Source organism: Lepisma saccharinum, chromosome 25 (genome assembly GCF_977018435.1).
Source record: "Lepisma saccharinum chromosome 25, izLepSacc3.1, whole genome shotgun sequence".
Taxonomy (NCBI): Eukaryota; Metazoa; Arthropoda; class Insecta; order Zygentoma; family Lepismatidae; genus Lepisma; species Lepisma saccharinum.
Window position 1 is genome coordinate 20,953,697 of NC_139253.1, and position 288,358 is coordinate 21,242,054.

The 288,358-nt window shown below is 35.9% G+C and overlaps 5 protein-coding genes and 1 long non-coding RNA gene across 14 annotated transcripts in view; 3 read left to right on the plus strand and 3 right to left on the minus strand.

Annotated features, from left to right (window-relative positions):
- Positions 1-1,474: 1,474 nt before the first annotated feature.
- On the minus strand, positions 1,475-42,165 carry LOC145978940 (lysophosphatidylserine lipase ABHD12). Of its 2 annotated transcripts, none has more exons than XM_083111945.1 (10): positions 42,077-42,165; positions 36,138-36,258; positions 28,615-28,733; positions 24,104-24,209; positions 22,893-23,086; positions 21,843-21,975; positions 21,211-21,328; positions 10,309-10,467; positions 9,784-9,911; positions 1,475-5,981 (listed from the first exon to the last, which is right to left on the minus strand). In XM_083111945.1, exons 2-10 carry the CDS (start codon positions 36,170-36,172, stop codon positions 5,936-5,938), a joined length of 1,038 nt encoding a protein of 345 aa, XP_082968071.1. In that variant the 5' UTR covers positions 36,173-36,258; positions 42,077-42,165; the 3' UTR covers positions 1,475-5,935. The 2 variants fall into 2 exon arrangements, with proteins under 2 accessions (XP_082968071.1, XP_082968070.1); XM_083111944.1 differs by lacking the exon at positions 42,077-42,165 and adding an exon at positions 30,942-31,107.
- Positions 42,166-42,447: 282 nt separating this feature from the next.
- On the plus strand, positions 42,448-62,173 carry LOC145978944 (BRO1 domain-containing protein BROX-like). The gene is made up of 9 exons (XM_083111949.1): positions 42,448-42,667; positions 43,806-44,009; positions 50,380-50,475; positions 54,668-54,846; positions 57,726-57,901; positions 58,890-58,971; positions 59,452-59,602; positions 59,995-60,157; positions 60,811-62,173. Exons 1-9 carry the CDS (start codon positions 42,567-42,569, stop codon positions 60,913-60,915), a joined length of 1,257 nt encoding a protein of 418 aa, XP_082968075.1. The 5' UTR covers positions 42,448-42,566; the 3' UTR covers positions 60,916-62,173.
- A 17,106-nt stretch (positions 62,174-79,279) lies between these two features.
- Positions 79,280-112,041, plus strand: LOC145978669 (saccharopine dehydrogenase-like oxidoreductase). 4 transcript variants are annotated; one of them, XM_083111439.1, is made up of 11 exons: positions 79,280-79,411; positions 82,046-82,084; positions 91,681-91,877; positions 94,465-94,652; positions 96,370-96,499; positions 97,721-97,776; positions 102,966-103,096; positions 104,341-104,578; positions 105,549-105,716; positions 107,112-107,206; positions 109,833-112,041. In XM_083111439.1, the coding sequence occupies exons 3-11, from the start codon at positions 91,694-91,696 to the stop codon at positions 109,939-109,941; spliced, it is 1,299 nt and encodes a 432-aa protein (XP_082967565.1). In that variant the 5' UTR covers positions 79,280-79,411; positions 82,046-82,084; positions 91,681-91,693; the 3' UTR covers positions 109,942-112,041. The 4 variants fall into 4 exon arrangements, with proteins under 4 accessions (XP_082967565.1, XP_082967566.1, XP_082967568.1 ...); XM_083111440.1 differs by having other exon boundaries at positions 79,281-79,476; XM_083111441.1 differs by lacking the exon at positions 79,280-79,411 and adding an exon at positions 79,483-79,615.
- Efr (ER GDP-fucose transporter) lies at positions 79,622-82,084 on the plus strand. The gene has a single exon (XM_083111443.1). It carries the CDS (start codon positions 79,678-79,680, stop codon positions 80,695-80,697), a length of 1,020 nt encoding a protein of 339 aa, XP_082967569.1. The 5' UTR covers positions 79,622-79,677; the 3' UTR covers positions 80,698-82,084.
- Positions 112,042-116,506: 4,465 nt separating the features above from the next.
- Positions 116,507-195,877, minus strand: LOC145978858 (serine/threonine-protein kinase VRK1-like). Of its 5 annotated transcripts, none has more exons than XM_083111740.1 (12): positions 195,587-195,877; positions 170,110-170,368; positions 169,339-169,394; positions 168,727-168,796; positions 165,391-165,587; positions 162,386-162,614; positions 161,549-161,728; positions 160,314-160,492; positions 160,085-160,197; positions 154,832-155,119; positions 123,121-123,353; positions 116,507-122,354 (listed from the first exon to the last, which is right to left on the minus strand). In XM_083111740.1, the coding sequence occupies exons 2-12, from the start codon at positions 170,288-170,290 to the stop codon at positions 122,284-122,286; spliced, it is 1,797 nt and encodes a 598-aa protein (XP_082967866.1). In that variant the 5' UTR covers positions 170,291-170,368; positions 195,587-195,877; the 3' UTR covers positions 116,507-122,283. The 5 variants fall into 5 exon arrangements, with proteins under 5 accessions (XP_082967866.1, XP_082967867.1, XP_082967865.1 ...); XM_083111741.1 differs by having other exon boundaries at positions 154,832-155,116; positions 195,583-195,877; XM_083111739.1 differs by having other exon boundaries at positions 195,583-195,877.
- An 88,595-nt stretch (positions 195,878-284,472) lies between these two features.
- Positions 284,473-288,358, minus strand: part of LOC145978619 (uncharacterized) — a 7,772-nt gene continuing 3,886 nt past the window's right edge. The window contains exon 3 of the long non-coding RNA XR_014440726.1: positions 284,473-284,559. This is a non-coding gene — a long non-coding RNA (uncharacterized LOC145978619). The remainder of the gene's footprint in view (positions 284,560-288,358) is intronic.

Sequence of the window (288,358 nt, forward strand, 5' to 3'; positions counted from 1 at the left end):
CCTATAAAGTACAATCACCAAACCCAGCCATCACCATACATATACATATTTCAAATTGTTAGGGTTATCAAAATGTATTGATCAGCTCTCGCACTTGGGGGGAAAGAGATTAGTGTATTTAAAGATAATACTACTAAAACGACAATGAGCAGTTTTTTTTTATGTATTATACTAATTACATCTCTCACTGAAGAAAAAGAAACTGTTTCCAATAATTCAACCGCACACAAAATACTTACTTTCTCATGTCATAAATATTGAGACATGAAGCCATGTGCTATTAAACATAAATATAATGTGTAAAATTTGTGATGTAAATATTGAATTAGCAGAATTCATTTGAACATATGCACACCACTGCATTAACACAATAATTAGTTTTATAGATTACAATATGCAATGAAATATTCATTAATATTTACTAAAAGTGTGCTGCATCTTTCAAAACATTATACTTTATTTTATATAGGTATATTTCTTAAAATGCCAGGTTCCATGGTGAGGGAATGAGTAAACTGATAACTGCTCAAATTTGAGTATCTTTGCATAGAGAAGAAGGTAGCGAACATGACTGATAAAATCAAAAGTCTAACTAGAAAAAATTAAATTATAACACATTTTGTGCCACCCTCTGTGGCCTGGTTGTTAGCTTACTAGCATGGTATGATGCTAAAGATCCTGGGTACCTCCATCATGTGCTTCATCTAATCAACATTAGTCTTACTGGTGTGATTAACCTAGACATAGAAGAGTGACATAAAAAAGCAAATAACTCTGCACGTGATCTTGCTTTATGGGTTTAAAAATTTTATCCATATATCCATCACCCATCTCATAGAAGCCATGGGAGAAATAACTTTATCTGGATCTAACATTGGTTTACCTGTTGAAGAATCAGAATTTTAAATTTGTTTTCAGCCAGATAAATATGAAAATGTTTGATACCTTCCACTACTGATAAACTTCCTTTGCGGCCTGTGAATAGCTTTCCTGACTATCTGTCAAAGTAACTGGCACCCTCTTCAGCGTTTTCATGCACTCAGCAAAAATGTCACATAACACTTTCACAAGAGTTTAAATATCTTGGAAACTCTGGTAGATCAATGTGATATAATTGCAATTAAAAAATATACTTTAAAATTCATAAATATTCTAAATTACTTCAAAAATGTTTCAATATCCAAGTATTGGTGGGAATCGATAAAGGTATTTGCATTGGTTTGGAATCAGTATGAAGTTGAAATGGTAATAATTTTAAATTAACAGAGATGCAAAAATGGATTATAATTGTAATCCACAAACCCAACCATACTTTCAATTCTTCACATGCCTACTGCAGGGTTAATATATTGTAGAAATTTTGTGTAGTTTTATAAAGACAGCTTTATAATAAGGGTATTGATGGCATATCATTTATTTAATCAAAGTATCATAATACCACTCTACAAGAACATTACATATGCAAATAAATTGGTCACAGTCTTAAAATGGGAAAAATTTAAATAAATTCATTAACATTCTTACATGTTTCTTCTATTCTACTGTCTTAGCACCAGGATATATTATTATGCTAGAATATAAAGTTATCACAAAATGAATGTTCTGCATTATAAAATGCTGGTAAATCTTACCTTGTACAAAATTGTTATGCAATAAGTTATTCCAATAAACATCTTCTTTGCTCAAGCTATGCATACATGGTATTCTAAACACTACAGTACTAATAATAACTAAACTGATATATTGAAAATTATATCACATTCTGTCGTGAACACTCAATAGTTTTTGTTGTACCAGTGTGGGGAAAAAAACAGTAACTTGACCCATTTCTTTAATTGTATACTCCATTTCCATATTTCTAACAAGGGAATGCAAAATGTATAATAATAAAAAAAACAGATGATTGCTAAACAATTGCACTAGCTTACACAATTTATAAAGATTAATTACATGAGTATTATTGGAAACAATTTACGGAACATATTATGCACTTTTCTCTTCCAATTTCTGGTATTCCTGTTGCATTCTTAAAATCTCAATTGCGAGAGCAGAAACTGAACAGAAATTGCAAATAAGAACAACATAATTGACAAAATTATACTATAAAGCATGTCATATTCAAGGAAAGTTAACCAAAATCAATGAAAGTCAATTTTCATTTCACTTCTATACATGTAAATGGCTATTTGGAGAATGTAGCTTTTGCCAAGCCAACACAAAGCATACACTTAGCCCTGGATGAACACAGTATGTCCACGGATGCCAGAAATAATGCTGGTGTGAATGAGTAAGTCAACATCGGAACAATCTAAAGAAAAAAATCTGTGAACGGATGCCAAAAGCCAGAGAGGGGGAAGGGGGGGAGAGAACTGGTGCTTACATCAGAACAAATTATGGATGTTGAAGAGGAGAAAACTAGTAACATTAGAAAATCAGACACTTGGGCACATTCACTCGCAAAAGTGAATCAGGTAACTTATTGACGATTCCCAGTTAAGAGTGCAGTGTGGGGCAAAATGAAAAAGAAAGCATCAAAACATATATTATTAGGCTAAAAATAATTATATATTATTAGACATTGGAATGCCTAAAAAAACTTGTTAATATGGTTAAGAGAATGTATAATTTGTATTCATTCCATATTATTAGCAGGGCCTCGAATTTTTAGGAAAATAAATCTAGAGTATGCATAGGCAAAACCACACACTGTTCGTTGTAAATATGGGAACACTCGGAATATATTAATACTAGGGCTGAGCCGATACCTCTTTGAACCAATATCCACAGCAACGCCGATACTCCTACAACTTCCCACCGATACTGGTGCTTGAAGATTGTAATAAAAGTTGGGTGAGTATTCGACTACAACTATAAGCATCAATTTACCAGAATACCAATATTCAAGAATTACATCAGAATATTAAAATACCTGTTATGTAATCACAAAATATATTTTTTCATACAAAATGCTGGAAGTATAAAATCTAATAAATACTTTCTGATACAGATAGTACTGGTATTGGCTCAGCCCTAATTAATGGGGAATATTTTTCAATTTTAGGGCAATTTTGAATATTTTAGTGCATGCATAAATATTTTCCCTTTTAGCACCTAAAAATCTACATCTTAGTTATGAGAATAATTATATCAAGAAGACTTTAGATAAGTACAGAATTAGGTAAGTATGGGAGAGAAGAGAAGGGTGTACAGGATCCTGGTTACATATCCTGTACAAAGGACAAACTGAGATAGACCTGAGGGAAATTAGCAAGGATTGTCAACATTGAATTCCTCCTGTCCAGGATAGGGGCAGAAGAAAGGCTTGTGTTGTTGTTGCAATACATCTAGTTTTAAAAATGTCAGAGTTTCTTCTTGTTTTTTTTTTATAATCCTACCTCAAAGAGAAAAGAAGAATGAAAACTTCATTAAAATCACAAAGTATCATTTTTCCACTGCTTCCTTCTTCACATCATTTGAAACCATTTGAATATCAATACTAAAAAACACCACATAAAATTATAATACAGTAATTATGAGTGCCATTGATGGTGAATAATAACACACAATTATTACTGTTACTGATATTAACACGAACACAACAATCTGATATTGTAATTCCAACACATTTCTAAAATCACAGATATTATATAATTGTTATAATTAGAAATGTTTCATATCACATAACATACAGGTTCACTTACAAGAATCAAAATACACAAAAGACAATTAACAAATGTTCCCAACTACCCTCTAGTTAAAAAATTTAAAACTGTGTAACGCAATAAAACATTTATCTCCATTACATTTCGTAATTTAATTAGCTCTTATAGTAATTGATACATTAATATTTTCCAGTATCTCTACAAACCTGTGCATCTTACAATAAGAACAAATAAAAGAAATGCTTCCCCAACATAACTTATAGACTTCTTTGGTATTGCAAGGTCACAGGAAGCGAAGCATCATATATAGTGTGTATAAATGTATCACAATAAAGGTTCTTTTGTTCCCCACATGTTCAGTGAATAATACTGAAGCAGTTACAAATAACAATAAAAGCTAAAAAATATTTTTTTTAACAAATTTCTTTCATAATGTACGTGTTCAAACAGCAATGACTAAAATCACATTGAACCACTTCAGTTGTACAAGAGTTCAGTTTGTTGCAAAGGATGATTATTGCACATAAATATATACTAGTGTACTGAAAAAGCACAATTGGATTATAAAAAAGTTCTGCCAAAAATTGAAACATATAAAAGTTACTTCACTTTCTTCTTATATTCAAATAGCAGAGCATTATGAAAAAAATATAATTTAAAAATAAAAAGAAAAGTACCCTGTTTTAAGTATTCATATTTGAAAAATAATTGCACACTCAGGAATTTTTCATTGTAATAGGGATGTGATGAAGCCAAATTTTGATATACGAATGTCGGCCAAAAATCAAATATTGAATCACCAGAAGTTTGATATTAAACATATTCTGATATTCAAGTTCTTACTTACACTACTTTTTTGGGCAACTTGTGTGCTCTAGTGCAAGCTGGCAAGTGCTCTGTGCACTGCAAATTCAGGTCTGCACAATACACATCAAGGTTTCCTGCCTCACTTCTTTTCTGCCAGCATTTCCTGCGTTTGTGTATTATTTATTGGTTACTGTGTATAATGGAATGATGCATGGGTTTTGCATGGACTGTTAAAAAATATTATAATGTATAGAATTTTATCAGGATTATTATTTTTTTGTTAAACTAAATCTTTCACATAATTTCAATCTTCAATGAAACCTGTACAATCTTTGTTTCTTACTTCCCCCTCCCAGACTGGACCTCTTTGTCACTTCTAAATTATTGCTTCAGCATATGCAAAGAAACAGATGATGAAAAAAACTAAGTCAAGTTGAACAGAATAGAGGTTCAAAAACAGTGCGAGAGATAAACTCATTAACATTTCAGGGTATTTTAGCATCCAACACCTCAAAATGAACCATTTATCTTACAAAAAAAGCTAACCCCATCCCCTATTCACAGTGCTGTTGAATGTGCAGAATATGAGTGTTCTTTTTTTTTCAAATTGAGTTTGTAATTGTGTGTAACTTCATAGTAGCTTCCGTGTATTTCTTCCGCAAGTCTGGCAATACTGCCTCTTCTCTCCGCTTCTCCCACAACACTACTGCAATCTTGCTTGCACAGTGCATAAAAGAGCAATCTTTCACAATTGAGTCGAATTGCTCAGGCCTGTTGAAAAGCATACTTTGCTAAAACTGTTGCAAATACAATATGGTGTTGCACTGCCCTCCAGTAAGGAAATGGAAATGTTTTGTCCTAATACTTCAGTACCAGCATAAAATTTATTTAGGGTATTTATGGTGTGCAACTTTTATAACATTTTTACTTCACTGAAAATTGCAGTTTTCTATTAAATAACAACATATCACGGAAAAATAATCTGCGAGTACTTCAAAATCAGTACTGCTTCATCACATCACTAATTATAAGCATAAAAACTCCTTATGATCGTTTCTGATAACACATTGTTCACATAATTGATACCATATGTCAGTGTATTAATTAATGTACCTATACTAATGATTGGTAATACACCAATCCAATATGACTGGTAAACATTTAGCAACAAACAGAATTATATACTTATCTCCTTAATAAATGTGTAACCTGATGGAAATAATGGGTTTGGTCTCATAAACAGAAAATACATGCTTAAGAAGTTTATAATGTAAATTATGCTTTTGTATTGAAGGATAATGACAAAATGGCTTACTATCACTGTTCATATACATATAAAAACAGAACATCATATAAAGGAAACACCACACTTCAAAATGTGAAAAAAATTACTTCAAACCTCATTCTACCCAGCTGATGAGTTGTTACCTGAGTGCAATAACCCAATTCCATGCAGGACAAAACAATTAAAGGTCTTTCCATGTATGAGTTACAGAATTCCTGACGAACTTCCTGCAATAGAATAACAATCAAAATATGTGATAAAGATATTAGCTATATTGATATTAGGTGTACATCAAGCCTATACATGCATTTTAAATCTATTAGGTAAAAAACATTGTCATGGATAATCAGGACTGGACCTACAGTTTAAAGTGGGATCTCAACAACTGTGCAATATGCCTTCACTAGGTATTGAACATGGGACCTCATGACTACAAAGTGACCTTTGGAGAGGGTCAATCCATCAATTACGAATGGAACAAGGTGAATGAACCATTCAGGTTCTTCATGGAACTTTGTGGTTTTGCAGTGATACAATATCAGTTATTGGTACTGTAAATTTCATATCTGTACATTCTTACAATCTATTATTCCCATATAACTATTATTACTCTTGTAGTATACGGTTATTACAAGCATAAAAAATCAGTTTTCATTTTGATGTTAGGAAAACACAGACATTTATTTTTAGTTTGATTAAAGATACAGTTATAAACTCTGTTTTTATTAGGGATGGGACCGATTAATCGGTACTCTGCCTGTATTGGTCAATATAGGCATATCGGTGTATCGGTTTATCGGTAAAATTACCAATCCAATATATCGTTAAATATCTGATAATTTAGTGAAAAATTCTGCCATTTTGTTGTAATTTTTATGGATAATCCCCATACTTTCTGAAAAAAGTAAATGTCTAAATATGCAATTTATTTTGCACTGCAGTCACCTTAAAACAATTTATTAAGGAGGTCAATGAACCTTTCAGGTTCTTCAAGGACCATTTCTAATTTTATATCGGATCGGTAGAATATCGGTTATCGGTATCAGTAAATTTTATATCGGTACTTTATCCGTATCGGCCAAATTTCATATCGGCCCTTCCCTAGTTTTTATGCTTGTAATAACTGTAGACTACAAGAGAAATAATTCTACAATGCACGCAATGCGCACATACAAGAAAAATTATTCCCATATTACATTAAATAAAATGACTGCATTCTGAATTTGAGATTATGTTGTGGATGTATTTCATAATATCATATTTATGCATGTATAACAAGCACTTTTTTCAATTTTTTTCATACCCAAAGAATTGTGGCACGTAGTATACGCAGAACAATTCTGACAGCTAACATGAAACCACCCATGTTTTCAAAATTTCATTGTCATTACACATAACACACATACATATTAATAGGCATAAATACAAATTATGCACACAAGTGTGCCAACGTTCACAGGAAAATATAATAAAGAACTTCATTAAAAATTGCTTCCAAGCATTTTCTCATCTCCTATTGGAATGTTTTGCGGCACCGAGCAAAGCAATGCCATTCTGGCAGTGATCAAGTGCACTTCTCCCATCACTGATCCATAATCATTGGTATTTGTCACAAGAGAAATAATGGAAAATAATTCCAGAACCCTGCAATCCTATGTTGATCTCACTTTCTTCTACTACAGAATAAACAGAGTGAGGGTTGCATGGATTGATGATTCACTGATTACAATGAATGATATTCCATCTTGGTCCACATAGCAAGGGATGACTCATTGCATAAGCATGATGTGTTTCACTTTTGATCCACATAGCAACAGCTTTATGACCTACAACTACGAATGACTTTTCTTGAACTTGAATTATGGTACATGTTATGCACAAGATTTATTTTTTGTTGTTTTCCCTATCAAAACCTGGGTACGCATTATGCATGTGTAAATGCAGTATTTTAGTGCTCAAGGCTGCATTTATTGATACTGACAACCGATATTCTACTTGATCCAATATAAAATTCCAAATAGTTCACTGTCAAACTTCTGTGATGGAAAAGAAGCTGCATATTTAGACATTTATTTAGAAAAAATATATGGAATAGAGATTATGTTTATATCCATAAAAATTGTAACAAAATGGCACAATATTGCATGAAATTTTCAGATATTTATAGATATGTCAGATCGGTAAAATCATCAGTACCAATACACCGATATGTCTATATTGCCCGATACTGATGGAGCACCGATTAATCTGTCCCATGTCTAGTAAGTAGTGTAACAAACGAAAAGTGCAGGAAGGGAAATTATTAGTTTTGATAGTATAAAAAGGTAATTTCCACATTATAACACAATGTTAAGATCTTACTAAATCCCTTAAAATATACAAGGGCATATTCGGAAAGTAAGTACCGAAAGGATGTAAAAAATAAAGTAAAATAGTTTCGTACCTTTTTTTATTTCCATTGCATTATACAGACCCTAAACTACTTTTCTATGTAGTTTCCACCATTCTTCAAGCATTTGTTGTAGCGTGGCACTAGTTATTGTATCCCATCATCATAGAATGTTCCCGCCTGTGACGAAAGCCATACATGCACTGCTGCTTCGACGTCCTCATCCTCGTAGAAACGCTGACCAGCAAGAAACTTCTTCTTCAGATGAAGAAAGAGATGATAGTCACTTAGTGCCAAGTCAGGGCTGTTGGTGGATGAACAAATTGTTCCCAGCCGAATGACGTGATGACATTTTGAGTTTGTTGAGCCGTATGCGGACGAGCATTGTCGTGAAGCAACACAATGCCTTCGCTAAGCATTCCACGTATTTGTTTTGACTTGCACGATCCAGCCGGATTAATGTGTCACAGCAGGCATCTTTGTTGGTGGTCTGTCCTCTAGGCAAGAATTCAACCATACTTGAATTGAGAAAACACATCACAGACCGGATTTCACAGTCGGCGGGCCGATTGTTTTTCTTGAACATTTCAAACCTTAAGAAAAATACGGAGAAAAAGCATGATCTGCTCCCACGCGTGCCTGTGGCTAGCTAATGGATGAAGGATGTCAGCGAGAACTCACACGGTCGCGACTGCATTGCTACAGTAGTACTTAATTTACGAATACGCCTCGTATAATGCTGTATATTTCTGTAAACTGTCCATGTAACAAGGGCATTTTATATGGAACTTCTACAGAGCATTCCCTGACATTCGCTACGAGACTCGGCAGCAAGCGGCCCGGCATCAGCGCTTATCTTTCCCGGTGAACGGGTCCGAAACAGTCACTCAAGTCGGCTATTAAAATTACAGTTTTCATATTGTGTACTAACCTTGACTACAGAAGGTATTGAAAATGATGTCCCTCTGCTGCAACACATTGCTGGCATCTCCAAAGGAAATTGGCATTTACAAGTGCAAGTTCGTCTACTGTAATTCTCCCGATTCCTCTTTCCGAAGAAGCACTCGACAAGATAAATCCTTTGTTGTAATGTAATCTTTTGTGGTGCCATATTAAGCCACAATCTTCAACACACGGACACGACACAACAGAACTTCCGAGGGAGGATTATACTGGCATCAGTCTGCAATGTCAACAGAAATGGAAAGAGAGCGAAGGCAGGGAGAGTGAAAAAAAACAGACTGTAGTGTGCGACTGTCACAGACCCCGTTCACCGGGAAAGACAAGTGCTGACGCCGGGCCACTTGCCGCCAAGTCTCGTAGCGAATGTCAGGGAATGCTCTGTATATCTGTTCAACATTTAGTGATACAAACAAGTGTCTTTTTCAATAACACACAAAGATTAAACAATGCCATAACTAATGTGGAGATCTTAGTCATACTGAAGGTGATGTGATGAGCACCACACTTCAACCATCATTTGCACTCCCATTAATTAGATGCTGGGTGAATGCAGAATAACTTCTTGCAAAAAAAAATCAAAAAAATCTGAGATCACCAAACCTGGGTCTGCCACATGGCAGTCAGATGACCTTACATGTTTATTAGTATCATTGATAGCTACACCAAAATATACTCACTGTATTATGTCTGGCAATTCTGGTGCTCTGCACAAGTATTTATGTCCATATCCATGTCCACCCTCAAACGGGACAAACAACACTGGATGTTCAGATGATCTGTGCTTCTCAACGGCCTTCTCATAAAGCTAAAAAAAAAGAGAGGAAAACTGATGTAAGAAATATTGCCTGCAAAACATGCATACAAACTACTGGTTGGTTGATCAGGTTAATATCTGTTGCTTTTCCACCACTTTTGGCTAATTCCAATGAGGATGAATGCTAGCATACACAGGATATTTTTATATTACATAGGTGTGTTCTACAGGGGTGGAGGGAGGAGATGGGATGCATGATAAAATATTTCGTTATTACCAATTTAACCTTAGTTTTTGAAGTTGTTGAAAGACAAAGATTGTAATCAGACCTCGTTTAAGGGAAGGTTGCATAATGGAAATCCTTATTTCCTTAAAATAGTGATATCTAAAAAAAATAAGGAAAATTGTATTAGAGTATTATGTAACAAAACAGGAAAGAGTAACTCACCATTTTCCCCAACTTGAAAGGAACAACGGCATCATCCTTCGCATGTAAAATAATAACAGGTGAAGTTATGCTGGTAATATGTTTCTCACTCTCAAATTTCACATCACTTGACAAAGGCTCAACAAAAAACCAATCAAACATTGGGAGTATCTTGAATATCTGAAAGAAAAGAAAATGTAGTATAATCAATAAACCAATTAATTACTGCTTAAACATCTTGTAAAAATAAAAAACACAGCAGAATAAATAATAAAAATTTTATAATTTTACTGGCTGAAACTCAATTTCTACCATACTTGATGCTAAATACACAACATGCAAAATTTTATACAAAATGCATGGACAAATTATAGAGCATGAGTATGTAATGTAAATAGTTTTACACTTTATAATCTTTTCCTGACAATATTATTTTTTATCCAAATACAATAGACTTTTCTTAAAATTAGAAATTGAATAATTCGAAGTATTGGGTAATTTGAACAAAAGTTTATTCCCCTTGAAGTTCCTATTAAAACCAATGATAGAAATTCATCAGTAATTCAAATATGGGATCCTGTTACTTGGATAATTCGAAAGCAGCTATCCATAGACAGCCGTAGGGAAGACAGCCTCTGCCCTCTCCTCAATAATGTGGGATTTCCCACCCCTTTTGTGCATGGGTGTTTGTCCTTGAACTGTATTCCACCACTATCCAATGAGTTGTCAGTTATGCTTAGTCGGGGTATGTTGTTCACAATGTTGAAGCATGGTGCGTATACTAGCTTAACATTAGAGATAAAATGTACAAGTTCTAAGAGAATAGAAAGAGGTGTCAGGAAGAAAAGCGACATCGCTAATAAAAATTAGATGATTCTGTCGAACACATTATCAATCTACGTTAAAAATAAAGGGAGTTGGAGTCTACAAAGTGGAGGAAACAGAAACCGTATAAGAGGGAGTGAATTTTTAGACATTGAGGATTGTGTTTGTAAGTGGTTCAAAGAATCACGTGAGTGCAACATGCCAATGACCATTCAGAACTTTAAAACAAGAAGAAACATTAGTGATGACTTGTTTCATGAAATGAATGAAATTGAAGATTTTGTTACCTGTGTAAAAATAAACAAACAAAAACACAAAATTCACGAACTTCTTTAAGTGAGAACAGGTAGCTTATGTTGTTTCACGTGCATGTAATTTTTGTGTTAATACAGTGTACTTACTATGACAATATTCATACGATAATCATCTTAAATCTCCATTGGACACTGAAACTGTATCTATTTGTTGTCCACGTGTCGTAAGAGCAATTCACGAAGTCTTTTGTGCAGGTAGTGCGAGAGAATCACGACAGATAGCAGGTTTGCATAGGCAGCTACAAAGTTTAATTCGCGAGTTTCTCGTAAGGTTGCATTAGACATACGGAAAGTTTGTTTTATATTTAAAAAAGTATACGAATTGTCATGTAAAGCAACGAGGTAATGTGGTTTTTCTACATTGATTTCTCATTGTTAATCTAGAAGGCGATAATTGTTCAAAAGTGAAAATCACCATCATTGCATCCCTAACAGTGGTTGGCTAATAAGCAGCGCACGCTATGGGACGTTTGATACAACACATGGAGCGAGCAGGAAAGGAGCTCAGTGAATAAGATCGATGCCGAACTATAAGGGGATGGTTTTGGGTGCTTTGTTTATATTATGTTGCTTTGCTTTAAAGTTGGTTTTACAAAAGGTTAACTTTAAATATATAATATATCAAAAACAGCAAAAACAAAAGAGAACCACGCTTTACGCGGCCACACACAGACCCTATTCCACGTGTGGTGTTCCGTATAGTAACAGATATCCACTGAGATATCTGTTAAGCAACAGACGAACTTTAGCCTAACTTTAATAATCGGTAACTAGAGGAGGGCTTAATAGGCTTATGATTCACTAAAATGATAGAAGGTCAGACACCTTTAAACGACATATTTATTCATTGAAAAGAACATCGCTTGTGGCATAGCTGCCACCAAACATGAGCACTTCACTGTACAAGACACAAAAAAAAGATATACAAAAGATTTTGTACTTACATATCAGCCGTTTTCACACTATATCAATCATACCTGGGGCCTTACACACGCTATTTCACTCTTTATCGCCACATCCCGACACATGGACAAATTTGTGGTACACCACACTAAAAAATTAATATTATGTGCTTCCTTGGTGTAACAAAGGCTTTGGGGGGTGATAAATGAGTTTTCCTGGCTTTTCTTGGATGATGAAACCAGATGTGGAAACCACAGAAATATATAATATAAGTTGTTCATGTTCAAAAGATTATGTGGGACAAACAGCAAGGAAAATGGCAATAAGATGGCACGAACATGATTTGGACATTATAAATCTAAACCCAAGAACAGGTTTGTCAACTCATATCATCGAAGAGAAGCATTTGATTAAAAAGACAAGGGTTTTAAAAAGATTAACGGGAAACACAGAGTTGAATGTCTGGGAAGCCTCGTTCATTGCAGAAGAACACTGGAATAAATTAAATAATGAAAATGGTAACATAGATCCAGTGTGGAGTTTTCTTTTTCACAAATGGAGTAAGCCACCATCTTTAAAATTTAATGTAACAGAAAACATCAAGAGACTTTGTGAAAACAATGATGAATTTGAATTACCTGATGATATTTGGGATTCATAATTTAAAAAATTCTAAAATAAAAATAAAATAGACTGCTTTTTTTCACAGTTAAGTTGCTATATTACAACAATGTAACATTGACAACATCCATTATATAACAGATTCTTTTTGTTTAAAAATTACTAACCATTGTTATAACTGTATCTTTAGTCAAAATGAAAATAAATGTCTGATGAAAGGAGCGTGTGTTCTCCTGAAACGTCACAAAGAAAAAACTGTTTTCTTATGCTTGTAATAACCGTAAACTACAGGAAAATAATTTTTCTTGGATGGATGGCTAAGAACAACTTGGATATTCTTTGATATCCTATGGATGCTTCTATGGCGTCAGTTCTGCCGACCATGTGGTCTGAACTTCCACATGGGATGAGGGACACAAAACTCGCTATTTTGCTGAATTTTCACTGGGATCCTTAAATGCACTTGTGGACACAATATCCCACTTGGTCACACACACTTAGGCCTGTGTTTACTGTAACAGGACCTTAGATCCCTTTTCCCTTTATGTATCCTTTGTTGCTGGCACAGGTGGCCATTCACACACTGGATTTTACCAGCAACTTCCAAGCTGACCTGCTCTCAGCAGTGTTGCCAATCTCCGAATGCAGAATTTCCCTTTTTCCAGTGTAAAATTTCCCTTTTTCGACCTAAATTTCCCTCGATTTTCAAAACACATCTGAAGCTGTATCTTTGTATTACTATAACTGTTAATCAGGACCGTATATAAGGCGGTATAGTGGGTTCAAACCCCCCATTGAATAAAATACTAGAAACTGATCATAGTTTCATAATATAATTATCCTAAAATAAACATTTGAATTTTAAAATAAAACACTAATGCATTGAAAAAATCCCCAAACCAAAAAAAAATTTCGTCTGCGGCGCAATGATTGTCGGACTTTGAAACGCACCCATTGTCAAAGCTTAGCTAGGGGCCTGCTGTTAATATTTTTCTTTTGACGCCTGTTTTGCCTGAGGAACAAACTTTTATTATTATTATTATTAAATATTTATGAAAATCATAAAAGTGTGAAGTAATGGGCAGCCACTCAACACGATTTTTTTCACATGTTTCCCAGATATCTTTTCATCCGCAGATAAATCCCCACGACGTTTTCTAACCTTTTTGGGAGATGCATGTAGCTTCCTATCAGTCACCTCTTTCATTCTCCTTGCAACAACACAGGACACACAAAGTCACACACACAGCCACTAAGACACGTTCTGAAATGATGGACGGAACAAGAAAAAAAATTAAAATCCAGTCCCAAATTCTTTCCAGGTGCAGCGCGACTCGTGCCTTGAGGCCTTTCTAGGAAACGCGACAAATATAAGACTGACCGGTCAAGGTCATCTATAACAGGGAGAAAGGAACCTTACTGAAAAGTGTCACTGTTGCTAACTATTCATTTGGAAAAAGTACGCGCTGAAAAAAAAATGTTTTCGAACTTTTTAAAAGAATGAAACGAAAATGTGAGTTTAAATTTCCCTGTTTTTTAGCTATTTTTCATTAAATTTCCCTTTTCCCTTTTCACCCTCAAATTTCCCTGTGCCGTGGGAAATTTCCCTGCTTTTGGCATCACTGGCTCTCAGGTGGGTCTGTAATACAAGTGAGCTTGACTAGCAAGCTCAGAACACAATAGGCCATCTGAAAGTCTCCTCTGTGACGTCACAGCCTTGACGGCTTCTCATTGGCCAGCTGGAGTCCTTTGAGATCTTTCCTTGTCTTTGGGAGAATTGCCACTTTCTCCCACCAGATGGCAGAGTTATCAATTGCTTAAAAAGCATAAACAAAAGTGTTTTTTCAGCTTTTCTGGCTTAGTTATGCCAGATAATTGCAAATGAGTTTACTTTTAATAAATTAGGCATTATTTTACCTATGGGTGAGTGTTATCTCTGATTTTCAGTAAAGAATAAAAGATTTAGTAAACATGTGATTTGGAGCACATGGTTTTTGTTCTCCAAAATGGCTGCTGTTAGCCTAACAATGGTTTGTTCTTTATAAATAAAGCATTTCTACCCCTCCCATGAGTGACAACTGGTTGGTAAACATGACCCATGATTCTAATTGGGGGTGGGGGGTATAAGTTTCTGGGAAAATAGCTCTCACAAGCTTTCCCTGATGCCAACCTAATGGCCCTTGTACTTAGGTTGGCCTGTGGTTATTTGTGTGTGGGCATGTATGCCCAATGCTGATTGGTCATAGAACGTTGCGAGTCAATTTGAGTGACGTGTACTTTGCCAATTTGCACGCTCACAGCAGTGTCTGATTGAAATAGAGGTTTTCAGCCCGACAGGTACCATTTCTAGAAGGTACAGGAGTTTGTGATCCAGTGAAGTAGGTCGGAATCACCATGATATAAGAAGTAAGGTGGACCCGAGATTGCATCATCCATGCTGGTATGTGCATATTGGAGGTAAGACACTGTTCTCTTTCCTTACCCTACGAGGAAGCTCATCAACATTCCGTGATGGATTACGTTTCAAGCTCATATCTTTGTACAGGGCTTCAGGTGTACCCTCGTGCCATTTATGCATGAACTTTATACCAGATCGTATAATAACGACCACGTTTGAAAGTAACATGGGTGACGACGCCATCTTGAAAATATAGTGATTTCTCTGGATTTTGGTCCATTTCTGCTATCATTCAATGTGCTAGTATCACGAGCATTGCAAACAAACTTTCTCGAGATTGTTTCTTGTTAGTTTCAGGAAGAAACTATCATAATTTAGACGTGCATAGCCAATGTAAACATGACCCATGACCATGGTAAGTGCACTTCACTTAGCTTCAATCTTTTCTTTACATGCGCACATTGAAGTAAAGACACGAAAGTTTTAAAGTGCTGCATCCAACTTATCAATTTCAAACGCAAACTGAACGGCTTTATTTTTAAGCAACAAGGAAGTACCGTGATACTTTAAAACGTGTATTCATATACAACGTGCAAAATCATCAACCCTTGTGGGTGAAAAAAGCTGACTTTTCATGAAAATGCAAGTGTTATTAACTGTGATAATATCACATGCAACTTCATGTAAACGTATTTATTTTATTTAATAGTTTATTTCTATTTGTTTATTTATATCTTCCTTTGGATGGCGAAGTTAAGGCACAAGCCTTTTCTTACACTTAACCATCTCTACTTTATATTTTACAAATTGATTTGAATATCTAACAGTTTGCAAAAATATAAAACATCAAAATACCAAAGAAAAAAAGAAAAAGAAACACACAAAAGATAAAGAAAAAACAAAAAAACACATTTCACTGTAAGAAAAGTAAAAAAAATACACATAAAGCATGAAAAAAAACACTCAACAAAAATACTCAAAAATACAGAAAAGTTTGTCTGTGTTTGTCCTATAAATTTACATCAAGAAAGGTTTCATTTTATTGTCTTTCCGTTTTTCAGTACTGGTAAGTTAACTCTAGAAGATGATTTCTCAATTTTGATTTGAATTTGCCGAGAGAAGAAGTTTCTTATGTTATTTGGGAGGTTGTTCCATGCTCTGGTGGCAGTGACCGTGAAGGTGAAGGTGAAGGAATTTCCATAAAACGCTGTCTTGTGAGAGGGGATGGTGAGCAGGCAGTTGTTTAGCAAACGGGCAGCAAAGGTGTGTGCTGCGCTTAGGGGTTGAAATCGTGAAAGTAGATAATAAGGGGGTTCTCTTGAATGCACTATTTTGTAGAGTGCTGCAAGAGCGTGGAAGCGACGGCATGTTAAAAGGTCACACAGCCTAGGTCTATGAAAGCCAGGGTAAGGTGGTCAAAATATTTGATGTTATAAATGAAACGCACACATGCATTTTGTATTCGCTGTAGACGTCTTGTTAGTTCACTGTTGGGGCCAACATACGTCAAGTCGCAGTCGTCTATTTGCGACAGAACTAGCGACTGTTTTCTTTACCACTTGTAGTAGAATGCTTTTAAGGCGATACAGTGAGTGTAATGCTGCATAAGATTTTTTGCATATGGCCTTCATATGATCACTCCAAGTGAGGTTTTCATCCACAACAATTCCCAGGTCTTTGACCGAAAACAATAGTGGAATGGGTTTTCCATCTACAAGAATGTCCGGGATGGAGGACTTCTCTGTCGTGGATATGAGCTGCCATGAGCCAACTAAAATAAATTTAGTTTTCTCAGCATTTACTCCTAGACCGTTTGCCTGACACCATTTGCAGACGTTCATAATATCAGTGTTTAGAGCTTTGATGGCCATATTGATGTTTGTTTTAGTAACATTGGACGTCATCAGCGTACGGATGGTAATTTGTTGATTGAAATGTTTCCGATATATCATTTATGTACATCAGTAGCAGAGACAAAACACTTCCTTGGGGTACACCGCAATTTATCGGCAGCCATGGTGACTTATTTTCAGAAACGAATGTGCATTGCTGTCTGGCTGCTAAGAATGATCAAGTCCCGTCAACAATGACATTTTGCCAGCAGGATATCGTGGTCGACGGTTTGGAAGTCTTTGCTGTAATCGAGGAGAACTAGCATGGTTAGATATCTCTTATCCATCACTAACCTCACATCATCCACCACTTTAATGAGTGCTGTGTTGGTGCTGTGTTGTGGGTGGAAACCGGACTGTTTCTTTTTTTTTTTTGCGACGTTGCTGGTTTTGGGGGCGACTTCAGCTGTGGCGTACGATCTCATTACTTAAATGTGTTTTCTATTTGTTGGTAGCTTAATTACTACGGTCAGAGGAATTTATTTTTGCTTCCACTATAGGACTATGCACAAAATACAACAATTTCTACGGTCAAGTCCACTGTATGTTTTTTATTTTTGTTTACACTGTAGTACAGTATTTTTCATCTTTTTATTTTCTTTAATAATGCATGTTTTGGTTAATTTGGACATTTTTAATATCCCTTGGAGTTCGAATTAAAAAGAGTGCACAGTAATATTTTTTCATAGTCTTATCAAGCAAGTTGATACGTGATCATCCTTACCAAATTAAAATATTTCAAAACAGTATATTACAGTCAACTCTCGATTCTACGACCCCGGGTATAACGACTCTCTCGAAGTAACGACCCTTTTCCCGGGAACCGTGGAAAATTTAGAAATAATTAGAAAAATTTGGAAAAAAAAAGGTGAAAAATTGAAGGAAATCAGCCGAAAAGTGCGTTGTTTTTCCTCAACTCATTTCCTTTACGAATGCTCTACCGCCCACAATTAGGTCTGAACTAAAAATAGACAACACCACACCAGGCTTGAGTGATATCCAATAGCACTTGACCTCAGCCCTCCCCTCCCTCAACTGCACCAATGTTACCCCGCACCTGACTGCCGATACCCAACGTGCCAGGCTTGTTTTGCCATGCTTGCTCTTGGATACGCGAGAAGAGAAGATCGAATGTGCTTGGATGTTATTTTAAATCGACTTGTTTCCTTGTCCTAAGAGCTGCCGAAAACTCGCGGGAGAGGGTGGGAGCAGCCCGAAATGACTGCTGAACTTGCAGTCTTTGCCAATGTGTATGGCAGGTCAAGCTCTTTCATCGATAAATACACCACCTTGAGAGATAAGATCACAGGAATGTTCGAAAAGACAGATGCGTGGCGCCTGGAAGTCTGGCCCATTTGTCCCGCTCTGACCTGGAGTTCAGCCGGTTCCCGTGAGTGAGCAACTCTCGGCCTTGTAGCCGACAACTTCGGTAACCGCTTTCATTCAAAACGTGTTCTTTGTTCCCTGCAACACTTCATAAAAAAGCGATACTGTTAGAGATAATCGAAACCACATAGGTGAACTAAAGATCGTCAACCCGCTTAATGCGTTGTCATCCAGGTTTCCACAAAAGTTTACTTCGATCTTACGTGTATGATAACTCCAGTTTCCCACTTCATACGTTTTCCTAACTGTGTCGATATCGTAATATCTGCCAAAAAAAAGTGTTCTGTTGGCTGACTGACTTCTCCCTCTTTTCCTGTCAGCAAACAAGGGGGGGGGAGGGGGGCGATGCCGATTGTTTCAGCCACGATTTTCCTGCTGATGCGGGTTGATTACAGGCGAGGGTGGAAAAGGAACCACCCCTCTTCCTTTCCTTTGACGTCTAAAATGGGGCAACCAGTTCTGGATACATTCTTGAAAACGAACAAAAAACCATAGAACAAGTAAAAAAAAAAGTGACCCTCCCCCCTTTCCCCAGCTCATTCTCCGCCACTGGTGTGCACGGCAATGTTGATAATTGCAGATTTTTTTTTTTTTTTAATGCTGTTGTCTGCATAGAAAATATTGCCCGTATTATTGTCTGTTGCATGGTACAACGTAAAGCAAGGGTCATTTCTGTCTTCTTTATACTGCTGTTAAAAGTTCGGTCTTCGACACATTATCTTTAAAATGCTGGGACTTTTCTCTTCAGCCACCTGTTGCTCGAACTTCCAGCCAGTCTCCTTGTTGTTACGATCCAGCTGGCGCCAGTGTTTTGTCTAGCGTCTGCATGCAAAGCTCTTAATGGCTGATAACAGCGATGACTCATCCAGCGCGAAGGAAAAAGTTATTGTTTTGAATCTCGCAAAGCTGTTTTGAGGATAAGAAATTCGATCTCCAGAAAGGAAAACAAGAGTTAAAATATCTTCATGTTCTGCGCCTTCTGATAAGCAAATCTGTAAATTTAATTTGCATCTGCTTTTCTTCAGAAACATTCATGTGGAGGAAAAAAAAAGTGTGTTCGATGTAGGAATGGTCTGGTCGCTGAGACTGATTCGGGACTAAGTATACAGTTTAAAGTGAAATTCAATTCCAAACCCGAATGATTATCCACTGCCACGTTGTTTAATGACCTGTCCTAGAATACGCATTGGGTGAAAACAGATCGCAAGGTGATTCCTTTTTCATGCTGGATTACAATGCAAGTCAAGGAAGGAGTTTGGACTGCTCCCTTGAATGGGGAAGGAGGATGAATGAAGTTGGTTGAAGCAAAGAAAAGTGACTTTTTTTACGATGTATTTTACACAGCCGAACAAGAACGAAAATTACTTTATTTTTTTTGTCTGGTACCTAGAGAGGTTGTGTTGTTTCTCCCGAGAGATCTAATCTTACCAGTTAATCTTGTAACAGACAATGCTCGAGTAGACCCGTATAAAATCCAACATTCATTCTGCCCGATTATAACCCCGACTTTTGCTGGCACCAGTCTGACTGGTGTCAAGATTCTTAGAGTTTCGCTTGCAATAAGCGAGAGATTGTTTTCCTTTCCATTGGTCGCAGTGCAAACGGGTTTCTGATAAACTAGAATTGTAAGAATTTCCTGGAAAAGCAACGACTGTGCACAATTGAAACAAAGTAACATTATTTAAAATTCTCTTTTGTGAAAACTTTTTCATGTTCTATTTTCCTTCTCACAACACGCATCCTGTGCATAACAGGTTGTATAACTACCAGGATAAATGGTGTTACCATATCCTAGGCATCTTTTTGTCTATTTGAGCTCCCTTTAAGCTGAAAATTGGTGCAAATTCCAATAACGACCCCTTCGAAATAACAACCCTTTTCCCGGGAACTGTGAAAGGTCGCTGAATCGAGAGTTGACTGTATGTAAATATGCATATATTCCTTGAATAGGAAATGAGATTTACTCATATTTTGGGAAATGAGAGACGTGGTAGTAAATAAATTGCATTTTCATTTACCTACACATGTGCAACTGGCGCCCGTCACGTGTCCATACCTTGGTGTAGTATGTTAACATTTCACCAACCAGTTTACCCATGGGCTGGTGCTGGGCACCCTATTTTATGCAAACGCTAACACTTCATGAACTTACAGCATGGGAGGGACAAGTTTCAGTACTAAGTTTCTCTGTAATTATTATTTACATGTGATTTATTTATTGTATTGAAGTATAAGTACAATAAGCAATTAGAAGTTGAAATATTGTAATGAAAATATTATGAGCAGAAAAAGAATAAAGTAAGTGTAAAAACCACTTATATTCCTACTCATAAACATGTTGGGACAAGGTTTAAACTTTAATTAAAGTAGGTATATGATTTAATTAAATTAAAGAAATGTTCATATTTTATATTTAAAACAGGCAAATATCTTCCTGCCTTCTCAAATGCAAAACTACATTAAAGAAGGTCTACTTCAAAACAGCCTATTTCTTTACACTTAAATAGATTTTAAGATCAAGTTATTTGACTTTACAAAAATGAACACAATCATAGCTATAAATTATACTAAAAAGGGGACTTACCAGTGTTAAGTAGTGTTCCCGAATTTCATCACTGATGGAATTAAAGGGAGATTCCAGAACAACACCTACTGGTGGGATATTTTCCTGACTCAGTAAAGATGATACATGGCAGGAGACCCTGTCAAAAATTAAAAATAAATGATATGCAAGTTTAAATCAATTGACAATATAAACAAAACAAATTTGAAACTATCAAATTTTGCAGTGTGGTTAAAGTTGAATAACTTTTATTTTTAAACCATGCAACTGATGGCTATGGCAGAATTGGACAATCAATTGGAAACTACTTATACAAATAATTCTTGAAGCTTACCTGGCGGTGAATAATGAAGAGATTTTCTCGGGATATCAACTACGTGATTTCCGGATAGGATTCTGAGAGCTGATGTTACTCTCATCATCAGGGATTGAAGTGCAGAAATGTGTTACATAACCTCACCCTGACATATCAACCATTCATCACATATGGTTGTCAGTTACCTCCAACAAATAATACTGATAAACAATTTTACTAAAATTATGTATGGGGGGTCATGGGGGGGGGGAGGGAGGGAGTTATGGGTCAGAAACCTTATTCACTTGTGAAGTAAGTATAACAAATATTAAATACAACTGATCAATTGTCTACTTACCCTGTTCCTAAAGAATGGCCCCATATGAACAAAGGAGCTTGTTTGACTCTGCTACGAACCCATTTGAACATATATTTGGCATCAGATACTACACCACTTTCAGACAAAGCAATAGGACTTGAATCAGCATACCCTGTAAGGATTATATTAAAATAAGACATGATGCATAACGTATAACTATCACATTTCAAATGAATTCCATCATGTTGAGACGGCATTCTACAATCACAAGAATGACAGGTTTCTTTTCCATTGTATGATTGTATTCATAGTTAAGGAAAATTAAAGTATTCAATAATGTATTTTAATTCTGAAGTTGTTTCTGTGTACTGGGATGGATGTGCATTAGATTTACACAACAGATTTAAATTGTGAGTACAGCAGAAGGTGTGTTGATAGCCGTAGTAGAGCATTGGCACGAATGTTAAACACACTGGTTCAGCAACAGTTTTGAACACAAAATTTCAGTAAGGTATAGCATATTCCCTCTTGCGAATAAGCTACATGATATCAATATACAATTCCCCCACACTTGAAAAATATTAATAAACTCTCATACATGGATCATTGAAATAATGACTATTGTTAATTAGCAGACTTCTAATGTACGACTGGCTGAAATTGGTACGCAAGAACCAGTATCAGAAGCAGCAAGTTATAATAGATAACCTAAGAATTAGGAGTTTTAGTTTCCATTTTCTTGTAAAGGATTCATCTCTTTCCCACTTTATTCCTACCTAGTATACTCGTATATGGTCCTTCCAAACCGGTGTACAAATCAGAGATCGTTAATACTAATATTATAGCATTTCTTCAGGTTCTATAGTCCATGAGTGAGAATCAATGAAAATTGCACTGTGTATAACTACCAAATATTTCAACTTCATAAAAGTATACTTCATGGAAAGGGTTGGACTCCAAGGAAGAATCTGCCAGTAATGGTGATTAAATCGTATTGATATCAACTGATACAAACAGATTGACTCAACCCTTATATATAGTATAATTATGTGAAAAATAGTTTTATCACTAGAAATACATGTGCCTTACCTCTGTAATCCAAACACACAACATGGTAATCTAAATTCCTAAGAAGCTTGTAAAGTTCGATCCTATGTGGTCCAGCTCTGGAGCCAGAATTCCCATGTAAATATAATATCACAGTCTCTCCATGACTCAGCAACTTCTCATAATCTTCAGCACTTTTGGTGGTGTTATCTACTAAGGATCTGGGCAAAATGTGCCTGGATAAAAGTAAACACATCGCAATAATATTAATGAAAACCAATAATACCACTTAAGGATGGTTTCAAATGAAATTGAAGTTACTAGCATAATTAACCAGACTCAGAGAGCAGAAAGGAAGAATAAAAAAGCTTAACTAAGATTATTTTCTCCAAGAGGCATCATATATTATTAAATAGCTAAGAATTTTGCATAGCTGCTAATTAATATCTGTACTGAAGAATTTTAAATTACAAAATATGAATTGCCCTTATGAAGCCTTATGCAAAGCCACATATAAAAGAAAATGGTCCTCTAAAACTAATAATGATTGCATTTACAACATCCGTACAATCAATAATGATTAACGTCAACATGATTATTTTCCTGTAGTTTACGGTTATTACAAGCATAAGAAAACAGTTTTTCTTTGTGACGTTTCAGGAGAACACATGCTCCTTTCATCAGACATTTATTTTCATTTTGACTAAAGATACAGTTATAACAATGGTTAGTAATTTTTTAAACAAAAAGAATCCTTTATATAATGGATGTTGTCAATGTTACATTGTTGTAATATAGCAACTTAACTGTGAAAAGAAGCAGTCTGTTTTATTTTTTTAAAGATGGTGGCTTACTCCATTTGTGAAAACCATTGTTATAACTGTATCTATAGTCAAAATGAAAATAAATGTCTGATGAAGGGAGCGTGTGTTCTCCTGAAACGTCACAAAGAAAAACTGTTTTCTTATGCTTGTAATAACCGTAAACTACAGGAAAATAATTCTACAATGCAAGCAATGCATACATACAAGAAAAACTATTAGCCAACATAATTATACTAACATATGTCAGAGGTAAATAGTTGTAAATATTATAATGTATAATAAGTTGTAATCTTTTAATTTCAGCAATTCCAACCCCCCTCCCTCTCTGTAACTCCCAGAGGAGTCAGTTTCACCAAAAAGGATTGATATCTGGTGCCCTGTTTGTTATTTTATTTTCAAAATTATTAATAATTGCTGTTCGAAACTTACCAAACACCAAGTTTGATTCCTTCGTTAGTTAGGACATAAAAATTCCTTGTATCTGGCAGACCCAATTCCTCTGGCTTGTTGAAGTCTACATTTCTGGGCCACCTCACTGAAAATAAAATACTGATTATAGACCTTCAAAATATGTACATTGTTTCTGTCATGTAATCATTAAAGGATGCCCTAAAATTTCTATAAATTTCTATTCCTTTTTCAGCAGATAAGTCACATATGGCATAAATATAGAGGTTGCTTTTCAGGATAGGAAGTAAGTTTTAAGAACTCGGCTTGTTTTTTAACAAGCACATAACAATAGCTAATTTCTCCAGACTTTATGAAACATGTACTAAATCTTAAATATTTGTTAGACACCCTAATATCAAAATTTCTGAAATACATTTTGAGCCACCATTTATCTGAAGATATCTTAACAGGGAACTACTCAATTCAGAAGTAGGCCTTGATCTAATTTTTCATTAGAATGAGGTTCTTAATCATGATAGGAACTGGATGAATATGAATCGGAAAAGAATGAAATGCCTGATTTGGACACCATGATCCCATACAGAAGGAACTTGAGACTTTCAGGCATGCTGGGCATATCCTTCTCCTCCCTCAATATATTGAAGCTTTAAAAATCCCCCAAGGAACTAGTCTATGGAGTGGTACGACACCAGAAGCAAAAAGCCTCCTGTAAGGACTCGGCATCAGTGCATTTCTCTCTCCGTATTGCCTCTTTCATGCTGTCAAACAAGGCATAATCAAAGGGTTCAAGGTCCAGCACGAACGGTGGACCAGAGTTTCTGAAGTTGTGCCCTAGTCTGTACAGATGTATGGGGCCTTGCATTATCATGTACAGAAAAAAAGGATGTGTTTGGCCAATTTCCTCTGCCATCTTTGCTGAATTCACCGTTATCTAGGATGCCATCACCATTCCAGAAACCTGATTGGCATTTTTATGGCCACAGGTTATTGTCGTGCTTCCATTGCATTGATTGCAGCTTATTTAGGGACATCAAACAGCTGAAGAAAGACTCATCGTGTGTAAGCAAACAATTGAAAAAAAAAACCTGGATTGCTGTCATAGAGTTCTAAGAGTCCCCTGCACCTGTCAACATGTCCATGCTTTTCATTGTTGATAATTAGAATACGTACGTGAGTACTAATATGATTTCCGCGAAACTTACTTCTAAATGTTTGATTAATTTCGGTGGCCTATGCCACCATCCACTTAGGAAACTCGATGCTTCACTGTTGGGTTGACTTCCGGTTCCTGTTGTTTCCTCACTTACCGCTAGGGACGCTGGTGTAACCAGTGCTGGTATAACCAAATGCAGTGGCTTTATCAAAGAATTGTTACATTAATTTATCACTAGATGGCTTTGGTTATGTAAGGGGTGTGACTATGAAGTACTAAAGGTCAGAGGAGAGCAAAGCTACATAAGAAAATCACTTCCTATTGATTAGCCCAGGGTATCACACTTTAAGTTGAGTTTCTCCTCCTTAAGTGTCAAAAAGGACAAGTTAAAATGGAACAAAGACAGGGAGTAGTGGATTGGCATTTTTAAGTTGTATTTTGTAGAGTAGTTAGTTGGGTAATTTGTGTTAATTCACAACTCTCTTTGTCCCGTTTTAAACCAGGTCCTCTGCCAAAAGTGACTACTAAAAAGGGTCTTAAGTTGAAATAAAGGGAAAATATTTCAGGTTAAATAAAACGAAATAGAAGTTTAGAGATTTTGAATTAATAGAACAGAAGTTTCATAGTGTAAACATTTAATTGTGCCATTCAGTTTCTATATGTTTTTATTTATGGAATAACTCAGTTACTGATTGTCAATTAGGGTCTATATTTTTATAAATGTTATTTCTGTTGTCTAAAGCCCGTCAAGCAAAATTTCAAATAAACCTCATATTAATACAGACCTTATATATATTTTTGCAAAACCTACAATTTTACAGCTTAAATCTTATATTGCTAGACTTCCACTGCCTTAATTGAGTTAAATTTCTCTGCTTGGTTATTGGACTGACTGTAGTTTTATTCCTTGTGTCCTCAGAATATTAATAAAATGAAATCACACTAAATGTCATACAATAAGAAGCTGGTTTAACTGGCCAAGGTCACGTGGTACACATTGATCACAGACCTTTCCCATTTTCAAATCTTTCATGATGATTACATGAACTGTCACCTTCCCCACTCCTGTTTCAAGCTTCAACTGTTCGAGTGTAAAATATCTGTGGGGCATGATGATTTCAGAAACTTCTCAATTATGGCTGGGACTTGGGATGTTCATGGGCATCCAGGACTTGTTACACCTTTTGTCCTTGAAAGCCTGCACCCAAGAAAAAACAGCTGCTCATCTAGGAGCATCATTTCCACACACTGCCCGTAACTGATTCACAATTTCTGATATTGTTACACCTTCCTTACAAAAAGAACAAGTTGCCCACTGTTATCAGTGACAGTCATGTTCTATGATGACACAATGGCATGAGAGAACCTCATTGTCAATCTCATGCCAGACACTGCTGGGAAATGCCACCCACCCCCATGATGGAAAGACTAACAGGTGGATGCACGCTAGAGTACTGCATCGAACCACTTTCACTTGCTCAAACTCGTTCGAATCTCCCACACTCGAGCGTGCTACGCTCGAACGTACCACACTCGTAGTGGAGCAGCACTGTCAACCTAAAATCCATACATGGAAGGAAATCACTCTATGCAATTACAATTCTAAATAATAATTTTGTATATTATTTAAGACTCAAATACAGCACATATGAAAGTATGCAATATCTACAGACCGAAACGTAAAATGGATGCACATGCTAACAGACCTGCCTAAGCAATTACAAACATCCTATCACAGTGCAAGAAGTACGTGTACATCACTGTTCACTTACCAAAAAGATTATCATATTCTGCGAAATAATAAAATGCAGTTACAGCATTCAATTGAACATCATTTCAATGTGACAATCATCATAGAAACATAAATATCAGCCTAAGCAGTTTCAGCCCATAACCATCTATTTCATTTTCACATATCTCGGTAAGATACGTACACTACATTTTAACATGGAGATGATGAGTATGTTCACTTATTTTTCAATTTCACTTAGTCTCTTACTCCACGATCCATATTTGAGGGCCCATTACCATAGACAAATGACAGAAATACGTGCACTAATAGGGTTAGAGAGTTCGTATTTCGTTCGTTCGGTCACTTTTCACTGGTTACGTGAACCACATTAACTTCTCCTCTAATGCAAAACATATTCCATTCACATAGTCAGTCTCGTTCTTTTTCACTTCACTTATTCAAACAGGTGAAAGTGTACATAATGAATGAAAGGAAGGAGGGCCAGAAGTCTAAAGAGAAAATGAGAAACAAATAGGAAACAAGAGACACTGGAAAATTTTATTTTTCAAGACTGCAGGATTCATCTTCAGTTGTAAGGGAAAAAAAAAGATATGGCGGAATCGGAAAGGAGTATTTGACCTGTAAATTTGGCAGGTCCGGAATGAAGTTACAGTTGGTGTGGAAAGGTGTGGATATTTCATGCGACTTGTTTAAAAATTGAGTGGTGGGGGTGGTGCGGAAGGGGGACAGTGCAATGAGATGGTTAGGAATGGGGATGAGGTTGGTTTGGGAAGTTACTGAGTGGCCAGGGGGTGTGGTTGATACGTAGGGTCCATCTCATCTTTTCCATACTGGGGTGTTGGTGGATTGTTGTAAGGGGCAGATGAGCACTACCAAAAAGCAGTTGTTGAAAGGGATATTGGTACGGATGGAGAAGTCTAGCTTTCGGGTGGAGGAGCAGTGATGGTTGATCCTTCTGTTGAAGTTGTTGGAGGAAAGGATGGATATAGATGTCGTTTGAGGCATGGCAGCTTCCCATTGGGTAATGTTAAATTTGCATGTGGCAGTGTGTTGGAGGTTGAAAGGGGGATATTTGAAAGCAAGTCCAGTATTCTAAGCAAACCTGAACCTCGTTTTGGCATAACCGAGGGAACACAAGATGTGTGTGGCCGCGGTGGCTCGGTCGGTAACGCGTCTGACTACCATCCTAAAGGTCCCGGGTTCGATCCCCGGCAGGTTCAAATCCGGGAACTTTTCTAATGATGGAAACGGCCCCGGCGCCCACCCAGCGTCGAATAACATGGGTACCTGGGGGAAACCCTGGGGGGTAAAGGCGGTCAGGGGCATGATGCTGATCACATCACCCCCACTCACGACTGGATCAAGAAAATGTGGGGCGTTACCCCCACACCCCCTATATGCCTTCATGGCATGGTGCTATGCACAGGGGAGCACTTTACCTTTTTTTTTTACACAAGATGTGTGTGTGTGATTTTGTTGAGGTGGGGGTGATAATGGTGGGAATGTATGAGGCAGCTGGGTATATTTTTTGTGACAAATATCCCAGGTTGCCTCATACATACCCACACACAGAGATAAACACATACACAAAAGAACAAAAGTTAAAAATATTCTTCTACTTACCAAATGGCAAAAAAATCAAGTTCTTTTGAAAGGTGTGGGAATATCGAAAAATAAGTGGAACAACACCAAAGATTATGAGCAATACTAATCCCACTATCTGTGCTGTTCCTGTCAATATTCTGTAAATAAAAATGAAGCGAACTTACACTGTGGTACTGAAGAAACAACACACACACACACACACATAAAGGGAAAAGAAAAAAAGAATGGAAGAATAGTAGTAACACACATTCGACATAAAAAATGGAGACAGGAAACACTAGACAAAATTATCTTAGTTGATACTTTGTACTGACCTCAAAATATAAGCCATTTTATACTGTATGGTGAATGAATGTATTATCTTCACTTTGCACCAATACATATATAAATTAGGAATGGACCAAAATATAATATTTGTAAATAACAATAATGTACAAATATAAAATGTACTTAAGATAGCCAATATTCTATATTGATCTGACACCCTAAAAGTCATTTCAAAAATTAAAATTGGCAGAATTTTGCATGAAATTACAGACTATTTATAGAAATATTGGGTTGCTTAAACCATTGGTAATTTTACAGATAGAAAGCACAATTTGTACTGATCCTTGAGTAGTAAAGTTGTATGACTCATTCCCTTGTTTCATGTTCTTCTTCTGTATACACCAATGTCACAGTTTGAATATCGGGCAATTATTATGAGAACAAACAAAGGTGTACCGGACAATAATTATGGGACAAAGGGAGTAATAACTTCAGTTTTAATTACATATTTAATGTAATTACATATTTAATCAATAAAAAAATAAAAAATTCTGGTGGTATGGAACACACAGTGCGAAAAAACTGAAAGCTTCAAAACAAGAGAAAGTTGGCACTTACAGCGCGACCTTCCAGACAAGTTACGGTTAAAGGACCTTGTACTGTACCTGCTTCAGTCGTCCAAAAATATATTAAATATATTTACTTATTTCTTCACTACAGAAAGGATGTTTAAGAGGTGATGAACTGATGATGATTGGAATTGAGAATGGGCAGTAAAAACGTAGTCCAAAGGTAAAGTTACAAAAAAAAGCCGTTAAGACCTTAAAAAAGGCTAAAAAAGGACCAATAAGCCAAAAAATGCCGACAAAGGAAAAAAAGGACAAATAAAACCCACCTTTTTCTGGCCTACAATGACCCAAAATGAACATATATTACGTTGGGCCTCATCTTCGGACACTAGGGAAAAAAAAGGATTTTTCCTCAACTTCCGAGCCCTATATATCACCAATGATATAAAGTCAAAATTTCTGCTGCCGGACCCTGTGGCCGAATGGTTAGCCCATCGTGCTTCGATGCCAAGGGTTGCGGGTTCAAACCCCCTTGGGCTTGGTTGTTTGTGAACGTCCATTCATCAATTTCATCACACATCCTCATCTTCTCAAATTAGCCAAGAGGCAAAAAATACGAAGTAAAATAGACTTAATCAATCAATCAATCAAAATTTCTGCTAATCTAGATCAGTTTTTACACTGTAGAAAAACTCAAACAGATACAAACACTATGTGAATTAAAGTCCTGCATGGGACCATTTTTGGCCATTTCGAGTCTACCACCCTCGAGTGTATACATTTGAATATCATTTTAATGTGACAATACTCGAAGAGACATATATATGTAAAATATCAACCTTGGCAGATTCAACCCACAATCATCTATTTCGTTTTCACATATCACTGGGTGTTGGTTTGGTCTGAGTTGCTGTTTTAAATCCACTTTATGCACAGTAAGGCTAATCGGGACTTAACCTACAATTTAAAGTGGAATCCGAACCACTTGTGCCTCCACCGGGTATCGAACCCGGGACCCCTCGATTACAAGGCAATGACGCTACCACTGCGCCATGGGGGAGGCCCCACTGTGTGTTTGTAAGCAAGACTAAATTGCCTTGTAACATGGAAATGAAGCTATGTTTACTTAACAGACAAATTACGGTTATATGTGTACTATTGGATACTTAGATTTATTAGTACTCACATTTCCTACTGTGTTTTTAGGGTAAAATGTTAGTAACATTTCTTGAAAAATTATACGTTTGTAAAACAACATAGGAAACAAACATTGTTTTTTTTATGTTACAATGATAAATTATTGTTAATTATGAATCATATCCACCATTTCAAATAAAGTTTGAAGATGAGAAGGAGAAATAAATTGAAGAAACAGAAGTACACAGAAAGTGACAGTCATGCCTCATGAAATAACCTTAGTTACACTGCGTACATAAAACACTAACACAACACCAGAAACATCGACATAGGACATTTACTTCAACAACATTTGGTGAGAATTTTACTTACATTTCTTGATACCACAATGCAAATAGGAGACTGGGTAGTGCAGCAAGAGAAAGGATTCCTTTGATGACTTTCATGTTAATCTGCTATTGAAGGATTAGGAATGCAGCAAGCAAAAAACTGGTTCTAACCTCCAACTCTAACATGCACTTTGGATAGGGAGTAGCACCTATGGGGGTAAGATAAGAACCTGAACAGTCCACTAGAAATCTTGTCTTTATATATCATGCTTATTTATAGGCTAGAATTTTCATCGTGAACCAAAACACAAAAACAAAATGCAAGGATTTCAAACATATCAGCATGCACATTACAATTTTTGAATGCTGTAAACAATGACGTTCACACTTCTTTAAAAAAAAAAAAGGATTGCAGCTACATTTCTAATTTTCCTTCAATATAGCAGTCAAAAAGTTGTAGTTTACAAATTACAAATGCCACTACCCCTATTGACGATTATGCAAAAACAAACACAAATTAATGTGGAAGGAAAGTACAGATTTCTGCAGTAAATTATAAGAGGTCCCCAAAAAAACATACAGCCGAATGTAACATTAAAAGGGTCTATGTCAATGATCTAGTTAGGTTCTCTTCCATATTAAACTGACAGTATAATGCATATACAAAGATAGACCATTGGGTTGTCTAATTAAGGAAACCATTCAGCGTGTTCTTTATTTAAGCCTAATCAAATAATTGGTTGCCACAGCAGAAAGCCAAGTATTCATGTCTTTAAAATGAAACATTCAGAATTAATCATAACATTGAAACTGTACTAAATATATTTTAGTAATTTTATTAGGAATTAAGTGATAATACAGGCAATCACAAATAACTATTAATCATTGCATATTTAAAGCAATTAGCTACAAACGATTGATGTGTACAATTCATACAAACACTCACTACGCACAGATGAATATTTACTACTTCTTTTTCATATTTTGTATGTTAAATTTTAAATGTCTGAAAACTCATCTTAACACAAAATTAGTGCCACAGTAACCAAGAAACCCCAAACCAAAGAAAAGTACAGGAAAAAGGAAAATACACAAGACAATAACATGGCATCAAGACAAAACACAACACTTTGTACAAAATTCTTCAGACTCAAAATTATGAAATCTTGTACACAATAAACATTTAACGTGAGTAGTAAGAACCATACCAAGTACAGAAACAAAATTCAATATCATTTAAAATGGTTTACGATTGTCAAAATACAGAACCTGGTTTCAATTCCAGTCATGACAAACTTTGTAAAAGGAGTAAGCATGGATGTATCAAAGTGTTATTTTCCTGTAGTTTACGGTTATTACAAGCATAAGAAAACTGTTTTTCATTGTGACGTTTCAGGAGAACACACGCTCCTTTCATCAGACATTTATTTTCATTTTGACTAAAGATACAGTTATAACAATGGTTAGCAATTTTTAAAACAAAAATAATCCGTTATATAATAGTTGTTGTCAATGTTACACTGTTGTAATATAGCAACTTAACTGTGAAAAGAAGCAGTCTGTTTTATTTTTATTTCAGATACAAAAATTTGATCACATTATTTTTTATTTAAAATTATGAATCCTAAATATTATCAGGTAATTCAAAGTCATCATTGTTTTCAGAAAGTTTCTTGATGTTTTCTGTTACATTAAATTTTAAAGATGGTGGCTTACTCCATTTGTGAAAGAGAAAAATCCATACTGGATCTATGTTACCATTTTCATTATTTAATTTATTCCAGTGTTCTTCTGCAATGAACGAAGCTTCCCAGACATTCAACTCTATGTTTGCCATTAATCTTTTTAAAACCCTTCTCTTTTTAATCAAATGCTTTTCTTCGATGATGTGAGCTGACAAACCTGTTCTTGAATTTAGATATATAATGTCCAAATCGTGTTCATGCCATGTTATTGCTATTTTCCTTGCTGTTTGTCTTACATAATCCTTTGAACATGAACAACTTATATTATATATTCCTGTGGTTTCCACATCTGGTAGAGAGTTTCTCATTTTGAATTCATTAAATGTACATTCCAAACTTCTTGGTGATCTAAAAACAATTTTGAAATTAAATCTTCTAAAAATGTTTGCAATTTTATGTGAGAATCCCTTGTGGAATGGAATGCACACAAATTTATTTTTAACGGATTTTTCATCTTTGTCTATATTTCTCTTTTTCTTTAGTTTCTTTGAGACTAGCAAGGAAAATGGCAATAAGATGGCATGAACACGATTTGGACATTATAAATCCAAACCCAAGAACAGGTTTGTTAGCTCACATCATCGAAGAAAAGCATTTGATTAAAAAAAAAGATTAACGGCAAACATAGAGCTGAATGTCTGGGAAGCTTCGTTCATTGTAGAACAACACTGGAATAAATTAAATAATGAAAATGGTAACATAGATCCAGTATGGAGTTTTCTCTTTCACAAATGGAGTAAGCCACCATCTTTAAAATTTAATGTAACAGAAAACATCAAGAAACTTTCTGAAAACAATGATGACTTTGAATTACCTGATGATATTTAGGATTCATAATTTTAAATTAAAAATAATGTGATCAAATTTTTTTATCTGAAATAAAAATAGAACAGACTGCTTCTTTTCACAGTTGAGTTGCTATATTACAACAATGTAACATTGACAACATCTATTATATAACGGATTATTTTTGTTTACAAAATTGCTAACCATTGTTATAACTGTATCTTTAGTCAAAATGAAAATAAATGTCTGATGAAGGGAGCGTGTGTTCTCCTGAAACGTCACAACGCAAAACAGTTTTCTTATGCTTGTAATAACCGTAAACTACAGAAAAATAATTCTAGAATGCAAGCAATGCGTACATACAAGAAAAACTATTATGTATCATAGTGTTTGCCTCATCATAGATTTCATCATTCATCTTCATCATTGGAATTAACCTAAAATAAAATATTACTGCTATCTGTTCAAATTTAATTACCAATATTTATCTACCACCGTAACGTAAGTAAATTACCATATCCACAAAATGAGACATACTTTCAGAAAATACATACATATATCTATCTATTAGGCACATCCAGAAAGTAATTTTCAAACTCGGCACAAGTGTGAGGCCACGCATATTGAAACCGGTTTTGCACATGCGTGAGAGGCACATGACCTGGCTAGTGAATGTCCTAGAAGACGCCTCCTGAAAGTCGTCAGTAGCGTCGCGGCAGCGATGAAACACACGGCTCTTATTCCATTTCCCGCCGCATGCGAGGTTCGTATGGTGATCAAGTTCTTGAACACACAAAACATATAGCCAATCAAAATTTATTGTCAGCTGTGCCAGGTGTATGGGCCAGACATCATGAGCAAGCAGATGGTGCAGGACATTTACTGAAGGCCAACAAAATGTGCATGACGACGAGCGCAGTCGGCGGCCATCGGCCGTTATGGACAAGCTTGTGGAGCAGGTGCAGCAGCCCATATTGTAGGATCGTCGCATCACGATCACGAAAATCAGCAGCCTTTTCCTGCAGATTTCTTGGTCGTTGTTGCATGACATTGTTACCAAACACCTCTTGATTGATTGATTTGGTGTTTTAAGTCCACTTTGTGCACAGTAAAGCTAATCGGGACTGGACCTACAGTTTAAAGTGGGATCCGAATCACTATGTGCCTCCACCGGGTATCGAACCCGGGACCCTTTGATTACAAGGCGACGACGCTACCACTGCGCCATCGGATAGGCACCAAACGCCTCTTGTTCCAGAAATTGCGTGCCAGGTGGGTGCCGAAACAACTGATGCCCGAACACAAAGGAAAATGCATGGGCACAGCACTGACATTTCTGCAGCATTACCATGATGATGACGATTTTCTCAACCGGATCATCACAGGGGATGAAACGTGGGTTGCATACAGCACCCCAGAAAGCAAGCAGCAGTCTATGCGTTGGTGTCACAGTGGATCTCCATGCAGGACGAAGTTCAAACAAACTGTGTCGGTGCAAAAAGTTATGTGCACGGTGTTCAGGGATAGACAAGGCATTCTGCTCATCAAGTTTCTGCCCAGAGGTGAGACTGAACGCTACCGTTACTGTGAAACACTGGGGGCATTGCGACGAGCCATTCAGAATAAGCGACGCTGTAAGCTCAGTGCCAGGGTGATCTTGCTGCATGACAATGCGAAGGTACGTTTGGGAGGTGTTCGATCATCCATCCTACAGCCTGGATCTCGCTCCCAGTGATTACTACCTGTTCTTGCACCTGAAAAAGTTCCTGTCCGGTCAACATTTTCACAGCGACGAAGAGGTTCAGACGGCTGTCACATAGTCGTTTGGTGCCCAAGCGGCGGACTTCTGCGATGCAGGTATACAGAAGTTGGTCCCACGTTATGACAAGTGCCTGAATTCCAGCGGGAATTATGTTGACAAGTAACTGCACAAGTGCTGTATCTGCGGCAATAAATCATTGAATGAAATAATGTTTCCTTTTTGTGCACGAGCCCAGGGAAACTTACTTTCTGGATGCACCTAATATCATGCAAAAAGGTTACTACCCATACATGATTAAATTATTTGGTTGATTTGGAGTTTTAAGTCTACTTTATGCACAGTAAGGCTAACTGTAGGTCCAGTTTTAAATGGGATCCGAACCAGTTATATCAACTTTAAATTGTTACAATGTTGAAGTATCGGTATCAGGGGGGAGTCATTACAGTGTCAACTCACGATATGGTAGACAGATCCATATTTTTCTTATCACTGTTATCATTATGCACAAATGGTATTTATATAATGATATCTCAATTTCAAGATACAAAAAAAAACACCTCCATAAAATAATTATATAACATAACATTAGTATTTGGCAAATTAGCAAGAACTAAAAATGAAATTTATCCATTCTTTTCACTTACTATACTGTTTTTTTCTTGCCAAACATGAGACTGATCATCCTTATCAACTTGCCTGATTAAGACTGCAACAATTGAAATATTATCATAAAAATGAATGTGTCAGGAAAACTAATCAAGTAAGTGGAAAAAACACTTGTGTTGCTGTTGGTTAAGTAGTAGATTGGACACATGCTGAATTTTTACCACAATCAAAGAATATCTAAGTCTAATCCTAAGGCATACAATATCATTTAGTTAAAATATTCATTCACCAAATGACATGCTGGTGAAAATAAAGACAGCCAAGATGTAAACAGACAAACCTTTTTATGTATCTTCTCTTCGACATCCACCGCATCACTTGAGCTGCAGTAAGATCATGGATTTAAAATATATCCTTGGAACAAGAACCCTGACTAGGACTAAAGTACAGTCAGTTGGCCACTATAAAGAAACAACAAGATAATTAACTCACTGTTGATTATAAATATTTGTCTTCAGCATATGAATAGTTTACCAGCCACATCTTTTTGTAACTGATATAAGGTTCTAGGAAAATCCCCACCCAGGAGTTTATCCAGAATTTTTCCCTTGGTAGGGTGCTGGAGACTTTTGGGTGGGTGTAAGTTTGGGAATGTTAAGTGCATATTTTGGACCCTTTTTAAAATGTTCGCTAATTCAATATGTTCATAGATGTTTTCTGAGATGTTTTCCCTTCCCATAACATTTCGGAAGAAAAAAGATGTCAAATGCAGGAAAAGATGGAAAACAGATAGTTGTGACCTATTGCCAAGAAATAAAGACCAGCCCCTTTCCTTTGTAAAGTCATACATGGGTGCATGTTATGTATGTAGGGGTGTGCAGGATCCTGAAAAGTCAGGACTGGGATCATGAAAAAAATTTCCCGGCCCGATCCAGACTTTGGGAAGTAACTTCCAGACTTTTCGGGGTCCCAACCAGTCAGGAAATACCGCATGGTCATTTTAAAAAGTCATTAATTCTCGGTATTTTCTGCATTGTAAGTGTCTGGAACTTATCGGAAATTGTTGATTCTTATTCCAGAAATGCAACAACAATCACTTAAGGTGAAAATTATGTGTAGAATTCGAGATTTTCAGAGTTTCGGCAAATTTCGAACATTTCCCATTCCAACTTCGTTGGGAAATTGCAAATTTTTCCCATCCCGAAAGTCGGGATTTAAAAAATTTACCCATCCTAACCAGAAAAATTCTATCCCACACATCCCAATATACATTTTGGGAATCTGTGCGATTACTCACTAAATATATTCTTTTACAGTAAAAAAAAGTATAGAAAACTTACGTGAGTGAGTATAATGGTTGCAGACGACGTTTTGCGAAGCTACGCTCTGCTTCTTAAGGTCTCTTTTCAGTACATACAGTACTTTGTCATATATGTAAAAAAATCCAGGATTAGATAAAAGAGGGTGTTTGGATATGGAATTTAAAATTCCATGAAGATAAAAATGCCACGAGGCTAAGAGATAATTCTAAAAGAACGGTGTGCCCATATTACCATACAGAATGAATGACTACATAGCGAACGAATGCTACATCCCCTCCAATGAGAACTCCACAGATTCCGACGCAGCGCGAGTCACTTCCGGCGAGACATGGAATTTAACAGACTCTTCACTATTTTTTCCCCATCGTTTAAACAAGTGAATCCAAGCCTCATTCAAGTTACCATCATCCCTATTTAGTTTATTCCCCCTATCTACACAAATATTTGCAGCCTCGTGAATGTTCATATCAGGTTGTTTATGAACTCTTTTTACAACTTCTCTTTTTCTAACCTTATGATTTAATTCTAAAACATGTTCAGAAAGCCCGGTCTTCAGAGATTGTTCCATATCCAAACACCCTCTTTTACCTAATCCTGGATTTTTTACATATATGACGAAGTACTGTATGTACTGAAAAGAGACCTGAAGAAGCGGAGCGTAGCTTCGCGAAACGTCGTCTGCAACCATTATACTCACTCACGTAAGTTTTTTATACTTTTTTTTACTGTAAAAGAACATCCCAATATGTATGTGTTAAATTGACCATTAAAACTTCAGTTTACTTAGTTTTTTCCATATGAATGTTTTGTACTGAATGCTAGGACAAAGGACAGGCTCTGATTTGTTGAGGTTTCTCTTTTAGTTACAGCACTGTACTATGTATCTTAAAACGAACTGGATGTACATAGTTATGGGAAATTTGTATTCAAATCAATTCTTTATTAAGGGGGCAATAGTCTGCGGCTGTTCTGCCACCTAATGCATGAACATTATTTATTTTTGTGATAATGTTAACATTTCAGTCTACCATTTCGAGTATTGCTTTGCGATAATGTTCAGTACTTGATTTAATCAATCGTTAGACAAAGAACGAGAGGTGACATTGAAAAACAGAATTTAAACATATTATTACCAGGAATTATTTCATGCAATTCTTAAGCTAGTTATAAAGAAATTAGAAACACTTACATAGTATTTTTTAACCCTATTTGAATGATGCTTGCTGTAGGTACATAACTTTGAGTTCATCTTGGGGGGTGTCCAATTCATCAATTAAATATCAGTGAGAATGCATTGCATTGGTGTGTGAATGCTTGCCTGTCTGTATCTGTGTGTGTGTGTACAAAATATGTGTGACTGCATGTAAGTAGTATTGTTTATATCAATCTCCCCTCCCAATAATATACCCAACAGAAACATATTTCCAAATTTTGAAAAAGTCTTTCTATGACAGGAACGTCGTAGTGAAATTGACATATATATGTACATTCAGATCCCTAGCTAGAGATTTCTGCACCCGGAGTGAGAATATGTTTTGGTGCACCCTGCACCCTTTGTGTCTCAAGTGCCCCTCCTTCATCTACAATACTTTCTTTCTTAACTGCAACAAAGAAGACTTTTTTAATAACAAAATTGTCCTTTGAGAAAAGGTTTCCAATGTGCATTTCGCATTGTTCATTTCATTGTCTCACTGGGTAATTTAGTACAATATGTTAGTGTTCAGTACATGTAGCACCAATTTTACAGAATACAGGAAGTTGATAATATGGCACTTAATAAGAAGAACTATTTTGAAGTAGTAGTAATAAGTAGATATAATACGACTCTTAAATGAATGAAGCGAGCAAGAACATTTTTAGAACTATTTCTTTGCAAACTGATAATGCATATTATTAATTAAACATAGCAACAATACAGTAAAACCTCGTTAATCCAGACTAATGGGGAGATAAGTTGACCGGTTTAACGAAAGTCCGGATTAACTGAAATAACCTAAAAGAACAGTAGAAAGTGCATTAAAACTCCGTTTATAGCATCAAAACACGTTTATTAAGTTGTTTTTAAAGGACATAGGCCTAAATACACTATACAGTACGGTACAAAGTCTGCGGCAAACAGAATTTAATCAGTGGTTGACTGCCTTTTCTTTGGGAAGCTCTCTTGTTGACTTCTAGCCACATTTAAAACCTTACATTCTGCTTATATATTTTTTCTATCTTTGACTTTTGCCTGTCCGGATTAAGTGAAGTCCGGCTTATCGGGGTCCAGATTAACGAGGTTTTACTGTACTTTCATCTCACAGTATGCCACGATGCTTACTCTTTACAATCTTGCTTTGCCCGTTCGGCATCCTCTTTACCTCAGCACATGCCCCCTCTTGCCCTTATAACTCTCTTTCTAATATATAATTTCTTTTACAAAGGTAAGAACTCTTAGAGCCACAAAAATGGTCACATGCATCAACTATAGGCATGAATGAATCACTTAGGTTCCTCATGAAATACAAGTATTTGCAGTTTTTATATCGAATACTCTTTCAGTAAATTTTATATTAGTACTTTACGAATATTTGTTGGAAGAAATTATACCTACATATAGTGTCACTGCTATTCTACTCATCACTTTCGGTTTCTTTCTGTCTGGTTTCAAAATCCCTTTTCTTCTTCAACCACTTTTGCATTAGTTTAGTTTCACACATTGTTACACTAAGCAGAACGAAAACACACCAACTAAGATGCTACACTGACACTGACATACGGCCTAAGGCATTTGACTGCTCTCTTCTCTACCACTCCGAAATCATCCTCCTCGTTACAGAAAATGAAATAGTGTTGCTAACCATTGTAGCACAATTCACTACAAGGAATCAAACCTGTATCTTTGAATGTCTTCTCTTACTTTTATTGTACATTTTTCACATGAAAGAATCAAAAGGAAAATGCAACAAAATGTAAATTTCATTGACTCAGGGGTAACGTATTTAACAAATATTTATTTATGTATTCAAAGGCTCTGTCAAAACTGTGCTCCCTGGAAGGAGGGTGACAGGTCAGTTTGACATTTTCCAGACGGCAGTGTCCCTTCCCTTGTGCTGACTGAAGCCTTGTTAAGGGAGCTAGTGTTTCCAGAAAATAACCATACTGCACATTTCAGCCTCCTTCCTTGACACTCTGGTTTTAGTTGATCAAAAGGTCCATTGGACTACGCTTCTTGTAGAGCTACAAATGGTTCCTTTCTCTTAATTTTGAAGTATTATCAATCTATTGTTGATATAAAAATATATATCTCCACATCCCCCTCTAGGGGGGCGGATGTTCCACTATTCTGCTTGAGGGCGGGGTGTTCGTCAAAATTTTGGAGGGTGTTAGGGGTGTGTGGATAAATCACTGCCCTCACCCACAATACACCTGGAAGCTTTCCAATATCAGTAGATGTAGATGTTCTTATTCATACAATAATCTTCACGCCTGAATCAGTGCATGCTGTGAACAAAGCTTGTTTACGTTTCTGGCAAGAGGTATGAATTTACAGTACCGGAAGTATCTCCAATTGCTTTCAAATTCGGCATACTCACTAATTTTGGCTTCATAATCACGAATCTGCAGTTAAAAATTGGCGGACACGTCTAGAAATTGCAAAATAACCTTGTCAATTACTGCTACGATTCTCCATACACTAACATGGAAACGATATCAAGACGTCTTCCTTTCCGCACAACGGTCTTGCTACCAACTTTTCTCAAGTGTCGTGCAATAAGTGAGAGCGTTGGTTTGCATGTGGGAAAATGGTATCTTCCATAAAGGTGGAAAACATGTTTGCCCCACGAACCATTCACGGTTAGGTTAGGTTAGGCAAGCATAGTTAAAATTAAGGGTCATCATAAACATATTTTTCAAAAGCTAATCATTGCAAAAAATATTTGTTTTCTTCATAAACCAAGGGTGTTTACTCCGTTCGTGGACCCACCTATTTCGTCTTATTTTGCTATTCCTAGACATGACCGTCAAATTTCAACTGCAGATTTGTGATTACGAGGCCAAAATTAGTGAGTATGCCGAATTTCAAACAAATTTGAGATAGAGTGAGATTACTTCCGTAACAGCTTTCTCCGTTCTGCGCTTAGACCTTGGGAGCGAGTCATAACTCTCGACGCCTCCAATCAAGAAATGAACCGCTGACGTCATCTCTACTCTGCGCCTATAGCTAACTCTATTGCTCACGCTGTACGCTGTTCGTAGGCTCGCTGGATAGACTCGCGCAGTCAACTGGAGATGTTCCGAATGCGCTCGGACTCTACTTCCGGTATTGTAAATTCGCTCCCTGGCAAGATTCTGCAGACATGACATTACATCCACAATGGCTCAAATACTTCAGATTTCGAATCCTAGGACCAGGATATTGGTGCTGGTTACACTCTGTCCATCTGCGAGAACGTGAATACTTTCTAGTTCATGAAGGTTGTGTTTAGCATGAATGTTATCTGAATTTAGCTTACATAGATGTATTGTAGTGAAGAAATGGCCGATCTTATTGGTACTACTTATCACGTCATGACATCCTCGCCGATGGTAATTTTCAGTTTCTCATCCATCACTAGTATCTATACAATGAATATGACACATTGGGTGAAGGCTGGTCACACACACATTAACGTGTACACAAATATGCTTTTCGTATGAAGGTGAAAAGTCATTGAAAGGCAAAGCAAATATTGCGACAAAATAGGTGCTCCCAAAGAATTTTTCGGAAGAGTAAATTGATTTATTAAAAACAGAGTGTCTCGAACCTTAACATTGTCAACAAGTGATGGTTTCATCGTGCCCTAACCAGTACTTGCCATTATGACATTTAATAGGAAAAAACTAGAACATTAAAATAAACCACATCCTAGTTATTTTCATTACAAATTCTCTTAGATTGAAGTACATACACACATAAGCGAGCATTTTTACTCACGTAAGCACTGTCCTTTGTGTCAAGGAGTCAAATCTACCGCATGCGTAGTTCACACAAAACAGCTGAAAGACATGGTCATTTCGGAGTTTCGGAAAGTGTTTGACGGAAGGCACAAGAGATGTGACGACAACTTGTCCACTCTTGATTCACCTGCCTACAAATCATTGAATGAAATTGCATTATCACTACTGGTATCATTTTTAGCCATATGTGTGCTTCAATCAATGGATATTTTTCAAATATTATTCCGATGTTGTTAATTGAGTGTCCAGAATACAAGTAACCACAGATCAGAAATTCCAGCCCTGAAGGATCATTAGCTTCTCAACTTGGCACGATAACTAGGAAGGTTCATCTGTTTTATACAGCACGATCACTTTAGGCGTCTGTTTTCCACGTTCTTGTCAGATATTTCATGTTAAAGTGTAGCTTGAGTTTTGTTTTGTGCTCTAATTGATTGACACGTTCGCATTAACTAAAAACAATAATAATGGCTCATTGGTTCCACAGAAACTTACTAAAGGCTACAACTCTCGTTCACTATAACATGAAAATGATTGGACTGTCGAGTGAAGCTATTAAGCTATGCAGGTAAAGTCACACACCTACATTGTGCCTACATACTAGTACAAAGACGAAATAATTCTGTGAACGTGTTTGTATGCTGTGACTCTCGTGTAATTATACTTACGAAGTGTTATAGTGAAAATTAAGTAATTATCAACTGATCCTTGGTACCAGTTTCATAGATCGGAGACACATTATAATCGCATATTTTGTGTTTCGCATGGTTCGTACTTACCCAATTGTGTACTGTGGAACATAGTTCAAGGTGCCATTATGCTTTTTACACGAAAACAAACGCAATTTTTCACATTCTGATTGCTTTTTTATTATTCCTTTCTTTGCTTCCGGAACACACAATATGGCGGACACATCTTGACTCACGTTGTGGGTATGCAGTGTTTCAACCTTCTTCACCGAAAAATACCTACTATCGTGTTCGTCATCAGTGGAAATTATACATTATGCACGGATAGCTGACGGATAGCCCCCGAACCATACACGGATAGCCCCACGAACCATTCACGGATAGCCTCATGAACCATTTCCGATAAGGTTAGGTTTGGTTACGTTATGCAAGCATAGTAAAAAAAAAAAAAAGGGGGTGGGTTGAAACACTGACAGGGGCTTACGTCATCAATTGAACGCAGCATCCGGTTGTCGTAGGGCAAGCAAATGAAAGCAATGGCAATTGTGCATCGGTGAGATATTTCTCTTGAAAAATACATGATTTCCCGGTCAAATATATTCCACGATGAAATAAAATACCTCAACGAACGTTGTAAACCTTGGAGAAACTCATTTCCGTAAGTAGTTTCTTGTGTAAAATTGAAGAAATGTGTCTCCGATGTATGAAACTGTTACCCTGATTCTGCTTTCAGTCAGAAAGGTAATAGTAAATAGCTTGTCTGTCACTATTTTAATTATCTTCCCTTTTACATTGGTTGTACTCTGCTTCATTGGGTTATTGTATTTTTTATTTCAAACTAGTTGCACAAAAGAAAGTGCCTGAACAATATTGTTCACTCTTTTACCTTTGCATGCTACTGTACATGACCCTTAGAATATATCTTACATCTATGTGTATTGTCGAAGAGCACAGCTAAGAGAAAGTGTAAAATGTATTATACTGTAATTACTTTGTTAGTTCTGTTCTAACTTACAGTGACTTGAAGATGTCCAGAAACAGATTGTTGGAGATATTGCCTGATCCACACCATAGTCCTTCAACAATGGAATCTGCTTTGAATTCTTACTTGGCATTACTACATGGATTTCTGGCACCTTGTGATGGCAGTGGAGGAGAAAGCAAACTGCGACATAGTGTTTGTTTCAAATGGACACATTCTTTGTTAGGGAATTCACCCCAGTAAGTGACATAACATCGCAGAGCATACATTTTTTTTGTGTAAAGCGACCAGATGTCCTACTTTCAGTATAAATGTCCCTCGTCCCTCTCCCACAACACTACTAGGAGGCACAGAATTGTCTCGCTATCACAAAATTTAGTTAAATTTTCTGCTACACGTGAATTTATTTAGAATTACCTTACTCTGTGCAATAGTATTACAAATGATATTTTGATGTTAAATACATTTCAAAGATTTTTTAAATTTGATGTCTTTTAATGAATGTAAGTAGTTAGTTATAGTTTATTTTTTTTACTACAGTAAATAATGTATAATGATTAGAGCCCGGAAGTTTGGCAAAATGCCTCTTTTTATCTACTGCATATATTGATAATTTTTTTCCAGATATACGTTTTTTATGTTGTTTTGAATGTTTTAGAAGCCTTTTCATTTTGCCTATTTGGGACACCACTGCCTATTTTTAATTATAATGCCTTTTTCTGCCTTTTTCAATGAAATTTTACCATTTTTTTAAAAAAATGTGTATATAAATTATTTTTCTCCAAAAAAACGTTGTTGGCATTTATTTTTCTTCCGTTTATTATGTGAATAATTTTCACCTTATTTAAGTAATATTGAACTCACGCATGTTTCAACATTGCTGAAGGAGAAAAGTGTGAGAAAGTATTTCATGCTGAGTAAGGAGGATATTGTCTTTCGGTTAACATTTCCATGTGCATGATTGACTGCTCAAAAACCTGTTGCTGAACACCTGCACAATTACGTCATCACGTCCAGCGTCCGTGTCAGGAGGTTATTGACAAGAAACAGCACTAATGCCCAAGGGCCTTTGCATGGATTCCAAAATCAAGTTCTCTATCTTTAGTTTAGTTCTGCACTTTGGAGGGAAAGGATTGTGTAGTTGTCATCATGCCGAAATTTAGTGTGGCATTAAGTGGTAAGTTACATGGTTACGTGCGTGAATTTGGTGAAAGCACATTTTCGACAGACGGTACTATTCTTCTCTGCAAGATATGTGAAAACACAATCAACCATGAGAAAAAATACTTTATATCTCAGCATGTGTCAACAGCAAAACATAAATCTGCAGCTGCTAAAATGATCGGACAGAAGAAGATATCCCTAATTTCAACAGTGGGCACTTCACTGAGGAAATTCCTGGAGAAATACACTAAAGAAACGGTGCCGTCGGAATCTACGCTGCGGAAAACATATTTAAGCGTCTTCTACGAAGAAGCTCTGCAGAGAATTCGTGCTGAAGTTGGTGGAAAGAAGATCTGGATTTCAATAGATGAAACTACTGACGCTATGGGACATTAAATAGCCAACGTCATCATAGGAGCTGTGGAACCAACATGCGGAGGATCCTCGTCATTTCTTCTCACGTCAGAACAACTAGAGAGAGCCAGTGGTTCGTCAATAGCTCGGTTATTCTCAAATTCTCTATTTCCGCTCTGGCCAGATGGTGTACATCATGATGACGTGTTACTTTTTATCAGTGATGCAGCTCCCTATATGAAGAAGGTCGCCATAACATTGAAAGTTCTCTTCATGAACATGCTTCATATAACATGTGAAGCCCACGCAATGCACAGAATCGCCGAAGAAGTTAGTGTTGCAGCCAAAAGTGGACAGGTTGATTTCGAATACAAAGAAGATATTTCTGAAATCTCCCTCTCGAACCCGAAAATTTCAGGAAGTTGCGCCTGAGCTTAGTTTACCTCAGCAACCAGTCTTGACCAGATGGGGAACCTGGATATCTAACTAACTAACTAACTCTCTAACCTTCTTAAACCCGAAGGTTCATGGCTGCAGCAACACAGGCCTTCCATCTGTTCCTATCTTGAGCAAGTTCTATATACTCTTTTCCATCCCTACCGATTTCCTTTAGGTCCATCTCAACGTTGTCCCTCCATCTTCGTCTTGGCCTTCCTACAGGTCTCTTACCATCTGGTTTCCCAACAAGAATCCTGTAAACTCCTCTTTCCTCTCCCATTCGTGCCACATGTCCTGCCCACCTAAGTCTTCTTGATTTAATTATTCTAATAATATCTGGACATGAGTACAAATTATGTAGTTCTAAATTATGTAACCTTCTCCACTCACCTGTCTCCTCATCCCTTTTAGGTCCAAAGATTTTCCTAAGGATTTTATTTTCAAATACTCTCAATTTATGTTCCTCTTTCAATGTAAGGGACCAAGTTTCACACCCATATAATACTACAGGCAAAATTACTGTTTTGTATATTTTAACCTTTAGTTTCTTAGATATTAAACGAGAAGACAAAAGTTTATGAAGAGAGAAGTAACATGCATTTCCTGAATTAAGCCTACTTTTTATTTCTTCTTTAATATAATTTTCATTTGTTAATATTACTCCTAAGTATTTGAATTTGGAAACTGGTTCAAACGAGTTGTTATCAATAATTAGATTTTGATTATTACCTAACACTTGGTTTCGGCCTGTAAGCATATATTTAGTTTTCTCTTTGTTAACTTCCAAACCTATCTCTTTAGCAGTTTTGAAAAATATTTTAGCATTATTCTTAATTGTATTCACATCATCCCCCAGTAAGTCTACATCATCTGCATATGCTAACAACTGAGTCACACCATTTAATTTTAGTCCTTCTTTAGTTTCTTTTACCTTCCTTACAGCATATTCTAAGGCAAAATTAAAGAGCAATGGAGATAATGCATCTCCTTGTTTTAACCCATCATGAATTGTAAATTTGTCAGACATATTATTACCTACACGAATTTTACTTTCTGTTTCACTGGTGCATATTTTTATCATACTAACAAGCTTCTTAGGTATTCCAAACTCTACTAATATATTATATAATTTATCTCTTTTGACCGAATCATATGCTTTTTTGAAATCAATGAATAGCTGATGGACATTTTGATTATATTCCCACTTTTTTTCAAGTGTCTGTCTGATGTGAAAAATTTGATCTGTAGTTGATCTGTTACGTTTAAATCCACATTGATAATCACCTATAATTTCATTAGCATATGGGGTTAGTCTTGTTAAAATAATGTTAGACAATATTTTGTATGTTGTTGAGAGTAGAGAAATTCCACGGTAATTATTGCAGTTCATTTTATCACCTTTTTTAAACACAGGAACAATTATGGATTCTTTCCACTGTTGAGGGATTTCTTCTTTATTCCATATTAAACAAATTAATTTATGAATTTGACATATTAATGAATTTCCACCATATTTAATTAACTCAGCTGGTATTAAATCAATGCCAGGTGCTTTGTTATTCTTTAGCCTTTTAATAGCATCTTTAACTTCCGTCAAGTTAGGTTCTGGAACTAAAGGTTCTGCTGTGTGGACTTCATTTACTTCTGATTTATCTCCTACATGGACATTTAAAAGGTCATTAAAGTAGTTCTTCCATCTATTTAGAATATCGCATGGGTCAGCTAGAAAATCACCGTCTTTATCTTTTATCAAGTTTACTTTAGGTTGCCACCCCTTTCTAAATTCATTTACACCTTTATATAAATCTCTGATATTTTTATTTTTGCTGTTTGTTTCAATTTCGTCAATTTTGCTTTTCAAGTAATCTCTTTTTTTACTTCTAAACGTGCGGTTAACTTCTCGCTTTATTCTATTATAATTGCTTAGATTTGTATCATCCGAGTTATTTAACCATCTAAGTCTAGCCTGATTTCTTATTTCTATTAGATTATGACATTCATTATCAAACCACGGCTTACTTTTTCTTGGTTTATGGTATCCTATACTTTCTTTAGCTGCTGATTCTATTGCATTACGTATGTGCTCCCAATTCTTATTTACGTCTGTTTCATTTATATTTTCATCATCATTTAAATCCTGCAAAACATCAAATCTATTTGACAGTTTAATTTGGTAATCTTTCTTAATTCTTTCATCAACAAACTTTCCTGTATCAAATTTTATAACTTTTAGATTTTGTTGCTTATGATTTATCACTGAGAGTCTTTCTCTTAATTTAGCAATTACTAAATAATGGTCACTGGCACAGTCAGCACCTCTATGTGTACGAACGTCAATTATACTAGTATGCCTTCTCTTATCAATGAGAATATGATCTATCTGATTATGAGTTTTACCATCTGGAGAAGACCAGGTATATTTATGGATATCTTTATGTTTAAAAGTGGTACTTTTCACAATTAAATTCTTTGAGGTTGCAAAAGTAATCAATCTTATACCATTATCATTACTTAATTCATGAAGACTTTCTTTACCAATCGTGGGTTTAAATGTCTCTTCTTTGCCAATCTGTGCATTACAGTCACCTAACAGAATTTTCATATCATACTGAGAAAATTTATCAAAGACCTGTTCTAACTCTGTATAAAAATCATCTTTATTATTATCATCTTTATCTTCCGTTGGTGCATGTATGTTTATTAAAATAATTTTACACCACCTACCCTGTAAAACTGCATATGATATCCTATCATTAATAAATTCTACTGTTTTAAGAGCCGAGATAATTCTATTATTTATGAAAAAGCCTGTTCCAAAATTATGATTTTCAGTACCACCATAGAAAAAAGTATAATTTTTAGTTTTACAATTCCCTTCTCCTGGACAGCTACTACATCTAATTTATACTTCACTATCTCATTAACTGTACACTGAAATGCCCCAGGCCGGTAAAGGCTCAGAACATTCCAGGTGCCTAATTTAATATCCTTATTCCTAATGAAGATCTTATCCTTAGTCCAGGGACCTCCCAAAGTAGTCCCCACCCGGAGATCCGAACGGGGGACTATTTTACCTCCGGAATATTTTACCTTGGGAACATCCATGGCCTTATATTTCTGTTTCTTGACATGTCTTTTTACAGTGCAGAGTTGTCAGCTCTACGCCTAACCCCCAATATGAATGGAGGAACTACTACACAAGACAAACACAAACATATTAGACAGCACAATTACTACACAAGACGAACACAAACACATCAGACAGCATAACTACTACACAAGACACACACAAACACATCACAACTATAACACAATATAAACATACACACACCACAACTACTACGCAATATAAACAAACAAACAAACAAACAAACACAAACACACACACACACACGCACATACACACACACACAAAAATCATAACTACTCTTAGCAGAATTGTTTAAAGCATCTTTCAAAAATATCAGACATAGTTGAGATATTATAAACTATCTTGCTCAGGTAGTGGATATCAGGAACCTGGATATCAGCAGCTATATATTATGCTAACAACCTTGAAAAAATCAGTGAGGTGCTCTTCCAGAAAATGAAGCACCTTCAATTCGTGAAGTGAAAAAAAACTCCTGTGCTGTTCAGAACTCAAGAATGAACTGTCGTTTATTTTGGCACATTATGGTGCTTTGTCAGAGACAATTACAGAGCTAGAAGAAAGAGGTGAGACTCTTATAGCATCCATGAAAATCTTCGAGGAATCTATGCAGCAGATGATGGAAGTGCCAAGAGAAAAGGGGTCAGCTGTTGCGGAAAAGTGCAAACGGGTAGTGAGTGCAAATGTGGACTTAAAACAATTTGTGATATTCTAAAAGGTGAAAATGCTGTTACAGAAATGTGTCCAGCTACATTAGCTTGTTTTATGTATGCTCCAATAACTTCTGTCGAAGTAGAAAGATCATTTTCTATTATGAAAAACATTATCTCTGACAGAGGACTATCAATGAATGTTGAGAACTTTAAAAAACATCTTGCAATTATGTGCAATCAAGAGGGAGAAAATTGAAATGCTCTTCCCAATGTAGATTTTAACATTTTACCAGAAATTATAGATAAAAGTAAGAGACTTCCAAATGTAGCTTTTTCACTTATTTTGCCTTTTTTTTTTCATTTTTAGTGCCTATTTTCCACATTATAAATGCCTTTTTGCCTGCCTATTTTAACGAAAATAAATGCCTGAACTTCCGGGCTCTAATAATGATGTTAATTTATAACAATTTCGACCATACTTATTAGGTGTCCCACATTTACTTCCAACATTTTTTGTCTAGTTTTGCACCACCACTCCAGTGACACATGTCGCTTGTGAACAAAGTTTTTGTGAATATGTTTTTACTTGGCAACATTTTATTTACTTATTGTGAAAAGGTCTGGCTAAACACCTGTACTGATTACTTCATATTTTTATAAAAGTTATGGTCATTTTTTGCACACAATGAATATTGTTTGTTTTTCCTGTGCTATTCACATGCTTTTTGTTTACATGTGCATATGGTGAGACACTCAGACTTATTTTTTGTGAATATTTTGTTAATAGTCAGCAGTACGTTCAAAACATTGCAAAAAAGGCTTTCATTATTCTTTTTCTCCAATGCTTTTCAGAGTTCAACAAGATGCTGTATTTGAAGCAGCAAATATGTGTCTAGATGTTGCCATTTGGTTTATGAAGCATTCATCCATGATTGCAGGAAAGGATGAGTGAGTAGAATTAAATTGATTTTTTTAATTACTAGTACAGGTAATAGTTTTAAGTTTTTCTTTCGTGGCAAGAGTTGATTAGATATTGTCTTTATTGAGCAGCTATCTTGTGATTTACACTGCTGTTTTTAGCACCAACCTGCATCATGAATATTAAAAAATGGAAGTATAGTGCTACAAATTTAAAAAGAATAGAATCAAAATACACAGAGCATTCAGTTTGACTCGGGGTGAAGATTGCGCATGACTACTGCTGAGGCATGGCACAGATGCCAGTATTTTCGATCTATAATGCCCCGTTTTAACAAAAATTTCTTATGTGTGTGACACTTTAAAAATTTAGCAAAATTTGACTTCATTTGTCTGTGAATCATATAGCCAACAGATGCTAATATTTATTGGTGAAATATGCAAATTATATGCATTCACAAATATGTAAAACCTTAATATAATTAAAATTTATAATAACACTATTCTACAAATTTTCACTTTTTTTCTGTTACAGAAAGGAAAGTAGCTGTTTCTTACTGAAATTGACCTCCTGAACACGAATATTAACTTCATTTTCTAAGATTGGCTCTTAATTTGAAGTTATGGCATAATTCATGTTACCCATAAGCAATGCATTGGCTCTTATTTTCATGATAAGCATAATTTATGTTACATAACAATTATTCATAAGCAATGTGGGCATAACTTGATAAATATATTAAGAGCCCCCACAAAAGGAGGCCAGGGGCCTATATCCCCCCCAAGATATCTAGGAAGAATTAATACCAACCAAATTTTGAAATTATAGCGTGAAAACATAGATGAGAGATGCCGTGAAAGACAGATTGTGCGTCTGTGCAAATTAACTTAGTGCATGTGATGCTTTATGATAATTCTCTTGACTGGGGGAAAGCAAAACTCTATGTTTCCTCCACTTTAAAAACTGCCCCCGCCCCCCCATACCACACACACACACAAAATCCTGCGAGCAGTCTTGATATAATTGGTTACTGAACCCTCAAAAAAGAATGTTTTTCTGTTGTGTAGGAGAAAGTACCCTTTCCTTACTGAAATAGATCCCTTGAACAGTAAAAACCACTAACAGCAAAGCACTAAGAAAAAAGTAATTAAGTAATACTATGAATGTTGTATTCCCACCCAGTCTTCTCGTAAGACGTCAGAAGATTCTCCTTGAGTTGTTCATAGTTCTTTGCTCTCCTGTTCCCCAGAAAACTATGACACACTTGTTGAAATGCATTCCATGCAGTTCACTCACAATCACCAAAGTATTTCTTTAATGTTTTAATATGTTTCCTTAATGTCAACTGCATGGACAACAGGAATTGAAGGTAGAACATTGCCGTTGTGCAGCAAAACTGCTTGAAGACAGAGCTTGGAGGAATCAATAAAAAGTTCCCAGTCCTCGGTCTTATGTGATATCATCGATGCAGAGAAGCCTTTGTCATGTCACACAGTCAGGTCACATTTTGTTTCGGAAAATGGAAGAAATTCTTTTTTCTGTAAGGAGTTGTTAGTACCTTCACATCATCACCAGATGATTCCATTGTTGCAGCTGTATGGCCAACAATTAAGCTTTATTTTTGGGAAGTTCTAAGTCCCTGATTAGGTTATTTAATTCGGCCTGTGTTATCTTGTGGTGTACAGAATTCTTGTTGGGAAACCTGATGGTAAGAGGCCTGTAGGAAGGCCAACATGAAGATGGAGGGATAACATTGACCCCACATTCCCTTTTTCCCCTTTTTTTAAAATCATTTTCCTTTCTGGTCCCTTTATTGACTAGTTTTTCAGCCTACATTCCTCCCCCCCATCCTTTTTAGAAATCAACTTCCTTGGTCCCTTTTTTGACAAGATATCAAATATTTTGTACAACTGCTTTTTCCCTGAACAAAACATTAAACAATTGTCTATTTGGTGCAGTTTTGAGGAAAGAATGTGTGATATTTATTGAATATTTATATTGAGTTGATATATCAAGTATCAAAAATATCGACGTCGATAAAATATCTATATCCACGACCCCGTTGATACCGATATTGACAATTGTGACAATACCGGCACATCTAAATCTTTCATTTTGAAGTTTCAATTGTAGTAATATCTAGGAGAATCAGAGTATTGTGTTGTTCTTCGGTGGAAGTGAAAATAGGAGCCCCTTAAGACAGTGGTATCTGTAGTTCTTAAAAACACTTTCGAGGAACAGAAAGTAATCGAGCTTGAATGGTGGTGTTGCATTCCTTACATGTATGTTAAGTCGAGGCACAAGGTGGTGTATGATGAAAAGTATAGTGGTCACCATGGAGACAGAACTTAGAAGTTGAATGATGAGAGATTGCCTCTGATTAGCATGGGCAGCAAATACGTGCAACAACCAACAGTGTTGTATTTAAGAAATTTCCGGGGGGGGGGGGGGGGGGGTTCTACTGACTGTCTAGGGAAAGCATGAGATAGTGACTTTATACAATATAATATTCCCTCCCATTGATAAAATTAATCAAGCAGAAGGGGGGACGCAAGTACCCAGAGGGGGAAATCCCCCTCGTCCTCCCTACAAATACCACCCTGACAACCAATAAAAAGAGTAAGGTTCCTACTTTATAGATCTTGCTGGTTACCTTAAGTGCCCAAGTATATGGACGGCACTTGGCAAAGAGTCAGTCTCGAGTTGTAAATGACTGTCTTGTTCTTGGTCTCGCCTCGATTTAGTACAAACAACATATACAGTGTGTGACAGCACAAACTATTTTGTAATAATTTTTTTCTGTTCGATGCATACTTTTGATGCTACAAGCAGTGACAGCGTCAGAAGAGAGCAGGGACGAACATCCGTCCCCCTTCCAGTCAGTCAGTCTCCCTCCCCCCAAGCAAAAACGAAAAACTAGATAATATTTTTTCCTTAACCTAAATATGGATTGTTGTATGGTGTTTAGAAATTTTTAAAAATTAACCCCCCTACTCAAAAATATTTTTCCTTGCTCTGCCTCCATACTCCTTATTCTGGGATCACCACTATCTACGAACCCTTGAAAAAACACAACTGTACCTTGAATATTGGTATGTGCATCAAAGCAACATACGAGAGCTTTAAATGGCCACTGTAGATTTATGTAATTTCTGTAATTTCTATAAACGAAATATAGACTTATCTACAAATACTCAGATAGACATTCATTTGCTAGACTGAAGAAAGAGGATAATAAAGTAAATTTGGTTGAGGTACAATTTTCAAATGCCGTACCGAAGGTGCAGCCGGTCTCATCTCGACTTTACAGAGGCCTGCATCATTCTCGGTTGTGTCTCTTAAGAGTCTGGATTTGTTCCCATCAATAGCCTCTTTCCAGGTGACTTTCTTTATGCTTTTGTAGTTGTCAAAAGAAACTACAAATGAAACAGCAATATATTAGATGTATCATTATCGATTAATTATTAATCGTAAATTTCAATACAATATTGGTGCGAGTTTCAATTTTTATATTCTTATTTATGATGTTGTTAATACAATAAGAATTTGTCACATTCAAGTGCTACGAAACCAGGATAAAATAATCTCTTTCAAATTGAAGGGAAAGAAATTCAAAAGCCTCCAGCTGCCAACAAAGGGGTTGGGAAACAACCAACTGCTCTTTGCTGTTTCACAAAACTGCGCTGTAGGATTACAAAGGAAGTATTGTTGAATGTTTTGACTTGTTTCTGTCGGTCATGCTATTTTTAGCCCCTTGCATCACATGTTTACTTAGGTAAGTTGCTGAGGAGGGTATGACTAACAAAGTGAGTTGGACATGGCAGCCAGGCAGGCAGGGTCAAGGTAAGATAAATTATTTTTTGTACTTCGAATTTTTTTGCTCTATATTGAAAAATATCCTTTTTCTCCGAAAGTATTACAAATAAGTGCATTAATTTTTCCACATCAATGGCAAACATACCAGGCATTATGCGGGTACCTTTTGAAAATTCACGTACTGGCGTAGTCTGCGTGTGGGTCCGATGAATTTCAAATTTCATGTAAAAGAAAATAGTTATTCCCTTTTTTCTTCTTCTTCTAACTGATTACGGAAACATTTTTTATCCCAAAGTGTACTGAACAAATGGTGCAAATACCTGGAAAATCAGCCTTGGCGTCTAAGGGTTAAATGTACGACTTGATCTTATACACAGCTTGATTTTTCAAATTTTTATGATGCAGTATTTCCATGGAAGAAGCCAAAGCAGTTCACACCAATTTGAGGAAGGCAGCTGGGATATTCAAAATGGTGAACGATGATTTCATTCCCCGACTTGTGGAAAGGCCAGTGGAGGGGAGTGACTTGGACCCAAGAGTATTGGCAGCATACTTGAATCAGTGCACTGCAGAAGCACAAGAAGGTAATATTGAGAGAAATATAATTTGTGCTTCTAGTATGTACATTGATTGTAAATCAGGTTTCCCAGATCTGAAAATTCTGGAAAAAATGGAGAATTCAACCTGTTAGTGAAAACATCAGGGAAAATCAAATGTTTTTGGGCATAGTCAGGGTTTGTGAATGGTTTGGAAACGTATTTGAAAATGATTGTGAAACCTGGAAGAGGCAGGAATTTGTTTTGACAAAATAGGTAGGAACCTTGTGAATATGATCTGATACTATGTCAGGATTAGCTATTCTGACTCACACATCAAATAAATACCAAATATACAAAAGCGATTACACTAAGGCACAGGCGAAAATGCACAACCGATTCGGTCGCACGGCAGCTGATGAATGGACGCGACGTCTCGACACTACTGTCAACTCAACCTCTCTTACACAGCAAGTGCGGCTCTGTTCGTCTTACCTGCGAGTCTTACTATGGCCGTTATGTGAGGGTTGACCTTAACTTTGTAGACAAAGTTCATCTACATATATATCATTTCACTCTTTACTATTTTCCTTCAATAACACACTCAGCTGCCAATTATGATAACCCTAGCCTGCCTTTGTCTTCCAATACATTAATGTTCTAATTCCACCTCGGCTAGAACTCAGACGGCTAAATGAGATACTATGACCCCTCTCAGGTACGGGTGGTGAATAAACTATTGAGACCTTCAGGGAGATATTGGTGAAGCATGAAATAAATCAACGATTCTTTTCGTTAAACAATTTGTAACTGCATCATCTGGGAGGGTACTTTGACCTTTCTTTTCATTCATTTTTGTCCAGAAGATCGTTTATTTCCATACATACGAAACCTTATATTAAACTCAGTTATAATTTACAATCCATAAATGTCCTTAATTTAAAATACAGAATCCCCTGTTTGTGAATATTTGATTCGATGAACCCAGAATCCTAATTTGCTGCATGTCTTCATGGAAAAATCCAAATAGATGTGCAGGAAGTAGCTATATGTGTGTGTCTCGCCAGGAGGAAGCCGTACCAGAGAAGAGAACCCTGTCACTTTTGTCCCCAAAGACGAAGTTTACGGTCTGCCATTCAGTAGCAAACAATAACTTGCGTATGTGCCCCTTCCTACAGTATTGCGACAAAATGTGTCATGAATAGATTTCAATATGGGCAAGATTTATGCAGAATGAAAGTTACTAATTCTACTGGTTGCTCGGGATTGAAAAACGTTAGTAGGCTGAGCTTTGCATGATGTTACATGCCAATGACGACATTGTCTATTAAAATGAAATACATTGTACTACATGTCTAAGTTTGCTTCCTTGCCCAATTAAATCGATGTTGAATAAATTTTGAAGAAGGCCAAAATAACACTTATTCATAAGAATGAAAACATATGGATCAACAGTGACAAATGCATGTCCAATAGGCAGGCGTCATTAACCTCAAAGGATTTCGGCCGATCCTAACCTGTTGTCCCATATCATTATAAACTTCGAAGTATAAATTTACATGGCGAATGTATGTATCTTTATTCCCAAGTGTTATTAGATATTTTTATCATAGAGCCGACACTGATGGAATGCGTGCAAACTAAGCTTTGCATCTCCTTTTATACCCTCTTTTCGATGCTCACTTGTCATAATATGACGTAATTTGCACAGCGCAACTTGTGACATTTCCAAAAACTAAATAACAATAAATATCTACCTGCACAATCTCAATATCAAAGCTTAACTAATTTCAACGTTGCAGCAAAACCAAATAAATTTGTATAAGGGCAAAGATTCATCTCTGTTAATAAAGACGAAACTTGAATCATTGCCCGTTGTAATTTGAACCTTATTGAACACATTACATAACTTAAAAGAACAGATTTTATCTTTTCATTGTTGTTAAACGAGATCTATGTCAATACAAATCATAAACATTTTCTGCCGTGAAAGAACACAGATTCATATTTCTAATTTGACATTCAGTCAGAAAATTAACATGGATTAATTACTTAAGCCGCGTTTACACTTATTGTTAACAATATAGAAAATATTAGTGGATTATAAGCCCAGTAATAATCTTCCTATCATTCAATTTGTTTATGCTATATTATGGAATATAGAAGATTCATAAGTACAAAATAATAGTAATTAAATAATATAAAACAATTGCGAAGAAACAACGGCACATGCATATGAGCCGTGAGGTTCATATCTACTAGAACTGACACTAATGCTCATACCAATTTCTAACAATACCTATCATTATTAATGATTGTTGTGGCAATTTAAAATTATTTAGTATAGTTAGAAATGCTACAAACACAGATTTATTCAGTTATCATGTATATATGCAGGGATCTCTGATAGAGATTAAACATAAGATAAGTATAGCAAATAGAGGTACTTTGGACTAAATAAACAAATGAAGTCCCAATTGAGAAGGAAAGATTAAGTAAAACACTAATAAGGCCTTTCTTAATGTTCATATGAGAGTTGTGGACATAACAAATGGGGCAGAGACAATGATTGGAAGCTTTGAAAGGGAGGTTTTAGAAAGGCTCTATTGGACCAGTACGTGAGAAAGGATTGTGGAGCATAAGATACAATAATGAAGAGGGATTGCGAAGGAAATTAGTGTGATTTAGATGGCTGAGTTACATCTATAGAATGGCTGATAACACAATAGAGAAGTTGCATTTATAAGAATGAAGAGATGACAAAAATTGAGCAAAAGTATGGGATGTCATCAGCATGCTATTGGAAAGGTCTCATTCTAACAGTATAAATTTGAAAGAAGAAAAAAAGTGTTCTGTAGTAATATGAAAATTGTGTGCACAAATGTTATCTTTGATTAATTTTTTATTTTATCGATTTAACTTTGTAGTGACAGTTGCTCGGGCTGTTGAATTGAAACACAATCCAAGCCTTATATCTGCCTTGGCATATGAAACTTCTACAATGTTCACAACTGCTGCTAATGCATTGGGTTCCTTAGATGAGAAGACCTTTGGCCAATGGAAGAAATACTTAGAACTGAAAGCAGCGTTTTACATGTCATTTGTAAGTACTGTTAAAACACCATATTTAAATGTGATATTTAGGTTTTAGGATATGTATGATTGCATTGCAGTTGATAAAAAGGGTGAAATATGTTGCTACGTGATAATATAATGATACAAATAGAAGTGATAATATAATGATACAAATAGAAGTCACAACATGCTATTCCTCTTTGTACATGTTCTGTCTGTAGTCTATTTGTAGCAGTACACATTCATGGTAACAGTAAGGGAGATTTCACAAGAAGGCAAGAAGTGACAGGTGACACATGTCACTTGAGAATTTCCCCTGTCGTGCTGCTGCAGTGTGAAACAATGGTATTGATTGGCTCATTCCCAATCAATATGTGTCATTTGTCACTTTTCGCATTGCAACATCAGACTGATTTAATTCAACTCACTTGACTCCTGCTGTACATTCACATTCAGATAAAGTTGTTATTGAAATAGGTTCATTTTACATCACTTTTTGCCACTTGTAGGTAATCACGATGATGACAATGATGAAGGGACACTCACAAAGAACGCCCAGGCTGGGATACGAACCTGAGACTCTTGGTGTCATAGCATGCTGTGCTAACCACTCTGCCATGAAGGTTGGCACATTCAAAAGAAGTGATGGTGTGGCAACATTTTAGACAATTCAGCACATTCTAAATTATTCCAAATAGTTATAAATATTATGTGTATTAAGAATTCAACAAGCAAATAGCTATATAGTGTATACTTCATTACATTCGAAACAACTCATCTGAAAAATATGAGATTATAGTTCTCTTTCAACTCATTGTCTGAATAGTAATGGAATGTGTTACTCATTAACTCCATAACTGATCATTGCATAATGTTTTACAAGGTACGATATTTAGTAATATCTATTTGTCAATCTTTGAAACAGAGCTTAATAACAGTGACTACTACATGACAGAGACTATTTTTATTTTATCATTGTTGATTGTCATGTAATGTTTTCTTTCCTTTTTCATCAGGCTTTTAATTATTGTGGAGAGAACTTACTCTCACAGGACAAATGTGGAGATGCAATAAGAGCTTTGCAGGAAAGCCAAAAATGTGAGTAATTTTGTGGGTTTGTATTTATGCACTTAAAAAAAGTCCAGTACATGTTTAGAAGTACATATTTTACCTTTGTTCACCCTGTAGAAGATTTTAGTGTGATACATAACTTGCACAATATGCTAATTTAATTCAAGACCACACTTCTACCTCAACTTATATTCACAGTATTAAACACCTGCAAGCCTGGGGCAAACAGCATTGTGAGGCCCCCTATATACAATTTCAGATAGATAAACTTATATTAGATGATTAGTTGCGTTATTAATATTTTTCTCATTTTTGTTCCATTTTGTGGCCTTTTTCGAAGCAGTTTTTACCCAGTGCGAAAATTTGGACCTGCACATCTGGATAAAAATTAGAAGAAGCAAATATAGTTTAGCATAAGGCAAGAGAAAGGGATATCTCTCATGAAGTTAGAATAAGACACACAGGGAGACAGTCAAATTTACATCCTATCATTTTTGTTTTGTTTAGATTATGATCAAGCTGCTAAACTGTGCAAAGAATATGCAAAAACCAAAGGACCATCACCTAGAGCCAAACCAGAAGAACATCTATTTTTCCGAAACTTTGGACCTGTTATGAAACGAACATTGGAGAAATGTGAACGAGAGAATGGCCTGATGTAAGTACATTGATTTCCATTGTAATAAAAATTTAACACCATATATATTGCAAATATATTGAGTTACCCTGACCTGTGTTTTCATACTCGTCAGTTTGTACAACATTGGTGCAAACAGGCATCAGTATGTACAGGAATTAGGTAGACCTCTGTTCTTAGAAACTATGTTGCAATTATTTAGTACTGTTTGTATCAAAACAGGAATGGATTCGTCATTTTTTATCTTCTCAGCAAATCAGAATGTTTTGGGCTAAAAGTACCCAAAAATAATGAATTACAATGCTGGAACCACTTGCTATGTATTCTCAATCTAAGACTCAATAGGAAATATCCATTTCATATTGTTGATTAAATCTTGTTGTTCAATCAATGTAATTTTTCTATTGTTACAGCTATCATCACAAAGTACCATTTGATCCTCCCGAACTTCAGATGAAAGCAACTTATGGATTGGTTAGTCCCGAGTCATTTCAGATACCACAGCCATGTCCTCTGTGGTCTCCATCTTCTTATGCAGCCTTTGACATATCAGTCAATGCAGCTGGTACATCCATAGTAAGTTAAACTTTCTTATGCACTCACACTACTTCATTAAACTGTTAATTTCGTAACTATGTACATGTATTTTCTGCCTATCTACATTAGTTACAACTCTAGTGACAAATTAGATGAAAGAATAAATACAAAGCAATATTCACCTCTTGGATGAGTTTTGAGTGCACGAACCCCAGCATTCTAGTGTAGCAGTTGATATATACATTTTTCATTCTTGTAATATTAAGGTTGGTGGTAAAATGATACCTTGATCGGCATTAAAAAGTTTATTCTGCAAGCATCTACAAGTTGCTGTTGGCAGTCTATAACATATTGGGGTTATAATTAAATTAAGTTAATAGAGTGATTAAAGTATGAAAAGAGTAATCAGTGTCACCTGCATATTTATTATTTTTTCATCACTTTATTTGAACTGCACTAAATAGTTATTATCACCACCGCAGCTGTTATCCATCTTATTCATATAATATGACAAACAAAATTGCTTTTGTGTATTTAATATGCAGTTTTTGTCATGTGCATACACACAAAATTAATTAAGCAAAGAAGACTAGAAATCTTATTGATTTGCTATCTAAATCAATATAGACCCATTCTGTTAAATAAGATGTTAAATCATCATTCTCTGAGTAAAACATTTTCTTTTTCCCCAGAAATCTACAGAGAAAAGCAGTGGAGATTTACCTCCTATCCAAGAAGTAAATGCCCATCAGTCTTCAAAGGATCCTAGTACAAAAAGTGGATGCGTCATGCAATAGCATGATTTCAACAAGACATTTTTTTTAATATTGTGCACATTGTGTATATATATATATATTTGTGTGTGTGTGTCTGTGTGTATGTATATAATGTAAGTGAAGTGTTCATCTCTATTTTACCTACAGAATTTGTAATAACTTTTAAATAACTTACTGTTGTTCTCAGTGTTAACAAGAGTAAATTATTTCATTCCATAAGTTGTGTGTATTATGACAATGCACATATAGTTTTGTTATTGTATAATTAATAGAAAATATTTGTTTTTAATGATAAAGCTTCTAGTCATACTTGGGTCTATTGCATGTATTACATGTAAAGTTTGCTTGATTGTGAAAATTGTAATTAAGTCTGTGATGAAAGAAAAATAATAAATCCATTATGGTTACAAGATTTATATATGTGGTTAATATGAATTTAATTATTTAATAATTTTGTTTCTTGTACATAAGATAAACTACAGGGGATGCACAAAAATATGGAAACAGCACGACATCAGAATGGGTGATATCGATGCAATTTTTCCACTTAAAATCTGATGCGGTGCGACGTTATTTTGTTTTGCGCCGTGAGATAGGACCCTGTCGGCCTGGTAGGAATCGATTGTTGCACTATAGATAGTGTGCAGTGCAGTTGATACTGAATCATTTCCAAGCTGACAGTGTTTCAAAGAGGGCAAATTGTTGATGCCCACCTTGCAGGCACCTCTGTTACAAAAGTTTCCATGTTATTTGGTGTATCGAGAGGGACTCTATCCAAGATCATGATGACATAATAGTGTGTCCGGAAACACATCATCAGATGAACCCCTGTGTGGACGAAAATGTACACTGAGCGACAGAGACAGAAGGACACTGAGAAGGATTGTGCGCATGTTTTACAGATGAATGGTGCAAGATCCCATTATCCACCATCCAGGACTTGTATATGTCCATTCCTTGGAGACTGCAGGCCGTTTTGGAAGCTAAAGGCAGTCCAGCACCTTATTAGCTACAGCATTCCGGCTTTTCTTCACAGGTGTTTCCATATTTTTGTCCATCCCCTGTACATGCACCTCACTTCAAAGATAACAAAACCAATATATTATTCTTTAAGAGTTACATCTTTATCTTATTTTTTCCACATTATATTTATCATTTTTTTTTTAACATTCCTTAATTTAGGATATGGTACATTCATAAGCATTGTTGCTTATTGGCATCTAGCTTTACAGTTCTTGTAAGATGTGTATATATGTCTGAATAATAAATATTATACATGAAAAAAAAATGTTTTTTCACAGATCTAGTGATAAGAAGTATCTATGTTAGATTTTGGCTATAGATTCTATGATGTTAATAATTGTTAAATATTTATAGTTGGTGAACAATGCATCTAATCATTTCTGACCTTCAAATTAATTAACTTTCTTGTAATGTCATTGAGAATTTTGAAAATGCCGCCCTGAATATGTAGTGACATTTCAATCTGCATTAAATAGGCTGAATGATGTGAAAATGCTCATTTGAATCAGCTTATGGTAGGAGACTAGGAAACTATTGTAAGCCCATACACTCCTCAGACATCATCAAGGGCACTGATTGTTTTACTTTGGGGGATGGTTGGGGGGGGGGGGTAGCTACACCAGCCTGTCGCTGTGTGCCGTGTTGCCGCATTCAGCTTTACTCCGTTGAATAAAAACCTGTATAAAATCAGTTTCGCAATGTTAATTGACAATGATAATGCATTTAAAAAACAGATGCAAAGAGCTTCAAAACAAGACCAATATTGTATTTGTAGGACTACCAAATACCAAGAAAAAGTTGTTTGGCAAAATTCAAAATAATGTTTTTTTTGAGAAATTTTGAAAACCTAAAAATTAATAATTGTGTTTAAAACCTTTCTGCTTGCAACCTACAAAAATTTCATAACGATCGGACAATCCATTACAGAATTTTAAAGATAGCAATTATTTGCAAAACTAAACTAAACAAAACTAAAATCTTATGACGATAAAAAATAGAATGCATACTTGTCGAAAAAAGAAAAAGAAGAAGTGGCTAGCACCAATTAATGCAGAATTGAATAAGCTAAATTTTGATATAACTCGTTTTTATGTAGATCTACTGGTTAATTTTTAACTGGAGTCCAAACTCGAGTGTCTATAATTTTTATTCTGATAGTAGATTTTTGAATTTGAGAAAGAAAGTTAAAGAATTCATAGGCAAAGTGATCATATAAAACCTGCTTTGATTGTTATAATTGGTTTTCTTTTGAAGTCACCTGGCCAGGGTTGTATTAAAGTTGTTTGGTCGACGGTCCTAATTTAAAAGTCTAGTTTTCACAATAATTAAGTAATTTCACCTATAAATAGCAACTATTCTTCATGCCGTCATTATCTTTTTTTATATCTTGTTCCATTCAGACCTTTTCAGGCACAAGTGGTAATTATTTTATAAACAAATTAATTTACCCTTAAGCCTACAAAGAGACCAAGAATAGCGCACCTTTTGCGACAATTTAGTAATTTGAGAGTTTCTCAATTTTGTAATAGTCCTTAATTCTTTGTTTCCTTAATTCACTTCTTCAATAGACAATTTCTTAAGATCCGAAAGCATCATAATACTTATAGTGTTCCAGTTTAGTGCACTTAATTTTAAAGTCCCATATGTATCTATATATAAAAATACTCATTATTTTGCTCCTTAAATGTTGGCAAATCTTACACGTTGCTGTTCATTCTTATTTGGTTTCTGATTTACCAATAGGCGGTACTGGACTATAATCTGAATCAACAAAACTTAGAATGGTGTTGATTTCTGTTAGATTAGATATTAAGCAATTAACATCCAATTACATATAAGCATGCATAGTATACAGGTGGATTTCATGTGATCTCAGGATGCGCATAGCCACCATGTTTGCGGAAATTTTTTACCACAATGCAACAGTTTCAGTTTGTGACATAGGTGAAACACACCTATATTGATAAGAAAGATCTACATGCGAGGTTTAAATGAATGGAAACTTAGTACAGCCTACTAAATAGTATTGTGGGGAGCTCTTTGCAAACATCTATAAGATTATTAAGATGTCAAACCAACTAAGTTCATCCACTCCCCCATCCCCTTCTGAAAAAATCATAAATTGCACCCTGGGTAGGTGATAATTTTCAGTTGATGTACATTTATTACATATCTACAGAAAACTGCCAGTGTCTTCGGCTGCAGATGAACTTCTTTTTCTGCAATGAGACGTATTAAAGCATGGCTAATGTGAACTATGGGCAAGACAAATTTTCTTCCACATGACTGTTGATACGATAGAAAGAGAAATTGTAGTTGACCGACAGATTTCTTCAGGAATTTATACAGATGAGCAATAAACAGAGCACTTCTATTGAAGTTTTAGATGAGACTAATACGTAATGAGTGTAAGGATTACCCATTAATATCATCGCATATGAGAATTATACCTGCTTTATTCTAAAGAAGAAATGTGTTCTTAAATAAATTTGCAACCATCTATAATGGCATTTTTGCTTTTAACAATATTATTTCTTTTGGGTAAGATTGTGTGGGGATTACTTGCCTCCCAAGGAAAATGCCCGTGATGATTTTTGTAATGGATAAAGTTAGCCCCCCCCCCTCCCAAGCGGACGGGCAAAACTATGCCTATGAGTCTCAACATATCATAGATGCCTACTAAAAGTTGATTGAAAACATGCATGCGTATTTCATGTTTTCTTTATTTTCAACATCACACCCCCTAAATTTCATTCTGCACCCCTAGATGATTAATCCTTGCGCCGCCGCTGCTGTAGAGCTAGGTCGTAATTATGCTTCCCATACATAAATTTTGCAAAACCATGTACAGATGAAACTTTTGATAAGTTGCTTTTGAGCTGTTTAAGGAGAGAATTCAGTTGCTATCAGATTGTTACGCCTTGGGTTGGGTATGCAGTGGTGGTGACACTGCAACTCCAATGGAAAATGTAATTAAATACCTACTATTGTTTTTATCGTTAGTTTCAGTGTCAATGTGTTTCATTTTGCATTTAAGAGCTCTCCCCTGCCAGTCACCAAAAAAAAAGTGAGAAGGCAGAGGATAGGGAGGCCGAGAAGGTTTTGTATTTGGAGGAGGGGCAGTCAGTTTTTATTTTAGTCAAAAATATGAAACTGAAATAGGCATCTTGCCTGTTTAAAGGGAGAGGGGCAAGATGCTCCACTATGACATCGTCACTGGTCCCGACAGTCGTGTCTACACCATGTAAAGCATCGAGAAATTTCTATCTTTATTTTGTTGAATTTCAAGGGATACTGTTGTGTACTACCCAGCTTTTAATTAAAAATCCAGAAGATGAATAAGGAAGGAATCATATTGACCCTAACATACTATATAAAGCAAAGGGTGTTTTCCCAAATTTAGAATCAGTGGCGTGCAGAGCAATTATTGAAGCATTTTACGATATTTGTGTCAGCCGTGTAGACAGACACCTAACTCCCCCCGCTTTTTTTTTTATTTTATTTTTTTACAGAAATCGATTTCATAGCTTTTTAGAATTAAATTTACCTTTATACTCTCCTAAAATCGATCTTAGACACCAGATGAAAATTCTGGATAAACCCATGAGCCCCAGGCACCAAAAAGGTATCCCCCCCCCCCCATTAGAAAGCACCTTAGCCACTTATTCTGCAAGGGTTACATGAAGTTTGTATTTATTTTTTGCTCAAAGACATACGTTTTATGGGCTTTGTTCATGATGATCTGATTAATATTTTATGCATATTTTCATAAGTAGTAGTGTGCATAACTCTTCTTTGGTATTGTCCTTCAAAGCACTATGATCCCAATATAGTAATCCTTGTCTTCCAAGTTCATAGGAAATAAAAACCATCGATTATAGTACAACAAATGCTAGAAACTACATTTTCATTATTTTATTTTAGTGCTTGGTGAGTCTTTCGGGGAGGGGGAAGGCCGTGTGGACCCAGGAACAGTTGCACTAAGAGAGCGATAGAGGCGATCGCCCCTCTCAACTGCAATGCTTTTGTATATATGATATTATAATGCCTAATACTTTTGAAGACTCTAATATTCTGTCTTTGAACACCAAATGTAACAGGCTTGAAACATCTGTAGAGAATAAGTATTCATTCACTTCAATCCTCGTCTTACCATTTATTTCCTGTTTACAGTACCATACATTGTTGATATAAAACAGTGCAAGTGGATCTTAGAATTGATTCTCGGTTTCTAGGTGAGGTGAGGTACCTAATATAAATTCGCCCCTCCCAGCTCTAACTTCTAAATCCGTCACTGCTTGGACCCCCTTTAAATACGTCCTATTTATCAAAATAATTTTGGGGAGATTGCATTCAGGGTCTTGGGGGAGGGGATGGGCACCCCTGAATCAGGTTAAATGGCCCCCAAAGTAAATAGCAATTTTGTTCTATCCGTGGGATAAGACTCGTTTCACCTCGTAAATACGCACAGTACAATCTCAGCTAGTAGTCCCAAACCACAGAGCTAGCGAAGGAAAATACTGGCGGTTTGTAAGAAATACATGTTTAGTTTCTGGTATGGATCAGGCCACCGTACCCAGGATTTTTTTGAGGGGGGCGCCAGATCCGTGTTTCATATTTATATTTATATATACAGGGTGTCGCAAAACAACTTCAACAACGCTTGGCTGCTGGTAGATATCATAAAAACAAGTGACTTTTCCTAATAAACTTTACCTCGAAAGTGCTTAAAATTTATCCTGTATGTATGCAACCCAACACAGCAAACGACCGCTCTGACATAACGTCCAGGGGTGCGCGACAGGGTTGCCACTAGCGTCACTTGGCAGTCTTACCTGAGCTAAATACAAAAGAATAATGATACTTGTGATGTTGTAAGAAGTATTTACAGTACTTACAAACTTACTAAGGCAAAGGATTTCAAATAAATGAGGACTGAAATTCAAGAGTGTTCATTTTAAAAAGTGTCTATCGTGTTTCGACTGTCATGTAATATCAATAATCACAAGAAAGACGTGCGACATATAAATTGCCCATATTTTTCATGATACATTGTAGTAAAAGGCTGACATTTTCCGAAGGCACTCAAGACGAGCTTGTGGCACGCGTATCAGTTTCTGAAGTAATCCTCGTGTATTTATATTTTTCTCATTTTACTTAACCTTGCTGCCTTTCCAGGTAAATCGCAACCCTAACAATGAATGACCCAGTGACACCCTTGTCCAGGCAGGAACAAAAAATCCGAAACCTTTGGTAGAGAGATCGGTTCTGATCATCTAAATGTAATCGGTCAGTTTGGCGGCTCGAGAATATTCCTTTGCGGGGTTTTATATTGACTTTTGTTTTCTCATTGTATGTGTACACCAGTGGCGTAGCGTTATAGTGCGCTCGTGTGCCCGGCGTTCCCAGATTTAAAATTTCAAAAATGCTTAAATGCTGTGAATATAAAGTAAAACGTGACTAATTTCATATATGTTTGACCTTCATGGCATTATAATAGCTATTTTTTCGCGATCCGCTTGCAACGCTCCACTCTCAACACTCGTTCTAGCATCTTTTTCAATGCCTTCACTGGCCAGACGCCGAGCAGGTTCGGCGTAAAGGACCCTATATTCCTTGCTGCCTTTCTGTTGGGAAAGCTTCGATTTCTACAGCGTAAATGCTCTCTCGTACGCCAGCGTACGGAGCAGAGAGGTCTACCGTGATTGTTTCATGTGACCCTTCCTGCTTTCTGAAGCAGACGACAGCGGTAGAATTCCTACCCGGTTCTTCGCGCTCATGCAACTCGTGCTATGTCATGCTAAAATACGCAATATTGACTGATGTAACTTTACCAATCTCAAATATACCGCTTCTTAAGGCCACTGCATTTGTATAATTTATCGCACGAACAGCGATGTGCGTTAGAAACTAAAAGATCAACACAGTTTTTGTCAAATAAGTTGGTGAAGTCCTCATGGTCAGTGGCGCAGGAACGGGGGGGTACAGGGGTACATTGTACCCCCGCAAATTTTTGAAGGGGGGTACTGTACCCCCTAAATCCGTAAATCGAGTTGTACCCCCTGTACCCCCCTTTGGTAATTTGACAGCAGACGGAAGGTGCTACTGTTAAAATTACCTATTATCAATTCGCCCAACAAAAAAAATGTATTATTGTCTATAAATTTTAAGCATTCTAGTCCTTACCACAAAAATTCAAAACATTTAATTGTAAACTTATTATACTATATTGTGCTTGCTACTAGTTAGTTCATTGACCTAAGTTCTTGGAAACCTCTTTAAGGAGATGAAAATTGTTTAAAATGTGTGTGGAACGATGGAATCAGATTGACTCTCGGACAATTACGCTGCAGACGATTTCTGCTTTGCGTAAGGGGGGGGGGTACACATTTCTAAAGCAGTGGTCGCGCCGATTCGAAGATATGATACAAATCTTCATCAGAAGAGTATATGACTGACCCCATTTTCTTTTGAATATTTATAATGGAATTTTCCGAAACGAAACACTTACACGAACGAGACGAGACACAGACCAACTTGGGGGGGGGGGGGTCCAATACATTCCTGTACCTCACCTATATTTTTCATGAATTTGTAAGAGGGTGTTGGGAAAACTATACTTAAACCTATATATTAAGATATATATATTTTAAAAAATAGAGTGCCGATTAGCCTATCTGAGAATGAGGTGAATTTGGAATAAGTTTTCATAACTTCAGAGTGGAAACCGAAAGAAAAATAAGCACAAACAAGAACGAGAAGGACCTCACCACACAGGAGACGAGATGAGGCTGTGACAATTCTAGACTCATCGCATCGCGATATCATTCCTAGGTGAAATTAAATCTTTCCTAGACATTTAAACAGGGTGCAATTTTCGATTTTATCAGAGGGGGAACTATTTTTTTACCTATGTATTAGGTATACTTATAATTGGACATTAATTGCTTAAAATCTAATTGTGATATCGAATGCAACACAAACACAAAGCCATTTTATGTTAAACTCTAAAGTCAAATTGTAAGAAAATTACATTAGTCAGATGAATGCACGAGATAAATGAGACTCACTGCAGGTTCTATTGGTAGATTTTGGATTGGATTTACAAGGTCTCTGGGAGTAAGATGGGAATATTTGATTGATTGATTTGGTTTATTTTACTTCGCCTTTCTGCCACTTTTGGCTAATCGCGAAGATGAGGATGAGTGATGATGATATGATGAAATTGATGGACACTCAAAAATAACACCCATGGGTAGGCCAGGATTCGAACCTGGGACCTCAGGCGTCATAGCGCGCTATGCTAACCCCTCCGCCACGGAGTCCGGCGAGGTGGGAATGTGTTTTGGATTTTCTTTGTAGATGCGAAAATCTTTAACTGTGACGTGCACATGCTTCTGCTTACATTAAAGTTTACCTTTTCACATAAAAGATAAATTGACATGTCTTCCTAAAACACACGCATGTATCTGCATTTAATACCACTACATACGAAAATAAACCTTGGCCGGCTCTTCACATTGTCCACCAAAAATTGAAAAGAAAGAATAAACTTTTGAGCGTATGGCTTTCCTTGCTACTTCTGAGAGCTGAAGGATTTCGGTTTTGTAAATGTACCGAATGATATTACTTTCAGTACTTGAAGAGCGTCATTAGGTACAGCTAATTATATTATAAATAAATGATTTGTCAAATTGTTCACAAATATTTCAAAGTTAGACATCTTACGAATTGATTGGGAACCATCTGAACTAATTTTTTTTCTTTTTTAATACAACAGCCTATAGATGTCTGAGAAAATACCAAATACATGGCTTCTAAAAGGCATTGGATGTGGTACACATCTGCCATAAATTGTTTAAAGACATTTTGGACTTTGAAAATTAGAAAGAACGGAACTGAAGTGGAACTCTATATAATGTAGTTTCTATATACAGTGGGTGGGAGATGATTATTCCTGGTTGGGGTGGCTCAAGATCCCCCTCACTCCTGATTTTCCGTTCCGTGAAATCCAAATAAGCCCAGAATGAAGTCCAGAGCTTAGCCTTATATGTTTCAGAATTGTTATCTGATTTTAAAATCTGTTTTTTTTTTTTAAAAAAAAACAACTTAAATTCTAACAAAAACAATGAAAAATATTTATGCATATTGTGCATTAAATAACAGGACATTCGTGTGTGTTGTTCTAAAAGAGAATATTTCTCATGGCTTCACATTATAACTAGGTATCAAGGACGTTTTGTGGGGTCCAGGGGGTCCGGACCCATTTCCCCCCGAAAGACTTACCAAGTAGTGAAAGTAATTTATCAAAATATAATTGTTTAGCATTTGTTATACTCAATTTCCATCGATGCCAATACCATGCTTGAACAGCGTAACAATTAAAAGTTAGGGTGCGGCAGAAATATCTCCCGGATTTCATTTGTGAATAACAAAGCAACGATAGATGTTATGCAAAACTTTATTGCACAGTTGGAAAGAACAGGGTTTACCATTTTATTGCACATTTGCAAAGAACAAAATGTTCCAATTATTTTTTGTCAAAATTGCCACAAGTCACCATTTTGTGTGACATAGTTGACTTTGTTTTAAAATGATATCGTCCAAATGGCGATCTGCACAGTGTACGCATTTCTGAAGTCTCGCCCTGAAGTTCTGCATTACCCTCCTAGTCATGTCTGGTCGGTATTGCCGCTCTTTCCTGTCTGATACCATCTTTCTTGGTAAACTTCAGCCTTCAAGTACTCCCACAGAAAGAAGTCGCAGGGTGCGAGCTCGGGGGAACGAGTTGGCCATGGAAGGTAACTTCGTAGTGAGATTAGACGCCCTGGAAACATTTCACGTAGCACGTTCATCGATACGCGTGCTGTGGCACCATCCTGTTGGAACCACACAGCCAATTTGCCACGTTCGTTCGATTGCGGCTGCAGGAAGTTGCGTAACATCCATACATAACGGTCAGACGTTACATTAACTGCGTGCCGTCTTCCTCAAAAAAATTCATGTAGTTGTCTCGGCACATATGGGAAACAAAATGGTAATCCTTGTTCTTTCCAACTGTGAAATAAAATTTTGCATAACATCGGTCGTTGCTTTGTTATTCACGAATGAAATCTGCTGCACCATGTATACTCGATGGTTTTCTCCGCTGAACTTATTGGAAGGCAAGGAATTTGCCGCATACGGCTTTGAAGGATTCCAAAGATTTATGCACACTACTAATGATAATATCCATAAAATATTAATCAGGAACTTTACTTTTCGTTAATTGAATCTAACTCCTTTTTTTGTTATTCAATAAATATTCAATTCTTTTTCTATCTGACATTAAATTCCTTGCCAGGACAGTTGTCTTGGCGATCTTAACTACACGTACGCTAGATAATGAATACTTGCTGTTATACTTCTATTCTTTTACTATATTTTACCTATTCATGTAAAAATAACAATACAATATTAATTAATGTACATATTTAATTAATTAATATATTAATTTAATTAAATATAATTATCCTAATTATTATTATTGCTACACTTGATTGGACATATATATGTGTGTGGGGGGGGGGCGGGGTTTGGGAGGCTGAATTTTGTACCCCCCCAAATGAAAAACGTTCCTGCGCCACTGCTCATGGTAGAAATTCAGCCTGTGGCTGCTCTACCACTTAACCCGCAAAACTATTATTTTTTTATTGTTATTATTTTTCGTTATTATCCAACTGCTTAATATTGTGTCAATGGAAATGTTTAACATTTGAAAACTCTTAACATCGAATGGTCTCTGTGCAAAATTATTTTAAAATGTTTATCAGCATTCTCAAGATGTAAAAACAGTGGTCTGAATTACTAATCGGCACTGTTACGTCAGTAGAGTGTACGATATTTGGATCATCCACTGTGCTTTGCACAATGCGCCAAGACGACAGAGGTCCCTGGTTTGAATCCCGGCGTGAGCACCGGTGTTCTTTGTCAGTGTCCCTTCATCAATATCATCACTCATATTCATATTCCCAATTAACCAAAAGTGGTAGAAAAGCGAAGTAAAATAAACCAAATCAATCAGTAGTTCGATCGCCCGCAACAATGACGTCTACTGTTGTGCAGAGGCGCTTGTGATTCAGGTAGGTTTTCTAATGACTTGCGTCATACAGAAAAGTATAAAACACCAGAGTTCAAAACATTTGTGGCATAGTGAGGCATCTCATTTTCTAGCTAAAACATGCATAGATGATGTTTTATTGAAAACCCAGCTGACTTGAGGCAAATAAACAATACCTGTGGCGACTAATTCCATAAGTAAATTATTAAGCAAAAAAGGGCCGACCCTTCCTTCGGACTTGGCGTTCCCACCCGAAATGTCCATGCTACGCCACTGTTGTACACTCCAAGCACCCTATACAGCTCGGCGCTTGACTTACGTATGGATAATTTAGTTTTACTTCCTAATAAGAATTGATTGATTGATTTGGTTTATTTTCCTTCGTATTTTTGCTACTTTTGGCTAATCGCGAAAATGATAAGTGATGATATAATGAAATTGATGAAGGAACACTCACAAAGAACATACATTCGCAGGCTGCGATTCGAACCAAAGGACCCTGGTGGTCGTAACGCGCTGTGGGAACCACTCCGACACGGAGACCTGCTCTTAATGAGGAGTTGATCCCTTTATTAATTTTATTCTGAATTAATTTATCTTTAAACGACGTTTTTTAAATATTATTATTGCAAGAGCCGTTAAAATTATTTTGTTTCCTGTTAGAGACTTTGTCCAGTATTTATGTCCCGGACTCGATTAGAAATTACGCTAAATATTGTCGAGGGATAATTTCCAAATAAATTGTTACAGTCTGCGTGTTCGAAACGAGGCGGCGAGCACATTCTCTTAACATTTGTTCGTTCCTCAATTTCATCATCATCTGTCCCTCGTCTCTCTTACGATTATAGGCATTGCATGACAGTTGAAACACAATGGAGACTTTTATAATGAACACTTGAATTTCAGTCCTCATTTATTTGAAATCCTTTGCCTTGGTAAGTTTTTTAAGTACTGTAAATACTTCTTACAACATCACAAGTATCATTATTCTTTTGTACAGGGTGATCCAAAAGTCCCATACCCCCTATGTATTTTGAGACGAGAGAAGGTTATGGATCTGAAGTAAATAGAGTATGATAACGGTAAGAGACGAGACATGTTAGCTGAGGAGGTTACAGACAACAATGTAGTCCAGAATGGCTGTGTGGGCACCATCATTTTCCAGTGGCGTAGTATGGGCATTTCGGGTGGGAACACCAAGTCCGAAGGAAGGTTCGGCCCTTTTTTGTTTAATAATTTACTAATGGAATTAGTCGCCACGGGCATTTTATTTGCCTGAAGCCAGCTGGGTTTTCAATAAAACATCCTCCATGCCTCACTATGCAACAAACGTTTTGAACTCTGGTGTTTTATACCTTTCGGCATGACGCAAGAAATTAAAAACCTACCTGAATCACAAGCGCCTCTCAACAGCAAAGACGTCATTGTTGTGGATGATCCAATTACTGATTGATTTGGTTTATTTTACTTCGCTTTTCTACCATTTTTGGTTAATCGCGAATATGTATATGAGCAGTGGAGGCGATTGGGTTCCAAAACTAGGGGGGGAGGCAAGACAGTTTTCTTTCCCTAGTTAAGTTAGATAAGGTTTAGCATAGCGCAGGAGCAAGAGTGGCAAAAAGTGTGGGGGCAACTATACCACCCCTCGCCGCCACTGAATATGAGTGATGATATTGATGAAGGGACACTCACAAAGAACACCCGTGCTCACGCCGGGATTCGAACCAGGGACCTCTGTTGTCTTGGCACACTGTGCAAAACACTCTGACACGGAGGTGGGTGGATGATCCAACTATCGTACATTCTACTGACGTAACAGTGCTGATTAGTAATTCAGACCACTGTTTATTGCGTCTTGAGAATGCTGATAAACATTTTAAAATAATTTTGTCCAGAGACCATTTGATGTTAAGAGATTTCAAATGAATGCTAAACATTTCCATTAACATAATATTAAGCAGTTAGATACTAACGAAAAAAAATAATAAAAAAAATAGTTTTGCAGGTTAAGTGGTAGAGCAGCCACAGGCTTAACTTTTACCTACCACGAGGACTTCACCAACTTATTGGACAAAAACTGTGTTGGTCTTTCAGTTTTTAATGCTCATCGCTGTTCGTGCGATAAATTATGCAATGCAGTGGTCATTAAGAAATGGTATATTTGAGTTTGGTAAAGTTACGTCAGTCAATATTGCGTATTATAGCATCACACAGCACGAGCGCGAAGAAACGAGTAGGAGCTTTCCCTCCAGATAGGCAGCAAGGTCGCCAAATCTGCCCGGCGGTGTCCGGCCAGGAAAGGCATTGAAAAAATGCTAGAACGAATGTTGTTAGTGGAGCGTTGCAAGAGGATCTCGAAAAATAGCTATTATATTGCCATGAAGGTCAAACATATATGAAATTAGCCAGTTTTACTTTATATTTACAGCATATACGCATTTTTGAAATTTTAAATCAGGGAACGCTATAACGCTAGGTCACTGTCATTTTCATAACAGAGAATTATGCACCTCCAGGTACGGTGTGAAATTCTACGCAGCATTGTGCGTGTGATCGTGGCAAATGGATGCCGAACGGCTTCTTTCAGTTCGTTAGTTGTGTGGTAACACGTGCCGACAACCAGTGGCGAAGCGTCCTATGAGGCCCGGAGGCCGGGCCTACCATAATATATTTGTCTATTACGGATTATTTTGTTACTTATAAATTTCATTAAACAACGCTTAATAAAAGAAAACTGAAATTCTAGGTCTTCCGATAATTACCGCAAGTTTGCAACCCTGCCTGGAACCGTATCTGCGCATTCAGCGAGGCCCGCCTGAGAGTGCCTCAGCTGGTCCCATAAAAACTTATGTGATTTGTGCGGGAAAGCATAATTTCAGGGGCGCGTTCGCCTGTAATGTAAACTGAGAGGCTGGCCTCTTTTCTCTCTCCCTGACTTCCGCAGAGTGCCGATCGCGTACGAGCGCGTGACGAAGCAGCCAGTGGACGTACAGAGCTTGTTGAGAAGCAGCGTTTCCATGGAAGATTCAGAGCTGTGCCGGGAGCGGAGCACACCCAGCTGCTAACATGTAGCGAAAATGTGTTGCTAATACCTCTAAGCCTGGCCTCCTAACCTATCAAAGTAGGCATTATTAGAATTCTAACTGCAAATAATGCATGCAAGTTGGTTACCAGTGTTAAGTTTGTTGTTTTTGGCTCACCCTGTATTAAGCTCAGGTAAGACTGCCAAGTGACGCTAGTGGCAACCTTGCCGCGCGCCCCTGGAAGTTATGTCAGAGCGGTCGTTTGCTGTATTGGGTTGCATACATACAGGATATATTTTAAGCGCTTATAGCGCCGAAACTAAGCGTTTTCGAGGTAAAGTTTATTAGGAAAAAAAACTTGTTTTTATGATATCTACCAGCAACCCCCCCCCACACACACACACACAACCAAACACAACTGCCCCGGCTTTTATTACCTCTTCTGCTCCCATACTATGACCTCTTAAGCCTGGTTTACATTGGTCGAGTAGACGGGAGAGTAGCTGGAGCGAGTAGGGTCAAGCGAGCTACTCTCCCCGTGTAAACAACTGGGGAGAGTACTGGAGCCAGTACTTGCTCCAGTAGTCAGGACGGTCGAGTGGCTGTCAACGGAGGACAGCGACTTGAGCGAGTTGCTTCCTCTCCCATCGATTTTTTCATTCGCGCATAAACTCGACAGACCACTCGGTCAATGTAAACTAGGGATGGCCAGATCCGGATCCTGGCGGATCCGAAATTCGGATCCTGTCGGTTCCGGATTCTAAAATTTTTCGGATCCGGATCCAGAATTTTCGGATCCGGATCCGGAATTTTCGGATCCGGATCCGGAATTTTCGGATAAGGATCCGTTTTGCCATCCCACATGCGCTTCTTTGGAAAGTAAGAATGTGCTTATAACATATTGTTACCTGCTAATATACATATATATATATAATATACATAAACATATACCTATATATAGTGTGTGTGCGCGATTTGTAATTAATTAATACACTTACAAGGGAGGTCTAAGTCTCCCCCTCCGATTTCCATGAAACTTGGCATATGTATAGAGGCCCCCCCTCAAATGTCAAGATGAGGAGAAATTGAAGTGGGGATCTGACCCCGAAACCACGTAAATATGGCATAGGAAGAAACAGGGGGCATAGGGCCTCTCTATACACCTGCCAAATTTCATGAGAATCGGAGGGGGACACAGGGGTCAGATGATCCCCACGTCAATTTGTCCTCATCTTGACATTTGAGGCGGGTTTTGCCCCCTAAAACAGTTTCTTAGCCGAAACAAAAAAAAACACGTATTTCTTCCTTTTGGCCCCTCTATACACCTGCCAAGTTTCATGAAAATCGGAGGGGGACACAGGGGTGAGATCCCCACTTCAATTTGTCCTCATCTTGACATTTGAGGGGATTTTGTCCCCTAAAATAGTTTTTACCTGAAACAAAAAAACATGTAATTCTTCCTTTGGGCCCCTCTATACACCAGCCACGTTTCATGGAAATCGGAGGGGAACACAGGGGTCAGATCCCCACTTCAATTTGTCCTCATCTTGATATTTGAGAGGAGGTTGCCTCCTAGAACAAATTTTTTCACGAAAGAAAAAACACGCATTTCTTCATTTGGGCCCGTTTATACACACACCTGCCAAGTTTCATGGAAATCGGAGGGGGACACAGGGATCAGATCCCCACTTCAATTTGTCCTCATCTTGACAATTGAGTGGGTTTCGCCCTGTAAATCAGTTTTTTTAGCTGAAACAAAAAACACACCTATTTCTTCCTTTGGGCCCCACTATACACCTGCCAAGTTTCATGGAAATCGGAGGGGGACATATAAGTCAAATGCCCACTTAAATTTGTCCTGATATTGACATTTGAGGGGGGGTTGCCCCCTAAAACAGTTTTTTAGCCGAAACAAAAAAAACACGTATTTCTGCATTTGGGCCAGTTTATACATACACCTGCCAAGTACCGTGGAAATCGGAGGGGGACACATCCTCACTTCAATTTGTCCTCATCTTGACATTTGAGGGGGTTTTGCCCCCTAAAACAGTTTTTAGCTGAAACAAAAAAACACGTATTTCTTCCATTGGGCCCCACTATACACCTGCCAAGTTTCATGGAAATCGAAGGGGGACACAGGGGTCAGATCCTCACTTCAATTTGTCCTCATCTTGACATTTGAGGGGGTTTTGCCCCCTAAAACACGTAATTCTTCCTTTGGGACCCACTATACTGCCAAGTTTCATGGAAATCGGAGCGGGACACTTAGATAACCTCCCTTGTTAGTCTTACACTTTGTAATTATTTAACACTGCATATATTATAATGTTTTATTTTAATTTGTAAAACTGTAACTGTAGAACAATTGCATAATTTTGGTATAACATTTCTATCTTGTTATATGTGTTAAAGGTTTCATCCTGGAATGGAATGTCTCACATTTATGTGTGTTTTCAATTCCAATACATTCGAATGAATACATATTCGTTTCAATGGCATTTACAAAATCACCTCTGACATTTGTGCACGAGTGTGTTAGCCGATGCGTAGCAAAGTATTTTAGGAACAACACTTGAAAAAAAATCTTGTAGGACTAACGAAAAATTTCTTTGTAATCGAAGATCATAATACCTTTTAAGGTGTGGTAATATTATAATGGCCGAAACTCTCGGATCCGGATTCAGATCCGAAACTTTCAGACCCGGATCCGGATCCGTTTGGCCATCCCTAATGTAAACGCCTTTTGAGGACAGTATAGAGTCTGTGTTGTTTGAGTGTCCAATGTCCATTTGTGTCGATTATAGGAACAAACAAAAAAACTACGGGCGCATGATGTATTTGGCGTAGGAGAAGTAAAACTGGAGAAGGGCTCCCAATCGCCGATACTGGTCAGTATTCGGATAGTTCTGAGTTTCGCAAATTTAAAATATTTTCAAATTTCCTTTATTTTCTTATACCAAAACCATTGAACAGCCACGATAATTCTATGTTTAGAAAAAAATATATTTATAAATTAAATTATACGTATTAGCTATTATTATTACAATAATGCGAGTTAATCCATAGTCCGCTACGAAGAATTGAAGCGGGGTATGGTTAACCAAAAACAGAGAGATTTTCACCTGGTAGCCAGTAGCGGAGATTGGGTGCCAAAACTGGGACCTCCAATCCACGACACTCCTGGTATCTTTACATCGATGTACCCAGTATTGCATACTGCAGGCTTATGGAGCCTAGCTCTCTACACAAGAAACACGTCATTTATGCAAGGACAAAATTGAAATATTTACAAGTTTGAAAAATCGTCGCTTTTTATAGGCTCACATTTAAAAATGTCATGGCTCGAGGGGGCCATGGCTCCTCCCCTGGGTACGGATCATTCAACAGAAGTTATTAACCGAAAACTACTGCATCTTTAGCCAACTTAAAATGAACAACAAATCCTTTCACCTTACAATATTCAAAGTGGTCTTTTCTTCTATGTTCTGCGGTGCTGGAAAATGTTCCATTTTTATTGTTGTACATAGAGATATTTGAATATGGAAGGGGCATGACAAGGCCCCCTAAACGCTTGCTCATCCCCGGGGCTTTCTTTCCTGCAATCAAAGGAGAAACTGCCAGCAATGACAACCTTCACACATATTCTACTTGCCGTTGGGCAAGGGCACCATCAGTGCTGGGCTGGCTGACCTTTCCCTACATTTTGCAGACCTTCGATTAAAACAAGGCTATTTCGTCCAATGATTTCACACTAAAATATTAGTACTCCATTTTAGAATCCATTCTTGCTATTTTACTAGTATAGTATTATTTACATTATCTTCTGCACCAAATACGCCTTTGTTTTTAACTCTACAGGCTACAGCAGTGGGGGCTGCTTACGATTTCATCTTGGGAGGCTAGAATTTATTATTTTTATTATTATCATCATCATCATTACTATTTATTATTATTATTATTATATTGTAGTGGTCTGCTAAATACTGTAATTTTGGAGTGGTTCTCCACTTCTCTACGCCACAGGCTAAATGCTGTTTCTTTCCTTTCTCAAGACCTCGCCTTCCTTGATGCCACCTATTTGGTTGCATAACCGGGTTCGTTGTATTTAGAACCTATTTTACACAACTGATAACGAGTAATTACCAAGTTCTAAACTTTTGTTGTCTTTGCGACACAATCTTTGGGGACACCACCACCACAGATTATACAGCACTGGTTGGGTCACTCAGGCATTGCAAAGCAAAAAGTCGCAATGGATGTCTAATCTGTGGAGCACTTGAACACAAACCTTGAGAGCCCAATTGTAGGTTATATAACATTTTGCATGTCATCATTGAAGTCGTGGAAGTGAAGTGCTGTAAAATTTGTGAAGGTATTGCAGTTTTTTTTAAACTTATAAATTGCAGCTGCTTCTTCATTTCTTGAATCGACAAGATTGTACGTGTAAACTTCCTACTAACAACTAGTCTTATGCATAGTTTCTGCTCATAATGTACAAGTATTAATTTGCTTCTGTATACTCTCGCGTGATATGCTAGTTGTGGCATTTGAAGGGACGTCCTTCATGCTGTGTGTGGTAAGAAAAACTTGTTTATTATTTTGACATCAGTGCTGTAATCAAGTAGGTCAGTTTCCAAAATGAAAGCCGCTCTTGCAGTTGTTCTGGTGTTTGTTGGTTGTTGCAGCAATGTTGTGTTTTTGGAATTATTAATTAAGGAAGATCCTGGTAGTGGAAATATAATAACTTTTTCGCAGTTTCTGTTTATTGCGTTAGAAGGATTTATATTTACTGCACATTTTGGGACAAGGAAACCAAGAATAGGCATAAAGGATTATGCTATACTTGTAGCAATGTTTTTTGTTGCAAATGTTTGTAATAATTACGCATTTAACTTTAATGTGCCCATGCCTCTTCATATGATATTTCGTGCTGGGTCTCTAATCGCCAACATGATAATGGGCATACTGATCCTAAGAAAACGTTATCCTTTATGGAAACACGCTGCTGTTGTAATGATCACTACCGGAATAGTTATATGCACAATAGTGTCCGGAAAAGCTGTGAAAGGCCCTACAAAGGTGGAAACTTTGGAAGAAACTCAGGAACGGGAGTTTGCAGACTTCTTTTGGTGGTGTGTTGGTATCATTCTTTTGACTGTTGCATTATTTGTGTCTGCTAGAATGGGGATATATCAAGAAGTGTTGTATGGAAGATATGGAAAACATCCACGAGAAGCCCTCTATTATACACATGTTTTGCCCTTGCCAGGTTTTATCATACTATATAAAGATATATTTAGTCATCTAATTTCTATGTCACATAGTACACCAGTTGTTCTACCTTATGTTGGATTAGCAGTTCCAAAGATGTTATTGTACTTGGCTGGTAATGTTTTGACTCAATACATATGCATTAGCTCTGTTTTTGTTCTTACAACAGAATGCTCTTCTTTGACTGTTACGTTAGTTGTGACATTGAGAAAATTTTCGAGCTTATTGTTTTCCATTCTTTACTTTAAGAATCCCTTTACAGTTGCTCATTGGATAGGAACTATCTTAGTGTTTACAGGTACATTAATATTCACAGAAGTACCTCAGAGAGTGAAATCAATGGTTTCCACACATGTAACTGATAAGAAGGAAATTAAGAAAGAATGAAAACTGTTACAAATACGAAAATATTGTTCATTATGTAAAATGTATTGTAGTCTTTCATCCAGTGTAGGATTGTGAAAGATGTACACACGCCTTTGTGTAGAATGCATTATCCATCACATACCTTGTAAATGTAGTATTAAACAGATTTTTGAATGATAATATACCAGTTGCATAAAATACATTTTTGCAGTTCATGTTGCATAGTATGTTTTGTTTATTTTTCTCATGTTACACCGTGGGCAGCACATTTTTATTTAAGGAGAAACCCAGGAATATCAATAATGATAGAAACTGTGTACTCTAATAATTATGTTCCTTTGACTCACTGCAACTTCGACTCCTCCTTTGTTTTCAGTTTTGTATTTGTATTTGGAAAAAATATGAGTTTTTCACAGAATCTTTCTAAACCCTGCATGAAATGTGTCTGAGAGAATGTGCCGCTGAGTAGTATGTTACAGTTTTCACCCTTTCAACTTACTGAAATTGACTTGTGATATTGTGGTTTATTCCTAGGTTTTTACTTTTGATAATATTTTTCTTTTACGTGCACTTGTTATTGTTTTCAAGTTTAGGATAATTTTTGTTCAGTATTTTTGTTAGTGCACAAAGTGCAATAATTACATGAGATAATCTTCATGTCGAGTGATCATAAAATATTTTGTGATATGCAGGAACATTATGGCCCATTGAAATGTGGGTGCCGCTTTCTGTATCTCATACATAGTAGATGTCATGTCATTTATGTATTTTCTAAATCTGTTCTTACTTTGTTTCTATTATCTAATCTACTCTTGTGAAGTAATGACAGTTCTTCTCTAACCTGGGGTTTTGCTTGACAAGTTTAGTAGTAGATTTGTCTGGTTATGGTACTACATTCCATTACTGAAAAACAAATTCTGCTGGAGAGAGTCAAGAATTATACTTGTACATTACTTACATTTTTTTTACTCCCATTTAATAATGAAAATGAGTTCATTAAGTTCTGTTGTAGATTTGGAGCATGATATTAGTATTTTTGTTTGGCATATAGTAACTTTATATTCACTACATGTATGTTATACAGTTTAAAGTCTCAAGCTGTGTGAGCAAGTAGCACTGAATTTTTCCTGTGTGCAAATTTATCATGTATTTATAATGTAGGATATCTAATTAATGGGGATAAACAATGCTAACTTACATGATTTAATGATTTGAAACTTCATTTTACTCAGATCATCCATTTAACATTTCTTTGGATTTTAACATAACTGCATTAGAGTGAGTTACTGAAAAGAAAAATATGAATTGCATATGCGATTTTTTCTTCCAAATTTTGACATTTCTGATGTGTTTTTGGATCTTCTTTCAGGGGTATCCAAGGATCATCACTTTAAAATTAGTTTAAAGGGTAAGTTTAAAGCCTTATTATACTCTCTTGAACTGCAATTCTTGGATAGTCCTGGTAAAAGACCTGAAAATAAACTTCTGATGTCATCATTATTTGAAGTATGTATTTCAGCCATATGTATTTCGCACAAAAGCAAGTATTCTGCTTACCAGCAACATGGGCCGATATAGTAACATTGGCATGTGTACCTTTTGTGCCACACTAAATGCATGAAGCATAGCTATTAATGTAAAGAAGAACTTCTGGTACAGGCTCCAATATGTATGACAATTATAAAAGACACTACAATTTGTAGGCTTTGTAAATTATTCTTAATAAAGAAGTATAAGTTATTACAGATGTGATCAGTGCTAATAGGCAACATATGTATAAGATATTTAATTTGAAAATTATGGTTTATGTACAAAAATAAATCGTGTACCTGCCATGTGACTTAATGTACAGTGAAGATATTAAAGTTGTGGGAAAAAAATTAAAACTGTTTTCAATATGGCTTTGACCAGATTAGAATTCCCTAATGATCCCATCGTGTTTTGAAATGCAAATATAATAGTTTTAAATGTACATGTACAAAATTAATTTCAACACTTTGTAGACTTTAAGAGCCTACTCATTTTTCACTTGGACGTAGAAGAGTAAAGTGACAGATTGCTTGAGAACAAATAGATGGTAACATAAAATTGATTCATGAAGATTAGGCACACACAGGATTGTTACAATATTTTTGTAGCAACAGATAACAGGCTAAAAGAGAAAGAAATCAATATTTGTAGTCATGTTGAACCTAGGTAGATGGAAGAAGCAAGTAAAATAATGGGCCAAGTTCCTCTTGTTTAATTGCGATTACTTCATGCTACGCACATATTTTTTACAGGGTTCGATTTTTATTTATATCTGTTAACACACACTTTGGAATTTTAGTGCTTACTTACTGCGTGTTTGCTTGAGAATAGTTTTTAATTTCCGTATATCCCTATATAATACTTGTCTTGTCCCCAGCCATTTCTTTACTGTCATCTTAGTTATGGGCTGCTGCTGCCATCTAGGTCATGTGTGGGGGGCAAAGGGGTTTTCTGAATGATCCGTATACAATGTGGGGAGCTATTGTGTAGTTTACAATTGCCAAAAAAGCTCCTGAATGCTTTTATAGTTAGGAATACCTTGTTGATGAGAATGGGGATGTTTGTATAAGGTACATTTTACATCATCTTTTCTCCGATTTAAGTAGAACTTTTCAGAAATGCAAACAGTGCTAATTACTTTCAGGAAGCTTCAAATTTACTTTCACGATCATTTCCACTCTACTGTTATACTTTTTTTTTTATCCTATGAACGAAAAAAGTCTTGTGGATGGGAAAGTCTGATACTTGCACAAAGTAGTTTGTACCTCTTTTCTTGCCAATAAATTGTACTTTTCCGAACTCAAAACAGTAGTAATTACTTTCACCAAGGTTGAAATTTACTGTAACAATGATTTCCAGAATTCTGTGATACTTTGACTTTGAAACTTCGGAAAAAAATATTAAACATTCGGAACTGTTACCGAAATAACTAAAATTCAATTAAGATGCACCTAAAATTCTAGATAAAAGTAGAGTAGAACTCTTCAATAGGCCATTATGACTGCCTGTCAGTGTCTTGCTCAAAGTACTCCTTGTCACATCTTCACCTGGTGACTGGGTGTTATGTAGTCGGTGGAGGCACATAGGGTTGGGTACCAGTGGTGTAAGGGTTAGCAGAGCATGCCTTAAAACCTTGGACCTTCATTTCAGTAGTGGGTAATGGATGAGATTGTCCATTCATCAAGTCATGGTCATCATTTACCATTGTTTTAATTAAACTGCAAGGAACAGATAGTCACTGGAAATATCTCGGGGTAACAAATTTGTATTGTTTTGTTCCTCTATGATATTGCACTTGTTCAAGATTGCACTGTATTGTAGTGATATATGTTCATTATCATGTCAAAAAGAAAATTACCATGTTTTAAGAAAGCATATCTGGAAAGTAAAGATACAAAGGCAACCTTCTGTATCTCAGAATCATAGAAGTCTGCCAGCTACCTGTGTAAACCACATCATGATATCTCCTTTCATCAAGTCATCAGTGTTGAACCATTTTCCGTGGGAATGCTTCTTTAGGTGAAGAAACAAGTAAATGTCACTGGATGCAAGATCCAGACTACCTTTCTAGAAGAACAATGTGACATGCACATTGTGGACCCAAGCATTGGCGTTAAGCAGACAAATACAGCATGTCAACATTCTTCTCTTTTTGTTTTGAATGGCCTTTCCGAGCCATTCCAGGATCTGACAACATTCCACATCAATAATTGTTGTGCCAGGAATCATGAAGTCGCCCAGGAGGAAGCAGTAGAAAACTGAAGCCATGATTTTGTGTGCTGAAATTGAACTTCTGATTTTTTTTTAAGTTCTGAGGGAGTGCGTATGGTGCCATTGAAGTGACTATTGCTTGGATTCCTGTATGTGGTGGTCAACCCACCTTTCATCTCCAGTCACAATACCGTCTAGGAACTGATCTATCTCTGCATAGAGTGCGAGGAAGTTGAGCACGGAACCCATCTTGTGTTCATTGATTAACATTTTGAGCACCCAGCATGTGCAAAATTTTGTGTGCTGTAATTTCAGTCACAGCATTTATGAATCATCATTGTAGACCTTTTAATGAGATCATGTATTTCTCTTGTTCAATTTTGTGAAAATTGTTGTCACACATCAAAGACTCGCCCTTTCTTAGCCATGAAGATCAGTCCTGCATTCTTGAGAAATGAGGACATCACTTCATCACGTTTTGTCAATTCATAATCATTCCATAAACAGTGAGCATTTCTGGGAATTTCCACTGGATGCTGCTTTGAGAAACTGCTTGAATAGTTTCATCCTGCTAAAACAGGCATGAAAGGTGTAGAGTAGAGAATTTATGAACATGAGATGGGAAACTAGACATAAGAATTGCTCAAAACGATTTGGACAAATATGATTTACATGTCATGTTATCATGAATAATAAATATATACAAACACTTACTGGCACATGCATTTCTTTTATACACAATATTTCTTTTGTATCTAATAACTAATAAAATGGGTAACAGTTCGTTATATCGGAGACACGTTAAAATCTGATATTTTGTGTTTCGCATGGTTCGTACTTACCAATTGTGTCTTGCGGAACATAGTTCAAGGTGCCATTATGCTTTTTACATGAAGACAAACACAATTTTTCACAGAGTAGTTTTTGTTATTCCTTTCTTCGCTTCCGTAACACACAATATGGCGGGCAGAGGTTGACTACTGTTGTAGGTATGCAGTGTTACCAACCTTCTTAACCGAAAAATACCTACTATCGTGTTCGTCACGTGTGCAAATTTTACATTCTGCACGGGTAGCTGACTGATAGCCCCACGAACCATTCACAGATAGCCCCACGAACCAATTCCGATAAGGTTTGGTTAGGTTAGGCAAGCATAGTTAAAAAAAAAAAAAAAGGATTTGAAACACTGACAGGGGCTTACGTCATCAAATGTATGCAGCATCCGATTCACATAGCGAAAGCAATGGCGAGATATTTCTCTTGAAAAATACATGATTTCCCGGTAAAAATAGATTCCACGATGAAAGAAAATACCTCAACGAACGTTGGAAACCTTAGAGAAACTCATTTCCATAAGTAGTTTCTTCTGTAAAAATGAAGAAATGGGTCTCAGATATAACAAACTGTTACCATAAAATGAATTCATTGTGAGCAAAACAAGAAAAAGTAGCAATTTTTCAGTTTTACACATGAAGCTTTAATCAGACTAAATGATTTTACAATGTTTTTTTTCTATGTCTAGCTTAAATGCAACAATGAGGATGTGTCATGATAAAAGAAGCACCCATGCTCTGACCAGGACTTATATACAGAACCATTGGTGTCAAGAACACAAATCTAGAAGTAATGAGCAAAATAAAACTCCTTGAGTGAGGCAATTTTGCTGGCTATACACCTTAATAATTAGAATGAATAAAGGAATGTGTGTGGGGAAAGTTGAACTTGCACCACATGCCATCATTTCACTAAGTAACTAAAGTCCAGTTTTAGCATGTACTTATCGTTCACTGTAGCTTTCGCCACATCATGTGGCTTATTCAGGAGTTAAGTCAAGAATGGTCAAAGTTTAAAACGTGGGAAGGTAAGTTAAATGTTAAAATTGTAGGTAAAGACAATGCAAAGTGCCCAGTCAGTGCTTCCATTTCAACTGATTTGCCAGCCAGAGATGGATTAGAAATACAGTTTCTAGTTATAATTCAAATACAAGTCCAACACAACGAATTATTTTGATTACCTGGTCCATCTACCTATTAAAGGTAATAATTTCATTACATCTTAAACTTTTAATGAACCGTGAAATTATCATAAGTAAAGTTTGGGTAGTTTGAATATCTCTGGTCTAGCGCATGATCGTCTTACTTTGGACAAAAACCTTCAATAAACCCCAGCAACTATTACCTATGTCAAAAATATTGAGCGCTCTGTTTACGTACTTGTAAAATTGTACTCCATGGGAGGAAGAAATTCACATATATCTCATTGGAAAGCCTCCAGTATCTGTTTTTTTAATAAGCGTTATCTGAAAATTAATCTTAACTCAATTTTTTATTATCACTAAAAATTGTAGTTTTTTCTTCCAATTTATATGAACGGGTAATGCAACACCTTACAGTTCACAATCAACTCCACATTTAATATTGAGATTTTGTGTTGATTATTTTTGCACCTCTGTGAAAGTATGAAATGCAGATCTTGACTAGATAATTAAAAATCCATATTTTAGGGAATGTTGCAAACATGAAAGCATAATTACAAATTCAATGAAAACATCTGTTCATATAACACATTTAATTCAAATCCACAAGTGTGTACCTCATATATGATCAGAGATGGTATTATTTCGCGCTCCTTATATGTTAAAGGGGTACATGATGTATGGCAGGGTGTGGTGAATCTCAGACTCTGAAGGTTGCAGGCAACTTCCACAGCATTGCCACTTCGCTACATGGTGTAGGAATTGTGAAAGTTCGTTCCATCGGTCTGATCCAAAGTATTGTCGGAGCATAAAATAATAATTAAAATATTCCTCGTATTGCAAATGGAAGCCACATTCCTGCTGTACTACAGAGTTGTTACATTTTCAAGCTCTTATCTTTGTATGAACGTTGTCTCCTTGTAATAAACAAGTGGTCCCGGGTTCAATACCCAGTGGAGGCACATAATGGTTTGGATCTGCTTTAAACTAGACCCAGTCCCAATTAGCCTACTTGTGTATAAAGTGAACTTAACTCAATTCAACTTTATATGAACGTCATTTTCTCAGTATAATTTTTATGTCTCACATTTAAACAGCTAGATTGAGTGCAACAATGAGGACTATTTGAATTAAAGTCCAGGGGTGCATTCCGAAAGTCTTAACGAAACAAACGCATTCAATGAAAATAACTGGGCTCGTGAATCTGGTGAAACCAGTTATTTTACAGACTTATGGAATACTCTAGGCGAAAGCGCAGGCACAGGGTTTTGTTTAGAGAAAGTTTCCGCATGGCGTCAGCGGAAGGAATGTCCTTACGGCAAAAATAAACTCTACTGTGGACACTGTTACTCATTTTAATCACATTCTAAGAACGGTCAAGGCATACTCATCTTGTGCACGTTGCTTCATATCGGTCTCTGTTAAAATTATAATACATTTTCCGAATTAGTGCAGTTTGAATCCATCAGCATGCACTTTGTCTGCAAGGAGCAGACGATTCTCACGGAAAAAACCAGCCTCCTGGCCCGTGCGTTTGGTGAATCTCATTCTTGCACGGAATGCGACTTTTGGGACAGCATAATGAAACGCATGGAAGCACTTATGGGACAGCCAGTTACTATAACTCGTTTAACGCGTTAAACTCGTGCGACTTTCGGAACGGGCCCTAGGAGAGATCTTACCAAACATTCAAACCTGTGACCTGTTGTTTCTCAGTCTTCTCTGTGTACAATAATAACTCACCCACTGTGTACAGCAGTTTAATAACAAAGGGAAACAGGAGGAAAAGTGCATACCAGTGACACCAGTGCATAAAAATTGTACATGAGAAGCCTTCATGTCAACTAACATTTTTAAAAGTATTGTGAACAAGACACATCTAAATTGTGTGTTATCTAGCAAAATTCACTTAATCATTGTGCCGAGTAGTGGTGATGGTTTCAACATTTAATGTGTTGCCACATCCCACCTGAAATATTGCTTTTATATCTTGGTCTGTTTCACAGCTGCAGCTCTTGTAATAAGCAAGGAGTCGTGGGTTGATGAAGAGAGACAGGATGACTAAAAGCGTTGAACTGGATAATTAAATAAAAGTCCTGTATGTTTCTTCTCCCCACACCTTGCAAGAACTTGCCCAATAAAATATGGGGTCATCCTTTTCCTTCCACAGATGATAACACCATTATATAAGGCTGAGATATTTCCACATGAACAAGTTTCAATTAATATATATATTTTTTTGGGGGGCTGGTAAATCTACTAATGCTACTTTAATTAAGGGGTGATAAGTTCATATTGGTTTTGTCATTTGTGTTTTATTTAATTATTTTGAGTTGGCCTTGTGATAGTCTGGTGATTTTTACAGTTGCAATCAATGTGATAAATAAGTATGTTGTTATTGTACAGTATGCAACATTCTTATTCGTACACATGGATTTTCAAAGAAAATGCTTTAATATCTGAAAGGAAATACACTCTTTTGAAATTGTTTCTTTACAATTCAATAACTAATATCATTAGGAACATAAAATCTTAACCAAATTCTGTATAACCAATGACAATAATAAATTAAATGAAACTGAAAGAGAAACATGCCATTTTTTGTACAACTTTTCTATTCGTACACTTAATAATATAAAAGAAAAAAGTATATTCAAAACAAATTGACTGACAGTTCTAACACTTTGCTGTGTATCATTTGGCTTTAATTACTGCTTGACACCTGTTCTTCATAGAATTAACCAGTTTCCGACATGTTTCAAAGCTTATTTTATTCCACTCGGCTTGCACAACAGTTTTCAACTCTTGTTTGGACTTGACGCCTGCTTTATGGACTCGCCTCTTCAAAATTGCCCACAAATGCTCAATGGGATTTAAGTCTGGACTTTGAGCTGGTGTTTGTAGTAGTTTGGGGACATTCCATATTAGCCAATTCATGTTAACTCGAACCTTATGATTACTGTAATTGTCTTGTTGGAATCTGTAGTTCGGTAGCATGTCCATTTTTTGGGCACTCTGCTGTACATTGTTCTTCAATGTGTCCAAATAGATGTATGCATCCATGATACCATCAATAAACTGGATGGTACCTTTGGACGACATACAGCCCCAAATCATTAATGACCCACCACCGTGTTTAACTGTTGGAACTGTGTTAATGTGATCATTGTCTTTATTTGATTTTCTCCAGACCCTATTTATCCCATCTGACCTGTATGTATTAATCTGGGACTCGTCTGACCATATGACACTATCCCAAAATTCCTGGTCCTTGTGGATGTGCTCTTTCGTGAATGAAAGTCTATTCCTGCGATTCACCTTTTTACATACGGCCTCTTTCACGGTATTCTGCCATGATATCCATGCTTCCACAAGGCACGTCGGACAGTTTGATCGGACATCATCTTGCCAGCAACATTTTCTACTAACGGCCGTAACCGAGGAACACTTAGTCGGTGGTTTTCTCGCACTCTTTTTAAAATAAAGCGTCCATCACGTTTATTCAACCGTCTCTCTCTTGGTTTTCTCCACACATTCTGTGTTGAACCTTCCTCTCTAAATTTGTTTACTGTGTATTGAACTGTGGAGTGTGATTTATTGACTGTTTGTCCAATTTTTCTTAACGAATAACCTAAGGGCCAAATTTATAACAACACCCTTCAGATCGGAACTAAGTTCCTTCACCTTGCCCATTTCGAACACGCTGATAGATAGACGATAGGCCAACAACAATACCTACGCCAGCAATCCGCTTGACGGGGAGCGTGCCTGCATGTTCAAACTTGTTACGAAGTTGCAAACTGCACGAAATTGCCAGAATAGTGGTGGTACTGTATGTGAGGAAGATTGAAACTCTTGCCTGTATGAATAACAATGTTGCATGAAACAGCGTGTTTTTCTCCACAAATAATATGCTCTGTTTATACACTTTGAAGATACATTTTTATTGACATTTGTTGGTGAAACCTTTATTAACATTAATTTCCAGGTACATTTGAAAATGATTATATTTACTAGTAGATATAACATTTTTTCCTCGGAAATTCTATGTGTACGAATAACAATTTACATACTGTAATAGATTCATTATACAATTTTATTCCTAATAAAGGGGTTTTAATACTTCATGTTGTATTAGCATCTATATTTTGTAGTATGGGTCGGGTTAGTAATGGGTCTAATATTAATAATACTGGAATTGTATACTTATTATTAGTATACAAGAAGCTGCTACACACAATTAAATTTGGCTCACATACAAAACACAAGAAAAACTACACTTTTACCAACATTTCTGCCTGAATAGAGAACAAAGTTAAAATCACTTTGTCTTGCTTTTGACTAAAAGCAGAAACTTCTGTCTTTCCAGTGAGATATAATTGAATGTTTTTCTCGTATTGAGTACAATTTTACAAGCAAGTAAACAGAGGGCTCAATATTTTTGACATGGATAGTAGTCATTTTCTGCTTGCAAATAGTCTTTCTTCTTCAATCCATGTTGAGAAGTTAATTAATTTGAAAATCACAAAGGAAATATGGGTTTCTAGATGTAAATTCCCTCAATTTTTGGAATTATGTGGGCAGTGGGGGTATTCGTATAACCTTGTATATATCTGCTCTCTGCGTGTGTGTGTGTGTGCATGCATGCATCATAATACACACTTTTTAGAATATGTTTTTACAAAAAATTAGCACAAGTAAATGCACACCCTAGTTATCACAAGCACTACTTCACCCTATCTATCAAGTGCAGGGGAAAGGAGAGTGTGTGTTTATTAAAATGTGCTAATAAAGCTCTCGGGGAATATAACATTGCTCGGCATTATACAATCATGGATAAACTTATAGATTATTGAAATGATACAATTGGTCTAACCCAAAGGTAATATGATGGAACACTTACCTAACTGCACATTTTAAAGTATGCTTTTATCTTGCATACTGTCAATTTTTTTTTTTAATATAGTTAAAAATATGAACGAGAAATCTGTTCAGAATTTGATGTGACCACACAAATAAATTTGTATGATATAATGCAGTAAAATGCTTAGAAGTTTCTAGTGAGACTACTCTTAACTGATTTCAGTTGAGTGAATACCTCTTGTATCAATTGTTTCTGTGAGAACCCAGCAAGTTGGTTTGATCTTGAATTTTTGTATATTCAAATCTACGGCTGAATTTGAATTTTTTTCTCTTCTTTTGCTTCACACCATGGTATGCAGTCCTTCACTATATTCATTCATCTTATTTTATGCAATGTAAAGTTTATATAGATTTTTATCTTTCAGAATACAATACAAAATGACGTCTGGAAATTTGCGCACACTTGATTTTATTGTGTATGGAGCAACAGGATTTACTGGAAAGTACACAGTTGAAGAAACGTTAAAAATATGTAAAGAAATGGGTGGCCTTAAATTTGGCATCTCTGGCAGAAGCAAAGAGAAACTTGATGCTGTGTTGAAGGAAATTGAAAAGAAAACAGGTAATGTCTTGAAGTTCTATCTGTTATAGACATGTTTGAAAAAGTACTGAAATACTCCCAGGAGTGAAATTTTCACACATGCAACAAAATTCATGTTTTGCATCATATTAAGTTTTGTTTCATTACTTACATTTATTTGCAGTATATTAAAAGTTTGGTGTTTCATAGTTGGTAAAAAGATATGTTTTAAATCTCATGAAAAGAAAGTGCAAATCAAATATAGTGGAACCTTATTACATGCAGTGGTGAAACACCATAAGAGGCCTGGAGGCTGGGCCTACCCTGATATATTTGTCTTATTACTGATTATTTTATTACTTATAATTTCAATAAACTACGCTTAATAAAAGAGAACTGAAATTCTGGGTCTTAACGATAATTACAGCATATTTCCAACCCTGCCTGGAACTCTTTATCTGCACATTCAGTGAGGGCCATCTGAGAGTGTCTCAGCTGCTCCCGTAGCATGATGTGTGATTCATGCAGGAAAGTATAATTTCTGGGCATGCTCGCCTGCAATGTACACATCGAGGCTGGCCTCATTCTTCTGAAGAGATCATGCACGAGCACATGACGAAGCATGAGAGCTTGTTGAAGCAGCGTTTCCATGGAAGAGGCATACCCAGCTGTAAACACATCATGAAAAAATGTTACTAACATCTCTAAATCTGGCCTCCTAATCTATCAACTTAGGCATTATTAGTATTCTAACTACAAATAATGCATGTAAGTTAGTTACCAGTGTTAAGTTTGGTGCTTTCAGCTTTCTTGAGAGAGAGCTTAGCATGAAGTGTTGGTTTGCCCTGTACCAATTCAGATTCAGAGAGGGAAAGTATTGTGTTACTTTGAGGAGGGGAATGATATTAATTGCTACATACTCCGTGATGGTATTTCTTCAATGATTAATAACATAACTGAATACGTGCTACTTTTAAGAAGGGCAAGGTACACGTGCAAACATATTGAGAAAATCCATGTTTCTAAAACCTTCTGATCGATGTATTACACAGTGAGTTGCCTGTGTTCTCATTTAGCATTACTTTATATCGTATTATAGTTTTAAAAAAACAACAAAAAAAAACTACATGCTAAAGAAGAACTACATGAATGAATGAAAGAGTTGGTTGATTGGTTGATTTGGTGTTTTAGGTCCACTTTATGCACAGCAAGGCTAATTAGGACTGGAAGTACAGTTTAAAGTGGGATCCTAACCACTATGTGCCTCAACTGGGTATCAAACGACGGGATGAATGAAAGAGTTAGAAAGAAATAAATGATTGATAAGATTTAGTTTATTTTGCTTGGTTTATCTGCCATTATTGGCTAATTGCGAAGATGCGGATGAGGATGACACTCACAAGGAAAACCTATGGCCAGGTGGGGATTCGAACCCGGGGTCCCTGTTGTGGTAGCAAGATATGGTAACCAATCCGCCATGGAGGTTCAGCATTAAAAAGAAAGAAATAGAAAGTGACAATTATGTAACATAGATTTCTTTAATGCGAGAGATATTTACGAGACTGTTATTGAAGTAACAAATAATTTTTACAACCAGCTTTAAAAAATAGATCATTATATTTCTAAAATATCAAAAATTACCTCTTGCAATCTTTTAGGGCTAAGCATTTTAATGAGAATCACTTGTGTAAATTAATTAAAACTACAATTTCAATTTAAAATTAAAACGGTGTCCGATGGCCAGGGTCTGCTAGAGCAACTTGTTTATTGTGTGATGAGAGGTAAGCGCATCAAATCCCATCACCGCTGTTTTCTGGCTTTCGAGACCGGAGCATCTCTATTTAATTGAATCAGGTTGTTTAAAGTCCACTTTATTCTCAGATATGCTCAGCTAGACTAGTCTAAAGTAGAGTCTGAACCACTGTCAATATGCCTCCATGGGGAATCGAACCTTCTACATGTTGATTGCAAGGCGAAAGTGTTAATCACCACATTATCGTTTTCAATCCCTGTTCCACCATTTTTGAACAGCAGTCGATGAGATTCAGACAATATATGACGATTACACAGGGGCTATATTTCTCTTATTTTAGCATATAAAAAAATTGCTGCTCCTAAAAAAATGCACAGCCACCCCCTCCCCCAACCCCCTTGCTTCGTCCTGTGCCTACCTGTCCAGCGACCCCACGCTTCGCCACTGATTACATGTTCTTCAGGGGTTTATGACCAGAAAACTTATACTGTCGGAAATTGTAATTTGAGAAAAAAATTTAATGTATTGCTGTAATGGGAGGGCCACGAAAGTTAAGTGAAAAGTCAAGGAATGTAAAATCAGGGTTTCAATGTATTAGGAAAAAAGAAAAAGAGATCGCAAATTTTTGATGGAGAGGGAGGTAGCATATTGAGAGAGGAAACAGGAAAAGTGCTCATCATGCCACTGAATACGGGGTTTATATTGAGTACTAAGCCAAAATTTAAAATTTTCTGTGATTATTATGTGCTTTTTTTAAATGGTAAAGTTTCTAAGATTTATTAATGTAAAGTTTCATGCTGAAACTACATTAATGAAGATACATACAATAACAAATAGAAAACAACAAATACACTAATTTTTAAATTTTGTTTTTAGGAGAGGATTTGAGTAAAGTTCCAGTAATAGTAGCTGATATTAAAGATGATAAATCACTGCAAGAAATGGCTGCCCAAACTCGAGTTGTTATAAACTGTGTTGGCCCATATAGGTTTTATGGTGAACCTGTTGTGAAGGCTTGCATTTACAGTGGAACACATCATGTAGATGTTAGTGGAGAACCACAGGTGTGTAGTTTTGAATTAAAATTAATAAATTAATGGTAAGGTAACTGGAAGATTTAATGTCTTGCACCTGTGTTTATGTCGCATATATATTATACAGTTTTCTATGGTCATATATTTAGTGTAATAGAATGCTCATGTAATGTATTTGAAATTCATTGCGTTATAGGTATTATGAAATTGTTTTTTACTTTGGTTTTCTCAATAATTATCAATCAGTGCATAAACCATTCGGTTTTTGTGGTTTGTATGTACTCTTAATAAAAATATATATTTGCACCATAGAAAATTATGACCATAGTAAACTTTCCTATTACTTGATAATCAGTAGAATTATATAAGAGGTTTGACAATTAAGTTTGCGAACTTATCCTAGAAAATATGCTACATACCTTATTGCTGAATAGTGCTGTGGTCACCTTCGAAGTACTCCCCTTGGGAAGCTATACACTGATTCCAGCACCTACTCCACCCTTCGAAGCAATTTTGGAACTCTGTTTTGGGAATGGCCTTGAGAGCTGCCATCATATTAGCCTTAATGTACTCAATGTCATCAAAATGTCTTTCTTTGAAAATTTGTTTGACCTTCGGGTAAAGAAAGAAGTCATTGAGGCCAAGGTCAGGTGAGTATGTAAATGGTCTACCAAAGTTATTTGTCTCCTGGTCAAAAACTTCCGTACAGACATTGTCATGATGCAAGAGCCATGAGTTGTTGTCGTTTGTGTCTCACTTTTTCACGCAACCTTTGCAGCACTCCCTAATACTACACTTGGTTAACTGTTTGTCCTATGAATGTCATGGTCAGTCGCCGAATTGCAAGCACAATTTGATGAATTTTGGCAATGTTTTTCTCTTCAGCTCGTTAGTGGCTGCCCTACCCTTTCTTCATCAGTCACTCCCTCAGAAAACAGTTTCATCCATTTGTGCACCGCTGTTCTCTTCATGACATTCTTGCTGTACACCAGCACTAACATTCCCTGTCACTCCCACTCTTGCCCAGTTTCACCAGAAAATTGAGGTTTGTTCGTTGCTCTAATTCCAGCTCGGCCATTTTCACGACAGTGCACACTCACAAGCACAAACAATAATGCACACCACTCAGCACAAATCTGCCACATGTCAACACGAACACTGCTGCGAGACACTGAAATACCAAGGTTACAAAATCTTACAGAGCTGCTTGTATAGTGCTGCCTTCAGTGCTAAATGGTGGGGAGTTTGCGAACTTAATTGTCATTGTTCTGTTCTACAAAAAATAATCCATTACTTGTCATTACTTTACTCTTTACTAGTGACCAACTGTATAGATTGTCGTATATCCAATGTGTATCTTTTTTCATGTGTGTACACTGGCCTCGAATAGTACTGCAGCAGTTTGTTTCTTTATACAGCATATTTGCACAAGATACAAGTCAATCTACATGTGTATCAATATACACTGTATAAAACACACCTTATTACTAACTTTGTTGACCCTGTACATGTTGCCTTGGTGGCTTGGTGGCTGTGTGAACCAAAGATTTCCACATTTGAATCTCGCGTGAGGGCCCCTTCATTAATTTAATTAAATCACCAATCATTCTCATCATTGTGTTGAGCTAAAAGTGGCAAAAATTTATGCAAAGTAAGAAGTATGCCCTCCCACCCCCATGCATACATAAAAGGAAGTAAGATCTATTATTTCAGGTACATGTTGTTAATTGTGTTTTAATTTTTTCAGTATATGGAGGGGATGCAACTGAAGTATGACAAAGCAGCTAAGGAGAAAGGAGTGTATATTGTGAGTGCATGTGGATTTGACAGCATACCGTCTGACTTAGGAGTTGTTTTCCTTCAGGATAAGTTTGGAGGTAATTTCTTTAGAAAACTGAAGAGTTGAAAAGTAATTGTTGATATCTTACATGATATCACACACACACGGACACCCTTATTACAAGAATGCCTCGTGTGGTATAAAGAAAGATTATTTTCTGTGTGCATTATTTCAGCACTTCATAGCATGTTTTGGTTGAAAAAATTATGGTTTTCATGTCACAATAGCTTGTGTGTGAATACGATTATGGCCAATATTGATACTGAAACACAGTCGTAGTGACTGATAGATTGATATCAGATATCTATACAAACTTGTGGCAGCAATTAGGGGGGGGGGGATGGTGGGGGGCAGTTGCCCCCTCACTTTTTGCTCTGCACTAGGGCCTCTTAATGGAAACCTTGTCTACAGAGAGAAAGTAAACTGCAACTCATCTAATAATTTGAATTAACGTGTTATTATGTTAGTGACCAGTTGATTTAGCATGCTTTTTTGTTGTGTTGTTATAGTTATATTAGAAAGTTGTTAAGGTGGCTGCGGTGGCTCAGTCGGTAACGTGTCTGACTACCATGCTAAAGGTCCCAGGTTCGATCCCCAGCCGTTCAAATCTGGGAACTTTTCTACCGTTGGACGTGGCCCCGGCGCCCCCCCAGCGTCGAATGACATGGGTACCTGGGGGAAACTCTGGGGGGTAAAGGCAGTCAAGGGCATGATGCTGATCACATCACCCCCACTCACATGACAGGATCAAGAAAGTGTGGGGCGTTACCCTCACACCCCCTATACGCCTTCATGGCATGGTGCTAAGCACAGGGGAGCACTTTACTTTAATAAAGTATAAAGAAACATATTGACGTATAAATATATGATTAACTTCATTTATTTTTTATTTTTTTGCAAAAAAAATAAAGATGTTCTCTTGTTCACTATTTGGTTAAATCTTTTGCAACAGTCCATTTTCTTTTTTGGTCTGGCAGCATGGACAATTGGAGGGTCCCTTTGAAAACACAGAAATCATATGGGAGATGCAGAGCATTTATTGGTATAAGTTATGCAATGCCAAAAGGATTGATTGTTTTACATTTCAAGCCAAAAAACTGTGTGTTATTGAGTTATGTAGTTTTTTTATTATTATTTGGGAGGTAATTACTATTCAAAACTTCTGAAGAATTTTTTAAAATTGTACACTGTTCTGACTGATGTATAGCTTCTCTATGAAAATTGAGAAATCTCTTACTTTGATGTACTTTCTTTTCAGGTGAAGTCAATACAGTGGAGACATATCTCTCAGGTGAAGTTGAAGGTGGAGCAAAGGTATGTTTTAATAATTATTGCAATGTGCACATAATATGCAGCAGTGGTGTAGGAACAGGGGGTATAGGGGTACATTGTACCCCCTAAATTTTTGAAGAGGGTACTGTAACCCCTAAATCGAAGATTCTAGTTGTACCCCTTGTACCCCCCCCCCTCTCAGATACAAGATGCTACTGTTAAAAGAACCTAGTATTTTCTAATTGCTCTATACAAAAAGCGTAAATTGTAAGCATTATTTTCCTTACCACAGGAATTCAAACTGTTGTAAACTTATTCTACATGTACTACATTGTGCTTGCTATTAGTTGGTTCATTGATCTGTGTGTTTGAAAATCTTTTTAAGGAGTTGAAAATTATTTAAAATGTGTGTGGAACGATGGAATGAAATAAAGTTTACTTTCAGAAAATCACGCTGCAGACGAATGCCCTTCTTGTAAGAGGGTACAAAACAGGTGATTGTGTCGATTCCAAGATATAAATCTGGATCAGAAGAATATATGACTGACCTTCTTTCAAATGGAATTTTCCGAAACGAAATACTTCTACAATTCCTGCCTCGTCTTGTTTTAGAGATGCTACACGACAGACCAATTTGGGGGGTACAATGTAGCTACCTCACCGATTATTTTTAAAATTTTGTCAGAGGTTCTTCGGAAAACTGTACTTAAACCTATATGTTAAGAGATTTTTTGAAAATATAGATGGCACTGAGACAAGAAAAGTCTTAAATTTGGAGACGACACTGAAATGAATCTCTACAAAATCAAAATGAGACGATACTTGATGTCAGAGATGATCTCGTTTGAAACTTTGGTATCACATTTGAAGAATTTACTTAAAATAAATTTAAATTACTGTGTCTTATTCAGACATACCAAGCGTATATTTTGTTCATATTTCAAATAAGTCATTTATTTTGTGTATTGTAATTGAAAAGTTAATCCATTAGTGACAATTGCGAGCCTGTGCTGCCCAGTTTCATCAATCCAGGATAAAATGGTTTGCAGCGTCGAACAAAATGTAAAGCAGAAAAATGTTACTAAGAAACGTTTTTTCTTTAATGACATATATACGTTGTGAAAGTTTGAGTGGTGACACATTTGTCTAATCTCGATACCATTCCTAGTTGAAATGGATCAGCGATATTTCCTAGACATTAAAACAGGGTGTGATTTGTGATTTTATCAGAAGGAGGAGGATTTACCTATGAATTAGATGTGCTTAGAATTGGACATAAATTGCTTAAGATCTAATTTTGATATTTAATGCATCACAAACACACCATTTCAAGTTAAATTCTAAAGTCAAACTGTAAGAAAATTACATTATTCAGTTGAATGCACGAAATTAATGAGATTCTGCAGGTTCGATGATTTGCCAGTTGGATTGTCAAGGACACTGTAATGTTTATGACTTGATCCATTTTGTTGCAAATTTTTCTGCATTAAAGCAATTCACTGGGAGTCTATTGAAAGAAAAAGCCGGTTTTGATTTCTGTAATCAGTTATGGTAAACTTCATGGCACTGAGCCCACTTTCACACACACCAATTGGTACAATTGGTACACACATGCGTTGAAAACTCCTGTCAGCGTGCATCGTTCGTAGTATAGGGCAGTTGAGTGACTCGTCAACAACAGCATTTTGTAGTCAACTGAACATGGCGCAGTTTGTGCCAGATAAAGTGTTTTTGCGGGGTGTTCTGCTTCATTACTTTAACATGCAGAAAAGTGCTACCAAAAGTCATCGTATTTTGGTGGTAATGTATGGTGACCATGCGCTAGCTGAGCGAACGTGTCAGAAGTGGTTTGCATGGTTTAGAAGTGGTGATTTCGGCCTGGAAGACCAAGAACGACCTGGACAGCCAAAACAATTTGAAGACGAAGAATTGAGAGCATTGCTCGATCAGGATTCGTGTCAAACGCAGGAAGAACTTGCAGAAGCATTAGGTGTTGATCAAACAACAGTTTCCAAACGCCTCAAAGCCATGGGAATGATTTAAAAGATGTCACATTGGGTTCTACATGAATTGAAAGACAGAGACGTTGAAAGACTAAAAACCATTTGCGAATTGCTGCTTCAAAGACAGAAAAGAAAGGGGTTTTTGCATCGCATTGTTACTGGCGATGAGAAGTGGATCCATTACGAGAACCCGAAACGAAAAAAGGCCTGGGTGAAGCCAGGTGAACCAGGTCCATCAAAACCGAAACAAGATATTCACTGTGCAAAGGTTATGCTGTGCATATGGTGGGATATGAACGGTGTCGTGTACTATGAGCTGCTGCAACCGGGTGAAACTATTAATGGAGAACGTTATCGACGACAATTAATGCGTTTGAAGCAAGCTCTGGCCAGGAAACGACCAGAATGGGAGAACAGACATGATAAACTTATTTTTCAACATGATAACGCTCGCCCACACGTCACAAAACCGGTCAAAACCTATTTAGAAAATGTCGGATGGGAAGTTTTACCCCACCTGCCGTATTCACCAGACGTTGCTCCTTCGGACTACTACTTGTTCGATTGCATGAATAACGATTTGATTGGACAGCGGTTCACTTCTTCAGAAGATATCGAAAAATGGGTCTCTGACTGGATCGCTTCAAAGGATGAGGACTTCTTTCGCCACGGAATCTGTAACTTGCCTGACAGATGGGCGAAAGTGGTGGCTCGCGATGGACAATATTTTTCTTAAGGTATTTATGTATTTTGTGTTTGAACTACAGCTTCAATGTGTGCGTAACAACCACACGAATTAATTCCTAGACCAAATAGATGCGAAAATATTCGACTGGCGATGCGTACATACTTTCGCTTACGTTAAAGTTCACTTTTTTATATAAACGTGTCACCATTTAATTCGACTACACCCGAAAAGAAACCTAACTCTTCAAACCGACTCTTCATATTGTTCACCAACGGTTGAAAAAATATATTTCGAGCGTATGGTTTTCCTCTAACTTTGCTTGCTCTGAGATATGAAGGATTTCGGTTTAGCACATGCAATTATAGTACTTTCAGTGTTTGAAGAGCATCATAAGGTACATATAATTACATTACAAATAATTACTGTGTCAAATGTATTACAAATACTTCAACGTTAGATCTCTTGCGAGTTGATCGGGAATCATCTCAATTCAGTATTTTTTTAAAAAAGGCAACACAACTGTCAACAATCATTTGAAAAGTCCTGTTAACATACGTCAAAGACAGGGCACAGTTTTCGAAATTTGATAGAATAGTACTTGTAAAACACCTTCTAGAAGTCTGAGAAAATTCTGAGTACATGGCTTCTAAAGGGCACTGCATACGGTACATATCTGTCATAAATTAGTTTAATGATATTTTATATATATATCCACTGATGTGGAAATTTGTATGTACAATATATTTAAAAATATGATTTTCATATTCAGTGGGTGGGAAATGATTATTCCTGATTTGGAATGAATCAAGTTAGAGGAGCGGGAATCCCCCCCCCCTCTAAATAGCAACCTGCATTAAAATGAATACATGTAGCTTTGCTCGCAATTTTCATGTTACAAACTCCTGATTTTCCATCCCATTAAATTCAAAATGACCTCAGAATAAGCTCCAGAACTTTATATGTTTTGGAATTGTTATCTGGTGTTGAAACCTGTTTTTAAATAGTCATAAATTGGAAAAAATAAATAAATAAATAAAAATTATTTAGGCAATTTTGCATTAAAAACTCTATATGTTGCAACATCTGTGGTGATTTTTATCTGGGGGAAACATCTACCACCCTCAACCTCTGCATCAATAACCACCATGCCTCCACCCACAACCTGGAATTCACTGTCGCTGTCCATACAAACAACCACAATACCCCTTTCAACGACTGCTTCCAGGTAGCGATCATCCATCTCTTACCCCAACCAGCCAACACCTCAGTTCGCAAAAGATGGGAGAGGGCTTATATATCAGCCATGAGTGCAACCATACCCCCTGGCCTGAACAAGGCCACCCAGTAACTGCCCCCCCCCCCATTCTGCAACCCATCCCTTCCACCCTACCCTGCCCTCCCACTCACAGTTTCGACGAGCCTGGTGATGCAGCAGTGTTTTTTCCGTTCAACGCACTACTTCTTCTATGATCGAGACCTGACAACTCTACCAGATCTCCAACTTCTGGTTCAATGTTTTTCTTACACCGAAGATGCAGCATTAGACTGCGAAAATTATAATTTTTCCATTGTCTGGTGAGTGTTTCCTTTCTCCTTCTTTGATTTTATATATAAGGAATAGGATGAGAAAAGGTGCCAGAAGGGCAGATAAACACAAATGAAGAAGGAAAGAAGGAGACAGTAAACACTTACCACATTAAAGGAAAAAGTTTGATATTTCGTGACCTAGGCCACATTTTCAATGGAGAAGAAAGAGGTTCACAGAATGACTAAGTTAGTATTCTGTGCTCCTACTCTTCATCATTCTGTGAACCTCTTTCTTCTCCGTTGAAAATGTGGCCTAGGTCACGAAATATCAAACTTTCTCCTTTAATGTGGTAAGTGTTTACTGTCTCCTCCTTCATTTGTGTATGCATGTATATATACACACACACACATACACAAGGTTTAATTTTTGTACCCCCCCCAAATGCCACTGATATGCAGTACTTGTAAAAAGTGAGAATTATGGTAAGAACTCCCAATATACAATTTTTAGTGATCCAATGGTTGAAACATAAAGCAAATGATTTTTGTGTTCCACATTTTCAAACAAATCTTTGTTTTATTCCATTCTCACTTGTTTTCTTGCCACTATGTATGTGCCCTAAGGAAGATTTCACACAGAAGTCACAAGCGACACTTGAGAAAGGACTAATCAACAGCAAGGTTTCACACCATGGTAGTATGACATATCATCATATTACCACTCAACCTTAATTAGCCAAAAGTGGCAGAAAAGCGAAGGAAAATAAACCAAATAAAGTGACATACAATACATGTTACTTGTCACTCCTGTGTGAAATCTCTCTTAGATACATATAATCAGTATTCCTGCTGCTGTAAAGCACAAAATTATATAAATTTGAATTATGCATAATATGTAGACCAAAGAGGAAAATGGTCTGCTCTGCCTATCCATGTGAATGAACAAATTTTTTTGGTAAGTTTAAAGATGTCATTTCTGCGAAAACCTAAAATACTGTAATTTTCTTCCCCAGGGAGCTGTTCTTCACTATGGCACTTGGGAGTCGGCAGTCAATGGATTGGCTCATTATAATGAGCTTCGAACCCTAAGACAGAAATTGTTTGCAGATCGCCTGCCACAGACTACTCCAAAACTTAAGAAAAGGTATTATAATTTATTGTAGACATGTGACAAATGAATTCATACTGTATTGGCATCAATTAATATAGACATTTGTTTAAAATATACTTTGGTTAGGGAAATGTCAAATTACAGTTTGTTTTCTAGGACAAGACAGTGTAGTAGCAGATTGGTTAGCACATCACGCTACGATGCCAGGGGTCCTGGGTTCGAATCCTGGCCTGGGCATGGATGTTTGTGAGTGTTCATTCATCAATTTCATCATATCATCACTCATCCCCATCTTCGCAAAATTAGCCAAAAGTGGCACAAAAAGCGAAGTAAAATGAAGCAAATCAATCAGACAATCAAGTATAGTCACTTGGTTACATATATTAATTATAAAGGCAAATGAACCCCTGAGGGTCTTCTAGGGATAGGGCCAATTAATGGACAGTCTATTGCTATCAGTAGCAACTTTGTATAAAATTTTGCCATTTTGTTGTTATTTTTATCACTATAAAGGTGTAATTCATCTACTTTCATTGTATAAAGTAAATGTCTAGATAGGCAGCTTCTGAGGGAAAGCCTATTGCAGTTACCTATTTGCACAAAAAAAGTGAATGAACAAGTCAGGATTATCATATAATATTTTGTTTTACATGGGATCGGTATAGTTAATTTTATATTAGTATTGGCAATTTTTTTTGTCTCCCTATCAGAAAGTATTGTTATATGTGGTGTAAAATGTGTGAATAAAACAGTGCTTTGCAACCATTATCATGTTACTTCAAGGATAAGAAACGTATTTAAGTGCAATGTTTTTAAGGGTCATAACCAGGTCTAAGTGGAAACTCACACCGCACTGGTCACGATTTTTTCAGAGTTTAGTCATCTTAGTACTTAAGTACATTGAGTGGTGAACTTATGATCACATAACCAAAAGTTCCTGGTTTGAGTCTCACTCTGGTCATGGGCAAAAAAAAAGCAATGGAATATAATAAACCAAAAATACAATTTTTTCAGTCTAGATCTGCTGCAAATTACGTAAATTGATAATTCAAGATATTCTGGAATTAGGAAAAGTGCAAGTGAATCTAAAATATTTTCCAAGCAAAGCTGTGGTAGATAAACATTGTATCATTGCAATGTAAATGTTGTGTTTTAACATGTGTAAGTATTCTGAACAATTCTACAATATTCAAGTATTGGCATTAGTTTTATGGAAGTGGTATAAGCTCAGCCCTGTCCAGAACATATATTTTGTTTTTCATTCTTGTCCTTTACAGAGGCCCAGTTCACAAGAGTGACATTGTCAGTGACTGGTGCTTGCCGTTTCTTGGATCTGACCGCTCAGTTATTCTGCGGAGCCAGAGATATTTCTATGAGGAAGAGAAAAAGAGACCTGTGCAAGTAGCATGTTACATGCAATGCAAGAATCTGCTGACCGTGATTGTACTTATTCTCATGGGTGCTATTTGTGCCCTGCTATCAAGATTTGAGTTTGGAAAGAAGCTTCTTTTGCAGGTAAGATACACTTGAATTTTTATTCTATAGTGAGAAATATGAGAGGAACTGCAAAGCACACCCACATGATAATCTGTATCAGCAAAAAAAATCAAATTCTTAGAGATTTCAAAATCAGTGGTACCATCTCACCACAAGGATGTTACACTTTCAGAAATGTGGAGAGTTTTTGAATGATTGAGTAGCATGCAAAAACAAATTTATGCACCATTGTTCAGTAGGTCTGTGGAACACTGTTTCACTGTATATTAATGTATTAAAGTTCATTATTACCTCAGCTATCATTACAATAGCCAGGAACATGCTACAACGAGTTTAGGATGAGCTGAATGGGACTCACATTTAGAATCTTTATGGTACGTTCTGAAATTCTAAGAGTTTATCTTCAAGTGGCAGTATAGCTATAATTCTTACCTTGGTATAACAAAGTATAAATGTATCATTTATTTAATGACACCCTATATATTGGATCCTAGGTATGAACTTTCATTGACCGTGTATTTTGATTTTATCATTCAAAAGAACAACGCTGATTTCTGGCAATACATGTAGATGATTTTTAACTAATAAATTTATGTTATAAATTTTTATAGCTTAGTCCAGTACAAAACTTATCAATGTAGTCCACTGGATTTTTACATCTGGATGTTTAATAATAATAATAATAATAATAAAATCAATACAGTTGCATATAATTAAAAATGGACCAACGTGTATTTATTACTAGACAGAAATGCCAAGGGAGCTTTTGTGGAATGAATATCCATTGTATCATGCATCTGTCGTGATTTGTTGTTAGTAATGGAATAATTAGTAAATACAGAAGGGTAAGGTAACTTTTTGTACAAAAAATGTACTTCCATGAACATCCAGAACAATATGCAAATTGTGAATCATTGAGAATGCCCATGGTTATTTGTCTTCACTCATTTAACCTGTTTTTTTGCCTTACTTTTTATACTTGTTTCAGTATCCTAGACTGTTTTCCCTTGGATATGCCAGCCATGCAGGCCCATCTGAAGAAGTCATGAAGAAGACTAAATTTTCAATTACAATTTCTGGAGAAGGCTGGACTGAAAAAATGGCAGAGCCAACTGACAAGCATTCACAACCTCCCAATAAGAAGATGGTAGTGAAGGTATGGTAGAAATTATTTTATGTATCTCACATATTTATTTAGTGAGGCATGTTCGATTTTTTAGTGAGTTTGAAGTTCACTGAGCACGAAGACAAAACATCATTTTGTGCATACTACCAAGTTCTTAGTTGAAATAACATTTTTTTCTGATGGACTTTTAAGATGTAGAAATGGACCAATATGAATTCTTTGCTTGTATTGATGATGTACAAATATAAATTTTATCAATACTGCAATAACAGATATTCTAACATTGCATGAAGAACATCAGACTGGTGAACCAAAAATGACATCAAATATAGTGAAATCTGGAAAGCTTCTAATTGAAACAAATGAAGGCTAGATTTGGAAAGCATATGTATATTCATGCTCATTAGGAAAAAGTGTGTGATTGTGATGGAATCTTAAAAAATATTTTATTAATATCATATCTTATATTGCATTTTTATTACAAATTAATTGGCATTCTTTGCAAGAATTTTGAAAATTTAATATGGAGGCTTACCAGCATGTCCCAACAGAATGCGGATGCATTTGATGGTTCAGCATCTTTTATTTAATTTTGAATGCAGTGTTGACAACGTCAACATCCAGTTTATTTGTTCTCAATGCAACAAAATTGGCATGAGATTCCATGGTATTGCATACAGAACGGATATTATGAAATATGCATTAGAACAAGTTTCAAAGCAGGCGATGCCATTTTCTGCACCAGGCATCATGATTTAACGTGGTGAAAGCAGAAAGTGCAGATAAATATTTCATTAACCTCCTTAATTAATGTATGTAACCAGGTGACTGTAATGGGTTTTGTTTTGAAAAAAGAAATTACAAATTTATAGACATTTACCTCACAAAACCAGAGCATATTATGCTCATATCCATAAAAATTTCAAAATGGTACAGGTTATTTCTTGATACACTGGATTTGTAAAATTATGGATAATTATACCATTAAACAGCTATGCCTGTATTGGCTGATTAATGTGTGCTATTCCTAATTTGACTCAAGGCATAAGAGCAGACCTGCTACATGCAGGCAAGAAAAACACAGCTGTCGACAAATGAAATTGCATCTGTCCTCTCCCTTGATTAAATCACAATTTCACAGAGAACTTGGTTGTAAATTAAAACATTTGAGCAAAGTATAACACTTTGGTGTAGTGGAGATACATGTCCTGTGTATTCGTCTATTGCCAATCAATTGTGAAAATTTTAATTTGGGGGAAAAGTCTGAAATTTGGGTTTATGCAGCATTGCAATCGTATTTGAATATTGTACTCTGGTGTAGAAACACACAAACCACTTTTGTTGAGAACCATGTAAATAACAGATACTGCAATGTAAAGAAAAATTGCAGTTCCTGAGATTCACATTATGGTTCCTTTCTTGTAGGTTTGTGGAACAAATCCTGGTTATGGAGCTACATGCACATGCCTTGTCCAGGCTGCTCTGATGATATTAAAGGAGAGTGACAAGATGCCTGGGAAGTAAGTATATGTGAAGATGATAATCTTGCTGTTTAATATCAGTTATTTTGCTTGGGTCAAAGTTACTGACCAAAATAGAAGGTAATTAAAAAAAACAACACCAAATACAGATCAATTTAATTACACCTGAATGATAAATTAGTATTTTAAAAGTGAAACTGGGATCTCATTAAAATGTACAGGGTCCGGCGGAATGAATAGCCTGATTTGAGTCACGAAGTACGGCGTCGCTGTTGCGCCTGCGCAACGACGTGTGTGCGCGCTGCGTTGAGGAAGGACTGCCATTTGTAAGTATGGCCTTGTGGAGTTCGGAACATCGAGCATTCGCCGTTGAGGCGTATTTAAAAAATAACGAGTCTCCAATCACCGTGCAGCGACTCTTTCGTTGCCATTTCCAAGTGGGCCGACATCAGAACGTCCCGGATCATAGAACGATTGTACGGTGGGCGCAACAATTCAGGACTACTGCATCGTGTGCAAAAAAGAAAAGCCCGTTGCGACCAAAGACACAACGGACCCAGGAGCGAGTGGAGGAGGCCCGTCAAGCACTGATCCGAAGTCCTCGGCGTTCTGCTGCCAGACATGCCTTGGTGCTAGGAATGTCAGATCGTTCCCTGCGGCGCATCATCCATGAAGACCTCCACTTCCACCCCTACAAAATGCAGGTCACACAGAAACTAACCGAACAAGATAAACATGCCCGACGAACCTTTGTGTTGCGTTGCTTGGAACTTTTAACAGCCGAGCCGCAGATGCGAAACAACATACTGATGTCGGATGAGGCTCATTTTGATCTGCACGGTAGTGTCAATAAACAGAATTACAGATACTGGGTGCCATTTAATCCTCGTTGGCTGCATGAGCAACCCCTGCACAGTGAACGTGTGATGGTGTGGTGCGGTGTGGCATCGTTTGGCATCATCGGTCCATATTTTTTTGAGGATCTTCATGGATGTGCGGTAACGGTCAATAGCAATCGCTATGTCCAAATGTTACATGACTTCCTCCTTCCAAGGATGAACAACGGCATATGGTTCCAACAGGATGGGGCAACAGCCCACACGGCCCGCTGGTCCATGACTGTCTTGCGGCGTCTTTTTCCTCGTCGATTGATTTCCCGATTTGGGGACATTCATTGGCCATCACGGTCACCCGATTTGTATGCCCCTGACTTCTTCTTGTGGGGCTACCTGAAAAGTCAAGTGTATGCTACACGTCCTCATACCGTGGCTGAACTGAAGGCAAGGATACGTACAGCTGTGGAAGCAATCCCATTGGACATGCTGGAGCGGGTGATGCGGGCTTTTGTTCACCGCCTGGAAGAATGCGCTGAACGTGATGGTGACCATCTGTTGGGCGTTATCTTCAAAACCAAGTAAAATGGCATATATGGTATGTAATGGCATCTATTATTCTTTGTTTTCAATGTGTGTTTCAATAAATTATTTGATTTGTTTCGATGTTCTGTCCTTTTTATATCCTACTATTCATTCTGCCGGACCCTGTATATTAGCATCACCCAGATATTGCACACTATTTTATTGAACGCAAAAATAATAATATAATTTTTTTTCTAAAAGTAATCAGGATTAACACACTGTAAATAAGTGTGGCATAGTAATGTAATATGATACACCAAACTACAATACAATCTTCCACAACTGTTATTTCTGTTACTATAGCAATGTCAATGTTGCCAAGCACATAAATGTTGTACAATTTAACATAGATAGGAAACAAATGTTATTGAACATCAACTTTAACATGTATATTTGAAGTTTAAAATACATAATTATAATTGTACATTTAAAAATTTTGCTGTAATAAGAGAACAGTCGCACACATTTTCCCAAAATACAATAACAAAATAAAAGTATTACCATTTTAACAACTGACAAATTAGATTACTTAGATGAAAAAGTAACATGTACTGACCATTTTATATTTGCCCACACCTATTGTTTCATGACATGGAGGAAGTGCCTGCATACTGGACAATACAGTAAATTTTCAGATGGACTAATACCATGTTGCATTGATACTGTTAACTTCCTGCCAGTACCACAGCAGGTGGTTCGGGATATGTCTGAACAATTTTCAAGGTGTACCAACTTCATGAAATGCCATGCCACCACCACCGGTTATGTTCTATTGAATTGTTACACGATAAATACATTATCTTAAGATGTCAAACTACCAGAATTTTACACCAAATATTCTGATTCATTTGTATGTGATTGGAAAAAATATTTTTTTATTTAATATAATAGTATTATTTTCATTGTATTTCTGTCACACAATTTAGCTATAAAAGTAATCTACATATCAAGATGGAACAGTAATCAAATTCAAATTGACACTTGAATTCCATATTACAAATGATTATTATTATTAAATTGTTATAAACTGCCTGCTGGCCAAGTGTACTGTGTACTCTAATCATGGTGTAGTCACCGTAGCTTTGGGTTCAAATCCTAGCCTGGGCATGAGTGTTTGTGTGTTCATTCGTGAATTTTATCTAATTCTTCTTTCTCGACGATTAGCCAAAAGTGGCAGAAATAAGAAAATACAAATACAACCTGAATAAATATACTCGAGATATATGTGTCTATTGTGTCTATTTCAGTGGTGGAGTGTATCCTCCAGGTTCTGCTTTTGCGAAGACACCTATTATTGAAGAATTGAACAAGCGTGGAGTCACATTTGAGGTTATTTCCACTGAAGAAATGAAGTAAGGTTAAAAATTCAAACCTTAATTCTTGTCTGCATTCCTGTGCAATTTTATATTTTTTTTTGAAGTAATTAATATGTAAAGGATTTTTGCTAATAAGTTACTAACAAAAGGAGCTAGATTAATTAGTTATGTTCATATTTACAGTTTTGCAATTGATATTATTACTTCTTTTTTTTTGTATACTGGTTCTACGAGGCGTATTCGGAAAGTAAGTACCGAAAGGATGTAAAAAATAAAGTAAAATAGTTTCGTACCTTTTTTTTTATTTGCATTGCATTCTAGAGATCCTAAACTACTTTTCTATGTAGTTTCCACCATTCTTCAAGCATTTGTCGTAGCATGGCACTAGTTTTTGTATCCCATCATCATAGAATGTTCCCGCCTGTGACGAAAGCCATACATGCACTGCTGCTTCGATGTCGTCATCCTCGTTGAAACACTGACCAGCAAGAAACTACTTCTTCAGATGAAGAAAGAGATGGTACTCACTTGGTGCCAAGTCAGGGCTGTTGGCGGATGAACAAATTATTCCCAGCCGAATGACGGGTGACATTTTGAGTTTCTTGAGCCGTATGCAGACGAGCATTGTCGTGAAGCAACACAATGCCTTTGGTAAGCATTCCGCATCTTTTGTTTTGAATTGCACGACACAGCCGGATTAATGTGTCACAGCAGGCATTCTTGTTGGTGGTCTGTCCTCTAGGCAAGAATTCAACCATTCTTGCATTGAGAAAACAAATCGCAGACCGGATTTCACAGTCGGCGGGCCGATTAATTTTCTTGAACATTTCAAACCTTCAGAAAACTACGAAGAAAAAGCATGATCTGCTCCCACATGTGCCTGTGGCTAGCTAATGGATGAAGGACGTCAGCGAGAACTCACACGGTCGCGACTGCATCGCTACAGCGGTAATATTTGTAAATGGTACTTACTTTACGAATACACCTCGTATAATATGTTAGTGTTATATTCAGACCATTGTAAAAGTACGTATGAATATCTGTAATGCAATTTTAACATGATCTATCTCCTGAATGTGACATGTATGGTGTGGAAAAGATTACCAGATACATTATGAATACAGCCATCATTGGCTAGAGAAAATAAGACTGTGTAAGGGTACCATAATGCTTGCACATAGTCTGCCTGTGTAAGATATTATGACTGACATCAGAGTTTACTTAATTGTACTTAAAATATTGTGCCAGTGTCAATAGTTTTTGTTACATCAGATCTTTTAATGTCCGAGAGAATCTTAAAATTACATGACAAATGACAAGTGCCATAAGAGGCTATGTTTAAGATAAACACTTGTGGTATTTACTTTGTGTACAAAAAATACATGTGTACAAAAAATACATCACAGTGAATTGTATTATGCTTACCACAGATAATTTTAAAAAGTTGTTTGATATCTCTAATCAGTTAGCTTATTGTTAAGTTACTTGCAATAAACTTCAGTTAATGGAATCAACATTAGTTGTGTGACCTAGCTCAGAGATATTAATAACTATAAAACTATGCATCTAAGATATTAGCAGGGGTGTGTAGGATGCAAATTTTTTGGTCATTACAGCAAATGTTCAGGATTTCTGTAGGCTGTGAAAATTTCAAATGAATGCTACAGTTTGCAAGAAATTTCCAAAGAAAACTTTGTGAATTACACATTTTCAATGTGTCCATCCAAAATTTCTCTGCTGTTCATGAAATAATTTATTTGTGTGGTGTCAGGATCAAGGTGGAGAATCCATCCTCCCCCCCCATCCTGAGATTTAAATATACCTTCTTGTACACAAAATGTCAAAACCTATTATTTCTCCCTGGCACACTATTCCATTACCAATATTGCTGTTGCTCGAGAGATTTGTTACCTTTTTTGAAAGTGAATAGATTATAGTCTTATTATACCTAAAGGCAGGCACGATGTATGAACACCAAAAAAAATACAGTGACTGATAGATGTCTGGGACCAGTACAACATTCATTTTCCTACTGTTTTACCTGGTGCAATGTTCTGGTGCTGTAATTTTTTTTGTACTATATTAAAGAGCATTCAATGTATTTTTTTGTCTATCTTGTAATAAAAGTGGTTAAAATGTCTATCTTTGAAGTTTATTATGACCTCTGTAGAATCAATGTTTATTTTAATTTGTTGCAGCATGAAGAAAAATAAGTAGTAATCTTAAGCCTACTTACCAAAAAGGAAAACATATCGCCTTTCTGAATACTATTTTGTTGTTTGTCCATCTGCCTAACTCTTCAGGAGAGCTGATTGAACTTTGATTTTGAATACACTACATGATTTGAGCAAACATTTTATTAATGTCGACACCACTTGACAGCCAGATAAGTCGCTTCGGAACGTGATGCATTAACATGTATAGAACACAATGTCATCAACTCACTTCTGCTGAAAAGTGGAGATACACCAAAACAGTATTCAGCTGGTGAGATGTGGAGTGTACGCAATATTAAGGGGGGGGGGTGTATCTAGATGTGGCTACATTCTAAGATTTACACATTTTTCTACATTAAAAACCTTTTTTTGTGTTTTGCTAGAGATCCATTTCACTCTTCTTTTTTCTAATATAGCAAAAGGCAAATCATGTTAGAAAAAGCACAAAACTTCAGCTTAGTTCTTTTTGGACAAATGAATTGAACGAATTTTGAATTTTTAAGTTCACTATATGCACAAATAGGGTAATGAGGATGGAGTGGGATCTGAACCACTGTGCAATGTGGATCGGCTCGGTGCCAAAATCTTACACCCTGGATTTCGTGAACATTTCTAATGTTTTCGTCAAATAAATAAGTTTCTTGTAACAAAGGGTGTTTCTAAACAGCACAGAAGGTATTTTTTTACGGCTACGGCTACGAAACTTATGTTTTTTTTTTAATATTGAAGTTCCTTACGTAAGTTCTATACGACTTTTCAGGGATTCCATATTGGATTCATGTCACAGGCACACATCTAAACATTTTCTTCTTATGATTGGCTTGTGCAATGGGATAATTTGCGACATTTTTTGGAGGAGTATCTGGATGAGTTTATGTGGTTTGACAGGCATGGAAAACGGAGACGAGACGCGATGAGGAATATCATTCAACATACTGTTGAACGGTATCCTCAGCATGTATAAATACGTTATCTTGTGGAACATCGTGCACATTTCTCTTCGCAACTGCAGGCCAGAAATGACTTGTGGGATGGGATAATTTGCAACTTCTTATTTCTATGATGGTACACACAGGGGAGGGTAGTATTCTGTGGAAAAGGACAACAAAGACTTTTGACATACAACTGACTTCTCTTTTAGACTTTCAAATTAACTTCGGCCCACAATTCAGCCTGCACTTGAGATAAAGAGGTAAGTTACCTTTTGAGGTTAAATTTTAGCCTTATTTCTTTGGTACCTAAATGTGTCGGTGCAAAAAATAGTATTAGGGGCAGGTGGCTCCAGCCAGTTTCTAACATACCTTCACCTTCAAAAGGGACTCTATATAGAAAGGCGGGGCCACGGTAGCGGTAGGAAATTTCAACACAGCAACCACCTCGCAACTTCAAATGGCTGTACAGTCGTAAATACTTATTTCCGCACTCCAGAATTTTATTATTCACAATTAGCAGGACATACTCTTTATATATAAAAAAAAATCCCTGCAAAATCGAGGGTGTAAGATTTCAACGTGGACCCTGTGGCTCCATCAGGTATCAAACCCAGGACCAATTGATTTACATGGTGACTAGTAAAGTGCACAACATAATGATGCTTGATGTAAATTGACAAGGGTGTTTATTAAAGTATAGATATAAATTTTACCAAGCCCAATCCCAAAAAAAAAAATTACAATGTTGCACGCAGAACACGAATGGTAAATTCACCTCGTTAATTACGTATGTACCAAGATTACTTCAATCAGTTTTGACTTGGAAAAAGAAACTTTTACAAATTTAGTCTACAAAATCAAGATACCTAAATTACACTTTTATATTCATAAAAACTGTAGGATTCTCAGGCAGGCATGCATAGGGAGTTTCTCTCGCACACACACACATATGCACGTATGCAGCATACAATCATGAACAGTTTTCATCGCTATACACTAAATAGAGTTAAACAGGGGTGTACAAAAGATATTAAAATTTCAGTAACCACCAAACGTCTCTAATTCCCTTATTTTCGTATTTTTCACATTGATACTCACATATTCTGTATTCGTAAGGATTCTTCTATTTCGCGTTTCGTTTTTTGCAGGCAAATAGTCTCAATTTTCGAAATATCGAGTATTTTTATTTTGCTTGCGTTACACGCGATATGGCGGAGAAATCTTGACTAGCGTAGTCCATGATCAGTGGTTATGCAGTGTTGCGACCTTCTTCATAGCAAAATATCTAGGTTCTAGTATGCAGAATACGTAAGTATGAATGTGAAAAATACAAAAATAAGGGAATTAGAGACGTTTGGTGGTTACTGAAATTTGAATGATATGGATAACAACATAGACCTTTAGCCTAAAAATAAACTTGAGTCTGCTGACGTCAGAACGGAAGGTAGCAAGAGTGTTATGCGATAAGTGATTGAAATAAATCAAAGCAACTGATTGTGAAATAGGTAATACACGTCTCGTACTCTCATTTGATGTCAAAGAAAAAGTCTGACGAACTTTGGATTTTTTTCCCACCTACTCGGAGCGAATTGACAATATAGAGAAAGGCTCCAATTTTGTTAATTTTCGGTATACTAACTAATTTTGGCCTCCTAATCATGAATCTCTTGTTAAAATGCAGGGTATTTATCCGATTTGTTTGAAATTTGGGATAGTTACTAATTTGGGCCTCGTAATCACGAATCTGCACTTAAAATTTGGCGCTGATTTGGGGGCAGGTGAATCCGGCCAATTTCTAACATGCCCTTAACAGGGAGTCTATAGAAACAGGCGGGTAGCCGGAGCGGAGCGGAGGCGGGGCCGCGATAGCGGTTGGGGGCAGTAAGTCGATTACCCCAGGGGCGGAGCCCGGAACCGGCGGGAAATTCAGAAATCGAGGATGTGGAAATACGAACTTAATTGAGATTATTTTGCTATTTGCACGTGTGAGCGCCAAATTTTAACTGCTGGTGCTTATTTGGGTGCAGGTGAATCCGGCCAATTTCTAACATACCCTTAACAGGGAGTCTATAGAAACAGGCCGGAGCGGAGGCGGGGCCGCGATAGCGGTTGGGGGCGGTAAGTCGATTACCCCAGGGGCGGAGCCCGGAACCGGCGGGAAATTCGGAAATCGAGGATGTAGAAATACGAACTTAACTGAGATTATTTTGCTATTTGCACGTGTGAGCGCCAAATTTTAACTGCTGGCGCTTATTTGGGTGCAGGTGAATCCGGCCAATTTCTAACATGCCCTTAACAGGGAGTCTATAGAAACAGGCGGGGCCGCGATAGCGGTTGGGGGCAGTAAGTCGATTACCCCAGGGGCGGAGCCCGGAACCGGCGGGAAATTCGGAAATCGAGGATGTAGAAATACGAACTTAATTGAGATTATTTTGCTATTTGCATGTGCGAGCGCCAAATTTTAACTGCTGGCGCTTATTTGGGTGCAGGTGAATCCGGCCAATTTCTAACATGCCCTTAACAGGGAGTCTATAGAAACAGGCGGGGCCGCGATAGCGGTTGGGGGCGGTAAGTCGATTACCCCAGGGGTGGAGCCCGGAACCGGCGGGAAATTCGGAAATCGAGGGTGTGGAAATACAAACTTAATTGAGATTATTTTGTGAGCGCCAAATTTTAACTGCAGATACGTGATTACGGGGCCAAAATTGGTGAGTATACCGAATTTCAAACAAAATGAAGAAATTCCCGGAATTGTCAAATCCCTCCTTAAAATTCCATGTTGAGTTACAAATTGTACTGGATTTTGAACCCCACCGAATTTCACCACGCATCCTTTGCACGTCATGGTGTCGCAAGTTCGTTATGACAAATGATGAACAGTAACGCAGGTTTATTTACGTTCTATAACTGTTACACAGTTACAAAACCGCGTATTTGGAAACACTGACCGGTTGTTACGTCATGAAACGCTCCCAAATATTTGGTTCACGTAGTAGACGGACAGCAAGGGAACAGCTTTCGTGCATCGGAATGAAATTAATGTCGAAAATTACATGATTTACCACCAAAAAAAATTCAACGAGGGAAAAACAAAATTCCAAGACCTTCCTAAAGTATAAATAAACGCATTTTGGTAAGTAATTTCTCCTATAAAATTGAAAAAAGACGTTTTGGGGAAACGAAAATTTTACCCAAAAGATTAAAAAATAAATTTGGGGGAAATTTTGCTTTTCTAATTTTTGCAATCTTTTTTTTTCAGAATTTTTTAAAAAATGGTATTTAGTGGAACATATCTTCAACATACTATGTATTTTCACCTCAACAAAAACTACTTGCTCCAACATATTAGTCAATGTGAAAAGAAAAATAATACCATAATGCTATAAATGGACAGTTATTCACTGTAAGAACTGATTGATAAGGTGCACCATAATGAAACAAGCTATATTTATACAACATTTAATGAATAGTAATTTCTACATGTAATGACAAGATAATACAACCTCTTACATAGTTCTTCTCTACACCAGCTCTTACACTATTATACAAAAATTCACCTAAATACACACATTTCTAATGTTCATTTTGACTGATTCATTATATAGTCCTTTTTACATTATATTGAAAGAATAAAGTGACTTGACTAAAGTTAAACAAGTGACATTCACACCATTTGTATAAAAATACCTACCTCCTTTAATACACAAAATTTAAATTATATTCATTAACAGCAACAAAAACAGCATCAAATGCACAACTGGCAATAAATGAAATTTAAACTCTTGTTAAACTGGTGTAATAATCCCAACTGAAACTTTAAAAGACATATGCCACCAAGAAATCCTTGTATTGTTATAGTTTCCATCATCACTATGTTAGTAAAGGTAAATGGAGTACTTCCATGAGAAATGTGTCTTGTCAGAGAAGCTTAACTTCACTTCAAAGGACAAAACATACATTAAAAATGAACAATTATTTACCTTTTAAGCAAGTAATGCTGACTTCACATATTGTGTGAAGTGATCAAACTTCTATTTAATTAAAAGTAATTTGAACTTCATTAGAATTCTCAGTGCTATTTTATAGCATAATATTTCATTGTTCAAATAAACACTTTCATTGCATTCTGATATTTGGGACATTTCAACTCATTAAAATCATACTGACTAGTTTAAAATGTTACGAGATATATATATTAGGGATGCACCAATATGAAATTTTCGCTTATGCCAATCAAGTACAAACACAAAATTTATACACTGACAAATTATATTCTTCCTATCAGATATAAAACTCCACGAAAAACCGGAATTTACTGCAATTAATATAAATAACCAGACGACTCCAATAGATTTTTGTCTTGCAAAAGTGAAACTGAATATTTTACATAATTACTTTATAAAACCATATAACACACTTTTAGTGTCTAAACCATTTATTAGTCAACACTTCATGTGTGTACTCTTCAAATTTATATGAAGAATGAAGTGGAATGGCAGTTGCCACAAATAATGAGTAATGGATAATCTATTTATAGAAATAATGGTAAAAATTTACTATTCCACAAACACATGTAACTTCTTCGTTTCGTCACTTTTAACATTTGTACTTACATATCTGCTTTGCGGAACATTCTTGAAGGAGTATTCACGTATCTTTGATGAATGTAATTTCAATTTTTCACAATACAAGTACTTCCTTATTTGCATTGTTTCATTTGCGTAAGAAACAGTATGGAGTGTACACCTTCGTAGATCATCGCGTGTCGTGCTTTTTTTTTTTGTCGATGCAGTGTTTCCAACCTTCGTAACCCAAAAAATACTAAAGTGGAATTTCTTCTTCTTCTTCTTCTTCTTTTTTTAAGCTTCTTTGCATTATTTTACGAACAAAATTTTAACTATGCTTGCCTAATCTTGCCGGAAATTGTTTGTGGGGCTATGCGTGAATGGTTTTTGGGGCTATCCGTCAATGGTTTGCGAGGCTACCCATTTTTCAAGTTCCCAATTACAAAATCCAGTGGATCTTCCACACCCAGTATGAATTTCACCACGCATCCACAATACGTCATCTTTTCGGAAAACAATGGCATGGTTGGAACCCCTGCAATCGACAAAACACAAGCACGACGCGCGATACTCTACGGAGGTGTACGCGCCAAAGGCTATTGTGTGTCAGAGAATTACTTTTCAACAAAAATAATGAATTTCCGCTATGATACATTCCTACATGACAAAAAACACCTTCCAGATGTTAGACATTGCTACAGGAACTTATTACCTTAAGGAGTTTCTTGTGTAAAAATGAAGAAATCTGTTTGTGGAATAGTAAATGAGTAGCAAAATAATGTATCAGTAAAATTTCAGCAATGTAGAAAACAGTTGTGATGGGAGTTCATGGACTGACCATGTCTATGTGACACAATGAAAAAGCGGGCCCTTAGGGCTGTTGTGCCATGGAGTTAGATTTTTCTGTGTATCAACAAACTAACATGCCCACCAGAGTACGCACTGGAATATTCACCAAATAGTTTCAGTATTAACATTGAAATAGGGCATATCATTCAATTTGAGCTAGTGCTTACACATAACTGACATAATTGCTATCAGCGAATAGTGATGTTGGCATACGCTCAATCCCTGTTAAAACAAAATGTATCAGAACAAAAATATGGATTCTTTAGATTGAAAAATGTTTATGAAGAGAGAAAAACATGCTCTTTTATTACTTTGTAATGAAACATACTCCTACTATTTAGAAAATTAGTGGAATGGCAAGCCAAAAATAGAAATTTCAATTGATGATAAAACAGAATACAAAGAAAAATCATGCATTAATTTAAATCTGACTTACCTCCAGCATGTGATTTACAACATCCCAAGACATACTGTGACCTTGTTTTATTGATCAATCCAATACATTACTAAAAGTAAAGCCTCAAATTATGTACTCACCTTGCACTTTGTCATTCTTAATTTAAATTTTAAGTCCTGCTTTGACTGACCTCTGTGCCAAAAGACTTGCCATGCTAAGCTCCAATCCTTGCAACATTTCACTAATTATAATGACATGCAGGAAATATCTACTTGTAGGGTAAAGCTATGGGAAAATAATTGAGACACAAAAGCATGCAGTATTCAAGAAATAAAATATTTTGCATATTTCATTTACACTCACCAAACAATATTTTGCTTGTGTTTATCTACTTTTGATTAATCATGACAATGAGGATGAATATAGATTCAGTTAATAAAGGGACACTTGCAAAGGAACACACATGTCCAGGCCAGGTCTGAAACACAGAACCTTCAGCAGCAAGATTGAGAGACAACCACTAAAAATGCTCAGCCACCAAGATGATAGATGCATTCACCAAGTAATTAAGTTTTAGGAAAATGTGATCATTTTTTTTAAAGGGGGGAGAAATATAGTATCTAAAAAGGAGTATGATAAAATATTTTGCCTTGAGATTAATCATCCAGGGTTCAGATTGTAAAGCCACAAGCATTAATTACATTAACATCAGTAAAAAAAATGTTCTTCAGCATTTTACCCTGGGATGGAAACTGAACTCGTATCCATTTGAATTTCTTAAAAATATTGTATAAAAACATGGAAGAAAATAAACTCTTGTTACAAAAATTTCATAATTGATAATTCTAATATATATTCATTAAGGGCAGATTAATATCAGATTCTCTCACAATCAGGAATTATTTCAAATTTAAAAATAATAATGTATTAATTTCAACTGCATCTGTTGCTCATGCTTGATTATTTCTGGTGATAATTTTGGAAATAATTTCCACATTTCTGTCATGAAATGAATTATTTAAAAAACACATTACGTAATCATGCAGTTGTATGTAAACACATACATAGGAAATAAGGTCAGAAATAAAAACCAGTACGCGTTCTTCCTCCAGAACAACACTCAACAACAGAAATACTAGATAACGAGATACTCCCTGTACTGTCTCCAAAGATACAACAATGGAACCTTTCCTCGTTTGTACTTATTTGAAGGGAAAAAAAACCAGCTTTGATTGAAAACAAGTGAAAACTGAATTCAACCAGTGCTACACATTTCCATGCCCAATGCTACAGCCAGCCAAGCTACGAAGCCAATTTTTGGCTTCACTGAAACATCCATCTATTAGATGCATACACAACTTTTTCTAATTACTTATAGGCATTCCAGCATACCTCCAACCTACAGGTTGTCCAAAAAGTTGCACATCAGAAGGAAATGACAGAATTTGTGTAAATTAGATGAACACGTCAGTAATTATTATTATTATTATTATTATTATTATTATTATGGTATCTTTGTAGGTGTACATGAACAATGGCAATATTAAGAGGCTTGAAGGAGGTTATTCTCCAGAGCAGTTTTTGTAATTTCTGCATGATGGAGGACTTTTCTGACTCCCTGAAGAGAACTATGATTTCATTTCTCACAACAAATACTGGTACAAGTCTTAGGGTAATAAACATCAGATCAGTTTTTACTGAAAGAAATAGGACATGCTCACTAGATAAGAAATACATTATATTCACATACATCTTACAATGGCATGCAGATTATTTTATCTGGTTACACTGTAGTTTGGATGCAATCTTTATTTTTCTGTTGAAATATGCAGTAATACCACGAAGTATATTTCTTAGTCCAGAGAGTATATCTTATTTCCTTGGAAATGATAATTTTCAGGCATCCAGTTATGTTTCCTTTTCTCCATAGGTTGAACCCCACAGCCAGACTTTTAATATATATATTGTTTCAGTTATTCTATATCACTGACATTTTCCATACAAAGACCTTTTCCAAAATATTCACTAAAAATAACCACACATGTATGATCAAGATTATGGCAGAACAAATGGTTAATTTGTTGCCCTTTTCCATATATACCCAATTCAGATTTATTCTTGCTTGAAAATCAAACACACAGACCTTGATTTCAACAATGAATTGCTGCATATTAAATTACTACAACGAATATTGAAGATGATGGAAAAACTATAAACAACACATAGAAACTGCATATAATTAGGAAACTATCATTATATCACATTAATAATGGAAGAGGTTTGTCAATTGTGCTTGTACATCGGTATTGCTTCTCACATCACAAAAAAGCACACTATTTGCAGTACCTGGCACACTATTTTATTATAATAGGAACAGCAATGTTAGTTTTGTCTATTCCCGTTGCAACACCATTACAGTAACAATCACACATCACTCACACAGACATATTAAGGTACACACACACAGACTTGCATAATGCAGTATTCATTAAAAAACCACTTTTTATAGTGATTACCACTTATCAGTCTTCATTCTGGCATGATGTATATTCATAATTAGTACATCAGTCTTTAATTTTTTTATTTCAACACACACTGTATATGTAGGATGTCATTTCAATATATAAATATTCTAATATCCTTTGCATGAGCAACATAAGCATTTCCATTTAAAACTTGTCAGATCCTTATTTAAACTTCAATTTTGGTTATTGTTCTTCCTTATAATTATAAATTTGTGTGTATATGTTGCATCCAACACAAATAAATGCATGGTTTTGTTGAACACTCAAATGCAAGAATACCTGCAAATACATGCAAGTGTTTCCAACTGCAACTGTGGAGCAAATAAACATGTCCTGGGCTGACAACAACTGAAAAATGTCTGTTAAAGCAGAGTTGAAGACCTACCCACAAAAGTTCGTTTCTTGGTTGATTGAAAGCTACTGGTGTTAACTCTTATATACAAATTAAGTTTTAATATTTTGCAATAGCAAAAATGTACAGAAACTCCATAAAAAAACTATTAACCACATATCACAAACAAATAATAAACCACATGACATTCTAGGAGCAGGAACTTAAGAAGAGTTCAATCACATTATACTTTTTTCACCATACACACAACTCTGTGAATGTGGCACACTAGTTAACCCCTGCCTTTTAGCGTGGAATGACCAAATAAAAAAAAAATCTGCACTTCCTACCAGAAAATAATCTACAAATCCAGCATGATATGTGCACAACATTTACAAATGAAATGTGTACAAGTATCATGAACAACACATGATAATCGTATGTAGATGTAAAAACAATTATTGGGATGATCTGATGCAGGAGTTCAAAATGCCACAACATATTAACAGTCTTATTTGTAATGTGAGTGGAAAATTGTCTCACGTGACAGTCTGTTTTGTTACTCATTCATTGACATGAGGAAACCGAAGAAGAATTATGTCGCCTTTTCCTCTGAACTGCTGGTTTCTTTCTTGCACCTAAAAAAAACATACAAGAAAAATATTTAAGTTTGTACACATATTTGCATTGACATTACCAATATAAATAATGGTTAAATAACACTACCATAAAAATTAACTATGCCTTTCAATAATAGCGAAAAATTAAATTTGTTTACATTATATTAGCAATAGGGATGGACTGATATGAAATTTTTGCCAGCACCAATAAAGTGCGGGTAAAATATTTATTGATATGGATAACCAATATACTGGAACCCCAATTTTACATTTTTCTGATTTCATTTTCCTGCATTTACGTTTTTCCCCATCTTGGTCCACTGAGAAATGTACAATCGAGGTTCCACTGATTTCTGCAAATCCGATATAAAATTACGAAAGTTCAATTATGAACACAGAAACTATAAAAAATAAATTATAAATGAAAGGACACATGGCTTGATACAACGAACAAAAAATTAATGTTAAAGAATTGCTCTAGAGAAATACTGCACATCGACCATTTTTTCACAAATTTGGTTTCTGTTTGAACCAACCTTGTTTATGACAAGTGGTGCAAAAAGAATTTATTGAAATAAATTATACTTAATAATAGATGTAAAAACAAATGTTCTTTTGTACACAGTCATGAAATACGAAGACATGGTTTCAAAACTGTGCACAATACATTTAAAGTATTTGATGCATAACTACACAAATTGATATGGAAATACTACCACAGAGCAACTGAATCAAGAACTAAATGATACATATTACCCATACACAGCCGCACACCACTACATACCTACTGAGCTTTTTCCAGGAGTCTTTGAAACTTTCTTTACAGTTTTTCTTCTCACTTTCCTTTTTCTACTGGGGAAACTATAAGTGCTATCTGTATCTGACCAGTCTGGGTCACTACTCCAATCTCCAATATACAAGGGCGCAGAACTCCTCCGTTCTTGCCTCCTTTTCATCACTAATTCCATAGCAGGAGTTAGCGAGGATGGGAATTCTACAGGACTACTACACCGGCTACTACATTAGTAAGAAAATGAATAAATAAATAAGTAAAGAAATCCAAATCTTTCAAAGTAAGTTGCATTCATTGAAGAAATATTTCTAAATTACTGTATAACATATATGATTAATTCTCATGGAATATAAATCAGAAAGAAGCATTTCTACACAGAACTTTTAATATTTTAAACTCTCACCACCCCAAATGCTAGAAATGTTTGTTATAGATCTAAAAAATTGTATTTTAGACCAACCGAGATAATTTATGAAAGATATCCTGATTTACTATGTATTATTGTATCAAATGAGTGGCACGGGAGTAAAACACGAAAGTATGAAACAGAGAAAAATGCAGGTGAAAGTTTGTCCGTTACATTGTGGCTTATGGGTTACCCAGTTGATCCCGTGAGTTTCTGGCTATCAGCGGCAACTGAAGTAACTTCATTCACTATTGTACAGCAACTCAATCCAACGTTAACTTAATTTTTAATGGAATGTGGGTTATCAAGTTTTAATCCCGCGTGACTCAAATGTTCAAATTTAATGTATTTTCATAATTAGTTCCATCTACAAGCAATTCTTGGTCTGGTTTAGACCTTTCAGCTTAATCCGTAAGTTAACCTGTCACTATAAATGTGTCAATCACGACAAATCTACTAAAATTACCAATATCTCAAACTACAACAAACAAACAAGAGAATGCAGTGGCTACTGTATACATGACCACTATAAACCATATATTTACCACTACAAAACTTCAGATTCATGCATTTTTGCCGTGCAGGAATGTACATGCATTATATCAATAAATAGGATTAACTCCATTGAGACAAAGACCATGACTCTCCATTGAGATATCTGATAGTTTTAGCAACAAGATTTGGAACCCACAGTCATCCCTATTTTAGTGCGTGAGTGAAAGCGAGAGAGAGAAACACATCAAAGAGACTCCACCTTTAGTAAGATACTGGCATTTGTAGCTTCTTGGGTAATTCATTTACAACTGAAATGTGCACATGGTTTCAAATATACCGAATGTCTGCCTCAAACTCCTGTATTTTTTTTTTTTTTTTTTTTGCTTAGTACTGGAAAACTAAAGTGATTCGCATTAGCAAAAGTGAATTGGCAAGTAAGAATAATGTTCCTGGGGGGAAAAAAAATCAGCAATGTAAGACTCTTTCATGGTACAAAGATTTTCAAGCAGTATATTTCAAGCTAGCACTCTCCACTATGTTTTAACTCACAGAAGCATATCAGCTTAAATGCATTAACATAAAATCCAATAAGTTTAGTGATTACATATGCTTTGTAATTCTTCACAAAATGTCCATGTAATCACATTGATCACTGATTTCAGATACAATAATTTTGCATGTACCTTATAGTGTTACACATTTGGTAGACTCACATGGCTTTTCAACTAACATTAGTTTTCATCATGACACTGTTCATATTATGCTAAAATTGCATGGTTAGGGAATGTACTAAAATGTTAAAAGAGGTAAAATATTTTCTGGTATAACAAGACCCAGCTGAAATTACCTCCACAATTTCATTCACACATTTAAATGACACATTATCTCTACTTTCTATCTATGTACTTCTTATCTATTTTAACCTAAACATGTTAGTGGAAATATAACTAACTGTTTTCTGATAATGACACATGTTCATTATTCGAAACATTGAACAAGTCTACAAAAATTTATATCAGTATAATGTACATGCAAAATTCTTGGATCACAAATCACATACACTTGGTGTTTTACAATGCCAAAATTGAAAGGAAAGTATCAATATTTTGCATTAGTAAGTTCATGATACCATTCTTCCATGTCCTTGGACATACATGGGCAGTATGCTGGTTTGAAAATAAATTGCCTGTTGGTTGGAAAATCCCTCTTTTCAAAGTTATTTGGTTTATTTTTTTAAAAAAACTTAAGTGCATTAAGTCTCCAGGAATACCAAATCAAAATAGGGAAGTTTTGAATGGGTCATCTTGCATATGCTACTAAAAACAAGAAGCATTTTACATATTCTTACTAATGAACTGATAGAAATTCTGATGTTCAATCAACTATAAAGATAATTGTGAGTAAATTGCTCATTGCTATTTTGTTCTTATTTCTTTCTACATCCTATGCTTTTTTAGGCATTGAAATTATAGTGATACTAAAGCACAGGTTTGCGTCTGCGTATTAGTATTTATGTTTCAATTTTTCAACCTCACATTGTGGAAAACAGAGTAACACTTTGCCTACTATTATCTTTGCTGTTGGCTGTACCACCAGGGAAAATAGTATAAGAAAGAAATATGGGAATGTTTTTGCATGAACACACTGTTCCCTCACTTAGCACGGTCTGCAAAAGATATGTCATTCAAAAGGAGGATACTTCACACAATACCCTTGTGCCCCTTCAATAAGAGCATTTTAGTTTACAATACTAACATAACTGGAATGTATGTAAATGTTGGAAGGTTATGAAATACGTAGTTATATCCTGGGGGGGTGTTTGGTGAATGATGTGGATGTTTCATTCAAAATCACCCAAAATAATTGCAACTAAATATTACGGCACATATAAAGCAGGGAGGATAGAGTGAAGTTAAAACTAGGAACTAGTCTGTGGAATAATTCTGTTGCTCGAATTATATAAATCAATATCTCAATGAGAAACATGAGTAATTGCTCCTATTGGTCAATAACAACAACAATAAAAAATTAGCACAGGCCATAAAATAAATCCAAGTACAAGGAACTTTGAAAATTATCATATCTTTGAGAACTATTCATGCAATATCAGGCAGGTATTATGATTATAAAGAATATGAATCGTATATATGGAAATAAACACTTCCCAACACATGCATGGGTGTTAAAGAAGAAAAAAAAAGTGGTTTATGTATGATTTCACAAATGAAATATTGTATTTGTACATTATGAGAAGCATTATTTCTAAAAGAAATTAGTCCTACACAAGAGAACTGTAGTGTTAAAAAGAACATTAAGCGTAAATATAAATACAAAATCAAATTTACATGCTGAAAAAGCAGAAAAGTTTATTCATATACTCTATATGGAGACAATCATAAATGTAACTGTCCACTTCAACAATTAAAAACATGCAGATCAACTTTGTTAACATTACAAATCATGTCAATATTTTGGATAATTCTTATATGTGGTGGGCATTGTGAACACAATGAATATTTGCATATGTCATTGTTTCTACATACATGTAGGTAACAAAATTGACATCAAATATTCATTATAGCTAGAATAAAAAAGACAGCTTTGGCTAATATAAAATGTAGAAATGCTTCTTGAAATATCAATAACACTGTTGGCATGAAACATATAACTTGTGTTTCCAGCTTAAACTTCCATTATTTCAGAAGTTTTATTTTTTTTACATCACACTTATATTTTCAAGACTAACATCTCCATATCAATTTTATAGCAAACTACTTCAATTCAAGGAATCATTAGTAAATAAAAACATTAAAATTTTCACTCAGAAAAAGACATTAAAACAAATTAACACATTACATAGCTCCTGGAGTGTGTTACTTTTATGTCCTGATTCCATCAGTTCTGTAGACTACCCATCACAATAACTGAAAACTGCTACTGTAATAAACTATTATGAATTAGACTTTGCAGCAGTTGTAAAACAATATAGCAGATGATTTCATGCACATAAAAATCCAAGTATTCACACACACATATATGGTAAAGTACAATCTTTAATAAACTGTTCATCTCAAATATCTTCTAAAAGCAAACTTTGAATGACAGAGAAGCTTGTTATATGCGAGGGCGGATATGATAATCAAGGAAAGAATATTGTAAAAAGCACACTTATGAACTTCTTGCATGGATATGGTGGTTCTAAAAACACCACTTCCCTGTATATTATTCTGTCATGTTTGATGGATAAATAAAACAACTGCATATTAATTAGGTTAATTATTCGATATTTGAGATGAGCAGCTATACTTACTGGTTGCAAGCAACTTGAGTTCTTCCCATAAGTTTACACAAGTAAATAATTTATTTATAAAAAATGTGTGTTCACAATATTTTCTAAAATAAGCTCCAATAACATGTATTACATCAGTATACTCCCTTAGATTGCAATGCATATCACGTGAAAACTTATGAGGCATGCAAGAAATCACAAAAAAAACTTGTATGTGGCTTCACTTGAAAGTAAATGATCTTGAACGTTTTTGGCAAAGCTGAAGTATACTTTACACACAAATAACTACTCGTGCATGGATCTACAGTTTAAGGTCAGATCTAAACCAATGAAATGTGCCCTTCCTGAAATCAAACCTACAAATCATATATTACAAGATGTTGAACATTACACTATTAGGGAGACCCAACAGTGTGGTGATAGAAACTGACAATATTATTATTTTTCATTGGCATTAATATTATCTGCTAACTGTGTAAAGTAGCTGGATCATGCTACTTTAAACTGTTGCAGGTTAGACAATTTTTTTTCCATTTATGCGGGAAGCAATGAATTTGATCACTGAATACATTTCTATGAGACTCCATAAGTTTAAGACAAACGCAGAGCAAGTTTAATGGTAGATACAATCATACATACATGTTATTGTTTATTACTTTTCATGAAAATGTTTGGTCTAAAAACAACAGATTTATGGCACAACAGATGGTCAGAACCAGATCCAAATATAAAAACAGAATACATATAAGAAACTACTAAGATTTTCTTATTGTATTTTTCTTCTTAAGGATATGACTGACTACTGTACTTGCTTGCCATAAGTTTCTATACTTTGCATCAAACATACTTATTAGTAAAACAATTAAATGCAAACCAAGGCAAAATTTATTGTAGAAAAAATTATACGCTAAAACTTAAAAGTTTCCACCCTCTAACAGGGTCTTCTTCAGACAAAGATTCACAATAATTTGATCAAGTTATTGTGAATCAAAGACCCTGTTAGAGTGTGAAAACGTTACGTTTTAGTGTATATTTTTTTCTACAATAAATTTTGCCTTGGTCAGCATTTGATTGTTTTATTAACATGGAAACAAGGCTTAACAGTGTTACCATACTTATTAGGTTCCTTGCATTTTTAGAGCGAGTTAAATATTGTCCATAATACTTTGATATTTAGTGGGTGGCTACTTCGAACGAGGACTGGAGAAAGGGAAGAGGAAAATGGCATTATGTGCAGAGACAAATCAACCTTGCAGAAATTAACTATAATGGCACGTACACATGCATACAATAATGTGGTTTGACATAGTGGAGTGCACAAGCCAGAGCAGCAAAGTCCACCAGACAACTTCTGCTAATGGAGAGAAATAGTTTTTCAGTTGGATAAAGTCATTGCATGTGACATCTCTCCTTTAAAGCTTCTCAAGTGGATGCTTGTTACTACAGTAAGGATGGTGTTATTTCTGGTATAAGAGTGGGGGGAAATGCACAGATATTGGCTGTTTCATCCACCTGCCATGACATGTAGAAAACACATGGGCCAATCATGTTGCCTACTTCCTCCATACATGAATTCTGGGACAACTGGAAGAGAGGTCCCACACCACAAAATATGGAGGTACAGGTATAGTACAGATGCATTATTTTGTATGCAATCCACAAGAAAACATACCAAAACCACAGAAAATATTTTATTTTTTGTGTATATTATACATTGGTAAAGCAACAAAGTTTACTTGTAATGTGTGCATTAAGTGCAATCTACATTGTTTCCAGAAAGTCTGGAACAAATGGGATTTACACAAACATGTTTTATTGATTATGTTTTTTAAAATGCATGATGCATTTCTTAACTTTCTATCATCAATTTACTGAAATCTCCTATTATTAGTTAATGACATACTTACTGGATAATACAAGACTCCAATAAAATATGATTCAATAGCTCAAAGTGCATAAGTGTTAGGCACATCTGTGGAATACACTGGGGTAGCATAAACAATTAAGCACATTTGTGTACATCACATTAGTGTCATTGCAACAACTATATTGGGTAGTGTATTTCTATTCTGCAAGGTTACTTTGTCTTTTTTGTCTATTTTGATTAGAGAGTGAGCATATTAACACACTTTCTGTCCTAAACAAATCCTGAAACATAATCTCATGTCATTCCTTAGGAATGACTGCAGAGGAAATTGCAGCATTACAGAACTTCCAACCGGAAACAAGACAAAAATTTCACTCATAAGTCATTACATGGTAATCATTTGAAAATGCTTTCTAAGGCCTTATGTTTACATGGAAGTCCTCCCCCCTCCCTTTATGCACAGATAGGTTAAACACGAGTGGACCTACAATTTCAAGTGGGTTCCAAACCACTATGTGCCTCTACCAGGTATCAAACCCAGGACCTCTTGAATGCAAGGTGGTGAAGTTACCACTGTCATATCTGGGAGGTCTCATATGGAATATAACATACATGAATATTATGAGACTCACTAATTTCATGTACGATTTGAGAAGTTGCAAAAAATTTAAAAAAGTACATTTATTCACAAGAGATGGAAAAATCAATTATAATCTTATTCCTCCTGCATGCACACACACATACACGTCAGAAATATTTAACTGAGAAAACATAATATATTGTTTCATCACAAAAACGTAAGTACTTTCACACAAATATACACCAAAAAATATGTATTTTGAATTTACTAACAAATTTCTTTCTTATGCACAAGGAACGTTAGGAGAACAGTATTCAGATTGATTAAGCTTCTTAGGGAGAAATGTAATATTACTGTGATTAGAAGTAAAACTCCTAACATGAGTAATTACAATTAAACTGGAAAATGGTGGTTTACCGGAACAAGTAATCTTAACACATTAATGGCAGGATATCCTGTCATACTTTGACAAATCTCCTTCATGAAATGCATATGTTATATACGTACATGTTTACAAATAATGATTTTTGGTCTTCATGCATCACGTTTTATCAAATAGTAATTCCAATACATGTTACCATTAATGGATTAAGTGGATGGTGGCTGGAATAGGATTCTAATGAAAACAAGATACTGACCAGTACATGTATAAGTAACCCCTTAACTTCAAAGTACAAGATATCGTGGATTTTCAATTTTAATGAAAAATTAAAACCCTGAAAATATTCAGAAAGCCTAGTAATATTTTGCAGATATACAGGGTGTTCACAAATTCTCTTTACAACTTTCCACATGTATTAAGGACACCCTGTACTATGTCAGTTCATGGTGTTTGTTGCGTAATAAACTGTAAATATCAAAGATTTAATTGGCATTGCCGTTGTTTGTTTTGGGTGCCACCACTGACATAGTAGGCTGTGTTCTATCAAAATGTGGTCCCCACAAGAGAAAGCGTAGTGCATTGCTTGTGGTTCATCGAAACAAATTCTGATACACAAACTCGATGACATTTCAGGGCTAGCTATCAGAAAACCCCACCAACTTGTCCTACTATCTGCCAATGGGACCAGAAATTTATGGAGACTGGGTTCATGTTTGTTGCCCACAAATATCAAATGAAGACATCGAACGTGTTTGTGATTAGGGACAGACGATATCGGAAATTTGATATTGCGATATATCATTAAGAAAATATCGTCTCCACGATATATATCACCAAATATCATGATGATATATTGTTGGCACAATATATATCATTAAAATATTGTGACGATATATCGCCTACATGATATATATCACCAAATTTCATGACCATATATCGCAAATACATTGTGACAATATATCACCAACATGTTATATATCACCAAAATATCATGACGATGTATCACAGACATTATATTTGTATATCCAAAATATCGTGAAGATATACTGTCTAGTTCATATCACCAGGACGATATATCGCCCAACACTATTCGTAATTCACTTTCACGAATGACAGGAAGGCAATTCGATCTGCTGCTGGAGAGCCACAAATGCACCAGTCCACACTACACAAGGTGCTACATTGACATTTACGTCAATAGACATAAAAAGTGCAAGTGTTACAAGCACTTGCGCTGAACAATGAAAGAATCCACAGATTTCCATCTGATGTTTGTAGGCGACCACTGTTATCTTAATCCAACATGGACCCAATCTTCAAAAAAATTGTGGATAGTAGGACAGAGATGAGAAAGGAAAAAAGGGGGGGGGGGATTAGTCCTGAAATGTTGTTTTAGTTTGTTTCGATGAACCACAAGCAACACACTGCACTTTCTCTTGCGTGGACCACATTTTCATACAACACATCCTGCCTGCTACATCTTTGGGGCACCCAAAACAAACAATGGCAATGTCAATGAAAACTTTGATATTTACAGTTTATTATACAACAAACACCATGAACTGACATAGTACAGGGTGTCTGTAATACATGTGGAAAGCTGTAAAGAGATTTTGTGGACACCCTGTATTTCAAACTTGAATTTATGTTCTTCCTGCAGTTAGCCACAAGAGAGAATATGTCCCTTGGTGGTATATTTACAATCTCACCACTCACTCAACCTGGGGATGGATGTTTCTTTACAAGTGTCCTTTCTTTTTATCTAATCTTCATTCACCCTCGTCACAGTGATTAGCCAAAAATGGCATTTAATTGACATAAGAATCAATTGTATACAAAACAAAGATATCATAAAGTCCGTGGGAATGAAGATACATGGTGTGGATTACGATACACCTCTGTGCACTGTTCACCACTTGAAAGCAAATGACGTTCTCTGCATTACAGAAGAAAATGAGCAGTATTTTTTCACAGTAAATGTACATCCAGTGTCAAAAACATCAGTGCATGTACCTTTACGTTTTGACAGTAATGAAATCAAGATGATTTGATTCTGGAAATATTTTTTTAAAAAATGGATAAATATATCATTCTGCAAGGTTCTAGATGGTGGGTGATAAATGACCAATTCATATTTTGAATGCGTGCGACTTACTATCATATATAAGCATAAAATCTAAATTTGTTATTTACTTACGTACAGTGAGTACATACTTGTCAAAGACAACCTTTCGGTGGCAACTGGCCCCCTCTTCAGGTCAAGAAGTCGGCTTTATGGAAATCCACAAAGCTTCGTCATTTAGAAAGAATATAGGTTTTTACATGGACAGGTTGAAGGCTAGGATAACAAATGACTAAAACAGGACTATTCCCACATTTTAAGATCCCTTAAAACTCATATAAAAACTGTTAAAACTTGTGTTACTATCCGATCACAATTCACATGTTGACTGGAACTGGTATATACTAAAATGCACGAGGCTGCGAGTGAGTCAATTTTCCTCCTTCCCCTTCAATTTCAAACGAGAAGTCGCATATGATACTTGCCTCCCATTAAATGTCTGGGTTAACCTTGAATCCAATTTCTTTATATTCAAGTTTTTCCCATTTTTTGAACATTCCTAACCATATTTCATCAATATGTGGATTTCCGTAAAGCCAACGGGCAGTTGCCACCGAAACGTTGTCTTTGACAATTATATACTCACTGTACATAAGTAAATAACAAATTTTAGATTTTATGCTTATAATTGATAAATGACCATTTTGTAACGCATCACTTTTAAGAGCAAATGTGGTGAATATATTAAAATGTCACAAATAATTTGTTAAACTGTGACCATTTTCTCTTCCTTAGCACACACATACACATATAAGGGTACATGCAGAGTGCCTGCAAGTTATTATTCTGTTTAATAAAATGCAAATACAAGTGATATATTTGTATAATATAGAAGAAAATGCGCATAAATTTATAAATTCTTCACTTTATATAATATAATATATACTCACAGCAGTATCTAAAAGGAAAATAATTAGCTTCATATGTACACAATACAAATTACAAAAATATAAACACTACATAAAAAATTATAAATAAATTGGCTTACCTTAAAATCTGCTTGTAGACCTGAAAAAAACTACTTGTAACTTAATGTAAAGAAACCTATAAATATTGAACAATGCATATTGTATACAAATAAAACATACTCAATGTTATGAAAGGAAAATTTTGAGGAACTTTATTTCAATAAAATAAGTACATGATTTTATCACACTGAAATTCTCTCTTAAATCCATGAAGACCTTTTTTGATTTTAATTTTATTTCATGATAATTTAGAAATATATTGTTAATCTGTTCAATACGGCTCCCACTTATAATACAATCTATTTCCAATCTTCGATGAAAAGCAATTCAAACTGTACATGTATATAAATTATGGAGAGCTGATATCACTAATGCACTGATATTAATCACTATATTATTGCTGGAGATTCCTTAATAATGTAAAACTGCATCACTGAGCCCAAAACATGTTTGACATGTAGGTATGTAGATGGACCATGTTACAATGTAACAACTACATTCAAACATTTGTAAGAGTTCCGAATAGTATTAACAGCTAAAATATCAGCACAAATTAGCAAGAATATCAATACAAAGTATTATCAGCTCAACCCTAACTTATACAGACTGAATGTGAAACTTTGTAACAGCCTAATACTATTAACATGTAAGAAAAAAGTAAGTTCCTGCATAAAAGCCCATACGACAAGTCCACAAATATGTTTATGCATCTTCGTAGTGCAAGTCTGGAAATTTTAAATGAGCTAGAGGGTTGAATGATATGTAGGAATATGACCTTTTAATTTATCTCTCAAAATCTACAATCGTTGCTGCTTAGGTCCATTTTATGCTCAGAGAGGTTCACTACAAATGAAACTATAGTTTATAGTTGGATCCAAACCACTGTACAATGTGTCTATACCTGGTATCGATCCTGGGACCACTTGATTACAAGGTAACAGCATGTCATCAGGGAAATCCTATCAAAATTTACATTATTAGCACTATAATTCATCGATATTGTATTTTTTCTTTGAGGTTTACGGCAAAAATCAACATGAAGAATAATAAATTCTAACTGATGATCCATAAAAGTAACAAGGTATAATCTTACATTTTTGTGGCACACTGTGTCCTAAAAATTTAAAATAATAACTAAAATAGAGTGCTTACACTTTATTAGATTGGTTTCCTAATTTCAAATATCTTTAGTATGGAAAATTATCTTGTATACACTACCATTATTATGTAATTGCACAAGAATATAGTGTTTTAATAATATATTTAACAGGCTTAAAATATGGAACTGTTACAGAAAATGAACAAAATATCAGTCCTGTTTGAATCTGTATTCTTTTACAATGCATGATCTATATATGCTGCCTTATTAGGGTATAAAGATAGTGACACACTGAATCAATAAAAATTGTTCTTAAGACTCTATTCAAAAATTATTTCCCATAAAATGTACCATACAAAGCTATTTGAAATAAGAGATATTGAATGAGAATTCACTCAAAACTCGGGTCTTGATGCAAAATTTTGAAATGTACTTCAATACATCTTAAAATTAAAATCGTTCCCGTGATGCAATCTATAAGAATGTAAGTCGTTCCTGTGGATTCAATCTATAAGCTTTCATGTAGGAACAGTTAAGATTACATTTTGATGGTATTAGGCTGATACAGTACAGACTCACTCTAATGTAATGTGGAGAGTTCAAGGGACTGATAAATATAAATGTAAAATAGGGTCAAAAGCTGTCCTAAGTCACAGATGACACAAGGAAAAACAGTGTAGGCATCTGAAAAACACAATGTGAGTAGTGAGCTGGTGCTAGTTTGTAAGAGTAAAAAAGATTCTATGCTTGGGTTAACTGGGGGAAAGGACTAAGGAATGCGGACAGGCTACATCATCATATTTAACTTAGCAAGAATGTTTTCATATAAGTCAATTCTAAGGCTCCTTCTAGTAGTGTCATTAGAGAGAGAAAGGGGGAAGGCCGGAAGGGGTAATGTATCTCACAATTAGGAAAGTAAACAACAAGCAATCTTCCACCTCCATCCTCATTTCATGCATGCATGTGATGAAAGGAAGAGCACTTTCAGTCCACTTTATGCTCAGATAGGCTAATCAAGAATGGAGCTGCAGTTTAAAATTTAATCAAAACAACAGTGCAGTGTACCTCCACCAGGAAATGAACAAATTCACAAGAATATATTGCAAACATTAGGTGGAATACTATAGAAGCATTTTTAATGCTTATTTAAGCAATGTGAAACTACAAGGGTAAATGTCCTGTAAGGAATGTTATACAAAGGGAAAACTGCTTTTCACACCTGCAATTCACTTGTTCCCTGTTATCAGTACTCAGTGCACTATAACTGTGTACGGTAGTCAACAGTTTTAAGTGACGTTCAGTCATCAATCTCTTGGTGCTAGAGTAAATTTTAACACAATGCTGCCTGTACAGAAGAGATTTGCATGGTACTGCATTTAAATTAAAAGTTATACAATATGTAATAGAGCAGAAAGATATTTTGGCCCCCACCAACTTAGAAAATTGGTGGCAAAACAATAAAATCAGTTAACCACACTTGGGGAAAAAAGACAAACATTCTTCTTGCACATATGCATCCAAATATCCTCAATTACAAAAGAAGGTGAAGAACTAAATTTTAATCACAAACTTAAAGCTGAACCTCATGGTCCAAAAAATATGGTAATACCTCATTTCAAATTACATGCCTGAAACAGCACTGCCATTGAGCTAACACCACCAAGATAGCTCCGAAATCGGATCAAAGCGATTGCAACAATGGCAGAAAAAGTGGCATTGTTGCCAGAAAATGAAAGACAGACACGGAAAGTGATAAAAATGAGAGAGAAACATTGCAGAAACTGTCAGATTTTAAATGAAAATTAAAGAAAAAAAGCTTCGAAATTGGATCAAAGCCGATGTCTAAGGGTTAAGGATATGGAATGCGATTTGACAGAATATTCAAAATATTTCTGTGGTTGGGAGAGAAAACAAGTGCATGTTTTTCAGAAGAAGCATTCTGGCCATTAATTTGCCAACAAATAATAATAATACCAGTACATGATACGTCTGATTTTTGGTTAGCCATAACTTGATGGAAGTTTACATTCAGGTTTCAGAACAATGAAGTTACTGTTCTCTAAAGGTTACGACTTAGGTGCAATTGGAATTGGTCACGAGTGTATGGTTTCTCCCACATTATGAACTGTTAAAATCAAAAAAGTACTTCATGGATATTAGCCAATAAACAAATTCCTGAGATTAGATTAAGGTATCCAAATCCTCAAAGTGTAAATCTTTCTAGAAACGGTTGTGTATTGCCATCCTCGCAGATACATTGACGTTGACTCATATTCACAACGAAATGTCACAATGTTATTTATACATCTTTGATGTAGTCACTGCCTATCTTTCGCAAATTCAATCTTCTTGCTGTCCCGTATTGTTCTTTGTTATTATATATATATCTACTGACACTTCAGTCTGTCTCATAATTTCATATGTAAACAATTTAATGACTAGCTCTCATTGTCTTTTGGTTGGAGAAGTATTTTGGTACATATTAGTATCTTCTTCTATGGTTCATCATATTCCATGAGGTTTTCGTTGGAATTTAGAACTGTACATATTAGCGTTACACTTAAATAACATATTTTGGCACCATTGTGTAATTCTAATCATGATAAGAATACATGAAAACCATGCAAAATGTATGCATGTACGTTCTATGTAATGTAAAAGTAGCAAACATCAATTTAAATCAAATATTTTGTTGGTAATTTTTCAAAAAATATGGTCTGTCTTTATATCAAGAAATAGAATTTGTGTTTATCATTGCCAAAAATAAATGAATCGAACATTTCTTCATCCACAATGTAGATGATGACAGTCTTGTAAAGCAGAGTAGCCTTGTACAACCTGCAAAACAAAAAATGTGCATCAAAGTTCTTTTGCAATAATGCTTGCCATGATGGAAGAAAGGGGCATAAAATATACAGGCCAATAAAAACTGACCTTGTGTGTTGCGAGACCTAATTGCTAATGTTTAATGTAATCTTCTTCCAAAAGGGCTTCTTATAGAATAGTTAGATGTATGGCATAAAAGGAACAAAGCTGATGTAAGCATCAACAATGGCACATGCATTTTCTCTGTCAATTGGAACATCAGAAAATATAACAGAAATTTATTTGCTTATTCAATGCAGATATTCCACTTTTAAAGTTAATCAAGGTGCTGAGGATGAATCAAGACTGGTGAAAATAGAATGAATAACACACCCAGGACTTGAGCTTTTGGTGGCACGCTTGTGAACCTTCTGTTCTCCACCGATTCTCTTGGTGCATAGTTTCCATTTTTCTGCCAGTATGTAGGTAGCATCCACAATATAATATAAAATTGCTCTCTTCCTTCAATTCACTCTCTGCATTAGCATACCATTCATAATACGAAGGTAAATGTCAACCCCAGTGTGCTGCCTGAGACATACAGTCACCTATGAGAAGAAACATATGTCAGCATGTAATCAAAGTTTAACTAGAACTCACACCATCATGTGTAGAGGTGTTTTATTGAAAAGACGATTGAGTTTACAAGTTAATATAACTGTCGCTAAAATTCAGACAAATGTATTGTGGCTGCTTGGAAAAAATCATAGTTTGTAAGGCCTTGATCCCCAAGAGTCAAGGAATGAAAGAACTTACCAGTTGACTTCACAGCATGGCCATTTTTTGATGTTTGTGACCATGAGTTTTTCCACAGAACTTATGTACATTACTCACCATAATATCTGCTATTTCAATAACTTACCTGATACTAGAATGCTCATCTTCATACATATTAATCAGCATTGTGACTGTAAGGGTAGCAAGAGGGTTACCACAACCACTTACTTCTCAGATTGCTTCCATTCTTCCAAACTGAGTCCTTGTAAGTATGACTAAACTTTCCATTGGCCTAAAAATGTGATTTTTTCCAAGAACACATAAATAAATATATTGTACAGTATGCAACTCAGCATCCAATTCTTTTCATAAGCAACTGCAAAACTGAGATTCGAAGCAGCACAGTGGGAGCTACGTGGATCAAATATAAAAGTGTGCATGCATAGATATCAAGTGAGGGCAGTAACATATATTGTAAGGCAATACTTGCCTTCCTTCCTAAAGAGATAATCTAAATGTCCCACCTGCTACACCCCAAGAAGTATTTAAATTGGTCATTGCTTTGCACATATTTGTCTCCATAATAAGGTGGATCACTTCTTTCACAAAAAAGAATAAGAAAGAAAGACAGGTCTGAACCCCTGACAGGTCTGCAAAATGAATTTTTTGTCCTCTAAAAATGTCTTGCAATTCATGCCACTGTCATTTTAGATCACCATTACTTCCTGTTCAAGAAATCTCTTCATTTTATCATATTTAACTTCATTACCCTGCAAAATGGGTAAATTCTCATGATACGCTCTCCAAATGATATTTTGTTCCATTCTGCATCATTTACCAGTCGCAACAAGCCATTCTCCGTTTATGTTTGACTTATGAAAACATTGCATCCAGGAACAAATAGTTTTATTCTTTCCCTGAGAAGGGCAGTCAAGTTCAGGCATCTTATGGTCAACTGGTTCAAGCAATTTATCTCTACTGGCAATAGAAGGTATTTGACAGCAGTTTTATGTTAGGCACATATCAAACCTATACATGTACCAGCTTCAGGGATTAACCTGGGCAAAACTGATTACAAGTGTTAACTCACTATCCAATCAGGGAGGCTCCAAACAACAAATAAAACTAACTCCTCATTCAGTTCATATTAGGAGTAGAATATTAGAATGCCAACAAAACGTCACATTCCACCTGAAGTACCTGTAGGTTACATTTTGTTTAGAAAATACACTAATGATAAGATCTCTTATGGCTGTGTGATACATTTGGATTCATAATCTTACAATTCAAGACAGTTACATTATGCTCCAGATTAATGCCATACAGCATAACTACTGGTCCTCGAAGTGTGATGCAGTGCTCTTTGTTCACATCTCACCAGTTTATTCCTACTGATGTTTGCATTTAAAATACTTAGTGATTGATGCCCTGATCTGCCTTAGTTTGGAAGACCTGTCTTTTTCATAATGCTTATGGACTATTTCCTCAGTCATATTGCCATCTAATGCCACCTTGGCTGATCGACATGGAATTATTGTGATCTTGTTGAGTGCATTGTGATTTTATCTAGGAACAAGGTAACAACACTTTGCCAACGTGTGGGATTCAGCAACATTTTATGAATCAAGTTAATAAAATTGGTGCATCAGTTACATGAGGATAGTGTACCAATCAAGAATTGCCTCTATATGGTTCTCCAGATGGATGAAAAAACAATAGCAGCATAACAGCAAAACATTGATCCTGTTTTGTGCAGTATATATTATTTTCTTTTTGAATTTTAAGAGTATCATTTATCCAGCAATACACTTCTATGGCTTCGATGAATCACTTTTATTCACCATATCATTGATCTCTACAATAATACTACAACCCCATTTTCAATACACCCTGATTCTTTCCATTAACTTCTTTGATCTATTGCCAGTTTTTCTAAGATGAAGATAGCGTCCCTTTTTGAGCAATGTTATATTTTCCCTCTTTTCATGTATTCAACATTCTGTTTTTCTTAAGATATACGAGGGAATGACGATCATAACTGTCATAAACTTGCATGCACAGATATCACTGGTGCATTCAACCAAGCACCATATTCAATAAACTGTGTGCCTTTAATTTTCTGGTGACTTGCATTGTCTCTCTTGGTGTATAGCTAAGTACTTACATTTTGTCACATAAATGAAATTGAGCAAATGATGTAAGTTTGAAAAAGGTTGAGGTAAAGAATTTTGGCCTTCAACAAAGCAGATTTCTTTCCTTATTTTGAATGCTCTTTAACTTTCCGTTCCAAATGCCATTCTACAAGATTGAGCCATGTATGTAATTCATACATGAATTTTGAATAACCAAAAAAAATTCTGACTGCAATTAGGTCCACAACACAGGGAAGACTCTGACAAATTTACATTTACTGAAAAATAATTTATTCTACTCTGCCTTAGATTTAACTCTTCAAGTGTATGGATAAGTGTTACTATACTCTCATGTAATTAATGTTTGAACTTGTCAGTGAAGGAATTCATGTACAAGATGGCAAAATGTCTTCTCCACATTGATTTGTACCAAATATATACGTAGTTTAGATCGCATGCCTATTTCAAAACTACCACAAATGCAACACTCATTATCTCTACCCCTTGGGCTATTAGCCATGAGTTTTCTGTCTGAATACTCACAGGAACTTACTTTTCCACACTCTTAAACAGAGAATATTACTTCAACATCACACACCGAAAATATTTAATTGTTTATGGCTCTACATTCTGAAGCATTATGCACATACCTCTTATATACGAAGGATGAGATATAGGTGTAGAAAGACACATGTGGGCCTACATAGGTGTATCGACAAAATTACTAATACTTTCACCAATTGAATACCTCTATAAATGCCCTGTAATTTATTGTAAACTTCTGTCATTCTTTTCCTGTAGTTTACGGTTATTACAAGCATAAGAAAACAGGTTTTCTTTGTGATGTTTCAGGAGAACACATGCTCCTTTCATCAGACATTTATTTTCATTTTGACTAAAGATACAGTTATAACAATGGTTAGTAATTTTTTAAACAAAAATAATCCATTATATAATGGATGTTGTCAATGTTACATTGTTGTAATATAGCAACTTAACTGTGAAAAAAGCAGTCTGTTTTATTTTTATTTCAGATTTTTTTAAAATTATGAATCCCAAATATCATCAGGTAATTCAAATTCATCATTGTTTTCACAAAGTCTCTTGATGTTTTCTGTTACATTAAATTTTAAAGATGGTGACTTACTCCATTTGTGAAAAACAAAACTCCATACTGGATCTATGTTACCATTTTCATTATTTAATTTATTCCAGTGTTTTTCTGCAATGAACGAAGCTTTCCAGACATTCAACTCTATGTTTCCCGTCAATCTTTTTAAAACCCTTCTCTTTTTAATCAAATGCTTCTTTTCGATGATGTGAGCTGACAAACCTGTTCTTGTGTTTAGATGTCCAAATCGTGTTCGTACCATTTTATTGCCATTTTCCTTGCTGTTTGTCCCACATAATCCTTTGAACATGAACAAATTATATTATATATTCTTGTGGTTTCCACATCTGGTAGAGAGTTTTTCACTTTGAATTCATTAAATGTACATTTCAAACTTCTTGGTGATTTAAAAACAATTTTGAAATTAAAACTTCTAAAAATTTTTGCAATTTTGTGTGAGAATCCCTTGTGGAATGGAATGCACACACATTTCTTTTCAACAGATTTTTCATCTTTGTTTGTATTTCTCTTTTCCTTTAGTTTTCTTGCGACTTGTTTTTTGATTTGGTTTATTCTGTTAGTGTGAAAGCCATTTTCTTTTGCTATATTAAAAAGCCTTTCTTCTTCATTTTTGATATCCTCATTATTAGAACATAGTATTTGTGCTCTCAGGAAGAAGATAGGCTTTTTAATATAGCAAAAGAAAATGGCTTTCACACTAACAGAATAAACCAAATCAAGAAACAAGTCGCAAGAAAACTAAAGGAAAAGAGAATACAGACGAAGATGAAAAATCTGTTGAAAATAAATTTGTGTGCATTCCATTCCACATAAAATTGCAGAAATTTTTAGAAGATTTAATTTCAAAATTGTTTTTAGATCACCAAGAAGTTTGGAATGTACATTTAATGAATTCAAAATGAGAAACTCTCTACCAGATGTGGAAACCACAGAAATATATAATATAAGTTGTTCATGTTCAAAGGATTATGTAAGACAAACAGCAAGGAAAATGGCAATAAGATGGCACGAACACGATTTGGACATTATAAATCTAAACCCAAGAACAGGCTTGTCAGCTCACATCATCAAAGAGAATCATTTGATTAAAAAGAGAAGGGTTTTAAAATGATTGACGGGAAACATAGAGTTGAATGTCTGGGAAGCTTCGTTCATTGTAGAACAACACTGGAATAAATTAAATAATGAAAATGGTAACATAGATCCAGTATAGAGTTTTCTTTTTCACAAATGGAGTAAGCCACCATCTTTAAAATTTATGTAACAGAAAACATCAAGAGACTTTGTGAAAACAATGATGAATTTGAATTACCTGATGATATTTGGGATTCATAATTTTAAATAAGAAATAATGTGATCAAATTTTTTTATCTGAAATAAAAATAAAACAGACTGCTTCTTTTCACAGTTAAGTTGCTATATTACAACAATGTAACATTGACAACATCCATTATATAATGGATTATTTTTGTTTAAAAAATTACTAACCATTGTTATAACTGTATCTTTAGTCAAAATGAAAATAAATGTCTGATGAAAGGAGTGTGTGTTCTCCTGAAACGTCACAAAGAAAAACTGTTTTCTTATGCTTGTAATAACCGTAAACTACAGGAAAATAATTCTACAATGCAAGCAATGCATACATACAAGAAAAACTATTCTGTCATTCTGGTTGTTAATTTTATGAATACACACATATAATCTATATGCAGAGATTTTTAAAACCAAATGTCTAAATATTCAGTTTCTGTTACATGTTTTAATTAAGGAAGCTAATGAACTGTTTATGTTCAAGAAACAAGTGCAATTCTGTGTCTGTACTTTATTAGTATTAGTCAAAATTTTATGTATGTATAAAATTTACTGATACTGATAACTGGTATTTTACTGATCCAATATAAGATTACGTATGGACCGATATGAAATTAATATAGGTGCATCAGTACAGTGGCAATTTTACCCTTCATCTTGTTCAGGGGCACACTCAGCAAAAAGCAACTCAAGAAAATTGCCCCAGGTTCAGAGTTTTGTTACCCTCCAAAAAAGATCTGCAGGGTGTGCAACGTGGAAGAGAAACTGGTTCTCGGATTTCACCCACACCTCATTACTCATTATATACACTCCCTACCACAAACTTCACATTACTGATATAAGATGTTTCTTTAAAGTTACTCTGTATTATACACTCCCTACCACAACCTTCAAATTACTGATATCAGATGTTTCTTTAAAGTTACTCTGTATCATCAACGAAAATATCTAATGCATTTTATATTCCGCTTACCCATAAGACTGACATTGCTGGATCAAAATCTTAACCGGATGGCTCCAGGAGCATAGTTAGTGTGTTAAACAAATTAGTATAATACAATATGTTCTCAACTGGCACAAACTTTATTGACTTTAAGCCAAACAAAAGGACAGTATATATTGCTTGAGCCCAAGCCCAATGGCGATGGAAGATAAGGTAACTTGCAACAAATACAATAATGATGAGCTGGCAACCCTGATGCCACCTTATGGGACAAACTGCAGCGAGTAGTGCTGGATTGACTGCTTAGAGTTGTAATCACAGTAACTACATTATACAAAAGAACATACTAGATGAGACAATCTTTCTACTGACATATTGCCTGAACCAGAAATACAGAAGAAGGGCATGTTGCAAGGAACGTTGTTATTGAAAATGGAAAAATATCTGATGATGCAGTTGTCGACAAATATTAAGAATCCATGTACCCAATTTGTCTACTGTAATCAACCACTTTGTTTTGCACAGTATGAGTAAAGTAAAATGAATTATGAACGAAACAGAGTATACCCATTCCAACACCATTAAGTGCAAATATATAGGTTGCAAAAAAAGAGAAAAATACAAATAATGGTGATGAACAATTTGGTCCAGGTATTTTTTACATTTGACTCTACAAGAGAAAGTTTAAAATGCAGCCTAGAATATTGAGAATATAATCACTTGAGAAGTATATAAAATTACAATTATATAGAATTGAACATAAACTGATTTCCCTTGTTATATGGTGAATTTAAAGATAGAAGAAACCACTTCAATAATTCACTTATCAACTGAACTGATGATTGATACAGCAAGTATCCCAAACATGGATACCTTCGCTCTAGATGATAAAATACAATATTGAGAATAATTACCAGAGTGACTTTAGTGACACAATCAGCATCTAAGAGAAAAATAGTTCCTCAAAAAAATCTGCAAGATAGGTCACTACAGTTAATTCAACAAGTATACAAATACTTTTTAAGTGACAGCATTGAATTTTAAGAAATCCTTGTGGCATTTCTACCCCTTACTATATAGACATGAATACACTTTCCTGTGCATTGCACTATGCCATGAAGGCAGAGCTCTACATATTCTCCATCTCAGCCACAATGGAGGAGGTGTAATCCGTACCATGTTCCAGACACCTTTATCCCTCCCCACTCTGAACCATTGATTTGAGGCTGAGTGAGCCCCAGTGTCACTTTATACCCAGACATATCCCCACAGAGATCAGCCAGCCATCCCAAGAACAGAACCTGAGGCTGCTGTATGGCAGACAGATACCCTACGAACAGAAACACCATGAGTCTCTATAATATACTAATATGCAATATGTGTCAATATTGTAGCATCATGTATCATTTAATACTTCTTCCCATTACTTCAAAGAGAGTTTCACTATAATACCTGTTTTCTAGAATTTGGAGAATTTTGTTTTACTGTGAATATAAATCTAATTATCTATTATGTTCTAAACATGAAAAATTTTGTAAAAGACAGTTTTTCTCACTCTACATGTCAAATAACTCTAACAGAATAAGACCTCGATCAACACATTTGGTACAAATCTCTAGAAGTAACTGATGACATCTTATGCATGATTCACTTAACAGGCAATAAACTCGTGATAAGAAATAATACTTATTTTATGCACTATCAACACTATATTAGCAGATTAAAATAAATCCAATCACAACTGCTTATTTCAAAGAGTATTTTTCAATACTACATAATTTTCTCTAAATCGAAATTTTTAAAAATGGCAGACATGTACACTTGACATATACACTCATCAAATGCAGTCTGCCTATTATTAATCAGTAATATCTCAATAATATAATGAGTAATGCCCATCTGTTAGGTACTGCACTCATTATTGCATCATAAGGAGGTTAAGTGAAATAAGTATCTTTAAAAAAAGCCTACAAGAAGTAGCCTTTTGTGAATGGTTGTAGTGACTCACTGAAATTTGCAGGTGAACGAAAGTAGCCTGATGGCTATGACCATAATCATTTGGAAGACAAGGAAAATAAATTGATGATCAAAGATATAACTCAGTCAAGGCATGACTTCAAAGTATGGAGGTAGTGCGAAGTATGTTTCAGGCCAGGAGGCCACCACATCTTCAAATTTCCTGAAGTACAAAATGTAGGCAATATCGAAAAAATCAGTAGCTTGTTAAAACTAGTCCTCAGGACAAAAATAAATCATTATAAACTACATAAAAAGAAGATAAGCACCAGCCAATAGTTTCAACAGATTAGACAAGATGGCACTTAGGATTGAAGAACAATAAATTTTCGCCAACACACTGTATCCCACAAATTGTTAATATCAGTGATTTAAATGCTGTTTGAAGTTGCTGAAAGTGATCAGAACTGTATCAACATGTGAAATATTCATGATATCAAATATCATTACAATAAAACAACTTATATCCACAGAACATAAAAGATGAACTAGATATTCTCATGATAAGCATGATGATTTGTGGAATTTTGTCGTTCGAAACATAAAATTTCTCAAAATTCCTTTCAACATAAAAGATGCCACTCTTTCAAAATTGTTGCTTTGAAGAAAAGGTTTTTTTTCTCCTCTGCTTATAGCTAAAAGTGAAAGGGCATGTTCTCATGACCATCAGAAATAATTTTTCAATCATAAAATTTACAACTTGAATAAATTCTGTATATTCATCTGACTATTGAATATTATCAAGTAATAAATTTTAAGATATAACTGAACAACTATTTCTGATGGTCACAAGAATAACAAAAGAAAGGATTCAGTAAGGAGGAGAAAGGATGCAGAAGATTACAAGTGAGTTTCAAACAAATAATCATTACTCATTACATTGTTAGATCTGGCAATTAGTTTCCTTGTTTTGGAAATTTCACTGTCTCATATTTGCATACAATGACGATACATGCTGAAACTTATTGAGATACGAAAAAAAGGAAATTAAGACAACAATGCAAATTCTTAACCAATAAATTAAAATGAATCAAGTATTCAAATGTGAGTTTTGCTGTTGATATTTGTGAAGGAAGATTTTTCCTTTTCTCAAAAATGTGTTGGACTCTTTCATAACAGAATGCAAAAAACATGATGAAGAATACGTACATATCTCCTTCCACCAAGGTATCAAGTGATGAAATTATATATTCTTCTGGGGACAAAATCACAGGTAAATTATGTTGCCACGACAACATCCCCTTCTTACAGAATGAAAGAGGGATGATGTTTAGTCTCATGTGGAATGCAACATCTTAAGAATTCAAATGGAAGAGCCATGCAACATCTGATACTTCAAGACTTTTAGGCTATTGTTGCCAGCAAGGCAGTAAGGCATAACAGGAAAAGAAGACTACGTGATTCATAATTTCTTGTTCTTATCATGAAACAACCCTAAGAACTTCCTTGATGATAACAGATATTCAGAAACAGAACACTTGTCTAAATGACAAGGTGCTAAGAAGCATAAAGAAATCCTTATGAACCAATCACTTACTAGCAGTTCCCTTTGTTTTTCTTTCAACATTCTGATCTTGTTTCTGAGCCTTTCCAGAAATAAGAAGCACTTATTTTTGAAGTGGTTAAAAAAATATACGGAATATTTTATCAAGGTGCTTTCTTCCAGTGCTGCTGGTAGACATCATATACATACATATATATTCCTCTTTCAACCCTGATAACATTTTCTGGAAGATATTTACTTTCTGTAGTAAGGATTTATTTTGGCAATGAATATTTCCTTTCAATCTCAACATTCAGTTTACAACATTATAAAATACAATTACACTAAAGCTAAACACCCTACTTATTGGAATGGCATCTGGAAGATTTCTAAGCACATATTTTATTGCAACATGAGTAAATATTGAAGATAGATAGAAATAAATGCTTGTATAGTGACTCAGAAAATTCAGCTTGTTACACAAAACTTCTCAGAAACTAGTGGAGAAAACTTGTATGTAGTTTGCACAAATACAATAGTTTCAGAGAAGATCAATATTATCACACAAACAAATGGAACAAAAATAACATCCCAATTATCAATACACAGAGGGTTAGATGAAGATAATTATCAGAAAGTCAGTTTTCAAGAATGTCACAATGTGTAATTATTATTTGAAGCCATGGACAACAGAGGTAAATATTTTACACAATGATAATCAACAAATCAACATCACCAAAAATCGCCGAAATGAACAACCATACATATGTCCAACATATCCACACAAAAAGATATGTACCAATAAGGCAGGAGCACTTGCTAAGGATTTAACAACTTACAAACTTAAGTCTAAATGTTTGTATCTTACCTTATATTGTTTTCTTCAAAACTATTGGGTTTCCATCTGCATTCTTCTAATTTTGGTCACTTTTTATACACCCCAACAACTTTTTTCACACTAAAGGGGAAAAAATCTCAAGCACACCTAAATTTTCTAGTTAATATAAGTAAGAATACAAAACTCATTATTCAAAGATTCTAGAGTGTATGGTGTCACTGGCATTATGCGCTCCACTAAAAGGATGTGTGTCCTACCAACTGATCTGTTTCGAATTGAAAACTGCTATGTGATTATACACATAGCTCTATTTATTGAGAATTTCAAATGAAAAATTCAGTCTATTCAGAGAACAATGATTAACATTAATCTATAACTAGGAAATGCAAAAGAAAAGTGAATAATATTGCATCAACTTTTTATTTGGCACAGACATACTGTGTTAAGAGAAATTATGCAAATAGTTGCACAACAATTGGCACACAATTTATTGATGATTTTTGGAAAACTTTTCACTTAAAAATATACTGATAATATCTAACCAACAACAGCAAAGGCACAGAAGAGAAGAATTCACTGCTACACATTACCTAGAATCCACATGTAGTTGCAAAGTAGCAGCAATGGCACTTACTGGTTGCACTATAGATTGCATGGAAAGGAGAACTGAATGATGAATTTGTCATTTGGCAAATATACAGAGGTAAGGAGTTTTGGAGTACCTGTATTTGCAGTTAAAGTAGGACACTTAAGATGACAAACAAATCCTGTAGCCATTTCTGTACAACACAAATGTTAATTTACATCAGTCAATATGCTCTTTATATGTAGGTTTCAGAACAAAACACACACAAGAAAAAATGTGCAAGAAGTTTAAGATGATTGTAAAGAGCAGATGAAAATCGATGCAAGTGGATATAACACAAAAACGTTTTATTTTTCTGTAGGAAATAATGAAGCACCCAAAAGAATTGTATGTTGTGGTAGGATCTGAAATCTAAATTTGAGAATCACAACAAAGAAGAACCATCCACACGTTGGGTTCGTATATAATCAGAAATAAATTTTAGAAAACTTCTTATGAAACAGAATATGAAAGATGTACATGGATAACAGAATTTTAACATTTTGATGTTAAAACCTAGTAAAAAAACTACTGACATGTCTGGGATTGAAACACAGGAGACCATTCATATAAATCTATGACATGGCATTAATTTTTTACAGGGTTTCAGCATCTGAAAGTTCTATTGTAAACATGTAAAATCCCATCAGGTGAAGTGATTAACTATAATCCATAATTCTTACGGTTCGTGCTTTCATTTCTTGTTTTGTATAGGCTGTTACATAGGCCATGCTCAAAGTAACAGAAACAGAAATGGACAGAATCGTCTGATCTACACCAATCTATCCGAACTTTCCACACATTTAATAGTACTAACAAGTCATCCACTCAACAATATATACGAATATTTGTGATGTTCCTTTCAAGCACTCTTTTCAGTTTACTGAGGTTTCTGACTTTATAGAGAAGATTATAAGTGCAGGAAACAAAGATATCCATATAAAATAATTAAGTAAAGTGCTCATCACTACCAAGAAGATGAAAGTGGAATAGACAAGAATATATAATCAAGAAATAACTCTATCAATTACCGATTCACAGTCCCTTAGATGTTGACCTTGCAACGAAACAAGTTCAAACACAAAGTCCATATTTAAAAATCAAATATATCAATATGAAAATTTATATTTTGATATTGATATTTTATAGATTGCTATTGTAACATACATACTTCTCTAAGTCCTTCACTATGTATTAGCCATATTGAATTCCATTAATAAAATAAGTTATCAATGTTTGCTTCTAAATAAGATGTGGGGATGGAGGAAAAAAAGTATAAAGAACTACTATTTAAAAGTTCACAATTCTTAAGAATGGATTTTAAAAAATCAAAACATAATGCTAGTACGTATGTGTTTAGTATCTTCATATCTATATTTTTTTAAAATGTGGTTGGCTGTCTCTATTTGCATAATCAAATATTAAAAAAAAATTGCTAGAAAAATCATAGTAAAACTCTAAATCGATATATTATAAATGTTCATATGAACTCTGACAAAAACACACAAAAACACACACACACACACACACAGGCAAACTTACAGTGTTTGGCTTAAAATTGTGCTATCTATGGATACTAATCATATATTTTATGCTTGTCACTTTCCAAAATGTTTTCTTTACACCTCCTTCATTATATGCAGAAAGAATGAACAGAAGTTGGTTTTATTGAAACCTTTGTGAATGCAATAAATTATTGGAATATATGAATCACTATTTTCAGATGTTTCGACAAAGTAATAAAATGAAGACCAAATTTGAAACCATAGAGAAAAAGGAGACAGGATGGAATTTCATTGAAACATTTCACCATGGAAAATATATTAAATGGCAAACAGAAAAACTTCCTGAAGATTTTCGTGGAGATGTTAAAACTTTATATTTAGAGATAAAGTAGAATGCTCAATGTAATTTTTATTGAACTAAGTAACCAATACTGCATATTAAACTATGCTGAGTAAGAAAAGAAGACACTTGCATAAGATATTCATATGTGAATCCTACTGTAGTGAATGCTCAGCTCCAGTCTTAAATTAGTTTTGGTGGCATATATTGAATATTTCTGAACCTGAAAAATTTATAAAATACTGTATAAAGTATTCTACAATGCTGCAAAAAATACACATCTATATATGTAATAAATACTGTTTGGAATAATATATATTAAAAACAGCTAGATATAAATTATACCCTGCTGAACTGCTATAAAAATGTTAAAGTACTGCTACTAAGAAACCTATTAAAACTATAAACAATTCTAATCATCTGGAATCAAGGAAATTTATTGTTTAACAAATATCAAGAAAATTTAATTATTCGTGAATACCTGCAAACAGTAAAAACGTGAAACACACAGGTCAACATAGAATAAAAGTAACATGTTAATACAAAACAACAGCTAAAAATTGTAAATAAATATGATCATTTAAATTATAATTAATACAAGTTGGCAAAATCTGAAAATCAAATGGAAAAAATACTAAAAAAATTAAACCAATATGCTTCTTAAATGTAAACCAATCACTGCTTTGTCCTGCAGAAATTTTCAGTGATATATCAACCTGTAATGGAATGTAATCAATAGTTATGCAGCATCTAAAAATAACAAAAACAGGGGAAGTTAACATCTGCAAAGTATAGGAGATCCTGCAATATTTTTCATATGTGATTAAAAGTAAAATCTATTTAAAAAAATAATTACATTCTGTTGTCCTAAAGAAATGTAAATTTCAATTCATGATCAATAAAAGTAGATCAGATCCAGAAGAGAAAATAGAAGGAATTTAATGCTATATGTTTCTCAGCACCTGCAAATAACAAGAACCTTACCATGTAATCAGCCTTGGGCAATATCTCTACAGCACTCAAAAAATTATCAAATTAAACAACAGTGAAAGTTCCTGCATAAAAAAATATAAAATCTTACTCTGAAAATCAAGAATATTCTCATTAATCAAACCAAATCCTGTAGCAATAAATGAATACATTTACAGGTTTACTGCATTGTTTTCATGCTGGAACTTCAAAACTGAGAATAAGGTACACATGAGATGGGGGATGAACAGAAACATCTTAAGTTAAAACACTTTTTTTTTTTTAAACATGTAGCTTCTGAAATAATAATATATAAATTAGCAATAAAAAAAATGATGTCTGTTGTCAACCTTAGAAACAAGAATAATTCCATGTGAATTTAACCACCACATGTCCATTTTCAAATACTGAAATGAAACAACTGTGTAATATTTCCTGTAATAAGTTCTGTCCATATTATTTGAAATTATTTTCTATAATTCTAAGCAATCTGACTGCTTAACATCTTTCAACTTGAAATAAAAAGCACGGAAATTATATTTAAACTATGAGAAAAACATATTTTATTAAGACTGAGCTGTCAGTAGTTACGAAGTTTTGTTCCTACTGAAAAGGAAAAGCGAAACACGAATTCCTGCAAGAAAAGGTGTGGCAATACTCAAAAGAGAATTGTAATGAAGAATCCTACTATCTATCAAACAATAACATGATGAATGACCTCAATATTTGCTACATTCACTGAGAATCAGAGGACAATGTGAGGAGAAAAGGAGGGAAAAGTACATATATTTGTTGTCATTGGTTTGTATTTCTGTTAATTGCACTTTATTTTAGTTACTTTAGATAGTTTAGTCTTGAGATAGTAATGATGAATGATAAATTGATGGATGACAGAGCAACACAAATATACCAATATATATATATCCAAGCACAACACACCCTAGAAGATTGGTGCACCTGTGTTCATGAACAGCATATGATCATTCTCATCACAACAATTGCGTAGCAAGACAAATTGGAAATAGACAAGGCATAAAAATGTATGATTGAAGAAATCAGTTCATCATAAACATGTAGTAATCATATCTTTGCAGCAACTAATATTTCAGTAAACTGGTTCAATGCCTTAGTAACTGAGGAACACATTTACTCGTAATGATGTTTAAAGATAACCATTTGGGCTACATCACAAGTAGAAGTACATATACAACTCAGTTAATGCACCTAAGACATTAAATGTTTGGAGTGAAATGTTCGTTACTGGAAGAACAGAATGCACACATTTTCACAATGAACTGATTCCAATGCAACATTTGTCAAGGATGACATTTGCTAAAAAATTCATGAAACTTTAACATATACTCACCTAGAATGTTTCAACGTTATGTGTGAAGAACAATGAACATCTTAAGAAAGACGCTTTTACATTTGCATAACTTGATTTGTTAAATTCACTAATGGTAAAATTATGAGCATGAAGTCACAAGCTTTTTCTTACAATTTACTGCAATACCTGCATACCTGTGTGTACAGTCCGTAATTTCCTAGAGAGATAGTTTTATTACTCAGTAGCAGTTTTATCATGTTTGTGTGATGGGATATCCAATTGCATCACAACACAGAACTTACCATCCTATTACCTTGACCTTTCCTAAAGATTAGCAACAATTAAGGCAAATATGCCACGTAATCTTGGTTAGATATTACAGACAACTGTTCTTAATATAATACCTACTGAACACAGCTGTATCATATTTCATGAAAGCATTCTTCCTTGCACTCAAATTATTTTCTCAGCGAAAATTTTCTTTCCCAGACTTAATAGTATTTAGGCTTGATTACTGACTCATAAACCTACACTATTATCCAGTTTATATTTTCTTAGTATTATAGACAAATACAAGAAAATAAAATTTCATACTAGTATAGTAGTTTTGAAATGGATCAGGAATCTTATATACCATTAAGGAGAGTGAAGTAAATCTTCAGGATGGGATGAAATTCACATAAGATATTAGAGAACTCATTTCTCGAAACATAATACAGATGCATTCAACAGGAAAAATTTCGAAGAAACAATGCATAACTCCCATCAATGATTATGTGCATGATGACATACACCATCACTCCATCTAAGAATGATTACCTTAGTGCTCAACTGGTAGTCATACCACAATAAAAATTTGCATTAAAAATATTAAATGCATCTGCTCATCTTCATTAATCTCCAATCTTGCTCAACTAAAATCTTTCCATTACACTATGTGAAATCTTCGTTTTTTTTAAAAAAAAAACACTTTCCAGTGAATTCTTCGTCCATCTCAGAAACACTGATGCTTCTATTCACCATGAAATCCTCATCTAAAAGTTCTGGATCTGAAACTTGAAACTGTTGGGTCTTGGCCAAGAAGCTAAATAGTTCACACACAGTTCATCAGTTTTCATAAAATATTCTTTTACAATTTAATAATAACTGCTATGTCTTCAATGGAATTATTCTATCTTCCCACACGCCATCCCAAATCTTCCATATATCTTCTAACAAAATCTACATGTATTTCAGGATAAATTCACTTCCCCCTCACAACACTATTCTAACTGCTCCATAGTTTGTACTAAAAGTTAGGTTCTTCCAGCAGACTACAACAAATTTGTGTTCAGTGGTTAGTGCACAACAGAGCATCAATTTTAAATATCTTCTTGTATGCAGGAAACATGCTAATTACCAATGGTTATAGATCCAACACAAGCTCCTTTCTATATTTTCTGCAAGCACTTAAATAACTACTGCACACCCACTAGTGAAGATTTCACATCCATCAGGAACATACTGAAGCACAATCATTCTTCTAGAGAGAACGCAACATAGTCACATTATTTCACTCAAACGAAAAAAAAGCATCTTAAATGGAGTTCAGCTCTTATACACAATGAAAAAGAGTGGTTAAGTCAGGCTCAAAGTTAATAATCATGTTGTAACATATTTCAACTTTAGCGTGGCTCTATCATGTCAATCATTTTCTGCTCCTCAGACATATTCCCCACTATGGGTCCAAACTTCACATAGTTCTGTTAACAAGATTATCCAAAATGTCCACAATGATGTTAATTTCACAATTACCATCACAGAACAAACACTAATACTGTTATGATGAACACTGAAAGGGCTTCAGTTCACTAACTTCATGTTTCTTCCAAGGTAATCTCCACACTATTGCCACAGCTCCAAGCAACTGTGTTCAGTTCTCAATATGATGATCACTGCCAAAGTAGAAAATTCTTTCTTTCAACTTGCATTCAATATTCTTGATGTGTAAAGATGATTTTGTGTGTCTTGTTTTGCCCATGTATGTCTCATGTGAAGATGGTCTTCTGCATTGCAATTTGTTCCTCAACTTGCCTTACCTTGAGGGCAAACAAATATTTCATTCTTCATAACACTTGATGTGTCACCTAATGTCCTGGCTATAAATATATTCAACACTAAAAATGTGCAAGAAATGCATTTATCTTAAGATGGCTACCACTACAGAACGAGCTGTACCCTTGCCAGATGAATAAACTTCCTACAATTTCACATTACCATATCAATGTGATACTACCTTTATGTGAACTTACCTCTCACTTTTACTTTTCCTAATGCCATTAGCTGTGAGTACGTTGTTCCTATTTTTAATTTTCTCCATTATTTCCAACATTGCTGATGTTGGATTGCTTAAAGAAGTGTCCAAAATTCGCTGCTTTGCAACCACTTCCTGCTTCTGCTTTTGTCCATCATTGCCCTGCCTCTTGCTACAACTTTTCTTCTTTAACAGAGTCTCTGGGTCACCTGACAATATCTTTTCCCAACTGAAATGTTGACTTGAGCGAAGAACAGGGGTCGTGGTGGAATTTCTTGTCATTCTGCTTTCAATGAAAAGATTATTCTTCCGATTAAGTTGGTGTAAACAAAGAATCACTTAAAATGATGCACACGAGGCACATTGCGACAAAGAAATGAAAAAATTACATCTAATAATATTTAAACATAAGACTATTATTACAAAGGTTGAGCTGGAAAAAATGGTATTACAGAATCATTGGCAATAATACTAGTATTAATATAAGTGACACTATTGCACACATATTTGCATTTCCTAAATAACTGTGAAAAAAATAGAATAATACTAATGTAATTTATCTTTTCACATCAAAGATCAACAAATACATGATGGAGTTCATATGTTCAAGTAACCACCAACAAAGTTGTTAACTGTTGTGTGAAAGGTTTTCATAGTATGTACTACATTTACAGATATGGCAAGTGGGCTATACGAGCAAGTATCCATGTCTAATAAAGATATTAGCATTAGTAATGAGTCATTATTCATATAGGCAAAGACAGAAGACAATAATCATGATGTGTTCCTCTCATTTCCCATGTGTAGGTTATTTTATTTAATGGGTTTCTTGTTGGATGTAAGAACAACAGTGGTTGGAAAGTTTAGTGCACATACATTATGCAGCAAGAAAAATTCTGCAAGATAAAAATAAATGAAGATGATAATGACAAGATGTGATTTCCTGTGAAGGTGCACCAAACAAATTACTCCAACTCACATACCAAAGATTTATCAATCTTTTGTTTACTTCAGATTAATTGATCTACAAATAAATGAGTGACATGAATAAAATGTAGTAAGTATATTAAAAACAACCACAGAAGACCCCAATAACAGAGAATAAGGCTTCTTGAAGAAATAATCAATCTTTTGGTCAGTCAATTTCATTTTATAATCCACAGAAATGCAGTTTCCACTAACAACCTATAATTGTGTCTAAATCCCTTGTTGGTACCATCCCAATATCAATGAAAGACCATTTTAACAATGTTGACAATATATGAAGACACAAAACAACAGACATTGTACACATTGAGGAATATCCTCCATGTACATTTTAGAACCACTTGGGCTGAAGAATTCAGTTTCTATTGTGCAAGATTTTGCATTTAGAATGGAAAAAACTACAAAACTTGCCCTTAAGCTTTACATCTCAGGAACCATTTAGGAAAGAATTACCATCAGTTTTACTGCTGGCACGCATGCAACTTGCTTAATATTGCAAGAAAAAATATTTTCCTCAGGAACAAGTAAAATCATAAGAAAAACTGTCTCTTGGCATCATACAACGATACAGAAGAAATTCAGGATTTGAAAACAGGAGGAATGACGAAGGAAATGTGTCATATATTTAGAGAGAGTTTGAAAACCATTTCACAAATGCTAACTTGCCAATTTGAGACAAACAAAATGGACAAGAGAGAGAGCATTAGGGAGATAAACTAACTACCACACAAATAATTAAAAACATTAAGAGATTTCAAATACTTCAATACAATCATACGTGTGCATAAACAAGCATTTATTTCTTGAATTAACTAATTCTATTACATTGAAGTATACAAACTATAAAAGGAATGCATGCCATTACGAAGAATGTAGCAAATATTTTCAATATCTGAAGATATCTGAAAATGAAACCTGTTTTCTTTATTGATTTAAGGATGTCAACAGTATGATTCAAGAAAAGTTCTTTACACAGAGTGCATATTAAACAATACACATGTCAGAGTTTGAAGATGGTTGTATTTTAAAATGGCTGTTTGAAGAACAAAATCACAGAAGGAAATTCAGAATGTTGCTTGTAGAAAGGAGAACCAATTGGCTATGTATGCTGAGAATGTTTAAATGTGGTTTGGAAGTATGTTCACTCTATAGTGAAAGAAAATATCTAATTCCTCATTGATTAGTTCTGATGAAGAAAATGTATCACTCCATCATGTATTTCATCAATCTCAAGATACCCATATATAAAATGGGTTCAATTAATTAACACACTATATTAATTATAAGGTCTGTTCATAATCTTAAAGCATTCAATTATTTGTTCTAAACTCAGTTGCACATTCAATACAGATAGATAAAAGACACTTGCATAAAGATCTGTACTTCTTTAACTATTGCAAACTGTGTTGTAATGCAGACAAACACAACTTTTATATCTTCCCACCATCTTCTTCATGTTTAAGAAAAAAGCTTGTGACCGACCATCAAAATTTTAAAATTCTTACATCTCCCATGTATAACACACATATATATATATTTGATATTTTGTTATACTCCATTGCTATTATACCCAGATTATAAATAAAATAAATCAAAAGAGGTTTGAAAATTATATTTTATCTCCTGAACTGATGATAAAATAAATATTTTTCCTGTCTTAGGTGTCATGTAAACCCACCCCAAAATTAAAACTGAACATATTGTAGCTACATTAAATTACCCTATAGTCAATGTTATTAAAGTCATAGGCCCTTACAGACTCAGTTGCAACTAGAATGTATAACATGTATCAGATCATACTGCCAATTTTTCCAAATATTTGAACTGTGTGAAATTCATTCAATTCTGCTCATATTTGCACAAATGTGCGTGGTTGGAACAGTTGAAAAATTAGTGCAATATCAACTGCTTTGATAACTTCGTGATAATGACTATGATATCCATAAGAAAGGTGGCCACAGATCACTCTTCATCTTACATACATTCACCAATCAATTTATACAGAATAATATTAATGAAGCAAGTGTTTTGAGGATTAATGCATCAAAATTAATGTGAGAGGAACTATTGTAGCCATTTTGGAATGCAAATTAAAGATTAATAATGTTTTCTACCATGAGCAAAATAATTGCTGACGATTGTGTTACTGCTTTTGACATTATATAATCATATGAAAAGCATATTCAGCAACAGAAGTGGAGGTGGCTTGAGAATAGAGATGTCAGTATATTCCCGAGCAAAAGCAGCATAAACTCTGTGTTCAAACACATTATCAGATTAGATTATGGAGGCTGATTGATGTACATGTACAGGAGTGGTACACTCAACAGAATTATAGAGTTCACAACTATACCAAACGTGGTGAACTCCAATGTGGAGAAACTTCAGTAAGACAAATCAGATTTTTTTTTTTTAAAATCTATATAAATGGTGAATACGTCAATGTACTACTTTTCAAAGGCTCATATCAAGAGTATTAATGAGATTCAAGGATATAAGTAATTTCTTTGGTAGCAATAACTGAACAATGAAATGTGCATCACTGATGTTATCAAACCAGAACATCTCGCCTTGTATGCACACTGCATGAATAGCATCACCAAATGATCTAAAAAGTAACTTTCGTTCTTCTTATGAGAGTAATGAAGCACACAAAATATTTGCCTCGAACAGTTTCACACATTCTCAGAAGTCGAAGGATATACATGCCGCAATTTGAATTGGAAATTTTTTACTGACCAGATCAACAGCATAAAGAAGAAAATTCACTGAAGTGAACAAAGCACAAAGGAATGAATATGATTTGTGCACAATGCTTGTCCTTCTTCATTTTGGAAAACTGGGAAAGAAATCTCTGTGGTGTACTTTCACGTACACATTCAGTTGAACAGGAAAAACGGTAAAGTTATTGAATAATCTGAAGATAAAACACTGAACATTATATATTTGAGATTATTTTATATGTGAAAAACAAAGATAGATGAAGCCATCATCTTGGTTCAGTGACATGGAACAAATGACATTGATGAAATCCATGTTTGATGTACAATATTTCATGTCACTTGTCAAATACACACAAACAGCACAATAAAAACACTTTTAAGAGTTTTTTCAAGCTTTCGAAACTCTTAAGTGTTTTTTACCATGCTGTTTGTGTGTTTTGTGTTGTTTTTAACAAGTATGTTGCCAGCACGTGACGTAAGAAGTTTCGTACTGTCATGTTACATTAAGAGGTAACATACAGAATGTTGTGTAATGAATGAACACACTAAACACTGGATCATTTGAAGCAAAGTAATGTTTACCACGAGAAATTTACAGAAGACTTAAAACAACAGGAAAATACACATTAATATGTATGGATGTGTGTGTGTGTGTAACAAAAGTTACTTATGAAAGTAACTTGATTGGAACTGTATCACAGAAATGAAACACTGTGAAGAAAGCAGTATATATTGTACAAATAGGTCCAAATTATGTAATATCAACAGTAACTTTGGTCCGTAACACATTGAAAAAGACTGTTGATTTTACTTTCTTAATGATGAATTATTCTATGGCACTCATGCACCAGGTAGAACAACAATATCAGAAAAGTATTCCCAGAATGAGAAAATATCATTATATTGCAGACTGAGAGCTTTCCAAATTAAAATTGTGTTCCAGGTAAACAAAGAGCATAATACCTTTTGGTTACTTTCAATTTTATCATTTCTTCTTTAATACATAGGCACTAATTATGAAAATTATCAAATTTGTAATCGACATCTTGAGTGAACTCTGAATACTGGTCCATAATCTTTCTTGCAGATTGACCTCCCATTCTTAACACACACAAAAACGTAACACTACATTTTGAAAGCACCTTGACTACTTCTCGAAAACCAATACAGTATACACCTAGCAAAATGAGTACTGTTTTCTACTTTGAAATAAAGACACTCATTTTCCACTCTTCAGTGTGTTTTTCAGCTTATTACTTTTATCTTTTGAAAAAGGGTTAGAAGAGAAATTCAAATCTTAACAAGAACCACAGTTATTGTTGTACAAACATTTCTTGATTTACAGCAAATTACGCACGTAACCAAACAATACATGTTCACAGCTTCTAGTTGCAACTGCATCTTTCAAACTTTCCTCTTATTTATAAAATACTCACTTTCTTACTCATTACCTTTTAATATTCTTACTTTTATATGCTGGATGTATACACGGAGCCTTCAAAACCTGAAACAGAAATTCTTCAAAGCTACTTCTACCTTACCTGTTAAAATTCTGCTGAACACATGGCTGTCTCGGAGCATGTCGTATAATCTTCTTGGGTTTCAATTCTTCAATATTTTCAAGCTCATCCGTGTTCCTCCTTTTCAATAATTTCTGTTATTAAGAAAAATAAATATTTCAGAACAATAACTATATCACTATTATGAAAGTTAAAAAAACAGTCTTTTGTATACTTCAGAGATATGCCTAAACTATATAAAAAAAATTACCTTTTTTGGCTTCCTCCCTTTTAGTACTTTTATGGGATTCACATGGAAGTCCAGTTTTCCATCGTCAACATAGCCAGCATCTTTAATGCCTTGCTTGAAGAGCTTCTTGCAATATGAATAGTCTGGCTCCGTGTCAAAATCTAGGCTCGTAACGTACCTCAAGTACTTCTCAATCACAGCTGTAATGGAATTGGAACAAAAATAGGCATCAGATTCCAATACTTCATTAAATACTACACTACTTACATTAAGCATTACATATAACTTGCATAATCATATTATGCAAAATAATGTGTCTATAGGTCTTTTCCACTCTTACGGTAGCCAGTCCTCATTCTGACAACGGAAGTGGGGATTACACCTCAGACGAATCAGACAACAGCGATGGTGCCGATAGTTACGATGCAGTGGCATGAAGTACTATGCGTACCTTGTTCTACTGGCTGCTGCGTTTGTTATTGCGCTGGATTGGTTGCTTCCCCACTCACCATGCCAGCTTCTAGAGCGTCCGCCGTAAGAACTGAAAAGACCTTTAGCAAATATTGAAATTTTCAACATTTTTCTTTTATTACTTAATCTTCTTGCAACGAAAAATGTGAAGACCTTTGTTTTGGAAAAATCTCCCTTTTGTTGTATATGCAAATATTGCACAAACACACATTAAATGTATTTTATAGTGTTATATATTCCTCAAATTACTAAGATCAGGAATCTGCAGAACATTTTCACTTACAGTGTGTTCCTAAGTCGCATATTACATTACATCACCTCATGAGACATATGCTGTCTCATTGTGGGGGAAGCTGGAAGTTCATGCCTAATCTGTAAATTTCACATGCTAATTTAGCTCTTTTCAAGAAACATGTATAAAAATTATAATTGCATCAGTAAATGTACGGACAATGACAGATGATAAAATACCTATATATATGCAGATTAACCACTAACACATAAATATTTATCAGCTTTCTAAGAAATTCTCCTTTAGCCTTGCAAGATCCCAAGCTTACCGGGATCCATATACAATATATCTAAAGATATTTGATTGGCCCTTACATGGAAAAGATACGTAATCTACTTGAATCAACTTTCTACTCATTTTTCCATGTAGTTTTTGGACCACAGCCGATTTCACCACCTTTCTGGCAGCTTCGTGAGGCATGATGTATTATGGAAGTTCCAAATAGTCCATACATACAAGAATGACATAATGAAGAAACAGTGCCAAAACGTACCTGGAGGCTCAGCATCAGGAAAGCATCTTCGCATGAGAGAAGGAATGTTGGACATAAATGTATTCTTTTGTGTATGCACTAATTCTGGATTAGATATATTGTCTTCCCAAGGTAGACGAGAGCATAGCCACTGCAGCATGTTATAACCTAAGATTTCCAGGTCACCTCTTCTTGAATGGGCTGCAACGAATTGAAATTGACATTTTCAGCAAATGTTCTCATTGCATGTTCAACAATATTTTAATACACAGTTAAAAATGAACTGCATGTGAACATACACAAATTTTCACATAGAAAAAGTTTGTTCCTGCATTGTTATTCTTAATTCTTCCTCCCAATAAATTTTGAAGGTCCACTGAATTCATTATCGTGAGTTATGGAAAGTCCATAACTCCATCCCGGATGCCATAACCAATGATAATAAATGCAGTGGACCTTTGAAATTAATGAGTTGGAATAATAAGAAGAGCAATGCAGAAACACTAAACCTTTTCCATAAGATAATTTCACCATATTTAACACACCAGACTATTAATGCACAAGTGTTCTTCTATATCTTGTGTTTAATTGTAACAATGAGAATAAATGACGTGCTGATGAAGTGGATGATAAGACAAATGCAATGATACAGCCATGACTTGAACAGGGTAGGAACTTTGGATTTGTACCACATTATGCTTATAACTTTAACACAAGAGATCAGATCCACCTAATTCATAAAGAACCGTAAAAAAAAAAATAACTAGGACAAAACAAAATAGGGAGAAGGAATGAAAATAATTATATAATCTGCAATGCCTGATTGAACAGACAAAATTCTAATCTATCAAAACTTACCTCCTATGTGTGCATCTCTGCTTGTAAACTCCATTGTTCCATCATGTGCCTTCCTTGCATCTTGCTTATACTCCTTATGTATCCCATTCAAAATATATCTACAAGCCAATCCAAAGTCTACAAGGTAGATGTTATGTCTTTTTTTCTCCTGATAACCCAATAATAAATTGGAACCTTTGATATCAGCATGAATGTAACCATGCTCGTGAATATACTCCAATGTATCAAGCTAAAAAGAAAATTGAAAAAGGAAAGTTTTAAAAGGTTCTTACAGTGACAGATAAGTGAAGTAAAAATAGTTCAAGTGACAATACAAAAAGAGCATGTACATCTGTATATTGAACTGATAGCAATTACATTGACACAAAACAATGAAGCACAAGGAACAATTGAAAGTATAAGTTTTCATCCAACTCCACTGTTGCAAATGAGGCATTTATGAAGCATCACTTGTATATGAAAAAATAATGTGCTATTTATAAGTATACAGAATATTTTAAATTAAAAGGAAATTTTGATGTCAATAGATACCATTCATGGTCTCAAGTTAATAGATACCATTCATGGTCTCAAGTTATCAGCAAAAGCAACCAGGCAATTTTCTTCATGTTCAAACTATGTAATGCTAGAGGCTTTTGTCTTCAATTGTGATTAACATTTATCATCAAGTTTGTTTTAAGTCAACTTCAAGCTCACATAGGCTAATCAGCAGTTTGAAGTGGGATCAAGCCACTGTCTGATATGCCTCCATTGGGGATCAAGCCCAATACCCATTGTTCAGAAGGCTTCTTTTTTGAATCAAGGTTTAGTTGCACACAAGACTGAGAATGGGTCTGGCATATTGTAGAATTAATATTATTACTACTACTTCTAACATTTACCAGGGTAATACCTGGAGGCAAGATTAAGTACAAGACTTGGTAAAAAGGTTAAAATATGTTTAAAAATGACTTAAAATATGTGAAAGGGAATAAAAACTTGATCCCATAATTGTGCTGATGGAATAACCGGCTGCACCCTCCTTCTAGAATGTATTGTGATTATATTCCCATCAATGAAAAAGGACTGACTGACATGGATTCGAAAATTAGGACCACCAACAAAACAAGGATGTCCATTGTGAGTTTTTCATTTGTTTTTACTATGCATAATAGTTATGCATGTAAACAACCCTAAAAGTGCAACTATAGATAAGATTCTAAAATTAAAATTACAATGCACTTTCTTGGAGTCAAAACACACCACAGTCAATTGGTTACACATGTCTGTTAACCCCTTCCCTGCAGCGACATTGAAGGGAAGTGCTTCCAGAAAGAAATCATCTATATATAGATGCAACCGTAAATTTTGTTTCATCATTATATTATTATAAATAATAACTACAAAAAGACTTTCCGCATAATGAAGCTAAGGAAAGCAATCTATATATAGACTCTGCCGCAAATTGTAGAATGCAGGAAAAAGCTAGTTGTCACCGTAGAATATAAGAATGGAGTCACAATAGCGTAGAGGTACAGAATGCTAATGCTGGCGTTGATACACTGTTGCCAGAGAAAAGTGATAGATCACGAGTTGAGACGAGCAGGTCCTTTCACCAGTGTTTACTGCATGGTGGGTGGTGGGTGGGGTAAAATTCGGGAGGGAATGGAAAAGTGATTATTGGGTGGCTAGGTTGAGTCCAGGGGGTATAGTGGCATGCATGCCTAATATGTACTATCGGATTAAAGATTATAGATACTAGAGTTTAGACTCCAATTAAAAATTAACCAGTAGACTTACATAAAAAAAAGTTACATCAAAATTTAGCTTATTCCATTCTGCGTTAATCTATGCTAACCAATTTTTTTTCGAGTTTGTCTTATATTTTTTATTGTCGTGAGAATAAAAAAGGGGCTGGTTTTCTGCAGTTTTGCAAATTAACGCTCTCCTTGAAATTCTATAACTCAATAACAGGTTGTCCGATCGTAATGAAATTTTAGTATCGTGCAGGCAGAAAGGTTTTAAACACAATTCTTAAATTTCAGATTTTTAAAATTTGTCAAAAAACCGTTCGTCAATTTTGCAAAACAACTTTTTCTTAATATTGGGTAGTCCTACAGATACAATATTGATCTTGTTTTGAAGCTCTTTGCATCTGTTTGACAAATTTTAAAAATATGAAAATTAAGAATTGTGTTTAAAACATTTCTGCCTGCACCATACTAAAATTTCATTACGATCGGACAACCAGTTTTTGATTTATGGAATTTCAAAGAGAGCGATCGTTTGCAAAACTCCAAAAAACCAGCCCTTTTTTTATTCTCACTACCATAAAAAAAAGGCAAACTCGAAAAAAAAAAAAAAAAAAAAAAGGAATTGGTTAGCATAGATTAACGCACAATGGAATAAGCTAAATTTTTAAGTTACTCGTTTTCATGTAGGTCTATTGGTTAATTTTTAATTGGAGTCTAAACTCGAGTCTCTATAATTTTTAATCCGACAGTAGTCGAGGTGTCAGTGTGTTGGGGTAATAGGTGTATTATGGCTGCACGGAAACAGTTGTTGAAGGTGATGTTGTGGCTGTTGGATGTAAATGGCAACAGTGAGGTTTGCGTTTTGGATTGAAGCTCGGTGGATATATTTTTCAGGACCCGAAAAAAATTCAAAAATGGATTGTTTCTCAGTATAGACTAATAAAAGCACAAAAAAGTGGTGTTGATAAAAATGACTTGCCGCAATACAACCATCCGTCTATATGTAGACACCCTGAAAAAAAAGACCACTTCTAGAGAGACTATATATAGATCCCCACAGGTAATGGGTTTAGAAGGTGTGTGTATCATGAACTATAAATATTTGCCTCCTTAATTGATACATGGCCTAAGCATGTTGTTGAATACACCATGAATGCAATAAGAACATGAGTGTCCTATTTTATCTAAATCACTAATATTTCACACACATCATTAAAGTGTCAAAAAGATATTAGCCACATTACTGAAACTACCTCTCTATACTATACTTACTATCTGCATTCCTAGATATAATACTGTTTTCAGATGAAATTTTCTTCCTTTTTCCTGGAAGATCTTTGTTAAGTCACTCCCAAATCTCTCAATAACAAGAAAACGGTATCTCTCTCCTTTATACATATGGGATCCTGATCCTATATATCGAGGCATCCCTAGGAACTTCAGCTTCTTCTGTTTCATCCAAGCATCAACTGTAACAGAACAAATATAATTTTATTGTTTGCCCTGTTACTACCATGCTCTTTCTCCTTTCAAAGGTCTCCACTCATTTAACAAAACGAAATCCCCCGAATTTTCTGTTTTCCACTTTTAAATAACTGTAAACAAATGACAAAAATAAATGAAACCTTCACACACACACGAAATTTTTCAATCTTGATCAGTGATAAATAGAAAAAATAAAACATTCAATTTCCATGACTTTTCCAAGTTTCTGAACAATTTACAACATTCGCGGATGCTCACATGACCTTTTCGCTTCAAAGTTAATTTCCCTAATTTTTCCAGTATTTCCAGGTCTGCAGGAAGTCTGCCTTTCCCTCACATTGAACTCATTTTAATGTAATGCAGGGAGGGAAATCAATTCAGTAAGTATTCATTGATAACTAATGTTATCAATGGATGGAAAGTTTTCTTGCAAATAGAAAAATCTCAACGAAAGTAGGATGTTCAATTTCCACCGAGCAGTCAGTGTCTGCAGGCATTCCACAAGGCTCTATACTTGGCCCAAAATTATTCAACCTATTTATTGACGATATCACACTAATAAATTCACATTTATCGATTACTCTGTACGCAGATGACTGCCTTCTCGTCCATGTTGGAGATACGTACCAGGATGTAAAGGAGAAAATGGAAAACTCATTCCCCAAAGTATTAACGTGGTACAACATGAACAACCTGAAACTTAACGTTGCAAAGACGAAGGCCATGGTGCTTCATACCGGTAAGGGAATCCCGGCTAACACGATAGATATTACCCTTAATGACGCCAGAGTACCTTTGAGCAATCATTTAAAATATCTCGGAATCATTATCGACCCTCAGCTAAATTTTAATTATCAAATAAATAACTATATTCGTAGAATCTATCACCATATTTACATATTTCGAAAAATTCATAAATATCTCAATAGAAATCTGAGTAGATATTTCTACCTTTCATTTATTCGTCCCATATTCGAGTATGGTGCTAGTCTTATTTTTGGCGGTAACATAACTCATCTGAAGAAACTTGAAACTATCCAAAACAATTGCTTAAGAATCATACACATGCATGCCCAAGAATATAATTCCCAACAATTGCGCAAGATTTACAATATACCTACAGTCACTTCGAGAATACATTACATCTACTTAAATAAGGTATTCCATAGCATACATAACAAATCATCTCCATTGCATCATAGGATTAAGCTCTGCTCAGAGTTCAGCACCCGAAACACCAGATCGTCCTTACATAGAGACCTAGTAATCCCCAAACCCAACAAAAGCAGATTTGGTCACAAGTCTTTCTCGTACTTAGCAGCGGTAACCTGGAATTCACTCCCGACGAAGATCAAACTCTGTACCAGCAAAGCGCAGTTCTGTCATCTTCTACGTTCACATGTCTATAAATTCTAACTCCAGTAATATTATTTTCAGTGCTTACCCCCCCCCCCCCAACCCTCCTCACCATCCCCACCCACACACATATATTTTCAAATTTTCATCCCTGTACTTCGAACATCAATTCCATACACACTCATATCCAAACCCACACACCTTTACACTTTCTTTTCTTCTAAATGTGTATAACTCTCAAACTTTCTTTATTTCATTGCTACTATAGAACACTATATATACTAATGTAAATTCATCACATTTTCCTTAGATGTAGCTTTTGCATATTTTTTTTACTATATAGGGCATCAAGTCATTATTTGTATTAATTTTGTTCAAAATGAAATGTTGTATGGCTTAATTGTAACCCTATGGAAATAATAATAATAATAATAATCTATTAACAGATAATTTTAAAACCGTAAAAATGTAGATAAATCGTAAGAAGTTATGTTAAAAGAGAATAAACAGATATAAGTTGAGAAATTGTGGAAAGCAATTACTAGTTAAAACTTTGCGAGTTTCCAATATCAACACCTGAAAAAATATGTAAAAGACATTTCTTTTCTTGTCCAGTCACATACACTTCTGGGTTGAAACAAACCTATGAAAATCTATCTGATTGTTAGAAGTGACTACATCTAACAATTCGTGACTAATGATGCAATTTTAGACTTTTCTTCTTATCAGTAGGGCTTTATGTTATATTGTATTTTTTTTATTTGGCATCAGATTGAATACTGGGTGAGATCTTTACATATCTGATGAAAATCAGCCAAAGGAGAGACAAAATTAAAAAGGCATAATTAAGGTACTCACGTTTTTAGCGAAGTTGTTTTACATTATTTTCTATTAATTTCGGTAGCCACTGCCACCATCCTCGTTGGAATTTGTTGTGTTGTTGCTTGGCGCGTATGAAGTATAAAAAGGCATGTTTTAACATATTTTACCAATGCTGCATTCTTGCAACATAGTTCTTCAATTTTATCGTAATAAGACATATTTCTGTACAATTTCGTAATTGTCTTGCATATAAACGATTTCTTTATAATTTATTCTTCGTATTTTTATTGCAACAGATAGTTTATATTATATATGGTAGGATAAAGAAATTACGGACAAAGTAATTAAAAGCAGATGCTGTATTTTCTTACTAACTAGTACAGAACAATAACAACCTCCCTTCTCTTATCCTGCCGACAATCAATAGCCTTGCGAACATTATTAGGGAGAAATGATCTCAGTCATTATTGAGTAGGCATGAGAATTACCAAGTAGGAAGTAAACAAGTTTCAATTGTTCTATTTTTTTGCCTTTTCTCGTTTTCTCACAACAATCAGTCAAAATTTAAAATGATTGCCTCCTTCCTGTAAATGAATCTGTTGTGGTGAGAAATTCGAAAGTATTTTTGACTTTACTGGGAATATTTCTGCATTTTTCAGACGTGTTGCTAATTTTTTATGACATTTTAAATTTTTTATGACAATTACATACATATTTTACAGTTTTATAGGACAAAGTCCCGGGGTCTACTTATCAGTATTAAAAAAATAATTAAATCCACAATAAAAACCAAGCAAAAATCATTTTGCAAGTATTTTGCTTTCCATCAAGTACAGTACTGTTTATACAAAATTGGAAAACATTGGACCAGGCTATCAATGATCCACGAATACCCAAGCATAATGAGATCTTATCTAAAATACAGTTATTAAACACTGAACTTACTCATTTCTGGTTTGGCAACTCGAATGTAGAAATTCATTTCCACAAACAATGGTCCATTTCTGTGTGGCTCCTAAAATAATAAATAGATAATTTACAAATACAACATATCCATGGCACAATAAAATCTCTTCTCATCCAACATTACACAAATGCATACATTATCCGTAAACAACAGCTTAATCCCTCATCCCACAACATAAAAGGAGGTATTCGATGGTAAAGAAAAATATCCATACCTCCCTACACTGTGCAAAATGATAATTACTTGAGTTAATTTTGACCCACAATCATATTAAATTTGCCAATTATTTGCTGGATACAGTAAAAACAGAGATTTTGACCAACATTAGTGGAACATATGTTAATTACATTCAAAAAAGAAATACAAATTGCAAATAGTACATTGAAAACATCAGAATATTGCAAAATTTAGTTCAGACTCAAAACCTTAAAAACTTATATCTATTTTCAATGGCAGTAGGACAGACATTAAATAAAGTACATTTATTTCTACTACACCTACACCACACACCTTTATTTCACTCTAAATTTAGAATTGTCCTTTATTTACTCAAACAATAAAGAAAAATAGAAAAGTTGGATCTCACGTACTATTTTAATAACATACGGCGTATCAGGGGACACTGGCTTGTTGATTTCGTCAGACGCTGTAAGGATAAAAAAAATATATATTAAAATCACAGTTGCAAGTCACACCACGTACAACAGTCAATTCCTATTCTCATAAACATGATGGAATGTTTGCCTGTTCTTTCTTAAAGTGCAAGAGCATGAACGGTTTGATGTTTTGAAATTATTGAACAGGTAACTTCACATACATTTCTTTGGCCAATAAATTTTACACAGCTTCATTCCATCAATGAGCATAAATTAGAATGGATTTCAATCCATGATTTCTAGCTTAGGTTCAACAATTAACTTGTGTTTCCTCAAAATGTCAATCATAATTTATATTCATCCCCTTACATTATTGGAAAAATTAAATCAAGAATACATCAGTGGCCAGGCAATGTAGTATGAATCGTAGAAATTGGTAATGTGTATAACTAGAAAACCAGATGGATTTATGTTGCTGTGGCAATAATCTTTCCGGTTTAAGAACGCCAGAGTTAGCTACACCGTCAATCACCAAAGTGATGTATTAACAGATTTTGAAGCATTATGTTGACCAATAAAAATGAACTTACAAGATGCATTTTAATGTGGGAAAAAATATTGATTTTTATTCCTTGTTATGTTGCCTTTGACAACTAAGTTGCAAATGTTGGCATCTAATGTTAAGTGTAAGTTGCCACATAGTACCTAAATATCAAAGTTTAAATTTGAACACTTGAAAATTCTATGAGAACAGTTTGCACTTACCTAAATATATTTCACCAAATCCTCCCACACCGATAGGTCTTCCAAGTTTCCATTGTTTTTTAGTGATGTCCGTTAGAACTTCCCCCTGGCAAATGCGATCTGGCAAACGGAAGCCGTTGGCAGCAATTCTCTTCCTAGGCACGTCCTGCACCTGGTCAACATCCAAAATTTTTCGTTTCATCGCAATGCTTTTTTACAACTAGCTCCTCAAAAAATTACTGGACTGTATTCCACTTGGTAGCATACAGAAAATATACACCTGTAAAAAACAAAAATACAATGATACACACTCCAAATGCACAAAGCAAAAACACAATGTTTCAAAATCTGATATAATTTTAAATTTTGACTGGTCCTCTGCATTTCAATATGGTACAAGGCACATCAAGTAAAGAACAAGTAAGTTAAAAGTTTGTTTTGAGTCCACTTTATGCTAAGATAGGTTAATCGTGACTGGACCTACAGTTTATAGTGGGATCTCAACCACTGTGCAAAGTGTCTCCACCAGGGATAAAACCCATGAATCTCTGGCATTACCACTCTAACATCAAGGAGGGTATACAATCAAACATTTCAGCTCTATAAAATAGTGGTATTCCAGCATTACGTGTGTGACATTTACACACAAAACTTATGGTTGTAGACATGAGATTGGATCAAAATATTAGTAATTAACTGATTTCACAGAATTATGAAGTACTTTGTGGTGTCTTAACAAACGTAAAAACAATGAGCATGATGGCATAGGATGAATGCATAAAAACCATTAACAAAAGTGTGTCACATGTGTGAGCCATACCAAATTTAGCAAATTTTGACTTCATTTATCTGTGAAGCATATACACTGCAGATGCTAGTAACTTTTATTGGTGAAATGTGCAAATTATATGCATTCAGAAACATCGAAACCTTAATGCAATTATAAAGAATAGTAATTTCTATATTAACCCATTTTGTTAATAGGACCGCCGGACCCTATGGTCGAGTGGTTAGCACATCGTGCTGTGATGCCAAGGATCCCGGGTTCGAATCCCGCTCGGGCTTGGTTGTTTGTGAATGTCCATTCATCAATTTCATCATTTCATCACTCATCCCCATCTTCGCAAATTAGCCAAGAGGCACAAAATGCAAAGTAAAATAAAATAAACTAAATCAATCCAATCCAATGTTATTAGGACCATTTTTCGTAGAGTGCCCCACAAACGCTTCCTTAAAATTTCCTTTCATCCTCAGTATCATCAAGTGTAACTGATGCATTGGTAAAACTCAGCGGCGTATACTCTGGGTCATCTAGGTAATCGCAGATGACCCGGCTGTATTTCTTTCTTTTTTTTAAAAAAAATATATATATACATTTCTTCGCAATATTCTTCCAAACCAATTTCGATGAATACATTTCTTTGCTTCCAGCACGCCGCGAATGCTTCCAACCGTTTGCCGCTGAATGTCCGGGAACCTTTTTCCAGCCGGTGGAATGACGTTAGGGAATCTCACCCTGACGTCATTCCACCCGCTTCCTTTACAACCCTTGGCGAGAAGAGAAAGAAAAGAGGGGGGAGGAAACTCTGCTTCTCAGGCGCGGCGATTCCGTGGCCAGGGTAAGCTCCTTCTGGAGAGAGTCCACCGGTCTCAACCCCTAGAGTTTGCCTTTCCCTCCGCTGGCGACCATTGACCTCCTACAACCCTCCTCCACAATTCTCTCCCGAAGGCTATGTCGTCGCTAAACATAGAAACTGTGTTTTTTATAGCAGGGACATTTCTCAGGAACGGGAATCTTGGGTTCACAAATTGCCTTCTGTAAGGGAAATAGGGAAAACATACCCGGTAAAGTGCGAAGAACAGGAAAATATGAATAACATAGGCAAACCAATTCTACGCTAATTTTCACTATACATTTACTTCTGTCTTGCTGATGTCTGTTACAAAAGGAAAAAGCTTAAATATTGAAGATGAAGCAAACTAAATTAAAATTCAAAACTTAAGCAATTAATGCACCTATAAGCTGACTCCCCCCATTCTTGTATTTGCAAAAATAGTGATTGTTTCTTCTCTCTAATCTTCAAAAGCAGCGAGAGTACTTCCTTCACGGAACTGAATATTTTTTAAAGGTAAAAAAGGTAAAGTGCTCCTCTGTGCATAGCACCACGCCATGAAGGCGTATAGGGGGTGTGGGGGTAACGCCCCACACTTTCTTGATCCGGTCGTGAGTGGAGATGATGTGATCAGCATCATGCCCCTGACCGCCTTTACCCCCCAGGGTTTCCCCCAGGTACCCATGTTATTCGACGCTGGGTGGGCGCCGGGGCCGCTTCCATCGTTAGAAAAGTTCCCGGATTTGAACCGGCCGGGGATCGAACCCGGGACCTTTAGCATGGTAGTCAGACGCGTCACCGATTGAGCCACCGTGGCCACACGAATATTTTTTAAAGGAAAAGATATAAATAAATTACATATATTTTAGTTTATTTAAGTTACTATTCCACTTTTTTAGATTAATAGTGAAGATGAACGACTAAAACATATAAGGAACAAACACATCAGGCACGTAGCCAGGTGGAGGACTCGGGGAGCTGAAATCCCCTCCCCGAAATCATTCATATATCTAATTTAAAAAGTGTATAGTGGTAATTAATTTTACTTCATTTGCAGATTAAACACCTTGCATAATACGTTGTAATTATCTGAGATTTATCTTCAGAACTTCTACCCCCACTTTTTCAACTTTATGATGCGGCTGGTAATAAGGGATCCCACCCCGAAATAAATTTCTGGCTCAGGCCTGCACTGATTCGAACTTTTAAAACCTGTCATCGCAGGGAATTTGGAGCTCGGAAAGGGAATTTTTTTTATCATTCATAGGGAATTTCATTCTGAGTCCTGGAGTAAGTTGAATTTTGCACTTAAATTAATAATGAGGGTTTCTATTTCACTAGTGCATGTCTTTCATTTTATATTTCACAGTTTTTTTTATTTTGCTTTATAATACTGTCTTGTTTTATTATTTGAAATTCTACACGTATATTAAACTGCAATAATGAGAATTAATTGATTGTGGTCGCCACAATAAGACAAACATTCCCACAAAATATTCCTAAATCTCATATGGATCCTGATATAAAATGCACGGAAACATTTATTAGTTTGATGATCAAGGGTCGGAGATTACCCACTCGTTAGAACCAGCATACGCCACTGGTAAAACTAAGGAAGTCATACGGTGGGCAGAAAGAAAAAACTAATACTATGGAAAATACTTTTGATATATTGTAGGGACGGGACAGATTAATCTGCACTCTATTGCTCTCGGCCGATATAGGCATGTAGGTGTATTAATTTATCGGTAAAATTACCAATCTGATATACCTATAAATACCTATAAATATAATTTAGTGCAATATTCTGCCATTTTGTTATATCTTTTTCTGGATATAAACATATAATCTGCATGGTTTACTTTTTTAAGTAAGTTTATTTTGCATTTATCCTCCTAACACATGGGTGTAACTTGGTACTTAATTTTGTGGGGGGCAGAAACAAACTTGGGGCTTAACTTCAGGGAGGGGGGAGATTAAAAGTTTTCCATCTCATAAAAAGAGCATCTAGGATTATTTGCTAATTAATTGTGACATTTGCAAAGTCTCATAAATGTTAGTTTATGTTTTATAATAAAATAAATTTCTGAATTGGCCAGCATATTGAGTTTATCATATCATGGAGACAAGGCTTAATGGTGTTAAATGAGATGAAGACAACAATGTTTAGCTTAGATGTGAAAAGTATGTTCCTGAGCATCAAGAGGGGACACGTTTTGGACATTATTAAAAAGAGAATAGGAAAATTATAGGAGAATGGGATAGTGAAAGGGTAGTGAAGGTGCTGGAAACCATTTGGAATAATGGTTACAGTATAATGGGGGATAAAATAATGTTAATGAGTGAAGGACTGAATATAGGTTCTAGCCTAAGCTCAGCATTGGCTTAATTGGTTATGAATGAATGGGACAAGAAAGTGATAGAAAAAGGAGGTGACAAAATGTTTCTGTTTTGCAGATATGTGGACGATTGTTTTGGCATATGGAAGGGAACGAAGAGGCAGCTCAACATATTTGCCAAAGAAATACAAGATGAAGAAAAAAGGATATTATTGGAACTCGAAATAGAAGAAGAATACAAGAATAGCTACCTAGATATATTGATGAAAAGGAAGAGAGGACAAAAAATTTAAACCGCTTGGCATCAGAAGAAGTGTGCAGCAGGGGTATTCTGCCACAAAGAAGTGATGTAAGTGAGGTGACAAAAATACATTTTATAAAGAATATGGAGAACAGAATCAAGAAAATATGCACGAATGAATGTGAAAAAGAAGGCAAAATAAATAGCCTATGGAAACAGCTGTAAATGAATGGCTATGAGAAGGAAGAAGGAAGAAAAGTGGCAGGGGAGAATTGAAAGAGAAAGAAAGAGAGAGGAGGTTTGGAATAAGGAGTATGGGGAAGACCACAGAGAAGATATGCAAAGTGCTTAGGAAAGCGGGCATTAAAACTTACAGGAAGGGAGGGAGAAGCATCTTAAGAATAGTGAAGAATGCAAACAAGAAAAAGGAAAACAGAGAAGAGGAAGAGGAAGGGATTATCTACAAAGTGAAATGTAAAGAATGTCAAGAGTGTGTACATAGGAGAAATGAAAAAGAGGCTGAAAGACAGGTTGAAACAACATAGGGATGATGTATGACTTAAGAGAGAGAGAAATGCGATATTTAAACACATGAGAGAAACAGGACATGACATAGAGTGGGATGAGGCTAAGCAGATAGGAAGGGAGAAGAGAATACTAGTGAGAAAATGAAAGGAGTCCAAGGAAATAGAGAAGAAAGGTGAAGAAGACACAATGAACTGGAATGGGGGACTGAAGTTAAATAAAGAATGGAAGAAGGTGTTAGAAAGAGTGGAAAGGACAAGAGAGAAAGAGGAGAGAAGAATGAAGGAAATAAAGCATGAGATAAAGAGTCCAACCACATTCTCTTTCAGGTGAAAGCACAGTTGACAAGGAAAGGTTACCTGCTAGATTGTTCCAGAACTACTTTCTAATAATCTGGAGGGGAGTATTTTTGTGTATATATATCGTCCTGTTGTGTACCTTCTTACATTTGTACTTGGTACAGAGTCTGAATAAGACCTTGCTAGAAGGTTGAAACGTTACGTTTAGTTTATGTTTTATAATAAAATAAATTTCTGCCTTGGTCAGCATATTGACTTTATCATATCATGGAAACAATGCTTAATGGTGTTAAAATTTGTCCTGTTTTAAAAAAAGGGAGACCCATGCAAAATTACAAATTATCGACCCATTTCACTAATCTCAGCTCCTTCAAAAATATTTGAATATACATTATATGACAGGATATAGAACCATATTAAACCTTATTTATCAATAGATCAACATAGATTTTGTCCTGGAATGTCTACTTTAACTAATCTGGTCAATTTCACACAGACTAGCCTATATCTGATTCCCTCGATGATAGGAATTCTGTTGATGCAATATATATATGGACTTCGCCAAAGCCTTTGATACTCTTGATCACGATGTATTGTCGAGTAAATTGTCAAAGTTTGGTCTCTTTCATAACTTTCTTACATTAATATCCTCTTACCTAAGCAATCGAATGCAATTTGTGACATACAATAAAGCTAAGTCATTCACGTACAAAGTCTGTTCCGGTGTACCACAAGGCTCCAATCTTGGACCATTATTCTTTCTATTATACATCAATGATCTAAACACAATTTTTAAATACTCAAAATGCTTACTTTTTGCTGATGATTTAAAATTGTATAAAGTAATGAAAGATCCAAAAGATACACATAAGTTGCAATAAGACTTGGAAAATGCACAAACATGGAGCATTGAAAATAAATTAAACTTTAATGTCACAAAATGTTTTGCAATAACTTTTTCCAGGCAAACCAAACCCAATATTTATCAGTATACAATGAATAATCGTGCATTACGAAAAGTAAATCAGATAAATGACTTAGGAGTTACATTAAATAATAAATTATCTTTTGGAACACATATTGATCAGATTTGTAATGATGCTTACAGAACATTAGGGTTCCTAATTAGAAGTTCACAAGACATGCATAATGAAAGAGCTCTGACAAGTCTGTTTAATTGCCTTGTTCGAACCAAATTAGAATATGCAAGTGTAATCTGGTCACCTTACACACAATGTAATAGCAAAAAGATAGAAAGAATTCAGAAGAAATTTGTTAGTTACTTATATTACAAAAAACACAAAAGATAGTTTTTCAGGAGCAGGTATCATATAAACAACTACTCAAAGAATTCAATGTTACACCACTGTACGAAAAGAGAGTAGTATCACATCAATTATTTTTATATAAGTTAGTCAAAGGGCTGGCCGACAGTCCAAGTCTCCTCCAAACATTAAACTTTAATGCTAAGAGGACATGTTACGGTTCAGGCAGCCTTTTTATTACAGTAAATACAACTCAACTGAACACCAGAATTCGCCCATTCTAAGACTATGTATTAAACATAATGAAATAGACAGAAAAGGAGGAGACTTGGATTTCGCTATGCCATACATGCAATTCCTGTCTGTCCTTCGAAGAATATCATGAACAAATCAAACAATTATAGATAACTAGGCTATTGGAAGTTTGTCTAAAACACAACTACTTGCAGTTTGAGGATAAATTCTACAATCAATCCAAGGACATTGCGATGGGCAATCCGCTATCAGCTCCTTTAGCCAACATCGTAATGACCTGGCTGAAAAGAGATACTCCACACTCCAGAACTACAATACATCCGATATGGAAGGTACGCAGATGACACATTAGTCGTATACAAAAAGACAGAACAGCTCAACCTTCTAGTGAACAAGCAAAATAGTATCCACCCCAGGCTCAACTTCACTGTAGAACAAGAAAAACAAGGTAAAATCAACATCCTGGATATCACCATCAGCCGTGCACTTAACAAATTCACAACCACTGTCTACAGAAAACCGGATGCAGGCAACCAGTACATACATGCTCTCTCTAGCCATCCCCCAAGCGAAAAGCTAATGTGTGGCTGAACTTTTATCGAAGAGCCTTCTCCTACTGTTGCAGAGAAGAGGATCTACGAGAGGAGATAGCCACCATCACTGAAATAGCCCGGAAACATGGCTACACTGAAGCACAACTTTCCACTTGGTGCAGTAAAGCGGAAATACAGGTCAGACACCCTAACCAACCACAATCAACCTCCAACAGCCAATATAAATGGTTTGCCTTCCCCTACCATCCCACCACTTCCAACCACATATCCAAAGCCCTTCTCCCATATGGCATCAAAGCAGCGCACAAACCCAATTCCAAAATAGCTGATAAACTGAACAAACACAAACGGTACTTCCTCTCCTGCCTTCATAACTCAGGTGTATACGATGCAGAGTGTGAATGCAAGGCACATTACATCTGCAGGTCCATCAGATCTGTCAATGAAAGAATGCAACAGCACCTAGCAGATGCGAAAAAAGCCCAACCCACTACTGATCTAGCTAAACATATCAAATACAATAGCCATAAAATTCAAAAGGTTCAAGTCAAACACACTGCCCACATGCTCGTAGACACCAAAATCAAAGAAACGCACGCCATAATGCACTTCCCGCATGAGCTAAACATCCATAGCGGGCAAGCACACCACACTTGGATTCCCCTACTACAACAGTTATCGTCCGGAAATAGCAGCCCCCACAGACCCAGACGCACATTTAACAACAGCGCACCTAGCGGCAGCCTGAGAACTACAAACAAAAGACGCACACCAAGCAACAGTACTGAAAGTTCCAACGAGGATGGTGGCAGTGGCCACTGAAATTAATCGAAAAAGAAAAAAAACAGCTTCACGGATAAAAGTGAGTACTAGTTTCTCCGTATTTATATACTACCGCGTCTCTCTTTCCCCAATTATGAATGAGTATTTACATGTGTATAGTTATAAATGTCTCAATCTGTATATACTCTATGTGATCAGAAGTATCCGGACACCCACCTGAATAGAAAGTACAAGTTCGGGCAACACTCCATCGGGAACACTGGCAGTCAATACAGTGTTGGCCCACCCTTAGACTTGATGACAGCGTTCACTCTCATAGGCATATATTCAATCAGGTGCCGGAAGGTTTCCTGAGGAATGGCAGCCCATTCCTCGCAGAGCGCCAAAATGAGAAGAGGTATTGATGTGGATCGGTGTGGTCTAGCATGAAGTCGCATTCTAAAACATCCCAGAGATGTTCTATGGGTTTCTAATCAGGACTCTGTGCAGGCCAGTCCATTAGTGGGACGTTGTTGTCGTCAAACCCACAAGCCCTGCAGTATGGATGGGTGCTTCGTCGTGTTGAAAGACACAATGGTCATCTCCGAACTGGTCTTAGACGGTAGGCAGCATGAAAGCTGTTAAAATGTCAACATAAGCTTGTCCCGTGACATTGCCATTTAAAGCAACAGGGGGGCCAAGCCCTCTTTTGTAGAAACATGACCACACTGTAACCCCGCATCCTTCGAATTTCACTGTCGGCACTATACAGGCTGGTAGATGTCGTTCAGCAGGCATTCGCCACATCCACACCCTACCATCGGATCTCCACATTGTGTACTGTGAATCATCACTCCACACAACGGTTTTCCACTGTTCTATGCAGTTTCAACGCACCTTGCACCACACGAGCCGGTACTTGGCATTTATCTGTTTGATGTTTGACTTATGGGCAGCTGTTCGGCCATGGAAACCAAGTTGTCGCACCTTGCGCCAAACAGAAATGGTGCTTGGAGTAGATCCTAATGCAGTTCGGAATTCCTGTGTGATGGTGGCGATGGATGATTGACGATAATGCTGTACGACCCTCTTCAACACTCGATGGTCTCTGGAGGTCAACATGGGAGGTTGGCCTGCACGCTTTTGGGTTGTACACATCCCGTCACTATAACATTGGAAACAGTGGACAGAGGGATGTTTAGGAGGGTGGAAATCTCACACACAGACTTCCTACACAAGTGGCACCCAACCAACTGACCACGTTGAAAGTCTGTGAGTTCCTCAGACCATTCCATACTGCTGTCTCACACTGTCTGCAGACTACTGAGTTCGCTGAGACTATGTGTTCACGTAGTAGATGGCAGTACTGTGTCGCCCTCTATGATAAACACACGTTTCGCAGTTTGTCCGGATACTTTTGATCACATAGAGTAGATATGTATCTTGTTCTACCTCAGTGAATATCATTTTTGGATTTATGTTCTCTAGAATACTTGTGCAGGTGTTCTTTATGAAACAATTATTGTAGTTTTGCTCTACTTCTTCTTTTGTTTTGTATTGTTGTAATTGTAATTCTTTAATTGTTTAAAATATATATATGTAAAGCTATTGTAATTGGAGGGAAAGCTCTGTTATAGGTGAAATAAATAAATATAAATCTGCATGTTTTTGTTCCCAAAATATATAGAGAATATATTTTTGTCACAATCTGACAAATTCATAATCCTGAGAAGTATCTTGCACATTGCTTGCAACTTTTCCCCTTGCCGGTAGAGCTACAATTCCTTGTTCTGCACTGAGTTTTTAGGGTTGTCTGACACACCAAAAGTTTCTGCTATTACCTCAATGATCCTGATTTCATTCATTTCCTTGAGAGTTGATATTTTCATTTTTCAATTTAGTTCTTCCTTGAAATGTTGAGATCTACAGATTTCACATTTCACACTACTGCTGGCTGGCAGTATACATTAGTAAATGACACCTGTAACACTTGCAATTTTTTCAAAATCTATCACATTTTATGCCTGAGCAATCTATCCTTTCATGGAGGTTGGATCGTCTCAAGCACTCACTTGCCTCATTTTCAGTGGTGAAATGCCAACAGTGTGTAAAAGGTTCTTCACTATGTTTGATTCATTGTGAATTCTTGACTAGATTGCGGAGATGATGCTCCTAACATTAGTTATAGGTTTTGGTTTGAAGCATTCTTGTATGCAGGGCAAACCTTCTGAATTGGCTTAAGTCTCAATTTTCTCTTTTGTTTGCACAATAAACCCCAATGCTGTTTCAATATCGATCTCAGTTTTCGCACTGTGATTCTTATTGCACGATTGCAACATTTCTTTTCCTACAATTTGTATTTACTAAAGAAAATGGCTTCATTATGTTTACAAAAATGTTGTACTGCTGATCATCAAACATCTTCACAGTAAGTCATTGGACTTTTCAGACTTGCCCTTTCATATGAAAGATTAGGTGGCATTTTGTGAACACAAATTTTGCCCAATGGAACAGGAGGAGAGGTTAAGGATACAGGTTTGTCATTAGAGGGAGCAATTAGATCACCTCCCATGCAATGCTCCTACCTTCTCAGATCAAAACTTTCATATTGAAAAATTATTTAGTAAATAGTATTAATCATTTTCATGTAAAAAAATGCCATTCTTGTGACTAAAAATTTGAAGATCAAATTAAAATTACAAATCCCATGAATTTTACACTGATATTTTTATGCAAGGAACACCAATTCTTGTTATATGCAAGGATACAATTCTAATGCATTAAAGTCAAACTGAAATTTGTAACTGTGCATTATTGTGATATATTGTCCACTTTATATATAGGCTTTTAGGCTGACATATTTTGAAAACCAAGCAAGATATTGATGTTATGCTTTGGAAATAGTGTTGCCACTTAACAAAGAAAAAAAAGAGGACAAAGAAAATAAACCAATTTTTATTCTATGTACATATTGCTTGCATTATAAAAATATTCCTCTTGTTTATGGTTGTTAAAAGCATTTTAACACTTTTTTCTTATGTAATGTTTTGGGAGAACACAACATTCTCTTCATCAGCCATTTATTTTACTTTGATTAACATTACAGTGTAATGTTAATATTCAAGTTTCCTTCAATCCAGAAGAACAATGGAAGAAATTAAATAACAAGAAATAACTCACTATGGAGTTCTCGTTTTTACAAGTGGGGTAAGCCACCACCTTTTGAATTTAATCCAACAGAAAATAAAACATTAATCAAGAAGCAAACACCTGTATACAAATTGAAAGTTTAATTTGCAAGTAAATGAAATGTGGGTAGAGAGATTAAATCCATAACAAATTTTAGGTTCACATATACATATATCTGTCCTTGGAGACCTCCCCCCACAACACACACACCCTGGCAGCAATTTCTGGTTTCCCTCTTGGTTACAGCAAGCTTTCTTTATTTTCTTTCAGCCGCAGTTTCCACAGTATCCTTCTGGATATGTTATATGATTTACCACTGCTCTTTCTATTGTTGTTTTGGTAAAACTTCGACACAGTCCCAACACCTGTCACTCATTCATTTCGTCACTTTTAACATTCGTACTTACCTATTCTGCATTGCGAAAGATTCTTCAAGGTGGAATTTTGCTTTTTTCATGAAACGAGTAATTATTTCTCTTCCTTTTTCGTTTGCATAAGACACAATATGGCGAGACAGCTTGACTAGCATGATACATCATTGGGTATGCAGCATTTCCAAATTTGTCAACTGAAAAACCCCTACGAACCATTCACGGATAGCCCCACGAACCATGCACAACAAGGTTAGGTTAGGTTCAATTACATTAGGCAAGCATAGTTAAAATTGTCATCTTCTTGCTAAAAACGGTGTGGTTGGAAACACTGACAGGGAGTTACGTCATCAAACATTCACAACATTTGGTTCACGTAGTGCAAGGAAATTAAAGGAATGACAATTGTGCGTCGGAGAGATATTTCTGTTCAAAAATACATGATTTCCTGGTGAAATAGATTGCATGATGAAAGAAAATACCTCCACGAACTTCCAAATGCTACAGAAACTCATTTCCGTAAGTAGTTTCTTGTGTAAAAATGAAGAAATCTGTTGGGACCATACCGAAGTTTTACTGTTGTTTTACTTCCCACTGAACTCATTCCTTGCTATGTTTTACAACACTTGATGTGGTTGGTAGTTTATAAATTTTCATAGAATGTGTCTTCCTTGCAACACTGGCAAAGATATCACAACAGGAAAAAATGTCATCGAATCTTATGTTAGTTTGGCACCATACAGGGCTTTTTGAACATTTGTAGCATCAATGTTCTTGTCCTCTATAAATTTCTGTGGCCGTTGCTGTCATTATGATGACAACAAAAGAATTTGTGCATGTTCAAGTAAGGGTGACACACACACTTATTTCAATTTTTAAATCAAGCTTTCCATAACCTTGTACAAATAGTGGACTGATTCCATCCTTACTTTCTGAAAAAGTCTTCGGAGAGCTAGAGTGAGCCAACTAGTGCCACAACTTAGTATAATAAGTTTACAGTGATTTCATTTTTCTTTTTTGATCAGGAGAAATTGTAGACAAAAGTTACTTTTCCATTTAGGTATTACAAACAAGACTCTTTAAATGGCAGGATCTTGCATCTGTCAAATTCTTTTATGGGCTGCAATGTACTCCCTATATTTGCTCCACTGTGTGGGCATACAATGATTTTTTACTTTAATAAAATGTGTGTTCTATGGTTATGTTTGTAGTACATCATCTATTACTTGTTCCATCTCTGCAAAACACCTCTCACTCGTTTATTTCGTTATATTTAACAATCCTACTCACCTATTATGCATTGCGAAACATTGTTTAAGGTAGCATTTTGTTTTTCTCACAAAAATAATTTCAATTTTTCAAATTGACAGTAATTATTGTTCTTCCTTTTTTCGCTTGCATAACACACAACATGGCGGGCACAGATTGACTAGCATCACGGGTATGCAGTGTTTCCAACCTGAATAGCCCCACAGACAATTGACGGAGACCCCAAAAACCATTGACGGATGGCCCCAAAAACTATTTACGGATAGCCCCATGAACCATTTCCGGCAAGGTTAGGTTAGCATAGTTCAAATTTTGTTCCTAAATCAATGCGATACAGCTTTTTTTTTAAAAAAATCACCTTCACTTCTTGCAAAACAACGGCGTGGTTAGAAACACTGAAAGGGGATTACCTCATGAATCGTACGGAACATCCGGTTCAAGTAGAGAAAGCAAATGGGCAAATCCTGGTTACGGTTGTGACAGCTATTTTGTCTTCTGAAAACATTAATTTTTTTTTGGGGGGGGGGTTATCATTCACCCAAAGGTACAACATGGAACATTCATTTGTTCACATTTGATGATGTACTTATTACAAAAAAAAAATAGTTTGTTGTTGTTACGGTTGTAATGCGATTGGTGACACATTTTTTTCTCTTGATGATCACTTCACATCTTGTACGCCTTAAAGAAAAATACCACAATGAAAAAATGTAAAATGTCCCAACAGATATACAGTTAAATATTTAGAGTTAAATTCATAAATTTTTCTCTGTAGGTCCCTTAGAGAAAAAAATATTATAAATTTGTTACGGTTGTGACAGGGTATAAATATCATTCTTCTACAATTGTAAAAAAGGTGTTTCGTGCAGCAGTACGTCGCTGGGAGTTTTGTGTGGACATGCAGGGTGGTCATATGAAATAAGGCTAAGTGTGTCTTGTGATGGATTATGTGTTACTCTGAGGTTGAGTTTACAATATCTGTAGAAGTCTTGATAGATTATGTGATACTAATTGTAAACTTTTCAATTCTCATTATTGGTTTGATTCTAATATCTGTTTTTCACAGAAATGGATAGAAACTTTATAATCACCCTGAATATTGTTGCTTTCGATGTGTACACTGTGTGTATTTGTTGTGTACATTGCAAGGTTATTAGAAGTATAGGTTGGGCCAATCCGTTGTTTACTCGTGATGATGAAACGATGGTAACAAGTGAATTTATCAATGAAATGAATTCCAAATCTATGCGCTAGTGTTGCACTATGCAGATAGGAAAACCATACCAGAAACTGAACACACGAAATCGAGTACACAAATGAGCATTTCCACCCATTTACATTTTGTGGCTTTAGACAAATTGAAAATAAATATCAATAGGTACTTATTGTTATGCGGGACAGATTATTATTGATCGGAACGGGATTTTTTTTAAAAAAAATACCGTCATTCGGGACGGGAAATATTTGCAATTTCTCGACTAGTCGGGAAATTTTCGGTACGGGAAATGTCCGAAATTTTCCGACGCTCTGGAAATTTCAAATTCTACACGTCATTTTCACCTTAAGTGATTGTCTTTGTATTTCTGGAATGAAAACTAACAATTTCCGATAAGTTCCAGGCACTTGCAATGTAGAAAAGAAAAGAATTAATACCGTTTTGAAATGACCATTCGGTATTTCCCGACTGCTCGGGATACAGAAAAGTAGGGAAGTCATTTGCTGAAGTCGGGATCGGGACAGAATTTTTCTTTCCGATCCCGGTCCCGACTTTTCTAGATACCGCACACCACTTGTTATTATTATTTATTACAAGATACATCTTCCAAGTATGTTGAACATAATGTACTGTGTATACCAGAAAATAAAAGTTCAAATGAGCATTTATGTACGCTATATTTATACTAGGCTATGTACTTGTATTTTTTCTTCAGTGCACAACATGTTTCCGCGAATATATCAAAGTCTGCCTAACATGAAATGTAATTTTGTACAACTTTGCTTTCACGCAAACTTGGCATAAAGTAATATTTCATTCTCACAGGCAGTGGCGTGCCCAAGGGGGAGTTGGTGGGGGTTATAACCCTTCCCGTTGGCCCTGTATTCCTAAAAAGAAAGAACGTCAAATGTAGGAAAAGATGGCAAAATGAGGGATGACTACCAAAAATAGTGTACGTAACCCCTCCCTTTCGAAAATCCTGGGCACGCCACTGCAGTCTCAGGTCAACATGCAAGGGCAGATTTTTTCCACCTTTCGATGTGTAGTCTTTAATTTCTGCAGTAGAAACCAAGTGTGGCTTCTTACCGATGTGTAAAATGATTAATACAACTTTCGTGTCGGTATTTTATAAGCACAAAATATACACGAAGTTTTGTTCAAAGCTAAGTTGCGTTACTGCGAAGCCGTAATTAGATTTTGATCAGCTGTAGGAGTTTAGCTTAATGGTTTAATTTTTGCTTTGTAACTTGGCCATAAAGCAGAATTGAGTTGCAGAAGTATTGTATTTTTTAATATCGCTTATACGTTCTATGAAATAAATGTTAATGTGTTTGTAATGGTCTTACATAGTAGTATATATTTTTAAGAATACTTCAGTGAATTGAACACGTTGCCACAAATATTTAAAATACTATTACTAATTTGTATAATACATTTTAAACTTCTGCTCTATAGAATCCTTCAAAATGTCACCAGTATTTTTTTCATACAATCAAAAGAACATCACGTTATGAATCTCCTGCATGTGATTGCAGAGTAATCAAACAAACGCCACATTATCTATTCTTCCATTGCACGTTAAGGAACAAACACAGACACGCCCTTTTTTAACAGACTACACAGAGCCAAAGATACCATTTCCTGTATCATACACTCCCTGTTATTGTCTCCCCACCCCCTCGTACAATGTGGATACTATATAGTTTTGCCCGGCAGATTGGTATTTAATTTTAAAATTTGTGTGTATATGCAAGTTTGTGATCAGTGTTACAGGTCAGTGAAGTGAAGTATAGTATTGCGATATCTATAAGACCACAGCTACTACTACGAATTCAATTCTATGGTACTCCTGCACAATTCCCAGTGTTGTACACCTTCTTGACCAAGACTGCCACATACCCGGCGGTGAGGGTCACGAAGGAGAAGAATTACAAACGCTGTCTTGACTTTTTTATATTGTTTAATCAGCACTATATGCTTTAACTTTGTTGAGATGTCAAATGGGAGAGGTCTATGATGCGCTCCTTCAAATAATTGGCGACAATAAAACTGTCCAAATGGTCGCACATGAGGCTCGGTGTATTGCAAACTAGTTGTGTGGCTTTACATTTCTTTGCTCACTAGTTATATGTATGACTTCTTATTTCGCGTAATGTAATGAGCAAATGCCTTCAAAATATTAATCTACGATGTGTTTGATGATTTCTTGCAAGCATATCGGCGTTTTGAAAAAAGCAGGAGTGATTAAAATTTCAAAGTTTCTTAGACGCCACTTGGCAGCCTGGTAGGACTTCCCTCCCTCCACTCGTGGAGGCATCGTTGGGGGGGGGGGGGGCGACCTTTGAGTCCAGATTGATGAGAAAGAATTGGCATCGAATTTAGATATAGATGATCCAAAGATAGGCAACACTCTACAGGACCCAAATCGAAAGGAGAAGCAGTTTCAGTATGATGAAACTGTTGAAGATCCACTAAAGCGGTACAAAGTTGATATTTATTACCAGGCCGTAGACGATTATTTTAGCTCTAAGAGAAAGATTTGAGCAGCTTAAACATCATAGTGAATTTTCCATTTCTTTTATGATATTAGTAATGTTAAGCTTAAAGACATGCAATCTTATCTTTATTTGAAAATTGTAGAAAACTCCCGGAATGTTAACACATGAAAGCTACTGAATTAAAAGATGAACGAAAAGCGTTTTTGGCTATAAGAAAACAATTACACGAAAGGAGACCTTAAACTGATAAAGAGTCATGATTTTGCACCTAATGTGAGTGTAGAACTTCGGATTTATTAACTTTGTCGGTAAACGTGGCAAGTGGCGAACAAAGTTCTTCTTGGAAATTAAGGCTAATAAAAATACTATCTCCTATCAATCATGTCTGAAACACCCTTGTTTCTATTTTATGCAAGATAGCTTTATACGAAGAAGAATATTGAATGCAAAGGTAAAGTTCCCTGTGCACATAGCACCATGTCATGAAGGCACGTTTAGGGGATGTGGGAGTAGGCCCACACACATTCTCGATCTCAGCCATTTTAGAGGTGATGTGATCAGCACCACTCTCCGGCCGCCTTTACCTCCCAGGGTTGCCCCCATGGTACACCCATTCATTTGAGGCTGGGTGAACCCCAGAGCCGCTTTATGCGGGGAAAATGCAGGAAAGAATTAAGACCTTAGATCACCCACATTTTAAAAATCCAATCATGTATCACAGACCTACAACGTTAAACATATGAAGTCAAGCCTTCATTTCTTTCCTAATACTTGTTACATTTAAGATACATTTAAAAGAAAGAGAGAGTTTTCATAAAGTATAATAATAAGTCTAATATAAAATTAGTGTTTAACTGTGGTCGAGCGAAATATCCTTTTTTGGTTAATAGTATAATAAAATTATTTATTTTATAGTTTGATGTTTTACTTAGGAATATATTAATTTTCAATTTACCGTTGCTACGTAATGACGGGGGGAGGGGGGGGGTTCGAGAGGGAGCGGCATCTGCCGCTACTTCCCAGGGCGGCAAAATTACTAGCGCCGGACCTGGTGTACACTGTATGTAACACACCTTATTACTGACTTCCTTGACCCTGGATGTACAGGGTCAAGGAAAACAAAGAAATGAGCATAATTTTCTCTATGGAAAAGATATTGAACCTAAACCAAAAAGAACACAAATTATAAACTCGACAATGTAAATTGATGAGATTTAGTAAATCATTTAATGAAGTGACTAATCGCAAAGGACATAATCAGCTCAGACCCTATTACTTCTTCATGGTATGTGACGTAAATTTCCCGCCCAACCGTTTGACGGCGTTAGTGGCTATCGCATCTCCTTTTCCACAGCCTGTAGTACACATCCTCATCTGGACATTGTTCTTGTTCTGGTGTTTAATATCTGCATACTGCAACACTGTCGTTTTGTCATTTCACGTGACTTTACATTGAAGTGATGGATTCACTTGGCCGGTCACAAGTCATCGCAAGCAAAAACTTCAACCGTTACCATGGTTTTGGGCCAGGGCTGGTACATTGCGTGTATGCTCTTTATAGTGAAAACTGTCTTTTACACTGTAAACTACAGCAACAAAAATGTCACAACCAAAACACTTTGTGTCACAACTAACACTATGTGTGTCACAACCGTAATGCTAATTTTAAATAGTAACAACTGGACAAAATAGTATTTTTGTTTATATTATGTTTGCACACATGGCCACTATTACTTTTGATTATATTACACATGTTACAAAACAATACTGAGTACAGAATCTGTTTTATTCTAATTGAAAGGTTAATTTTTGTTACGGTTGTGACATGCTAATCACTTTTTCTAAAATGAATGTTAATTACCATGAAAGTTGAGGCTATGCAATTCCTTTGATAAAAAACACACCACCTATGTCCCTACCAACTTAGAAGATCAAGTCGACCATTTTGGATTGCATCACTTGCAGAAAACACATGTTGCCAGATCTGCACCTAATATGACAATTTAAAAATGTCAAACAAGGTTTCACGGATATGGCCATAGTACTGACATTTCTTGATTTTTTTTTTTTTTTTTTTTTTGCTATATTATTGAAGTAAAGATGCCATGCTTTAATTTGTTACATGACATGTGCATATTGAAAATAATTTATTTTTTTGTTTGGTATCACCACTTCTCAAGATTTGCCCAAACACAAGCAACGGTCATTGTGCATTGGAGAGATATTTCTCTTCAAAAATACATGAATTCCCGTTCGAATAGATTCAACGATGGAAGAAAATACTTTCACGAACTACAGATATGCCACAGAAACTCATTTCCGTAAGTAGTTTCTCCTGTAAAATTGAAGAAATACGTTTTGCGGAAATGTAACAGTCACCCACCATCTGTGTGTCACTTGACACACTTCGCCCCTTCAAACACACAGCAATAAAGGCACCTTTCCAATGTATATTTTATAATGGTTATGTTTTCATTTTAGAGATTATCAGTTGTATTTGGTTAACACTATTAGTTTGGTGTCTTTTGCATTTTCACGTTTCCCTCTTCTTTTTGAGTGTCCATACAACAGACTTTTATGGATATATTACAACTCGGTAACAGTTTCATGCATCGGAGACACATTTCTTCATATTTACACAAGAAACTACTTAGTTTCTCTAAGGTTTCCAACGTTTGTCGAGGTATTTTCTTTCATCATGGAATCCATTTGACAGGGAAATCATGTATTTTTCAAGAGATGACGTAACCCCCTGTCGGTGCTTCCAAACCCTTTTTTTTTTAACTATGCTTGCCTAACCTAACCTTATCAGAAATGGTTCGTGGAGCTATCCGTCAGCTACCCGTGTATAATGTACAATTTGCACACATGATGAACACGATAGTAGGCATTTTTCGGTGAAGAAGGTTGGAAACACTGGGTAAAAATCTGATATTCCCCGTATACCTATAACTTCTTCGTTTTGTCAATTTTTGACATTTGTACTTACCTATCTGCTTTGCGAAACTCTTTAAGGTGTATTCACGTTTTTCGTCCCGGAATCAGTGGAAAATTAAAACTAAAAAAAAAATTGTTTGAAATTTTTGAGCCCAAATTTCCCACCGATTCCGGGCTCCACCCCAAGCACTAACGCGGCCCCGCCTCCGCTCTGGCTCCCCGGCTATATCTATAGAGTCCATGTTAAAGGCATGTTAGAAATTGGCCGGAGTCACCTGCCCCCAAATGAGCCCCAATCATCTAAATTTAAAGAAATCCATAACATCACACAAAACACCTTGCAGATGTTAGACAATGCTACAGGAACTTATTACCGTAAGTAGTTTCTTCTGTAAAAATGAAGAAATCTGTCCGGGGAATATCAGAGTACTATTATAGTATAAGGGAAACACCTATAAATCATATATTTCACACTTTTTTACATTGCTAACTTACTATTCTGCATTGCGGAACATTTCCTAAGGTGAAATAATGAATTTCTAACGAAAATAATGTATATTTCTTACATTAACGAGTACTGACTGTTGTTCCTTATTTCCCACAAACCATCCACGGGTAGCCCCCAAAACCATTGATGTTAGCCCAAAAATTCACAATAGCCGCACGAACCATCACGGGGACGAGGTATGCCTACTAGGTTAGGTTAGGCCTGTTAGGTTAGGTTCCATTAGCACTCCTTTCGTTCAATTTAGCATATACGGACAACATTGGCTTGTAGCAGCAGCAATATCGCGTATTGTGCTCTCGTGCAGAAAGCAAATGGCGGCAGCAGCAATAGCATGTCGGAAATAGATTTTCGTAGAAAACCACATGCATTCGCATTAAAATGGATCAAAACTACATTCCTGAAAATCAACAACACTACAGAAAATGATTTGCGTAAGTACTTTCTCCTGTAAATTTGAAGAAACCCGTGTCCGGTATAGTAAAGTGTTACCCAGAAAGCAAATGGCGGCAGCAGAAACAGTGTGTCGGACAGAGATTTTCGCAGAAAAAGACATGTTTTCGCATTAAAATGGATCAAAACTAGATTCACGAACATCAACAACGCTACAGAAAATTATTTCAGTAAGTACTTTCTCCTGTAAACTTGAAGAAATCAGTTTCCCTTATACTATAATGTTACCAATATCAGATTAGTAGCCAAAAATTATTCTCTATGTGAAAAATTGTGTTTGTTTTCGTGTCAAAAGCATAATGGCACATTGAACTATGTTCCACAATACCCAATTGGCAAGTCAGCCATTCTTTTATAACATACACCTCATAGCGAAAATTGAAAAATGTTTAAAATATCATATAAACTGCATAGCTAAGCAGCAAATAATCTGGAATAACTATTTCAAGCATTTATTTCTTATTTAATTTTATTTTTCATCACATTTCCCTACAGTGAAGTTGGAACACTGAGATGTGATCAGTTGTTAGTTAAAATCAGCTGCTTTGTAAACAGCTGAACATAATCAAATCATCCAGTGAGCTGTTCTTCTCTGTTATATGAAGAAATATTGATGTCTGGAGTATTGTTTACACTCAAGAGTTATTGATTTATGTAAGTATTAAGCTGTTTATTTGTTTATTAAGAAGGGAAAGAACAAATGTCACGTCCGTTACCAAAAACATGAATAAGTTTATATCACACCAACCCTAATAATGTGATGTAAGTGACTCTTGGTAGAAGTGGGGTTATGTGCATTGTTTATTGATTTCTAGTGTTTTCTGTTTTGTATAAAATAGCATTACCTGTGAAAATCCTGTAACGGACGTGACAAACTTTAGTGTAACAGACGTGACAAAAAAAAAAAAAGACTATATTTCTTGCTTGTTTTTCATATTTATTTTCCTCTTATTTAATTACTTTTAGAGCAGGGTCCATGTTTCTGGCCTGATTTTCATATTTCTGAAACAGTACAACTAAATTTTCTTTATTTATGTAATTCAAAATTTATTTGTTGTTGGGAGATGAGATTTAATTCAGTTTTCAGACAATACAAGATAGGACTAAAATGTCTCATAAAATAGGTACGCCTACCTAACCTAAAAAATATTTCTATAAATTAAAATGCAATTATATACTCAAAACTATAAGTTGTTTAATAAATGCATGGATACAAGAACTAATGAGGCTGAATTAACAACACTCAACTATAAACACCATGTGCAACTAATAGCAGAGCTTCAGATTCCATTATGCTACAAAGAAATAAAACTTTCCACATACTTCAAAATGGTATTAAACTGTTAATGAGAAGCGATAGTACCTATTTTTAACATGTTTTAATAATAAAATAACCTTTTATTAGGTTTAAAATCTATTTGAAAGAAAACCAGCTGGAGCTGACCAACTTCAACATGTGTTTTTTCACAATTCTAACAGAAACTTAATAGCAAAAGCATGACAATAATATAAATGTTCAACATTGCAACAAATGTTTATGTTAAATGTTACTTTTAGGTTATTTGACCCTAAATTTATTGTTTTGTTTCAGATTATGGCTCCCACTCCCAACAAGACAAGAATGGCTAAATGTAGAGAAGAGAGAAAAAAGAATCAAGAGCAGTGGAAGGCTTATTTGGAGAAAGATAAATTGAGGAAGAAGAAAGTAAGAGAGAAGGAAAAAAATGAATTGACCAAAAATAAAAAACTGTTAGCTGAAAGATAAAGAACGACAGCGGTTGTATAGAGCAAAAAAGAAGGTGATTCAAAATGGTGGTCAGAGTGAGCTCGGTTCATACAAAAGTCCAAGAACACTTGGCAAAGCAGTAAATAGAATAAAAAATGCATTACCTAACAGTCCTACTAAGAAGGTAGCAATAATTAGAAAACTGGTAAGAGAAGACTTAGGTTCAGAATTAAAAAAGGATATTGTGAATGCTAAGAAAACTGGACCAAGAAAGATTCAATCAGATTGCCTTAAAAAGAGTGAATGAGTTTCTCCAGTGCAATGAAATAAGTCGTCAAGCACCCGGGAAAAGAGACGTAAAATCAGTGAAAGACCCTGTCACTGGTAAACGCAGTTTATACCAACTGAGACACATGGTAATGGGTATTGGCGAGGCCTATGAAGAATATAAACTGCTGTATCCACATAACCAAATTTCAAAAAGTAAGTTTTATAGCTTACGTCCAAAACATGTGCTCCCGGTTAGTGATATGCCTCACACAGTGTGTGTTTGCATTAAGCATGAAAATTTTACATTTATGACTGAAACACTGTCTAAGGTAGCAGCCTGTTTTCCAAAAACTAACAAGGAAGTGTTAAATGAAGTATGTTGTGACACCGACGATAAAAAATGCATGCTTAATGTGTGTAATGAATGTACATATGATATCAGAACCCTCTTGCCTGAAGCAGAGGATTTACAGAAACAAATTAAATGGAAGGAGTGGAAGAATGTAGACAACCGACCACAACTACTTGAGAATTGCACATCACTGCACAGGCTAATAATATCATTAAATTCACAGTTGCGTGGTTTCAAAACTTATACTTACATAAAACGAGTTCAATCTGCTTATTTTGAATCCTGCAAAGAAAATGTGAAAAGTGTAAAAACGAAGCGGTAATGCAAGTTGAGTTTACAGAGAATTATTCTTTAATCCAGCAAGATGAGATTCAAAGCACTCATTGGAGCCACTCTCAAGTGACAATATTTACTTGCTGTACATGGCACTCTGACAAAGTGTACAGCTTTGGTGTTATAAGTGATGACCTGACTCATTCGAAGAATTCTGTTTGGGTTTTTATGAAAGCAATAATAAGTAAAATGAAACAGATAGCTCCATCAGTGGATCACATCATTGTTTTTTCCGATAACTGCGCAGGGCAATTTAAAAGTCGATACACAGTGTCTAATGTGTGTTTTTCAGAAGCAGATTTTGGAGTTTCGATGCACTGGAATTTTTTTGCCTCTGGACATGGGAAGGGGGCTGTTGATGGTGTCGGAGGCTCAATAAAGAGAAGTGTATGGAGAGAAGTTCAAGGAAGAAGAAGCTATGTTTATTCACCCTATGATTTTTTCAAGTTAGCAGATGAAAAATGCAAAGTCATACATCTTCTCTATGTTCCTCAGTCAGAAGTGGATTCTTTCAAAAATCACTTGGACCAAAGATGGCTGATTCTTGCAGAAATAACTGGCATCAATTCAATGCACCATTTCCAGGCATATGACAACAAAAACATCCTCATTGGTAAAACTAGTGGTGACCTGATGACAAAAGTGTACATTTTGAAGCCTGATGAGTGTGAACTGCCAAACCGTTTAAGATACAGTGATGTATACAGTGACGAATCTGACAGTGAAGAAAGCTTTGGAAATAATGACTTGGACAATGAAATGGAGTATGACAATGAAACTAATTTGAGTATTTTACAATACAGTGATTCTTTTTCTCATGATAAAATCTTTCCAGGAGTTTATGTGCTGGTCAAACTCACAAGTCATAAAAAAAATGAATGTCGCTATGTGGCCGTTTGCCAAAGCAATGTGAAAGATGGTGATGTTTATGTAACTTTCTTAAAAACATACGACAATCGAGGCAAAGTTTTCAAAATCAGTGATGAATGTGACAAAATTATCCTTTTTAAGGATATAATCAAAATACTGCCTGAGCCACAAATAAAGAAAGTTGGAGACAGAATTCTGTACCAATTTTCAAGCAGAATTAACATTTTAGAAAAGTGATAAGTTACGACCTGTGCTGAGCAAAACAAATAGTCTATAGACCTAGTGTCCACAAAGGTGTAATGTTCTTTTTGTTACTCAACCTGCTTATTAAATCAGAATTAGTCCATAACTAGCAGAATGTAGCCTAATCTCTTTCCCAGACCTGTTTCTTTTATGTTAATTAATGTTAATTCAACTATGTATAACTATATTATTATTACGTACAAGGTTGTATTACATAATATTAAAGTGTATTTTCAAATAAAAACTGTCATTATAAATTATGCACTTTTTTGTCACGTCCGTTACAAAGTTAAACATTTTTCAATAAGACATCAAAACTTTTAACAGGTCATACTTTATAGTCTTAAAAGAGCATATATTAACATTACTATAACAAATATTTACAAGTTAATTTATCTGTCCAATTAACAGAAACTATGAAAAACCCAACCCTATGTACATTACAGGGTGTTTTACACGTCACGTCCGTTACACCTCTTTCATATCAGATAAAATCAAATACAGTCAAGCATTTGGCATACAAATTTTTGTGACTGTACATTTCAGTGAGTACAACCTTTCTCAATAATTAAAATGGATACAAATCTTAGTGTTTTTTTTAATACTCTGACGTTGTGTACATGTCACGTCCGTTACAAAAGAATGGCTGAGTACGAACCATGCAAAACATAAAATATCAGATTTTAACATGTCTCCGATCTATGAAACTGGTAACGAGATCTCTTTCACGTGAGGCACATTTCAGGCCCAAATATCTCTATTGATTTATAAAAAAATAACATTTTTAGACGTTACAGTTGCTCAACCCAGCAATATTCTGGTACCAATTTGCATTTTTAAAATATAGATTATATAGTATAGTTAAGGAAGCACATTTTTTCATGCCTATAAACAACTACTCTCCACCCCCACTTCATATAGCTAGACCACAAAATGTTTATGAATAAAATTTCACATACATAGCATTTATTTTCTCAAAGTCATAAATAATGGAAATGCAGGTCAGTTGTTAACATCTTACCTTGAGTGAGAACACCTAAATACAATTAACCATGAACTATTCTATATATCAGTTGGTTCGGTTATTGTTATTCCGAGGTTCATCATGTTTGAGTTTTTCGTTCAAGATTTCTCATTGTAATAAAAAAAAATTAAATTTGCAGGATGTTCTTACTTGTGGGGAGCAGGTTTGGGTAACGTATCCTTAATGAAAAATTATGGGCTTCAAATGAAAATGTTACAAAAATTAGAAAGCATACTGAAGTAGTGATCAGACAATAAATACATCTGCTACAGAAATCAAAACCTACATACTTTTCGTGCAAGTTTTATACTAATTTAGCAGGGAAACCAAACGTAACATAATTATGTAAAATAAATACAATCTGTGACAAAATGAATACACCTACCTACATTTAACCATTAGGTTGGTTTCTATTGTAAAGAGCTGGAGAACTCAAATCGTTGAATTTCACCTATATCGATTTCAAGAAAGTAATTTCACTTTGCAGAAGATGGACCCTTGTACAGGACGTTAAACACGCGTCGAGTTATTGCACTTTAAAATTTGTTTCCAATCGCAATAAATTACACTTTCATTTCAATATAATGAACCCGAACAATGAATCATGTAAACGACATTTGCATTTAGCAAATTACTACCATCATTTGATAATAACAGAACGAGCAGCCATTTTGCCGAACTTACCCGACAGTCACTGCGCAGCGCAGCGCGACTACAGAGTGCTCACAAAAAATTGATAGTTGTTCTCTTTTTAATAATAATAATATTTTATTGTCATTATGCTTGTACAGTGGGATCCATGAGTATTACCGTGCAAATTGTCCATGACTTTTTCATCAGTTTTTCTAGGCCGAGTCTGCTGCCACGCACGTGTCAGCAGTAAGAATAAGCGTCAAATTTGCTGCTGCCACGTAATTCGTCTGCTAAGATGATGTTACAAATCGTAAGAACAGATTAAGACGAGAGAAATGCAAGTTTATGATTAGTGGGAATGAATGTACAGGTAATTTAGAACCTTTATCTTTAGAAAGCATTTAGCGATATTATTTTAATGCTAACAGAACTTAACATAACAACGAGAACATTTAGGTTTATTATTAGAAGAATGCTGAGGGACCTAATCTTAAAACATTTTTGTGAAAGTAATCGCTACAACTTCACAGTATGTGTTACAGACGTAATTGCATACATAGCATGATGCAATCACGATAAAACAAAGACCGAGTCTACTGCCACAGGATCTTTTTTTAGGTTCCAGCAGAAAAAGAACGTGGCAGCAGACACTGCCATTTTTTCTATTACATTCTATGTGTTTTTGAGCGATGGATATTTATGTATGCTGGTGCAGAAGTTGTCAACAGCTTGTTATGATTTTTCTTTTAATTCCTGAAGTTCTTATTTGGTCAAATAAAGTGTACGAACATGGTGATGGACAATTTGCAAGGTAATACTCATGGATCCCACTGTACAGCAATAGACAACGTCAAGAACAAAATACAAATGAAATATATTATAAAATAATATAAAATTATAACCAGTTTTATGTTTAAGGTGCACTAAAATACAATATTTTTAATGGACATTTCCACTCAATTCTTTTTACAACAATTTTATAAACTACACCCTCGGAAAATGACCGCTGCAAGTTCTCGCGTTTCTCTGCGTCCAGTTTAAGGCAAAAACGAGACTTTAAAAGTTGCGAGGCTAGCGTAGCGCTGAAAACACGCCCCGCCATGTTAATCAGGCGCGGCTCGTGCATAATTTTCCTGGGGGTTCACCAAAATTATGCAAAGTGGACTTATCTAAATCTCTTGAGACACTACACGCTTTGGTTCGTAGAGATAGTACTGGGAAAATTATCAAATTTTGGCCGGTAGATTACTGACAAAGTTAATTTGCTCTATGTTCAAATAACAGTGACAGCACCAAGGAGTGTGTGTGTAGGGGGGCGATCATTTTAATTTAAGATTTTCGTATGGTATTGTATTTAATCTCAGAATTCAGAAAATATTCTCGCCTCAATTTTGCCTCTTCCACTCTTGCCAACACTTTTCTGGTCCCACCACTGTCAAATAGACTATATTATTGGAACTGGATCCTGACCCTACAGTTAAACATACAAATCTCTGCCTGCTAAAATGAGCATCTATCAGTAATCGAACCCAAGACCCGTCGATTACAAGATAATTCTTACATAACTATTCGAAAGTATATCGCTAGATCAAAGCTATTCGATTCTATTCTCTGCAATATGTTTCTTTCTTGCGAGGAACAGAATTAAACAAGAATCAAAGCGCACAAGAAATATTAAATCAAAATATATTGTTCACCTACTTGCATTACTGTCCATGTTTGTAGAGAAAGTCCATTCTCCTCTCCTTTCTTCTTGCAAATTTATCAATAACAGCCTCGTTGAAGTCTTGGATGCTACCGATGAACTCCTTTTCTATCGAAAGCATGGCCAAAGCTGTTAACCTCTCTTCTGTCATTGTGCTCCGGAGAAAAGTCTTCACACGTTTAAGGGTGGAGAAACAGCGTTCAGCCTCTGCGGTTGTCATAGGAATGGTCACTAATATTCTTAATAACTTAATACACTGACTGAAAGTTGTATATAAATTGTTCCTCAACATGAACTGTAGTAGTGCTAAAGCTCCCGACACCTCCCGAAAGTCTTGACGCATGTAAAGGATTTCCAGTTCTGTTCGAATTTTGTTTTCTTCAATAAAGGGGTAAGCCTCTAGAGTTTTTTGAAGGAACACGTGTGGAAATTTATTTTCGTAACTGGCAAATTGATCTGAGAGAAAAAGATTTGCTGCAAGAAGATGGTTGGTGAACTGAAAGCGTTCCTTTGTGTGACTGATTATAACGTCGCAAACTTCTTTTGCAGCAACACTCTTTGATATGTTCGATTCCCGACACCTTCGCTTTGCTGATTATGAAAATACCTGGGATGATTCTTCAATTCTCTCAATATGTACGTCTCTTACTTTCTGAATTGCCAATTCGAACCCCAGCATTGCATCTTTAAGCTGTATAGGATCTATATTTAGGTTCTGTAATTGCTCATATAATATATCGACATGGGGCATTATGAGGTAGAATACTGACAACCAAAACTGAAAAGTTTCATTTTCTATTTTTAAGCGAAGACCTCTTGCCTGAGCTATGGTGGAAGTTTGACGAGTAGTTCTTTCAATTTTCTCAAGACACTCATTTAAAGATTCCTTGTTTTCTTGCACAACCTGGACTGTTCTAGATTTAAAGTTCCATCTTGTATTTGAAACACGGGGTACTTTTTTCCCAACAATTTCGTTTAAAACTGCAGTTCTTTGTGAGGAATGTGAGAAAAAAGTGGGAATTTCGCTCAGATCAGCAAAAAACACTCGTACATCTGTATTTTGGCTGGTTGCTTGTGCCAAAATTAAATTTAAAACATGAGCATAACAATGTATGTAATGCGCGTATTGGAAATCTTCCCTGAGCAAAGTCTGAACACCTGAGTGGCGACCACTCATGACATTCGCACCATCATAACTTTGCGAAATAACTTTATTAGGGTCCCCAACGATTTGCATTAAAGCTTCTCTGAGGCATGCCGATAGAGCTTTAGCATCATGGTCAGGGGGAGTGAAAAAGCCCCAAAACCGTTCGACTGGGTTTCCATTGGGCAAAACATACCTCAGAACAAGAACCAATTGAAAAATTGATGAAATGTCTGTTGTTTCATCAGCAATTACCGATACGAAGTCTGCACTCGCTATTTCATCTTATATCTTTTCGTGGCAAATTTCAAGCATGCACGATAGCAAATCATTTTGAATGTCCTTTGACGTGCCCTTAAAAACAGTTGCTTTTGATAAGTGGTCCCTGAGGGCAACGTCAAGTTCAGAACTGAAATCAACGAGGCCACGAAAAACTCCAGGATTTTGTGACTCACTTGTTTCATCATGCCCCCTGAGCGCTAATTCAAACACCCCACAAAATTTTACACAGTCAACTATTTTTGACAGAATGTACCTGTTTTTACGAACCTGATCATTATGTCTCTGAATATTAAGTCTGTACGCGTTGTCGAGTTGCTGTCGTATGTCTTGCTTCCCCAGAAGATTGAGCTCTAACTCAGAATTCATGTGAGTCTTGGAAATTTCGTGTTTCTTGATTTTTTGGGACAAGTGACAGAGGTCAACAACTCCTGTTTTCGTCCATGATACTTCGCCATCCACACTAAATAATAAACAAGGGAAACAGAATAACCTGTTAGTTTCACTGCACCCACAAATCCATTCATTTCTTGAATATACATCCATGTTAAATTTCCTTATGATTTCCTTGTACTTACTTTTCGATAGCTGGGTAATGTCCAAGGGGGGCGTCGGCCGACCAACACGCTTTACCTCCAGTTTCCTTTCAAGGGACAGTGACGAAAATTTTGTTTCCGTTAGGCTTTTCACCATAACATTAGCCATTTGAATAAACTTATTTCTAACTTCTCACACAGCAACAACTACACTCCTTCCAATACACAATCCACCCACTCCACTCAACGTATCACCACGCCAAATATATTTCAATCACCAGCCACGCACTTCAAAACAAACTAACAAGTATGGAGACAATGACACGTAACAAAGTCAATCGCGCGCGTCCCCTCGAACACCCTCTCTTTCTAGAGTATAATTGATCGCACGAAACTCAAACAACTTTTTGGTCGTCTTCTGACGTAAGTGCGAAATGCCTTCATTGTTGGGTTAGGCTTGAATAAATAGCAAATACTACATTTTTGGTCAAGCACGGTAAAGCCCCGAAAATTGCAGTGTATATATAATAAGACAACTAAACCTAAAAAGCCTAACATGTCAACGAAAGCATTTAGTCTGACGTAAGAAGACCAAAAGGTTGTTTAAGTCTTGTCCGATAAGCAACCCCTCGCCCTCGCGCTATTTTTGACTTTTCGGCTCCTTCCACCTGAAGTGTTTCCATCTTAAAGAAGAAAACTCTGAATGTGTAGGCAAGTTGTTTTCTATCATATTTATCTTATTTGTCCCATCATCTTTACTTCTAGCTTTCGTTCGGTGTTACCTCTACATTTATATTACACCCTCTTCATTAATCTAATAAGTATTGTAAAATATAAATAATACAAAGAGAATGCCAAATGAATTCAAATTGAAACACACAATGCAACACTGGAAGAGAGAAGAGCGTGGTTCACTCCAGCTCGCTGGTGGTCCTACGAACTACGCATGTCCGTTTTGACGAGACGGCCTTCCTCCAATCTCAGACTGCATGTATTTTCGCCATATGTACGCGTTGAGCTTCTGCTAGCCGTCCTATGCTTTTAGCATGGTAGGGGTTGCCTTGCGGAGGTTCAGCGGAGACTTTGCACGAAACGGAACTAGAGGGGAGCTGAGTGGCTCTGGCCCGCGGTTTCTCCTTCTCACCAACAGAATTTGCCAAACTACGCTTATGAACATCTCAGTTATTGTTTATTTTGTATATTACTGGGGGTTCACTGCACATTTGCGCTATACAGATAACCGCGCCTGATGTTAATACATCACGACTTAGAGAGAACTCGTTTGTCGTCTGCTTCGAGCGTCCAGTTTACTGCGGGTAGCCCACAGTGAGTGAACATGTGCAGCAGTTTTACAAATCTGTACAGATTCAAATAATGGAAGAAAGAGCGATAGTGGAAAGGAAAGCTATGCTTTGTAATGAGCATTCTTCCATGAAATATCCCTGTTGCCCACGTGTAAGGTAAATGAAAGGGTTCTGCTGCGTGCCTGTTCTCAGGTCATGCGAAAAATATTGCTTGTAAAATTCGTTGCTGACCGAACTTTCAAAAATATATTACTAACTAACTAACTCTCTAGCCTTCTTAAACCCGAACGTTCATGGCTGCAGCAACACAGGCCTTCCATCTGTCCCTATCTTGAGCAAGATCTATATACTCTTTTCCATCCCTACCGATTTCCTTTAGGTCCATCTCAACGTTGTCCCTCCATCTTCGTCTTGGCCTTCCTATAGGTCTCTTACCATCAGGTTTCCCAACAAGAATCCTGTAAACTCCTCTTTCCTCTCCCATTCGTGCCACATGGCCTGCCCTCCTAAGTCTTCTTGATTATTCTAATAATATCTGGACATGAATACAAATTATGTAGTTCTAAATTATGTAACCTTCTCCACTCACCTGTCTCCTCATCGCTTTTAGGTCCAAATATTTTCCTAAGGATCTTATTTTCAAATACTCTCAATTTATGTTCCTCTTTCAATGTAAGGGGCCAAGTTTCACACCCATATAATACTACACGCAAAATTACTGTTTTGTATATTTTAACTTTTAGTTTCTTAGATATTGGCCAGTTTTTCAATGTCCTGTTAATCTTTCTGTTAACTAATTGCCAGTTGGAGATAACAGCCAGTCTTAACCAGCACCGGGTTTTTCAATGTGAAAGTAACTGCCAGTTAACTAAACCATGGTTCGTTCTCCGAAACAGTGTGTTGGCAATTCTGAAGCACGGAAATTATAGGAAATCGATCTGCGCACCATCTGTTAGTATAGTTTCAAACCGCGTCGACTGGCACACAGCCTGGCGTTTAAATATAGAACTACAAGCACGCCACGCTCGAAAGCACGTTATTGCATTTTGAAACGATAGGAACAATGGCTGCGCATCCATTTTGTATGCTTACGAAATAAATTAACGAAAGACAGCACTACAAATTTGGTTTTCTTCTAATAAAGGCCAATTCCACGGGGGGGGGAATGATGTTATGAGGCGCAAGTGCAGATACTTTCTTGTAGAAGAAGCGTGAAGAACTCGAAAGTCGAGTCATTAATAATACCTGTTTGTTGATACAAACACTATTATTATTATTAATATGTAAATATTGTACATTTGACTGCATGCTTTGTACCTCTCTATGCATGTTGTTGAGCGAAAAAACATGATGTTATGTTAATAGTAAGCATGCTTTCTAAACTTAAAAAAATATGAAGGTACGAGTAAAAATAATTTTAAAATTTACTCTAATATTTATCCGACAAGATCATTCAACAATAAAGCCTGAATTAAATGCAATACACTTAATAAATAATTGACAAGAAAAAAATACCCTTGACCAGGACTCGAACTCGTATTACAAAACACAACATGCTCCGAAAGATGGTGCCGCTAACCACTACACCAAATTACCGATTGGAGATTGTCCCGCCTAGTAGACCGGATATCCTGGCCACAAATTCTCTAACACAACCTTACCAAGCGAATTCTAGCAACTATGCTGTTTAATTTCCATATTTGCATGGACGTTGGTAAGCTCTGCCAAACAAAACAAGTCTGTTTCTGTACCAATTTAAAAATTTTATGAATCATATCTTGTTTAATCTGACAGTGAAGTTGCGAGTGTGGAACTTCGATAGCTGCACGAGGCTTCCATGTTGCCTCGTAACTTCCAGTTAGGCTGGTAACTGCAAGAAGAAGCACCAGTAAAGATAATCGCCACCAGAGTTCCAGGGAGCTTATTATTGAAAGTCAACACCTAGCTCACGAGTGAGTTTTCTCGTTCGGTAGCCAAGTCGGTCGCCAGCCGAAAAGCGAATTATTGAAAGTAAACGAGTTGAGCAGCTAACGGATTCGGGGTCTCGAGTTGCATGGGAGTGAAATGTTGGCTGGCAAGAGAGGCTACTGCAGGGGGTGCTCGTTCGGCGGCGCAGATCGTATGCGCAGTTGTCCGTGGATGCATGACGTCACCATCGAAACACTCAGCACGGAAAAGGCTGGTTCCTTATGCAAATATTGAGAAATTTGACAACTAATATCTTCTAAAATATAGTAGCAAGGGAAAAGTTACAGCTTTTACTGTTAAGATTCATCCTTTCTAATCAATTTATCACAAAGTTGATTCAAATGTGTAAAATGGTTTTCAAGAAATCGTGTTACGAAGGAACCCTTGATTTGTTCTCTCCAGGCTTCCAATGTAGGGGAGTTTTAACTTAAGCGCGTTGGATTTCTTTTTGCTCTATGTTTTGAAATAAGATTATTTTGTTCTTGTCAACTGAAATCATGCTTAAATGCTATGGAAAGCTGTGAAAACTATTATCAGAAAACTAACGGAAGAAAACTAAAATATCACATCTTGATTGATATAAAAAAATGCGAGATTGCCCATTTTTGTGAAAAAGGCATTGTGCGAGATCTAAAAGCAGAACTTTATAATATTGTATGTAAATGTAAGGGTGTAATAAACGTGACTGCTTCCCAGGCACGTATCCCAGGGGGGGCTTAGGGGGCTCAAGCCCCCCCGAAAGTTTTCGGTTTACACTAGATAAAATGAGATTTTTTGTTTCTTGTGGTGTGAAATAAAATAATGTGACGTTAATTTAAGGAGAGAAATAATTATCGAGGCAAGACGGAGAATATTCTATAACCCTGTTATTGGTAACAGCTCATATCCAAGGTGGGAATCAGGGGGCTCAAGCCCCCCTTCAGAAAATTTTCAGTTTACGCTAGATAAAATTAGGTTTTTGGCTTCTTGAATAATATGGTGATAATTTGAGAGAGATAATTATCTAGGCAAGACGGAGAATGTTATATAAGCCTGTTATTGTTAATAACGCGTATCCAAGGTAGGGATCAGGTGGTTCGAGGCAACCCCCCCCCCCCCGCTCCCCAAGGAAATTTTTCAGTTTACACTGATAAAATTAGGTTTTTGACTTCTTGAATAATGTGACGATAATTTAAGGAGAGGAATAATTATCGAGACAAGACGGAGAATGTTCTATAACCCTGTTATTGCTAATAGTGCGTATCCAAGGTGGGCATCAGGTGTCCCGAGCCCCCTCCCCCAGGAAATTTTTCAGTTTACACGAGATAAAATTAGGTTTTTGTCTTCTTGAATAATGTGACGATAATTTAAGGAGATAAATATTTATCGAGGCAAGACGGAGAATGTTCTACGGACCCTGTTATTGTTTATAGCGCGTATCCAAGGTGGAGATCGTAACTCGTGGACTCCCCCCACCAGGAAAGTTTTCATTTTACACTAGATAAAATTAGGTTTTTGTCTTCTTGAATAATGTGACAATAATTTTAGGAGAGAAATACTTATCAAGGCAGGACGGAGAATGTTCTATAACCCTGTTGTTGATAATATTGCACGTAAACTTTTCTTACGCTTTCGGTGTTGTCGTAGCGAACTTGAACACTATGTAGAAGAGACTTATCAGCATTTGGAAGCTGCACAACAAACGTAGCGCCGCAGGTAGGGCGATTCGGATTCATTGTAATTTTTTAATCTCTGGAAAGCGTGAGAGGGAACGTTCTTGAAAAAGAGAAGGAGTCGAACTACTGGCAATATTTACGAATCGTGATATCTGCGAAACGTTCTAGAATATAATGAGGATATTAATACGCGGCTTCAATTTCCCGGTTGATCTGTACAACAGAATAGGTGGAGACTTCAGAGGTAAGTGTGACAATTCATACAGTCGATTAGTGATCAGTCAGTGTCCATTGGTTGCTTTATAAGATCTAGTGATTCGAAAATGAAATGGACTAAATACCGTAAAGTAACGAAGTCTACCACTAGTTCCAGTTCGGTCCCAAAGCTAAAAACATTGACGACAGCGGAACTTCGAGTAGTGCTACGAGTAGTTCGGGTGGAAAGACGAAGAGATCGAAGGTCTCTCTCTCTAAAGTGAATATTTCGGCAGTATCGGGCTGGGCATTGGAGCGATTTATTAAAAAAGAAATAAGCTGCACAGATCAACTGAAAATCAAAGTTTTGAGTGATGATTTGGTTGCGCCAGGACCAAATTTTGTGTATGCAGTCCGAGAATTTCATGGCATAAAAAATACTTTTGTTTAAGGCTACTGGGTTCGACACACACTCAACAGACAATTTTGGACACTTGCGAGTGCTTAGGCATGAATATGTACAATTTGGTGGGTTTCGGCTTTCACAAGAGCTGCAAACATGGGAGGACAAGACACATTAGTGGTGTTCAGGCTCGAATGAGAGAGAAATATTCGTGAATTGTCTGATTCCAGTTCCTTGCACACAGTTTGAATCTCGCGTTGTCGAGTGGATTGTGCATTCCGTGCATGTGTAACACCTTCGTAAAAACACTTCTGGTACATAGATGTTTTGATGCCTGATGAGAAGAAATGGACAAACATACATACTGAGATGGTTCCGGCACACAATATTAATGCATGGAAACAGAGGAGTTGAGTGGTAGAAAATGTCCCGATTTCACGTTCTGATTAAAATGACAGTCTTAAACAGTGGCGACGATTTAGGAGATAGTTGCTCCCCATTCTTTTGCCTCCACACTATCACAGTATGGCCTCTTAATGCTTGTTTCTTTGTCCACCCCCCCTCACATTTTGGAACCCAATTGGCCACTGGCCTTAAACATACAATTGTGATACCCCTTTAAAAAATGGTGTTCAGCCGCCGCCCCGAAAGGAATTCCTGGATACGTGCCTGCTGCTTCCCGTAAAATATCACTGCACTCTCCACGTTCTTCTTCTTCTGTCTTTTCTTTGGCGCCGTCAATAGCTTCAACACGTTGTTTTTTATATATATATATTTGTCACATATTTGTTTTAATTAGTATTCAGCTCGTTCCTGAACGCAGCAGCTAGGGCTCAAAGGGCAGTGCAGTTCAGAGAAGGCTCGGAAATGGCAGGCTTCAGAAGTTAACTCATCCAAATTAAATGTGCTCTCTCTAAATTTAATTCATAGTTCACAAATAATTTGATTAAAAGTTTTAAAAGTATCTGTTTTATTTAATAGTGTATTAATTGGTGCATTCCTCTCCAGCATAGCTATAGGCAGTGACCACACTACAGGGGGGGAGGCAGGAACGCCCCCCTATTCTCGTTCGACAATTTCTCTCTCTTTCTCTCTTATCTGCCCCCAGTAAAACGACAAAAATAAATAAATGAATGAATGCTCTTTTAGCCAAAATATGCATTTTTGTGTCGTATGTAACGGAATAATAAACATGATTGCCCCGGGAAAATATGATTTACCCCTCCATCTTTACTATTGCGCCGTCACTAGCTATAGCACATTATGATTTCTATTGTTCCCAAATATTTATTTTAATTATTTATTGTGAATCATATTCCACTGTGTTACCTGACGTAGCCACCCCCCCCCCCCAACACACACGTACGACTTCAGTTGTAAGTTTTAGACTAAGCTTGTCAAATATCCACTTATATCTTTGTATTCTTGAGCCATTAAAGAAAAATCATTTCGCCCCTTCTTCTGGACTATTTCATAGGAATGTTTTCCCACTGGAAGCCCCTTTGCAGATCGAGATCCGGGGCTATAGCCTTCCCAAGCCAGCGTCCCCTCCAAATACTCTCTTGGCCTCATGAAAGACAAATATATGTATTTCTACGAAATATTAATTTGACTTGGCAGTTTCTCTTTTCGTAATGTATGAACAACTAAGCTCCTTATCCATGGCAATTTCACATGGTATAACCAAATTTTAACATAGAATACATAATGTGAGAAGATTACCCTCAGATATGTGAAACAAACAAACACTCTACTGGTATGCAGTGATGGTAACTGGAGGGAAATTGTCCTTAAAGCAATTTCAAGCGCCGCAACCGAATTGCGCACACTTTAGATCCAGAATTGCGCACAAATCAATTGTTTGATTGTTCAATCATCATGGAAAAGTTGGGTAATTTTGAAAGTACATCCAACAACCAGGAGAAATTCATGAAAATTAGGTGTTCATTTGTACTTATCAGGAACTGTGTTTTTCTTGAATCATTCTTTTGATAGTAGTTGTGCTGTCTAGTATGTTTGTGTAGTAGTTGAGCTGTCTAGTATGTTTGTTTTGTCTTGCATAGTAGTTGTGCTGTCTAATTTGTTTGTATTTGTCTTGTGTAGTAGTAGTGGTGTGTAGTTTGTTTATATTTATATTGTGTAGTAGTTGTGGTGTGTTTGTGTTTATATTGTGTTATAGTTGTGATGTGTTTGTGTGTGTCATGTGTAGTAGTTGTTCTGTCTAATGTGTTTGTGTTCGTCTTGTGTAGTAATTGTGCTGTCTAATGTGTTTGTGTTTGTCTTGTGTAGTAGTTCCTCCATTCATATTGGGGGTTAGGCGTAGAGCTGACAACTCTGCACTGTAAAAAAAATGTCAAGAAACAGCAATATAAGGCCATGGATGTTCCCAAGGTAAAATATTCCAGAGGTAAAATAGTCCCCCGTTTGGATCTCCGGGTGGGGACTACTTTGGGAGGTCCCTGGACTAAGGATAAGATCTACGTTAGGAATAAGGATATTAAATTAGGCACCTGGAATGTTCTGAGCCTTTACCGGCCTGGGGCATTTCAGTGTACAGTTAATGAGATAGTTAACTATAAATTAGATGTAGTAGCTGTCCAGGAAGTGGTGGCCAGGAGAAGGGAATTGTAAAACTAAAAATTATACTTTTTTCTATGGTGGTACTGAAAATCATAATTTTGGAACAGGCTTTTTCATAAATAATAGAATTATCTCGGCTCTTAAAACGGTAGAATTTATTAATGATAGGATATCATATGCAGTTTTACAGGGTAGGTGGTATAAAATTATTTTAATAAACGTACATGCACCAACGGAAGATAAAGATGATTATACTAAAGATGATTTTTATACAGAGTTAGAACAGGTCTTTGATAAATTTTCTCAGTATGATATGAAAATTCTGTTAGGTGACTGTAATGCACAGATTGGCAAAGAAGAGACATTTAAACCCACGATTGGTAAAGAAAGTCTTCATGAATTAAGTAATGATAATGGTATAAGATTGATTACTTTTGCAACCTCAAAGTATTTAATTGTGAAAAGTACCACTTTTAAACATAAAGATATCCATAAATGTACCTCGTCTTCTCCAGATGGTAAAACTCATAATCAGATAGATCATATTCTCATTGATAAGAGAAGGCATACTAGTATAATTGACGTTCGTACACATAGAGGTGCTGACTGTGCAAGTGACCATTATTTAGTAATTGCTAAATTAAGAGAAAGACTCTCAGTGATAAATCATAAGCAACAAAATCTAAAACTTCTAAAATTTGATACAGGAAAGTTTACTGATGAAAGAATTAAGAAAGATTACCAATCAAATAGATTTGATGTTTTGCAGGATTTAAATGATGATGAAAATATAAATGAAACAGACGTAAATAAGAATTGGGAGCACATACGTAATGCAATAATATCAGCAGATAAAGAAAGTATAGGATACCATAAACCGAGAAAAAGTAAGCCAGGTTTGATAATGAATGTCATAATCTAATAGAAATAAGAAATCAGGCTAGACTTAGGTGGTTAAATAACTCTGATGATACAAATCTAAACAATTATAATAGAATAAAGCGAGAAGTTAACCGCACGTTTAGAAGTAAAAAAAGAGATTACTTGAAAAGCAAAATTAACGAAATTGAAACAAACAGCAAAAAAAAAATATCAGAGATTTATATAAAGGTGTAAATGAGTTTAGAAAGGGGTGGCAACCTAAAGTAAACTTGATAAAAGATAAAGACGGTGATTTTCTAGCTGACCCAAGCGATATTCTAAATAGATGGAAGAACTACTTTAATGACCTTTTAAATGTTCATGTAGGAGATAAATCAGAAGTAAATGAAGTCCACACAGCAGAACCTTTAGTTCCAGAACCTAACTTGACTGAAGTTAAAGATGCTATTAAAAGGCTAAAGAATAACAAAGCACCTGGCATTGATTTAATACAAGCTGAGTTAATTAAATATGGTGGAAATTCATTAATATGTCAAATTCATAAATTAATTTGTTTAATATGGAATAAAGAAGAAATCCCTCAACAGTGGAAATAATCCATAATTGTTCCTGTGTTTAAAAAAGGTGATAAAATGAACTGCAATAATTACCGTGGAATTTCTCTACTCTCAACAACATATAAAATATTATCTAACATTCTTTTAACAAGACTAACCCCATATGCTAATGAAATTATAGGTGATTATCAATGTGGATTTAAACGTAACAGATCAACTACAGATCAAATTTTTCACATCAGACAGACACTTGAAAAAAAGTGGGAATATAATCAAAATGTCCATCAGCTATTCATTGATTTCAAAAAAGCATATGATTCGGTCAAAAGAGATAAATTATATAATATATTAGTAGAGTTTGGAATACCTAAGAAGCTTGTTAGTATGATAAAAATATGCACCAGTGAAACAGAAAGTAAAATTCGTGTGGATATTAATATGTCTGACAAATTTACAATTCATGATGGGTTAAAACAAGGAGATGCATTATCTCCATTGCTCTTTAATTTTGCCTCAGAATATGCTGTAAGGAAGGTAAAAGAAACTAACGAAGGACTAAAATTAAATGGTGTGACTCAGTTGTTATCATATGCAGATGATGTAGACTTATTAGGGGACGATATAAATACAATTAAGAATAATGCTAAAATATTTTTCAAAACTGCTAAAGAGATAGGTTTGGAAGTTAACAAAGAGAAAACTAAATATATGCTTACAGGCTGATACCAAGTGTTAGGTAATAATCAAAATCTAATTATTGATAACAACTCGTTTGAACCAGTTTCCAAATTCAAATACTTAGGAGTAATATTAACAAATGAAAATTATATTAAAGAAGAAATAAAAAGTAGGCTTAATTCAGGAAATGCATGTTACTTCTCTCTTCATAAACTTTTGTCTTCTCGTTTAATATCTAAGAAACTAAAAGTTAAAATATACAAAACAGTAATTTTGCCTGTAGTATTATATGGATGCGAAACTTGGTCCCTTACATTGAAAGAGGAACATAAATTGACAGTATTTAAAAATAAGATCCTTAGAAAAATCTTTGGACCTAAAATGGATGAGGAGACAGGTGAGTGGAGAAGGTTACATAATTTAGAACTACATAATTTTTATTCATGTCCAGATATTATTAGAATAATTAAATCAAGAAGACTTAGGTGGGCAGGCCATGTGGCACGAATATGAGAGGAAAGAGGAGTTTACAGGATTCTTGTTGGGAAACCTGATGGTAAGAGACCTGTAGGAAGGCCAAGACGAAGATGGAGGGACAATGTTGAGATGGACCTAAGGGAAATCGGTAGGGATGGAAAAGAGTATATAGAACTTGCTCAAGATAGGGAAAGATGGAAGTCCTGTGTTGCTGCAGCCATGAACCTTCGGGTTTAAGAAGGCTAGGGAGTTAGTTAGTTAGTTAGTTTCTCTTTTCGAACAGGAATAAGTTTTAAATTTTAATAGCTTATAAATTTACACTATCAATTTTGAGTAAAGGTTTTGCGTAACCCTAAAAGTACATTTAGAGACTGCAAGGTCAACTCTCGATATTCAGATCTATTAATAATTTTCATCAGAACGTCTTGTAATAATTATTTGTTACTTCAATAACTTCCTCGCAAATCAAATGTTTCTCGCATATTAAAACATAGATGCCAATTTCTGTTTATTTCCTTGTAATGCTGACCTCCGTGGCGAAGTGGTTAGCACAACGCTTTACGATGCCAAGGGCCCCCAGGTTCGAATCCCCGCCCGGGCATGGGTCTACTTTCCTTTCTTCAATTTCGTCACATCATCACGCATCCTCATCTTTGCGATTAGCCATATGTGACAGATAGCGAAGTAAAATAAACTAAGTCTATTAATCAATTATTTTTTAAACTTTTTAATTCTTCTTTAGCATGCCACGTTTTTGTTAAAATTATATTACGATTTGTAAAATGACGAAATTCTAAAGGAGAACACGCAACTTTCTTTGTAGCGCATCGGTCAGAAAGTTTCAGGAATATGGATTTTCAAAATACATTTTTTCACATGTACTTTGCCCACTTTTAAAAGTAGCGCGTTTTCAATTATGTTACTAATCATTAAAAGGATGCCTCAATACCATCTTGGAGGATGCCATTATTATTTTCCCCCTCCTAAAAGTAATAATATACTTTCGCTCTCTGAATCTCCCATATAAATGCTAGGGGCCGTCTGCTTCAGCCGAGCTCACTGCTTCTCCGGTGACGTCACGCGTTCGTGCAAGATCGGCAATCTTCGGATGGCTTTACCTAATCTCTATATTCCTTGAGGCTACTGTACCATCAGCCAATGGCGTTGCGACTTTTTCCATCTCGGTCATGCACAGCTGATCGCGGACAATTTTGTTTCGTCTGCAATGAAATACAGAATGAAATGTATCGATACTATTTTTCACGTATGATCTTAATGCACGGATGTGTTAAGTGTAAAATGTGGGTGACATCGCTTACAATTAATGACCGTGCTGTGCTATCTGGAAATAGCAGTAAAACTCTTCCACGGTTGACAAAGATATGAAGAATAAGTGAAGTTCTGTTGCTGCGTAAAGGCAAGTATCCATTCTATTTTAATATAAAAATAATTATTGTATTTGTTGAATGGAAATCACAGTTATGAGTTTATTAAAACCGTATGCACCATTCATAAGCAAGGATGTCTTCGATCTAATCTAATTTAAATTGTTGCGAACATGCGAAATTGTGCGAAGACGCACAATCTAATAAAACGGTGCCTAGTGGTGAAAAAGTTTAGTTTGGTACACAAAAGTTAATCAGGTCTGGATGTTGTTACTCACAGACCTCATTTCTATTATTGCTCGACACAAAAATACTCCAAGCAGAAAGTAACCACAAAAAAATACAACTTGTGCTTATGTGTGTCTGTATTTTGCTTCTTTTCTATTTTAAGCCACTTTTCTTCATTTTTAGCCTAATTTTGTTATTCTACTGTGAAAGCTTGTATTACGTACTTTGAATCTCCACCTGTATTTAAGAATGATTTTCATTATTGTTACTGTGTTTTACCAATTTTCCAATTCCATTGTTATAATGATACACATTATTTTCTACTTGAATCGAATTCCGTACATCACTATAAGCACATGTTGAACATGTTTCATTATTATTTAACTCGTTTTTATGTGCAGATCGATTTTTCAACATGTTTCTGTAGGCTTACATCAGTAGGTTAGGGTTGGTGCCCTTAGCGTTATAATTATACTCCTATGTGCATACACATACAGGTAATTTTACATTTTAAGTGGGTTTGGATACTTTAACATTTCCACATCTTCCTTGATGTGCTACACAAATATATAACATTTTTCATACATCAGTGATTTGTGGCAGAGTAGCCTGCACAAGCTACTTTTCACAACAATTCCTCATGAATTAATGCATTCTTCATATTTAAAATGTACAAATTAGTTTCTCGGTAAGAGTTTAGTATATCGGAGACATATGGTTCGTACTTACCAATTGTGTATTGCGGAACATAGTTCAAGGTGCCATTATGCTTTTTACACGAAAAGAAAAAAAAATATATTTTCACATACAGAGTACTTCTTTTGATTCATTTCTTCGCTTTCGTAACACACAATATGGCGGGGTGAGGTTGACTACCGTAGTGGGTATACAGTGTTTCCAACCTTCTTCACCAAAAATACCTACTGTCATGTTTGTCACTTGTGCAAATTGTACATTATGCACGGGTAGCTGACGGATAGGCACACGAACCATTTCCTATAAGGTTAGGTTTGGTTAGGTTAGGCAAGCATATTTAAAAAAAAGGGGATTGGAAACACTGACAGGGGCTTACGTTATCAAACATACGCAGCATCCGGTTGTCGTAGGGCAAGCAAATGAAAGCAATGGCAATTGTGCGTCGGTGAGATATCTCTCTTAAAAATACATGATTTCTTGCTCAAATATATTCCACGATGAAAGAAAATACCTTGACGAACATTGTAAACCTTGGAAAAACTCATTTCCGTAAGTAGTTTCTTCTGTAAAATTGAAGAAATGTGTCTCCGATATACTAAACTGTTACCAGTTTCTCTAAATTTACTTCAGTATTCTAAATGTATTTCTTATCTTTCTGTAGAACTTGCAAATTTCATTACACAATCTGAATCATTACCATGTTGGCTAGTGTATTACTTCAGATAGTTATGTATATATATTTTTCATTCTAATTAGTTTCATTTTTCTTTCAGCGTTTCAGATTAAGCATTCCCAGAACTCCAATTGAAAGAGGATGGGGAAGTAACATATGGCTTGTGTTTGTGTATGGCTGGTATTGGAGAGGTCTCATCTTGCTGCAATCATCTTCATGCTTGAACCTGGTGTACAATAAAGGGATAATTTATCATGCATTGAAAAAGAAAATGCATGGCTGCTTCCTCATATGTAAACACTACTAACCATTTCAATAAGTATCATGGCCTTCGTTGCTTCCGTGCAGAAGAAAAGAAGGTTGGACATGACAAGTGATACCGAAATCACCGATGAAATATCAGTCTCTTGTAAACATTCCGAAACCTACAAAAGACTAGTGAGATGTATTTCTTCAAAATTATGTTATTCAATTTAGGCACCTGGCCAAAATTTAGTGATCAAAAGTGCTTTAATATGCCAGGTTGCACTCAAACTACCTGTATTTGTGCTCAGAGTTGGAAAATAAATGTAGTTATATTTTGTGTTCAAGCAGGAATTTCAAAGTGATTTCAGTACAAATCAGGGATGAACACTGTATCAAACAACTGGTAGTTTCACCATCTGTTTCGCTATTTTTTTAAGCTACTGAGACCAAGTTCTTCCTTTCTCCTGAAGTTTCTAACTAAGGTATAACCCATGGGAGAGTATGAACACAGTCAAAGGTCTTACTACTAATGTCTACATGTCTGTTATTCCTAAACAAAAATTGTCCTTGCATGGGTGCAATACTAGATGGAATGGTTAATAGTATTTGCTGATACTGTGGGAAGGGAGTATATGGAATAAAGTGCCCATAGTTTGAGAAACTTTACTGTGAATGAGATTTGCTCTGTGAAATCATCTTGCTGAACTAAAGACAATGATCTCATGAAGTTGAAACTAGATTATCCCTATTACTTTCAGGTACAAAGACAAATTTACAGAGAAGAAAATGTTCATATGTAGGATTCTGGGGGATGTTGAAATGTGTACTGTACTAAACGACCAGGCATTCCAAATCAAACATGCATAGATATTGTCTTGTCAGCAAGGGTGCTGTGACACTACCATTAATAAGTATAGTGCTCATTTTCGTTATATATGTGATTGATTGGTTTGGTTTATATTACTTCGCTTTTCTGTCAATTTTGGCTAATTGCAAAGGTGAGGATGAATGGTAATGAGATTAAATTGATGAAGGGATTTTCAAAAAGAGCACCAATGCCTTGACTGGGATTCAAATCCGACAACCCTAGCATTGTAGCTTGCTGTGCTAACCACTCCGCCACTGAGACTGGCTGTTATAAATGTGAGTTTACATAGTTTTCGGTAATGTAGAAAATTAGAGCATCTACTTAATGCAGCATGTGCTCCAGTTTTGTTCTGGGATTTCAAGTGGAATGATGTGAATTTATTCAGTTGCTTTGTTTATCACAAGAATGTTCTTGAGCTGTTAACATGTTCACTTTAGCTGATGATGTTTTAAAAATGAAAACTGGTTTTAAAATTAAGTTTGTTGCTGCAACCATTCAATCAAATTTTCAACAGTGCTATTGATACATAAGGTTTTTTATGTGACCATCACATTCATTGAAACAAAATAAAATAAATACAATTGATACCTGTCTACCCACAAAAATAAACTAAAGTGCAGAAACTTGCATAACTAATACAGTAAATTTTTCAAAAAAATTTCTTTTCTACTTAGTTTATTACGTACAATAAAAGTGTTTGCTAAAGTAGAAATTTTGTTTGGGTATTTTCATCCTTCATTTGAAGCATGTTTGGTACCCTTAACCCTCTGTACCTGTGAAATGTTTTGCTGTGAACATTTTCAGTTGTTTTTAGCTCTCGGAAACATGTTTTTGTGAAGTAAAGTACATTTGATACCTTAACGGTTACTTTACTGTGAAGGAGCACAGCCCAAAGACTTCCCGGCAGTGAATATAGCACCCAACAAGACATTCCAGAACTATGTTGGGGGCCTTAGGTTTGGAGCTTATAGAAAGTTCCATGTTTTTCATTATTTTAGTGTGCATACAAGCATTTTTTTACTAATAAAAAGCAGCAAAAGTATTCGGAGATGGCAGGTTTCTACTTGTGCTGGCCATAATTTGCGTTAAAATATCTGTTATTTGTGTTTTCTGCATGCAATAATCAATTATATATTTCGTAAAGCATCAAAATTGGTTGATTAAAAAGGAAAACATTAACTCTCGAAGGGGTACAATGGTTAAAAGTACATTTCTTCTTATTTTCTGGTGACAGTGGTTTCTGTAACAAAGCTACCTTCATTCATTTGTTGGAACTTGAAAGGAAAAATTACGTGGACTGTTCCTTTCAATTATAAGAAATGTTTCTATTTGTGCTTGAAAGTGTTCTCAATTTCTTTTCAAACATACAATAATTCACAAGCAAAATATATTTCAAAGCTTCCTGCAACCCTTTGGCTGACATCCTATGGGTGCGGATGAAAATCTGCTTGGATGTCTTTGTGCTGCTGGCATGAGAAGCGAGACATTCGTGAATGGCTTTTCTGAAAGATCTCTGGTGGTGATTGTTGTGTGCATCAAAAGGAAGGAAATGTACTTTACAATTAAGGTGCTGACATTTATCATAGATGAGGTTGACATACATGGTGAACCTTTCTTTCGGTAGCTCTGATCGAGTCCTGGTCGTGCCTGTATTTTTTGCTTAAAATTTTACTTGGTGAACCATCGTCTATGTGAAATGAAATTTCATCCTAACTTGGCTAGCAAAAGTTAATTCTGTCACCATTCCCCCCCCCCCCTGATACTTTATCAGTTAGCGTTGTTTACACAGCCACCCTTCAGTCTTAATGGTTGTGGAAAGCACCATAGAAGCTGAAGGGCTCTTATTTGGTTGTGAACAACTAAACGTAACATATTCATTTTGTCTGCTGAGAGGAAATGAAGGTTCTTGAGTATATGTACTTGAAATTTAATTGCATGAGGTGAATTGGTCACACAATGAATGCTGTATTCAGCAAAAACCCAATGCCACAGAAACAGCACAACAATCACCCATGTTGATATCCCAAGAAAACCAATTATCACCCATGTTGTTTTATGTTATACATTTTACCTCAAACAGGAAGTTCCATGGTTCCGAAAACTTTCCATCTGTTCATAAAATGTGCCACTACTATATTCTGGAAAATATTTTTTCTTGTATGTACGCATTGCTTGCATTGTAGAATTATTTCTCTTGTAGTCTACAGTCATTACAAGCATAAAAACACAGTTTTTCATTGTGACGTTTCAGCAGATCATATGCTCCCTTAATCAGACAGTTATTTTTAGTTTTATTTACATTTATTCAAAAATAAATGTCTGATGAAGGGAGCATTCGTGTAACCGGTTCAGTTATTGCAGGATTCACCAAATCAAAACTGACAAGCAATTAAGCTAAACCTGCTGTACCTTTTTTTCATTGTAGGCAGCACTTTGGTCAATATTTTAACAAGCACTACAGCAGAGCCGCTCTTGGTCACACACAACTAAACCTTGACATTGACTGCCATGCTGGGGGCATATTTAAATATATTTTACAGAAAAAAATAATTTACATTAGTGTGCAGAAGATACCAATCACACTGCCAACCTCAACTTTCATTAGAACAGTTATACTCTCAAGTAAAATTAGATATTTTTACCAATCCAATATTTCTCTAAATAGTCTGTAATTTACTGCAATTATATTAATTTTGTGAACCTATATAAATTAAGTCCTCTGTGCCCGTGTCTTCTAAGGCACCTTGCTTTGGATGGCAGCTGCGGGACGGTATGGGTTCGATCCCAAGTTCAGTCTCCAGGAATTTTCAGCCGGTGGCAATCCACCATCATGAGGAAATTGGGGAGCTCCGAATGAGTAAGCGTAATCTGGTCACGAAGACCTACTACAACGGTTGGGGATACGTCATGCTGACCCCCCCGACTATTCCAATCCTGGTTGAAGATCTCCACACTTAGTGGTGATGAAGGAAAGCATATAAGGGAGGCCGGTAGGTAAGCCAAGGCCCTTCATGGGCTGTTATGCACAGGATTATTATTTTTATATAAATTAATAAATCCTACTTTTCTATAATAGTACTTTATTTGTATCCACAAATATTTCATATGGAGACACATACACACTTTTCAGAGAAAAAAAATTACAATTATTAGAAATATTTATCCATATGGGTTGATCTGTGAATAACCAAACTGCACCATACACAATAGTATATTTAGAGAATAGATTAGTTTGAATTTATTGCATGGGTTTAGCAATTCCACTGTTGTCAAAACAACATTCGTAGCTATTCATTGACAAACAAAAAATTGTTAAAGCACAACACACTTGAAAAATTTTGTTTGTGTTACATCACCTGGTTTAGCACTGACAAATTGGGCAGGTATTGTTGATATCAGGATACTATATTTTCTGTAATCAAACAAACATATCCAATCACCTGTTCGACTTGTTTTCTGAAATTTGCCAGTTTCCTAGTGTATTGCAGATAGAAAGTCGTATATACACGACATTTGACCACTTGTCTACTATTCAGGATGCTGAACAACTCCCATGTACACTCAACACAGGGAAACCACCATTAAAATGGTTAACTTGCTGGGACCACTATAAAACTGCACTCTCATTGAAAGTCTTCAGTAAAATTTGCTTTTTGACACTTGAAATACTTCGCAAGTTCCTGTAATCTGACATCACAGTGTCAATATGTTCCAGGGTCATGTCTGTCTGCCATGCAGTATATTCAAATCCTAAAAAATAAAAGAGTATAAATAGTACATGTATCACAAAGAGAAAAATGGAAAAAAATATATATGGTTGGGGTGGACCAATGTGATATGCTCACGTTGGCTGCTGCTAATGCTTAACCATTAGGGCTGTCCCATTCGTAACAAACTGTGATTATAAAAATATATATCGTACACATAAATGGAAAAAAGTTTAATCTGCACTGTCATGCATTTGGCTCTGACAATGGGATATGCATAGGTTTGGGTCTCCTGGGGGAAGCATAACAAATTTTCCCAAGATTTCAGCCTGTGTATGGAACCCATGGCCACCAGCCATCGTGAGGAAATTGGGGAGCTAAGAAAGAGTAGCGTAACCTGGTCATGGAAACCCACGACAATGATCAGGGGTTCGTCACGACCAGTCATGCCATGGGAAAAAGAAACTTTCCCACTTATCTCTGGATTTTTCATTTTTGTTTACACAGGATTATTAAAAAAAAGAAACACACACACCAGCTTGATAACAGCAGCATGGTTTTACAGCAATAATGTCCTATGAATAGTATTCTGGTTTCATTAGCAAAAAAGTCATTTCACTCAACAGAGGTAAGGAAATTCTAAATCTAATGAATTACATTTCAATATGATGAAAATAACAACTTAGTTTGTTACATTTATTGTTACTTTTCCCTACAAAATTCATACATGGTTTTCGTAGTTTGGATTTCATACATTTATAACGGATATTAGAAACTATTACTAGTGTATGTAGAAATACTGTGTCTGAAAACACTCCCGTTAATGGTTGCATGGATCCCTATTGTGCTCCACTGAAATGTGAGCTTTATAACAAGTCAACAATGGATATATTTCACATAATGGATGAACAGACTTTCTGCACTCTTCCACGAAGGTACAGTGGGATCCATGAGTATTACCGTGCAAATTGTCCATCGCCATGTTCGTTCACTTTCTTTGACCCAATGAGAGCTTCAAGAATTAAAAGAAAAGTCAAAACAAGCTGTTGACAACTTCTGCACCAGCATACATAAAAATCCATCGCTTAAAAACACGTAGGATGTAAGAAAAATTAATTAAAATAGTCATGGACAATTTTGACGGTAATACTCATGGATCCCACTGTACACTGGGAGTCAAAGTGATTAGTGTTGCCAAACTACAGAAGCATGTGAAAATAAACGAGTGGATCACTACCGTAATCCCCACAACCGTGTTAAAAAATTGATTTTTTCAAACATTTACTGGAATCATTTATGGCATAAGTGTGTCATTATGTACTAGAACAAGAATTGTGGCCTTCTAAATCCATGAAACTTGACATTATAAAATATATATTAACTGTGGTTACATGCGCAGTAACTACAAATTGGATGATATTGTTAAGGCAAGGGGAATTTATGTGTGCATCAAGTTCATATGAACATAAAATCTTAAGATCGAATATAACTTAAGGACCTCAAAAGGGAAGTTACTTCCACAGAGCCATTTTCTAAATACTTTCTAAAATAATGTCATGCATTTCATCTCCGATATTGTAAATCAGCAAGAAATTTGTTATTTAGAAGCAGATTTTTTTTTAGCAGCAAAGTATTGTGAGTATTGTCAGTTATAAACACAGAAAATCTCAATCAGTGGTTATTCACTAACTTGCTATGTAGCTATATTAACCATCCAACTTTCATGTTAGTTCTAGTGTTGCCCACGAGACGAGACTTTGGCCTGTCTCGTCTCAAAAATATTCATTTGTCTCGGGACACATGATCAATCTCGTCTCATCTCGAATTTTTAAAAGCCTGTCCCGCGGGCAACACTAGTTACTTCAGTCTCATAGTCATAGAAGAGAGGATTCTCAGTATCTTCCAGTCAACCATGTTCTTAACTGCTTAGAATAAGTTCAGACATTGACGTTACCTTATCTCTTGTTTATTTTGTTTCAGTTTTTAAAGTCTAGTGAATACTGGTGTCATGATTTATGTAATACATTCAATTGTAACTGTTAGAGGTCTTTAGTTTGAGATTGAGTTTTGTTTTAAGTCCACTTTTATGCACAGATAGACTAATTGGGACTGGACCTACAGTTTAAAGTGGAATCTGGAACACTATATGCCTCCAACCAGGTATCGAGCCTGGGATGCTTTCATTACAAGGTGACTGCATTACCGCTATGCCATCGGGGAGGCTGCTATGGGTTTTAGTGATGATGACATAGAAGGTTTTGTTAATACAAGGTATATGTGTCAGACACAGAGGAATAAGTTGACGTTCCAATGTTTTGTTTGCTACATATTTTTAAAAATGCAGATTATATTAGTACTTACATTACTGATGTGTATATATTAATTTTTAATTTTGTTGGCCTCTGAAATTGTCAGTATTGGACCAATGGTTATAAATTAGTGGAACACCTCTAAATGTAAATGTTACCACATATCAATGAAAAATAGATGCCTACATATGTGTGGTAAATAATTTTTTTCTACATTTCTTTTTCAAAAATAACATTTCTTAAATTTTGGAAATCATGAATAAATGTGTTTAAAAAGACACTCACCCTCTCCACTGTATTCTTCTTGGGAGAAAGTCTTGCTTGATGCAATTCCTGACTCTGGCCTAGGAAATGGAAATTCTGCAATCTCTTGCCACTGCCAACTTGTAGCTGCCTGTTGCAAAAAAGCAAATATAAACATCACTAAACATTCTAAAAATGTTCGAATTTAGTTCTACATTATCAGTACTCAGTAGTAAGTGTGTATACATTTGCATTTTATATACATTCCATTATTTCAAAATTTCTCTATACAATTTGTAACTCTGATCAACACGAAACGTGTTCTTGTAGTTAAACATAATTCAGGTTAGCTGCTAGTGTTCTATTTCTCAATTATGACCTTTAAAGTGCTTCTGTATTTTCAATTTAATTTTTGTTGCACCGCTTTTCTATCATGTGGATCAATCGCGACAATAACTGCGAACTTATGACATATATATGATGAGACAATCATATATTAACGCCTTACCCCATGAGCATTAAAGTGCTTTTATATTATTTTTTACACAAGAAAAGGGCAAAGGCAATGTTTTCCGTGGATATAGAACCGTGTCATGAAGGCAACTTAGAAGAACATTGGAAAAACCTATTGTATTTTGTTAAATATATTTTTATTTACACCTTGTACTACTGCAATACAATATACATTGACAAATATGTCTTCAACAAAGTCAAGCATGCGTACGCGGAAACCAATATTTCCTTTAGAAATCGAAAAAAATGCATTGACTAACAACGGCATATTTACATCGCTGATTACTGTTATTTTAATGTGCAAGTTTATAATAATAATAATACAAATCGTAACATACTCACCCTAAGATGGCCCGGAATGTAAGTATTCTCTTGCATCTCACATTATCCTTGTCTCAAGTACCAAAAGCAAACATATATATACATCCATCTTCGACAATTTTGGTAACGACTCGACCGAACGACTGATCTTGGTTGGGTATGAGCTGCCGAGTGCTAGCGAACGGAACGACTCGAGAGCCAGCGAACGAGTGAGTTTCAATAATACGGTATATTCGATGTCGTTTGTCTTGCAACCGACTTCAGCCACCAACTCGTCAGCTAGCTACCGTAACGAGTTTCAATAATAAGCTCCCAGTTACGAGCTAACTGTACATTGAAAAACAGAAATTTTCACTAACTTCCAGTTACGTGCTAACATGAACCTTAACTGAACATTGAAAAAACGGCCCTAAACGAGACGACAAAAGTTTCTGAATAGAAAAGTAACATGCATTTCCTGAATCAAGCATACTTTTTATTTCCTCTTTAATATAATTTTCATTTGTTAATATTACTCCTAAGTATTTGAATTTGTAAACTGGTTCAAACGAGTTGTTGTCAATAATTAGATTTGAGTGGCGTCTCGTCCCTTGGGGCTTCCGGGGATTAGCCCCTAAAGAAAAACGGACGTATTGACGTAATTATCAATCACCATAACGCATAACTATCACACAGTCTTTTAAAAGGCGATTTTACACACGTAAATTCATCGTCTGTTGCAATGGATACGACAGCGCTCCTAGCGGCATTGATGTCAATTATCGTTTTCCGGGGCACGTCGCAAAGGAAGGCGTGGCCTGCACCCACCTACGCTACAGTGAAGGTCACATGCTAGCAGAGAGAGGAGGGGAGAGTGCAATGGATTTGAGTGCTGATTCGGGGCTAGTTCCGTTGCGTCGCGTTCGATCTCGCGTGTTGTTCTGTAGTGTTTTGGTGGCTTTCATTCGCTATGTTTGAGTGAGTTTGGCAAGGTTGATGTTCGAACACAAATTGATGAAGGACATAGGCTGTCAATTACAAGACACAATGAATTTGTCCGGAAAAATAGGCATATATTAAATAGAATTATCGATTGCTTAAAATTCTGTGGTCGACATGAACTTGCTCTACGAGGACATAATGAAAGAGAACAATCTTTAAACAGAGGCATCTTCCCAGATTTATTATCCCTTCATAGAAGAGGGAAAATTAAAGAGGGAACTTCGTGTTCTTTATTGTAGTGAAGAGTTGAAAAACATAAACTCTATCAGTAGATTGCATTCATTTTTTATTTAAAATTATTTAGAGGGTACCTTTTCAGAAACAGTAAAAATGACAAACATAGTTTTAATAACTCCAGTGGCAACAGCTGAATCTGAACGATGTTTCAGCACATTGAAGCGTATTAAAACCTGCTTAAGAAATGCAAGGGACAAGACAGACCAAATGCCTTGGCACTTGCTTACAATAGAGATAGAATATATTTCAAACATAGAGGGCTTCAACGAAAAAGTAATAACAAAATTTGTTGAGCAGAAGAACAGGAGTCAACGTTCGTAGAAAGGTATGTTTCACAGCAATACCTGTTTCTTTTGTAATCATGTGAATTGTCATTATATTTTAAATTCTTTAAAAAATAAGTCCAGTTTTGTAGTTTAGAAGAAGATAAATACCCGTTTTTTTTGTAATTCATGTAATTTGTCATTACATTTTAAATTCTTTAAAAAAAGTAAGTCCAGTTTTGTAGTCTAGAAGAAAAAAATACCTATTTTTTTGTAATTCATGTGAATTGTCATTATATTTTAAATTCTTTAAAAAATAAGCCCCGTCCTTCGTTAGTTTCTTTTACCTTCCTACCTACCTTCAAAAATATATAGACGGTGTTAAAGGCGGAGCTACTGCGGAGCATGCGCACTCGTCTGGTCACCCTCGAACATCCGGTTACGCTTACGGTGCTATGGACTTTAATATGAAAGGGCAAAGTTTAGATTCTTTTACAAGGAAATAGGAAATAATTTAAGAAGAGGAATAATTATCGAGACAAGACGGAGAGTGCTCTATAACCCTATTATTTTTAATGGCACGTATCCAAGGTGGGGATCTGGGGTTCGAGCCCTCCCCCCTTTAGGAAATTGTTTTGTTTACTTTACACTAGATAAAATTACGTAGATTTTTGGCTTCTTGAATAAGATGATAATAATTTGAGATATATAATTGTCGACGCGAGACGGAGAATGTTCTATAACCCTGTTATTGTTAATAGTGCGTATCCAAGGTAGGCATCAGGTGTCTCGAGCCCCTCCCCCAGAATTTTTTTTAGTTTACACGAGATAAAATTAGGTTTTTGTCTTCTTGAATAATGTGACGATAATTTTAGGAGAGAAATACTTATCAAGGCAAGACGGAGAATGTTCTATAACCCTGTTGTTGATAATATTGCACGTAAAATTTTCTTAAACTTTCAGTGTTGTCGTAGCGAACTTGAACACTATGTAGAGACTTGTCAGCATTTGGAAGCTGCACAACAAAGGTAGCGCCACAGGTAGGGCGATTCGGATTCATTGTATTTTTTTAATCTCTGGAAAGCGCAAGAGGGTACGTTCTTGAAAAAGAGAAGGAATCTAACTATTGGCAATATTTACGAATAGCTTTATCTGCGGAACGTTCTAGAATACAGTATAATGAGGATATTAATACGCGGCTTCAATTTCCCGGTTCATCTGTACAACGGAGACTTCAGAGGTAAGTATAACAATTCATACAGTCGATTAGTGATCAGTCAGTATCCATTGGTTGCTTTATAAGATCTAGTGATTCGAAAATGAAATGGACTAAATACCGTAAAGTAACGAAGCTAAAGACATTGGCGACAGCGGAACGTCGAGTATTGCCACGAGTAGTTCGGGTCGAAAGACGAAGAGATCGAAGGTCTCTTTCTCTAAAGTGAATAGGCTATTTCGGCAGTATCGGGCTGGGCATTAGAGTTTTGAGTGATGATTTGGTTGCGCCAGGACAAAATTTTGTGTATGCAGTCCGATAATTTCATGGCATAAAGAAATACTTTTGTTTAAGGCTACTGGGTTCGACACACACTTTTGAACACTTGCGAGTGCTTAGGCCTGAATATGAACAATTTGGTGGGTTTCGGCTTTTATAAGAGCTGCAAACATGGGAGGACAAGACACATTAGTGGTGTTCAGGCTCGAATGACAGAGAAATATTCGTGAACTGTCTGCGTCCAGTTCCCAGCACACAGTTTGAATCTCGCGTTGTCGAGTGGATTGTGCATCCCGTGCATGTGTAACACCTTCGTAAAACTACTTCTGGTACATAGATATTTTGATGCCTGATGAGAAGAAATGGACAAACACACATACTGAGATGGTTCCGGCACACAATGTTAATGCATGGAAACAGAGGAGTTGAGTGGTAGAAAATGTCCCGATTTCACGTTCTGTTCTAATTAAAATGACAGCCTTAAACAGTGGCGACGATTTTGTAGATAGTTGCTCCCCATCCTTTTGTCTCCACACTATCACACTATGGCCTCTTAATGCTTGTCCCCCCCCCCACATTTTGGAACCCAATTGCCACCACTGGCCTTAAACATACAATTGTGATACCCCTTGAAAAAACGGTGTTCAGCCCCCTCCCCCCGAAAGAATTCCTGGATACGTGCCTGCTGCTTCCCGTAAAATATCACTGCACTCTCCACGTTTCTCTTCTGTCTTTTCTTTGGCGCCGTCAATAGCTTCAACACGTTGTTTTTTATATATATATTTGTCACATATTTGTTTTAATTAGTATTCTTCTCGTTCCGCCACCTGAACGCAGCAGCTAGGGCTCAAAGGGCAGTGAAGTTACACAGGAAGAAGGCTTGGAAATGGTAGGCTTCAGAAGTTAACTCATCCAAATTAAATTAAACAGGTATGTGCTCTCTCTAAATTTAAATCATAGTTCACAAATAATTTGATTTAGAGTTTTAAAAGTATCTGTTTTATTTAATAGCGTATTAATTGGTGCATTCTCCTCCAGCATAGCTATAGGCAGTGACCACACTACCGGGGGGGGGGCAGGTACGCCCCCCTATTCTCGTTCGACAATATATATATATATATATATATATATATATATATATATATATATATATATCTCTCTTATCTGCCCCCAGTAAAACGACAAAAATAAATAAATGAATAAATGCTCTTTTAGCCAAAATATGCATTTTTGTGTCGTATGTAACGGAATAATAAACATGATTGCCCCGGGAAAATATGATTTACCCTTCCATATTTAATATTGCGCCGTCACTAGCTACAACATATTTTGATTCCTATTGTTCCCACATATATGTTTTAATTTTAGTATTGTGAATCATATTCTACTGTGTTACCTCACGTACCCCCCCCCCCCCCCGACACGTACCATTTAAGTTGTAAGTTTTAGACTAATCTTGTCAAATGACCACTTATATCTTTGTATTCTTGAGCCAATTAAAAAAATCATCTCGCCCCTTCTTCTGGACTATTTCATAGCAATGTTTTGCACTGGAAGCCCCTTTGCAGATCGAGATCCGGGTCTATAGCCTTCCCAAGCCACCGTCCCCTCCAAATACTCTCTTGGCCTCATGAAAGAAAAATATATGTATTTCTACGAAATATTAATTTGACTTGGCAGTTTCTTTTTTCGAACAGGAATAAGTTTTAAATTTTAATAGCTTATAAATTTACACTAGCAATTTTGAGTAAAGGTTTTGCGTAACCCTAAAAGTACAGTTAGAGACTGTAAGGTCAACTCTCGATATTTCAGATATATTAATAATTTTCATCACAACGTCTTGTAATAATTATTTGCTACTTCAATAACCTCCTCGCAAATGTTTCTCGCATATTAAAACATAGATGCCATTTTCTGTTTATTTCCTTGTAATGCTGACCTCCGTGGCGAAGTGATTAGCACAACGCTTTACGATGCCAAGGGCCCAAAGGTTCGAATCCCCGCCCGGGCATGGGTCTACTTTCCTTTCTTCAATTTCATCATATCATCACGCATTCTCTTCTTTGCGATTAGCCATATGTGACAGATAAGCGAAGTAAAATAAACTAAGTCTATTAATCAATTATTTTTTTAAAACTCTTTAATTCTTCCTTAGCATGCCACGTTTTTGTTAAAATTATATTACGATTTGTAAAATAACGAAATTCTAAAGGAGAACACGTAACTTTCTTTGTAGCGCATCGGTCAGAAAGCTTGAGGAATATGGATTTTCATAATTCATTTTTTCACATGTACTTTGCCCCCTTTTAAAAGTAGCTCGTTTTCAATTATGTTACTAATCATTAGAAGGATGCCTCAATACCATCTTGGAGGATGACAATTATTATTTTCCCCCTCCTAAAAGCAGCGGCGGCTCAAGGGGTAGAGCCGCCGTGCCATGGCACTACCCTCAGAAGAAATTCATACGTCGCCAAGTAAAGTTAAATGAATACATTGATAGTTTACAGACAAGGAGATTCGAATCTTGCAATCGGTGAAGCTGACGTGACGACCGCCCCAACCTCCTCACTGCATCGCCAGCTGTTTCGTTCGTACCCTCGCGTCCGTGCCGCGGAAGAGCTGGCCTAATCATGCACCTAACCAAGTTGACACACGTGCAGAGGGTTGAAGAAGTCTCAGCGAGGAACATTTCCACCATGAGCCGAGAACAAAGTGGCAGGGGGCGGGGTTAGCTCATAAGAAACCGTGCAAGTCTTTACCTGGCCTGGCGAGGAAACGTTCGCAGTGTTGACACGACAGAGTTGCCACCTTCAGAAAAAATCCTATGATGATGAGAGTTTCCTGTGGCATTTCGACAATTTCTTTTCATGACAAAGATATTTTCGACATCCAGTTAGAATACGTGTGCATGAGGGAGGAGGAGGTGATTGGATTTGTTTTTCCTTTCCTCTTGTAATTGTTATATTTTTAGGGAAGTTTCCTGTAGTGTATAAAGATAGGTTAGTGAGTGAAGATGAATCGGATTAGTACGTTATTACTTAAACACATGTTGTTTTCCACGTTACCAAACGAGGACAAACATCTTGGCTAGTGGCGCAACCTCAAGGAGGGGGCGGGGGGGCATTGCGGGTTTTTTTTCTATTTACTTGATCACGTTGGCACTACCCATCATAGAAGCTGCCGGCCGCCACTGCCTAAAAGTAATAATATACTTTCGCTCTCTGAATCTCCCATATAAATGCTAGGGGCCGTCTGCTTCAGCCGAGCTCACTGCTTCTCCGATGACGTCACGCGTTCGTGCAAGATCGGCAATCTTCGAATGGCTTTACCTAATGTCTATGTACCTTGGGGATACGGATGGCAAGGAAATTACGTAATTCCACACACCAGATGGGACTGCAGACCGAATGTCTGCAATTTCCTGATAGTTTCGGAATTTTTGCGATAAGAAACTGCATTGAGACTGTCAAATCAGTTATCCCCCCCCCTCGAGTCATCTTAAAGATATTTGGTTTTTAAAAACGCAGTGACACTAGATGAACAGAAAAGTATCAATACTAGCGTGACTTCGTGACTACATACACACAACTTTATCGGGTCCAGCACCCCCTGCTCCCCAACAAGCTTCCGGCCAGCAGTGTCCTGGCCACAAACGAAATAAAGCAACCCTAATCATACCAAAGGTTGATCCACCCAAAGTAAGTATATAATATAATTGAGAAAGTAGCGCAGTCTTCCCTCCCGAAACTGAAAAAAGAGGGTCGTGGGCGTTCCCAACCCTGACGTCACTCACGGGACAGAACTGACGCTGTCACAGACCTTTCCGCTTGTTATAGGATCTACATGTGTGTGAGGGAACGTGAAAGTGCCTTGTGTTTCCTTTTTCTGTAGCTCTTGTGTGATAGTGGAGAATTTTTTTCAACAACAATAACATTTCAGGAAAATGCCGCGCAATTGTGCTGTTGCTTTGTGCCCGAACAACGCAAGAAATACAGTAGGACAGACACATATCCAAGCAAAAGTTTTCGGTTTAAACTAGATAAAATGAGGATTTTGGTTTCTTGTTGTGTGCAATAAGATAATGTGACGATAATTTAAGGAGAGAAATAATTATCAAGGCAAGACGGAGAATGTTCTGCAACCCTGTTATTGTTAATAGCACGCATCCAAAGTGGGGTATAGGGGGCTTGACCCCCTCTCTCCAGGAAATTTTTCAGATTACATTAGATAAAATTAGGCTTTCGGCTTCGTCAATAATATGACTGAGAATGTTCTATAACCCTGTTATTGTTACTAGCGCGTATCCAAGATGGGGATCAGGTGGCTCGAGTCCCATCAGGTAATTTTTCAGTTTACACTACATAAAATTAGGTTTTTATCTTCTTGAATAATGTGACGATAATTTAAGGAGAGAAATACTTATGAAAGCAAGACGGAGAATTACCCTGTTGTTGATAATATTGCACGTAAACTTTACTTGAGCTTTCAGTGTTGTCGCAGTGAACTTGAGCACTATGTAGAGACTTGTCAGTATTTGGAAGCTGCACAACAATGGTAGCTCCACACGTAGGGCGATTCGTTGTAATTTCTAATCTCTGGAAGACGCGAGAGGGAATGTTCTTGAATAAGAGGAGTCGAACCGTAGCGTTCCTCTGGACGCGGGGATCTTAAATAGGGATGTACTATTAGTACTAGTTGATGGTAGAGACAGCCCTGAACGGGCAGGTACAAATATCTAACTATTCATTAAAATAGACTCATGATTCGTTTCTAGACTGAAGTGAGCAATGCAAATGGCAGAATGGGTGTAGACTAGAGTAGTATTAGAATGAGATAAGCTCGGTCGCTATTTAATATTCGCAATTCATTTGTATGTACTTATAACTTATTTGCACGTACTTAGAACTAATTTGCACGTACTTAGAATTCATTTGCATGTATTTAGAATACTTTACATTTATGTATTTGCATGTTTATAAGTTTTTATGAATATATATTTATTTATTTTATGAAAAATATGTATATAGAAGGTAATTAGAGGTACTAAATGTTATGCATATGTTTTTATATTCATTACTGCAAAGTATGTAATGTATAAATCGATAATAATTAATGTTTATAATATTGAAAATAAGTTTTCTATGGTTTATGAACCGCTATGAAAGGTGGTAATGGTACGAAAGAAGACGGTCCCGGTATTCGAACCCGCGATATGTAATATTATTAATTAGTACTATGTAATAATGTATGTTATTATGTTATGAAACACGATGGTCTCAGACGCTAGACAGAATACTGTCTCAGAATCTCGACTCGGCGGTGATGCCAGACAGAGAGAATGAATTAATATTCTGCGCAGGTAGAGGAGAAAGGAATTTTGGGGAGTGTGCGTTCAAGGTTAAATGACGTCACAACGTCAGGACAAAGGAAGAACCTGATTGACCAATCAGAGAACGCGTCGGTAGATTTTCAGAACCGGATTTTTTCAAGGTTAACCAGTACGCAAGAACAGGGGAAAGCTATGCAATACTGTAGGGCAGGGGAGGGATTCAACCAGACAACAAAGAATGTCTGAGAATGCGCAGCAAGGGTCAAATCTCTGAAGCTATGCGTCGCTTGTAGAACCGGTTTCCGCCGCCAATTAATATTCCGCTCAGGTTTGCCTCCAAGGCACAGGACGCTTTAGCGCAGGGTTTTTTTATCTGTACTATGAAGAAGGGAGAGCTATTAGGGACGGGGCCTACAGTTTTCACCATTTGCTTTTATCACGAGGTAACGAACCTAGGACCCTTTGATTATTGATTTAGGTAGTAAATGTATGTTACTGTGTGCTATTTAACTTAATTTTGAGTTTATTTTTTACCAAACTTTGACTTTATGTCAAATCTTTTACAAGTTTTTATGTATTTTTACCAAAATAACACTATTTATACTATTCAGGCAACATTTTAAATTAAATGTTGGACTCGCAAAGACATTTTTTCAACTTTTAACTTATTATTTTACAATTTTATGTTAATTTTTTTACCAAAATAACACTATTTATACTATTCAGGCAACATTTTTTATTAAATCTTGGACTGGCAAAGATATTTTTTCAACTTTTAACTTATTATTTTACAATTTTATGTTAATTTTTTTACCAAAATAAGACTATTTGTACTATTCAGGCAACATTTTTTATTAAATTTTGGACTCGCAAAGACATTTTTTCAACTTTTAACTTATTATTTTACAATTTTATGTTAATTTTTTTACCAAAATAACACTATTTGTACTATTCAGGCAACATTTTTTTATTAAATTTTGCACTCACAAAGACATTTTTCAACTTTTAACTTATTATTTTACAACTTTATATTAATTTTTTTACCAAAATAACACTATTTGTACTATTCAAGCAACATTTTTTATTAAATTTTGCACTCACAAAAAACATTTTTCAATTTTTAACTTATTATTTTACAACTTTATGTTAATTTTTACCAAAATAACACTATTTGTACTATTCAGGCAACATTTTTTATTAAATTTTGTATTTACAAAGAGATTTTTTCAACTTTTAATTTATTATTTTACAATTTTATACCTATTTTTAACCTAAATAACACTATTTATACTATTCAGGAAATATTTTTAGTTATATTTTCGACACACAAAGTGTGTGTTCTCAACTTTTATCTGTTTATTTCACAAGTTTAGGCTTATTTTTACCAAAATAACACAATTCAATCTGTTCAGGAAAGACTTTTAGTTACATTTTCGACACACTAAGTGTTTGTTCTCAACTTCTATCTGTTTATTAGGCTTATTATTACTCAAATAACACAATTTCAGCTGTTCAGGCAACAATTTTTATTAAATTTTGGACTCACAAAGATATTTTTACAACTTTTTAACTTATTATTTTAAAATTTTATACCTATTTTTACCTAAATAACACTATTTATACTATTCAGGAAAGAGTTTTAGGTATATTTTCGACACACAAAGTGTGTGTTCTCAACTTTTATCTGTTTATTTCACAAGTTTATTCTAATATTTACTCAAATAACACGATTTGAACGTGTTTTTTATTACATTTTGGACACACACACACACTTACACACTTGCACAGACACACACACACATACACACACACACACACACACACACACACACACACACACACACACACACAGAGAGAGAGAGAGAGAGAGAGAGAGAGAGAGAGATTTTTTCCAAGTTTACAGGATTATTCTCTAGTTTACTCAAATAACACAATTTAGATGTGTTTTGAATTATATTTTGGATGCAAAAGTATGTTTTGACAAGTTCTACCCTTTTATTTTACAAGTTTAGGCTTATTATTACTCAAATAACACAATTTAATCCAGTCAGGAAGGATTTGTTATTATATTTTGGATGCACAAAGAGAGGTTTTTAACTTTTTTATTGATTTTTTGCAGGGTATGTATTAATTTTTATTTATTTTGTTTTGTATCATATATATATTTACAAATTTTTAACTTAGAGTTTAGTATTTATTTAATTTTTCAAAAACACTAAAAAAAGTACTTTTAGCTAAAATGTAAGCCACAGAATATATTATTATTATTATTATTATTATTAGGGTTTACTGATTTCCACTATGCTATTTTTGGTTCTGTATTTCTATATGTATTTATTTAGGGCAGGTTACGCCTGCCACGTAGGAAAGTTTGTTTATTTTAGAGTTTGCTGAGTATTTTGTTACTGCTATACTAGGTAAAAGTTTTCTAAATATACCAGATAGAGCTCTATATACTTTTGTTTTTGCTATTTTGGAGATGATGCGATCAGCACCACTCTTCATCTGCTTTTTATCTTATGTACCCTAATATTATTTTGAGGCTTAGTGAATTCTAGAGCCTATTTATGCAGGAAAGAGGGCTTGAAAATTTTGATCTCAGATAACCCACACTATTTGTCAGAGTATTTTAAAGGATATTTTATACTTATTATGTGCTACTAGAATATCAAAGCTTGCTTAATTTTTATGTCTGTAACGCATTTATTGTATTTCTAGCTAAGGTTTACTGGATAAAGTACACGAAATGTTTATCATTTCGACTATTTACTTTTATACGAGGCCAAATTTTTAGTGTAACGAAAATTATTGTGTGTCTATAAAGACTGAAATCCCTTTACCGATGGGTCCATAACTGGACGCTTACCAACATTGTTTCTTTTTTTAAAAAAATATATATAACCATTTATCAATATATTGACAATTCACAGGACAAGACGAAGTTCAAAGACAACTGACTATATGGACCATAGGTCCACTTGCTAAACTTTTTTCTATGCTAGAAGAATAATTTAGCCTTATAGCCTTTTTCAAGGTATTTTTGAAGTATTACTGGTTTTTTGGGTGCATCAACACTTGGGTTATTTCCATTTGGTTTATTATACGAGGCCACAATCACTATCTGAACACTGAAATTCTCTGATTGAAACTAAAAGCTCAGGCTGTAACTAGGGACTTAGTATGTATATCGATAATTTATAGGACAACACGAACTTTACAAACGATTGTAGGTGACGTATGACCACACGCCAGAGGTTTGTTAACCTGCAAAAAGCATTTACAGCTAATATTACGAGGAAATGAGGTTGATTTTTACTGTTTCACAAGAATGCTACTTTTTATACACCCAATATTTGCTTTTTCAAGTAACTACATGTGCCAGAAGCACTTACAGGCCAACTCTAACTAGACTTCGATTTATATAAATGTGGCAAGAACTGTATTTCTGAGGAAGCACGCAAAAGCAGATTACCAAATTAAAGTATCTGAAAAACAGATTTTTCTATGTAAGTATATTTTTATTGACTGGCTTATTTAACAGATCAAACAGAAAGACTGCAAAATTCACTAAATGTAGTTCTATAGTATAGGTGGTTTCAGAGATATAAAAAGAACAAATATAAGATTTCACTTTTTTTGCTTCTGAGGCTAATCGCGACGCTAAGGGTAAATGGCCAGGAAATGTAACGGAGGAGAAACAATCCCAAAAGTTATGGGCTGCATGTAAGTTAATAACACAGAGATATTACAGTAGGTGTAGGTTCTACCACCAGAACTTTTCTATTATAATAATACTGGTTATGCTGTACTGTTAGCTAAAGATGCTGATATTTGAGAAACTTAAAAGCTTATTTGCAAAATTTTAGATAAATAATAATCTGTTAGACTGTAAACATATTTTATATCCATTCTGCTAAAGATCCGATGACAAAATTTAAAAATTGTAATCGCCCAGACAGGGACTCGAACCCTGGACAGATAGGTTAAAAGCCTAATGCTATACCAACTAAGCTATCTGGGCACAAGGTATTTTTTTCTTGAAAAGTTAGTTATGTTAAGAAATATATTGAAACATTTGAGAACACTTTTGGTCTGGTTCGACAGAGAAGGAGACAACATTTCCAAATTTTTACAGACTGGGTGTATTTTTCCACTATAGAGGCCTTCACTATATGTAATTCGAAACGCTAAAGTTCAGCTAGCTTCCAAAATCCAAAATTGAGGTAAAGATTGTGTTTGGCGAGATTAACAAGTTACAATTATATCCAGTTACGGCCAAATAAAGCTAAAACTCTCAGATTTACTGTACTAGCCAAGTTTTAGTAACATTTTCCTTCACTATAGTACTAATACCAAAGAAATAGGTATATTTTATTTATAATTTGACAAAATGTACTAGTATTTAATTCACAAAGTTAGGTAAAAAAACAGTATTTTAAAAAAATATTGTTGCTGCCTTCAAATTTTATGTTATTTAGCCACTAACAACTGGTTTACACTGTTTGGCATCCTTTAAATAGCAAAAGAAGGAATTATTTGTTTAGTATTTTTACTACTTTATATTTATTTAAGAAAACAATTATACAGTTTAACTTAATTTTTAACAAATTGTTACTAATTTATATATCAAAGTTATGTTATTTAGAGTGTATGAAGGCGTATAAAGTTAATATTTGTACTTATCAGTGCAACTAACAATTATATTTTACACACAAGAGTTGATGTTTACAGTTAAATCACTTGAATCAGAGAATAATATTTTACAGTAATTGATTCATTCAGCACTAGTCACTACTTTTATGCATCAGAAAGTTTTCTTAATTTTCTATTATGCATGCTATTTTGTGCTATTCTTAAAATGTATTTCTAAGGCAAACTGGTTTAATTTTCTGCTTATAATGGAAAGTTGACATAGTTTTCGCACAATGCTTTGTACATTTGTTATATTCACTACTTACAATTCAAATATTATGCTTATTTAATGTATAACTAACTAACTCTCTAGCCTTCTTAAACCCGAAGGTTCATGGCTGCAGCAACACATGCCTCTCATCTGTTCCTGTCCTAAGCAAGATCTATATACTCCTTTCCATCCCTACCAATTTCCTTTAGGTCCATCTCTACATTATCCCTACATTTTGTTTTGGTCTTCCAATTGGTCTTTTACCATCAGGTTTCCCAACAAGACTCCTGTATATTTTTTTTCCTCTCCCATATGTACCACATGATCTACACACCTAAGTCTTCTTGATTTAATTATTCTAATAATATCTGGACATGAATACAAATTATGTAGTTCTAAATTATGTAATCTTCTCCACTCATCTGCCTCCTCATCTGTTTTAGGCCCAAATATTTTCCTAAGGATCTTATTTTCAAATACTCTCAATTTATGTTCCTAGCTTATACTGTAGTTATTATATCTTTTTCTATCAGCTTATTTTGAAATTAATATTATTAGGTATAGTCTTTGATTTATAACTATATTGCTTTTTTATCAATTTATCTAAGAGTACACACAGACAAACACATGTGTACACACTTTTATGTACATAGATATGCCTTTTTTTAAATATTTTAGTATGAAGATTGCACTTTAGCTATTCAAGCAAGGGTAGGAAAGGTAGGATTTCTGAGAATTTGTTGCAGGATTTTGTTGTCCAAGTATAGATGAGAACAGAGCTGAGAGACTGTTTTGAACCTTTTCATGAGAGTTTGCATGTGAACTGTATTCAAATTGACCACTATTGACTGTGCATGCTTCTAAGTTTTGCTGTTATTTTACATCAAGTCTGTGAGACTGCAGACAGTTTTCCCTTTTCAAGTAGTTTTTATTGATTGTATTTGTATATGTTTTGGGGACTTAGCAGTTTTATGTTATGAGGCAGTTTGTTGTAGAATATTTTTACCTGATTGCTTTGAGATATTGAGTGTCTGCTGTTTTACTTGTAATTATTTTCCTTCTTGTGTTTCGTATTTGACTATATTTTGTCCAAGTTCGTAGTATTTAGAATAATTGTTATTGACTTGTAGATGTAGGGAGTAATAATCCTTTGCAAGATGCCCTATACTTGTCTGAACATTATTCTTAGTGTTCACTTTTGAAGCCTTAGTATTCTGGTAGTATTATTAATGTAGAGGTAAATTAGGCTGAAATGTAGGCATTTTTCTGATAAATTACACTCACTTAGTTGTTTCAGCAGGTAGAAGTTGCATGATGGTTTACTGCTGATGATGTTAATTTGCTCTTCTTATGTACTACGTATGATGTAGCTTATTTGAGTAATTGGAAATATACTACTGAAAAAAAGATTGCTTGTCTATCTTATTCCTATGTTGTTGAGTTTGTCCATAAGCAAGCCATGTTTTTACTCTATCCTATGCCTTGGAAGAATCTAGATATATTGTGTTTGCAGTTTTATGTTTCTCTAAGGTTTCAGCTATGTAGTTTTTAAACTGTGCTATGGGTGTGACTATTGATTTCTCTTTCTGGATGCCATGTTGGTTTCTGTGTATTCCTCTTGCTGCTTGAATTTTTAATTTTAATTACTTTAATTTTACATTAACTAACATATTTTAGTTTAACAACAAAAGAATTTACTCTAGTATAAAATCTTCTACTAACAAAAATGTACTATTATAACTTTTAATTTTAGAAAATTGTATTTTTAAAACTTTAACTTTGAAAACTTGATTTTTAATTACTTTAATTTTACATTAACTAACATATTTTAGTTTAACAACAAAAGAATTTACTCTAGTATAAAATCTTCTACTAACAAAAATGTACTATTATAACTTTTAATTTTAGAAAATTGTATTTTTAAAACTTTAACTTTGAAAACTTGATTTTTAATTACTTTAATTTTACATTAACTAACAAATTTTACTTTAACAACAAAATAATTTGCCCTAGTATAAAAACCTCTACTAACAAAAATATACTATTATAACTTTTAATTTTAGAAAATTGTATTTTTAAAACTTTAACTTTGAAAAATTGAATTTTAACACACTTTGACTTTAACAATGTACTTTGAATTTTTTTATGTAAAAGAATATTAAAAATTCAAGCAGCAAGAGGAATACACAGAAACCAACATGGCATCCAGAAAGAGAAATCAATAGTCACACCCATAGCACAGTTTAAAAACTACATAGCTGAAACCTTAGAGAAACATAAAACTGCAAACACAATATATCTAGATTCTTCCAAGGCATAGGATAGAGTAAAAACATGGCTTGCTTATGGACAAACTCAACAACATAGGAATAAGATAGACAAGCAATCTTTTTTTCAGTAGTATATTTCCAATTACTCAAATAAGCTACATCATACGTAGTACATAAGAAGAGCAAATTAACATCATCAGCAGTAAACCATCATGCAACTTCTACCTGCTGAAACAACTAAGTGAGTGTAATTTATCAGAAAAATGCCTACATTTCAGCCTAATTTACCTCTACATTAATAATACTACCAGAATACTAAGGCTTCAAAAGTGAACACTAAGAATAATGTTCAGACAAGTATAGGGCATCTTGCAAAGGATTATTACTCCCTACATCTACAAGTCAATAACAATTATTCTAAATACTACGAACTTGGACAAAATATAGTCAAATACGAAACACAAGAAGGAAAATAATTACAAGTAAAACAGCAGACACTCAATATCTCAAAGCAATCAGGTAAAAATATTCTACAACAAACTGCCTCATAACATAAAACTGCTAAGTCCCCAAAACATATACAAATACAATCAATAAAAACTACTTGAAAAGGGAAAACTGTCTGCAGTCTCACAGACTTGATGTAAAATAACAGCAAAACTTAGAAGCATGCACAGTCAATAGTGGTCAATTTGAATACAGTTCACATGCAAACTCTCATGAAAAGGTTCAAAACAGTCTCTCAGCTCTGTTCTCATCTATACTTGGACAACAAAATCCTGCAACAAATTCTCAGAAATCCTACCTTTCCTACCCTTGCTTGAATAGCTAAAGTGCAATCTTCATACTAAAATATTTAAAAAAAGGCATATCTATGTACATAAAAGTGTGTACACATGTGTTTGTCTGTGTGTACTCTTAGATAAATTGATAAAAAAGCAATATAGTTATAAATCAAAGACTATACCTAATAATATTAATTTCAAAATAAGCTGATAGAAAAAGATATAATAACTACAGTATAAGCTAGGAACATAAATTGAGAGTATTTGAAAATAAGATCCTTAGGAAAATATTTGGGCCTAAAACAGATGAGGAGGCAGATGAGTGGAGAAGATTACATAATTTAGAACTACATAATTTGTATTCATGTCCAGATATTATTAGAATAATTAAATCAAGAAGACTTAGGTGTGTAGATCATGTGGTACATATGGGAGAGGAAAAAAAATATACAGGAGTCTTGTTGGGAAACCTGATGGTAAAAGACCAATTGGAAGACCAAAACAAAATGTAGGGATAATGTAGAGATGGACCTAAAGGAAATTGGTAGGGATGGAAAGGAGTATATAGATCTTGCTTAGGACAGGAACAGATGAGAGGCATGTGTTGCTGCAGCCATGAACCTTCGGGTTTAAGAAGGCTAGAGAGTTAGTTAGTTATACATTAAATAAGCATAATATTTGAATTGTAAGTAGTGAATATAACAAATGTACAAAGCATTGTGCGAAAACTATGTCAACTTTCCATTATAAGCAGAAAATTAAACCAGTTTGCCTTAGAAATACATTTTAAGAATAGCACAAAATAGCATGCATAATAGAAAATTAAGAAAACTTTCTGATGCATAAAAGTAGTGACTAGTGCTGAATGAATCAATTACTGTAAAATATTATTCTCTGATTCAAGTGATTTAACTGTAAACATCAACTCTTGTGTGTAAAATATAATTGTTAGTTGCACTGATAAGTACAAATATTAACTTTATACGCCTTCATACACTCTAAATAACATAACTTTGATATATAAATTAGTAACAATTTGTTAAAAATTAAGTTAAACTGTATAATTGTTTTCTTAAATAAATATAAAGTAGTAAAAATACTAAACAAATAATTCCTTCTTTTGCTATTTAAAGGATGCCAAACAGTGTAAACCAGTTGTTAGTGGCTAAATAACATAAAATTTGAAGGCAGCAACAATATTTTTTTAAAATACTGTTTTTTTACCTAACTTTGTGAATTAAATACTAGTACATTTTGTCAAATTATAAATAAAATATACCTATTTCTTTGGTATTAGTACTATAGTGAAGGAAAATGTTACTAAAACTTGGCTAGTACAGTAAATCTGAGAGTTTTAGCTTTATTTGGCCGTAACTGGATATAATTGTAACTTGTTAATCTCGCCAAACACAATCTTTACCTCAATTTTGGATTTTGGAAGCTAGCTGAACTTTAGCGTTTCGAATTACATATAGTGAAGGCCTCTATAGTGGAAAAATACACCCAGTCTGTAAAAATTTGGAAATGTTGTCTCCTTCTCTGTCGAACCAGACCAAAAGTGTTCTCAAATGTTTCAATATATTTCTTAACATAACTAACTTTTCAAGAAAAAAATACCTTGTGCCCAGATAGCTTAGTTGGTATAGCATTAGGCTTTTAACCTATCTGTCCAGGGTTCGAGTCCCTGTCTGGGCGATTACAATTTTTAAATTTTGTCATCGGATCTTTAGCAGAATGGATATAAAATATGTTTACAGTCTAACAGATTATTATTTATCTAAAATTTTGCAAATAAGCTTTTAAGTTTCTCAAATATCAGCATCTTTAGCTAACAGTACAGCATAACCAGTATTATTATAATAGAAAAGTTCTGGTGGTAGAACCTACACCTACTGTAATATCTCTGTGTTATTAACTTACATGCAGCCCATAACTTTTGGGATTGTTTCTCCTCCGTTACATTTCCTGGCCATTTACCCTTAGCGTCGCGATTAGCCTCAGAAGCAAAAAAAGTGAAATCTTATATTTGTTCTTTTTATATCTCTGAAACCACCTATACTATAGAACTACATTTAGTGAATTTTGCAGTCTTTCTGTTTGATCTGTTAAATAAGCCAGTCAATAAAAATATACTTACATAGAAAAATCTGTTTTTCAGATACTTTAATTTGGTAATCTGCTTTTGCGTGCTTCCTCAGAAATACAGTTCTTGCCACATTTATATAAATCGAAGTCTAGTTAGAGTTGGCCTGTAAGTGCTTCTGGCACATGTAGTTACTTGAAAAAGCAAATATTGGGTGTATAAAAAGTAGCATTCTTGTGAAACAGTAAAAATCAACCTCATTTCCTCGTAATATTAGCTGTAAATGCTTTTTGCAGGTTAACAAACCTCTGGCGTGTGGTCATACGTCACCTACAATCGTTTGTAAAGTTCGTGTTGTCCTATAAATTATCGATATACATACTAAGTCCCTAGTTACAGCCTGAGCTTTTAGTTTCAATCAGAGAATTTCAGTGTTCAGATAGTGATTGTGGCCTCGTATAATAAACCAAATGGAAATAACCCAAGTGTTGATGCACCCAAAAAACCAGTAATACTTCAAAAATACCTTGAAAAAGGCTATAAGGCTAAATTATTCTTCTAGCATAGAAAAAAGTTTAGCAAGTGGACCTATGGTCCATATAGTCAGTTGTCTTTGAACTTCGTCTTGTCCTGTGAATTGTCAATATATTGATAAATGGTTATATATATATTTTTTTTAAAAAAGAAACAATGTTGGTAAGCGTCCAGTTATGGACCCATCGGTAAAGGGATTTCAGTCTTTATAGACACACAATAATTTTCGTTACACTAAAAATTTGGCCTCGTATAAAAGTAAATAGTCGAAATGATAAACATTTCGTGTACTTTATCCAGTAAACCTTAGCTAGAAATACAATAAATGCGTTACAGACATAAAAATTAAGCAAGCTTTGATATTCTAGTAGCACATAATAAGTATAAAATATCCTTTAAAATACTCTGACAAATAGTGTGGGTTATCTGAGATCAAAATTTTCAAGCCCTCTTTCCTGCATAAATAGGCTCTAGAATTCACTAAGCCTCAAAATAATATTAGGGTACATAAGATAAAAAGCAGATGAAGAGTGGTGCTGATCGCATCATCTCCAAAATAGCAAAAACAAAAGTATATAGAGCTCTATCTGGTATATTTAGAAAACTTTTACCTAGTATAGCAGTAACAAAATACTCAGCAAACTCTAAAATAAACAAACTTTCCTACGTGGCAGGCGTAACCTGCCCTAAATAAATACATATAGAAATACAGAACCAAAAATAGCATAGTGGAAATCAGTAAACCCTAATAATAATAATAATAATAATAATATATTCTGTGGCTTACATTTTAGCTAAAAGTACTTTTTTTAGTGTTTTTGAAAAAAATTAAATAAATACTAAACTCTAAGTTAAAAATTTGTAAATGTATATATGATACAAAACAAAATAAATAAAAATTAATACATACCCTGCAAAAAATCAATAAAAAAGTTGAAAACCTCTCTTTGTGCATCCAAAATATAATAACAAATCCTTCCTGACTGGATTAAATTGTGTTATTTGAGTAATAATAAGCCTAAACTTGTAAAATAAAAGGGTAGAACTTGTCAAAACATACTTTTGCATCCAAAATATAATTCAAAACACATCTAAATTGTGTTATTTGAGTAAACTAGAGAATAATCCTGTAAACTTGGAAAATCTCTCTCTCTCTCTCTCTCTCTCTCTCTCTCTCTCTCTCTCTCTCTCTCTCTCTCTCTCTCTCTCTCTGTGTGTGTGTGTGTGTGTGTCTTTGAGAGTCCAAAATGTAATAAAAATGGTGCCTGAATAATATAAATAGTGTCATTTGAGTAAATATTAGGCTAAACTTGTAAAATAAACAAATAAAAGTTGAGAACACACACTTTGTGTGTCGAAAATGTAACTAAAAATCTTTCCTGAACAGATAGAATTGTGTTATTTGAGTAATAATAAGCCTAAACTTGTGAAATAAACAGATAGAAGTTGAGAACACACACTTTGTGTGTCGAAAATGCGACTAAAAGTCTTTCCTGAACAGATTGAATTGTATTATTTTGGTAATAATAAGCCTAAACTTGTGAAATAAACAGATAGAAGTTGAGATCACACACTCTGTGTGTCGAAAATGCGACTAAAAGTCTTTCCTGAACAGATTGAATTGTGTTATTTTGGTAATAATAAGCCTAAACTTGTGAAATAAACAGATAGAAGTTGAGATCACACACTCTGTGTGTCGAAAATATAACTAAAAGTCTTTCCTGAACAGATTGAATTGTGTTATTTTGGTAATAATAAGCCTAAACTTGTGAAATAAACAGATAGAAGTTGAGAACACACACTTTGTGTGTCGAAAATGTAACTAAAAGTCTTTCCTGAACAGATAGAATTGTGTTATTTGAGTAAAAAATAGGCATAAACTTGTAAATAATAAATTAAAAGTTGAAAAAATCTCTTTGTAAATACAAAATTTAATAAAAAATGTTGCCTGAATAGTACAAATAGTGTTATTTTGGTAAAAAATTAATATAAAGTTGTAAAATAATAAGTTAAACGTTGAAAAAATGTCGTTGTAAGTCCAAAATTTAATAAAAAATGTTGCTGATTAGTACAAATAGTGTTATTTTGGTAAAAAATTAATATAAAGTTGTAAAATAATAAGTTAAACGTTGAAAAAAATGTCTTTGTGAGTCCAAAATTTAATAAAAGTGTTGCCTGAATAGTACAAATAGTGTTATTTTGGTAAAAATAAGGATACGCTGTGAAAATGTTTGACATAAAGTCAAAGTTTGGTAAAAAATAAACTCAAAATTAAGTTAAATAGCACACAGTAACATACATTTACTACCTAAATCAATAATCAAAGGGTCCTAGGTTCGTTACCCCGTGATAAAAGCAAATGGTGAAAACTGTAGGCCCCGTCCCTAGTAGCTCTCCCTTCTTCATAGTACAGATAAAAAAAACCTGCGCTAAAGCGTCCTGTGCCTTGGGGCAACCCTGAGCGGAATATTAATTGGCGGCGGAAACCGGTTCTACAAGCGACGCATAGCTTCAGAGATTTGACCCTTGCTGCGCATTCTCAGACATTCTTTGTTGTCTGGTTGAATCCCTCCCCTGCCCTACAGTATTGCATAGCTTTCCTCTGTTCTTGCGTACTGGTTAACCTTGGGAAAACTGGTTCTGAAAATCTACCGACGCGTTCTCTGATTGGTCAATCGGGTTTCTTTCTTTGTTCTGACGTTCTGACGTCATTTGACCTTGAACGCACACTCCCCAAAATTCCTTTCTCCTCTACCTGCGCTGAATATTAATTCATTATCTCTGTCTGGCATCACCGCCGAGTCGAGATTCTGAGACAGTATTCTGTCTAGCGTCTGAGACCACCGTCTTTTATAACATAATAACATACATTATTACATAGTACTAATTAATAATATTACATATCACGGGTTCGAATACCACGACCGTCTTCTTTCGTACCATTACCACCTTTCATAGCGGTTCATAGCGGTTCATAAACCATAGAAAACTTATTTTCAATATTATAAACATTAATATTAACATTTTATACATTACATACTTTGCAGTAATTAATATAAAAACATATGCATAGCGTTTAGTACCTCTAATTACCTTCTATATACATATTTTTCATAAAATAAATAAATATATATTCATAAAAACTTATAAACATGCAAATACATAAATGTAAAGTATTCTAAGTACATGCTAATTTATTCATATTATGCAAATTAGTTCTTAATTACGTGCAAATTAATTAACACCCGTGCACTAATTGTCCTTGGCGGGGTCAACATCTACTGACTAGCTTACCCTGTTCGGTTTAGAAATAAGACCAGTAGCTCCTGCTTCTCCGATGATTCCAGATTAAAAGACCTCGTGTCGCTCTCATGCGCACCTATTTAAACCCTCGCTTGGCCTCTCGTCACCTCTTGCCAAAGGCCAGTGTTCTTACCATTTCCTGTAGAAAGCTTATCCTACACATTTCTGAGCAAGGAGCTGACAAGGTCTGCCAGGGTCAATATTTCTTAATCGAACAGGGCATGGTACGACACCCCCTCTTGCGAGACAATTTCCAAAATTGAAATTGTAATCATTAAAAGTTTAAATTGAACCTTCTGCCATTCACCAAAATTTAAAAGGTTTTGGTTTATTACATGAAAAAAAAAGGTTACATAAAATAAAATAATAAAAAAAATGTCGGAGACCCTTCACCGAAAATTAAATGGAACAGAATTAAGCTGAAGCTTAAATGCTGAAATAAAGTATTTTGTTTTCATTAGCCACACGCTGGAAGAGTCTTTCGTAATCAACAATGCTGACGGTTGGTCAACATGCGATATAAAGTGTTGTTCGCAGTCCGTGGAGTCAGCGGAAAGTTCAACACACTGCATCGTAACGCGATACATGGGAATGGCTTCTGAACAAGTGGTAACTAAGCACCGAACGCAATCCGTGAGAAACCTTAAGGCCGCATGCTCGCAATCTTCCGCCTCATCAGGATGACAGTTCGAGGCGAGAGCAAAAAGACCGTGGTAAACACCAAGCTCCACTGGACTGCGCACAACCACACGAAGATTAAAAAAAAAATAGTTGAAGATTATGTTTTCACTTGCCAGTGACGTTCGTAGCACACTATGTGTGCACACTATGACCTGAGAAATCAGAAGGCAGGGCAATCCAAATACACTCAAACCCCGGAGTCCTGGGGTACGAAGCACTGTTCCGGGACATACACGGTCCTTAACCGATCACAATTGCACTGGGGGACCGCATTCGAATCCCGGTGTGGAAAGTTCAGGAATACTGTTCAGTACAGGTCAGATGAAAAGACGTTGGCCGTGGGGCGGGCGAACACAGGGTAGTCCATGGAAAGCCACTCCAAGTAGCGTTTCCAATCCCCAAAATATGCGTTGTACAATGGCGGACACTGGGGGGGGGAGTGTTAGGATAGACCCCCGAAAGTTCACAGCAGACGCCATTGCATACTTCTGGCACACATCGAGTGGCGACACATTTCGTACGCTGGTTGCATGCGAAAACGGAAGGTGTACCGTGCTGCAATCACTCCAAGAAGGGGAACAGTAAATATGGCCACTGGTAGGATGAAACTGTTCACAGGTGGCCTGGCAGGTTGCTGATCCACAGGGGTGGGTCTCAACACATTTGGGTCGTTGACTGTACCCAGAAAGTTCCAATATGTGGTGAAGTACACTGCCTGGCCTTACAGAGCAAAAAGGGACGATGTACATGAAAGATGTTCATGCTTCTTCTTAAGGGGGGTTAGAGTCGTGGGGGGGGGGGTTTGCTCTGTAAGATGACATTTCTTCTGATGTTTCCGACGCTGTTCCGATCCTGGGATGTCACTTGGAATAGGATTTTCGGTGCTGCTACGTGACATACACCGCTGAAAACCAAAGGAGGCTGGTGAGCTCCAAAGTCTTCAGGAATGTGTTCTTCTTCCGGCCTGAAAAAAATCGCTGGACTACTTTCGAAATTCCTTGAACTCTTGGAATTTCCGAACAGGGTAGGAAACAGGTAAGACATTGGAAAAACTACATTGCTCTCAGTCATTCAATATTTAAAATGTATAAAAAATGTGTAAAGTAATCGTCTTTTATAGGCAAGTGAAAATCATGAGTAAAGATAAGGAAACTAAAATAAAATAAACTGCCAAATAAGTGATATAAATTATAAAACAAAGTTTGAATGAAGGCTAAATAAATAAAAGGCGGAAAATGTCATTTGACGCCTTAACACTGGAACACCATTAAAATGAAAATATGACTTCATCAAAAGTAATATATGTATATATTGACTAAATTATATATATAGCCCCTGGCTTCTCCCAAAATATAAAATAATGTGCAATATAAAACTAAAGTTATGATATATCACTAAATGCCCTGTGTTGGGACATGATCAATATACAATGAAATAAACGAAAATATCTGGAATTAAATATTGATAAATACATAAAAGTAATGTGTAGATGGTATAAAATATATCCCCTGGTATCAGAAAAATAACCCGACGAAATCCATTAATATCATGTCAGAAGTGTCAAAGCATTGTAAAAATGAGGAACTGACGAAAAAAAATAATTACCCCAAAATTTGGTAACGTCACAACTGTTAAAACGGACCTAGCCACAAGTAAATTCGGGATCACTAAGATATAATAAAAAAGTAAATGACATGGCTCTAATGACGTTAAGATCATTAATTACGAAAGATACATAAAAATGGATGAATAAATCAAGGCGACATAGTGACGCACTGTTAACGCTCACTAGTCAAGGTTGGTTTGCGCTTGCATACGCCTGATGTATAGCATAAATAAACAGTTAAAATGAAGTTCCAAATTAGTAATAGGATAACGGTAACGGGAAAATGGGACAAAAATATTTCATGAAATTTTGGTTCGTTGACTGATTTAATTTCTCCATGGCCAGTCGAAAGTCAGTCCAATCAGGAAGAATTACATTTGAAAAATTTACAGAGGTATTAAAAAGTGGAGAAATTGCTCGAATAGCTATTTCTGTATCTAAAACTCTACGAGTGTGGATGATTTCATCATCAAAAATCAATTGATCAAAATTCTTATAATTACAGAAAAAGGATGTTCCTTCAGACACTGTTATTGTTTTGTGTGTATTTAAATTGCCGTTTAAAGTTTGTGATTGGAGGAATTTACCTGTGCCGGAAACTATCACTCCTGTTCAATTGCGAACTTTCGTGAGGTGGCCCCCGACGTTGGATTTTATTTCTGTGGAGCAGGAAATAGTGGAATTTTGAAATAGAATATTTGCTAAGCATTTTATATTATCGTGAATTGAAAGTTCCGTATGAATACAAACGTAAATAAAGGAATTAAATTTACAATGACTATCAAGAATTTCCACGATTTGGGTTTGACCATTATGTTCCATTTTATATGATAATTGGGGAACCTTAACCCGGAACCATTTATTATCCACAAAAGTGCCAACATTTATAGTCCGATAAACGGGAGAAATAGCGTTACGAAGTAAATTGGGAGTTTCTAACAAAATATGAAAAGAATGAGTGGATAAGTCATAATTGACAAGGTAGACATTGGTTAAAGCGTAAAAGAGACCAAGATCCGTCATATACAGGGTGTCCTTAAAGTCAGAATGAAGACTGAGAGAAACACGGAGCCAATCGGGAGAAATCATATGATAAGACAGTTTATTCATCGATAGATCGGTTACAGTAGAATGACAGCACTTCGTTCCTACGCGTCAGCAAAAATTTGATGCGGCTGGTGTTATGTTACATCCGGTCGTAGCGGGCCACGAGCGGTTTTATTGTTGAGTCAGCAGAACGTGTCTGATCACGTTGAAGACATCGGAAGCGGTGGGGGGAGGGGGTCAATGGATTTGTCACGTTGTTTCTTGATGTATGCTAACCTAACACGTGCATATGTTTGTGTGTGTGTGTGTGTGTGTGTGTGTGTGTGTGTGTGGAGGAAATGCACGCGCAACCATTGCGTATGATGGAAAGACATGAAGAAATGATTTAAAGATGGCGCCGAAGGTGCTGTACCACCCCGAAAGCTTAGCGGCTAAGGTTATTGCTCTGTAAAACAAGAGGCGTCGAGGGTTCGATTCCTGGTAGAGTCAATATTGATCGATTGATAGATTGAGTTAGTTTTTTAAGTCCGTTTTATGCACGGTAAAACTAATCGGGATTGGACCTACAGTTGAAAAGTGGTGATTCGGACCACTATGTGCCTCCACCGAGTATCGAACCTGGGACCCTTTGATTACAAGGCGACGATGTCAATATTGAATGGTCTCGATTAGTCTGTGTGTAAATAAAGGCAACAAAATGGTTGAGTTCGAAAATCGAGTTGGGTTAGTGGTTAATGTTGTCACCTGGCAATGAAGAGGTCGCGGGTTCGATTCTCTAGGTAGTTAAATTAGGCCAATTGTTTAGTCCAGCCATTATAGGTCCCCGATTAGTCCATCTGTGCATAAATAGTGTTTGAATAAAATCAATATGGCGGCCTTGGGTTAGTGGTTAATGTTGTCGCCTGGTAATGAAGAGGTCGCGGGTTCGATTCTCTAGGTAGTTAAATGAGGCCAATTGTTTTGTCCCGCCATTATAGGTCCCGATTAGTCCATCTGTGCATAAATAGTATTTGAATAAAATCAATATGGCGGCCGCGTTTTGTGTCTAGCGGCGGCGGCGGCGGCGACCGGGGCGCGGGGGAGGGGCGGAGCGGCGCGGGGCGGAGCGGCGCGGCGCGGGGGGGTGTGTGTTTTTTATTCCGCGAGATGTTTCAACCAAGTGGTTGAGGGTTCGATTCCCAATGTTGGTGAAAATTGGATATTCAATTGTATTTGTTTAAAAGTTCCGATTAGCTTTTTGTGCACAAAGAGAAAATGAACTAATTGGAAATAAGATGTTTATGCTGTAATGAAAAGGTCCCGGGTTCGATTCACAATGTCAAATTGGCTGATAATGATGTTGTTTTTTTTTTTTTAAAAAAAAAAAGTGTGTTGAGTCCCCATTAGTATTTAGGCAGGAACAGATATTAAAAATCAAAACAAAATGCCTTTTGATTACAACGCAAAGACTTTACCGCTAATGTATAAAGATAAATTAGAATCTGTTGTTTTGCCGTGTGGGGCCCCAGTACCGATTAGCTTAAATGCATAAAGAGTAGGTAAAATAAGCAAGATGGCCGTCACTATTGTTTTGTGATCAAAGAGGAGTCACAGGTTCGATTCAATCAAAGGAGGCAAGATTCTATGTTTCAATTCCATGTAAAAGTCTAAAGTTATGTTTCGATTAACCTCAATGCATAAAGAGGAATTAAACAAAAACAAGCAAAATGGCGACAGATGTGATAAAAGAAAAATTGAATTAGTTTTTTATAGTGACAAGAAAAAATAGCGAATCATTGTTAGAAATAGAATGAAAATAAAGATACTTGCCTTTGCGTGTCCAGCGCTGTGCAGAAAAGCTCTCATGCTTTATCTCCGACAAGTCCACAATACACATTTTTTTATTGTATAGTTAATTATTAATGTTGTTATTAACACAGATTCTTACCAGTGTGAAGAAAAGCTCTCATGCTTTATCTCCGACAAATTCACAATACACACTTTTTCATTATATAGTTAATTATTAATGTTGTTATTAACACCGAGTTTTACCAGTGTGAAGAAAAGCTCTCATGCTTTATCTTCGACAAGTCCACAATACACACTTTTTCATTATATAGTTAATTATTAATGTTGTTATTAACGATTGTTACCAGTAAAAATATAAACCATGAGGATTTTTAAAAGGGTGATAAGTGAAAAAAGCCAAGACATATATTTTATCCCTGTTTATTACCAATAGTTACAAAATTCAAAAGAGCCTCACACACACACACACACACACACACACACACACACACACACACATATGTAAAATGTTTATATTGTGTCACCAGTTTATCAGCATGTTATTTAACAAGTTTTTATTCTTCAAGTTAGTTCACTCACCCACATAAGGAATTGTGTCACTATCATATCCATTTTCTGCTGCAACCACTGAATTAAAGTGTTTCACTATTTTTTCCACAAGCATGTTCTCGCAAGAAACAAACACTTCTTTGGAAAGTCTTTTTCCGTCGATGTTTTGTATAGACAAAGGCTCAGGTTTTGTACATCCATGTAGATGGGAAAGCACAAACTTCTCCTTATTACATGCATGGACAGGGGAAATATCTGTGCAACCGAAACATTGTTCGCGAAGGTCGAGAATGCAAGATTCCACACAGTTTCCAAAATATGATTTCAGATACGGCGACACTGTTTCACACATAACTTTCGCATGCTCGATGCACACAAATATCTTCATAAAGTTCCGCCACGAACTTTCTGCGATGAACACTATCTCCAGGGAACCGTAAGCTGGTTTCTTCCTTATAATGATCTGACGGCGATTGTACAGTGTGGTTATCAGCAATTCATGTTGCTCACTTAGTGGGTAGGAAACACGAGGCTGCTCACCTGGAATAGCGATGTAATTGTCGATTACTGGAAACAATTCCTGAAGAGCGTGCCACTCCTGCAACTGTAGTTCAACACCGGCCGCCCCGCTTCTGTGTAGCCTGACCACAGGTTGGAAATCCAGATGAGAGGAAAGTCCGATTGAGATAACTTTTGTTTTCGAAGCATTCAAATAGTAGACGTGATCGAATAATATCGACTGGCGTATAAGACTAGTTACTTGTTTTTGTTCTTCAGGTAAATGCTGATCGCTCTCTTTCTGAAGAACCCCTTTGAAATTAGTGTACGGTTTAAATCTTTTTTTCAGCGGCATCGAAATAGAGGATTCCATGACTAAGAACTGCGAGATACTGCATGTCGCAGCGTGCAGGTATACATTTGAAGAAATGCGTGGGTGTGTTTTTGAGACGCATGCGCGCGTAGCAAACCAAGCATGTGCTGGACAAAAAAGGTGGAGGGGGCGGGGCATTACAAAGATCAATGGTGAGAGAAAAATCAGCAGAATATCATAAACGTCATATTGAGGAAATATTGGATAACAAATATTAATTAATTTAATTAAAGCATCAACCGCATTGTCGATCTGAAATTAGGTTTATAGACAGGGGGCAAAATGGAAAATATCGACGATGTTCTAGTATTGGATTGTTTCTGTATTTCCATCGGTATAATCCTCCACCACATTTGAAGCATACTGTTTTATCCTCTTTTTGAATGTAAAATAATCCTGCTTCGGACAGAGCTTCTACAAACGGGAATTCTTTTGATTGCCAGTTTCTGAAAGAGGACAATCTAGCATTGAAAGATCCCATCTCTGGATATTGCGTCATTGTTCTGTAAAGACACAAAACAAGATAAATATTATAAGTAAGCTGTTGTAAACTGTAACGCTACAAAATTATTAATATACTATTAGGACTATATGTAACTTGTATAAAATTTCAAACAGTATTTACTGTCAATATTTTCTAGTATACGTACCGAGTATTATAAATTTAATTTACGAGTCAGCAAATAAGTTGTTATAATATTGTCGTTTTTTATCGGTACTGGGAATAAAATTTGAAATTTATGCATGGGTTTACCAGAGTCTCTATGGAATAAATACAGAAAACAGTAATGCCCACAGTACACAGACCCGTAACTTTGTATCTGATGAGTGTTGTACGTATAGAATTTAGAGTTATTTTCCAAAAATCGCAAATGGTTATGCACATGTGGAGGTTTTCCGTAACTATCAAAAAATTCCCCCCGGGAGTTACTGTCTATGTAAATTGCTACCCAGTGCTTCCCGGGGCTATCTTTGGGATCTGTATTTACAATCAACGCTGCTGGTAGTTCCACATGTACAGGTAATTCATTAGCTGCGAAAACCCCAACATGATGATTGTCAAAGGCTCTATTTGATATTAACCCGTGAAGCAAATTTAAAGTCGACAGCATTGCTGGACACTAAATAGTAATATTGTGCAACTCACCTTGTTATACAATTAATCCAGATGAATATCTCTTTGATTATTAATTTCCATGAGAGCGTCAAATTCAGAGTAGATAACACAAGTCACAGTAGATTCCAAAGCCGATTTGAAGTGGACTTCCAAGCTAACAGCCCCTTGCCGTTGAAGACTGCAGTGGGATATGGCACTTGCATCTGCGTCTGGTGTTATATCGAAAACAAGTAATGCGTATCCCTGGGGGTATTCCTCACGCGATATATTGTTTCCTTCATCCATATAGTGTATCCCTGTTCCAGAGAATAATGTGTGATATGCTGTTATGTACTTGTTGTTTTCAAAGTCTGGTTGAAGTGGTTTGCCGGGAATTTGGACTCCATCAACATATAAAGTAAAGAAGTTGTAATTGAAATGTTGAAAATTGAATGGGTTTGTAGACAGTGTGCCGTTGAATGCATCGTTGGTAACAAACCCCACAACTAATCGTTTCGGAAGACGTCCAAGTATCACATTGTCAATTGTTTTTGAAACAATATCTTTTGGAATAGTTACAGCTTTAAGTTGTACTCTTGTTAGAGGGTATTTTGCTGTATGTTTTTGCAATATGCGATTGTGACTAAGTTTGATGGATGAACTGACCGATACTTTTCTCACATATAGTGTAGCATCCAGAATTTCCACTTTGCCTTCACTGTCATCTAATCCCATCAAGAAGAAAGTGTTTTTCGAAGGAATCAGTTTTATTCGCATTTCCACTCCATTGATCAAAAATTTCTCTTGATTGAAAATATCAGAATGCAAGTAACCAAACATATCAAATGTTTTACTCTGTTTTGTTAGTTGGTTACGTTTTGTAAAGCCTTTGTTGTCTTCCGAAACGTTATCAAAAGCGCCTGCTGTATCCTTGTACCACAATGCACTTTGGAGATGAGATGATTTTGCAGATATGTCATAGTTCAGTGCTTTTTCAAAATAAGACCTGTATGGGTGCATGTGAGATGGAAACGAGATGACTTTGTTATTTAAGTAGATTTGTACTTCGCTGAACATTGCATTGAGAAAATCATTGACAGGTCCAATTGTTTTATCTGTGGGTAGCAATAACTGACCATGCGCTTTTACAATTCTGGCATCTATATTCAACATTGTGTGTGCTAAATCCATATAATCATCACCATGTCCAGGTATTACAAACTCGGTGGGGGCATTATCAGCCAGAGAACTAACAGGTTTGTATCCGATGGTGTGGTGTTCTAAGATGCTTCTCTGAGTAGGTTTTACCGAGAAAATATCCAATTCACTTTTTAAACACTCACATGATTTCTCCCTAATTAGCGCCATATCTAATCAAAAATATCTGATGTTATTTGAATTTTCTTACGGTTGCGTTTGGTTGTTTTCTTGGTGTTTGTATTGGCACTGGATCTCTTCTTTCTGTGAGCGATCCTTCCAGTTCGCTGTCCCGAAGCAGAGTGATTCCTTTTGAAATGTTTATGCCCCTGATAACCTGATAACATTTCCTTGAGCTTTGTTTCAGCTTTTCTTTTAAGATTTGATCTGGCATCCGAAATTCTGGATTGTAGTGACTGTTTTAGGGGTGTTTTGTCTACAACATCACCTAACACATTTACCCCTGTTTTTAACATTTCTTTCCCTACAGCTTTCGCTCCTTTTTTGATAAGAGGCAAAGCTGACCGAAAAAGTCCTCCAAGAAAACTTCCAATGCCATGTCCTTTTTGATAGGCAGCACCGTAATATATGTTACCTACACCAGATCCAGCTTGTTGATGGTAGTATTGAAAATATGGGTCATTCATAATCAGAGCTTTTCACCCCAACGTCTAAAATGAAGTTTCAAACACACTAGTCCGAAGGAGAATGGGATGTGTGCACCAGTGCTATCCCTTAAGTCAATTTCTATTTGTTCGAAATTATGTTTCTGCACTGGGATGTAATGTGGTGAATCGAAAATTTGCACACCATCACTTCCAAAAGTATGTTCCATAGGATTAATGTTTATAATACGTAATAAAGGGGCGACAGCATCTCCCACCATATGTGATTCCGCAATATCTGTGTAAATATACATCTGGGAAGGAATTTCTCTCACAACATTTGGAGGCGAGCGTCCAATTTTTACTTCTGATAGATCATCGGTCGGTTTAAAACCTAATATCCGTGCCAGTTGAGGTGACAATCGTACATTTATGTTTCTCTGCTTGGTAGATATATCAACAGTCACATGTTTGTACGCAGGATGATTTCGGAGACTAAAATTTAATGTTTCAGAATATTTATTGATTTCTGCAACAATGCTGTTTATAGATGCGTAATAGCCTTCGGATATTCGAAGTACGTTCCATTTGACATCATCCATAGATTTATATTGAATATAATTGTTAAATCTTGTAATGTTTAGTATTGAATAAGGATAATGCACTTCTACCAATGCCATCTCCCATTTGTTGGTGTCCAACTCCACACGGTTCTGAAGCTTTGTGGTGTAATTAGTTAGAGTATTACTTGGGAAATATTTCATGGAACTGTTACTAGGCAAAGTAAGGTAGAAAGCGTTTGCTTTTCTCATGATGTGTTATGAAGGTTATTTGTACCACTGATGAGAATACCTACAAAAATTTATGCCTCTCTCTTTTTTTGACTCCAAAAACGATGCGCTAATCCAACTGTCAAATAATCTGGAGTAACCTTTCCAATGAACTAACAACTTTTTACTGGCTCCTTTACCTTTGGTCGCAAGGATTTTATCAATTTCATGCATATCCGGTAAGCGGACCAATTGCAACTCTTCCGTATAAAATGTTCCATCGATTTTATGTCCTTGTAGATCTTTTAATTCATACACTTGAGGATTTCTTTTCAAAATACGTTCCACCACAAATATTTCTCTTGTCCAATTTTCCATGTAACCTTTGTCAAAGCGTTTTTTGGTTTTTGTTATTCTCACTGTATCTCCTATTTTGAATGGCATCTTCAGTGACAATAGTGGAGATGAATCAGATTTGAGTTTTTTGTCATACATATTGTGCCATACTTTCAAAACCTTCTCAGGAGTAACATCTGCTGGTGCCATTTTAATACTCGAGTGAATTTTATGATTATAAGCTTTCAAAAGCTTTGGGAGTACATTAACATAACAGCTGGTTCTTTGCTTAGTAAAATACTTCCACATGCGTTCCTTTAAAGTTCTGTTGAATCTTTCAACAATACTAGCTTTAATATCAGGATTCTTTGTTGTAAAATAAATTACATTTTGTTTTTTGAGATATTCCTGCACAATACTGTTGGTAAACTCATGGCCTTTGTCAGTTTGTAATTTCAAAGGTTTTCTTTTGCTTTGTTTGAAAATTTGCTGGAAAGCCTTTTTTATACATACACCAGTTTTATTTTTTACAGGGACAGCCCAAGCAAGCCTGCTAAAAATATCGATAACTGTGAGTATATATCTGTACCCTTTGTTGTGATTCCGCAAACTCTGCATGTCTTTCAAGTCAGCCTGCCATTGGTCATCGATATTATGCACAAAATAAAAGTTTCTCGGAAATCGACGCTTTACAGGTCTATGCAAAGTGTTTGCAGTTTGCTTTGTCAACCAATGTTTGATTGTTGACAATGGTATGGATTTTTTTACAGCTTTCCATAGTGTTGAAGCTGTAGAATAGGATGCTGGATGAGATGGATTGTACCAGATATTCTCTAATATTTTTTCGCTCATGGTTTGTATCTTGACCAAACTGGAACAGTACGTTTACGTTTGTGTCCTGGAAATGATGATACAAAAGAAATTGGTTCCTTTTCTTCTTCTTCTTCTTCTTCTGCTTCTGTTAATTCTTGTGCCTCTTCTTGGTTAGCTCCGGACAGCGGAACATGGCGTCCGGGGTTGCCAAAAACAATCTGTTGAATAAACTCCTGTCTCCGGGGGTTACCTATATATTCTTGAGGAATATTAGATAACGCCAGAGCTCTATTGAATAGTTGCCACCCAACAGGATTGCTCGTTTTTCGTGGTCGAATTATATCCGATACTAGATCGACAATATTTGAGCCTTCAATTTTATTATTGTTAATAAAAACTGCCCCATATTTATCCCAATCTATATTACTATTATGTAAAAGACGTTCATACAACAGTTCGGCTTTTCTACGATACATGCTAGGTGTAGCAGCTAGAATTTCTTCTTTCATATCAGTCAACTTCTCAGTAGATTCTGTAATCGGTAGCGACACAGCTTCTCTTTGTTTTCGAGTAATAGACAGAAATTTTTGGAGCACAATACTGTAACGATTCCATTTTTCATCATCCGAAAGACCTTTGAGATTCAAAATTACTTGCATATCCTGATCCAATTGCGATAAGGATTTAGACGGTGCAGACATAACAGGATGTCTCATGTTATCCATAAATTCTTGAGGTATTATAACCATTTTTTTGGCATGCTCCATGTTCAGATTTTTTTTCACTTAAATAAACTTGATAACACACCTCCTATTAAAGGGGCTAATAACGCAGGTAAAAATCCTCCGTGTTGCACTAGTATCTGTTTCTTCTGCTTTGTAGAGTGTCCTTTGGCAGAGAGATTACGTATCACCTTCTTGTACCGGCTCAATCTTGTTTTCTGAGGTGTTGAAAGAGGAACATTCCCTTTTAGAACATTGTAACAACACTCACAGATTGAATTAACTAAGGAAGAATCAGCAGCTTGTAATATCGCTGTGCGAAGAGCTGGTTTAGCATCCGACAAAACTTGGAGCACTTTAGCGTGTTTCACTCTTGGAGCCATGATGACAGAATAAACGACTAGTGATTATGCTTGCTTTTTTTGTAGGAATATATACATAATTGATATCATCGTCGGGAAATATCCGCGACCGAAAACGTACTTCTTCCGGAGTGTTCTGCTTCAGATCAAACAGCAAATATCCATGGGGTTCAGCGGTGGCATTGTAATATGCATCTTTTATAAAATTTGGATTCTCCGGGTATACTTGTCTAGATAAATAATTAATTTGGGCTCTGTCTCTTGGATTTTTGAAGCATACAATATAATGACTATTTAAAGATATATCCCTATTCCCTTTTCCCTGATGGAATAGATTTTGAGTGATAAAGAAAAGACTAATATCACGATGATGACACCCTTTTGTAAATAAATCTGTGACTCTTTGATCGCATTCCCTCATCTGATCATCGATAATAATAAGATGAGGTCCAGAATTTGGCACAAATTGGTCAATATTAGGCATTCTTTCCCGAAATTGTACAAAACCAGGGAAATCATTGTATGCAGATTGCCATTCCCCGTAGCACACCAAAATATTGTTGAATTTTACATTTACCATTTGGGGTAAACACTGGAGAAAATGCTTCACAAAATATGTCTTTCCACATCCTGATGGACCAGCCAATATTGCAGAGAACGGATGTTTCCACAAGCACTCCATTTCTCAAACTGTGAAGAATGTTTTAAATTACATATAATATAAAAGTCGAATGTTATGAATATTTTTCTAGTTGTTAGATTTTACTGATATGTTGTATCTTCAAATTACATATATATATATTATATTGTATTGTATTATATATATATATATACACTTCATCAATAAATAAATATGCGTGTGTGTCTGTATATATATATATACACACACACACATACAGACAATTTTCTTATAGTACAAAATTCATTTTACAACAGCACAACAAATGCCAGATAGCATTGTATGCATGCGCGTTTGTAAACCCCGCCTACATATTCCGAGCATCAGCGTTGTGTTAGATAGCTCTCCATTGTTTCAACAACGATAAACAACTTGGTGGCCCAGATCAAATTGGTTCTGGAATCTACTGTGACGTGTACCGTCTACTTTGAAGTTTAAAAGGTGAGTTGCACAATATTACTATTTAGTGTCCAGCAATGCTGTCGACTTTAAATTTGCTTCACGGGTTAATATCAAATAGAGCCTTTGACAATCATCATGTTGGGGTTTTCGCAGCTAATGAATTACCTGTACATGTGGAACTACCAGCAGCGTTGATTGTAAATACAGATCCCAAAGATAGCCCCGGGAAGCACTGGGTAGCAATTTACATAGACAGTAACTCCCGGGGGGAATTTTTTGATAGTTACGGAAAACCTCCACATGTGCATAACCATTTGCGATTTTTGGAAAATAACTCTAAATTCTATACGTACAACACTCATCAGATACAAAGTTACGGGTCTGTGTACTGTGGGCATTACTGTTTTCTGTATTTATTCCATAGAGACTCTGGTAAACCCATGCATAAATTTCAAATTTTATTCCCAGTACCGATAAAAAACGACAATATTATAACAACTTATTTGCTGACTCGTAAATTAAATTTATAATACTCGGTACGTATACTAGAAAATATTGACAGTAAATACTGTTTGAAATTTTATACAAGTTACATATAGTCCTAATAGTATATTAATAATTTTGTAGCGTTACAGTTTACAACAGCTTACTTATAATATTTATCTTGTTTTGTGTCTTTACAGAACAATGACGCAATATCCAGAGATGGGATCTTTCAATGCTAGATTGTCCTCTTTCAGAAACTGGCAATCAAAAGAATTCCCGTTTGTAGAAGCTCTGTCCGAAGCAGGATTATTTTACATTCAAAAAGAGGATAAAACAGTATGCTTCAAATGTGGTGGAGGATTATACCGATGGAAATACAGAAACAATCCAATACTAGAACATCGTCGATATTTTCCATTTTGCCCCCTGTCTATAAACCTAATTTCAGATCGACAATGCGGTTGATGCTTTAATTAAATTAATTAATATTTGTTATCCAATATTTCCTCAATATGACGTTTATGATATTCTGCTGATTTTTCTCTCACCATTGATCTTTGTAATGCCCCGCCCCCTCCACCTTTTTTGTCCAGCACATGCTTGGTTTGCTACGCGCGCATGCGTCTCAAAAACACACCCACGCATTTCTTCAAATGTATACCTGCACGCTGCGACATGCAGTATCTCGCAGTTCTTAGTCATGGAATCCTCTATTTCGATGCCGCTGAAAAAAAGATTTAAACCGTACACTAATTTCAAAGGGGTTCTTCAGAAAGAGAGCGATCAGCATTTACCTGAAGAACAAAAACAAGTAACTAGTCTTATACGCCAGTCGATATTATTCGATCACGTCTACTATTTGAATGCTTCGAAAACAAAAGTTATCTCAATCGGACTTTCCTCTCATCTGGATTTCCAACCTGTGGTCAGGCTACACAGAAGCGGGGCGGCCGGTGTTGAACTACAGTTGCAGGAGTGGCACGCTCTTCAGGAATTGTTTCCAGTAATCGACAATTACATCGCTATTCCAGGTGAGCAGCCTCGTGTTTCCTACCCACTAAGTGAGCAACATGAATTGCTGATAACCACACTGTACAATCGCCGTCAGATCATTATAAGGAAGAAACCAGCTTACGGTTCCCTGGAGATAGTGTTCATCGCAGAAAGTTCGTGGCGGAACTTTATGAAGATATTTGTGTGCATCGAGCATGCGAAAGTTATGTGTGAAACAGTGTCGCCGTATCTGAAATCATATTTTGGAAACTGTGTGGAATCTTGCATTCTCGACCTTCGCGAACAATGTTTCGGTTGCACAGATATTTCCCCTGTCCATGCATGTAATAAGGAGAAGTTTGTGCTTTCCCATCTACATGGATGTACAAAACCTGAGCCTTTGTCTATACAAAACATCGACGGAAAAAGACTTTCCAAAGAAGTGTTTGTTTCTTGCGAGAACATGCTTGTGGAAAAAATAGTGAAACATTTTAATTCAGTGGTTGCAGCAGAAAATGGATATGATAGTGACACAATTCCTTATGTGGGTGAGTGAACTAACTTGAAGAATAAAAACTTGTTAAATAACATGCTGATAAACTGGTGACACAATATAAACATTTTACATATGTGTGTGTGTGTGTGTGTGTGTGTGTGTGTGTGTGTGTGTGTGAGGCTCTTTTGAATTTTGTAACTATTGGTAATAAACAGGGATAAAATATATGTCTTGGCTTTTTTCACTTATCACCCTTTTAAAAATCCTCATGGTTTATATTTTTACTGGTAACAATCGTTAATAACAACATTAATAATTAACTATATAATGAAAAAGTGTGTATTGTGGACTTGTCGAAGATAAAGCATGAGAGCTTTTCTTCACACTGGTAAAACTCGGTGTTAATAACAACATTAATAATTAACTATATAATGAAAAAGTGTGTATTGTGAATTTGTCGGAGATAAAGCATGAGAGCTTTTCTTCACACTGGTAAGAATCTGTGTTAATAACAACATTAATAATTAACTATACAATAAAAAAATGTGTATTGTGGACTTGTCGGAGATAAAGCATGAGAGCTTTTCTGCACAGCGCTGGACACGCAAAGGCAAGTATCTTTATTTTCATTCTATTTCTAACAATGATTCGCTATTTTTTCTTGTCACTATAAAAAACTAATTCAATTTTTCTTTTATCACATCTGTCGCCATTTTGCTTGTTTTTGTTTAATTCCTCTTTATGCATTGAGGTTAATCGAAACATAACTTTAGACTTTTACATGGAATTGAAACATAGAATCTTGCCTCCTTTGATTGAATCGAACCTGTGACTCCTCTTTGATCACAAAACAATAGTGACGGCCATCTTGCTTATTTTACCTACTCTTTATGCATTTAAGCTAATCGGTACTGGGGCCCCACACGGCAAAACAACAGATTCTAATTTATCTTTATACATTAGCGGTAAAGTCTTTGCGTTGTAATCAAAAGGCATTTTGTTTTGATTTTTAATATCTGTTCCTGCCTAAATACTAATGGGGACTCAACACACTTCTTTTTTTTTTTTTTTAAAAAAAAACAACATCATTATCAGCCAATTTGACATTGTGAATCGAACCCGGGACCTTTTCATTACAGCATAAACATCCTATTTCCAATTAGTTCATTTTCTCTTTGTGCACAAAAAAGCTAATCGGAACTTTTAAACAAATACAATTGAATATCCAATTTTCACCAACATTGGGTATCGAACCCTCAACCCTTGGTTGAAACATCTCGCGGAATAAAAAAACACCCCGCGCCGCGCCGCTCCGCCCCGCCCCCGCGCCCCGCCCCCGCGCCGCGCCCCGGTCGCCGCCGCCGCCGCCGCTAAACACAAAACGCGGCCGCCATATTGATTTTATTCAAATACTATTTATGCACAGATGGACTAATCGGGACCTATAATAGCGGGACAAAACAATTGGCCTCATTTAACTACCTAGAGAATCGAACCCGCGACCTCTTCATTACCAGGCGACAACATTAACCACTAACCCAAGGCCGCCATATTGATTTTATTCAAACACTATTTATGCACAGATGGACTAATCGGGGACCTATAATGGCGGGACTAAACAATTGGCCTAATTTAACTACCTAGAGAATCGAACCCGCGACCTCTTCATTGCCAGGTGACAACATTAACCACTAACCCAACTCGATTTTCGAACTCAACCATTTTGTTGCCTTTATTTACACACAGACTAATCGAGACCATTCAATATTGACATCGTCGCCTTGTAATCAAAGGGTCCCAGGTTCGATACTCGGTGGAGGCACATAGTGGTCCGAATCACCACTTTTCAACTGTAGGTCCAATCCCGATTAGTTTTACCGTGCATAAAACGGACTTAAAAAACTAACTCAATCTATTAATCGATCAATATTGACTCTACCAGGAATCGAACCCTCGACGCCTCTTGTTTTACAGAGCAATAACCTTAGCCGCTAAGCTTTCGGGGGGTACAGCACCTTCGGCGCCATCTTTAAATCATTTCTTCATGTCTTTCCATCATACGCAATGGTTGCGCGCGCATTTCCTCCACACACACACACACACACACACACACACACACACAAACATATGCACGTGTTAGGTTAGCATACATCAAGAAACAACGTGACAAATCCATTGACCCCCTCCCCCCACCGCTTCCGATGTCTTCAACGTGATCAGACACGTTCTGCTGACTCAACAATAAAACCGCTCGTGGCCCGCTACGACCGGATGTAACATAACACCAGCCGCATCAAATTTTTGCTGACGCGTAGGAACGAAGTGCTGTCATTCTACTGTTACCATAAAATCAATACGGGTAAATAATTCTGAAGCGTGCAAAAGTGCAATTAGGTTCCTTTCTTCCGTATAGATGTCACAAAATTTCGAAACTAAATCCGCTTTAAGAGCTATAAGAGAACGTTTGAAGATCACCAAAATGTTATTAACAACTCGGAAAATCTGGATTTCGTCTTTCTTCATTTCCTGTAATTCTGCCAGAATCTGATCTTGATTATGTTTTAGAGCTTGAACAGAAGAGCTAAGGTGATGAATTGAAAAGGAGTTATAAATTGAAAGGCCTGCCGAAAATAAATTCATTAAATTAAAAAAAATCGATCTTTTCCCTCGAGTGCTCCCAGACACATTTTTTCCACACCCCATGGCAGTTTGGCCGGCTATCGCTGGTTTTAAAACGACAAGGGAGGTAAAGTGAAATTTCGCGTAAGTATTGCTGAATACGATCATGGGTATCATTTTGAATAGCTGACCACTTAACACAGCCTGAGTGGTTATCAGTCCGAATGTTAATATCAATATGAATATTGGCAGTTGTATATATGTAATCGGAACTGTGAACCATAAGACCTTGTTGTTCGTAAAATAAGCCCAACCCACTTACAAAAATATCCTCATTTTCATTTGCAACTGTATATTGAAAGGTGGGAAGGGTTGTCAGGAATAGAAAAAGACACCTCCAATAAAATTGCGCGATGTCAGCCATGCTTGGTATCTGGAAGGGAGAGAAAAAAATGTTTGTGACGTGAACAAATTGATCTAAATAAACTGAAAAAAAACGAAAAAAAAAACGGTATAGAATACTAACAAATCACGTTCCTTTCGTATGATATTACTTCAACTAAAGTCTATGACGTGTGGGAGATTAAAATATAAACACAATTACTCGCTATTACCTACTGTACGAAGATTAACACGAAATTAATCTGCAAGAAGTAATTACATTTCATTCGGGAAACTTTTGAAAATTCTGAAGGAACGAGAAAAGGTCGCGTAAATAAGCGCCCTTGAAGAGGCTATTATTCACACCTCGTTTGGAGGCTAGGAATTTCATTGCTGAAACCACCTGAGTGTAAAGTTCATCCACAACAAATTCTCTCTCTCCGAGACTGAAATAAGATATGTTTCTTCCGCTAACTCGAATGTGGAGTAGAAACTGCGCACCGAAGTGGCCTCGACGAAGATAACTGCGAGGGAAATGCAATTCAGCATAAAGAAGGAACTCGAGGAGTCTAGCTAAAGACATCTTTTCAGCTCTACTGGATGTGTGATCTGAGTCGGGGGGAAAAAAGGGGGAAAGGGGAAAAGTATATAGCGGCCGTTCTGGATGGGCGGAGCCCCCGTGAGTGATGACCAATAACAGGAACGTGTTCTTTCTCTGCGAGGAACACGACGATAGAAACTTAGGACTGGTAACGAGGGAGGCGGTGCCAAGGAGCAAATAGGAAGAGGAAGAGAGTACCTTTCATGAACTTTTGGTTCTTGATGTACCTGGATTTCCTCGAGACAGAACCGGGGAAAAAAATAAAAAGGGGGAGATGTTTGCTCGGCGCCCCAGGCTAGTACGAACTCGGTTGCATAACGGCTAGGGAAGTGCGTGGAAAAGCAGCTTGATTATATGTCGTCATAAAACATGTTTTGAATGAAAGGGACAATTGGTTCAGAGTGGGGCTGCGGATCGTCGGTTCGAGACACATCTACATTTTGTGTTTTCACCGTAACTCCTTTAACTCTTTTTATTTTAACAGGATTAGTTTGAACAGAGCGAGATGAGGTGTTAACATCATCTAACTTTAATGGATTAAGAGTTTGACATGCAACATTAAATGTATCTAGACGGACGGGAGGAATTTCAAGTAGAATAATTACGTTTGGAGTATCTGCTTGGTCATAAAAGGGGTCTTGAAAGGTAAAAACGGACGCAAGATTTCGACATGTAACGGGTTGGGTGGGACCACTGTGGCAAGAGTCGCTATCCGACTGGGATATATTTAAAAATTGTACACTTGAAGACATATTTACTCGTTCCATTTCCCTTGGGCAATTATTTTCCAAAACTTTTAACTTTTTACATCTTCGCTGACCAGTGGCGTACGCAAGGGGGGGTTACGGGGTTTAAACCCCCCCCCTTGAGCTTGTGAAATATTATGAAAAATGCTGTGGAAAAAATTTTGGCATGAGTTTACAATACCGGATCACACTCCAATTTCTATAAAATTTCGCCTACTTACTAATTTCGGTGTCCTGGTGACGTATCTGTAGTTCATATTTGGCGGTCACTTGTTAAAATTGTACATTTACGTGTAGAACTTGTAAAATAACCTTGCGATTTACCACGGTGATTGTCCATACACAGCAATTCGGAACCATCTTTCTTTCGATATTCCTCAATGGTCTTCCTTTATGCACGACGAGGAATGCCTACGAGGTTAGGTTAGGTCTGTTAGGTTAGGTTCCATTAGCATAAATACAAAGAAAAATGGAACGAGTTTACAATACCGGACCACTCTCCAATTTCTATGAAATTTCGCCTACTCACTAATTGTGAACTCCTAATCACGAATATGTTTGTAAACTCATGCCCAATGTTCAATACTCTGGCGTACGCAGTTTTTTTGGGGGGGAGGGGCCGGAATAGTAAATGTGGATGACACATGGCTTCGTTTTGGAGGGCAGGATGCATAATAAAATATTTCGTATTTTTGGAGCTTTTCAGTCTATTAAAATTGTATTCAAAGACAAAAATGGTAATCGGGACTCACTTTAAAAGAGGTTTCGTATTTACACATTTTGTTTTTTTAAAGTTCTTAACGGATTTTTATTTGAAAATTCTGATTTTCTCAAAATTTTGGTAGGGGCTGTAGCATCATCGGTAGAGGCATGCATATTTCGCTTTTGACAAAAAGAAAACGAAATTTGAAATAACACATTGCAATGTTAATTTTTAAGGTTTCTGAAAGGTGTGAGGTGCATTTTCCTACCCTGTTTTGTCACGAAATGATGCGAAATGAACTGCAAATTGCGAAATAGACTCTTAAACACGAAATTTACCGTTTATATACCGACGCGACACTTTCTGAAGTCTGAAGTATCCTGTGTGTTATGCAATTCACGGAAAATTGATTAATTTTGCTGTAAATATTTGAAAAGCAAAAATGGACTCCTCTATACAGGAATAAACTTAATATTCTGGTAATGATTTAATGTGCTATTAGAAGGGATATGTTTATTTTGTGTAATAGTTCAGTTTTTAAATCAATTGGGATTATATTCACATTTTTAAAACCAAAATGTAATTTTATATACCGCTTTTTCACAGATATAACAGCGAAATTTCATTTTATTTACAGCTTTTGAACCCGAAATTGACTCTGTTTTTATACTGAAATTTTGCTTTTTTATTTACCAAAAGTATGTGCCTCTAACCATCGGCCATGCCTCTACGTACGCCAGTGTTCAACGAACATGTATTTTTTTTTGTGTGAACAATGAGAATTAACTAAAGAAAGTTCTTGGTTCGTTGTTAGAGGCTAATGTATAGACAAAGGCTTGGTGGACAAGAATACAGTCACCAGTCTGCCTTCCCATTGTATTATTTACCGCAGCACGTTTGAATGTCTCTCTTTAAAATGTCTCACCTTGTTGACTAGACAATTATTCAAACGACAATAAGCTTAACTATTGGAAAATGTTTTGTTGGTAAGAACAGTGAGACAATCCAGATGTGAATTATCGGGGACATTTATGCGGGGAAGAAGCCGGAAAAATTCCAACCAATTTCGGGAATCGAATCCGGATCTCCCGCGTGGTTGTCAGATGCTCTACCGATCAGACCATCGCAGCTCCTTGGATGAGTTACATACTTTAATTCTTTCAATTTATTTTAATATATTTTCTTGTTTTATGGATTTTCTTCACCCTTAAAATGTCTCACCTCGTTGACCAGACAAAAAAAAAAATAAAAAAAAAATGCTCCCAGGATTTGATAAAAATTGAATGATTACAAAGTAATTTCTTTCTATTGTTTTCGTAAATGGTATATTTATGTAGATCTCTACTACATAATAGTAGTAGTGGTATTAGTAGTATTATTAGTAGTAATTCAGCTAATTAATTAATTATAAGTATTATTAATTAATAGTGATTATTATTATTTAATTAAAGTATAATAAATCAAAGGTAATCTGAATTTGGAGAAAGTTTTAGAAATAAACCCCCCCTTGACGAAATCCTGCGTACGCTACTGTCGCTGACAACAAATGAAGGCAATAATTAACATACAAATAAAAACTAGTGTTAACGTAATTACTGAACAAATGATGTACGGGTATTGGAAGGATCTTATGACCACTTCCTTGAAGGATAGGGAATTGACATGAGAGATAAATGCAATTAAAATTAATAAATATAGGAAAAACTGCATCTTGTTGAAATATGTAGCAATTATTGAACCTAAACTTGCTAAAATGACCACAACTGTTATTTTTAGTTATTATTGAGAATAAATGAATTACTTTTCGGCCAATAAATATCAAATATAAATTTGATAAATCACATATTTTTACACAAAATAAATTTAACTTAAAATTTTCTTGGGTATTTTAGTTAGTTTTTAGAAACAATGCAATTAGTGCAATGTAAATAGGAATTATTCAAGGAGGGGTCAAGAAGATAAAGTCAAACTGTCGGCCAGGAATAATTTTAACTGAAAATAGATAAAAAAAAATATCTCGTCAAACGTATGAAACTTTACACCTTGCTTATTATTAGCACAAATTACATGGTCTAAATGAGAACTTGGTTCTCTGCTTCATTTTAGTCGGCTTACGCATACTTCTTTCTTTATTTAAGGCTAAATGTCACGGGGACATTAACATTTCTTACGTTATTAATTATAATAACGGGTCTTTTCACATACTACCGGTAGGTTTAATATACACAAGAGAAAGACAAATATACACTAGATAACGCTCTTGCCGCACTTTCGTTGCTTTAATTAACTAAGTGAGCTCACTGACAACATATTTAATTCTTTTTATAACTCATGCATGGATGGAAAAAATACACATATATTTCAGAGCGTGTTTATAAATAACTTCATATATAAAACATGCAATTGCCTAACAAAATAGTTTTACTTCTACGAGAAAACAACAATGGTGCGTACATTAGGTTTTATACGTTTGGCGAGAAAACGAATTGACGTATTGATACTTTTAGGGAAATGGAACGAAAAATAAAATTAAAATAAAATATAGAAATTATAAAAATAAGGTCCACACAGAAAGTAAACAATTACGACATGTGCTTTGGGCTACGTATGGGCGGTTATTGGTTCGAAATCTTCCTCTTGAAGAGATACGATATTCGTTTCTTCCTCACCCCCTGAAGGGCGGTGATAGCGTTTTAACCTTTGTACAGCTATTAAATCGGACACAATCTTGCCGCGCTTATTTTCATATTCCACTAAATAGGCATTGTTATTTTCCTTTCTTACTATTACCGCGGGCCCAAAATAAACACCTGAAAAGCACTTAGCCGTTTTTGCCTTCTGAGTGGGGTTATATAATAATACCAATTCACCAGGAGCGTAACTTGTTGCTTGATGACGTCTGTCATAATACTTCTTTTGGGACTCAAATCGTTTACGTAAATTTTCTTGAGCCGCGTCTCGTGCCTTGTTTAGCCTTTCAAGTTTGTCTGTGTTCGCACTATTTTCGCAGGGATCTGCGTGAAGCATACTTTCCCAGGGCAAACGGGCTTCGAACCCATGCATGAGGTAAAACGGACTAAAACGACTGGAGTCGCCGCGTGTAACATTATACGTAAACACAGCTGGTTGTAGATAGGTAATCCAGTCATCATGTTTCGGGGTTACAAAATGCTTAATTATACTTTGCAAAATACCGATACCTCGTTCCTCTAAACCGGAAGTATTATGGTGATACGCAGTAACAAATTTTAACTGAATACCGAGTTTAGCACTAAGCTCTTTAAATACAGAGGAATTAAATGAGCCACTCCTATCACTGTTGAGAGTTTTCGGACAACCAAATCTTAATATTATGTGCTCGTAGAGAAAGTTAGCAGCCGTTTGAGCAGTGGTATCGACCACAGGAGCAGCAATCATATATCGGGTACCAAAATCCATGCATGATAAAATGTATTTACATTTATTTGGGCCACTGGGAGGGAAAGGTCCCTCGAAATCTATAGCTAGGCGTTCAAAAGGGCGACAGCTTGGAAAGGTTTGGAGTTCATCTTGTGGCAGCCCTGTAGGGCGCTTGTTTGTTTGACAAGATAGGCACTGGCGACATTTGTCCTGTATAAAACGTTCAATATAGGGAAAATATATGCGATTGAGCGCATTGTAATATGTTTTAGTAAACCCTAAATGACCACCACCACACGGGTGAGAATGTAATTGTTCAACTACAGTATGACGTAAGGACTTAGGTATACAAAGTAATTTCTTACTTCCCCCACCCATCTTATGGTTCCTGTATAAAAGACCATTTTCCAGCACATAATAAAAAGCCTGTCTTTCGAAGGGGGGTTTGGCGTCATCTGCCCCCTCCAAAACTTTTATGATTTCTGAAAAAAATGAGTCGTCGCGCTGGTGTTTTCCCACATCTATTGATTCATCCTGGAGGAGAAATATACGAGGTTCGCCCAATTCTGGCGATTCGTCGTCCGGGGGGTTGGTTGATTCCCTGCTAATAGCGTCGGAAATATTGTGTGTAGATTTACAATGAACGACCGTGAAGTCGTATGAATCAAGCTCTGCACTCCACCGCGAGAGCTTCGAACTCAAATTACGGGTGGTACGCAAATAACTGACTGCTTTATTATCTGTTACAATTTCGAAATGTTTCCCAATTAAATAAAAACCTAAAGGTTTTGAGGGCATACAGAACCGCTGATAGTTCTAGTTCCATGATGGACAATTTTTCTTCCCCTTTTTTGAGTGTTCGACTTGCATATGCTACAGGAAGGAAATCAATATTTGCATTTGGCTGTGTTAAAATAGCACCAAGGCCTTTCAGACTTGCATCACAGTAGACGCGTGTTTCTTTAGAAGGGTCATAGGGTAGCAAAACTGGGGCAGTTATTAAAGCGTGTTTTAAGTTTGTAAAAGCTGTTTCTTGGTCCTCCCCCATACAAATTTTTTGCCTTTGCCCAAAAGGGACTGGAGAGGTTGGGCCTTCTCTGAAAAGGATGGGACGTATCTACGTACATTGAACATAAACCTAAAAATCGTTTTACTTGTTTTGTGGTGGAGGGGGTGCGGTAAGTCTTAATAGAAGAAATAATAAGGTCACTCAAGCGTAGGCCATAACGCCCCACCAAATGTCCAAGGGCGAGTATCTCAAAATAACCAAATTTACATTTGTGTGGAGAAATTTTCAAGCCAGCGTTTTGTAGACACTGAAACATTTTTTCCAGTGTTGTCAACATTTCATTAAAGGTATGGCCCCAGGTAAATAAATCATCCATATAAAATGCGAAGTTATTACTTTGCATTCCGCTACAAGCCAATTGAAGTGTTCGATTCATCGCTGCTGGAGAAGTAATATGTCCCAGACTTAAAACATTAAATTCAAAATGACCTAGGTTGGGAATAGAGAAGGCTGTGTACTGTTTACTGTCTTCGGTTAATGGTATCTGAAAGACTCCTGAACGTAAATCGGCACTAGAATAGTACTGCTTTCCCCACATATCGTGCAAGATAGACTGAATGGAAGGCATGGCCATTGCATCGAACACAGAGCGTTTATTCAAAAAGCGACCGTCTTGAATAAAACGGTAACTTCCGTCACGCTTTTTCACAAGAATAACTGGTGAGTTATAAGGACTTGTACTATCCTGGATTATTCCCTGTTTTTTCAAAGTCTCAATTTGTTTCTTTATCTCTGTTCGCAAATGTACCGGGATCGGATATTGCTTATGGAACGGAGTAGGATCAGAAAGCTTTATCCTGTGTTTGTAATTGGTGGCAAGGCCCATGTCATTCTCGGACCAACTGAAAACATTTTTGTATTTTAACAAAAGCTCTAAAAGTTGATTTTTCTCATGTTCCTCCAATTGAGGATTAATGTCAAATTTGGATATATCCACTTGTGGGATATCGTCGTTTTCTGATTCTTCCTTTGTTAAATTAACTGTTACAGAACTATTTTCCTGATCCACCGTTGCCAACTCACAAGATTCTGCGCCACCGATTCGAGTACCTTTGCGAATTACAATTCTATAATTCAAAGGGTTGGATACCCAAACAAGTTGTGTGGCAGGGTTGAGTATCGACCTTGGTACCATTATGCCAGATTTAGCCTGAAAATTTGCATCCGGCTCAAGTAAAGTTAAATTTTGATTTACTGTATTGACTAATTTTAAAGGGATGCACAAATGTGATCTTGGTTTCACAACAATTCGTTTAGAAGCCACATATTCAGGTTCAACAGTATGTACCAGCAAACCTGCCAATTTAACGGAAACATCAAAAGCTTTCTTCGAATCAAACCGAATGCGGTTGCGTGGGGGAGTGCCAAATCTGCTCAAAGCCAATTTATTGCTTTCAAAATCTAAAGTTGCATTTTGGGCTTTGAGAAAATCATTACCAAGGATGGTATTATGACCAAAATCTTGTATCACCCTGAAGGGGTGCCTAAATGTAAAGCCATTTAGAGAAAAATCTAAAAGTACAATTTCTTTAATTGTTAAACAATTATTCGTGACACCTTTAACTAGAGTGTTGATTTTAAACCTCCTAGCATGGGCAGGAATACCCTTATCACTTGTTACACTTATTTGGCTCCCACAATCGACAATAAACCTTTGACGTTCCCCATTTACATTGGCATGTACATAAATGAGATCTTCAGACGGGAAAGTAGAGACTAAAATCTTTTTACTGCCCGCAGGTATGTCTCCATTACTTGCGGTTAATTGGCGTTTAAATCTTCTTAATTTTGAAGACAAAATTCTTGGTGGTGATTAGGAAAACCACATTTATAACAAAGTTGTGGGCCACGCCGGTCTCCTTGATCGGGAGGACCGCGGGGGGCTGGCGAACCTCGCCCCCGGCCACGCTGAAAATTGGAACGATTCTGAAACCGGCTGTTGTTTGAACGGTAGCCTCTACTTCCCCTGCCCTGAAAGCCTCGTCTGTTGTTTGAACCACGATTGTGATTAAAATTACCCCTTTGATAATTTTGGCCTACAGTTTGAAAATTTTCGTGATCATGTGACTGTATAACTTCCTCGACTTTTAACGCTAGGTTGCTAACCTGCTTAGCCAAAACTTCTACAGTGGACGGTTCTGAAGGTGGGAGAGACGTTTGTTGTCTTTTGACAAGGTCCAATTCAGCTTGCAAGGCTTGCAGCTGATTAGTCATGTCTTGATTTGCCCGAGGTGCTGATTCCGGAGCAACCGCCGTAGTGCTAACTACGGGGTTCTGGTGAGGAATGCGCAACTCAGCAGGAGACGGAAAAAGAGTTTCCTTTTGAGCCGAATGCAAGAGCGCTTGCACCGTTTTACGGCGCATAAGGAACTTTGCCTTTTCATATTCCTTGAGGTCTTTCAAAAGCTCCGGAACTGAATTATATTGTTTTTTGTATATCTCCCTGATAAATTCCGGTTGAAGACCTGCATTTATGTATTTAAGCTGCTTATTCACAGCCATGTTAGGGTCCATCTTAAACAAGAGGGTCTGCTTGTCCCTAACATAAGATGATACCGGTTCATCGTCCCTGTGGAACCGATATCTGATCTGCTCCTCGATCTGCAGCTGATCAAGGGAGCCTGTGAATTCTTCAATAAGTTTTTTCTTGACGTCCTCATAGCTGACTAAATTGACGCCTGGTTGCTGGCTAATTGCATTAAACCAACGGAGGGCTGGCCCACATAACAACGCCGGGAATAATTGCCGTTTTTTCGTCTCGTCCCAATTGTTCAGAATCGCCGCACTTTCGAAACGATCTATGAATTTAGTAACATCCTCCCCCGAGGCACCCTGAAACTGAATGATCTCGAACAGGAAGGGATGAACAAAAGGTAGTTGAGCCATGGTGGGTGGGTCCACAAGAACTGTGGGACGATTATCAATTTGAAAGTGACCCTGCGCGCGTGCGCGGCTTCTAGTTAATGGAGGGCTTCTGATTGGGGTGGATGAGGCACAAGGTAGGCCCTCCACATCAAAAGACGGACCAACAGCATTATTGGCGAGAATGATGAGCCTATCCAATGTGGTATCAAGCTCGTCCTCCAACTCAATAAATGACATAAGGCATTACTAACAATGGTGACGTACCTTATTTAAAAAAAATTAACCCCCATTAGGAAAAAAAATCCGCGAAGAAACAAGTCTAACATGATATTAATGCATTTCAATTTTCATTTATTTCAGAGTGAAATAAATGAAAAATTCCGCAGCCTACCCTTTCAATTTTCATGTCTGTTTAGGAAAACAAGGCATGACGCTTTCATTTCCAAAAAGAATCACGTTGCTCTAATTTTTCATCACATTTCCGTAAAAATGGATGAAAAACCCACGCATCTCAAACCACGTAGCGTTCCTCTGGACGCGGGGATCTTAAATAGGGATGTACTATTAGTACTAGTTGATGGTAGAGACAGCCCTGAACGGGCAGGTACAAATATCTAACTATTCATTAAAATAGACTCATGATTCGTTTCTAGACTGAAGTGAGCAATGCAAATGGCAGAATGGGTGTAGACTAGCTTACCCTGTTCGGTTTAGAAATAAGACCAGTAGCTCCTGCTTCTCCGATGATTCCAGATTAAAAGACCTCGTGTCGCTCTCATGCGCACCTATTTAAACCCTCGCTTGGCCTCTCGCCACCTCTTGCCAAAGGCCAGTGTTCTTACCATTTCCTGTAGAAAGCTTATCCTACACATTTCTGAGCAAGGAGCTGACAAGGTCTGCCAGGGTCAATATTTCTTAATCGAACAGGGCATGGTACGGAACTACTGGCAATATCTATGAATCGTTTATCTGCGGAACATTCTAGAATATAATGAGGATAAATATGCGTTAATTAGAACCATTCCTAAATAGATATACTTTCACCGGACCTTGGATCCAATGAGAAAAATTGCGTTGTTTCTGACTTCATTTCCTTTTAAGCGTTCAATTCAAGGACTTGTTCATGATATATTTGATCGTGTACAAGGCGCTTTACTTCAGTCTCCAATACGAAATCATAAAAACTTCTGGGGACTTCATTTCAAAAAAATGTGTCCGAGATAACGAGTGGCGTTCTCAGGATTTTCGGAAGGGAAAGTAGTTACGTATACTATTTTTGGTGGCCAGTCCTCATTTTTTCCATATTTTCCTGTCTTTGACGTTCAAATGGAGCTATGACCCCACCAACCCTTCCTTGGGCACATCACTGGAGATAAATAAGTAAGCATTTAACCATATTGGGAGACTGAATCATTAGATATGTTGGGAACGGAAGGGTTTTCACTGTGCATGAATTGTTTCGCGATTCAACTGTATTCTAGAAGACTTCCTTTGTTTCGTGCCGATGTGTGAGACTGCGGAAGCTGTGACAGACAATTTTGAACACTTGCAGGTGCTTAGTCCTGAATATGAACAATTTGGTGGGTTTCTGCTTTTATAAGAGCTGCAAACATGGGAGGACAAGACACATTAGTGGTGTTCAGGCTCGAATCAGATAGAAATATTTGAGAACTGTCTGTGTCCAGTACGAAGCCCACAGCTTGAATCTCGCGTTGTCGAGTGGATTGTCCATCTCGTGTATGTGTAACAGCTTCGTAAAAGCACTTCTGGTACACAGATGGTTTGATCCTGATCAGAAGAAATTGATAAACACCCATACTGAGATGGTTCCTGCACACAATGTTATAGAATGGAAACAGAGGAGTCGAGTGGTAAAAAATGTCCCGATTTCACGTTGTGATTAAAATTAGAGCCTTAAACAGTGACGACGATTTAGGTGATAGTTGCTCCCCATTTTCTTGCCTCCACACTTTGTCCTCTTAATGCTAAGCCTTGTCTATCAAGAGAAAGTAAACTTTCCTCGCAACCCCCCCAGTTTTAGAACCAAATTGCCACCACTGGCCTTAAACATACAATACCCCTTAAAAAATGGTGTTCACCCACCTCCCCGAAAGGAATTCCTGGATACGTGCCTAGGTGTAAGCTATTTTTCGTTTCTAAAGGATCCGATTACGTGCAAGATGTGGGTTTCAAAGTGAAGAGATTAGATCCTGTTAACACCAAAACAGCGGCAGTGTGCTCATCGCATTTTCTGGATGCCGATTACGAACGGAACTTAAAAGCAGAACTGCTGTAGACCGCAGCTTAATAGAAACGCTGTACCATCTTTAAATTTGCGTGGTTGTGTGGTGAATTGTAGTAGTGTTCAATAGCCAAATGGCATAATTGATCGGAGTTTACGTGCCAATAAACGTCAGATTCGAAAGCGAGCAGTGGACAAACTTGAAGAGTTGTCTCCTCGCAAAATAATTTGCATGGCACATAATTCAGAGACTTTGAGTACTGGAAATATACCCAATCTCCAACAAGGTAGTGTGTTGGAAACTCTGAAAAAGAAATTAAAATGTGCTGAAGAACAAATAAAGAAGCTGCAAACACTGCAGGATGAAAGTGCTAAAAAAGTAACTTTTGGATTATAAACATGAAGTGGTAATATCTCGGTCCCAGTGATTTATCCAACAACTTCGCCCTAACACCCCACACAATGTTTTAAAAAGGATAACTTTGTGGTCATTTTGGCTCTAAGTATAACTTTTCACCCCCACAAACACGAATTTACACCACTCAAATAGAAAATTCTGAACAAACCTCTCTGCTCCACCTCCGAGCCGGCTTTCCCGCTCGAAATTCTATTGATAGTTAACTTTCAGCGACACAGTTTACTAGATATAGTCTGCTCTATACATATACATTTATTTATACACACACGCTAGAACATTCATTCGATTTTAAAACAAATTTATTTCCGAAAACACGGAAGAAGTGTGAATTCCTATGCCGTTGCTGGTGCTCGTCTTTGACATGTCCCGTGGCTGACGTCATCCGTGGAGGTTTACGAATGGTTCCGAACTTTTCCGAACGCCAGACTGCACCTCCCTGGATCCCCCCCTCCCCCGTGAACTATATATACGCCCATGTGTATAACAATATCCCATACTGAAATGGTACGATATATTTTGAATTTTGTACTGCGAAAAAACCGCCTCATCTCGTTACCCTGAAGCGAACGCATTAATTGGTTGGTTCACAACTTCACCACTAAGGATCCTATCGAGACGAGACATGGCAGCCTTGGTCTCGTTCTCGTTGTGAGTTGTAAATGTCTGTCTCGTGTTTATTTGTAAATGCCTCATTGACAGTTTCGTCTCGGTTTGGGAGGGAGATTCTCGTTTTCGTCTCAAGTCTCGAAAAATATAGAAATAACTACGTATGCAAAGGCTTATCATTATAAAAAAACCTTTCTTAATTTTTTAAAATTTTTTTTTGGACTCCTCGTTTCGATGGTACGAGCCCTCGAAAACGGAATATTATCCTGCTTATATATGCAAACCAAACCGCAGATTCAGAATTACCAGGAATGAACCGGCGTTGTAATTATTATACAAAAAATTCATGATTTATCTGAGGAAGGAGCATGTTCCAGGTTTGACTCTCGACCTGGGCATGATTGTTTCCTTGTGAGTTACATTTCATTGAACTGGAATTTGTTACATGCATGTAACATCCCATGGGAGGATGTTTGCTCGAGACTTTGGGGACAGCTAGGGGGGTGCTTCTATTGCTCGCGAGACGAGACATTTTCCGTCTCGTCTCATAAATGGAGATGGGACAAGTGAATGTTTTCGAAATGAGATGGGACAGAAGAAAAAGTTCGTCTCGTATCGTGGCAGGTTGGGCGATACTTAGATTGTGCTTGTTGGTGGTGGTGGTAGTGTGTGTGTGTGTGTGTGGGGGGGGGTGTCCTCCAGCACCCCGACTTCGAATACTGCTTGTAGTAATTCATCTTCATTGTAGCGATTAGCCAAAAGAGGGAAGAAATGTGATGTTAGAGAAGATACATACTAAATTAACCATGCGTTCTCATCGTTGCGGTTAGTGTTGCCCACGGGACGAGACGGGACAGGTTTTTAAAAATTCGAGACGAGACGAGATTGATCGTGTGTCCCTTTGACAAACGAATATTTTCGAGACGAGACAGCACAAGGTACCTTTATAAGGTATGCCATTCCCGAGGTTCCGAGATTTTCTCCCATGATTCTGTGCGCGCTATGACGTCATTAAGAGGACAGAATGGAACTTACTTCGTTATCGTATACGAAAGCTTGAGATAAATGGGTCGATTATTTACTTATACACACTTTTTCTTGAATGCCGGTAGAATGAGAACAAATCAACCTGTTTCTGCTCTTGCCACGTGCAATAATAATAGAAGAAAATCGCCTGGAATAAAGCGATCATCGCTTCCCAAAAAGTTGCTGCAGCAGGATTGATTCAATTTGTTCCTCCAAATTTCGGACTTACTCAGTGGTGCAACCACAGGAGAGGGCAGGGGCATTGTCCCCCAACCTTCGACGGAAGTCAATTCTGGGGGGGGGGCAAACATTGATGGTCAAAGGCACCTGCAGGGGGCACAGAGGAGAAATTGCCCCCTTCTATTTCAAATTTTATACAAATAAAAATATATTTCGTAAAATTTTCTTGCTCGCTTTGCTTGCAGTACCACCTTTTCTCAGTCTCGTCAAGTTCAGAGACGTAGCTAGGGGGCGTCGGGAGTCGACAATGGGCGCCAAATAATCTAATTTTTAAAAAATGTGAAAGAGAGAATGCCTTGGCGCCATGTGATATTATTTGTTCCTTATTAAATCAATATTGTTTTAAATTGCAAAAATTGGATCAAAAAATTTACTTTCTCGCTTCGCTCGGAATATAATTGTTTTTTGTAATGTGATGTATTTAAATAATATGTCTTGTATATGTGTAATGAAAAAAACTTTGAATACGTACATAATTTAATGTTAGCATCTTGCATATGTATTTTCTTATTTTATGTCGCTCCATGTTGCATATGTGTAAAACATATGAAAGTTATACATGTTACATGTACAAAAAAAATATCTTCGGCATGCATTTATCATTCATTTTCTGCCATTCAAAAATACAGTTTGTGTGCTTGTTTTCAATTATTAGCTAATGTAAAATTTCTGGTGTTGAAAAAATATTTCAAATCGTTTGTTCCAAATAAATGCTTTAGCACAGACATCTACCTACCTTTTGCGTAATTTATGAGGATAATAACGTCTTTGATACTACCACTACTACCACTAGTAATAATAATGTCATTATTAATGTTATTATTATTACTATTATTATTATTGGTACGTTTATCCTGGTACTTTCTCCCTCCAGATAAAAATTCGTGGTTGCGCCTCTGGCCTTATCTTCCACACTCGCTTTCCGTATCATCACGTATGCAACTTTCAAAAACCTTTACACAATCGGAACTCCGTTTCTAAGTATTGCTTCATTGAATATTGAGTGCAAGATAAGATTTATTAGCTTTGAAGTTGAAACATCGTCCGCGACAATAATACTTTGAACATCTCGTAGGTAGCGAACACTAATAAACAATGTCACTGTTACTTTACTTTATGTGCGTTTGTTGAGAAATTGTGCTGAAAACATAATGTACGACTTACAGGACAGGCGTTTCTCCCCTGCACATCCTTTCAATCTTCTCGTCAATCAATGAGAAGAGCTGCCATGTAAATAATGACCATAGAAGCTATTCAATCAGGCCCGTAGCCAGGAATTTTTTGTGTGTGGGGGGGGGGGGGCGAAGTCAATCCTAGAGGGGGCAAATTTTTAATATATTGTGTCACATTGGCACATGTTATGGTAGAGTACACAGAGGCACTTGCCCCCCTCCCACAAAAGCTATAAGTAACAGAAAAGGGATGGTATCTTGAAACTCCAACGAACAAAAAAAAAACTTCGAGCAACATCAAATAGCAATATTTCGATAATGACCTTTCCAGGTTGCCAAAGAATATAAAGTTTAACATATATAGGCTAATAGGGACTGTACCTACTTGATATTGTAATTGATTGATTTGGTGTTTAAAGTCCACTTTATGCACACTAAATAAATAAATAAATAAATAAATAAATAAAATAAATTGGGACTGGACCTACAGTTTAAAGTGGGATCCGAACCATTATGTGCCTTCACCCTACTTGATATTTACAGGTCGATAATGTTAATTGATGACTAACAACAGCTTTGGGCCTCTCTGCAGAACTGATTAAGGGAGCCCTTTATAAATCATGTTTCATAATGATTCCCTCTAGTTTCCAGTACGCAAGATTTTTTATGAACAAAGGAATCTATCGAGAATCCAACAACACCATTGTGTTGTGTTGTACAAGCCAAATCGGATTAATTACATAATAATGGTTAGGATCTGCACTTTGATGAAGTGGAAAAAATTGTAATACTTTTTTTGATCTTGCTAAAACATTAAAGCATGGGTCCCTTAGTCCACCACGGACTCTATTTCCTTCAAAGGGGAGACTCTTGTATCACTACAGACAATGTTTGCCTACTGGTTAAGTTAACCATTTTGCAAAATATTGTGTGAATTGTATTATATTATAGTTGAAATACATGTTTCGACACCTGACAAAAAATAGGAATTCCTTGAGTGAGCAATGACTTCTTGGATTACAGTGTCATCATTAACATTTGATAGTAAGTTTCATAGAAAGAAATTGTTTTAATAGGGCGCAAATAATTTTACGGGGGCTCCCAGGGCCGACTCCCGCCGCCCCATATAGCTATGGCTCTGAATTTGAACTATAAGAATAGGAGAAATTGTGAGCGAAGGGAGCAAGATAATTTTACGAAATGTATTTTTATTTGTATAAAATTTTAAATCGAAGGGCGCAGTGGTAGCGTCATCGCCTTGAAATCTAGAGGTCCCGGGTTCGATACCCGGTGGAGGCACAAAGTGGTTCGGATCCCACTTTAAACTGTGGGTCCAGTCCCAATTAGCCTTACTGTGCATAAAGTAGACTTAAAAAAACAACTCAAACCAAACCTACCTGTATTATTAGTAAAACACATTTTATGTGTGTTTTGGATATGGTATGAGATTTAATTAGGAAAAGCGATGGATAATGTAATATTTATACAAAGTAAATTAATGTATTATGTTCTTACAACAAATGTAACTATTACAGAATAGGAAGCCAGTGACGAAATTAGCCGTAATTTTTTTTTTAATTCCTCGCAGTAGTAAATATTGTTACAAATAAAATCCAAAAAATTAGATCCTCAACTCAGGTGGATAAGAGATCAAATTATAATTCTCAGCTTGCATTTACCTCCGATTATTAGAAGTATCATTCGACCGAAAAGCAATCTCCGACTGTTGGCTGATAAATGCGACGTGCCTAAAATACAGGAAAACGTAACAGCATAATCGTTCCATTATTTTTGTTTTGTATTTGTATTGCTTTTGTTTTATTTCAAGTATAATTTACCCCTTGGCTAATCGCAAAGATGAAAATGAATGGTGCGTAGATGAAATGGATGATCACAAATCCATGTGGATCACAAACAGTACAGAGTACTACACAGATTGTTGGCCCATATGCCAGAACCTAATAAGCCCGCAAGAATGAAGTTCCTAGGATATATTACCTGGAAGAAATATTGCTATTTGAATGTTTCCCGAAAAGACACCCTTTATACAATAGCCATCATCTAATTCATTCTCCGGCTCGGTAGCCGAGGGCGTTAAGTGGTCGACTTTCGATTTCGCCTCCGAAATGCCCGGTTCAAGTCCCAGTATGGGCATAGGTGTTCTCTGCGAGTCAGGCACGTATCCAGGAATTCCTTTCGTGGGGGGTTAAACACCATATTTTAAGGGGTATAGGTGGCCGAGTGGTTAGCGCTGCGACGCCAAGGGTCCCGGGTTCGAATCCCGGTCGGGCTTGGTTGTTTGTGAATGTCCATTCATCAATTTCATCATTTCATCATTCATCCCCATCTTCGCAAATTAGCCAAGAGGCACAAAACGCGAAGTAAAATAAAACTAAATCAATCAATTAAGGGGTATAGATAGAACCTCACAATTGTATGTTTAAGGCCATTGGTGGTAATTAGGTTCAAAACGGGAGTGGGGGGTGCAAGAAAAGTTTACTTTCTCTTCCCTTGGTATACAAGGGTTAGGATAAAGAGGTCATAGTGTGAAGGCAAAAAAATGGGGAGCAACTATCCCATAAAATCGTCGCCACTGTTCAAGGCTGCCAAATTATTCAGAACGTGAAATCGGAACATTTTTTACCACTCAACTCCTCTGTTTCCATGCATTAACATTGTGTGCCGGAACCATCTCAGTATGGGTGTTGGTCCATTTCTTATCATCAGACATCAAAACATCTATGGCGTCTTCGATTGCTTTTACGAAGCTGTTACACAGGCACGGGATGGACAATCCACTCGATAACGCGAGACTCAAACTGTGGGCTGCGAACTGGACGCAGAAATTTCTCGAATATTTCTCTCTGATTCGAGCCTGAACACCACTACTGTGTCTTGTCCTCCCATGTTTACAGTTCTTATAAAAGCCGAAACCCACCAAATTATTCATATTGAGGCCTAAGCACTCGCAAGTGTTCACAATTGTCTGTCACAACTTCCGCAGTCTTCTCATATATTGGCACAAAACAAAGTAAGTCTTCTCGAATACAGTTCGAAACAATTAATTCACAATGAAAACCCTTCCGATCCCAACACATCTAGTGTTTCTTCTCCCAATATGATTAAATGCTTACTCATTTATCTCCAGTGACGTGCCCAAGGGAGGGTTGGTGAGGTCATAACCAAATTTGACCAAGTATTCCTTAAAAAAATGAACGTCAAAGAGAGGAAAAGATGGCAAAATGAGGAATGACCACCAAAAGTAGTATGCATAACCCTCCTCTTCTAAAATTCTGGGAAAATTTGGTCCGGGCACAACTAACTCACCACTCAAAACTTTGATTTTCAGTTGATCTGTGCAGCTTATTTCTTTTTTAATTAACCGCTCCAATACCCGTTACTGCTTAAATATTCACTTTAGAGAGAGACCTTCGATCTCTACGGCCCTCGACCCGAACTAGCACTACACTGAGGCTCCGGAAATTCCGCTGTCGTTAATGTCTTCTGCTTTGGACCCGAACTGGAACTAGTAGTAGACTTCGTTACTTTATGGTATTTAGTCCTTTTCATTTTCGAATCACTAGATCTTATAAAGCCACCAATAGACACTTGATCACTAATCGACTGTATGAACTATCACACTTATCTTTGAATTCTCATTAAGCGATTCTGTTGTACAGATCAACCTGGAAATTGAAGCCGTGTATTTTAACCTCATTATATTCTAAAACGTCCCACAGATAAAACGATTCGTTAATGTTGCCAGTAGTTCGACTCCTTCTCTTATTCAAGAACGTTCCCTCTCGCGCTTTCCAGAGATTAAAAAATTACAATGAATCGTCCTGCGTGTGGCGCTACGTTTGCAGCTTCCAAATGCTGACAAGTCTTTGCATAGTGTTGCGACAACACCGAAAGCGCAAGAAAAGTTTTAATGCAATATTTTAATATAAGTAAATGCAGAACTATTACGTTTAGCAGACATAACTTATCTTATACTCATAACTATACTATGAATGGAATAGTTTTAAATAGAGTTAAACTTATAAAGGATTTGGGACTTTTACTCGACTCAAGGCTTACTTACAGAGAGCACGTACAAACATTAGTATCGGATGCATTTAGAATTTTGGGTTTTATATTTAGAACTACCAGAGAAATTAATAATATTCAAGCTATTGCTTCAATATACAATTCGATATTAAGAAGTAAGTTAGAGTATGTTAGTGTCATCTGGGATCCTTATTTTCAATGCTACCGTGATTTAATTGAAAATGTTCAGAATAAGTTCGTAAGATATTTATATTACAAAAAATTTAAAAGATCTTCATATTTAGAAAGAATATCCTATAATACTATTTTAACTGAATTTGGGTTCTCTTCATTACAATCAAGAAGAGAACTAGCCAAACATATTTTACTTTATAAATTTATAAATAACTTAATTGATGCTCAAGATTGTCTTCAGTTGATAGGATTCACAATTAAACCTAGAACGTTGCGTTCTTATTTGCCATTTTCTTTGGTTAATTCTAAAAATATTGTGCATCAGAATTCAGTAATGGTTCAAATATGTAAAGCTCATAATGTACTAATAAAAAATAATGTTAATATTGATTTTGCTATGTCCTACAAGAAATATTTATCTGTCATTAAACAATTTATTCTTAATTAGTATTTTGTCTAAAAAATTGTAATTCTATATTTTAAGTTATTTTATCAATGCTAAATATAATTTTATAATACAATATAATATAACACAAACTGAAAATAGGCATTAATATCATTTAATTATTTGTGTATATGCAATTGGTTTATGTGTTTGTGTATGTGTTTGTATATGTTAATATTTGTGTTTATGTATATGTTAATATTATGTTTATGTATATGGATATTATGTACCATAGTTTATTTACTTGTAAACCCCCGTTGTAAGTGGAGCAATAGCTCTGTTATGGGGAGTATGTATAAATAAATAAATAAAATAAATAAATATTATCAACAGGGTTATAGAACATTCTCCGTGTTGCCTTGGTAAGTATTTCTCTCCTTATATACTATCGGCACACTATTCAAGAAAACAAAAAACTAATTTTGCCGGACCCTGTGGTTGAGTGGTTAGTACATCGCGCTGCGACGCCAAGGGTCCCGGGTTCGAATCCCGCTCGACCATGGTTGTGTGTGAATGTCCATTTATCATTTTCATAATTTCATCACTCATTCCCATCTTCGTAAATTAGCTAAGAGGAACAAAACGCGAAGTAAAATGAAATAAATCAAATAAAAAAAAATAATTGTATGTACCCATACAGCACAACATGGTTTCAGATATGTTACGGATACGTAACTCTTGAAACATTGTAACATTGCAGCAACATTGCGAAACATTACTGTGATGTTTCAGGTATGTTTCAGCAATGTAAAAATGTCCGCGAATCTAACATAACATTCGTAATGTTACAGAAACATGTCAGTGCAACATTACAGAAACGTGTCAATGTAACATTGCAGAAACATGTCAGTGTAACATTACAGATACATTTCCGTACAGTTTTGTGATATTTCAGTTACATTACAGTGATATTATTTCACATTATTGTTATATTGAATGGAATCAGTACTGTATTCATAAATGGCATATTTGAGGGGGGTTTGGGGTTAAACCCCCTTCAAATATTATTACAATATTTACTTGTAAATAATTTCCTGAAAATAGAATTCACAGTATTTCTTTTAAAATCAAGTATTGTGATGCTGTGAAAGTGCCAGAGGTCTTGGGTTTGAAACCTCATTAGGCATGATGCTTAATATTTATTTTATCTCCCATCAATTGACCACATATCTCAATTAATCTAGTCAGGAGAAAAAGTGCATAAAATTGCCGATTATGCATTCGTTCATGTCAGACAAAGCTAGAGTTAAAAAAAACAAAAAACTTTAGACACCTCAAAAGAAAATATGAAACATTAAACTGGTAATCATCATTAATACCTTCAATTGTTTACAAAGGAATAGAGTTTTACATGCAATAACAAAGCTCTTTGTGGTTTGCTGTGCCACGTCACAAGGAAGGTTGGATTGAGGGTGATGTTATCAGCATCATGCTCCAGTCACTTTTCGCCCACTTTACTAATTGATGATAGACTGGAAGCATGTAAACATTTTACTAAATACTAAAATTTACTTTGTGCATTGTGTCACTTTATGATGAAAAATCTGGTACAATAAGGTATATTCTATATATTAATTACAAAAGAATGAACAGATAATTTGAGCATATCATCACAAATAAAAATTCAAAATTAATGTAACAGTTAAACTGCAAACTTGCATGTCTGTAATTTACCATCACCTTGTACATAGCTATTGTGAATTATTTACACCATTTAGATTCTAATAATATTGGTTCTGACCATTATGCATTATTCTGGAAACATCTGAGATACCTTATTGGATACTTTCTGGAGATCATGCAGAGTGACCTACAAGTTACCTGAATTGGCAGTCTATACATTTGATAAGAATATCCTACATACTTACATAATTGGAGAAATTGACCACAAAGTTGGCAACCGTTAAGTATGCCGTGCCACCTTAAGGTCTGCGGAGCCATGGATTATTATTATTAAAAGAATCAGTAAAAAATAAAAACTTGGAAAACTATCAGTTCACAAGAAAAAAGAGCAAAATGGACACAAGCTAAACTTGGGCAATTTTTGGGAACTAACAATATAAATAAGAATTGAACAATAACAGCAAATCAAAGTTTAAAAATTGATGAAATGTGTTTTGACATTCTCTATAATCTTGAAAATGTGCAGTATCAGAGGTTGTGCTTGCCAGTCAGAATTACCAATGCTATTACTGTTTCTTGTGAGAAATTTCCATTGTCTTGTTGCTTCAAAGATGTTCTACGATTTCCTACATTACCATTTCTTCATGAAAACAATTTTACATAGATTTCCTAACTTATACCAAAACATTTCAAAATGAGAACGTGCAAGACATGATTTTTGAATGATTTATATTATATCTTCCATTGATTTTCAAAATGGTTGTGCTAGGCTAGGTTCGTCAGTTTCAGAATACACTGTGAGAAATATAAATAAGAACCTTGCAGTGAAGGGATCCCAAGTTCAATACCATGTGAAGGCACATTGCACAGTGGTTGGAATCCCACTTTAAATTGCACGTCTACTCCCGATTAGCCTATCTGCACATTAAGTGGACTTCAAACAACAATTCACACATGAAACAAATATAAAAGGATAAGTATTATCAAAGGAATATATATTTTTTCACAAAAGTGTCTTTATTTTTTTGTCTAAATACATTTTTTTGTTCAGTTGAAATTTCTGCAGACCACAAGTTCTCACTCAGACAGCCTCAGTGGAACAACATTCAGTTTTACCTGTAAAGAGAATAATGTCATGTAACATCAATTCTGAATTAGCATTCTGTGGGCAGAAATATCATTTAAAGAAACAAAATTTTGCATAAGGTCATTCCACATCAGTTCAACCAGACCACCGTACCCATAATCTCAAATTTTCATGAAACTCGGCACATTTAATAATACTTTCATGGTGGTGAGAAACCATAGTTTTTCTCTCTCTCTAAGTTGTTCAGTAATTCCTCTTTCTTCCATTCCCAAAGCCTCCAAGTGTGAGCTGCACTGTCCTGGAAGAAAAATTCTAGCTCCCTTACAAATTATTCAAACTTCTTTGAAATTTCACAACATTACCAAAATAATAGAAAGAAAATATGACAACGTATCACATTCACATTTTAGTACACCAATAAATTAGTAAAATATTACCAGATTTTAGGCCAAAAACAATGTTTACTACAATTTCGATTTTTCTTAGGTTTGATATATCATCTAACTAGCCCAGAAATAAACTAAAAGGTGATTAATTCCTCCTCTGCTTTTTTTTAATGACTACCGGATTTTATACTTTTCACATTAACTCTTAAGAATCTAGATATCATTGAAGCACATTTTTTGGAGTATAAAATTTTAAATAGCGTTTTCATGGATGCCAGGAACGCAGGGCATGGAAGGAAAAGCCAAACTGGTGCCTTACTACTGGACCACCAGATCCACTTGGCAATTGGACAATATCTTCACTACTTGAGAAGCGGTTGGAAAACTATGAAGTGCTTTTTGTTGAAAATGGCTGGCTAGTGCATGCTAGTACCTTGGTATATCAGTAGCTATAACGTGCTCAAACACTACACAAAGTCTCATTCTAAACCGAGGGATCAAATCTACAAATTGTACTACAAGTTACATTCCTCGTTAATTTTATTCCATGTATTAAAAAGTTATAGTAGTATTCAACTACTTTTTAAGATGTGTCTTTGTCATAGTAAATGTAAATAAACTAATATTAGTAATTATAAAGGTAAGAACAAAACATTCATGTTTGACCATAGGATGTTTTCAGATAGGGCCAAGCACTGATTTTTATTTCAAAAGGGAGGGGGGAGGCATATTTTCTCCATAATAGTGTCACTCCCTGAAAGAAACACCGTCAATTCAAAGTTATCATATTTCTGCAATATCCTTTTAATAATTCACTCAAATGACTGTGACTGAAATAAAATTATATGGGTGAAGTATGAAATTTTAAGGTGACACCTTCCTGGCATCCATGAAAACCTTATTTAAAATTGTATACTCCAAAAATTGATTCTGTGATATCTAGATTCTTAGAGATAATTTGAAAACTATAAAATGTCATATACATTTTTTTAAAAATCAGAGAAGGAATGAAAACACCATCAATTTTATTTCTGTGTAAGTTAGATTATATATATGAAACTTTACTTTAAAAATATTTCAGTTGGTGTTGTAACTTTCCCTTTAAAAAAATCGAAATTCTAGTAAACCTTGTTTTTGGGCCAAAACCAGGTAATATTTTACTAATATGCTGGAATATGAATGTCACATTTTTCTCTGAAATCTATATTGTTCGGTTAACGTTGTGAAATCTCAAAACACATTATATAATTTGAAGAGCGACAGAATTTTTTTCTTCTAGGACACTGCAGCTCACACTGGAAAGTTTGGGAATGGAATAAAAGAAAAGGAATAACTAAAAGTTGAAAGGGTCATAATTCAAGGTAAATACCAAAAAAATCATGTGGTTTCTCACCACAATGAAAGATGAAATGTGCTGAGTTTCATTAAAATTGAGGATCATAAGTTCTCAAACCCCTTTTGTTGGTAGAAACCCTCCAATGGTGGTTGTGTGACCATTTTAGACAAAAAAAAACTTATTAGTACATGTTTCTAGATATCAGAAACAATGTTCAAAAATATTTATTGTCTTTAGTTCTCCTGGAACATCCTTTTTCCAACATTACAAAGGTGTTCTTTTTCTCATGTAGCAAATTACGGAAACCTTAATATCTCAAAAATCAGTAAAGCTAGAGACCTGAAACAAAATTCATTCTGTAGTTAATGAATCATACTTTCTATGATATTCAAGTATGTTTTGCTCAAAATTGCATCCTAAGAACAAAAATTAAGGTGGTAATTTGGGTAACAAGACAGTGGCCATGGTGGTTCAGTTGGTAACGCGTCTGACTACCATGCTAAAGGTCCCGGGTTCGATCCCCGGCCGGTTCAAATCCGGCAACTTTTCTAACGGTGGAAGCGGCCCCGGCACCCACCCAGCGTCGAATAACATGGGTAACGGGGGGAAACCCCGGGGGGTGATGCTGATCACATCACCCCCACTCACGACCGGGTCAAGAAACATGGCTGTTTATGGAATTTTGACAGTTTCGGTTTTAAATCTCTCAGATGGGTCCTTTTGAAAAATTCTGAAATTTGGCATGGAGGAAGCCCTGCATGAACCTAACTCACAGTAAAAATCTCAACTTTTAGACTCAACTTGTTTGGTAAATATGACATAACATATGCGATCTAATTTGTGACATTGGTGTGTAATGTTAAGCTACATGTATACCTAGAATAATGAATGAAGCATTTCCTTTTTCTTTTTTAAAGTTGGGCTTAAAAAATCAGAAAATATAGTAACATAGGATTTTAATAGTTGACTTACCAGAAATTAAAATTACAAGGTATGACAATTGAAGATCTGTGAAATCCGTCAACTTCTACATGAGCAAAAAAAAGTCACGGGCAATTGTTGGAAAAATGGCTGGCCCAGGAGAACTAAATACAACCTTTTTTTGGGATATTGTTTTTAATATCTACAAACATGTACCAACATTTGTACTAAAAATGATTTTTTTTTCTTTCTAAAATGGTCATGCAACCAATTACTTGGTTGCTTTGACATGGAATGACCCACAATTGACATGAAACTATCCTTGAGTAAAATAAAAGCAAGCCATATATTTGAACTTCTGCAACCCATATCTGTTCTACAGGGCTACAAAATATTTTTACATTTCAGTCTTAATAAATACATCGTGTGTTTGTTTGTTGCAGCCAACTGATAAGAGGACGTGATAGAAATATGAGCAAAAGCATACCTATGCCTCGCTAGGGCTTCTAACCAAAGGCCACTTTTTATTAACCAAAAAGACCTTTGTTCATCACAGTTTAAGACAGAATATCGCACAAATTTCCATGGAGTGGTGCAATGATAGGGGTTCCAGGTTAGAATCCCAGCCTGGCCGTGGCTGAACTGCATCCATGAATAAACAATTTCTAATAATAATAATAATCTTTACAATTAGCAAAAATGTGGCAGAAAAGTAAAGTAATATAAACCAAATCAATTAATCATCACTGGCGGTCGGTAGATAGGCCTTGGTCCTCACGGGCTGTTGTGTCACGGGTTATTACTATTTGGAAAAGAAGTTTGCATTTCATTTCATTTTACGAAAAGAAAGAAAATAAGGTATGACTGAAGACGACCGGACCCCTCTCAGATTTTCTTCATATTTGGCATACTTACTAATTGAGGCCTGCTAATGATGAATCTGAAGTTAAAATTTGTCGGAAACGTCTAGAAATTGCAAAATAATTGTGAATTATTGACACTAGCATATTGTTAGCATATGCAGATGATGTAGACTTACTGGGGGATGATGTGAATACAATTAAGAATAATGCTAAAATATTTTTCAAAACTGCTAAAGAGATAGGTTTGGAAGTTAACAAAGAGAAAACTAAATATATGCTTACAGGCCGAAACCAAGTGTTAGGTAATAATCAAAATCTAATT

What these genes read in the sequence shown, in the direction of transcription:
- LOC145978940 (XM_083111944.1), bottom strand. Translation starts at nt 31,015, where the DNA reads ATGAAAGTCATCAAAGGAATCCTTTCTCTTGCTGCACTACCCAGTCTC. An exon ending in GGCCATTCTTTAGGAACAGG is followed by an intron (nt 21,329 to 21,842) that starts GTAAGTAGACAA and finishes AATTTTTGACAG; the next exon opens with GGTCTCCTGCCATGTATCAT. An exon ending in GGGAACACTACTTAACACTG is followed by an intron (nt 10,468 to 21,210) that starts GTAAGTCCCCTT and finishes CTTTTCTTTCAG; the next exon opens with ATATTCAAGATACTCCCAAT.
- LOC145978944 (XM_083111949.1), top strand. Translation starts at nt 42,567, where the DNA reads ATGGCTCATTGGTTCCACAGAAACTTACTAAAGGCTACAACTCTCGTT. An exon ending in TTGTTAGGGAATTCACCCCA is followed by an intron (nt 44,010 to 50,379) that starts GTAAGTGACATA and finishes AATGCTTTTCAG; the next exon opens with AGTTCAACAAGATGCTGTAT. An exon ending in GAACGAGAGAATGGCCTGAT is followed by an intron (nt 59,603 to 59,994) that starts GTAAGTACATTG and finishes CTATTGTTACAG; the next exon opens with CTATCATCACAAAGTACCAT.
- Efr (XM_083111443.1), top strand. Translation starts at nt 79,678, where the DNA reads ATGAAAGCCGCTCTTGCAGTTGTTCTGGTGTTTGTTGGTTGTTGCAGC.
- LOC145978669 (XM_083111439.1), top strand. Translation starts at nt 91,694, where the DNA reads ATGACGTCTGGAAATTTGCGCACACTTGATTTTATTGTGTATGGAGCA. An exon ending in ACTCCAAAACTTAAGAAAAG is followed by an intron (nt 103,097 to 104,340) that starts GTATTATAATTT and finishes TGTCCTTTACAG; the next exon opens with AGGCCCAGTTCACAAGAGTG. An exon ending in AGTGACAAGATGCCTGGGAA is followed by an intron (nt 107,207 to 109,832) that starts GTAAGTATATGT and finishes TGTCTATTTCAG; the next exon opens with TGGTGGAGTGTATCCTCCAG.
- LOC145978858 (XM_083111740.1), bottom strand. Translation starts at nt 170,290, where the DNA reads ATGAAACGAAAAATTTTGGATGTTGACCAGGTGCAGGACGTGCCTAGG. An exon ending in GTTCAGCAGAATTTTAACAG is followed by an intron (nt 155,120 to 160,084) that starts GTAAGGTAGAAG and finishes TTTCATTGAAAG; the next exon opens with CAGAATGACAAGAAATTCCA. An exon ending in TCCTGGAAAAAGCTCAGTAG is followed by an intron (nt 122,355 to 123,120) that starts GTATGTAGTGGT and finishes TGTTTTTTTTAG; the next exon opens with GTGCAAGAAAGAAACCAGCA.